At 45.6% G+C, this 288358-nt stretch overlaps 2 protein-coding genes across 4 annotated transcripts in view; both read right to left on the reverse strand.

Moving 5' to 3' along the window:
* Positions 1–17829, reverse strand: part of Crtam (cytotoxic and regulatory T cell molecule) — an 18584-nt gene extending 755 nt beyond the window's left edge. The window contains exons 1-5 of one of the 2 annotated variants that reach the window (XM_021172556.3): positions 17662–17829; positions 7743–7826; positions 4623–4769; positions 2122–2208; positions 1–163 (exon numbers count right to left, since the gene is read on the reverse strand). The exon at positions 1–163 is cut by the window's left edge and continues 755 nt beyond it. In XM_021172556.3, coding sequence (XP_021028215.1) covers positions 39–163; positions 2122–2208; positions 4623–4769; positions 7743–7826; positions 17662–17797 — 579 coding nt within the window. In that variant the 5' untranslated portion in view covers positions 17798–17829 and the 3' untranslated portion in view covers positions 1–38. The remainder of the gene's footprint in view (positions 164–2121; positions 2209–4622; positions 4770–7742; positions 7827–17661) is intronic. The other variant, XM_029481756.2, reaches the window with a different exon arrangement.
* A 28126-nt stretch (positions 17830–45955) lies between these two features.
* Positions 45956–202809, reverse strand: Ubash3b (ubiquitin associated and SH3 domain containing B). 2 transcript variants are annotated; one of them, XM_021172197.3, is made up of 14 exons: positions 202376–202809; positions 90714–90767; positions 89839–90025; positions 86351–86549; positions 82977–83146; positions 76833–77041; positions 70574–70706; positions 68726–68846; positions 67095–67217; positions 59452–59544; positions 56635–56779; positions 50998–51104; positions 49575–49684; positions 45956–48044 (listed from the first exon to the last, which is right to left on the reverse strand). In XM_021172197.3, exons 1-14 carry the CDS (start codon positions 202501–202503, stop codon positions 47907–47909), a joined length of 1917 nt encoding a protein of 638 aa, XP_021027856.1. In that variant the 5' UTR covers positions 202504–202809; the 3' UTR covers positions 45956–47906. The 2 variants fall into 2 exon arrangements, with proteins under 2 accessions (XP_021027856.1, XP_029337380.1); XM_029481520.2 differs by lacking the exon at positions 202376–202809 and adding an exon at positions 136638–136990.
* Positions 202810–288358: the final 85549 nt, after the last annotated feature.

Here is a 288358-nt window from a genome sequence, read left to right on the forward strand (position 1 = left end):
CGGCTGCCCTGAAATCCTATCTTCTATTGCAGGGAACACTACACAATACTCTCCGGGACACGGCTGTGCTTGCCTCCTAGCTTCCAGTGCTGGGCACTCTTCTTTGTTTTGGCTCCCGAGTATAACCTCGTGATGTAGTTCATGCAGTGCTGAGACTGGGGAGCTGAAAGAGAAACAAAGGAAAGATGAGCTCTGAACAGCGTTGCATCCATGTATTTGAAGCTCCTCGGAGGTCATGCTTTAGTTATAAAACCTAACCTACAACAATCTCGCGTATGTGAATGTTCTAAATGCATTGTTGAGTCTTAGTGGAAAAAAAAAGCAACTTACATTACATAAGCAATACGCTAGCCAAACAGAAATAAAACACTCAGCTGCAGAAAATAACACACTGTCTTCAGCAAAATCACATAATAGAAAATAACAAGGCCTGTGGGAAACATTAGGTTGGGGCCAAACTCTCAAAGCCTGGAGCTGGAGATGACTGCAGACACTGATCTTTGGAAAGCCTAAAACAATGTGGCTGCAGTGTTGGGTTTGAGGCACTGAGGCAATGAGGATTATGCTAATTATCTTGGCTGTCAACATGATTGGACTGACAAACATCTAGAAAGTTCAGTAAAGCACGGTTCTGGGGTATCTGTTGTTTCTAGTGAGAGTGATGTACAGCCTGCGTTTGGGAAGCACCAACTGACAGGCAAGGGCCAGTGGAATCAAAGGAAGAAAAATGAGGAAGCCCATGAGCAAGTGGGTTCTCGCTCTCCGCCCACTTCCTGGCTGCCATGATGTGAACTTCCGCATTCCACCATATTCTCCCCACAACCGTGGACTGAGACCTTTGAGAGTAAGAGCTAATATAAAGGTGTCTTTCCTTTGTCTGTCCTTTGCCACAGCAGTGAAAACCAAACCAAACCTGACGAACACAGGAAGAAAATGGAAATCTGAGCCCAGGAGAAAAATTCTTCTGCCTATGAAGATGGACGGCTTCCCCACGTCACCTTCTGCCTGCGCAGGGAGCCCTGAGTGCAGGCGTCCATTCCAAGTTTTCTTAAAATGGAACCACAAGGGCGCTCACTTATTCAGAGCCTGGGGTGAGGGCTTTCCTTTCTCTGCTGAAGCTGACGATTCTCTTCCCACTGTTTTTACCTTCCCTTGCAGAGGGAACACACCACAGGCGCCTACACAAATCATATGGATACTGTGCTCTCGCCTGTGCTTCACAGGGCAACAGTAAGTAGGTAGTTTCCACACATTTCCCCATCATCTGGTCACTGTGTCTCTTTTCCTACTAGAAGCCTGTTTCAGACTTGGAAGGGCACAAAGTAACAAAGAGGCACAGGTGTCTCAAGACTAGCTCCTCCAAAAAAACCCCTCAATCAAAGAAACAGAACGAAGCAGCAAAGCTCAGTACATTTCTTGAGACGCCTGGCAGGTAGAATAAGTTAATTTGTGGAGGACTTAAGGCAGGTAGAAGGTATAAAATCCTTGCCTTGCTTTTGATCCAATTTCTGCCTACTAGATTTTTTTTTTTTTAATTCAGGAATATGTGTGTGTGTGTGCTGATTCATACTCCGAACCATCAACCCACAACTACACACTCTCCTTTCCCTTTAGAGAATTATTTTTACTCTTATTTTGCTGAAAGCATTGCATCAAAGTCATCCAAGGACCCCAAATACTGCTCTTTGGATTAACTAGGCTTTGGATTGATTTGTTCAATGAAACTCTACCAGACACACCATTGGTGCCAGGCTCCGTGATAGACTTCAAGGATGGAGAAAGAGTTAGATCGTCTACTGCCTGATCAAATGATGCATGGGGTGGTTTGGAAGGTGCGTTGTTGACTGAGGTTTTGTGTAGATGCTGTGCATCTCAGGTCACACAGTGACCCTGAGTGTGACAACAATGTCAGAGCTGGCCTTCCTAAATCGGAAGGCCTTCTACTGCACGAGTTTAACCAGTTATGAATTTATCTTTAAAGGTAAATCCCTTAGATACTATAAATCAGACGAAAAGCTATCAAATCCAATCAAACCTTGACTCTGTTCCCTCCCCACTTTTCCTGAGGTGATTTCACGGGTGAGCCTCACCGTTTAAGTCTCAGGCCACACACGCACTCACCCTGGCTGCTATTCTCCTGGGAAGATGTCTCCTCGTTGTTAGATCTTGATCTGTAACTTTCTAGAGCTTGCTCTGAAACTTCACTTTCTGCAAGAAAAGAAAGTTAGGTTAGTGATTTCTGACACCGCAGACAGCATTTGACATGGATGTTTGAAGATGATGAGAGCATGTCATTGCTGAGCCTCATTAGGTAGCCATGATGGCATTTTCATGCATATCGTGCTGGTTTGAATAAGAACGACCTGCATAGTCTTCACAAACTTGAATGCTCGGTCATCCGGTCATCCGAGGCTTGCAACTGTTTGGGAAGGATCAGAAGGTGTGGCCTTGTTGGAGGAGGTGTGTTTCCCGTAGTGGGATCTGAGGTTTCAAAAGCCCACACCAGGCACAGTCTCTCTCCTCCCTCTCCCACACCCTCCTCCTCCACCTGTGGATCAAGATGTATAACTCTTAGCTACTTCTCCAGCACCATGCCTGTCAGCCAGCTGCCACACTCCCCACCACAATGATGATGGACTAATCCTTTGAAACTCTAATCAAGTCCCCAATTAGACGCTTTCTTCTATAAGTTGCCTTGGTCATGGCATCTCTTCACATGTTTTGCTGTAGTTTTCTCCTGTTTACCGCCCACCATCTATTACCCACCCCTTAGATCTCTCGTCTCCTTCCACCGTTCCTCCCAGGCTTCCTTCTGCTTTCACATCATATGCATTCTCTGCACGTGAGAGGAAACACAAGCTATTTGTCTCATCCTCCTTGCCCACTCTTGGTCACCCCCTCGGAGTTATCTCTCATCCAGATGAGCTCGTACTAAGCTATCAAGGATGATGCTTTTAAGTCAGAGATGTTCAAAGATGCAGTATTTCCAGTCATTACAAAGAATTGTCTGTTACCAGAGGCCTTGGGCCATAAGTAACTAAATCAGCTTTGTCCAGCTGGCCTGCCTGTAAGCCAGGACATTTAAAACACTCTAACAGTTACAGTCAAAAAGGGGGGAGGAGAAATCAATTTCACAATATATTTTAGTTAACTGGTATAACCCAAATAGCATATTATGTTTCGGTAGCTTATAGAGACTTATGTCAAGTCAGGGGCTTGACAGCCATCCTGTGGATGTTGCAATGGACAGTATAGGGTTAGATAGTCAGTTGGGTCTGAAGAGAGAATTTCTTCAAAGTTAGTTTTTAAGGGTTTGATTTCTATATGATGTATTGGGATCATATTCCCCACCACCATTGCCTTTTTCCATGTTGCCTCCCACTCCTGCTGACCTTCTTCCCCACTTCTACTATCATGTCTTTTTGTGTGTTTGCAGCTCTTATACAGGTGGTCACAGCTGCTATGGGGTCCTGATGCCAGCAGCCACGCCGCATCTGGAAGACAACATTTTATGGCACACCTCGCTCGCCCCATCCTCCAGCTTTTACAGTCTCCCAAACCTCATGAAGAAGGGCTTTCATCCTATACATGTTTAAGAAACAAATTTATAGAATTATTCTGGACAACTTTGAAAGACTTGTCAAGCTCTGTTTTGTTTTGTATTGTTTTTCAAAATTTATTTTATTTCTATGAGTACACTGTAGCTGTCTTCAGACACACCAGAAGAGGGCATTGGATCCCATTACAGATGGTTGTGAGCCACCATGTGCTTGTTGGGAACTGAACTCAGGCCCTCTGGAAGAGCAAACAGTGCTTTTAACCACTGTGCCATCTCTCCAGCCCTTGTCAAGCTCTGTTATGTGTTGAGTATATGTGTTTTAACAGGGATCTCTGTACTATGTTGTTATTATGGCTGCTTTTATTTTGGTTTTGATGGTAACTCTTTCATTAGAATGCTTACGGGGAAATGACTGTTGTCTTTTTGTTTTGTTTTGTTTGTTTTTTGTTTTGTTTTGTTTTTTTTTTTCCGAGACAAGGTTTCTCTGTGTAGCCCTGGCTGTCCTGGAACTCACTCTGCAGACCAGGCTGGCCTCGAACTCTGAAATCCACCTGCCTCTGCCTCCCGAGTGCTGGGATCAAAGGCGTGCGCCACCACTGCCCGGCATGACTGTTGTCTTAAGGATGAGTAAGGCTGAGCACATTCTTAATACATACAAAGGGCAGCAGATGTTTATCCATATGTAGAACATAAGGAATGCAGGGATCACCTGTCTCAGAGGCTCACATAGCCCCAGCACCTGGAACAATGCCTGGCATGCAGTGGGAAGGCTCACAGAGTGAATGGGTGAAATGGCTCAGCCTTTTGTCAACAAGGACATCCATAGTTCAGCACTGACTCCCACAGCTTCTTTAGTTTCTGTCTGTCTGACACTTTTCGAGCATGGTCCCTGGATACCCACAGCTCGGGGTTGTTAGGAAACGAATGGCTGCTTGTTGGAGTGACACCCTTACTGGTCAGCTTGCACAGCAGCTAGGAGAGGAGCTTCGGGCGGCAGTCTTTCCCTTTGGTCTAGCTAGCTGTTGGACTCATACAGACCTCACGGGGTTCTCTGTCCACTTACCCTTCTTCCATACCACGTGTGCTTTACGCAGCTTCATGATGAAGAGCTGAACGATGATGAAGAGGATGAAAATGAGGAAGGACACCAGCGTGAGCAGCAGGATGCCACTCTTCCTCCGGGCCAGTCCTGTATGCTGAGCACTGGCTTCTGTAAGGAGAATGAGAGAGCATTAGGCAGTTTGGACTTTGCTCATCGTGGAATGTGATCGTTAGTTTTTGTCTTTCTTTCTCTACTGTTCCACTTTTTTGAGATAAGGTCTCATTATGCAGCCCTGGCCAGCCTGGAACTTGCTATGTAATCCAGGCAGGCCTTAAATTCACAGGGACCAAATTGTCTCTGCCTCCATAGTGCTGCGGTTAAATGGCATGTGATACCACACCTGGCTGGGATGCTTAATTTTTAAAAAAAGATTTATTTATTATTTAAATGTAAGTACACTGTACCTGTTTTCAGACACACCAGTAGAGGGCATCAGATGTCATTACAGATGGTTGTGAGCCACCATGTGGTTGCTGGGGTTTGAACTCAGGACCTTCATAAGAACAGTCAGTGCTCTTAACCACTGAGCCATCTCTCCAACCCCGTGATGCTTAATTTTAATTGTCAGCCTGACAATGTATAGAATCACCTGCAGACAGATGATCTCAGTGAGGGAGTGGCTAAATTGTGATGGCCTGCGGGAATGTCTGTGGCAGACTCTTGACTACATAACTTGGGTGGGAAGACCCAGCCCATTGTGGGTGGCACCATTCCCTCCGCTTGGGTTCTGGACTGTATAAAAGCAAAGAAAGTGAGCTGAGGAACAGGCATGCGTACATTGATTCTCATTCTGCTCTCAGTTATGAATGAGACCAACTGGTTCAAGTTCCTGCCTTGACTTTCCCACAATTAAAGACTGTCACCTGGAACTGTAAGCCAAGTAAGTTCCTTCTCCCTTCAAGCTGCTTTTGTGAGGATGTTTTAACATAACAATGGGAGATGCAGCCAGGACGAATACACACACACACACACACACACACACACACACACACACACACACACACACATACAGCACACACACACACACATACACACACACACACACACACACACACCACACACACACACACCTCTATCATTTCTCCAGTGCAGTATGTACCAAAAGACAGCTCAGCTCGGGAGATGGGCCAAATTTACCCCAGAAGGTATGCAATGTATACTGTTCGATTCTCTTAGACAAGCAAACGGGCGATAGAGACGAAGCCACCCCATGGATGACTTGAAAAGTTGTTTTTTAAATGACATAGATATTTAGTTCTTTTTTTTTTCATTTCTAGAGAAAGCACACGAGAATATTGACTTAAATTACAGTCTGGGAATTTTAAGTAGCTATGAGAAATGTGTGTTCAGCACAATGTAGCTCAGTATCCCAGGAGACTATTGAGGGGTTTGGTAAAAACGATCCAAACAAAACAAAATGCTGTGTGCCTTGACTACGTTAAATGCTGTCCTCATAAAGGCATTAGGGAGACACTGGATGAGCTCTTGAAAATCATTTTAAACTAGTATGTAATTTTGCCAAATGTCCTTCACCTCAGCCAACAGGCTCAGGATTAAGGAATGGTGGCTATGTGGAGAACATAGTACTTGAACCTGCCTAGGACATAATCCCTATGCCTTAGGGGATCATTTTCTCTTTATACTAATACATACATTAAAAAGGCAAACAAAAGTAAGATATGCTAACTTCGACAACCATGTGCACTTATAGAATGTTATATCTAGGAATCGAGAGACAAGTGTGGACTCTGAGGCTGCTCACATCAGGGAAGCTTTCAGTAGACTTCAGCCTTGGAGAGAAGTAAGGCCATTAGGGTGAAGCCTCTTCTGCTGTGGGGTAAGGGGATAGACAGGGCAGGGCAGCTGAGACAGGACGATGCCTTCAGAGCATCATGAAACATGCAGGGGCTTTCTAGATGCAGGGATGCAGAGGTAGGTATCAGAGTTCACCTTATACAGAAGAAGGGCTTATCTTGTCTGTTGGAGATTATGGGAAGCCAGAAAGGTTCTCAGAACACCAGTGTGCAGGCAACAAGGCTGTTTCCATGGTACTAAGCCTGGACCAGAAGAAGAGCTGAAGCCACAAATGATTAAGGCCTATATTAAGGGAATGACTATGGTCATAGGCAACACACCTAGAAGAAAAGACTCAAGAACCACTGGTGGCTACTTGTGTGTGCATGTGTATGCATCTAGATCTGCATCTACACACAAAAATGAAGGGTTGCAGGTATACCATGCTTTGAACAAGCTGTTTTGTGGATAAGGATGCTACTTGTATTTTTAGAAATGTTGAGCTTAGAGGAGAGGACATTTGACTAAAGGTATAGAAAGAATAGGATGAAAGGGCTGGTGATATGGCTCAGCAGGTAAGGGTGCTTGCCACCAAGCCTGGGGACCTGAGTTTGATTTCTGGGACACACATCATGAAAGGGATGAACCAGCCCCCGAAATCAATCAATCAATAAATAACTATGTAATAAACTTCTCATAAATGGGACACGGAATGGAATTGAGACTGATAACCAGACAAACACTCTGTAAATAGACATATGGAACTCTTCCACGGAGAGGCAGCAAGAAAGAACTCAGGAGCAAGTGAACTTTCTATGAGCAAAGGAGAGGTGGGCGGGGTCTGTAGCTCAGAGGTCAATGCTTGCATAGCATGAGTAAAATCTTGGGCTTAATTCCCAAATAACAAAATACAAAGACAAGGCGAAGCAGTGAAATTGAGAATGTAAGGATTCAGAGGAGGAGTGGAAGAGATGGCTCAGCAGTTAAGAGCACTGCTGTTCTTCCAAAGGTCCTGGGTTTTATTCTCGGTGCCTGCACTGTGGCCCACAACAGTCTCTAACGCCAGTTTCAGGGGATCCAGTGCCTCCTTCTAGCCTCTATGGGCACCAGGTACACACTTGGTAGACGTAACAAATACTCAGGCAAACACCCATGAGAAAGAAATCCTTTTAAAGTAAAAGAACCCAGAGGAAGAAGTAGGCTGAGTTAAGCAGAGCTAGTAGCGATGCAGGACACACCACCGGTCAAAATATCACATCTGTTCCAAATGCAGTAGGTGACACTCACCAGTGGACAAGCCAGGGTCTTGAGTGGCATGTTCTTTCTCTTCCTTGTCAGTCTCTGGTATACTGGAATTTTCCATCATTGAGACTAAAGTGAGAGTAAGACATGATACATACATACATATCACATATATGTGACTCATCCTATAACTATTTCTGGCTTGACCATTCCTCTAAACCTCCTGTTGACATTTACTTATGATGTGATGGTGTGGACATGTGGGCCTTTAAGAGACGTTTAGGTCCAGAGGGCTCCACCCACATGAAAAACTAACACTATTCCATGAGAACAAGTTCCTTTAACAAATATATTTATTCTATGTGAATGGGTATTTTGTCCGTATGTATGTCTGAGTAATACAGTGGCTGCCAAGTACCGGAGAAAGCCAGGAGAGGGTGTCAGATCCCCTGGAGTTACATTTGGTTGTGAGCCACCTTGTGGGTGCGGGGAATAGAACCTGGGTCCTCCGAAAAAGCGGCCAGTGGTTTTTACTGAGCCATTTATCTAGCCCAGACCAAGTTCAAGTTCATTTAAGGAAGTAGTTTTGCTCTGTCTCTGTCTCTGTCTCTGTCTCTGTCTCTGTCTCTGTCTCTGTCTGTCTGTCTGTCTCTCTCTCCTATACCAGGCAGCCCCTGGTTGGCTGTGGCTTCTTGATGGACAGACCTCAATTTGGGGGTCACCTTCTTCATCATCTCCCCGGCCCCCGTGTAGATCAGGCTGGCCTTGAACTCACAGAGATCTTCCTGTCTCTGCCTCTTAAGTACTGGATTTAAAAGTGCCTGCCAGGTAGGGCCACAGGCCTCATCCGGCCGGATCAGCGCCGGGGTAGCGGGAGCGCAGGGTTGCCTGACACCCGCCAGCTACCCACGACCCCCGCCGCAGGATTTTGGGACTGCTGGTGAGTGGAACACAGCTTCTGCTCCAATCCAATCACGCGGGACCTGAGACTGCATTAGTTAGGGAAGCAGAAACCGGCCGAGTAGGGCCACAGGCCTCATCCGGCCGGATCAGCGCCAGGGTAGTGGGAGCGCAGGGTTGCCTGACACCCACCAGCTACCCAGGACCCCCCGCCGCAGGATTTTGGGACTGCTGGTGAGTGGAACACAGCTTCTGCTCCAGTCCAATCACGCGGGACCTGAGACTGCTCTGGTTGGGGAGAGAGAAATCCGGCCTACATAGGGCCACAACCCTCTTCCGGTCAGAAAAGCACCAGGGCAGCTGGGGCGCAGGGTCAGCTGACACTCGCCAGCTACCCACAACACCCGCCACAGGATCTTAAGACTTCTGGTGAGTGGAGCACAGCTTCTGCTCCAATCCAATTGCGCGGGACCTGAGACTGCATTAGTTAGGGAAGCAGAAACCGGCCTGAGTAGGACCACAGGCCTCATCCGGCCGGATCAGCGCCGGGGTAGCGGGAGCGCAGGGTTGCCTGACACCCGCCAGCTACCCACGACCCCTGCCGCAGGATTTTGGGACTGCTGGTGAGTGGAGCACAGCTTCTGCTCCAATCCAATTGTGCGGGACCTGAGACTGCATTAGTTAGGGAAGCAGAAACCGGCCTGAGTAGGACCACAGGCCTCTTCCGGCTGGACCAGCACCAGGGTACCGTCAGCTACCCACGACCCCTGCCGCTGGATTTAGAGATTGCTGGTGAGTGGAACACAGCTACTGCTCCAATCTTTAAACAGTGACAACGATAACAACTAACCCCAGAGATTACCAGATGGCGAAAGGTAAACGTAATAATCTTACTAACAGAAACCAAGACCACTCACCATCATCAGAACCCAGCACCCCCACTTCGCCCAGTCCAGGGCACCCCAACACACCGGAAAAGCTAGACACGGATTTAAAAGCACATCTCCTGATGATGATAGAGGACTACAAGAAGGACTTTAATAACACACTTAAAGAAATACAGGAGAACACTGCTAAACAGGCAGAAGACAATAAAGAGGAAGCACAAAAATCCCTTAAAGAATGGCAGGAGAACAATGCTAAAGAGTTACAAATCCTTAAAGAAAAACAGGATAACATAATCAAACAGGTAGAAGTCCTTACAGAAAAACAGGAAAACACATCCAAACAGATGATGGAAATGAACAAAACCATACTAGACCTAAAAAGGGAAGTAGACACAATAAAGAAAACCCAAAAGGAGGCAACACTGGAGATAGAAACCCTAGGAAAGAAATCTGGAACCATAGATATGAGCATCAGCAACAGAATACAAGAGATGGAAGAGAGAATCTCAGGTGCAGAAGATTCCATAGAGAACATCGGCACAACAATCAAGGAAAATGTAAAATGCAAAAAGATCCTAACTCAAAACATCCAAGAAATACAGGACACAATGAGAAGACCAAACCTACGGATAATAGGAGTGGATGAGAATGAAGATTTTCAACTCAAAGGACCAGCAAACATCTTCAACAAAATTATAGAAGAAAACTTCCCAAATCTAAAGAAAGAGATGCCCATGAACATACAAGAAGCCTACAGAACTCCAAATAGACTGGACCAGAAAAGAAATACCTCCCGACACATTATAATCAGAACAACAAATGCTCTAAATAAAGATAGAATACTAAAAGCAGTAAGAGAAAAAGGCCAAGTAACATATAAAGGCAAGCCTATCAGAATTACGCCAGATTTTTCACCAGAGACTATGAAAGCCAGAAGATCCTGGACGGATGTTATACAGACACTAAAAGAACACAAATTCCAGCCCAGGCTACTATACCCAGCCAAACTCTCAATTAACATAGATGGAGAAACCAAAGTATTCCACGACAAAACCAAATTCACACATTATCTCTCCACGAATCCAGCCCTTCAAAGGATAATAACAGAAAAAAACCAATACAAGGACAGGAACCACGCCCTAGAAACAACAAGAAGGTAATCCCTCAACAAACCTAAAAGAAGACAGCCACCAGAACAAAATGCCAACTTTAACAACAAAAATAACAGGAAACAACAATTACTTTTCCTTAATATCTCTTAATATCAATGGACTCAACTCCCCGATAAAAAGACATAGACTAACAAACTGGCTACACAAACAAGACCCAACATTTTGCTGCGTACAGGAAACTCATCTCAGAGAAAAGGATAGACACTACCTCAGAATGAAAGGCTGGAAAACAATTTTCCAAGCAAATGGCATGAAGAAACAAGCTGGAGTAGCCATTCTAATATCTGATAAGATTGACTTCCAACCCAAAGTCATTAAAAAAGACAGGGAGGGACACTTCATACTCATCAAAGGTAAAATCCTCCAAGAGGAACTATCAATCCTGAATATCTATGCTCCAAATACAAAGGCAGCCACATTCATTAAAGAAACTTTAGTAAAGCTCAAAGCACACATTGCACCTCATACAATAATAGTGGGAGACTTCAACACACCACTTTCACCAATGGACAGATCATGGAAACAGAAACTAAACAGGGACACAGTGAAACTAAGAGAAATTATGAATCAAATGGATCTGGCAGATATCTACAGAACATTCTATCCTAAAACAAAAGGATATACCTTCTTCTCAGCACCTCATGGTACCTTCTCCAAAATTGACCACATAATTGGTCACAAAGCAGGCCTCAACAGATATAAAAATATTGAAATTGTCCCATGCATCCTATCAGATCACCATGGACTAAGGCTGATCTTCAATAACAAAATAAATAATAGAAAGCCAACCTTCACGTGGAAACTGAACAACACTCTTCTCAATGATACCTTGGTCAAGGAAGGAATAAAGAAAGAAATTAAGGACTTTTTAGAGTTCAATGAAAATGAAGCCACAACATACCCAAACTTATGGGACGCAATGAAAGCATTTCTAAGAGGAAAACTCATAGCTCTGAGTGCCTCCAAAAGGAAACTAGAGAGAGCACACATTAGCAGCTTGACAACACACCTAAAAGCACTAGAACAAAAGGAAGCAAATTCACCCAAGAGGAGTAGACGGCAGGAAATAATCAAACTCAGGGGTGAAATCAACCAAGTGGAAACAAGAAAAACTATTCAAAGAATCAACCAATCAAGGAGCTGGTTCTTTGAGAAAATCAACAAGATAGATAAACCCTTAGCCAGACTCACTAGAGGGCACAGGGAAAGCATCCTAATTAACAAAATCAGAAATGAAAAAGGAGACATAACAACAGATCCTAAAGACATCCAAAACACCATCAGATCCTTCTACCAAAGGCTATACTCAACAAAACTGGAGAACCTGGATGAAATGGAGAAGTTCCTAGACAGATACCAGGTACCAAAGTTGAATCAAGATCAGGTTAATGATCTAAACAGCCCTATATCCCCCAAAGAAATAGAAGCAGTCATTAATAGTCTCCCAACTAAAAAAAGCCCAGGACCAGATGGGTTTAGTGCAGAGTTCTATCAGACCTTCAAAGAAGATCTAATCCCAGTTCTTCACAAACTATTCCACAAAATAGAAACAGAAGGTACTCTACCCAACTCATTCTATGAAGCCACAATTACTCTGATACCTAAACCACAAAAAGACCCAACAAAGATAGAAAACTTCAGACCAATATCCCTTATGAATATTGATGCAAAAATCCTCAATAAAGTTCTTGCTAACCGAATCCAAGAACACATCAAAACAATCATCCATCCTGACCAAGTAGGTTTCATCCCAGGGATGCAGGGATGGTTCAATATACGGAAATCCATCAACGTAATCCAGTATATAAAAAAACTCAAAGACAAAAACCACATGGTCATCTCGTTAGATGCTGAAAAAGCATTTGACAAGATCCAACACCCATTCATGATAAAAGTCTTGGAAAGATCAGGAATTCAAGGCCCATACCTAAACATGATAAAAGCAATCTACAGCAAACCAGTAGCCAACATCAAAGTAAATGGTGAGAAGCTTGAAGCAATCCCTCTAAAATCAGGGACTAGACAAGGCTGTCCACTTTCTCCATACCTATTCAACATTGTACTTGAAGTCCTAGCCAGAGCAATTCGACAACAAAAGGAGATCAAAGGGATACAAATTGGAAAAGATGAAGTCAAAATATCACTTTTTGCAGATGATATGATAGTATATATAAGTGACCCTAAAAATTCCACCAGAGAACTCCTAAGCCTGATAAACAGCTTCGGTGAAGTAGCTGGATATAAAATTAACTCAAACAAATCAATGGCCTTTCTCTACACAAAGAATAAACAGGCTGAGAAAGAAATTAGGGAAACAACACCCTTCTCAATAGTCACAAATAATATAAAATATCTTGGCGTGACTCTAACTAAGGAAGTGAAAGATCTGTATAATAAAAACTTCAAGTCCCTGAAGAAAGAAATTATAGAAGATCTCAGAAGATGGAAAGATCTCCCATGCTCATGGATTGGCAGGATCAACATTGTAAAAATGGCTATCTTGCCAAAAGCAATCTACAGATTCAATGCAATCCCCATCAAAATTCCAAATCAATTCTTCAACGAATTAGAAAGTGCAATCTGCAAATTCATCTGGAATAACAAAAAACCTAGGATAGCAAAAACTCTTCTCAAGGATAAAAGAACCTCTGGTGGAATCACCATGCCGGACCTAAAGCTCTACTACAGAGCAATTGTGATAAAAACTGCATGGTACTGGTATAGTGACAGACAAATAGACCAATGGAATAGAATTGAAGACCCAGAAATGAACCCACACACCTATGGTTACTTGATCTTCGACAAGGGAGCTAAAAACATCCAGTGGAAGAAAGACAGCATTTTCAACAAATGGTGCTGGCACAACTGGTTGTTAACATGTAGAAGAATGCGAATCGATCCATTCCTATCTCCTTGTACTAAGGTCAAGTCTAAGTGGATCAAGGAACTTCACATAAAACCAGAGACACTGAAACTTATAGAGGAGAAAGTGGGGAAAAGCCTTGAAGATATGGGCACAGGGGATAAATTCCTGAATAGAACAGTAATGGCTTGTGCTGTAAGATCGAGAATTGACAAGTGGGACCTCATGAAACTGCAAAGCTTCTGCAAGGCTAAAGACACCATCAATAAGACAAAAAAACCACCAACAGATTGGGAAAGGATCTTCACCTATCCTAAATCAGATAAGGGACTAATATCCAATATATATAAAGAACTCAAGAAGGTGGACTCCAGAAAGTCAAATAACCCCATTAAAAAATGGGGCTCAGAACTGAACAAAGAATTCTCACCTGAGGAATACCGAATGGCAGAGAAGCACCTGAAAAAATGTTCAACATCCTTAATCATCAGGGAAATGCAAATCAAAACAACCCTGAGATTCCACCTCACACCAGTCAGAATGGCTAAGATCAAAAATTCAGGTGACAGCAGATGCTGGCGAGGATGTGGAGAAAGAGGAACACTCCTCCATTGTTGGTGGGATTGCAAGCTTGTACAACCACTCTGGAAATCAGTCTGGCGGTTCCTCAGAAAATTGGACATAGTACTACCGGAGGATCCAGCAATACCTCTCCTGGGCATATATCCAGAAGATGTCCCAACCGGTAAAAAGGACACATGCTCCACTATGTTCATAACAGCCTTATTTATAATAGCCAGAAGCTGGAAAGAACCCAGATGTCCCTCAACAGAGGAATGGATACAGAAATTATGGTACATTTACACAATGGAGTACTACTCAGCTATTAAAAAGAATGAATTTATGAAATTCCTAGCCAAATGGATGGACCTGGAGGGCATCATCTTGAGTGAAGTAACACAATCACAAAAGAACTCATACAATATGTATTCATTGATAAGTGGATATTAGCCCAAAACTTAGGATACCCAAGATATAAGATACAATTTGATAAACGCATGAAACTCAAGAAGAATGAAGACCAAAGTGTGGACACTGTGCACCTTCTTAGAATTGGGAACAAAACACCCAGGGAAGGAGTTACAGAGACAAAGTTCGTAGCTGTGATGAAAGGATGGACCATTTAGAGACTGCTGTATCCAGGGATCCGTCCCATAATCAGCTTCTAAACGCTGACACCATTTAATACACTAGCAAGATTTTGCTGAAAGGACCCAAATATAGCTGTCTCTTGTGAGATGATGCCGGGGCCTAGCAAACACAGGAGTGGATGTTCACAGTCAGCTATTGGATGTATCACAGGGCTCCCAATGGAGAAGCTAGAGAAAGTACCCAAGGAGCTAAAGGGATCTGCAACCCTATTGTTGGAACAACATGATGTACTAACCAGAACCCCGGAGCTCTTGTCTCTAGCTGCATATGTATCGAAAGATGGCCTAGTCGGCCATCATTGGAAAGAGAGGCCCATTGGACTTGCAAACTTTATATGCCCCAATATAGGGGAATGCCAGGGCCAAAAGAATGGGAATGGGTGGGTAGGGAAGTGGGGGGCGCTATGGGGGACTTTAGGGATAGCATTGGAAATGTAATTGAGGAAAATATGCAATAAAAATATTAAAAATCAAAAAAAAAAAAAAAGTGCCTGCCAGCCGGGCGTGGTGGCGCACGCCTTTAATCCCAGCACTCGGGAGGCAGAGGCAGGCGGATTTCTGAGTTCGAGGCCAGCCTGGTCTACAAAGTGAGTGCCAAGACAGCCAGGGCTATACAGAGAAACCCTGTCTCGAAAAACCTAAAAAAAAAAAAAAAAAAAAAAAAAAAAAAAAAAAAAGTGCCCGCCATCATGCCCAGCCTCCATCTTATTTTCTGAGACCGGTTCTCTCTCACAGGACCTGCTAGCCTGATTGCTCAGTGAGCCTTGAGGCAGCGCCATCTCTGTCTCCCCAGGGCTGAGGTTAATGTAGTTGCAGGCTCTTACATGGGTACTAGGGATCTGAACTCGGGACCTCATGTTTGTGCAGAAGGCACTTTACCCACTGGGTCGTCCCCCTAGCCCTGGGATAGGTTGTTTTAAACTATGGATACCCTACCATGCTGCATCCCTAACTACCCTTTTCAGCACTCATTATCCGACCTCCTTCCCCCCCTTCCCCATTCCTCTCCCCGTGAGTGTCTACTACTAATAATTACAGTTCTAGTCCCTTTTTTTAGGTCAACATTTTTAGCTCTTACATATGAGGACAGGAACGGCATCTGGGGAGACATTTGGGTACAAAGGCGTGCTCCTCAAAGCTTTTAGTCATGGCAAACCTTTTACTGTTCTGCTAGAGTCTCAACTGCCATTCTAGTCTGGATGTCTCGCTTTTAGAAACAGGAGGAATTGTGTGTTTTTTGTAGGTAAACTGGAACAATAAGATAGCTTTTCTGGAGTTTTGTTTTGATTTTGCTTCCAGTTCCCTTTTCCTTGGCTGCAGGATATTATCGGCGCACTGCACAGCGCCACTCTGTGGCCCCAAGGGGAATGAAGCCTCCTGTCCTCTAAATAGAGATTATTAACAGTAACACAATTGCAGAAATTGAAAGCTGGAAAGAATTTTACAGACCATGTCTCTTAAATCCTACACTGGATATGAAAATGCGGAGCAGAAAATTGAGTTGTTCAGTTGTGGTGCCAGGCAATTTAAAAACAACTGGATTCTAAACACGTTTAAAAATATTGGATTATTAAAGCAAGGATGTGGCTCCCCCACTTCATAATGTTTTCAATTTCCACCACTCTTCAAAAAAAAAAAAAACCCACGCATGGTGCATATTGTATTTTTCATTGTAAAGAACTCTCAAACATTTACTTTTCAATATTATTCAGGACACAGTGTTTTGTTTTTGTTTTTAAATGTGATCTGATGCTCAAAACTATGAACATGATAATGACCCGAAACATTTACCCTACCTGATGGATTATTATAGATAGAGAACATGAAGGAATGCATACCTTCCTGAGAGAGGCTAACCATTATACTCAAAACACCAAGAAACTCACTCATTCATTCATTCATTCATTCATTCATTCACATGCCTACTTACTTGTTCTGCATTTCCTGAGTACCCACTATTGCTGCATACAGTGTTGCATGAAGTTAAATGAACTACACGACAATGTCACCAAAGTTAACTGGTTCATTCTTTATCTAAAATACAAGACTTTCTCAATCTTCTTATAGCTCAACCCTGTCAAAAGTGACCCATGTTCTTAGTAACCAAGTGCCTTCAAAGGTGAGCGAGTTCATTGTTATTGACAATGCTCCTGTCCCACACTCTTACTCTCTGTTGGAACGAAATCTTCATGTTAGGAATGATGTACACAGAAAACCAAGTGCAAATCTTATCTTAAATGACTTCAGCCCTGACTTTATCTCAGAGAGAACTCACATGCGACAGTCATATGCGCAGGTGTGTGTGTGTGTGTGTGTGTGTACTTAAACACCTCAAACTAAAGATCTCTGAGCTAATAAAGCCCTATGACACCAAGCTCATGAAATAAGAATTCTTGACCCGACTCTATCCCAGGACACCACAAAACTGGACCCAGCTAAACAGAGATCTATGTAATCTTCAGAAAAATAGATCTAAAGGCTGGAGACATGGTTTAATGGAGAAAGTGTTCAGCATGCAGGTGTGAGGGCTTGAGTTTTGTTACCAATAACTCACATGAAAGACACAGCAACACATGCCTGCAACCCCTGCACCAGGACACCGAGACAAAAGAATTCTGACAGGCTTACTGGCCAGCCAGTCCAAATGAAATGGTGAGCTATGAGTTCAATAAGAAACCTTGTCTCAAAAATCAATCAACCAACCAATTTATCAACCAACCAACCGGCCAAGCAATCAGAAACAGGCAGAAGGAGTGATTGAGAAAAGAAATTCTTACATCAACCTCTGGTTCCACACATGTATACAAGTGGGTGCACTCATATGTATACACATATGCATGTACACGAGTTTCTAAAAATATTCTTTAAATGTAGGCTGAAAGATGTGCAATCCCCATGAGGTTTTGAGGTTTCAGAGACTTTGAGACTTACCTGTACTTGTGGGCTGCTGGAGAGCTTGGGAGGAGAGAGAGCTCTGCTCAGGGGCATCTGAAGTTGTTTCTTGATCTGCAACTAAAAAGGGGGAAAAACAAAATTCTGCTACCACCGAGATGAGCTTTAGCCACATCGTGCTCAGTGTCACAGTGCACAGAGCCTGCCTGCTACCCACTTCCGAGGGTTGTGCTAAAACCTGGAGTCCAGCACTTTGGGTTTTGAATCTTTCCCCTGCTGCTTTCCCATCTGCCAGGTGACCTGGCTGGAGCACAACATGCTGGCGTCCCTATGTGTAAGGACACTTGGCAGTACCAGGCAAAGGGCATTTCTTCTGCACAAACCTACCAGTTTCTGTCTGTTCATCTGCATATGGATATTTTCCTATTTCCATAGGAAATGTGCTTCCATATCATTGACCCCATTTTTCTGGTAGTAGATTGAGCCGAATCTCAGTGCTACGGCCTGCATGATCCTTAGTGATTAAAAATGCTTAATTTACCCAAATACTTAATTTCTCTTATTGTGAAACACATTTGCTAGCTTTTACCTTGTGTGTGTGCCTCTCTCTGTGTGCGCACATGTGTGTGTGCACGCTCACACGCATACGTATGTGCAGTAATAACTCCGTTCATATAAGGTATTTAGTACAATGCCTGTTTACTAAGTGAGATGCTCACTAAATGTTGTTCTGTAACAAAGAAATGTTAGTGGATATTTCCAGAGAGTCAGCTTAGACCATATTCAGAAGTCAATGAAAAGACTGGCATCCAAGAAGCACGTAAGGGTGTAAGCGTCTAACTGTTCCTGTCAACATACAATATGAATACTTCTCACTGCTCATTTAATCAAAGAATTTTCTGTGGTTTAAAATGGTTATTTCAGCATTTATTTAAATACTTTTTTGTTTACATATTATTTAAATACTTAAGTATGGGACTGGAGAGATGACTCAATGGTTAAGAGCACTGACTGCTCTTCCAGAGGTCCAGAGTTCAATTCCTAGCAACCACATGGTGGCTTACAACCATTATAATGGGATCTGAGGCCCTCTTTTGGTGTGTCTGAAGACAGCTACAGTGCAATCCTATATATATAAAATCTTTTAAAAATCTAAATACTTAAGCATTTAAGTAATTAAGTAACTGTTGGTAAAAGACTTTGAGGAAAACAAGGAGAATTACAGAAATCCCATTAAAATATTTCAGAAGTTCCCTTTACCCATGGCGATATAGTTCTGTTTTCTTTTTGAGACAAAGTCTTGCTGTCTCAAGACTGGTGCTTGCAACATGGTTATTTTTCACAAAAGTATGCAATGTTTGTTTACATATAGGAGACTTACTATTTTAAATAATTTAATCATGTCTTTTCAATTCCTCAGTTTTAATTGCCAATAGGTAGATATTATCAGAGAGAGTTCAAATAGGTAAAAGTTCTTTGTGGTCCTCAGTTACACTTAAGAGTGTGAAAGGTGGGCTGGGAAGATGACCCAGTCGGCAATGCCTGTTGCATAAGTGTGGTGACCCGGGGCTGGCGAGATGGCTCTGTGGCTAAGAGCACTGACTGCTCTTCTGAAGGTCCTGAGTTCAATTACCAGTAAACACATGGTGACTCACAACCATCTGTAATGAGATCTGATGCCCTCTTCTGGTGTGTCTGAAGACAGCAATAGTGCACTTATTTATAATAATAAATAAATCTTTGGGCCAGAGCAAGCAAGGACTGAGTGAGCGCGGCCCATCAGAGTGAGCAGGGTTGACTGGAGCGAGCAGAGGTCCTAAATTCAATTCCCAACAACCACATGAAGGCTCACAACCATCTCTAGAGCTACAGTGTACTAATAATATACATAAAATAAATAAATCTTAAGAAGAGATAAGTGTGGTGACCCGAGTTAGCCACCCCAGCACCATATGAAAACCAGAACAGCACAAGCATGTACTCTCAGGACCCAGAGGCAAGAGACAGACAGACCCACAGACAGACCCACAAACCAGTGATCTCCAGGTTCACTGAGAGACCGTCTCAAAAAGTACGATTAGCCAGGGACTGAGGAAGACATGTCAGCCCCTGGTCACACACACATTCACCTACACCTGGAGTGGCACACCATGCATACACCCACATGAACACATACACATACACCCACATGAACACATACACCCACATGAACACACACACATACACCCACATGAACACAGACACCCACATGAACACACACACACACACACACACACACACACACACACACAGAGTATGGGAGCTGCTTATGTTGAAAACATTTGAGAACCGTGACTCGGTGCTGTAAAACCCCACTCCCACATTAGTGATTTAATATTTAAAAAAATATATACAAAATGAATTTTTCTCATTAACATGGTCGTAACATGGTTACTTTTCATAAAATCATCATGCAATGTTTGTTTATATATAGTAGACTTACTATTTTAAAATAACTTGACCGTGTATTTTACATTTCTCAGTTTTAATTACTAACATGTAAATATTAGCAGAGTCAATTCAAATGGGACTAAATGTTTCTCATTTGGAATTCTGAACAGATGAAACAAATTGGTCCCCAGACAACCTAATCCTTGCTCTGGTCTAGAAACATTGCATATTCCTAAGACTGACCTATGTTCTCTGCATCCCACCAAGAGGATGGTGCAGGTGAAAGGGTTCAGAATGCTTACCTACAAATATGCTTTAAAGCGGTCTCAGCTAGTAAGCGTGTTTTAAACTGATTGGGTGAACAAGAAATTTGTGCTATCTTGTAGGGGTGGGTCTGATGCTAAGGTCCTGTTCCCCAGTTGGTTCTTGATCTAACAGTAAAGATGCCATGGGCCAATTGCCGGGTGGAAGGAAAAGGCGGGACTCCTGGGTCCCCACAGGCAAGGGGCAGATGCAGGAGAAAGAAGAGGTAGAGTTTGTCATGCTTAAGAGAGGAAAAAGACCAAAAGCTACATGCAACATTATCTGTGTGGCTCATCAAAGGAAAAAGACAATAGACAAAGAGGAGCCACCAATGGCTGACACTAACGGGCCACTTTGGATATTTCCTGGAGATCTGACATGGTTAGAGAGTCCATATGTAGCTGTAATGGCTAATGTCTTTTCGACACACTTGGGAAGAGGGAACATCAAGTGAGAATCCCTCCCTTCAGATCGGCCTTCGGTGGTATCTGTGGGGTATTGTCTTGATTGATGACTGACATGGGAAGGCTTAATCAGGGGTTGAGTTGTGCCACCCCTTGGCAGGTGGTTCCTGGTTCTATCAGAAAGCAGGCTGTACAAGCCATGAGGAACAAGTCAGTGAGCAGCACTCCTCTGCAGCTTCTCTTCAGTCCTTCATGTTCCTGCCCTGAGTTCCCTCAACGATGGACTGTGACCCGAGAGAGGGATGATTAAATTAACCCTTTCCTCCTTTAAGTTGCTTTCAGGCAGTGTCTTATCACAGCAACATGGGAGCAAACCAGGACAATATTGCAATATTACAATAAACTAAAGACAGCTAAACATAACTGTTCTTCTTACCCAAATCTTCAAAGTGGAAGGGGGCAACCAGCTTTCTCCCTTGCAAGCCCTCGTGCTGGATAATGCAGTGCACGGTTGAGTTTTTGCCGTATGCGCGGGCTATGAGCGTGCTGGTGGTGTTACATATTTCCCCATCAGCTTCAAATTCATGGTGGAGTTCACCTACACAGCAATGTCAAGAGACAGGAAAGGTTATGGCTACGGAACTCTGCTGGATGGTTCTGCAAGCAGAACCACAGTCTCACACTCAGTCAGCTGCCTTGGGTGGGTTGGGCGTGGCCACAAGGACAAGCAACATGCAGTGGATCAAGGAGCATAGGCAAATTTCTACAAACACTTTGCTATGGTGGGGGAATGATCGAAGCTTGCAGTGGTTGCACAAGAAGGGTAACTTATTGTCACAAAATACAAAAGTCCCACAAGTGTATGAAGGTTACATTAATGAAGGAGTTTCATAATGAAGTAGGTTTCTGCCAGACTGGAAGACAGACTGAGTCTGAAGGCTTTTCTGTTTACAACTCTGTTTAATGCCCAGTCTTCTTGGCAGTGCACAGTCCCTCAGAGCATTAAAGGGCAGAGATAATTTGTACAGATAGCAAAGGCAAAATGTACTGAAACGGCAGCAAACACTGGAAATGCTTCCCTCCAAATCACAATTAGTTTTCTGTTTCCAGCAAAGACACTTATTTTTATAGTATGAAAAACATTTGTAATGCGGGGTTCAGGATGTAGTTCAAACTGGCCTGGGACTCATGATGTAGCTCAGCCTGGCCTCAAACACACGACCCTCTTGCCCCACCCAACCTTCCAGACATTGGGACTGCATGTATGACCCACCACTCATGCATCTCAGAACGTCTTCATCTGTCTCTGTGTGTGCAACACAGTGTCACATATATAAGGAAGGCTTTGTGTGTTTAATAACACAGTGTCACATATATAAGGAAGGCTTTGTGTGTTTAATTACGGACACTTCCTGACTTAGGCCTCAACTAGGACTCCTTACCCGTAAAATGTATAAAGGCACACACGTGCCCACTCGTAGGCACAGGCAATGGTTCTTTGTTCTAACTGCCTTCAGCACAGAATTGGATACAATGCATGCATTGCTGGAAAACGTGTTGTGGGATATGCTGTGTAACAGAAGATGTTGCTGCACGGAGGGATAACAATGTAAGTGTTCAACGTGTGTCAGAGGTTGATTAAGTTGTTTGGTGAATTGGAGCATTAAGAAAAATTTCATGAAAAATACTTCAGTTTATTGTAGAGTTTCTTGGGATACCGCCACCTGGTAAGCGGACTATCTCCTGCACACATTTAATGTTACACATGTTTCTAATTTTATAACTTTGTTTCCAAGCTTATGCTCAGCGTTACACTTACTTCAGGGAATTTTGTCAGTTTTTTAAAAGTATTACAAATAACTCATTATATATTTCTACCTTAATTTTTAAAAGTATGATTTGAGATAGCCTTTTTAAAAATTATTAGATATTTTCTTCATTTACATTTCAAATGCTAGCCCAAAAGTCCCCTATACCCTCTCCCCACCCTGCTCCCCAACCTACCCACTCCTGTTTCCTGGCCCGGGCATTCCCCTGTACTGGGGCATATGATCTTCGCAAGACCAAGGGCTTCTCTTCCTATTGATGGCCGACTAGGTCACCCTCTGCTATATATGCAACTAGAGACACAGCTCTGGGGGGTACTGATTAGTTCGTATTGTTGATCCTCCTATAGGGTTGCTGACCCCTTTAGCTCCTTGGGTACTTTCTCTAGTTCCTTTATTAGGGGCCCTGTGTTCCATCCAATAGATGACTGTGAGCATCCACTTCTGTATTTTCCAGGCACTGGCATAGCCTCTCAAGAGATAGCTATATCAGTGAGGTAACCCAATCACAAAAGAACACACATGATATGTATTCACTGATAGGCGGATATTAACCCCAAAACTTAGACTATCCAAGATACAATTTGCAAAACACATGAAACTCAAGAAGAAGGAAGACAAAAGTGTGGATACTTCTTTCCTTCTTAGAATGGGGAACAAAATACCCATGGAGGGAGTTACAGAGACAAAGTTTGGAGCTGAGACGGAAGAAAGGACCATCCAGAGACTGCCCCATCCGGGGATCCATCCCATATCCAACTACCAAACCCAGACACTATTGCATATGCCAGCAAGATTTAGCTGACAGGACCCTGATATAGCTATCTCCTGAGAGATAGCCTTTTAACATTAGATGAAATATTAGTTATTATAATGCTAATTTCTCTGGAGCAGAACTGATAGAATGATGTCTTTAGACACTGTGTGCCACCAGAGGGCGCCATAATACTTTAAAAAGTTCTTGAAGACCGGAAGGAAAGGAAACAAAGAGCCTTCTTTCCGTGCACTTACCATCGATCTCCAGACCTTCCCCCAGCAGCCAGGTGATTTGTGGCGGGGGCTTGCTTCTCTCTGTGGAACATTTCAGCACAACAGATTTCTCTCCATTCTGCCTTCTGAGAACCAAAGCTTCCACGGTTGGCTGGAAAGGAGTCACTAGAAGAAAATGAATTTTTCTGTGCTAAACTAGTTGTAGGTGTGCATGTATGCACAGACATGTAGATACCAGATAATAGATTTCGGGCATACTCTTTGATTGCTATCTATCATTGGATCTGGAGTTCATGGATCCAGCTAGGCTGGCTGGCTAATGAGCTGTAGGAACATACCATGCCCCTGTATCCGTGATGGAGCTAAAGATGCCTGTGCCTAGCCTTAATGTGGGCATCCTAACTCAGTTTGTCAGGCTTGCATGATAATCACTTTCCTGAATGAGGCAGCTTCCCGTCCACCTGGCCTGTGTATGTTGAGAAAAGAACATCACCTGTAAATCTTAGGGATTGCTACAGGATAATTCTTTAATTACAGGTCATATTTCTTGCTTAATTTTCCCCAGAATCCATTTGTGTTGTTCTTTCAAAGAACCAAGTTGGCTAAAGTCAGGATGTGTGTAACTTAATATGGGATGAGTTCCTTAGAATTTCCAAAGAGACTTTGTTAGAAAGCAGTCTGGATGTGATGTCGCATTATATTTGGCTGCTAGCACATTAGGGAGAGACCTGACTTTCAGTCCCGCCTCTGTCACCAGCTAGCTGGAGAAACTTAGACAAATCCTCCGACTTCTTGGTACATCGGCTGTGACACAAAAGGTTGGCTTTTAAGCGCTAAACTTTTGTAAGTTTATGCAAATAAGGGCAAAGTGCATTTCTTAGGCACCCAAAGTACATTTGTGTTCTCAAGGACCCTCTGGCCCTTTCTCTTTGTACTTCCTCCCCAGAAATCATTTTCATCTGGGCATACTTCCTTTTTTCCAATTCTACTTTTTGTTTTCATGTGGAGAACCACACTTGTGGGCATTTACTGAATCCATGCAGACACAGGGGAAGAACTGACTGAGTCTAGGCAGGCTCAGTATTACTTGTTGACACCACAGAGATGGGAAAGAGAGAGACCTCTCAAGGAGCGGAATTGTCTGGCTTTGAATTTAGATCCTATGCTTTTAGTTAGAACAGCAGTTCTCAACCTGTAGGTCACGACCCGTTTAGGGGTTGAACAACTCTTTCTCAGGGGTCGGTTGCCTAAGACCATCAGAAAACACAGATATACACATGGCGTTTCATAACAGTAAAGTTACAGTTATGAAGTAGCAACGGAAATAATTTAGTGGTTGGGGGTCATCACAAGGTGAGGAACTGTATTAAAGGGTCGCAGCCTTAGGGATGGACGTTGAGCACTGCTGGGTTAGGGGAGCCTGCAGTGGGATTCAGAGCGATGGCTCAGGGTAGAACATGTGTTCATCAAGCTCAAAGCTCTGGGTTCAATCCTTAGTAACTTCACAAGAAAGGCAGAAATGATCCCGTGCCTAGCGTTATGATAGGGGAGTGTGTACGGTGTTACAGCAGCCCAGAAGCTGTCTTAACCAGGATGGCTGGGCATGTTGCCCAGTGGTAGAAATAAACAGCTGGCAAACTCCTTAAGGGCAGAGAGCGTGCCTGTGTCTTTGATTCTCTAGCGTCTCATATGGTGACTGGCTCATAATCACAACCTATAAAACACGAATATTACTTCTGTTTAGTTTCCTGAAAACAAACAAAACCTCGTTGGTGCCCCAGGCAAATGTATTAATTTACTTTTGAATCTAGAGCTTGCCACACACACACACACACACACACACACACACACACACACACACCTCAGGTCTCTTTAATTTTCTTTCAATAAAAGATGGCAGACATGCCCTCAGAAGCTCCTGTTACAAGTAAAACTTTTTAAATTAAAATACTAAGTTTAAAAATGGTACTTCGTGGAGTTGGGAGGGGTGGCTCAGTGCATAAGAGAGAGTTTGGGACTTGTGTTTGGTTTGTAGCACCCATGTTGGGTGGATCACAATCACCCATCAGCTCCCTGGGAACTGTTTGGTTGTTTGGGCTTCTTCCGGCTTGTCTGGGCACCTACACTTTATCCTCACATAGACACAGACACATCTTAAAAATAAAATAAATCTTTTTAACGATTCATTGTAACTTCAAAGTGGGCTGGGGGAAGTGTCTCAACACAGCGAAGTTCATGCTACCAAGTCTAAGTTCAATCCCCAAGATATATATGGTGGGAGGAGGGACTGGATTCTTCTGACTTGGGTGTGAGCCCCATGGCAATGCTAATCCTCTAATAAGCTTTTTAAAATAAAATTAAGTAAATAAATAAATAGATAGATAGATAGATAAATAAATAAATAAATAAATAAATAAATAAATAAAATGGTTCATTTTGTCCATCATGTCCCTGGGGAGTTACCCTGCTAGGAACATACCTAACACGGTCACTCTCACTTGCTTCGTCTTCACAGAACTCCCGTAGTGTAAGCATGTATACACACCTTCCTCTCGGAGAGTTACATTGGACACACTAATGGAGAGTTGTGTAGCCGAATGGTGAAGAAGCTGGTATTTGGAGCTTTTTAAAGCTGTACAAGAGGCAAAGAGAAGTTGTTATGAGGAAAACTCGCTCACAGGAGAACCTGCCTCTGCCTCCCAGTGCCCGGATGAAAAGGATGTGCCCCAACGCCTGGGTTCCATTGCTTTCCTGAATGCCCTGCTGTGATTTGCTTCTTTGAAACCTGATGTGCCTGTGGTTTGTCTTGTCACAACAAATGTCAGCAGTAAAAGAGAAATTCACCAGCTGAGTGCCTTCAATTTTTAATTTTTTAAAAAATGTTTGTTACTATTTGAGGAGTCCTGCGGATTTTGGCAGAGTCCTTTAAGGGATTTGGCCAGTAGTACAAAAAAGCCAGCTCAGACAGCACTAACCCAGCATGGAGGGTTCCTCTTCATCTTATTTGACCAACTGACCTGGGAATTTCACATGAAGTAAAAGATTCCAGGGCAAAGCAGAGGCGCTGGAAAGAGTGAGTTTGTTGATTTACCTTTTCATCTGTTAAAGGTGCATAATTTGCACAGCGTAAACAGAGTTAAACCTGGGCGGGGTTAAAGCCTGAGGATGCCCGTGTCTCTAGGGACCTAATGCCTCTTGAGCTAGCACCCTGGGTTTGCAGCCTCATCTTGGCTGACACTGGAACCAAGAGTTCTTTGTTATGGTGCTTCAGCAAGAGGCGGATGCTTAGTGCATGTTTGGTGGCTACCTTCCAGATCCCAGAGCCGGCAGGCACCCCACTAGAGATTTGTGACAACTTCAACAATTCTCGGAGACTACCAAATGCCAGCCAGAGGTGTGATGACCGACCCTCACCTGGCAAGTCTTCCACGTGGATCAAGGGGTTTTGCTGAAGAAACCTCAAGATGTCTAACTTCTCATTCTCCCAAAGAGAAACAACAGAAGAAACGTTTTCGAGAGAACGATTCCTACTCAAACTTCAGTTCTCTACAACTTTTCTCAGCTCTGTCTTCTTAGTCTTCCACACTGTACTATTAACAGCCGGTAAAGCTTGCGACAAACTATTTGACTCTTTTCTATTTACTGCATCAATTAAACAGCATCGACAAAGCATATCTATAGGGGAGGGGCTCTGTGAACATTAATGGGCTTTAATGGTTCTTGTTTTCTCAAGTGCTTGACATCTAGGGGTTTTAGAGATATCTAGTGGCCTCATTATGAAAGAGTCTTTGGTAAATTCCTGTCCATGGTCTAAGCGATGTGTGAAGTTTGTCCCTCTCTCTCTATCTTAAGCATGCCACCATATACTTTATATGTGGCCCGGAGAAAGTGACTGCTGTACATCCTGTCAATGGCCACTGCCCAAAAATCTTGGTCGGAAGTCCTGCAGGGGAAGAGGAAGCGCTCACTAATGTGACTTTGCAGCTGGTTCTGGACAGGAGGGGATGTGTCAGCGCCACCAGGAAGGTCCACCGAGGCAACCTACTGCCTGCCTATGGCTTTGCTGTGGGTGTTTCCTGGTCACTGAGAGTCAAAAAGTGATGTGGGGGTGGGATGTTGGCGTGGAAAGGTGCTTTGTAATGTGAGCCCCCTTTAGGAACCTTTCTAGTGGGGTTTCCATTTCAGACTTCCTGTCTCCCCCAAAGCAGCCCTGTGTCACATAACAGGCCTCTGAGGTGTGAATCACGTGTAACAGTGGGTGGTCTGTGCCCACTTTTTGGGTGACTCATGTGAGCCTTCCGTCCCACTAACCTGCCCCAGTTGGAAATCCCTTAGGTTGAGGTTTGTCATTTTCTCCCCACAACCCCACTTACCAGGATGCTGATTTAAAAAAATGGTGAACCCAGAGGGAGCCAGCCACTGGAGAGAGACTTTTTTTGTCAGAGAAGAAACACACGTTAGAGTGAGCGTTTGGCCTTCCTCTACCGTGATGGTCTCCATTTTCAGAAAGGCTGCTGCGGAGGGAGAGATGGGGGGAAGGTCAGGCAGGGCGCATGCGCGTGTGAGGTAGGGTGGAAGAAGACCAGTCCAGACACTCGGTTCTCTGCCAAGCGAGCCCCATGATTGAACCCAGGTTGTCCAACCTGGTAGCAAGTGCCCTGGCAGCAAAAGCCATCACCTGGCCCCAAAGAAGAGATCTGTTGCTCAGTTTACAGATGAGTGACCCCATCTGGCTCAAGGTCACAGAAGCCACGGGACTGGAATCAGGGTGTAGACTTCAGTGCACACCTCTGTATCGACATAGACCTATCATAGTGATGAACGCCCTGAACACAGCACTCGTGGCCTCAGTTTATAAAATGGGTGATTTACAAGTTCAAGTATTACATGGCCTGTCTACAAGCCTCTGTGTGTGTGTGTTGAGGGGGTAGTGGATTGCAGTTCCTGATATTGTTGAGTGGTAAAGTGCTCTCTAGCCCTGGGTTGAATCCCCCCTCCACCACCACCACCACACACACACACACACACACACACACACACACACACACAGAGACACACAGACACACACACACACACCAGTAACCCATGGGCCTGTTGGCCACTGGAGTAGATAAATCCACCCTGACAGCTTCTACCACTAAGGGGTTCCTCTAGGAAATGTAGGAGTCCAATTTCTCTGAATCACACTGTGCCCCCAGAGAATGATGAATTGACTCTGAGCAGTGACAAATTTATTGTCCCAGAAAGAAAATAAAGGAAGAGTAAACTTACTTTTTTTTTCCTTTCTGAATTGGCACATTTATCAGAACTACTTCACATTTTAAACAAAATTGTTTTTCTTTGGCATAATATAATTCTTACCCAGGATGGTGTAAAAACTATCAACCAGAAGAACACTATACTTATAAATTATGGACAGCAAATGGTTTATAGCCCTATCTTCAACCTAAAAATGAAAAAAGGAAGGAAGTTTATTTCCTTTTGATATACACGCTGTGAAAAGGGTCGTCTTCTTTTTTCTCCCAACGTCTCATGTCACCCAGACTGGCCTTGAACTCACTATACAGCCCACGCTGGCTCTGAGCTCCTGATCCTCTTGCCTCAGCCTCCCAAGTGTTAGGATCATAAACATGGGCCACCATACCCAGCATCCTTGAGGTAAATTTTAAGCACCAGGAAAAATGCTCTGGGAGAATTCCCAAATGCTGAAGATTCACTTCGTAGAGCCTATGTTTTTGCATCTAGCCCTAGCCTTTAATTTCCATGTAGGTTGTAGCAATAACAACTCAGAAATTTTTATGTTGCATTCACACTGACTTTCATGGGGAAACAGTTTGTTTTAGTTCTAATCGACAAACATCTGTGCCATCAGCCAATGTGGACAAATAACCCTGAGTCACTGGTGAGGCTGGAGAGATAGATGGCTTGCCACGTAATCATGGAAATCTGAGCTTGGACCCCAGCACCCACGGAAAATATACAAGTGCAGAGTACTCATCTCCAATCTCAGTGCTGTGGAGGTGGAGACAGGAGGACTCTGGAGCTTTCTGGCCAGCCAGTCTAGCAGAATAGATGAGCTCCAGGTTCAAAGAAAGATCCTGTCTAAAACAAAACAAAACAAAACAAAACACGGTAGAGAACAATGTCGAATACACTTAATGTTCACCTCTGGCTTGCACACACATGTACACACTCCCATACACATATGTGTACACATATACTTAAATATGTGTATACACATACACAGAGAGAGAGAGAGACAGACAGAGACAGACCGACAGAAATAGACTGAGAGAGATTGATTGATTGATGAATGGAGCTGAAGCACAGTTCCAGAGGTAGAATACAGGTCTAGCATGCCACAGACCTTGGCTTCAATTACTAACCAAGTCACTAAGTAATGAAAACATCTGTGTTTTCAAAAACAGGCGATGAGGTCTCTTGCCAGAATTCTGCTTGGGTTTCCTCCTGGGAAATAATCTCCTGCCCATGAATTAAATAGAGTCAGGAGACTCTTACAATGTCTTTAGATTGTGACAAACTGTACTGTGGCTTTTAGCACAGGCGAAAGCAGTTTTTCCGCCCTAAAGTTAGTAGTAGTCATTCTTGCTGCTGAGAATTTAGTATGTGGCTGCTGGTCAGAGTGACCTCGTCTTCTGGTGCCACAGATGCATATGGTGATCGAAGCGCAGAGATTGAGCTGCCCCACCACTCCTTGCTCTGGGCTTTGCCGGTCTTATGCAGGGGCCCCATGTTTGATCCTGCCTGCAGTAGGAAACTGGTGTAGAAAGGGAGGTGGTGGTGCACGCCTTTAATCCCAGTACTTGGGAGGCAGGCGGATTTCTGAGTTTGAGGCCAGCCTGGTCTACAAAGTGAGTTCCAGGACAGCCAGGGTTATACAGAGAAACCCTGTCTCAAAAAAAACCAGGCCCCCCCCCAAAAAAGGAAGGAAGACTAGTCCACTGTAAAGCCACGGGGGTGGGGGGAGCTCAGTGGGAAGTTTATCTGTCTTCCTGTCTTCTCACTTTTCTTTCACCTAACTTTGGAGTCAAACTTTCACCTGTTGTCAGAGCAACAAGGTGCAAGTTTTTTTTTTTCTTACCACTTCCTCTCCATAGATGCTGAAGCTATACTGACAATATTCTCTCTCACCCCTAACTTTTCTCAAGCTCCACGTGCCAACTTCCCGCTTCTCCCTGTTTATGCCCTTTTGTGGGGGGTCAGGATGGGGGGGCTGTCGGGTCCAGGTGTTTAGACAGGGAAGTGAAAGGTTCAGTCCTACACAGAGTTTGGCACTGAATGGCTGTAAGGTCTCACCATCTACTTAGGTTGTGTTGCCTGTGTGCGTTACTGGTTTCTGCACTTTTGTTATCTCAGTAACTAGATGCATGCAGTCACTAATGGCCATGTGTTATGAGGCCTCTATTTGAGCCCAGTTCTTAAGGTCTGTGCGATTAGATTTCATCACTATGCAAATGCCACAAAGTACACTTATTTTTACAGTGCTGAAGGTGATCCTGTGGTGCTGACTTTTTTTCTTAAAAAAAAAATACATCTATGTATCTACCTATGATCTATGTATCTATGTATCTATGTATCTACCTATGATCTATGTATCTATGTATCTATCTATGTATCTACCTATGATCTATGTATCTATGTATCTATCTATGTATCTACCTATGATCTATGTATCTATGTATCTATCTATGTATCTACCTATGATCTATGTATCTATGTATCTATCTATGTATCTACCTATGATCTATGTATCTATGTATCTATCTATGTATCTACCTATGATCTATGTATGTATGTATGTATATATGTATCTATCTTTCTATCTATGTATCTATGTAACTATGTATGTATGTATGTATGTATGTATGTATGTATCTATCTATCTATGTGTGTGTTTCTGTATGGATTTCAGTGAGTACATCACAGTGCACATATGGAGATCAGAGAACAACTTGTAGGAGTTGGTTTTCTCCTTTCACCGTGTGGGTCATTGGGATCTACATCACATCAGAAGTCTTAGCAGCAAGTGACTTAAACCCACTGAGCCCTCTCACAGGCGGCCTTTTATTCTTTTATTCTCTGTACTTTGTATTTACACAAACTTGGTGAGTGCAGCTTGCTACATACACAGACTGTATGGTAACCTCATGGGGCTGTAGTGTGTGATGTATATTATAGACCAAGCCAGCACTATATCATGCATGGCTGTACAGGAATGGAACCTGGACTCTTCCTCATCTCTTTCCTCACATAGTTAATATAATGGTCCTGGACTTGGAAGGTGGCTCGGTGGGTAAAAGCACATGCTCTACAAGCACGAGGACTTGAGTTCAAATCCCCAGCACACACATAAAAAGGAAAGCCAGGCATGTTTCTGTGTGTGCTTGTAACATGAGTGTTGTAGGGGTCAGAGACAGGCAGGTCCCTGGAGGTAGCCAGTCTAAAAGAGTGGGGTTCAGTTTCAATGGAGAGCCCCATCTCAAGAGAATGAAGGAGAAAAAAGCAATAGAGGAGGGCAACCAGGGTTCTCTACTCACCTCTGTATTGTATGTACTAGCATATACACTCACACACACAAGGGCACATGCTTACACACACACACACACACACCATGCACAAAAACAAATAAATAACCTGTGTTTCTTTCCAGGGAGAGCTTCTCACCAAAACATTCATGACCAACTTTCTACACTCACACTCAGCTCCTGAAGCACACACAAGCTAAGCAGCACACACAGGTTAAGCCAATGCCTTCTTAAGAATTCTTGGTCTTTCCCAAGGTTAGTGGGGAATTGCTGTGTGTGTGTGTAAGCATGTGCCCTTGTGTGTGTGAGTGTATATGCTTATATAAGTAAAGGTATCAGAGAGAGTTTATAAATCATTATATATCAGAGAGAGTGAAAAAATAATGAAAATACTCTTTTTTTAAAAAAAGTTGACTTAATGCCAAATTGTTGCATATAATACATTCAAAGCCAAGCACAGCTGTGTGCTGCAGGGCCCTAAACTCAGCGTGTCCAGTGGGAATCTGGATCTGTCCTATACCCATGTCTCTCCACGTCTGGTAGTAATCTGGATCTGTCCTGTCTCTCTCTCCATGTCCAGTTGGAATCAGGGTCTGCTCTGTCCCCTGTGTCTCTCCATGTCTGATTGGAATCTGTGATCTCTCCTATCCCCTGTGTCTCTCCTGCTCTCATAACTAGCACAGATATGCTACAGGCTCAACTCCACTGTTTTCTTACATTAGTTAATGTGGTCACCAGCCATGGCATCCCAGACATCTGATCAACAACACACTAGCCTTACCTCTCTCCCAAGCACTGATTTAATCAACCTACTCCTGTTTTCCCCACCACTGGTGTGGCCTTGGTTCAGGCCCCCATTGCTTCTTGCTGGGCCATTACATCATTCTTCCAGAATGACAAAATTTTAAAGACAGTATGCTTCTGCCTTCATGTAAAATATTTCCTAGTGCTGGAGAGATGGCTCAGCAGCTAGGAGCATTGGCTGCTCTTCTAGAAGACAGTTTGATTCACATCATCTACTGTGGCTCACAGTGGCAGTTCCAAGGAAACCAACGTCCTCTCTGGCTTCTGAGGATACCAGGAATTCATACGGGTATACAGGCATACATGCAAACAAAACACCCATACTCTTAAAATAAAATAAAAATAATAATTAGAGAAGAGAAGTACTGTTCTTGCAGAGAGCCCGAGTTCAGTTCCCAGTAACCACATCCAGCAATTAACAGCCCCAGGGGGATCTGACGCTTCTGGCCTTCACTGGCACCTGCACCCAATGCCCACACCCCACAGACATATGAATTTTAATGATAAATGAGGAATATTTAAAAGTATCTCCTATGGCTCCTATTGTATGTAGGAATCAGGCTAAAATTTCTGATGATTTTTCTCACACCTGACTCACTGGATGATGCACCTCCCAGATACTCCAAGTGAAGAGACACTTGTTGGATCCTGGAAGATTCTGGCTGCAAGACTGCTGTTGTCCGGCTGTTGCCCCGCTGTTGTTGTCTCCTCCAAGACTCTCCTTAAGGAGACTCAACCCCATAGGTTGCAACTTTTGCCCAAACTTCCAAGTAGAAGGCTGTGAGCCCTGCTCGGTGGTGAGAGTGCATGCTGAGCAAGTCAGAGGATGGATGTTTGGATCCCTAGAGCCCACATGAATACTTGGTGGGGTTGGGGGTGGCTCATTTGCAGTTCCCTTACTCAGGAGGCAGAGACAGAGGATCCTGCAGCAAGCTGGCTAGGTTTGACACAGAGAGAGACCCTGCCTCAAAATGAATAACTGGAGAATGATCAAGGAAAACTCTCAGTATCAAACATGGGCTTCCACACACATGCACACACATAGCGGCACACACATGTGCACACAAATACACATGGGCATGCATCTCACACACACACACACACACAAAGAAAAACAAACTTAAAAACAGGTCTTCACCTCCTTCCCTTCCAACTGACCTGCTCTCTTTTCTAGACACCCAAAGGCTTTGAATGGTTTTGACTACAGCTCTTAATGAGTTCCTATGCACGTGTGTGGTTATGGGTGCTTCTCATTGATGGGTTGGTTACAAGTGGCTGGAAGTGGGGTGACTGGAGTGACCGTGGCATCCGTTCACTATACATTCTCAGGGACTAGAACAAAGTTAGGTTTTTAAGATATTAGTTGAATTAATGGGCAAAAGAAACAAATGTAAGTCGTCAGAGATAAATACTTTAATGGAACTCTAATTTTCCTCTGTAATTGACATCGAAAAATAGAGACTGGAACTGGAACTGAAGTAAGGCTAACTACATAGCGAATTCTCAGACTGAAGCCTTGTTTCCATGGCTCTTGTGCAGACTTAGGCAGAAATGCACTTCACTGAAGAACATTACAAAAAGAGACTCTGTGTTATTTTTAGAATAGGCAGAGAAAACTACAGATGTGAAAATAAATTATACTTGTCAAAATCAAATCATTTTCCAGATTGTCACAAAGAGGCTGACTTGATGCAAGAGAACGAAGGAATTCTCTGGTTTGCAGAGGCCCTACCTTCCTGCAGCTACAAAAGAGGGTCGGAATTCTACCCGGGTCAGCCTTTTCATTGTCTACAGTATAAATGAGAGGAGAATGACTTTTGGAAAGAAAAAAAAAAAAAAAAAAGAACCCAGACTCATTTGTGTTATATTTTATCCACTCTAGAGATTTTTCATTCCAGGAGCCTTGAAAGAGGGGTGTGGTCCATGATGGTGAAATTATTTTGTCTGCAAATCTCTGGCAGCTTTAGAAGCCCCCACAATGATTTTCCTACTGCCTTATTTGCTAAAGGCGGTTAACAATTTACAGGTGGGTCAAAGTAGATATTTTGTTGCTTTCGTGTTGGCAAGAAAGCCACCTGACCAGCTCCTGCGCACACAGGACTTGGAAGGGCCGGAGCAGATGTAGGTCAGTATCAGCAGCAGCTGTTCTAACCCCACTGAGCTCCTGCGTCCTCAGCAGGGATGGATTTTCAGTTTGGGTTCTTTCAATATTGAATCTTTCAGAATGTCTAAGTCATTACAACTCTCTGAATTTTTAATTCACCGTTAAGTTTCTGGGCTGGAGAGGTAGCTTGGCAGTTAAGAGAACACTGCTCTTGCAGAGGACCTTCGCCTGATTCCCAGCCCAGCATCAGGTGGCTCATGTGACTCCAGCTCCAAGGGGATCTGATGGCTCTGGCCTCAGCAGGCACCAGCATACACGCGCACACACTCCCACACAGATCTGTGTGTATATATACATAATTAAAAGGGACAAAAGAAATACTTAAAACAGAATGTACTTTCTATGACACCCCAATGGTGCATGTGTGTGTACACACACACACACACACAGAAAAACACACATAAACACAAATTGAAGGTTCCATGAGATCTAATATTTACTGGGTTCTTTATAGACTGATATTTACTTCCTCTTGACCGGTTGTGAAAACCCATCAGGTTATTTAACTCCTCTAACCTCAGTGTTTCTCCTGTATAGACTGAAAATACCAATATCTACCTTGGCATTTTCTCTAGGAATAAGTGTACTTAACAATTTGTCCAGCACTGTGCATTACTCGATAAATATTTTTTTCTCTCCATATAATCACAAGAGCGTTGCATATTCTCCTAGACTTGCTTAAGCTTGTCTTTTTGTTTTCTTATTTTTTTGGAGGCAGGGTCCTCCTATGCTGCATTGCCTTTACGTAAAGCCACTGTGTAGCCTAGACTGGTCTTGAACTCATGGTGAGCCTCCTGTTCTAAATGCTGATGTTCCAGATGTGCGCCTGTCAGTTGCTCAGACTTGATTCAGCTTAAGATAGGGTTATTTTGCTGTTTATTTAAAAATCTCATGGGGCATTTTTTTTAAGTATGGGAAAAGTTTGAAGGAGGAAAAAAAATTAAGGTCAGCTGAAGGTTTTAAATCTTGGAGTAACTGAAATTGTACTCATTTTGGCCATCTAAAGGCACTTACTGAAGAAGCTAATGTCACTCGTTACCAAAACAGAATCCTTGTTAAGTGCCCCAGGGTACAGGGAACAGAAAGGAAGGCACTAAGTGACGTATAGAGCTCAGGGAATTGAAAAACCACGTAAAATAAAAAAAAAAATCTTGCCGCTCCCCACCGCCCCCCCACCCCCATCTCAAATCACATCCCTCAGCTGCCATTCTGAAACGAATGCAGATGAGAGGGGCAGGTGTGTGTCCTGACATAGAGCAGGAGAATCACTATTTGGAAACAAACAAACATTTGAAGCTGAGCAGTGGCTCTGTACACGGTCTCTTTCTATACGTCGGACACAAGGACCATCAGAGATTTAGGACACCGGGAAATGATCCCTCACTCTTACCCCACACTCGGGTAGGAATAATTTTACCCAAGCTTAAAAGGTCACTGTATCTTTCTCTAATTTTCATAATATGACAGTAGAATTAAGCTCCCAAAACCAAATTATAGCAAAATGTAAAATATAACTGATTTCTACAAAACAAGTAGCTTTCGGGGCCAGAGAGATGGCTCAGCGGTTAAGGGTACTTGCTGCTCTGGCAGAGGAAGAGGACTCCAGCTCATTCCTAGCACCTACATGGCAGGTCCTGGCCATCTGGATAACTCCAGCTCCAAAAGCCCCAACTCTCTCTTCTGAGCCCCTTGGACAGTGCATACACACGGCACACACACCTAAGCACTCATACACATAGAATAATAAACAAATGTTTAAAAGTAAAGAGTTTTTACTAGGTTCTTATTCCTCTGAACTAAATTAGAAGTGATTAATACCTCATTACTTCCAAAGAGTTTGTAAATTTGAGATATTCTTATCATAAGCAGTTTGACAGGGACATCCTCATCTAAAGATGAAAAGAACGGAGTCGGATGGCAGTGGTGCACGCCTTTGATCCCAGTACTCGGGAGGTGGATCTCTGTGAGTATGAGGCCAGCCTAATCTATAGAATGAGTTCCAGGATGGCCAGGGCTAAAAATGCAAAACCTGAATTTTAGAGAAATTAGGATATTTGACAAAGACTTCTACATCAAAGGCATTTTGGAATCTGAAATGAATGTCCTTCAACCGATAAACCTTCAAAAGATCGACTTAGGATGCTGGCTTTATTTCATCACAGCAGATTCCACCGATGCATGCCAGGCTGCCCCTACACCCTGAAGAGAGGTTCAATAAGAAACAGAAGAGACGGAGTAACTGCCCTTGGACGTGTGGGTTGAGCACAGCCAGAGAAGTATTAACAAAGTGACCTGAGTTATCTTCCAGAGTAGGACCTCCAAGAACACAGTTGGCTGACAGATAGCTTTAGCCAAAAAAAGCCCATAAAGTCAGCCGAGCAAAAATACCCATTTACTCTAAGTCCTTACCTTGCACGGGCACCCAGAACAGCAAACTGAGGACTCCCCACCACATGCTGGCTGTGCTGAACGGAGGGAGTCTCTGACAGCTTCCTGTGGGTTCTAAAGTACACACAGGCTTTTGAAGGGGGGAGGCTGTAGCTCTGTGACCTTGTGTGTGTCACCTCCTCCACCTTCTCTGAGCCCCCTCTTAGTTAGCTGCCCCTAAAACACCTCCAGGTGGAACATCTTGGGGGCCACAGGTGTCCTATCCATTGTGGAGAGGTGTGAATGAGGTGTTGGTGACAAACACTGCTCAGCCACAAGTGGGTAGCCATGGTAAGTGATGACATGAGACTCTGGGGAAGAGAGAGGGGCAGGAGAGATTAAATGTCCCCGTCTGGACATTGTTTTTTAGCTTTTCTACTTTACTAAGCAAACAATAGCTAGGTAATTTTTGTCCAACCTTCTTGGATATTTTGTATTTCTGACTTGGACAACAATATCTAGTGGTTATTAGATGTGTTGATTCATTCATTCACGTTGGGATCTTCCCATTTATCTACTTATCTGTCTTTCGGTCTACTTATTAATCTCCCCACCTGTGCACACTCCCTCTCTTCTCTATGCATCCAACATCTCTTACATGCCTCACTAAGATGATCAGACATGACACAAAAGTCCCTTCTCTGCTTGTTTGTTTTTTAAGAAAAATGTGTTAGTTACAATGAGAGTTTAAAATATGCAAACATGACAATTTAGGTTCATTTCTCTCATTCACTGAGATAGACTATTTCATTTGGAGGAGGTTGTTATGAGTGACTGGACAGCTGAATAGACTCTGCTTGAGAAACACTCTTTTTTCTTAAAAAAATAAATTATTTTTGTATACATGTGTGTTGTGCCTGCATGTCTGTCTGTGTACTTTGTGTGTTCTTGGTGCCCACAGAGACCAGAAGGAGGCATCAGACCCCCTGGAACTGGAGTTTCAGAGAGTTGTTACCTCTCATTAGATGCTGGGAATAGAACCCAGGTCCTCTGGAAAAGCAGTCAATTCTCCTGGTCTCTGAGTCATCTCTCCAGCCCCAACACTACTCTTTACATTCTAAAGTCTAACATGATGCTTGACATAATTCTTCTAGAGCATTAAAGAAGATCTTACTGTTCTATTTAAATATGGAATGTCCCTGGCTGACTGTTGCATTTTAAACTAGGTCTGCAGCTGGTTTGTGTTGGTTGGGGAGCCTTTGAGTCATGGTGATTAGCTACTCTACATAGGCTAGTGGGAATGGGACATGGAGGTCACGGTCATCTCCAGTTCTGCCCTAGCTGTTTCCCTGATCTCCAAGATTGAAATGAATAGCACTCTAGTTACCACACCACACACGAGTCTAGCTTTGATCGGCTGTGTGTCTGAAGCCATGAGCTGGTTACTCTAGCTGTAGGGAGATCTGATGTCCTCTTCTGGAGTCCACAGACACATTCACTTATATGTACATACACATGTACACACACGTACACACACACACACACACACACACACACACACACACACACAGAGCGCACATGTATACAGATAATTTAAAATTAAAAGAATCTTTAAACAACAATAAAACTTTGTTTAATGTTGCATGAGTCCATTGGTCTCAGAGATTAAGAACTTTCCCTGAAAGACAGAGTGGAGGCTGAGGGCCAGTCCAACCTGAGACCCATCCCATGGGCAAGAACCAATCTCTGACACTATTAATGCTACTCTCTCTGTTAGGCTTACAGACAAGGGCCTAGCATAACTGTTCACTGAGAGGCTCCACCCAGCAGCTGACAAAACAGATTCAGAGACCCACAGCCAAACATTAGATGGAACATGGGAAGTCTTGTGGAAGAGTTGGGGGAAGGACTGAGGGACACGTGGGGATAAGAACTCCATAGGAAGACCAACAGAGTCAACTAACTTAGGCCCTTGAGGGCTCCCAGAGAGTGAACTACCAACCAAAGAGCATACATGGGCTGGACCTAGTGCACGTTCCCCTCTTGCCTCCCATGTTGCAGATGTGCAGCTTGGTCTTCTTGAGGGTTCCTCAACAACTAGAGTGTGTGGGAGGGGGGTGATGTCTCTGGCTCTGTTTTCTGTCTGTGGATCCTGTTTCTCTAGGTTTCCCACCTTGTCTGTCCTCAGTGGAGAGGATGTGCCCAGTCCTGCAGTGACTTGGTGTGCCAGGGTGGGTTGGTACTCAGGGGGTGTCTCTCTCTTCTCAGAAGAGAGGGAAAGGGGACAATGGGGAGAGGGGCTGTGTGAGAGATGACTGGGAGGAGGGGGTGCTGGGATAGGGCTGTAAAGTGAATACATGAATTTATTAATAGAAAAAAGTGTACTGTCCCTGAAGGAAATACCGCAAAGTGGGCCGGTGTATGACATGTCCTTGTGGTCTGTAAAGTCCTTCCTAATCACTCATTCATAAACTGTGCTTCAGCCTGCAGCCCACAAGTGTCCCCAAGGGGAAAAATTACAGACTATGACCATTCAGTGAGTGGAGAGAAATGATGAGGCAGGGTGATCATGGCCAAGGGGGGCCTTCAACTATTCTTCAGTGAAGTGTGGGTGTGTGGGTGTGTGTGTGCATGTTCATGCATGCGTGCGCACAGGAATGGGCCTTGTAGGTGGGAGGCCTCAAAAGCAAAAAACAGTTTCCTCCCATACTTTTCTAAGTTCTTAGCTGGAACCAAATAACAAAGGAGAGAGTGGGAAGAGGAGAAGTAGTTTGTCCTTGTGCGTATTTCATAGGGACATGTGCACGGGAGGCACCGGCGAGCAAGCAAGTTTTAGCTTACAATTCCAAGACTGCCTTTCACCATTGAGCCACGGAGTTTTACTGAGGTCGCAATATACTAAAAAGGATGGCGAGTCTCACCCAACAGCTGTAAGGGATGTGTGGGGAAGGAACAGAGAAGAAGAGCTGATTAATAAGGCATCTTAGGGAGTCCCTCAGGGCCCTCTGGAGGCTGGGGAGGGCCTGAATGTGCCTCCAGTAACTGCATCCCCGGAGGCCTGGGAAGGGGGGCCCCTTAATACACAGATGCCTGCTTTTTAGTAATGGGGTGGGCAGAGACTACTTATTTGCTTGTTGATTGTTTCTATCTGCTTCTTCTTAGGTGCCTACAGTGCTCAAAAGCATCGTTATCCAAAGAGTCATGTTTGGATGGGACATATTCTGGAAAAGGCCACAGTTCTCTACAAGGACCACAGAAGGTCAAGGAGAGAGTGTCCACCAATTTGTCACGGTGGTTCCCATTCCATGAGGTCTTTGTGTTTCGTTACATTACTCCCAGGGACTAACATTGGATGGGAAGATGAAGAGGGCCAGACCGTAGAGAAACAAAAAGCAACCTCTCTCTCCACTGCCTGTCATTCCCGTTGTGGGAGGTGAAAAGGTCAGAGAGAACTATTAAGTAGGCCACAGATGGACATTGTAGGGTCAGGGCAAAAGGGGATTTCCCCTTGAACCAACACTATGGGATTTTTTTTTTAAGTAGTTCTAAGAGGGCCTGCACTTCTTTTGTTGACCTTTCATGCTCTTGTGAAGAACCCTGGCCTTTCCTAACCACACAAGTGGTGGGATTGCCTGTTTCCCAGCAGTCACTGCTACTAATTCACACTTGGAGGAGGAGTCTTCAAGAACTGTTGTAAAACCTGCTGTGGGGGTTTCTAAGCTGGACCAGCAGCCTTTGAAATCACTTCTGGATCCAGACTATGTTTCTCAGGAGCAGCAGAGAGCATGAATAACAGTAGACATGAGAGGGATGGCGCCTGCCTCATCACCTGCACTTTGTCAAGCACTTTCCCTACCGAGACATCTCATTGGCCTCCTTAGTTTCTTTCATAAAATAACATCATAGTACCTGGTCTGTTTACCTTGCAAAATTATCACCAAGATCAAATGGAAACAATTTTAATTATGGGTCATTCAAGCAACTTTCTAAATAAAAATTCACGTGAGATCAACCACCACTTGTGGTACATGACATCAGTCCTCTGGAAGTAGAAACGAGGGGATATTAGTATGTTTGAGGGCAGACTAGGCTGCATGGTGAGAGCCTACCTTGAACAAATGACCCGACCTCAATCACGATTACAACAAGATCCCCACAGAAGCTTAGTTAACACAGCGACTCTACTCGTCCTCTTTTTACGAAACCCCACTCACAGGGAAAAAAGAGAGAAGGTATCTTTAAGAATGAGGCTTCCATTCCTCACCCCTCACATTTCCAGGCAGGTGGAACCATCCACCAGGAGTTTTATCTTGGCCTTTAAAAAGCTGTGATTACTAGGGCAGTGGTGGTACATGCCTTTAATCCCAGCACATGGGAGGCAGAGGCAGGCAGATAGATCTCTGTAAGTTCCAAGGCCAGCTTGGTCTACAGAGTGAGTTCCAAGACAGCCCGCTAAAATAAATTTCGTCTTGAAAAAAAAAAAAAAAGAAAAGCAGTTATCTATGTATTCATATGGTACATTTTGATATTATTAGTGTATTTTATATCCCTTTCCCTATTTGATTATTTTTTAAATTTTTCCTTTTTAATTTTTTGGTGGTGGTGGTAGAGGGGACAGATTTTCTCTGTGTGACCTTGGCTGTCCTGGAACTCACTCTGTAGACCAGGCTGGCCTTGAACATTTAGAGATCTGCCTTGCAAGCGTTGGGATTAAAGGCGTGAGCCACCACTTCCTGGCTTCCAATTTGGTTGTTAAAAATGTGCTGGCAAAAGAAAAGAAGGAAGAAATTTAAAAAGAATAAGACATAAGGGAGGAAAAAGGATCATTCCTGTGCTCATTCTTAGGTAAAATGAGTTGAAGGCGTGCAGCAACCAGCCTGAGCCAGTGCCATACCCAGCTTTGGTCCCTGGAAGCATCATCCTTACTACAGCCTGGCCTTTCCCCTGCCGACTCATTGACCTGGACGGCCCAAAGAACACAAGGACAACCAAAAGTGACCAAGCCAGGACATATTTTCCTAGCCAGAAGCAAGTCATCTGGGGTCCACGTGTGTATTTCTGGAAAATGCAATATTCTTTTTCTTTGAGAGGAAGATGTTTTCGGTGGGGGCAGGGTCCTGACACAAGAATAAAACAACGAACCCAACCCACACAAACAGGAGAAGCAGCGCATTTTGCTGAGGTCAGCTTAAGCAGATGCAAAGCACGCTGGCTGATTTTATTTTATTTTTTTTTCCTTTCTGGATGTGTAGCCAGCTTTTGCAACAACACAAAAGGGCAAAATGAGTCTAGGGATCTTTGAAGCAGAGAACAGCTGAGAACCAGCCAGAAGGCTAAACATAACCTGGTCTTTTGTGCAGACTCCAGCACTGGCTGTCATGTTTCCTCAGGAAGTGGATCCTGCCAGGGCCATGGATGGCTGTGAGGATGGAAATCTATATTCATGTCCAGGGCACAAATTTGCTTTCAGGGTTTATTTTAAAATCTTATTAGCTTAATACAGAGTGCAGAAATGGAGCCTGTGAGTGTAGAATGTAGCTTGGGCTCCATCTGTGCCCCCTCTTCCTTCTCCACCTCCCCCATGCCTTTCATATTCTTGCTTGATAGATGATGCCTGACACACCAAACCGTCTTGAAATGGTCATTGGTGGGGAATGATGATACCAATGGGGTTCAGAACTGCCCCCCTCAAATATGTCACTTTGGTATAACTGGGGATTATAAAACAAAGGAGTTTGCAAATGACAGCGGGAAGGTCACTTCTAATACCTGCCCTGTTCTCTCCCAAGCAGAGGAGAACCCTCTCATGGGAGATGCTATTCCAAAAGGGAGGCCTTCGTGTCTCTGATGATAAAGAGACACTGTGGAGAAACCGAGCAGGTGATACGAGTGCCAGCAGATCCTTACACAAAAATCATATTCGTTGCTCTATCATATTTCTCTACAACCATCCACTTGTCCTCAAATTTAGCATTATCCACTTGCCCTCAAATTTAGCATTAAAACATTTAGGCTTTAGCCCTGTGTGGTGGTGTGTGCCTACAATCCCAGATTTGGGGCATGGAGACAGGGGATCAGGGATTTAAAGCCAGTTTCAGTGGTTTAACTAGTTCAAGGCTAGCTATGTGAGTCTCTGTCTCAAATACCAATAAGCAATTATATACATGTGTATGTGTTTAGGTGTCATTGTGTACTGAGGATTGTAAGGCAATTTCTTTGTGAAGTTTCCCATGCTGTACAACTGTTAAACTTGTCTACTTTTCTCTTGTTAATTTGTATTTGTTCCAGGAGCCTTAGCTCTGAACCTAGGATCTGTTGACTGAAAGGTATAGGGTGACCCACGGTTTGCCTAGGTCGAACTGAAGGCATTGTAGAGTGCACTCTTCCCAGGACTACTGGGCTCTCACTTCTCCATCGGGATGCCTCACCAGAAATACCCAAGATCCACAGGGCTGCAAGCATTTCCTCGCCTTTCCATCAGCAGCTAGCATCCCTCTGACCCTCTGTTGGAAGAGTCATACCCTTAATAGACACCCACGCAGTCACAGTGACCACAGTACAGTACCATGCGAAGACACAACAGGAAGAGACCACACTCAGGACTTAAATCTGTAGTTGTGCTGGGGCAACTGAGGACACAGTTTCTTTTTATTAAGTCATCTCTGAACCATATCATGTCAATGGATATGAACTGATCACAAAGCTGCCATAGCTCTATTCGGAAGATCAGCTTCCCGGCCACGGAAGCACGGACACCATGGGGAGTGTACAAGGGACTTGGCAGACCAACTAGGTGTGGTTTTCTAGTCTTATAATTACAAACTTTTTTTTCCCCAAATAAATACACCCAAATCATATAGCAAAAAAGAGACAAAACTCTCACTCGTGAGAAAGAGACTAACATGCCTTCCTAACACAGCTGGTTCAGTGTGGTGTATGCAGGAGTCAAAGTCAAAGGATGTTGTTTTTATCTTAGTGGCAACCAAAGAACCAGTATACATTGTTTCCGTTTAATACATGTATCACGTACAGGGTTCCATGAACACTTGAACGGCTGCAAAAATTCTGTGCAAGGAACAGTGGCTAGGGAGCAGCAGGCAAATATCTGTGAGGACTGACTGTATATTGTCTGACTACTAATGACTCTAAATTGTTAACCTACACACAGCAAACCTAATACTACATGTATGCAACAGCCCAGCTATTTCTTCTGCATCGAGAGGCAGTGCCTACAGTCACCCTCCCAGCAACCAATGATGAAGAGTTACAAAAGCCAATCTAATTCTAGATGTGTTTAAGGATGAAAAGCACCACACAGTCCCACCCCCATCACCTTTGTAACATGGACAGCTCCTAAATAGACATTAAGTCAGGTTGTCCCTTGCCCGCCCACAGCACAGGCTCATCAGACTAGACCCCCCTTTTTTTCCTCCTCACGTGCATGTGCCGGATTAGACAATTTAAATGCAAATCTCCAGGAGTCTCATTATCCAACTTTGTGCAGATTTGGTACAGTTGACTGTGCCGATGCCTGTGAAACTTAGTGGGAGGCTCATCTGTATTCCAACACACGAACATACTGAGAGTAGATTCAAAAGAGCAATTCACCACTGCTTTGAAATGAAACCCAGCGCTTAGGTTACAGAGGAATTCTGTTCTTGGAGCACAGAAACTAAGTTTTCTACAAAGGCAGTGAGCTAGGACCTTCTCTTCCTGTTGCCACTGTGTTCCCCATGACATCAGATAACTGAAATAAGAGTGCGTTTTCACAGGGATACACGTAGAGTGGCATTTTCACAGGGATACACGTAGAGTGGAAAGGAGACTTCCAGGCCAGTGCTACACACAGCAGGAACCCACCTACACGGACTCCAAACAGAACTGGCAATGAAGTGATCATCAGTGATTTACCAAGCCCACAGGGCTCCAGAAGGCATACTTCTTCTATTTTTATTTTTATTTCTTTATTTGCAAAACCATCTTTCAAATGTAAGGTTATTTTAAAACAACTCTTTGGTTAAAGTATAATTAAAATAAAAAGCAGAAAGCCTCCCAAGCCTTTCATCACACGGTTAAAAAAAAATAACCCCCTCTTTTAGCCATCAGATGGCCATGTAATGAGCCATTCAGGCTGCAAGAATCTGAATGCAAAGGGAAAGAGACACTGTCATCTGAATGTTACTGGGACCCCAGGGTGAACCAAAGGGCCCCTCAAGGCCAAGCAGCAGTAAGAAGAGCCTGGGAAAAGGGCAGCCTCAGTGTGTGTATTAACACGCACCAATTGTTCCAGCCAGACACCCAGAAATCACAGGAACAAAGTCCTACCTGGGAATAATACTAAGGCATTTTCACACTTGGTGAAGTAGGACACTGTTTGGACTTGTAATCCCGTATTAAACCCTTCCACTCCCCTGAAATATTTCAGATGGCTTTCTAATGCTTACCAAAAAAGAAAGAAAGAAAAAAAATGGGTGTTGGGGGAGTCACGTGATAAAAAAATTATTATTTTTCCTGCTCTGTCCCTAACCCATCCCTTCTTCCAGGTACCATCTGAGCTAGCGTGAGCTACAGATTGAAAAGAGCTAGTCTCAACTCGGGGTCTACTGCCAGCAGAGACATTCTGTATGCATATGAAGTCTGACTATCCAGACATCTCTGTACACACAGATTCAGTGTGACTCCCAAGACTGCTCAACTGGACCCAATCTTTAATTCTTTTTATAGACCAGTGTCCAATAAGATGTTAACTGAATTCAGATCACCCAGCCATTTTGATAAGCAATTTGGAAAATTAAACTTTTCTATTATCCACTTAAGTTCTTCAGAAAGTTTCTTCAGATTGTGCCCTCTCTGGCTCTGTAGATAATTGCCCGGGACGTTGTCTATATTGGATTAAGGACAATGGAATACAGCCCAATCAAAGTGATGCATTTACCTGAACACCTAAGACTAAGACATACATGCACATACAGGCATAGGTGCATGTCTGCTTGTTACAATGTAATGCTTCAACGACACATTTGTTTTACATCTGTGTTCCTTCTCAGTGGCCAGGGTTTCAATTTGCACACACACGCTACACAACGAACTATCTCGAACTGGGCTACTGTCTGTGGCCCTGATGGCTATCGGAATACACAATTAAATCGACATGGGTATGGGATGTTTTGGTTTGATTGTCATTTATTCTTCTTTTAAATACACACACTCTAAGTACAGGAAGTAGGTGCAGTGAGAGCCCACAGATAGGCTCTGACTCTCCAGCTTCCTTCAAGTGGTCCTCCCTCCCGTCTGTTCTAAATTACCATAGAAAAGCAAAGAGGCCAGCAAAAGAAGCAGTGCAGTTGTGACTGTCACCAATCATGTTAGTCCCTGGGCTTCCTGGACAACCTAAAACGGGCTAACCTATGGACATTCTGCTACAGTGGACATAGCCTGTATGTGACCAACAATATGACCCTCGGCATAGTTTCTAAAAATATCTGTATTGCACTGGAGTTTTTTTTTTTCTTTTTGTGTTTTTGTTTTCTGTTTTTTTTTTTTTTTTTTTTTTTCTGATCCAAATAGTGAATCCAACATAACATCCTTCCACATGTCAATCTCTTTAACTTCTTAACACAGTCTAGAGTCTGGGTGGAAAGACACGTCCTGATTCAGGCAGGCTTGGGGACTTCACAGTTCATCCGGGCCATCACAGGGGTAATTTCAACTTGGTTAAAATTCTGCAAGTAGCTCCACCTCCCATTCAACACACATCACTCGTTCTCTCGATCCCTCCTGAGTATCTCAACGTGCTTGGGCGAGCAAAAGGGCTGTTCTCCCCATTTCACAGATAGAAGCATGAAGGGCCAGACTGCTCTGGAGATCAAGTGGTGTGGTACCAGGGTGAACGTCGGGAGACCTCAAGCAGGTGCCTCGCACGGCAGTGAATGGAGTCTGCTGAGGGTAGAATCTGCTGTCTGACACAGGACTATTCTTACAGTTCCTAACAACCATCAAAGCACTCCTCGGTGTGGCGTGGCTTTCCCTAACTTGCAAATGGAATACAAAAGACTATCCTCTCCCCAGTTGGCTTCCAGACACAGTCCTTCCTCTTGCATGCCTCTCCGGGAGGGAGCAGCTCTCTGGGAGAAGAATGAGGCTCTTTAGCCATGCATAGCCTGAAGGAGGATGGTAGTTTCTGCTGCAGCAGGTGCTCAGCTAGGAAGACACTTCTCCAAAGCCTTGGTAGCTAGGCAAGTCCAGAGAGATGGATTTTGTGTTTTTAATTCCCCCTCTGAATCACGACTTTCTCTCATTGACACAATCTCACCGTCCCCTAAGCATGAAAAGAAATATGCTAAATGATTCTGAGCTGTCTGCTTTGAATGCAGCGAGGGCTTTCCCACTGCTACGGGACATCCTGAGGACTCATCTGCAAAAGGCCAGTTCTTCCCAGCTCTCAGGCAGCTTATTCTTGCAGGAGGGTCTCTCTCCAGTTGAAGCCCCCAGTGGGTCCATGGGTAAGGGGAAGGATGGGCGGGTCTGTCAGTTGCCATATTCCAGTTTCTCCCAATTCTTCACAGGAACAGAAGCCTAGGTATGGGATCTGAAAGTAAACGCATCAGAGGAGGGAAAACAGAAGACCTCGAGTTAATGCCTTAACCTCTGTACTGACACAGGTACTCAGGTGTTTCCAGGGCATGCAGGCAGAAATGTAAAACCTTTGAAAACGTAACAAACAATCCCAAACACATAGAACCTGTAAGGCTAAGCATTCAACTTGATGAGTAGGATTTGGCCAAGGGTGAGCACCCCTACCCCATGATTAGAGATTGCTGGCTAATAGCATGGGAGAAGAGGATTAAAGTATGCATGGTACTGTCTTAACCACGGAGAGCCATCCTAGATTCCTCATGGATGCCTAAAATTTGGATAGTATCAAACCCTGTATATGTTTTTCCCTATATTTACACACCAATGACAATGTTTAATTTATAAACTAGACACTGTAAGACCAATACCAATAATAAATAAAATAGAACCTTTTTTTAAACAATATACTATAACAGAAGTTATGTGAACGTACCCACTTCCTGCCCTGCTAATATCTTACTGCATAATACTGTATCTTCAGAGCACAGCTGACCTCAGGGTTAGAGTCAGACTAGAGGAAGGCAGCTGTACCACCGGTTAACCTCCAATTGCATATATCGAGTTTAAAAAGCAGACCAATGATTCCTCACATTAAATTTGTGCGCAATGGGAAGGAATATCCAAGGTTTTTGAGGTAGGGTCTCACGTAATCCAGTCTGGCCTTGAACTCATTATGTAGCTAAGGATGACCCTAAAATCTTGATCATCCAGCTTCTATTTCTCAAGGCATGTGCCACCACACCTAGCTGATTATTCAATAAAAAAAAATCTTGTTTTATCTTTGGTGGGGGCACAGCACATATCTGTGACATTCAGAGAAGAAACCATGGGCTGTCATGGCAAGTCAGAGCTTGTTTCTTCTGTGTTCTCTGTCCAGAGCCACAGTCATAAATAAGACAACCAATCGCCCTCTCCACACACACACACCCGTCCCCCCAGGTTACAGCCTAATGGGATGGATGCTTGCCTAAGTGAACCTCTTTTAAAAATAAGAACACTGTGATTGAGTTTGTACTAGAATTTCTGTTTGAAGGGAAAGAAGACAGCCACCTCACCTGAAGAGGTGTGTGTGAGATGTGGCTGATGGAAAATACAGTCAGAAAGAAGACTCCAGATAGGCCAGCCTCCTAGGGCCTTGGTCCTGACTTTATCTTTCAGCCTGGTTGTTCTCACTTGCTGCTTCCCTGGTCTGCCTACTGAGCCTTCTCTTCAGGCTAAGATCTCAGCTGTAGTCCTGCTTGTCTGTGTTGTTCCCTCATCCCTTATAGTTTTCAGCTTCCTCCATAAAAACCTTCCTTTTATACAGTTCTAATCAAATACCCTACGGAGTTCCACTGAACACATCTTGGCTGAGTTGATCAGTAACCGAGTCTTCCCAGCTCAGCAGAAAATTCTGCTTCAAGGAAATGAGCTTTTAGCCAGTTGCCCAACAGCTATAAAAACACAAAGCACCACTGGCCCAATAAATGCAAGACAGAATTACCTTCCGGACCATTTGTACGAAGTCCTTTGAGTTCTGCGGGGACAGACCTTGGAGCTGGCAGGTACACGCTTCGAGGGAAGATGCGTGGGCCACAATCAGAATGTTATTTCCTAGGAAATGAGAAAGGTTCACTGCAGTGTCTGTTTCACTCTACATCGCATATGCATATATTGAAATCACACTGTATGAATATGTACAATTATTATGTATTAATTAACAGCTCTAAGGAAGTCGAGGGATGGAGTCCAGTGGATGGGCATTTCCAGCATGCAGAATGCTCTGGGTTTGGTCCTGGACACTGCAACAAAATAGGTCAATGTAGGGCAGGAGAATCTACTAAAACACATGTCGTTTGAAAATGTCCTAATACTATCCAATACACTGTATGATAATTTTAAAAGAACTACAAATTATTTTTAAAAAGATAAAGTAGAAATAATCACCCTACTGGTGTAAGGAGGTCTCAGGTCCCTTCACCCAGCCTCCTCCATGATTTGATGTTTCATGATGTGGTTTACCATCAAAACCATGGACATGGACACGGGTACGAGTCATAATTCTGATCTCACCAGACTCATCAGCACGGCGGCTTTGTGTGTGAGCATACAGTTTATGGTAATGTCCTCACCATATCTCTGTCTAACCATTACCATAATCAAGACACAAGCCGACCATGGTGGCAGGCCCCCTGAGCCAGCCCATCTAGAACAGTTTTAAATGTCACCACTGCAGAACTGTGAGCACTGGAGACCCCATAGCTGAGAGCACCATGCTTCATGTATCTTCAAAGAAGCATATCAATAATAATTATAATGAGGGAATCGTCCTTCCTCGGTTGCCCGTGGCTACCCACCGTTGGCATCTTTGTGGATCAAGCTGCATTCTTTGCTCCCAGAGTATAAATATATTAACCTAAGAGTTATGGTGGACAGTTGGTCCTACATGCCATCAACTATTTGAGATCAGACTCTAGAAGATGCAAATAGACTTGAGCCTCACCCGTCCCTGCTCTTGGCTGGTGACAGCAGGGGCCTTGTATGCATGCATTCCTGTGGGTGAGTTTGTGTGTAGGTGTTCTCATCCCAGATCATCGTAGGTAAACCAGGATGGAATTAATTCTATGGAACTTCTGGGAATTACAGCTGGGTATCCCCTCCATAAGGTACAAGATGACTAGACACAATACCGATCCCAAGTTACTTAATGTGGTAATGGCATCATCTACTGGGTTCCTGTATGATAACTTCCATGTTAGATCCTCAAAGATGATCACAAACTGAACTACAAGAGAGCCTGGACATTTCTCTTCTATTACAGTTGACAAAGCAAATTCAGACATCTCAACCGGTTCACCAAGCATGAAGGAGAGCTGTTCCTATACCTAAATATGTTTAAATGGACAGTCCCAAACAATGCCACCTACCTTTACTTTTGCATTCACTTATTATCTCTTTCGTCACCTGGAAACTCCTATTGATGTAGGTGTCATAGGATTCCGAAATCGCCAATTTGCTGACTGGAATGTGAGGTCTACAATGCAAAGGCAAACAGAGCAAGGAAACATTTTGACACTTCCACCCAGAGATAAAGTGAATGACATCATTCTAAATATGTCAAGGCCTCTCAGAGGAGCCCCTATTTCTGCTTATCCATTTCTCTGGAAAGGAAGGAGGCCCGAGGAAGAGACCATTATGTGGATGTGAGGTTGAAAGACTATGGTCTCCACTGTGACTCGCTAGAAAAATGAAGCATCCAGTGAGTGAATGCCTTATCCACAGGGACACACCTGAGCAGACTGACTACGTATTCTTGACATTAATAGTCATCAAGAGTCCTAATCACATGGCTAACAGGAAGCAAGGGGGAGACTGATTGACTCCGTTTGTATAGATCACCTGGGATGTCCGAGATTCTCTCTTAGGCAACCTAAGTCACAGTGAGCTGCAAGGAGAGCTTTGAAAAACAGTTGTGCTGCCCATCTATTTATGAGCTTATGAAACTTTCATCGGTCACTCCCTTCTCTTTGTGTTTTATTTTAAACCATGCATCCAGCACTAGGAAAAGCCTGAGGGACATAACGATGAATTAATATCTCCACTTGAGAAGCTCTCTGTGTGAACCAGATCGGGGAGGCTATAGATGGAAACCATAGCTGTGATACCATATACAAGGACTTTTTTTTTTTTTTTTTTTTAGAATTACTTTTATTAGGTATTTTCCTCATTTACATTTCCAATGTTATCCAAAAAGTCCCCAATACACTCCCCCCCCCCACTCCCGTACCCACCCACTCCCATTTTTTGGCCCTGGCGTTCCCCTGTACTGGGGCATATAAAGTTTGCAAGTCCAATGGGCCTCTCTTTCCAGTGATACATATGCAGCTAGAGTCAAGAGCTCTGGGGTACTGGTTAGTTCATAATGTTGTTCCACCTATAGGGTTGCAGATCCCTTTAACTCCTTGGGTACTTTCCCTAGCTCCTCCATTGGGGGCCCTGTGATCCATCCAATAGCTGACTGTGAGCATCCACTTCTGTGTTTGCTAGGCCCTGGCATTGTCTCACAAGAGACAGCTATATCTGGGTCCTTTCAGCAAAATCTTGCTAGTGTATACAAGGACTTTTAAGAGAGGGATCAAAGCACTCACCATGTTGACCAGTCCCTTGGGGCCCACCTTGTTCTGTTTACACTCTCCTTTTATTTTATAGATGTTTTGATCTAGGAGATGTTTGTCTTATCTTACATCCTATGCCTTTTCTATTTCCCATGCCTTTAATTGTTGAATGTGTGGAACCTGGTCCAGGCATTGTTAAGTTCTCTAATCTCACATGACATCTTGATTATAATTTGTAAATTATATACTGTTAAAATTAGTGCTAAAAATATTTACTGAGGGGCTTCCACGTGTGGGGGTATATGCAAGTGCAATGCCTGCATTCTTCTAGGATAATCTTTTCACAACATTTCCAAAAATTCTAAACCTCTAAGTGACAAAGCAGGTCCCAAGGTGACAGCCAATTTGTTTGAGTCTTTAGTAACTCATAGAGCTGAGATCTGAATCTGAGTCTTGGATGTGCCCTGTGATCTGAACCTCTTACTTAAACAGGGCAGTTTCTGCTTTTCTTCAAGATCACTCATCTTAGTTGGGTATGCCAACACAAACCTGAAATTTCAAGCTTTCATGGGGCGAAGGCAGGAGAATGCCAGTGGAAGTTGAAGGCCAGCCTGTGTTACAAAGCAAAATACTCTCTCAAATACACAGGTCAACCAACCAACCAACCAACCAATCAACCAACTAACCAACCAACCAACCAACCAACCCAAAATCAACCAACCAATCAACCAACCAAATAAACAAATGAACAACAAACCAACCAACCAACCCAAAACCAACCAACCAACCAACCAATCACCCAACTAACCAACCAACCAACCAATCAATCAACTAACCAACCAACCAAACAAACAACCAACCAACCAACCAACCAAACAAACAAACAAACATCCTAGAAGACTGCCCATTCCATTCTCTATTTTACTATCAGGAAGCTTAATACTGTTGTGTTTGGAGGAAACCTCATTTTTCTAACCATTCAGCAGGCACATTTCTCCCCGGAGAAAGTTTCCTGATTCTCGCTACCTGACTGTTCCCTGAAGGAAAGGTAGAGGCAGGGGTCACCACCACTTAGGGATGGACATCTTTGTTCTGGAATGAACTCTTCTTCCTGGCCTCCTCTTTCCACTCCACCTCTTATGTGGCTCCACTGCCATCCACGTTATCCTGTCTCCCAGGAGCTCTCCCTTCTCCTCATTCTGTAGCAAAAAGCCACATTGTATGGTCAGAGAGTCACTTTATGGCCATTTATGAGACCATTTGAGATTCGTGTAAATGAAAAATGGAATTCTAGGACCTAGCTCCTTATCTGCTCTTGCCTTTGGCTTCTCCCAGCATCCTGAAGGCTGTCCTGATGGCTATGGGACAAAGTCTAAGTTTCTCCTATAAGCATGATCTATCTCACTGCTAGCTACACCTATAAGGTCCTGCATTGCTGTTAGAGTCAGGTCAACTCCCAACCACATCTCTACCTACAGTTTAAGTGCTCCTTGTTGGTTCTCCAAGCATTCTCCCATGGCTACCCTCTTCTCCAACCTATACTGGTCCAACTGTAGTTCAGGCTTTTGCCTTGAGCTTACCTCACTCACTCCCCAGATCTAAGATATCCTTCAGTCCTCTGTCCTTCCTTTCCCCCTTCTCCCACCAAGCGTCAGAGCCCTGTACCCTGCTCTGAAGTGCTTGCCAGCTGGTAGAATATTTTGTTTTTGTGTTTCTCACTACAGTCTTGGCCCAGCTCCCTAGCCTTCTTTCTACCCACAGCCCACAGGCTGCTCTTGTTCCTGTGGATGATAGTGAGATATGAGTCACTAGCCTGGGACAGCTCCCTCACTCAGTCTCCAGTCCTTCCCTCCTGTTCTGTATGGTCCTTGTTGCAAGCAGCCAAGACTCCTTTTTACTTACTTACTTACCTATTTAATTATATGTGTATGTGGCTGAGTGTATAGTAAGTGGACCACGTGTGTATAAGAGCATGAGATGGTCAGAAGAGGCATCATGTCATCTGGAAATGGAGTTACCGACAATTTTGAGCAGCCATATGGGTGCTCAGAACCAAGCTGAGGTCTGCACGAGCAGCAGATGACCTTCTCCACTGAGCCCCAGAGCCAGGGCTATTTGAGCAGAGCACACTTGGTTTTGATGATGCTGACTTTTGGGGTTGTTCTCCATGTCACCATATGAGTTTCATTTGCTCGCTCCACAGATCTACTCATTTGGTTCTATGATGACACCGTGGTGATCTCTACTCTAAGCCTCACATATGCTTTACCATGGGCTTTCTCAGCTTTTTCACAGGATTAGAGACTTTCTAGTCCCACTCAGCACTGACAGAAAAATTTCTGTGTCAGGATCTGTGTGTTCTGTCCTGGCGTCATCCTCCTGATCTAATGTCTCCATTAGACCATGCTCCGTGCTAGGCTATTATTTTTTTAATGCTCCTAGGTGAACAATCTGCTCTCCCGGTAAAGAATTTTTAATGCCTGTTACACTGAATTTTAAAAGGGAAAAGGAAACCTGGAACAAGAACCATGTCTTGATCCAGGAATTCCCAGCCTTCATCCTGCCTACGATGGGTGTGGCCCACATACGCCAAAAGACTCAGCAAAGAAGCACTTGCAGAACTTTGTAGGGAAATGTTGTAGAACAGGAAACTAAAACCTAGTCATCTGAACATGACCTGGACAGGGCTGGATGGAGAGAGAGAAAAGTTACTTTACCAATGTCAGCAGTAACAAGCCAGAAAGGTGACAGCTGTTGGTATGGGGACAGTAGTCTACTGATATTCCCCCCCCCCCAAAAAAAGAAAAAGAGTAGCCAGAGATAAGACAGAGCAAAGTGTGAAGTTTATAGTGAAGAGTCCAATTTGATATATGCCAGGGAGATAATGTTAAGACCCAAAGCAGCCACTGGGCTGAGTGGCTGGGTTATCTTAGTTCTTGCCCAGTGATTCAATGGATGATTCATAGTTAAGGTATTTGAAAGGAGAGGATAGCAAAGAGTACATGAAAGACTATTCCAAGCAGACTGATCACTCTGCCAAATTCTGCTCTTGCTGTGGGTTGTCCTGGTGCGGTTTGTATTTTGATGTTAATTCTGCTTCCTCAAGAGGGATTGCTCCCAATGAGGAGTGGGTCACATACTCAGGTAACCTCACTGAATCTTCTCCCCATTCTGACTGGTCAAATGATGAGTAGAGCTGATGACTGGCCAGTGGAGGGGAAAGGAGGGGCAGGAGGTCTTGGAAAACAGTGGAAGGGGAGTTGGAAGGAAGATGGAGCAGAACCAATGGCCTGGAGAAGCCACAAGTAACAAGAGGTCTCATAGCTAGAGAATAAATCAGTATAGTGATAGAGCTGCCCAATCTAGACATATAGCTTATAAATGTAATAACTGGGTTGTCTGTTTTTTATATGGGCTTATTGGGGTAAGCAATTACTGTAACACGCTCTAAGACAGAGGAGTTTAATTTCCCTACCAGAATGGTTGTAATTACCTGGCCTTCCTCAGTGTGTGGGTGGGTTTTTGAATGGTATTATCACTGTATTATTTTTGGTTAATTCTTTACCAGGCATGTGGATTGTTCGCCTAGGAGCATTAAATCAAAAAAACAAAAGACCAAGCACAGAGTATGTCTAGTGGAAACAGAAATCTAGTGGAAATCAGGAGGAGAATGAATCCAAGGCAGAACACACAGAAAAATAGTAATAGACATTAATAGATGTTAATTTTTACAATAATAATGTTATAGTTATTATTTCCATGCATGGTCACTAAATGTTTTACCATAGGCAAGCCACTTGGACTCTTTCATAAATAAAAATGGCTCTCTGGGATGGGGCCATAGCACAGTAGAGTGCTTACATGTGTACACGTGCATGCACACACACACACACACACACACACACACTCCACACATACACACATCTTATTCACTTTTACTTTCTGGGATCATAGAAGTAATAAATGAGCATAGAAAGAAGAATTAAAAATCTAGTAGTAGCCCATGCCTGTAGTCACAGCACTTGGGAGACAGAGACAGGGGCATCATAGTTACAGGTTAGCCTGGGCTACATAATGAGACCCCCATCTCAAAAGGATAAAAGAACAAATGATTTGGAAAATTTAAAGGAAAAATGGAAGGTGACACACTGTCACGTCCCTAATCCACTGAGCTGTTTTATGACCACGTTGTGTATGCCCCTAACATACAAAATGGCTTTACAATCGATTAGGAAATTTGAACGCCAGCGTGGGTGGGGTAAGGAGTATAACTTATGCTAATATTAAATACAAGTAAACACTGGATGTCCCCCAGTTTTGCTTTCTAAAATCGTAGCTTGGTTTCTACCACGATGAATTCCCTGTAGGCTTTGCTAGGTTTATCATCAGCTTGTTGAACATGGTCTGGTGACAGTACAGGACACGGGGCCCTAAGGAAACACGAGTTACCTGTAGGTTGTATCAACACTCAGGTTGGCTGCAGCTAACTCTGATGGAGGTATCCATGCTGGTAATGTGCTTCCAGCAACCCACTTTGTCCATTCAAATAAGCCCGGCTCCACCCGAATCTTCAAGTGATTGTCTTGTTGTAAACCTTAGGGATGAAGTAGGAGTAAGATGAGAAGAGTCCCAATGGAAAAATGAACCACAGGATAAACTGATATAAAACATGATAAGGTAGACCAGGATGTACCATGCAAACTTTCAAAGGAGGGAAGAAACCGTAAGTCCTACCTAGCTATAGTGTCTCTGAGCCACAGTGATGATGAGCATGTCAGGACAACCCTAACAGTGTAGTAGTGGCATCCACACCGTGGCAGCAACCAACAGCTCTCTAACTGGACTTCTTAAGACCCACTAAACAAGAGGGAGACCATGCCTGGTACCAGAAGCCTAGCCAACTGCTCAGGGCTAGTGAAATTATGGATCTTGGAGGAGAACCTACAACTTATCACTTTACTAAACCAACACAATCCCCGCCCACATACTAAATATCCACAGATACGTGTGTCCTCACCCCTCACTCAGAGACTTCTCTCTGCACCAGATGGAGACTATTACAGAAAGCCACGACTAATCAAATGCAGAATTGAGGAGCCCGGCCCCAATGGATACATCTACAAACACTCCCACACCTAAGGGTCAGGGAAACACTGTGAAAGAGGGACCAGAAAGATTGGAGAAAACAGAGCATCAGGGAGTTTGCTACCAGATTGTGTCTCCTGGGAACATGAGAAGCCACACCCATGACGTTTCTCAAACATGACCACCAAACATGCACTGAACAAGAATGACATCAACAGATACGAGGGAGGACGGGGCATGGAGGAGACCCATGAGGTCTCAACCCTAGACAAGGAACTGTGGGCGACTGGGGAATGCTCAGCGTGGGAGTGCAGCCTTCTCCAGGGAAAAGCGTGTTGATTGGCTGTCCAACACTAAATGCTCAGTCCTGAAAACACGCAGGTAGCAGTGTACCAACTGAGCAGATTGTAGTTATGTATTTAGAAATATACACTCATATGTAACAAATAATGAAGGAAGAAATCATAAGGATGGCAGAGACAGGTGTGTGGGCCGTTTGGGAGGAGCGAAGGAAAGGGGAAATGATGTAATTATACTACAATCTCAATTTTTTCTTTTAAAATTACAAGGCAGTTATTCCATTCCTACTAGACCTAATGAACTACATAAGTCGGAAGCACAGAGGTTTGGATAAGGTTTGTAAAACTTGTGTTTTACAGTGTTAGTTAATATGTAAATTACATAGCTATACGTAAAGCATGTGCTTAAAAAAATAAAATAAGATTTCTGTTTTATCAACATGTACATTTATTACTCTGGCCGCACCCCGACCTTGTATGCTGGCTGCTACCTGATTTAAGAGGAACTCTTCCTTCCACTCTCATTACTCAATTTGTCCAAGCCTGTGACTCTCTCTTGGACTTCAGAGACAAAAGTCTCGCTGTATACACTAGGCTTGCCACAAGTTCTCAATCCTCCTGTCTCAGCTTCCTCTGGAGTGCTGGGATTACAGGTGTGCACCACCACCCCAACTCATTTCTACGTTCCAACTCTTCTCTCTACAGTAAATTCCTTGATGTCTACAAAACAAAGTCTCACACTCAAAAGCTCCAGATGTTCTCTAGGCACCGACTACTGTGTAGTAGCTTACACTGTACTTGAACATTACATCAGTTACTCGCTTTGTTTATCAGGGACCCCCATGTTGAACATTTACATGTGACAGTGTTCAAGTTCTGTTTTATCCTCCTGTGATTCCCTCGGAGTATAACTTTTCCCCTTATATTTGTGATTTAGTCCTCTTTCTCTGTGTGCAGTTACTACACAGAGGCCTCTCTACCGAGAGGAAGGTTTACTTAACGTTGAAGAACTGAGGACTCAAGTGTCGTGTCCAAGTCTTTGCTGGCTTTTTTATTTCTGGCTCATTTGTTTGTCTGGCCAGTCTTCCTTCCAATGGGGTGCGAAGGGAGATTGCCCCAATGCAAATGTCCACAGATTTCAGGGTGAACATTGAGTGCTTTTACAGCAACAGAGCTCTTACAGCCATCCAATTTGTAGGGAATGGTGGTGTACACCTTTAATCCCAGCACTTAGGAGGTAGAGGCAGGTGGATTTCTGTGAGTGTGAAGCCAATTTGGTCTATACAGGGTGTTCCAGACCAACCAATCTACACAGTCAGACTATGTCTCAAAAAGTAAAAGAAAGAATGAATAAATGAACGAATGAATAAGTCTTTCCACTTAACTGAAGAAACTAAGATGGTGATGGTGTGGAACACTCAACAACTCAGTTACTACAGAAAATATCTAGAAATCAGGCAAGATCGTTTCACTGCTTAAATGCAAAAGGAATCCCCTCTGTAAAAGTTATAAATATTCTGTCCAGCCACAATCCATCTAAGACAGCTTAAAATCCTTAAGGGAAACATAGTAATATTCTCCCTTTATTTATCTGGATAATACTGTGTAAGGTTGTCACCTTGCAGAAGAAACCTCAATAAAAGTTCTAGATTTCTGCAAGCCATGGTGTCTCAAGCCAGTAAATCCTAGCATTCAGGAGGACGAGGCAGGAGGATTGCTGTAGGTTCAAGGATAACCTAGGCTACATGTCACCTTGAAACCCAGTCTCAGAAACAAACAGAAAACAAAGTAAACTTTCTGATTTTGAAACCCCATAACCCTGCAGTAGGGACAGGAAGCGGAAGGATGGAGCATGTTACCTCTGTCCAGCCCAGAGCCTTACCTTTCAATATATTATGTGCAGTCTGAACGCAGCGGAGGGATGGTGAGCAATACACGTGATCAATAACAGTATTACTTTCTAACAAGGCTTCACCTGCCGAGCAAATCAACAGACAATCAGCATGATGCGTTCACTTGGGCATCATCCTGACCCTCACTGGAATGGTGTCAAGAGACCCATAATCCCCCCTGTCCCAGTAGGAGCTTGCAGAGAGCCTAGTAGTCAGGCCCTTCATTAGTGCATCCATGGAGAGGGCCAAACAATGGGCCTCTTCCTTTTCCTTTCCTTCTTACTGGTGCCAGCACGCAGCAAAATGGCCTGTTAAGGGAGGCTACCAAGGATAATGCTCTGACCTCTACAAGGAAGATGCTTAAAACCAGGGAGAGAACTGATACTGTAACAATCAGACATGGCTACAATTCCAGTGTGCTAGCCCCAATCTCAGCTGTCCAAACCCAACATCCAATGCTCTAATGCTTTACTGTTTCCTTGTGTGAATCACTTCCTTTCTCTACAATGTAAACTTTATGTATCTTCATGTGGTGTCAATGTCTTCCATGGACTTGCTCATCTTGATAGCTCCTTCTCTTGACCTGCCTCAACCTCTGCTCTACAAACAAGAAGAGCTCATATCCCCTGTACTCTTTTTTTTTTTTTTAAAGATAATCAATTTGATTTATTTATTTATTTTTTTTAATATTTTTATTACATATTTTCCTCAATTACATTTCCAATACTATCCCAAAAGTCCCCCATAGCGCCCCCCACTTCCCTACCCACCCATTCCCATTCTTTTGGCCCTGGCATTCCCCTATATTGGGGCATATAAAATTTGCAAGTCCAAAGGGCCTCTCTTTCCATTGATGGCCGACTAGGCCTTCTTTCGATACATATGCAGCTAGAGACAAGAGCTCCAGGGTTCTGGTTAGTACATCATGTTGTTCCAACAATAGGGTTGCAGATCCCTTTAGCTCCTTGGGTACTTTCTCTAGCTTCTCCATTGGGAGCCCTGTGATACATCCAATAGCTGACTGTGAACATCCACTCCTGTGTTTGCTAGGCCCCGGCATCGTCTCACAAGAGACAGCTATATTTGGGTCCTTTCAGCAAAATCTTGCTAGTGTATGCAATGGTGTCAGCGTTTAGAAGCTGATTATGGGACGAATCCCTGGATACAGCAGTCTCTAAATGGTCCATCCTTTCATCACAGCTACGAACTTTGTCTCTGTAACTCCTTCCCTGGGTGTTTTGTTCCCAATTCTAAGAAGGGGCACAGTGTCCACACTTTGGTCTTCATTCTTCTTGAGTTTCATGCGTTTATCAAATTGTATCTTATATCTTGGGTATCCTAAGTTTTGGGCTAATATCCACTTATCAATGAATACATATTGTGTGAGTTCTTTTGTGATTGTGTTACTTCACTCAAGATGATGCCCTCCAGGTCCATCCATTTGGCTAGGAATTTCATAAATTCATTCTTTTTAATAGCTGAGTAGTACTCCATTGTGTAAATGTACCATAATTTCTGTATCCATTCCTCTGTTGAGGGACATCTGGGTTCTTTCCAGCTTCTGGCTATTATAAATAGGGCTGCTATGAACATAGTGGAGCATGTGTCCTTTTTACCGGTTGGGACATCTTCTGGATATATGCCCAGGAGAGGTATTGCTGGATCCTCCGGTAGTACTATGTCCAATTTTCTGAGGAACCGCCAGACTGATTTCCAGAGTGGTTGTACAAGCTTGCAATCCCACCAACAATGGAGGAGTGTTCCTCTTTCTCCACATCCTCGCCAGCATCTGCTGTCACCTGAATTTTTGATCTTAGCCATTCTGACTGGTGTGAGGTGGAATCTCAGGGTTGTTTTGATTTGCATTTCCCTGATGATTAAGGATGTTGAACATTTTTTCAGGTGCTTCTCTGCCATTCGGTATTCCTCAGGTGAGAATTCTTTGTTCAGTTCTGAGCCCCATTTTTTAATGGGGTTATTTGACTTTCTGGAGTCCACCTTCTTGAGTTCTTTATATATATTGGATATTAGTCCCTTATCTGATTTAGGATAGGTGAAGATCCTTTCCCAATCTGTTGGTGGTTTTTTTGTCTTATTGATGGTGTCTTTAGCCTTGCAGAAGCTTTGTAGTTTCATGAGGTCCCACTTGTCAATTCTCGATCTTACAGCACAAGCCATTGCTGTTCTAGTCAAGAATTTTTCCCCTGTGCCCATATCTTCAAGGCTTTCCCCCACTTTCTCCTCTATAAGTTTCAGTGTCTCTGGTTTTATGTGAAGTTCCTTGATCCACTTAGACTTGACCTTAGTACAAGGAGATAGGAATGGATCGATTCGCATTCTTCTACATGTTAACAACCAGTTGTGCCAGCACCATTTGTTGAAAATGCTGTCTTTCTTCCACTGGATGTTTTTAGCTCCCTTGTCGAAGATCAAGTGACCGTAGGTGTGTGGGTTCATTTCTGGGTCTTCAATTCTATTCCATTGGTCTATTTGTCTGTCACTATACCAGTACCATGCAGTTTTTATCACAATTGCTCTGTAGTAGAGCTTTAGGTCCGGCATGGTGATTCCACCAGAGGTTCTTTTATCCTTGAGAAGAGTTTTTGCTATCCTAGGTTTTTTGTTATTCCAGATGAATTTGCAGATTGCACTTTCTAATTCGTTGAAGAATTGATTTGGAATTTTGATGGGGATTGCATTGAATCTGTAGATTGCTTTTGGCAAGATAGCCATTTTTACAATGTTGATCCTGCCAATCCATGAGCATGGGAGATCTTTCCATCTTCTGAGATCTTCTATAATTTCTTTCTTCAGAGACTTGAAGTTTTTATTATACAGATCTTTCACTTCCTTAGAGTCATGCCAAGATATTTTATATTATTTGTGACTATTGAGAAGGGTGTTGTTTCCCTAATTTCTTTCTCAGCCTGTTTATTCTTTGTGTAGAGAAAGGCCATTGATTTGTTTGAGTTAATTTTATATCCAGCTACTTCACCGAAGCTGTTTATCAGGCTTAGGAGTTCTCTGGTGGAATTTTTAGGGTCACTTATATATACTATCATATCATCTGCAAAAAGTGATATTTTGACTTCATCTTTTCCAATTTGTATCCCTTTGATCTCCTTTTGTTGTCGAATTGCTCTGGCTAGGACTTCAAGGACAATGTTGAATAGGTATGGAGAAAGTGGACAGCCTTGTCTAGTCCCTGATTTTAGAGGGATTGCTTCAAGCTTCTCACCATTTACTTTGATGTTGGCTACTGGTTTGCTGTAGATTGCTTTTATCATGTTTAGGTATGGGCCTTGAATTCCTGATCTTTCTAAGACTTTTATCATGAATGGGTGTTGGATCTTGTCAAATGCTTTTTCCGCATCTAACGAGATGACCATGTGGTTTTTGTCTTTGAGTTTGTTTATATACTGGATTACGTTGATGGATTTCCGTATATTGAACCATCCCTGCATCCCTGGGATGAAACCTACTTGGTCAGGATGGATGATTGTTTTGATGTGTTCTTGGATTCGGTTAGCAAGAACTTTATTGAGGATTTTTGCATCAATATTCATAAGGGATATTGGTCTGAAGTTTTCTATCTTTGTTGGGTCTTTTTGTGGTTTAGGTATCAGAGTAATTGTGGCTTCATAGAATGAGTTGGGTAGAGTACCTTCTGTTTCTATTTTGTGAAGAACTGGGATTAGATCTTCTTTGAAGGTCTGATAGAACTCTGCACTAAACCCATCTGGTCCTGGGCTTTTTTTAGTTGGGAGACTATTAATGACTGCTTCTATTTCTTTGGGGGATATAGGGCTGTTTAGATCATTAACCTGATCTTGATTCAACTTTGGTACCTGGTATCTGTCTAGGAACTTCTCCATTTCATCCAGGTTCTCCAGTTTTGTTGAGTATAGCCTTTGGTAGAAGGATCTGATGGTGTTTTGGATGTCTTCAGGATCTGTTGTTATGTCTCCTTTTTCATTTCTGATTTTGTTAATTAGGATGCTTTCCCTGTGCCCTCTAGTGAGTCTGGCTAAGGGTTTATCTATCTTGTTGATTTTCTCAAAGAACCAGCTCCTTGATTGGTTGATTCTTTGAATAGTTTTTCTTGTTTCCACTTGGTTGATTTCACCCCTGAGTTTGATTATTTCCTGCCGTCTACTCCTCTTGGGTGAATTTGCTTCCTTTTGTTCTAGTGCTTTTAGGTGTGTTGTCAAGCTGCTAATGTGTGCTCTCTCTAGTTTCCTTTTGGAGGCACTCAGAGCTATGAGTTTTCCTCTTAGAAATGCTTTCATTGCGTCCCATAAGTTTGGGTATGTTGTGGCTTCATTTTCATTGAACTCTAAAAAGTCCTTAATTTCTTTCCTTATTCCTTCCTTGACCAAGGTATCATTGAGAAGAGTGTTGTTCAGTTTCCACGTGAGGGTTGGCTTTCTATTATTTATTTTGTTATTGAAGATCAGCCTTAGTCCATGGTGATCTGATAGGATGCATGGGACAATTTCAATATTTTTATATCTGTTGAGGCCTGCTTTGTGACCAATTATGTGGTCAATTTTGGAGAAGGTACCATGAGGTGCTGAGAAGAAGGTATATCCTTTTGTTTTAGGATAGAATGTTCTGTAGATATCTGCCAGATCCATTTGATTCATAATTTCTGTTAGTTTCACTGTGTCCCTGTTTAGTTTCTGTTTCCATGATCTGTCCATTGGTGAAAGTGGTGTGTTGAAGTCTCCCACTATTATTGTATGAGGTGCAATGTGTGCTTTGAAATTTACTAAAGTTTCTTTAATGAATGTGGCTGCCTTTGTATTTGGAGCATAGATATTTAGGATTGATAGTTCCTCTTGGAGGATTTTACCTTTGATGAGTATGAAGTGTCCCTCCCTGTCTTTTTTAATGACTTTGGGTTGGAAGTCAATCTTATCAGATATTAGAATGGCTACTCCAGCTTGTTTCTTCATGCCATTTGCTTGGAAAATTGTTTTCCAGCCTTTCATTCTGAGGTAGTGTCTATCCTTTTCTCTGAGATGAGTTTCCTGTAAGCAGCAAAATGTTGGGTCTTGTTTGTGTAGCCAGTTTGTTAGTCTATGTCTTTTTATCGGGGAGTTGAGTCCATTGATATTAAGAGATATTAAGGAAAAGTAATTGTTGTTTCCTGTTATTATTGTTGTTAAAGTTGGCATTTTGTTCTTGTGGCTGTCTTCTTTTAGGTTTGTTGAGGGATTACCTTCTTGTTGTTTCTAGGGCGTGGTTCCTGTCCTTGTATTGGTTTTTTTCTGTTATTATCCTTTGAAGGGCTGGATTCGTGGAGAGATAATGTGTGAATTTGGTTTTGTCGTGGAATACTTTGGTTTCTCCATCTATGTTAATTGAGAGTTTGGCTGGGTATAGTAGCCTGGGCTGGAATTTGTGTTCTTTTAGTGTCTGTATAACATCCGTCCAGGATCTTCTGGCTTTCATAGTCTCTGGTGAAAAATCTGGTGTAATTCTGATAGGCTTGCCTTTATATGTTACTTGGCCTTTTTCTCTTACTGCTTTTAGTATTCTATCTTTATTTAGAGCATTTGTTGTTCTGATTATAATGTGTCGGGAGGTATTTCTTTTCTGGTCCAGTCTATTTGGAGTTCTGTAGGCTTCTTGTATGTTCATGGGCATCTCTTTCTTTAGATTTGGGAAGTTTTCTTCTATAATTTTGTTGAAGATGTTTGCTGGTCCTTTGAGTTGAAAATCTTCATTCTCATCCACTCCTATTATCCGTAGGTTTGGTCTTCTCATTGCGTCCTGTATTTCTTGGATGTTTTGAGTTAGGATCTTTTTGCATTTTACATTTTGCTTGATTGTTGTGCCGATGTTCTCTATGGAATCTTCTGCACCTGAGATTCTCTCTTCCATCTCTTGTATTCTGTTGCTGATGCTCGTATCTATGGTTCCAGATTTCTTTCCTAGGGTTTCTATCTCCAGTGTTGCCTCATTTTGCGTTTTCTTTATTGTGTCTACTTCCCTTTTTAGGTCTAGTATGGTTTTGTTCATTTCCATCATCTGTTTGGATGTGTTTTCCTGTTTTTCTGTAAGGACTTCTACCTGTTTGATTATGTTATCCTGTTTTTCTTTAAGGATTTGTAACTCTTTAGCAGTGTTCTCCTGCAATTCTTTAAGGGATTTTTGTGCTTCCTCTTTATTGTCTTCTGCCTGTTTAGCAGTGTTCTCCTGCATTTCTTTAAGTGTGTTATTAAAGTCCTTCTTGAAGTCCTCTATCATCATCAGGAGATATGCTTTTAAATCCGTGTCTAGCTTTTCCGGTGTGTTGGGGTGCCCTGGACTGGGCGAAGTGGGGGTGCTGGGTTCTGATGATGGTGAGTGGTCTTGGTTTCTGTTAGTAAGATTATTACGTTTACCTTTCGCCATCTGGTAATCTCTGGGGTTAGTTGTTATCGTTGTCACTGTTTAAAGATTGGAGCAGAAGCTGTGTTCCACTCACCAGCAGTCTCTAAATCCTGCGGCGGGGGTCGTGGGTAGCTGACGGTACCCAGGTGCTGGTCCAGCCGGAAGAGGCCTGTGGTCCTACTCAGGCCGTTTTTCTGCTTCCCTAACTAATGCAGTCTCTGGTCCCGCGTGCAATTGGATTGGAGCAGAAGCTGTGTTCCACTCTCCAGAAGTCTTAAGATCCAGCAGTCCCAAAATCCTGCGGCGGGGGTCGTGGGTAGCTGGCGGGTGTCAGGCAACCCTGTGCTCCCGCTACCCCGGCGCTGATCCGGCCAGATTCCCCTGTACTCTTAATGCTACTTATTTTTACATATTTATGAAGGGGGAGGAGAGGGTGAGAGAGAGGGAGATGGGAGAAAGAGAGAGAGAGAACTCACTGACCATGTTTTGCAGGGATCTCTCAATGCTATGTCTGACCTCTGATTGTGTTTATTGTCCTCCACACCAAGAACCACGCCCCTCTCCCTCTTCACTCAGATGACTCTCACTGGAGGCCCCAGTTCACCCTGCCTCTTAATCATCCCTCTCTTGTTCTTTCATTCTACCCTTTGTCTTTCTTCAATATTCTTCTCACACTCCGTGTAGAGTTTGCTATTTAGTCAGCTTTATAGTCTGATAGTCACCCACAACACATACGTGTGTTTCCATGGAACTTCACCCTTGGGTCTCTGCTACCTAGACCAGGAACTTGCCCAAGGTAAATGATGACCTTAGAGTACAAGGCATAGTTTTTGCACAACTGTTAAAACCAGTACAGAAAATACTTTCAAAGGACTGAACAGCTTCAAAACATCACTGGACAAATTCAGCAGTGCCCCTACAGCGCCTCCTTACCCTCACATCTTCTTATACCATGCTGGCAGATGCTGCTGCCATGAGCTAGCAACATCTACTACACCAGTAAGTAAACCAAACCTGACCTTCCTTCTCTCATTCCTCAGGGGACACATCTGCAAAACAGCAGGATCCTACCTGCAATCCCAGTCCTCAGATGGCTAAGCCAGGAACATCTGATGTTCTAGGGCAGTCTGGTCTATAAGACCCTGTCTCCAACCAAACAAAAAGGAAAGTCCCACAAAGCGTGTTTTCACACCCGTGGTGCAGGTCTGTTGAAGGAGCCAGAAGATGCTACACAGTCATGGAGAGCCCTTACCCACTAGTCTTGCTTGCATACACCCAAACACAGTGATTGGAGCATCTTTCTCGTAATCCCGGAAACCGCCGCTCCTCTGAGGTAAACTGTGAGGCATGTTCAGGTTGGTGCGTATGTAGCGGCCTAGGGGGAGAAGATCAAATAAAGGCTATATAGTCTTCTGTTTACTCGAAACTTTCTTCTGTGATTCTGACCCCTCCTCCTTCTTGGTCAAAGACACTAATCAAGCCATCTGAGGGCAGTGGGAAATACTGATTCTGACACCTTTTCTTCACAAGACTGACATAGACTCCACTACCGCCTGCTGATGACAGAAACGAGGGGATTTCTCAGTAAATGTAACAACTAGATAAAGGCAAGACTTCTAGTCTCAAAATGCCACTCGAGGGAGAACCGAACTGGATGGCCCCACAGTGATTTAAGGCAGGAATTCTAGCCACAGAGCCAGTTCATGTCTCTGAACTGATTTTGCTGTATGGGCGTAGGCAAGACACAGCTACTCTTTGCTCCTTGATACCTCAGTTTATAGAATGGGGACAAGAATGCTTATCTTCCCCTAAGAGTTGAAACAATCAAGAAGGACTCTGAGATTCCAGGCACTTTCTAACTACCTCAATAATGACTCATTGTACATAAAAGTAGCTTGATGGTGCCCCCTAGAGGCCAAGACAGGTATGCATTGCTGTGTAGGCCACCAACCACCAGCAGTCCTCCTTAGACACAGAAGATGCATCACAAGAGCCCCACTAGATGCCTGAAAGTGTAGACAGTGCGAAATCCTGAACAGACTATGTTTTTACCCACACAGACACCCCTATGATAACATCTAACTTATAAGTCAGCCACAGCAATGAGGAAGAGTAAAATGATATACTGTAATGTAAATTACATAGATGTCTTGCACAAAACATCTTATTGTATTATATACTCTGGCTTCTTAGGAAAAGATGCTGTATCTATGTGATCAAGTGAGGTGAGGCAAATGGTACTGTGACACCCTGGCAGTGGACTTGAAAACCTGGGTGGTTTCAAATCTAGTAGGTGGGTAGCATCTGTACTGTGGAGACACTGGAAGAAGAGATGTGACCTGGGCGGGACACAGTTGGAGAGCCTGAGATCTTATCATTCGACCCAGAAGGGCAGGATTACAGTATAAAGCACACAGACTGCTTGTATGTTGGCTAATATTATTTCATCTAAAAAGAGGAAACCTCAAATAAGAGAATGCCTCTATATGATTGGGCTATAGGCAGGCCTGTAGAGCATTTCCTTAATTACTGATTGATATGGGAGGGCCCATCCCACTGTGGGTGGGGCCATCCCTGGGCGAGAGGTCCTGAGTTTTATAAGAAAGCAGGCTGAGCAAGCCAGTAAGCAGTGCCTCTCCATGGCTTCTGCATCAGCTCCTGCCTCCAGGTTCTAGCCCTGGCTTCAATGATGGACTACAATGTGGAAATGGAAGGTGAATCAACCCTTTCCTCCCGACTTGCTTTTTGATTATGGTGTTTCATCACAGCAATAGAAACCCTAACTAAGATAGCTTATTTTGGACTTTCCCTCTTACTAGGTTTCGACTAACTGTGGGTGAACGAAACCACAGAGCGTCAAAGTGGATAAATGGAGAGACTCACCTTTGGCATCAAAGCATTGGGACAGCCAGTACTTCCCAAATACAACGTCCATCCTCTCCCCATGCCGACAGACAAAGAGGCATCGCTTCTGGGGTCCAGGCTGGCTGTTGACTCTCAGGGGCTGCAGAGAAAGAAAGAGAGTAAGGATACACACAGCATCACAGACTACCCTGTGTGCCTGCCAAGAGAGCTGAGCTACTGAGAAAACTCCTGCTACTGTGCAGTTCTGACGACCTACCTGACTGCCATGAGATTAATCTGGCCTGCTTGTAAAGTGGGGGTAAGAAACCCACCCTACAGACCCCACAAGTTACTCTCGGTCTCCCATGAGGTACCTGCAGGTGCATTGAAGTAGGAAGGATTATGAAAATACTATGCTCTTTGCTTCCCTCTACTGCAACAGGAGGGTTACTCAAGTTAAAGTTCACACGTCAAGCCAGCCATAAATGTAGAGACAGACGGTCATCTAGAAAGGCAGCTGTCTCCTTCAAAGAGATGCATCATCAGCTCTTTCCGGGAGGGAGGAATCTTATTGTCACACATGTGTCTGCCTCGTGCCTCTTTTATCTCCACTGCTCTGCTTTGCATGTTCTTTTTTCTACAGTTGTATCATTTATTACTTAGGCGAATGGGCGCTTTGCCTGCATGCGTGTATGAGTGCCACTCGCCTGCAGTGTCCACAGAGGTGGAAGAACTCACTAGGACTGGAATTATAGTTCTAAGCCACCATGTGGGGTGCTGGGAATTGAACTCAGGACCTCTGGAAGAGCAGCCGGTGCTCTCAACTGCGGAGCCACCTCTGCAGCCAGGCTTTGCATATTCTAGTCATCATGTGTGCTGTGATCTGGGCTGCATATATGTTGGTATTTCCAGAATGGGTTCGGGGAGCGGGGGTCATCTGCACCACTTATGGCGATGCAGGCAAATTGAGACAAGTACTGGCTTTCATAGCTGCTAGTGGAACTGCATAGATGTTTCTACATCCATCTTTCTGATGCATCAGTTCTTCCCAGTTGCCTCAGGCTGCTAGGTCATTGCTGGCCAACACCCTTCCATTGGCTTCTTGTTGCTTTGCCAGGGCTGATGTGTGGCTTGGTACTGTGAACTTTGTCACTTGCTCTCCTGGCATTCCTTAATTCAAACCCTGAACTCCAGACAAAGCACCCCCACCCCCACCCCACCCCCGGTTTCCATCCTTAACATGTTGAAGTTTCAATTTTTCTCTATTCTGCGTGACAATGACTCCTACTCCCTTCTCCAGCCTGTCCCCAGAGTGTCACCAGTATACTGAATTCTCACTATGCCAAGGGAATCGCATGGCTGCCAAGGTGGCTCAACAGTTAAGAATACTGATTGCCCTTCCAGAGGTCCTGAGTTCAATTCCCATTACTATGTTAAGAACCTCACTCTACTGACACAAGTAGAGAGACAGCCTCTTCTTTCTTTGGGATGGCCTTGCTTCCAGGCTTAAATTCATGTGGCACTGTCCACAGACAGTACTGCACACCCGTCTTTCCCCTGTTTTGGATTGTTGTGTGTCTTTGTGATCTTGTGTACTCCCCCTCATAAGGTTAGGGACCCTTTGGAAGGAGCAAGGTCAATGCTGAGAATGGTCCTCAAAGCATCCTGATTAGCTGGGTCGTGGTGGCTCACACCTTTAATCTCAGCACTTGGGAGGCAGAGACAGAAGGATATCTGAGTCTGAGGCCAGCCTGGTGTACAACGTGAATTCCATGACAGACAGGGCTACCCAAAGAAACCCTGTCTCGAAAAGCAAAACAAAACAAAAAAACAAAACAAAACCGTCAGGATTAGATTTGAGGACATGACCCTCATGATCAGCCTTACCTGCATGGGCTGGCAGATGATAGTGAGGGGCGTTGTCTCCCCAAGTCCTTGATCTTCATACTGCCGCCTCTCTAACGCTCCGTCGCCAAACGCGAGCGAGCTGGATGATACGGTATTTAGGATGGAGTAGGAACTGCAGAGGAAGGAGAGGGAAGGGTTAACTGCTTCGGCCAGGAGTCATCAATTGCTCATGCCACAGCTACAGGAGTGTGGAAATAGCACAAAGGGCTGTGTGGCCGTGCGTGTTTGGGAATGTGAGGAGGGAGCAGCCCATCCCAGGCAAGAACATGTTTTTTACTGAAGTCTCCCAGTTAATAAACAAGGGCAGACAGTCCTCAGAGCTGAGAACAGATGCACCCATCCCTTCGGGCAGGGATGGGGTCCAGTGATTCTCAGCTTATTAAAATGCTGCAGGCAGGGTTGGCAGCAGAGACATGTTAAAGAATAATGAGGTATCAATTATGTACCACTGTTCCAGCTCTTTCTGTCGCTGCGGAGAAGTAAACAATTCCCGGCGCCTTTAATCTCTTCCATAGCTATTTCCATCTGAGGAATGCGAAGGGAAATGTGTTCCCAGCACCGCTTTGCCTGTGGCGCTGAGGCTCTCAGGAGCCTGACCCTCATCCTTAAACCTGACCTCTTCAGTCGCCAGCACTGTACTGGCCTCCATAGCAACTCCAAGAAGATGACCAGAGACTGGGTGATTTCAGAGGATCTGACTCTTGCCAGATGTTTGGAGCTGTGAATCAAGAAATCTTATTTCTGACTAGGCCACTGTAACTACGGGGGCCAGGAGGAGATGGGGCCCAGAGAAAAGCTGTCCAAACATTCCACCCTGAAATTCCTGTACACAGTAGACGACCCAAAGCTTTATATAATGAGATCTGCTATTTAAATATGGTTGTTGGGCAGCTCTAACAAATGTCTCCTGGGTCCCAGGGCAGTCTCAAAGGGAAGTATTTGAATCTTTAATTTCTTGTTCTTGGAAAGGCCCAGTTTGCTCTACCACATCTGGTTTTATATCTCTAGACCCAACAATCTGGGCGAGTTAGCAAGCATCCACTCTGTGATATCCACCTTTAACACAGTACCCTTACTAGAATTTTACTTTTGAAGTTTTTCATCTTTTCTAAGATCAGTAAGCTAACTGGTGGTTGGGGTTTTAAAAAGCTTACTCACCACTAGGTTTTTTTGTTTTTTTGTTTTTTTGTTTTTTTTTTGACAAATATCCAGTGTACACAGTACTGAGTTTCATAAGGTCGTTGCTATACAAGTACTTTGGTGTTGGGTGTGGTGGCACAGAAGGTACGCTGGAGGCAGAAGTAGCTAGAACTCTCTTAAGTTTGAAGCCAGCCTGCTCTACATGGTGAGTTCCAGGACAGCCAGAGCTACACAGAGACAGACCCCTGTCTGGTGGTGGTGGCTGGGGGACACACACAGATACCTTATTTCAAAACAGTTGACAATGTACATTTTCTCCCTCTACTCCCTCTGCCTGCACATGTCTCTCCTATTTGTCCTGGTAGTTGTTTGAATATGTTTGGCCCAGGGAATGGCACTATTAGAAGGTGTGGCCTTGTTGGAATAGGTGTGTCACTGTGGGTGTGGGCTTTGAGACCTCCTCCTAGCTGCCTGGAAGTCAGTCTTCTCCTAGTATCCTTCAGATAAAGTTGTAGACCTCCCAGCTCCCCCTGCACCGTGCCTGCCTGGATGCTGCCATGTTCCTGCCTTGATGATAATGGACTGAACCTCTGAACCTGTAAGCCATCCCCAATTAAATGTTGTCCTTATAAGAGCTGCCTTGATCATGGTGTCTGTTCACAGCAGTAAAACCCTAACTAAAACAGTCCCCAAACTCCTTTAAGCAGTTTCACTACTACATTCATGTTACATGAACATATGTATGCGCATGTGACTTTATGTACCTATATAACATGTATGATTGACAAGAAAAAACATGCAGTATTTGTTTTTCTGAGTCTGATTTAATTCACTTATGACTTTTTTGTTTTTGTTTTTTCTAAATAAAATTCCACTGCATATATTCACCACATTTTCTTTATTCGTTCAATGTAAGTGTATGTCACTTGCATCGCTTTCATGACTTAGCCATTGTGAACAGTCCTTTAATAAACATCACTGTATGTTGCCTTCAGGCCTTGTGGATAAATACCCTCGAGTGACATCATCAGGTCAGAGGCCAGGAGTTGCTTGGGTCTCTTTGTTTGCTTTTTTCTTCTCAAGAAAGCCTGTGACTTTATTACTTTGGGACACATTTTGTCCTTAGAAGTCCTTCATGTCCCTGAGTTCTCCCTACAAATGATTTTGTTTTTGTTTTTGTTTCATAGAGTCCAGCCTGGCTTCCAACTCCACATCCAAGGCTGGCTTCAGACTCCTGAGCACCCTGCTTCCACTTCCTGAGTGATGGGATAACATGTGTGTGCCAGCACACATAGTCTCTAGGATGCGGAGGATCAAACCCGGCGCTTCTGGCACGCTAGGCAAGCACTCTACCAACTGAGCTGTGTCCTCAGCCTGACTGTATATTCAGGCATAGGTGTCAGACCCTGCAAGAGAGATCTGCAGCTCTGTGCATATCAGACACACCAGGAGGCCCTGGGCTGCAGCCTGCTCCTCATAGACCATTGTTCAGAGCCCATGCAGTAGAACCAGGAGCCTGTGGCTCAATAGAGCTGTGTCTTTTTAGTATGACATGCAGCCAAATTAGACCTGTTATGGGTAAATTTAAGTAACTGTAGTCCAAGGAAAGCTGAGCCACTCTAATAGACCAGCTGTTCCCCTTTATTTTAAGCAGAGAGCCTCCCCAATGGCACACAACTGAAGAAACGTCAGTTTTCCTGTCTGGCTCATCAAAGCTTTGGGCCACCAATGTCTAGCTGTCTGGAATCATGCTGACATCTCCCTTGCCCATGTCTGTAAGCTCTTTATTGTATCACAGCTGGAAAGAAAATGATAGGGCCTTTTCTCTCCCTCCAGTTCCCTTGGTGAGTGGAATGGCAGCTTCCTTCCCATCTTCAATAACACTAGAATCCAAAGACCCAGCTCCCCCTGAGCAGCCCGGGGAGAGTGTCAGACCAGGGTGGAGAAGAAATAGGCCTGACACAGAGAACTCCTTCTCAGGGAGCAGGAAGATGCAGGCTCCTGCCTAGAACATGCTAGGCCTGTGTGAGGGTCAGCAGGCCATCCAACTCCAGAGGACAAAGGGTCAGCGTCACCCACAAGGTACTTAGGGACCCTTAGGAACAAATGACCACCAGGAAGAGCAGTGAGAAAGAAAACATTTTCCTAGGTATTCAGAAGGCAAAGGTGGGAGAGGAATAAAAGCCAACTGTCACCCCAAGTCTTTCTACACTGCCTGAACCCTCTCTAGAGCTTTTCTTGAAGCCAGCCAGGGTCAGATCATATGGTCCCTATGTCTCCCCATGACTTTCCATCTTTGGTTAGGCACGAGAAGGCTTCTACCACAGTGGGGCTGAGCTATGCCTCTGTGTGTCATTCATTCCTATCTCTGGGGCTAAGTACTAATGCGCAATTCACCTGTCAGGCCATTTTTATGGAAGAGACATTTAGCGTAGCCAGGTCCCGTAAACACAGACAAAAAAAAAAATCAAAATCACTAGTGGGTGTTCTTTAGACAGTACTGCTGTCCAGCCACCATAGATGTAGTCGGGCTGTTCTTTATTGTAGTCACTACCACAGCTAGTACTGTATGTGGAGTGATTCGCTCTTTTACGGTGGCCCAGAGTAGTAACTCAACTTTACACAGCCGGTATATGGGAGAGTTAGGATGTGGATATAACTGGACTAAAGTTCAACTTCTTAATCAGAGTCTCAATGCCTAGCCCTTGTATGTGCATATTCTTAGCAGAGTTGCCTGTGAACCTGAGAATTTAATTTCAAACAAAATTTCCAAGAAATAACACCAACAGTTATCTTCAAAGTAAAAGGAGATGACACACACACCTCTCATAGTGCCCTGGGGGAGATGACACATAGGCCTACCATGGTACCCTGGGGGGAGATGACACATAGGCCTTCCATGGTACCCTGGGGAGGTTAGTCAGTTGTTCCCCCTGGTAGAGCCTGAATCCTAGTTCAGGGAGGAGGTCTAGACGGATGGTCTCACAGGGGTCAGTGGGACTCCATGTGTGTACTCTGTACCCCACATCTGACTCCACTGCTAAAACGAGACCTGTGAGCTGTGCTTCATCAAGCAAATTATCTTCAGTTCTCAGTGTATGTATGAGCCGCTCTTTGGGGTGATGTTCTGAGGAGCAAATCACTGGGTGACTTGTCTGAATGGCATCAGAGTGAACTTAAACTAAGATGCTAGGGTGCTGTGACACAACTTAAGGGACCGTTATCATGTATAAGGGCTAACTCTGAGCCAAATGCCTTATATGACACATGACTATTTGTGTGTGTGTGTGTGTGTGGTCTGTGTGTCTGTGTGTGTGTGTGTGTGTATGTGTGTGTGTGCGTGTGTGTGTGTGTGTGTCTGTGTGTATGTGCGTGTGTGTGTGTGTGTGTGGTCTGTGTGTGTGTGCGTGTGTGTCTGTGTATGTGTGTGTGTGCGTGTGTGTGTGTGTGTATGTGTGTATGTGTGTGTGTGTATGTGTGTATGTGTGTGTGTGTATGTGTGTATGTGTGTGTGCGTGTGTGTCTGTGTGTGTGTGTGCGTGTGTGTCTGTGTATGTGTGTGTGTGCATGCGTGTGTGTGTGTGTGTGTGTGTGTGTATGTGTGTGTGTGTGTGTGTGTGTTGGTAGGAGTTGGACAGAAGACAACTCTGAGTTCCTTAGTCACTGACTATCTTTTTATAAAAAGGAATTTATTTTTATTTATGTATGTGTATACATCTGTGTATATATGTGGGGCATCTCAGGGACCAGAGGAGGGAGCTAGATCTTCTGGAGCTAGAGTTACAGCTGCTTGTTAGCACTGTGTAGGTGCTAGGATCTGAACATGCTATTCCTTATGATGGCTCTTAGCTGCTGAGCCATCTCTCCAGCCCCCCATTAGCACATTTTTAGGACATTTATGTCTGTCTGTCTGTCTTTGAGTTTGTGTGCATGCTGCAGTGTATGTGTATAGTGGATTGGGTTTTTCCTTCCACCATGTGTGCCCTGCAGTTAGGACTTGGGACACCAGGCTCTATGGCAAATGCCTTTCCCATGTTGCTAGCCATTCACCTTTCTTCTTCTTTTAAGGCACTATCTTCAGACTCACTAAGTAGGTTAGACTGGCTGAACCCTCCATACCCCATCTCTGGATTCTCAGTGCTGGAATTACAAGGGTGGGCAGCTATACTTCACCAACTCAGTCTCTTTCTTTCAGCCCTTATTTATCTTTGTGGGATAAGATGGTGGCTGCAGAAACTCAACTTCTAGAGTCGCAGCTTCAGAAAAATTTCTAAAAAAAAAAACAAACCAGACACTTGGGGGCATGAAGTATCTGGATGCCTGTGGGCTGGGGAGGGGCATTACACAGACAGAGGCAGGAAGGAGTGTCCTTCCCTATCCTGAGCATATGGTTTGTCTAGGGCTCACAGGGCACTCTTGTTCTTTTCCCTCCAAGAGAAATATTTGCAGGAATCCCCCAATCTGATCCCTTAAGACAGGCACTAACGTGGTAGGTAATGATGCAGTGGGTATTCAGGGTTTCTGCCTCTCAGCCACATTACCATAACATGGAAGATACAAGGGAGAGGGAAAACCAAACCAGCATGTGGAACCTGGGGCTGGATTTGAGCTCCTTGGAGTGGGAAGGAGGAAGGCGCTTTGTGTCCCTGTTTATTTCTATCTGGGGCAAAGCTGGTCACACAACATGGTTCATTCTGGAAACTGGACCCCAGTCTGGGCTAAGGAGAGCAGAGGAGTGAGGGGCAGGTGGGTGTCACCTTAATGAAGAATGTGAGGTTTCATGCTCCTATTCAGGTCAGACAAGCTGCCTGTCACCCTTGTTCAGGGTCACCTAACAAACGAGGGCTCCTGACTTTTGAATCTTTCTGTCACTGGTCTGGCTGACATAGAAGGAGTCTGCCTAGTCGCTCTGAGAAGTCGGCCCGCCCCCAGAGTAATGGCCCAGGATGAGATAAACAGAAGCCACGTAGCAGTGCACGCTCAGCATGGGATATTGCTGCTCTCCAGCCAGAGATGGACAGCAGCCTCAGGTTGGCTACCCATCAGGAACCTGGATAGGCAGTGACCCTGCATGGGGCAGGAGAGTTGGTGTACCTACCCATGGAAGATCCAGGTGCTACACTCATCAGCCTTGGTGATGTAGTTCTCAGGAAGCAGCCCAGAGCAGCCAGTGGTCAGCGAGGTGCCATAAATCCAGCCCTCACTGGTGCTGGTCTGTTCCATGGGAGACATAAAGATGAAGTCCCCTGGGACCAACTCCAGCTCGTCATCATTCTGAGGTGAATAGGGATAGATCACCTGTAACGTCTGCAAACAAGGAGAAGACCCATGAGATCAGACTCGTCTACTATTCTTTTGAGCACCTGAGGTCCTAGACTGTACTCGACATACACGATGGCAAAGTACGCCGCATATAGGAGTCCCTGGGGTCACAGGCTTCTGATCAGAAAGCACTTCTCTCACCAATGTCTCATGGATGGAGAGGTACCTGGGGTTCCAGAACCTTCCAGAATACCAGCCATGCTTTTCACTTCCTGACAAGACTCAGAAGCAAGTGCTTCTGGAACTCACAGAAAGCTGGAAGGTTCTTCTGGGCAATTGCTGGACATACAGATAATCATTTCCCCTGCACCATCTGCTGTGGCAAGCAAGCAGTAGGCAGATGGAGATTGTACGAGGAGACTTGTCTTCTACATAGGCTCCCAGACAGGCCAGTGGGAGTCACTTCTACTGGGATGAGAATAAAGGATGTCTCTGTGTGTGTGTGTGTGTGTGTGTGTGTGTGTGTATGTGTGTGTGTGTGAGATGTCTCTGTATACAGGAGCTCTCAGAGGACAGAAGAGGGCATCAGATTCCTTGGAATTGTGTTACAGAACATTGTGAGTGTCGTGTGAGCACTGGGAATCAAGCCCAGGTCTTCTGCAGGAGCAGCCAGTGCTCTGAGCTGCTTGGGAAGGATGGCCCTTTCCCTGTGACTCTGGATACCGCACAAAGCACAGCCCATGCTGTCAAGGCTGTCTTTAAGCCTACAATTGTAACAAAGACCCTGAACGAATGAAAGCAGTCTCTCCTAGATACCAACGTGTGTAAACAGAAAGAAACCACTTCTGCTAGAGAGCAGATGGAGACCACATGTCTATTCTCTGAGCTCAGGAAAAGCCCCCAGGGCAGCCATGAGGCCAGGTCATGTGGCCCATGTGTCCTACGTGGGGGGGTGGGGGGGGTGGTGCTTCTTTTCTTGGTGTATATAAGCATCATAATCCTAGATTTTTTAAAAAAAAAATCTTAGTCATTTATTTTATATATAATTTTTATAACCAGTGAGGGACCTCATAGGAAGGAAATTATAACCTATAATTATAACCTTATGTGTTTCCAGACAGCCAGAAAGGTGGCTTTCACAGCTTTCCCAGAGGCTCTAGATCTGGAAGTGACAGGCTACATACTCTGACTCCCATCTTCAGAGTCTTTAGCTTTGGTTTCCATTAGTGCCGGGACTATAAAGGTTAAGGAGAACAAAAGTTTGTGCCACCATCACTGGGCATGATACTCAACTTTAAGTGCTGGGCTAGGAAGACTTCTGAGTTGCACTTTAAGGAAGTACAGGAGGACAGAGCCTTGCAGGGCTCTAGGTACTTCCTGTGGCCCGGGATTCCTGATCCTGGGGCCTAAGGCCAGTGCTGGGACATCTGAACTAGCCAGCTTGCTGATGTTACTATGAGTCACCAAAACCTGCTATAAAGACAGAGTTCTGCTGTGTGTGGGATACAGCTGAAATCTCAGCCCTGTGGAGGCTGAGATGGAGGATCACCTTGAGGCCAGCCTGGTCTATATAGTGAGTCTGGGCAAGCAAGTTCTTATTTCAAAATAAATACCAAACCAAACCAAACAAACCATTTTCTGGAAGTCTCCAAAGGAAAAAGCCAGGAAAACCTAGTTTCTCTCAGAGGCCAAAGTTGATAATGCAGGTTTTTGTCTCCCTGGTTTTCTAGTTAGGGTTCTTGTTTCTGCCTTTAATTCTCCAATTATCTTTCAGTTGCTTGTCTGTCTGTCCTCTAATCACCTTTCTCTCTCCCTGTACCTCTCCTCCCTGTCCCTCTCCAATCTTCATGTAAGCCAAGCAAGAGCCCGGATGAATTGTTTTTTTAAAAAAAAACTATTTTAAAAGACAAAAATTACTCACTAGAGCTCTCTTTTAAGCTCATTTCTAGGTGGGCAGGGAAAGGCAGCATTGCTTTTCCTGGAACAGGGCATAGTCAAAACTGCTCAGCTCCTTGAGCATAGCACATTTTTGGCTCAGAGTACCTCTGGCCTGGTAGTACAGTCTTCCCTTTGAAGAACTTAGAGCAACTCAGAAGTCTTCCTAGCCCAGCACTCAAGTTGAGTATCATGCCCGGTGGTGATGGCACAAACTTTTAATTCCCAGCAGAGGAAAGCAGATGTCTGAGTTCTGAATTTGAAGACAGCCTGATCTACAGAGCAAGTTCCAGGACAGCTAAGGCTATACAGAGCAACTCTGTCTCGAAAAACTAAAAACAAAACAAAACAAACCAAAACAAGCTGAGTATCCCATCCCAGACATCCTTGAGAGCATCAAGGCTCAAGGAAGATTGGAGACAAAATATCCTAGGGATATGGTAGAGGGACAGTAAATAACTTTGATTGACTATATAACCTAATAATGAGAGGAGCTCAGCAAATCTAACATTATAACCGGAGGCTGGGGGTGTAGGTTAGCAGTGGAATGCATGCTCATGTGATTCTGGGTACAGTCGCCAGCACCAACAAACACACAAACAATAATTCAGGCCCAAGTGTTCTCTGTTTCTTTCCACCCACAAAAGTAGATACAAAAATCTTGACCAAGTCTGAGAGGCACTAAACCCAGGCCTCACTTGCCCTACATCATGCTAACTTTTGTATTATGTTTATAATCTGTTTCTAAGAATTCCTGAGAGAGGGAGAGAGAGAGAGAGAGACAGACAGAGAGAGAGAGAGACAGAGAGAGAGACAGAGAGAGAGACAGAGAGAGAGACAGACAGAGAGACAGAGAGAGAGAGAGAGAGAGAGAGAGAGAGAGAACAGCCGCTAAGAGCACCGGCTGCTCTTCCAGAGGACCTGGCTTCAGCTCCCAGCACTCACGGTCTCCTGGAACTCCAATTCTGGGGGAATCTGACACCCTCTTTGGCCCTCTGTGGGCACTGTGAACATGTGGCACACAGACATACATGCAGGCAAAACACTCATACACATAAAATAAAAATAATACTCAAACCAGTCTCGTATCGAGCTTAGTTCTCTCTCCCTCATTACACCAGAGACCAAACACAAAGGTAGCTGACTGCAGCGGCAGGGATGCGATTTTGTTGCATCTGCCCCAGGTAGCTGTTATGGCAACAGCTTTCCACACATCTCCCATATCCTTGCAACAGTCTAGGAAACATCTCCACCACAGAGAGAACTAAGAACTGAAAACAATATATACACCTTATGGGTACACCCTTATGTTGGTGCATGTGTAGGTCAGGGGGTTAATGTTGAGTGCTTTTGGAAGCCAGAGGGGGGCACGGTGTCCCCTTTAGAGGCAGTCGTGAGCCCCTGGCATAGGCGCTGGGTCATTGAATACTCATCATTGCTGAGCTATCTCTCTAGTCCCCTTCTGCCTTATTTTTTGAGACAAGGACTCTCACTGAACCTGGAAGTTCAGGGATCCTCCTATCTCTGCCTCCCTAACACTAAGATTATAGGTATATGCACAGAACTTTTGATTTCCTGATATGAGTGCTGGAACATTGAATTCTGGCCCCCAGGCTTGCCCTGAGCCATCTCCCCAGCCTGTGTGTCTGTTTGCTTGCTTTTCAGTTGGTTGGTTGGGCTTGTTGTTGTTGTTGTTGTTTGCTTTGTTTTAGTCAAGGACTCATATAGCCCAGGCTGGCCTTGAACTCACTATGTACCTGAGGATAACCTTGAATTTGTAATCGCCCTGCCTCTGGGATTACAGGTGTGTACCACTATATCCACTTTTATGTGGGGATGGGACTCGAACCCAGAGATTCATGGATTCCAGGCAAGCACTCTACAAATCGAGCTACATTCCGAGTCTGTAATTTACAGAAATTGTCTGTTTCTATTCTGTCTTCCTTCTGGGAACAGAATGAAGGAGGAGGAAGGTAGGAGACTAAAACACGAGACAGGGAACCTAGCGGGGCAGTGGGTGCCTTATCAAAAGAGACTATAATAACTGAGCTTTGGAAAATAAGAGATAAAGGGGGCCAAGTTATTTTTAGAATAATTCATGTGGGCATTTGCAGCCTCTTTCCTTCTACACACACTGAGCAGAATATGGGTCATGCAGAAAAGCAGTTACCCTTGGAGTTAACCGGAGGGCAGTGCTCATTAGAAGACAAACCCTGTAAAATTCCATGGCTCCTTCTCCTCTTACAAAGGTAACTTCTCCGAGGCCAGTGCACAGTCGACCCTGACCTTTCATTCTGCCCGTGTCCTTGGAAAAGAGTCTGACCATCACATTTCTGCCTAGCATCCTTAAGGAGCAATCTTGGTAATTCCAGGAGATGCCAACATTCTTACGATTAGATGTAGTCTGCTTATTCTGTCTCATCAGCACCAATGACTGAAGAATGTTCACAGCAGGAAAGTCAGGCAAGGCCTGGCCTCACCACTCCCGAAGCGCCATACCTCGAAGCTTTGGTTCTTAGACTGACTCTTAACACTTCCCAAACCACAAGGTTGCCTGGGCACAGCAAGACTTTCTGTCTGTTTCTGTTTTTTTTTTTTTAAACTTATTAAGAAAGTACAAAAGAATTGTCTAAACGACCTGTAGGCTAACAGCAATAGCAACAAAAAAACCTTTTGGCGTAGTTGAAAAATTGAGAAACATGTAACTATTGCTTAATAAATGTAATTAAGCTAGAAGCCAGTTGTTCATCTGACCACAGTAGCTATCCACTAACCCTGGGGTTCATTCCAAAACCCAGAGGGTAGGCCTGAAATTGTAGATAGTGCCAAACACACTCTCCATGTTTATTATATTATTTTCTATTAGTAGCTATGGTCAAATTTAATTTATAGACTGAGAACAAAACCAGTAATAGAAAAGTTCTAATAATACATTGTAATAAAGTTATTGAAGAGCCATGAGTTTGTGTATGTGTGCACTGTGTATGTAGCACATGCATTCATGGATGCATTAAGTGCATAGCCCCCCATGTGTTTGTGAGCCTGTGTACACACATATGGAGTCCAGAGAAAGAGGTTGGGTGTCTTCTTCTATTGGTCACCACTTTATTCTCTTGAGACAGGGTCTCTCTCAGATCCCGGAGCTCATCATAAACCTATGCTAGCTCCTAGAATTCTTCAGTCGGCCTCTCAACTCTGAGGTGACAGGAATGTGGGCTTCTGTGAGCATTGGAGACTTGAATTCACATCTTCATGTTTGCACAGCAAGCGCTCCTACCCCTCCATGGGCCATCTCCCTAGCACTACTTGGGAAACGGTAGCTTCTGATAGCTGAAATCGTGAGTGAAAGGGAACCAGCAGACACTGCAGGATTATTGTATGCGGTCTTTCCTTAGACAGATCACCTGCCTTTGCTGATCAAAAGACTGAGTCTGTTTCCTGTGGCCTCAATTGTACGCCTGCTTCACAGCAGACAGTCAACCTCTGAGTCTTCTTTAAGATAAAAAAAAGTTTAGCAAGGACTAAAAGATTAGTCCTTCTGAGAGCCACGTGATTGACTGAGAAGCCATGCTGACTACATCCAAAGAGGGATGCTAGAACTTTGACCCATTTGTCTATAGTAGGATTCAGTTACATTCACTCACATCTTCCATTGTAGAGTCCACAGCTTCTCAAAGGGACCAGGCGAGATCTCTTCTTACATTTGCCTGTCCTCTCTCCATTGCTGGACTCGAAGCTCCTTTCTTATAAGTGTATTCAGTGTGTGTGTGTGTGTGTGTGTGTGTGTGTGTGTATGCACAGTGAGGTCACAAGGCAACCCACAAGATTCCGTTCTCTCCTTCTAACCCGTGGGTTCCAGGAATTGAACTCAGGTCATCAGGCTTGACAGCAAGTGCCATCACCCACTGAGTTACCTCATTGGCCCTTAAAACTTCTTAAGTGCAAATTTTTAAAAATTCTGCACGCCCAGTGGTACCTTGCATGCTTTAAATATGATATCCGTGGATTTTGCCTGGGGGCATGCAGGGCTACAGGGAAACATTACCTCATGGTTAGCAAACCGGATATCCCGAGAGAATATGGTGGCCACCCAGTCGCATCCTAGCTTGACGTCAATGTTCTGAGCAAGCTTCTCTAGGGTGGGTAGGTGGCTGGCTTGGAAGTGGTAGGCCAGCGTCACATGCAGCTGCTTCTTATGAGGCTCCACGTGCACTTCTGAAAGGAGGGAGATAGAAAGAGGAAATCACAACCATGGAGGAGAAGAAAGAAAGGGCCCAGAAAGGTGTCCTGTTCCCCAAATAACAATAAAGCCAGTCCCTCGGAGAGGTAGCAGTGGAATTAAAGGGGTGGATCTCAGGCCCCAATCAACCCACTGTTCCAGAGATAGAAAGCCCCACGACAGATGGCTTTTCAGCAGGAGCTGAGGATGGGTTCCGGGTTAATCTTTTTGGCTCACTCCTCCTGACAAATCCAAGGACTCATCACCAGCCCCTCCATTCAGATGAAGCAAAGGAGATCTAGAAGGCCAATGTGATTGATGCAGAAATACAATGTGGGTTTTATGACTGAGGGACTGCTGGAGCGGTTGTCTTCTTCTGGGATAGGATTTCCTGGATTCTGGGAGTGTGGTGAAAAAGAAGGGCCTGGGGAACATCTCACAGTATGAAGTAGGCTTTCCTAACAACACGTACGTGAATAGTTACTTGTAGGGAGCTGTCCTGGATATCACAGAGTATTCAGTAACACCCCCCTCCCCGCGGATGGCAGCAGCACCCCAAGTCATAACCCCCAAATCATGCCTCATATTAGCAAATGTCCCCCCCCCAGGGTGACACTGCTCCAGGCTGTGGTCCACTCATTTAAGGGTGCATACCATTATTCTAAAACACTAAAAATAAAGCGGAGCAAACCTACCAACATGAGGGGTGAGCTCTAATCCCCCTTTGTACGCTTCATGAGAAAGACCTGCCTGCTTCCCAGGAGAGAACCAAGAAGAAATTAAGGGAGTCAGTCAAGTCTCAGAGAATAGCAGGTCAGATAGAGCAGAAAACTGGTATTCCGGGATTTAGTCCCTTTCCAATTACACTGCAGGGTGTTTTTGTAGGGTGAGTCCATGAGACGGGTGCTTGTGGCTGTTTCCACTATACTCTGGGTCCTCAGTACTTGCTGATGAAATGAATGCACATGGGTGGGCCTTCTCGAGCCACCCAGAAAGAAGAACAACACTAAATATACTCGCAGAAGGAATCTGGGTGAACCAGTAATTCTAGACGACACAGGCTTGAGTTCTAGGGCAAAGACATAATGACCTACTTTCCCCAAAGCTAGACCAGATACAAGTCAGGGTTGTGCAGTTCTACAGATAACCACCAGGGGGCACCACAGGGACAGAGCCCTGAAACCACCAAGTTCTTAGTGACAGGAGATTCTTGGAGAGGGACTGGCAGTCTCCCATTCCCACAGGGGAAACCAGTTCCTTGACTGTCTCTCAGTCTGTCCACACTGTCTTTATTTTTAGATTGGTTGCCAGGAACCCCCCCCCCCCCCCCAGAAAACTGAAAGGTAAAAAAGCAAACAAACAGAAGAAAACAAACAAACAAACAAATCAAAACACACAAAGAGCCAAAGTGGACTAGGTAGCTTATCTGATGTACCTTTTTGGTTGCTTGTCTTCCATTGTCTTTCAGTTACTTTGTATGTCAATGGACTTGATGATAATGGTAGCAATTTCTTGTTTATGAAAATGCAAATTATCCCCTGGAAATGCAGCTGACAGTTGCTTCAGGGTAAGAACCAGTTTTTTATTTATTAAAGAATTTATTCCAAATTTTATGATCTACATAAAAAAGAATCTGCCACAGTGCTGCTTTCCTGATTTGTAAAGGATATGGGGCTTTATTTGTTTTTTGTAGTGATTTAGTGGACTGATACTATTTAGTGGGACTTAAAAAAATTCTTCAAGGGCAATGTGAAGAGAGGCGATTTTCCCTTTGTTATTCTATCTCTCTGAAATGTTTCCTTTCTCGGTTAATTTAGTAAACCCATGGCTGGTCCCTGGCAGAAAGGGGGGAAATTCAATCTAAGAAGACCTCCTCCCCAAACCACAGGGAGTCTCTTCAGGACCTAGAGTTCTTTTGAGGGCTGATGCTGCAGTGCTTTGGGCTAAGCTCCTTGTGGGGGCTTCTCTGAAGGAATACCACACGCAATACAAATATCAGCCAAGACTGACACCCTGTAAGATAACCACTGACAAAGGAAACAATGGAGTAGATTGTATGGCTTGGATCAGGTCTTCCAGTCTTTGGCCAGCCCTAAGTATATGGCTGGAGAGCTGTGAGTATCCCCCAGTTTTTCATTCAGCACTTGGATTCAGGGGTTAGGGATTTAGCTCCCCTGCACTGGGCGAGCAAACACGAAACCCTGGATTCTATCCACAGAAACATGGGAAGCCAGATGTGGTGGTACACAGCTGGAATCCAGGAGCTGGTCACAGGAAGATTAAAAGTTCATGGCCCAGACTTTGCTACAAAATAGCTTTGAGACCAGCCTGGGCTACATGAGACCTTATTTCAACATCAACTGTACAACAAAATAACCTACCCACCCAACACTCTTCAACTTGGTGAATATTGTCATGATTCACTATACAGTGGCTTCACTCCACCACATCCACTGCTACGCAAGCAATGAATGGTCAGATCCAGATAAAAGCATGCATGAGTGGGGAGCTCAGAGGATGAAGGGTGCTCTCTTAGATCTGCACCGGAGGAGATGGAGACTACAAAGGGCTGCCTCTACAGTTCAGTGTGAACAGTTAAGTCCCTGGGAGTCGGGGAACAAGGCATGGGCAGCTAGCTCTTCAGCAGGTCAGCAGGACACAAAGAGGTATAACATTTTCACAAGGGATGCGGGGTGTACTTTGCCAGAAGGGTCCCTTTCTGCACGATCCTCTACCTCCTGTCTCCAGCCCTCTCCTCTGCAGAGGGTACCATCTGATCTTTAAAGTCCTCCCCCCACCCCCGGATGTTATAATGTTGAAGGCTTGGCTACCAGTCTGTGGTACCACATGGAAGAGGTGGGATCTCTAAGAGGTGGAGCCTACAGGGATGAATTTGGGTTATTAGGGATGTGCCTTTGAAGGGGACCTTGGGACCCAAGCCCCTTATGCTCACTCCTCCTGCTTTCCGGCCCCCTTGAGGTGAGCAGGTTTGTTCTGTATACTCCTGCCGGGATGCTTTGCCTTACCACAGGTCGACAGGCTAAGGATCCGACCACCGCTGGCTAAAAACTGTGGAATTATGAACCAAAATAAATTCGCTCCTCTTTGTAGGCTGAGGGTCCCATAACCATCTCCCATCCCTGTCCTTTTGACTTCTGATATTGAGATTCAGGACTGGGCTGACAGCCGTGGGTGTTTACCTGTTTTGGATGCAGCCTCTGCAGCAAAGTCAGCCGCGAACTTCTTGAGGACTTCAGCGCTGTCTTCCTTCACGAAGAGCCCGATGAAGTTGGAGGAGGTGTACAGCTCCAGGGGCAGTGGGGCTGAGAACTTACATTTCCATCGACTGACAGTAGTCTGCAGGGCTTCCCCCAGAGCATCCACCTTGCTGTCCTCGCACTGGGGATGGAAAACAGACAGGCGTCATTATAGTCCAGGGGTGGGGGGAGAGAGAAGCCTCCAGCCCCTCGGCACTCAGCCTGTCCCCAGAGAGCAGAGGCTGATGATGCAATTACTTAACCAGCATTCCTGTCCATGAAGAAGGGAAGAGCTTTGGGATCTCAATTATCCAGACACTGATTATCCATCCATCCATCCATCCAGTGGGCAAATGAAACTAAGAAATGCATCATGACATCTCTTCCCCTTCTCTTGCTCTGTTGTGATCCTGGGAACCTTGCCAGGATGCTACCCGATTTGTTAAGCAGAAAACAAAACCCAGGGCTAGGGTCCAGTTGTTGGTTAAAGGAAACACAGTTTCAGAGTAAATATTACAGTATGGTAACAACAGCTAGAAGCCACACAATGTATTCTTGAAAATTGCTAAAAGGGTGGATTTTAGATCTGGGAACAGGGTGCAGGGTTGGAGTCCTTTCTTAGCATGTGAAAGGCCTTGTGCTCAATTCACAGCCCTCAAGGGCAAGCAAGAAGATGAGGGTAGTAGGTGGTCAAGGTCTTACGGCAAGCCAACAAAGACGATAGGCAGTGGATATAGGAACTGGCTCAGTCAACATTCTATAATGCTTACGTAAATCAACAGTCACACCAGATACCAAAATCTGTCAATTATGTAAGTTCCGGGAGCTGGGGAGAGAGATGGCTCTCAGAGGCTAAGAACACTAGCTGTTTGTGGATGGCTTATATATGCTTGGACTAGGGAGTGCCACTATTAGAAGGTGTGGCCCTGTTGGAGTAGGTGTGTCACTGTGGGTGTGAGTTATAAGACCCTCATCCCAGCTAGCAGCCTTCAGATGAAGATGTAGAACTCTCAGTTGTGCCTTTACCACACCTGCCTGGTTGCTGCCATGTTCCTGCCTTGATGATGATGGACTGAACCTCTGAACCTGTAAGCCAGCCCCAATTAAGTGCTGTCTTTATAAGAGTTGCCTTGGTCATGGTGTCTGTTCACAGCAGTAAAACTCTAAGATACTGTTTTTGCTGAGGACCCACATTTGGCTCCCAGCACCTACCTACATGATGGTTCACAAGGCTCTCTCACTGAAGTTCCAGGGCACTCAACACCCTTCTCTGACCTCTGTGTGCACCAGGCATGGGAGTAGTGCACAGACCTACATCTATAAACTTAAAATAAAACAAAATGTAAATATAATCTGGAGGGAGGAGCAGAGTTGGTAGAGCGCTTGCCTAGCGTGCAGGAAGTGAAGGCTTCCATCTCCAGCCCCACAAAAAACTGGGCGGGGAGAAATATTTCAGATGTGGTAAGGTCACATCTACGAACTCAGTACTGAGAAAGAAAGCGAAGGTGGGAAGATCAGTAGTTCAAGGTCATGCTCAGCTTGACTGAGTTCCAGGTTAGACTGGGAGACTCTGCCCCCTGCACCTGCACCTGCCAAAAAGGCAGGCTAGGGAGATGAATCAATGCGAAGGAGTGCTTGCTTTGGAAGCATGAGGACGGGAGTTTTAATTCTAGGCATGGCACCCTGGAGTTATATTGTGTTGAGTCTCCTGGAGTTGTAGTTATAGACAGTAGTGAACCATCATGTGGGTGTTTGTTAGCGCAACACAGGAAACTTGAGGTAGTTGGAACCCAATAGCTCACTTAGTCAGTCAGCCTATTCCCCCGTCCCCCAAAGTGAGGTTCCCGTTCAACTAGAGGCCCTGTTTCTAGAGAATAAGGTATCTGAGATTCAAAGGAGGACCAGGGAGAAGAGAAGGAGGAGTGGGGAGATTGGGGGGGGGGTAGACAAACAAAGAAGTAAGAACACAGCCTCTAGCACTCTTTCAGCTGCTCCTCAGACAGCTGCTGTCTTCATCACCATTCCCATGATGCTTTGGCAGAAGAAAGAATGAGGCTGTGGAGCGGTGACATCATCCACCTACCCTCTTTGGAGGGTTGGGAGGAAGCATGAGTGTCTCTAAACCCTAACTGCTTTCCTGCAAGATCCTGGGATGATTCAGAGGAAGTGATAATCGATTTAATTTTCAGAGTGAGTTGCTAGAGACAAGGTGTTAGGAACATGTTATTTACCTGAGACACACACGAAGTGAGAATTCTCCAGAAGAAAAAAAAAACACAGCAAAATATATTTTTGAAAATTGTTTTAAAAGGCTAGCATCCTGCTTCGTGAAGTCCGAGCGTGTGGGTAAGTCAACTGCACCACTGTAGGGGGTGGAGGTAAGGGATGTAGGCTTCATCTGTCGTACCGTGGAGGACTGCCTTAGCCTCTAAGCAAGCTTTCCCACAGCTAGGGCGTGGATGAGGAACTGTGGCAGGAGAGAGTTATCTCTCAGTCCCTTGAAAACTCTAGTAAGACCTCGTGCTGATATCATGTGAGGGAAGTGGCTTTTCCTGTCTGTAAGCCACTTATCGTGATCCCTACTCTCTCCGTTCCTTCCCCTCTCCACCCAGAGAGTTGGCCAGGCATGGTGGTACATGCCTATAATCACACTACTGGGGAGGTTGAGGCAGGAGGATCAGGAATGCAAAGATCAGGAGCTTCCTGTTGTCCTCAGTGATGTAGCAAGCTTCAAGCTAGCCTGGGCTATGAGGCTCTGTCTCAAAAATAAACAGGAAGAAGTGAAGCTCACTTGGAGTACACACCATACAAGCACAAGGATGTGAGTTCAAAGCCCGGAACCACCTAAAAAAGCTAGGTGTGGTAGCATGCGCTTGTGATCGATCCAAGGATCAGGGAGGCGAGACTGGGGATATCTCTGGGGCTTACTGGCCATTCAGCCTGCCTAGACTCCTTAGTGAGTTTCAGGCTAGACTACAAGGTGGATGGACGGCTTGTGAGAAATTACATCTGAGGTGGATAAGGTGCTCATGTGTGCATTCACACACACACACGTACACACACACACACTCATACTGATATTCCTATCCTAAGAGTGGAGTGAATAGACAGTAAACACACATGAAGAAGCTACATCAATGGCTGACAGGCCAGATTTCCACCCACCAAGGGTCAGGCTTATCCTTCCAGTTGTAGAAGTATATTACTGTCCTGATGCATTGAACTCAGATGTTCTAAGGCCTCAACTGATGCCAGGAGCCTGAAAGTAAGGTGAGGCCCTCACTGTGGACCACACTGACCCCTGGGAGGTCCACCCAGTGCTGAGAGCTCCTAAATATCTCCTTGATCTTCCAGAAAAGCTCCGATTTTCAGTTCCGGTCCTCAGGGGCTGGCTGAGACACCGGGGAGACAGGGAGTGCAATGTGGCTCACCATGAAGAACTGGCAGAGGGTGATGTGGGGGAAGATGTTGTGGGCCTTGTTCTTCCCGCAGATCTGCTTGGACTGCTGCCAGAAGTCAGAGAGCTTCTGGGCTAATGGCCCTGTCGGGCGGAGGTAGAGGACATACTCCCGAGGCAGGGGGTCATCCAGGAAGGGGTCGCCCACATGGGAGAACAACCTGTGGGAGATAAGAGAGACAAGAAGGCCTTGCTGGAGGACAATGGATGAGGAGGAAGGGAAGAGGCTCCCCACCCCAGGACCACAGGGAGGAGGGCTTCCATTTGTGCTATAAGAATCCATCCTTTGAAGCTTACACACCCAACCAACTCTCAGATGGGGAGGCTTCTGTTCTCCCCATCCCACAACTCCCTAAAAAGAAACCCAAGCCGCTCTCCAGGAAGCATCCTTGGGTTAACTCCAAATCTCTTCCCCACAGAGGAGTTTCCTTGCACACACTCCGTCCTCCAGCTCAGTCTACTCCGGAGCTCTTACGCCTCCAAAGCAGAAGGAAGGTCCAGGAGGGTGGCCTGTGGGCTTCTCCCTGGGAATGACATCCTCGTAAACGAGTGAGACATTTTTCTCAATTGGCCAGCTCAGCATCCACAGTGCACAGTGAATCTTGAGGTGACTGGCAGACCTCAGATAATGGGAGCCTCTATCTGGGAGGATTTTGAAAGCCTTTAAACAGATCCAAGGAGATACACACACCCTGGGGCCAGGGCAGAGGAGGCAGTCAGCTTGATAAATGGGCCTGTCTCTTCCCCTCCAGGAAGGGTCCATTAGAAAAAGACTGCACACCCGCACTCATCACAGACACTCAGAGTTAATTACATGCTATTTTCTCAATTTATTTATTTCATACCAACCAGTCACATGCTGCCTGAACGCTTCTTCCTCCCGTGGATGCCAGAGCTTTTTGTCTGCAAAAAGAAATCAAATATCTATTGTTAGTATTTTTAGCCTTCCCCTCAGCTCTTCTCAAGAGGGTGGAGTGGGCAGGGGCGACATCAGAGTTTGCGTTCCCTCCACGGCTATGTGGCGTAGGAAAGATGCCTGCAGCAGGGGCTCCCTGAGGGTCCCAGGAAGGCAGGTAGAGTCATCAATTTCCATGTAATTAGCATTGGATTTGCATGCAGCCCGACATCCCGACATCCCACCATCTATTTTCAGTTGTTTCCACATTAGGGTTTTATTTTCACTTCCCTAAAAGTTGTCGTGTCTTTGCTTTTTCTTCCTCGATTCTCACCCACTCATTTCCAATGACCTAGATCCCCTACAGAGCGGATTCTTACTCACCGCCCTTGATGGAATGGGTGAGGAAGGACATGAAGATGCCGTGCTAAATAGCTACAAGGACACTTGCATAAACTCATAAAAGAAGTGATCCCTCCTCTTTTTCCATGCCCAATGACCCAGGGGGATCCATCATCACTAACTATTTTACAGACACCTTTGGGGAAAAAAATAGAGCCAGGAGGTACTACTACCAGTTACTTCTGGAGAGACTGCTCGAAGCCCTCTTGATGGTGGGCCAGAAGCTACAGGAGATTCACTACAGTGAGCCCTGCAAGGCCAGGTCTGTCAGAGCCACAGAGATCTGGGTTCACATCCCGCTCCCATTCTGGGTGCGGGGAACAAAACTCACATGGTCCCTGTCCCTGTGGAATTCCATCCAGTAGGCAGGAAGACAGGAGCTAGAAGCTAACTATCTGATTATAGTGGGGGCAAGAACTGTGGAGGGAAGTGGGTATGATGGCAGACATCTTTGATCCAACACTGGGGGAAGCAGAAGTCAGCTTGGTCTACTACATAGAGAATTCCCCACCAGCCAGGGCTACAAGGTGAGACCTTGACTCAATAGTAATAGCAGTAGTAATGGTAGTAGTAGCAATAGTAGTAATAGTGGTAGTGGTAGCAATAGTAGTAGTAGTGGTAGTAGTGGTAGTAGTGGTAGTAGTGGTAGTAGTAGTGTTAGTAGTGGTAGTAATAGCAACAATAGTAGAAATAGTAATAGTAATGGTAATGGAGGGAAAGCCTGGGAACTCTGACAGCATACAGAGGTCTAATGACAGCACTGAGGCAGAGGCGCTGTGAACTGTAAGGGGGCGACTCACTGGGAGTGAGTGGCCTGGTGGTGGAAGACACTTAGCACCTCTACTCTGTCATCGAATCTAAAGATGGGGAGTATATCATGGAACCTTGGCCAGTGCCTGACACATCACAGGTGGCAGCCAGTAAGAGATCATTTTCAAAGCCGGGCATCAATATTTGATCACTTTTGTGACCCTTCCACTAAGGGCTTGGGCAGAAGGGAAGGGAAGGAATTCAAATTGAACTGTCACTCTTCCCAAGCATTCTTTTCCTTCTCGCCCTGTGGAACCTGGCCCTCTCTCTTTCATGACCGCCCCTCCTCCACGGACTACTCAGAGCCACGAGTGGGTGAGTCTCTCCGTCAAGCTGGGAGGGACCTCAGACATCACTTGTGAACCCAGTTTCTTCAGTCTCCCAAGCTAAACTCCAGTGGAGAGATGTGAAGAAGTCTGTTCAAAGCGAGCCTGACTGAGGTACCGCTTAGCAGAGGGGCTACGGTTCTACCACGGCTGAGAGCTAAGTCAGGCCCGGCTCCCCTGTGATCAGCTACCCGGAGCAGCACCGAGAGATCCAGACTTAACTCACTGAGATGAAGTCCCAGAGAAGTGAGGCAGACCCCTGGGAAAGGAAGCTGGTCAAAACCAGCCAGAAGCAGGGAGCACCCATCTCCACTATCACGCCTTTGACAGCTGTCCCAGGCTGAGACCCATGCCTCCCTTTCTTTTTTTTTTTTTTCTTTTTTTTTTTAAGGTAGAGAAGCCACCTATACACAGAAGCCCACCAGTCAGGAGGAGTTGGAGGCCATTCAATGCCCCCAGAAGGACCCATTGTTCCAAAAAAACAATTGGAATGAGAACTCATTTTCAGACCAGACAATGTGCTATTTATATAAAGCATCCAATTTCTTTGTCTTGCACCCTTCCCCCCAATGAAATACAGCTGACTGAAATTTAATTTATTTCTTTGGAGGAGCCACGAGAATCCTCTGGAAATGAGAGATCTAATTAAGTTATGGTCTCCCTAACTTAAAAGACGTGTTTCGGAGAAGGTTCAAGGGGGTAGGGCGGTGGGTGGGGGGATGGATGGAGATAATGAAAGGCTTGAGTGTGATAAGTCTGCGATAAAGGTGAAAGAAACCTAAACAATTCTTTCTGCAGAACACAAGGCTGAGGGGGGAGAGTCACACCTAGCACACCCTGCCCAGTGAGGGTCAGCTGTGTTGGCAACAGTACAAAGGTTTTAAACACTGGTTTTAAACCTTTCTCTCTTTCGATTTATTTTACTTGTATGTTTGTCTGCATGTCTGTATATGTACTGAGTTCATGCCTTGTTCCTGCAGAGGTCGGAGCACTGAATCCCATAGAACCGGAGTTCTAGATGATTGTGAGCCAGCATGTGGGTGCTGGGAACTAAACTCTGGTCCCCTGGAGGAGCAGCAAGAGCTTTTAACTGCTAACTCTCCGGCTCCCTGCCTTGCTTTTTGGGGGGATGAGGCCAGAGGACCAGCAGGAGTTGGTTCCCTCCTTTGGTAAGGGATTGGATTCAAGTTGTCGGGCTTTGTGGTGAGCACCCACTGGTTCTTAAACATACTTCTAAAGGTTTCTAGAAAGTAAATCCGTAAGTCTGAAACAGAGGAGTGAATGTGCTTAGGCAGGGAAAACCCCATTCCCACGAGGGAGGCCGGGAGGCTCAAAGCAAGCTGGTTACAACTCGGGATTGAGCCTGTTCCCAGAACTCTGCCCACAGAACAGGCAGGCACAGAAGAGCAGCTGCACAAGACTCTCAGCTCTGCTGGGCTGAAGAGCGAGTTGCCATAGAGCGCCACCCCCACGGCCTACCCGCTGGGGCCAATGCCAAGGGCTAGTGGGAGTGTAGAAGAACAGCCAAGCCCCAGCTCAGGCCGCATCTGCTCCCCTCAGAGCAACTCAGATGCAGGCGGGGGGTTCACTTCAGAGTTGGCCCGAGGCCTCAGCAGATGGAGAAGCTCCCCTTCAGCCTGGACTGTGGGAGCTCAGCCCCACCTTCAGGTTTCACTGGGACAGTTCAGCAGCCGAGGACTCTTGGTCAGTGGTCTCACCTGAGACCAGTGAGTGGGACTCTGTGAGTTCCCAGCATTTGGTTCCATCAAACAGCCTGGCCTTGAATGACATCTAACATTCATTTGTAGTTGACTAGGAAACAAAGCGTCCCATCTTCTGCCCACCAAGGAAGGAGACCAGCACAGCTGATACAAAAGCAAGGGCTGATGGACAAGCTGGACAAGCCAAACAGGCCACTATGGAGGTCCTAGACACTGGGAGGAGTCAGTAGTATCACCAACCAACCACCTATGGTCTGCTCTGCTGGGGGTTCTCTCATTTGCTGGTGGTCCTCCCCTTTGCTGGAGGTCCTCCCCTCTGCTGGGGGGGGGTCCTCTTCTCTGCTGGTGGTCCTCCCCTTTGCTGGAGGTCCTCCCCTCTGCTGGGGGGTCCTCTTCTCTTCTGGGGGTCCTCTCCTCTGCTGGGGTCCACCTCTCTGCTGGTGGTCCTCCCCTTTTCTGGGGGTCTTTTCCTCTGCTGGTGATCCTCCCCTTTGGTGGGGGTCTGTGGCCTCCCTTCCCCCAGCCTGGAACCTGCTTGCTCAAGGGTGGAGCTACCTGCTCATTCGTCCTGCCACGCCTACTGCTGGAACCTGCCTTTGCTGCCTGGAGGCACACACGTGTTCGTCCTGCTACTGGACCCTGAGTTACTTGGCGGGATATTGGGTTCCCTCCCCCTTCCTTTATAACTGAGTGTCTGAAAATAGTAAAATTGAGCTTTGATCAGGATGTTGTCTTAGCTCCATTCTTTCTTCCGCCCCGTCTAGATTCCTCTCTTTTCAGCGAACTGCCATTCTCAGTTGAACCGTTCATGTTGTGGACTGCGGGCAGGCCGCAACAGTTGGCGCCAGAACTGGGACCTGAAGAATGGCAGAGGGATGCTAAGAGAAACGACTGCTGTGTGGAGCTCCACAAGAAAGGAAAGGATCTTCGTATCGGAGCATCGGAGCAACGGACAGGTACACATGCTAGCGCTAGCCTAAAATTTCAGTTTTGTAAAGTGTTGCTGAGGATGCCGTAGGATACGAATCAAGTTTGAATCAGTGCTGACCCAACACTGTTTCTGCTTGGGGTCAGCAGCTCGTTAATCGGAACTAGATACGGAGACAGGCGGTGTGCCGCAGCTTTTTAGAAAGCTGCTTAGGTGGAAGAAGGAAGGGTTTAAAGTCATGGATCAGGCGGTTGTTTTAAGTTTTCAGGAGTTGTTTCAGGCCAGAGGAGTAAGGCTTGAAGTACAATTAGTAAGAAATTTTTTAGATAAGATAGATAGCTGTTGTCCATGGTTCAAGGAAGAAGAAACGATAGATTGTGGAACCTGGGAGAAAGTTGGTGAGGCCTTGAATATCGCTCAGACAGATAATTTTACCCTAGGTCTCTGGGCGCTTGTAAATGATGCTATAAAAGATGCAACTTTTCCAGGGCTAAATTGCCCTCAGGCGGAGCTTGCGGTATCTCAGGAGGAGTGCCTATCAGAGAAGGCCTCCTCAGAAAAAGATCTTCTTAACTCAAAAATTGATAAATGTGGAAACTCTGATGATGGACTGAATTTTAACAAAAATCACTCAGATAGAGGAATTGCCCATTACCTTAATGAGAATTGGTCCTCTTGCGAATCTCCCGCTTCACCTATAGTCACCACTTTGGGAGGTGCTACTCATAGGGACACACGGCTAAGCGAGTTAGAGTTTGAGATTAAGCTTCAGAGGCTGAGTCTCTTAAGATATTTCTAGTTTAGATAATGATTAATGTGGTTCCTATCCTAAATAGTAAAATTTAAGATAAGATATAAAGCAATGCCTCTTTATTAAAGCGTTAAAGCTTGCTTTAATAGGTATTCATAGGTATTAATTGATATCCAAACTTCGTAATATGATAGTAATGCTTCTAATATTGATTTTAACAGTGATAAATTGTTTTAAACATAGGTTTTGCTTTCCCAAAGTTGTAGATATTATCCTAACCTTGCACAAAAACTTAAAAATTATGGTTAAAACTGCCATTGTTCCATTGACTGCAGCTTGCAGTTTGATTGCAAATTTAAGATTAATGCTCAGATTAAAAAGTATTTTACCTTTGAGTCAATACAGGGCTCTGGGCAGCCCCAGAGCGGCTTGTGGCCCTTTCTTTTGTTTTGCAAACAATGCCTAAAAAAGTTTTTCCCTGTGTTCAAGAAAATTTCTTTTTAACAGTGTTACAGATCTATTCAGATGTTTAAAATAATGCTTAAATTCAAAGATTTTTGCTTCTAGTAAACTGGTAATCACTAGAAAATTTTGCCTCTACGTATGGCTAATATAGCTTTACATTATGTAAGAAAAATGTTTATTGTTTCTGCTTCTTTACAAGAAGCCAAAAGTTTTAATCTTTCAGTATATATTGTTTCCTAAGTGGAAAGTATTTTATTAACTAATGCTTCTCAAGGGAAGTTTACCTTAAATCCTTGCTCTCACCCAAAAGATTCAGAGACAGTATCCTTTTATTATTTAGTGTTTTAGTTTACTACAAAAGGTTTTACAAAAAATAAAGCTTTTATAATTGTTGTTAATTGGTAATTAAAAATTAGTTGTGCCCAAGACAATTCTTCGGCCAGAAAAAACATTATTGTAAAGTCATTTTTCTCATCCTCCCAGCCAATCGTTGGCCCACGTGGGCCCAACTAGCTGCTGTGGGACAAAGTCTTAAGACACACAGTTGCCCCTGTTTCCAACACAAATAATCTGGTTGTGTGCTGTAGATGGTGTTTTAAAATGCTGAACAATCAAACCTTAATTTATATATTAATAGTCAATGCTATATCTCTGAGCTCATAATTACTTAAAATTGTTCGTCCCTCAGATACTATTTATTCTCAAATTTACAATTGCTTATACATATTTCTAGTTAATAAATAAATTATGCACGTGTGACTCTTAATAACTTTTCAAGCTTTCTAGTTACAACCGTTCCTTAAAAAAAAAAAAATGATTGAAAGTGCAATTAGTCACTGCCCCTTTACAGCCAAATATTTAAATGTTTTGTCCAACAAGTTATTAATTCAAAAGGTTAGATATTGTAAAATTTTAAACTTTAACCTCTTAAAAGACAAAAGAGAAAAATTGTATCCCCATATATACTATTTAGTGCATTTACATGCACACTATTTAAAACATACCTTTATTTTCAAAATTTGAGATTAAAATGTCAAATTTAATAAATGCTTTTTAGTATTTTAAAAGGGTCTACTTATTGGCTTATAGATTGATCCTAAAACAGCTACCTTATTAGGAAAGGGAAAAACAGGTTCTCTCCACAGAACTCTACAGAAGCATATTGGTAATTCGTGTGCTGAGCTGACAGGTAAGTTAACTCAGTGTCCTGATTAAAAGGACTAAAAGATTAAATTCATGCTTTAGATCCATCCTTGCTTGTCATTTTTCCAGTTTAGACTAGCTTCTAGCCTTTTAACTTTATGGCAATAGTACATCAGAGACTGTATATTCAGACTTAGTAAAATTAGTCATTTAATAGAGTCATAATGATTTTTCACTCTTCTTCAGTGTGACCAGCCATTCTAACTCAATCTTAGACTGGTCTAATATTCAGTTCAATTATTAGAGATTCCTATATTCTAAATTACCTAGCAAAGTTAATTCAGAGCATTTCCCCCAAGGTCACCAAAGGCTCATCTTGCCTTCACCTTATTTGTCCTAAACTTTTTGCAAACTGACATTAAAGGTCAGTCTGCAGCGGAACGCCACTGGCACCCAGTTACTTCTAATTCTTATGCATTGGTAAAATGGAAGGACGCCCTGACTAATAAATGGAAGGGTCCGGATCCAGTTCTAATCTGGGGAAGAGGCTCGGTTTGTGTTTTTTCACGAGATGAAGATGGAGCACGGTGGCTACCAGAGAGATTAATTCGTCAGGTAAACACAGATTCTGTCTCTTCTCGTAAGCATCATTTTAAAGACTAAAATTCCTCTTGTGCTTAGAATTCAGCTGGGAGTGGAAGCTCCCAGAAACTGTTTTCCTCTGAGCCAATTCCCCTACAAGAGGCCGGAGATTAGCTTTAGCTTTACAATTTGCATCTAAATAAAGTACCTTGACTTCTCCAAACAGAAAATTTACATTGCTACCCTCTCATTGTTTAGATTTCTTTCTTTTCTCAAGCAGGTCAATCTACATTCTCCGGTTCTCCGCCCCTAAGAGCAAACAGGTGGTACTGCTAGTCTCCCTTCCAAGGACATCCCAGCATGTGGCTTTCACTCTAAGATAAGATTTAGATTTACCAGGAGAGCTAGGGAAGTAGAAATTTCATATATTTACAGAGATTAGTTCTTATTTTGATAGAGATGGGCTTAGTCCCTTAGCTGGCCTCTGGCTTTTCACCCTTGCTGTTACTGCAAGGTGTCCTTAGTTTCTCAGGCTATTGGGAATAACAGAGATGAAGAGGAAAGACCTCCAGCTCCTATTTTAACCACAATCCATGGTGTTAATACTGACATAATTCTTGTCTAGGCCTTGCTAAATCTGAGGTTGACAAGTCTCATATAGAGACCGCACATAGCTCAGAACTGCGATACTGATTCATAATCATATGAATACAGTATGGGTACCGCTTGGCGCAGGAGATTACTGCAAAGGGAGGTCCAACTTGACCGTTTCTGAGTTCCCTGTGCGACACACCTGATTTGAAGGAGGTTGGTATCTGACTCCAGCTAAAAACCAAAAATACCTAAGGCTCTGCCTCCCCTCCCCAAAAGATACCAAGAGCCACAAATTTGTGAGTTGTTATAAAGCTCACGGGAGGAATCAGGTCAATGTCCACCCAAGTCAAGGTTAAAGGCCCACTCATCTATGGATGAAAAAAATCATTTGATCACCTCTGTCAAGCATTGCCTATTTAAACTCAATTAATAGGGGGGAGAGAGGTTGGAGACCTTACTGTCGTAAGGGCAAGCCCTTCACTGCCTCCCACCCAAATAAAAAAGCCAACTGGCCTTGTACTAAAGAGCTGGTCTTACCCCTTCTCCCTGTTTCCCCGCCTGTCACCCAAAATTGCGGAGGATTATCAGCTCAGTGTTATTCTAAATTTGTTTAGTTAAACTCAGCCAGGGTTCCAACGCCCTACTTAAAATGCAAACAGGTAGTTACCTATTCAGCACTAATTAGCATTATAAAGTCAGAGCCTATTCTGTTAGTGGTTTACTAGGATAATAAAGACAGTCTTAGCCAAATACAGTTTACCATTAGAAAAGTTAGGGAATCCCACGGAAACAGGTTTTTTCTTTAGCCCTAAGAACTCAGGCAGAACTATTGAACATAAATAATTTTTCTGTCTCAGGCCAGCCTCTTTTTTTGTTTGTTTGTTTGTTTGTTTGTTTTGTTAACTAATGGGAGGAGATGTGGCCTCCCTTCCCCCAGCCTGGAACCTGCTTGCTCAAGGGTGGAGCTACCTGCTCATTCGTCCTGCCACGCCTACTGCTGGAACCTGCCTTTGCTGCCTGGAGGTACACACGTGTTCGTCCTGCTACTGGACCCTAAGTTACTTGGCGGGATATTGGGTTCCCTCCCCCTTCCTTTATAACTGAGTGTCTGAAAATAGTAAAATTGAGCTTTGATCAGGATGTTGTCTTAGCTCCATTCTTTCTTCCGCCCCGTCTAGATTCCTCTCTTTTCAGCGAACTGCCATTCTCAGTTGAACCGTTCGTGTTGTGGACTGCAGGCAGGCCGCAACAGGGGTCTACCCTTTGCTGGGAGTCCTCTCCTTTGCTGGGAGTCCTCCCCTTTGCTGGGGTCCTCCTCTCTGCTGGGGGTCCTCCCCTTTGCTAGTGGTCCTCCCCTTTGCTAGTGGTCCTCCCCTTTGCTGGGAGTCCTCCTCTCTGCTGGTGATCCTCTCCTTTACTGGGAGTCTTCTTCACAGCTAGGAATCCTCCTGCTGCTCTCAGCTCCAAGGATCTTCAGATCTTTGGATGTGGAAGGATGGCCCCAAGGGTCATGCTTTAGAGGTTCACAAAGAACCTTTCCTGCTGGTTTGCCTGTGACAACATACCCCCACCTCCCTCCCTCACCTCAGCCCTTCTCTTTCTCCCAGTCCCTTCCTTCTTTCCTTCTCTCTGTTGTCCCCTCACCCCCACTGCGTGTTATTCTTTAAGAAATTCTGCACAGAATCAAATGAAAATGAAAAGCCAAGCCAAAGGTCTGCAGCGCTGGCTCCTGATTGGTGGGCATCTTTCAGGGACCATGGTCTGATCCAGGCTTGCATGTATCCAGACACTGCCACAAGAGCCTCTTCTGTCAACTCCCTCTAAAACTATCCTCCATACTACTTTAGCTCAGTGGTTCTCAGCCTTCCTTGTGCTGTTCTCCCTTTAATGCAGTTCCTCATGTGGTGACCCCCAACCATAAAATTATTTTCTTTGCTATTTCATACTGTAATTTTGCTACTGTTATGAATCGTCTCATTAAATATCTGATATGCAGGATATCTGATATGCGAGCCACAGGTTGAGAACCGTTGCCAAGACACCATGCTAAACTTGAAAAGAAACCATGAGAGCCTTTTAGATTTTGGATCTGGGGCTTAGAGACACTTTTCCCCACTGCAGTGTAGTCTACACTGAGAGGCTCTTAGAAACACAGCCTCCCCACCCCCACCCCACCCCATTGCATGTGCTCCAGTTGTTTATGCTCAAAAGACCTATATGTAAAGAGAAAAGAAGATACAAGGCCAGGTACAGAATCCTCCTAGTGGATAAAACACCCTAAATAACCAAAATCAAATTAATTACATCTCTCCTTCATGTCACCAAGACAACCTTACATTTTGGAAATATTTAATATGAACTCTAAAGGTGCAAAACAATAAAAACCCTCTACCTTCAAGATAGCATTAAATTTTCACACCTAACACATTTAATTGAATTTAAAATGGCCTAATTAACCAGACAACTCTTTGTTCGAAATTAGTTTAACAGTCTGTGCCATTCTGGGGCTCAGGCAGACTTAGGTGGAGTCAATTCTGTTTCTTAGTGGCAAAGTCCAGACACACAAGAGACGCCATTTGTGCTGCAATGAGCAATGGAGAGACAACTGCAAGACAATGCCTGTGTGTGTGTGTGTGTGTGTGTGTGTGTGTGTGTATGAGAGAGAGAGAGAGAGAGAGAAGGTTTCACTTAGCCCAGGTTGGCCTAAAATTAACTGTGTAGCTGAGGATAACCTTGGACTTCCAATCCTTTTGCTATCCCTCAAAAGTGCTGAGATTTCACAGTGTGCCACCATGCAGGTTTTATATGTGTATAGGTATTTTGTCTACATGGACATAGGTGTACCATGTGTATGCCTGGTGACCAGGGAGGCCAGAAGAGGGAATTGGATCCCCAGGAACTGGAGTTACAGATGCTTGTGAGCCATCGTCTGGTGTTGGGAATCCATTTATGCGGTATTGCAGATGGAATCCTGGGCTCTGTTCATACAAAGAAACACTCAGAGCCACAGCCTCAGTCCAACAAAACTTTTTTTTCTTCTTCTTCTTTTGTAAGTGGCTTTTGGGTAGGCATGTCAGAAGCTCTGAGGGGCTGTCTGCTGAGCTGAGCACCTCTGCCTGACCCCAGGGCAGCTCAGAATTGTGCCTGAGGCTGGCAGCCAACTTGAAAACAGAGGACAAGAGGTGATCTTCCATTTATTTCCCCTCTCTGGTAGGAAAGCAAGACTTGCGAAGTGGAAAAGACTTTGAATACCGGGCACTGAGTAGAAGGTCTTCAATTCTCCTGACAAGCTACAGGATGTCTGTTCTGTATCCCAGGCTGGCCCTCTGCAAGGAAAAGCACCCAAGGTTTGCCTGAAAGGCCACAAACCAGTGTAGGAAATACACCTGAAGGGCTGCATTCCTAGACCGCCCAGAATGTGTCTGAAACGGAGGCTAGCCTTGTACATACATGCTATGCGTGCCCTTCCTTGCTCGCCTGGTAACGTTTCATTGATAAGCTGGGCAGAGTGTCCAGCTGGTAGGGTGCTTACCTAGCATGCATGAAGTCCTGGCTCCCAACCCTAACACTGCCTAAAACCAGTGCGGAGGCGCATGCACGATAATCCCAGCACTTTCAGGGGAAAGGAGTTCAAAGCCATCCTTGGGTGTATAGAATGTTCAAGACCAGGCTTGACTACCTGAGACCCTACCTCAAAAACACAAAACAAAAGCCAAGCCAGGCACAGGAGCACATGCCTTTGGGGAGGCAGAGAAAGTCAGATCTCTGAGTTTGAGGCCAGCCTGCACTACATAGTGAATCTAAGGCTAGCCAGAGATACATAGTGAGAGCTTGGCTCAAATTTAAACAGTACCAAGTAAACAACCAAACTAGCAAATAAAACAACAACAACTACCAAAAATCCAGGTGTTACTCACAGCTATAATCTCAGCACTTGTGGGGCTAAAACAGAAGGATCAGAGGTTCATGGTCATTAGTTTTCACATAGAGGTTTCAGGCCTTCCTGGGCTATATGAGACCCTGTCTCAAAAACAACAGCAAAGCAAAAGCGAAATCCCTTTCTATAGTAATAGCCTATGTCAAACACCATGGTGTTTCTCTTGACACCTGTTTCCATCTCCATGGTAGACTGGGTGATAGTTCATGCTCTTGACTTCAAGTCTAGTCTCTCTCAGAGATGCTGGACTCCATTGAGAAGGCCCCAGAGGCCCACAGTAGCTCTGCCATCTCCACTCTTCTCCAGTCCCCCAGTTCAGTGAATGGCCATTGCTGTCCCAAAATTCAGCAGCCACACTGGGAGCTCCAGGCAGGAACTTTCGTACCTCAGATGGAGTCTTACCTGCTGTAACATACTGAGAAGATGGTGTCTGAGGTGGTGACAAAGGAGGACACCTGAGCATGGCCACCTTGTAAGATACAGAGTGAGGGGCTGGGGTGATAGTGTAGTTGGTACTTGTGGCAGGAATGTGAGAAGCCCAAAGAAGAGCCCTAGAATCCATGTTTAAAAAAAATAATAGAAGAAAGGCCAGCCATGATGTTGCTTTTGTTCCAGTGGGCTGCATCCCTGGGATTCCCTAGCCAGTCAGAGGCCAATCAGAGGCACTGTCTCAACAAAACAAAACAAAACAAAACAAAACAAAACAAAACAAAACAAAACAAAACAAAACTAAGGTGGATGTCTCCTAAGGCATGACAATCTGATGCTGACCTCTCCCCTTCACAAGTGTGAGCACCTATGTTGCGCGCGCGCGCACGCACGCGCGCACACACACACACACACACACACACACACACACAAGCTTAGAGATGTCCAGATCTAAACATTAACACTGAAATCCTCCCCCAAGGGCAGCCTGGTGGACAGAGCCAGGACTTAAGGTGGGGAAGGTTATGTGTAACCTGAACCTTAGAGACAGGGTCTACTGGTAGAAACCGTAGCTGTTCAGCTGACTGCAAAGGAATGATCTAGATTAGGCACTAGTAGCCAAAGTGGTCAGTTAATTGACAAACACTTTTAGTCTGCTAAACTTCCTCTTCTAAGATAAAATTTATCTCCTGAACAAAATGGTCACTCTTCCAAAAAATACAGGCGGAAGCATCCTTTATGGCAAACTGTCAGATTCCAGAGGCGTTTTTTTGGATTAGGAAATGGTTAGCTGGATTAATACCTACACGGCTGAGTTACTGCTCTGTTCAGGGCCGTGCTTTGCTAGGAGCAGGCCCCGCCCAGCTGAGCACACATCCCTGTCGTTAATCATTGAAACTAGCAGCCCAGAGTTGGTTTACCCAAAACTTCCCTAATCTCTGACCTTTTCTGCATGCAAAACAATAGATAACCAGTTGTCATCTGTCATTTCCTCATGAAGATAAAGAGAAGTTAAAGGCTGTGCTGCATTAAGACAGTTCTTCTGAACTCTACCCTATCACCTTTTCCAGTCTATTGGGTTACCAAATACTCCCCCCACTCCCTACCCACTTTGAGAGAGAGGGTCTTGCTCTGTAGCCCTGGCTGGCCAGGAATTCACTGTGTAGACCAGGCTGGCCTCAAACTCACAGATCTACCTGACTCTGACTCTGGAGTGCTGGGATTAAAAGTTCTTTAACAGATGGAGCACACCCAATCAAAACATTTGAAATTTGAGATGTTCCAAAACCCCCAAATTTTGAGGATTATGTCAAAGCTTAACAAAGTTGGATTCTGCATGGTGCTGCAAGCCTTTAATTCCAGCATCCAGGAGGCAGAGGCAAGAGAATGTCTGTGAGTTCAAGGCCAGCCTAATCTACAAAACAAGTTCTAGGACAGCCAGGTCTACACACAGAGAAACTCTTTTAGGGTGGAGGGGATGGGGAGGAGGGAGAAAATATGGATTTTAAAGAATATTTGTTTTTCAGTTTTGCAGATTAAGGCATGCGATCTATGCCTCAGTGACTTTCCTCTTCTGTCACTCACCTAAAGGACTTGCCTGAGCTGGCAACTTCAGGTCAAAGCAGGAGGTCTAAACAAGATTGGGCTCAACAAGACGTTTCTTGCCCACTTCTCCATGGGTCTACAAAGAGAATAGAACCAATACTTCACTAGGCAAGGCCCTTCCCCAGGCTGGGCATCAGCTCATTCGTACCAGTGAGTGGGTGAGGCACCATGAGTACCAGGCACACACATGGTGCACAGACATACCGCAGGCAAATCTCTCTCTCTCTCTCTCTCTCTCTCTCTCTCTCTCTCTCTCTCTATCTCTCTATCTCTCTATCTCTCTCTATATATCTCTATATATCTCTATCTCTATATCTCTTTAAAAAGACTTTTATGACACAAAAATATAAAGCAAAACAGCAAAACCCCTGATTATCAAAAAGGGAGAAGTACCCTGAAACTGTTAATTCTCTCTCTCTCTCTCTCTCTCTCTCTCTCTCTCTCTCTGTGTGTGTGTGTGTGTGTGTGTGTATCTGCCTGTCTGTCTGTCTCTGCTATCTCCATCTCTGTGTCTCTTTGTCTCTCCATCCTTCCCTCTCTCTGTCTCTTTCTGTGTCTGTCTGTCTATCTGTTATCTCCATCTGTGTCTCCTTCCCCTTCCTCTCTGCTCCACTCTTCCTCATGAGAATCAACTTCTTTTGCTTCATCTTCATGTCTTTTGGATTTTATCCTTAATGAAGGCTCAATTCCACCATGAACCATGATCAGCACCTTTTCCCCCCTCACTCCTCCACTTTCTCCTTAGGATGGATCCAAGGCTGGGCAGACTACTCAGTGTGGGGAAGGTAGGGAAGGGAAGATGGATGGAGAACACAGAGCTAAGAGGTTTTGTAGGCACTCCAGCAGCCAGACTCCTGGATGCTTCGGAATAACCAATTTATGTGACCCCTGACCTTACAGGCTCACAGTCTCTCACCATCACTGCCCCTCCAGTGAGACATCTGTCATCCTCCCAGCTTCAGTAAGAACTATACAGACTCTTCTTAGTTAGCAGGCAGGGTTCCCACGAGTGTGAAGCAGCATCTGATGACCAGCTAAGAACCATGCACACCAAGAAAGCACAGCAGTGGGGCTTAGTTAGTAAGGCCACCAGTGCCGACTTCTGTTGCTAAGGAAAGCATCACCAACCACCAACACTGACTTCCAAGTGTCCCTTCCCCAGAGAGACTCATTTCCCAGTGTAGTGTTCCGTTTTAATGTTTTCAAAGGGGGGAGGGAGTGACCAACAAGTTCACCAAGAAAGAAATGATGTCTTCAAGGTATTTCCAGGTCCCCCAAGCCACTCTGAGTGACAGAGAACCCCCTGACTGCAGGGAGCTTATCATCAGACTCGACTTTTGAGGGGATCACTTCTTCTGGGTGTTAGGGGGCACTTCCTGGTTGCCCAGTGGCTTTTGTGCTCAGAAAGCTCTTCCATGAGTCAAACCCCATGAGCCCAATGTTCTCAAACTGACTCCACCCTTCTTCTGTACCTGGTCTCTCTTTCCCACACAATAAAAACCTTCCTTCTCTTATGTTCACACAAGGGAGTGCAGACCTGCTAAGAACGGGGGTAGCTCCTCTAAACAAGTTCACCCCCTCCCTCCCCACGTCCCTGTGGCGTTTTCCCCAGGAGGCTTTGAGAGGCCATGAGAGAGGCCTGTCAATAAGCATCAGCTGTAATGGGCAGACCCATTTCCGTCGGAGGAAATGCACCTAATGGAGAAAGATGTATTGATCCTGACGGCCTGTGTCAGAGTCAGGCTCCCAGGGGAGAGCCCTTTCAGTCAGCCCGGGTTAATGGCCTGGCTGTATCCAATAATCAATGCAATGACAAGCCTTTGGGGGGCTTACCTCCAAGGCCAGCCAATGGGGAGGAAAATGCACTGAACTTTTTCATAACCCTCATCAGAGGTGGTGGCAGGGGGGGGTGGGGGTGAGCTATTTGGGGAATGAGGTGTGTGAGCTGAGCCTTCCCCATGAGAACGCCAATGAGGTGAAGCCAATCTCTGGCCATCAAGCAGCCTTTCTCAGAGATGATTAGCAGGAAAAAATGCTTTTTAGGTTTCCATGTGTTTATGTGGCAGGGCCCAGCAGCCCAGATGGGAGGCCTTGTTTTGTTCTTGCTAAAAAAGGAGCCAGGAGCTGTGTGGCCTCTGCCACACTGAGGCAGCTGCTTGTGATTGGGAAACTGGCCATTAACTCATGGGTGGCACCATCACAAATACACCCCTCCCCTTCTGGGTGTCTCTAGCAATGACTTTCCTCCCTGCACGATGGGGATGAGGGTCGCATAGAGGCACAAGTGTGCTCGTTTGCTGTGTAAAAAAGCTTGTTCCTGGGACGGCATGCAAGTTACTTCTCCCCGAGACTCAATTTCTGAATTTTTTTAAGTGGAGGCAACTATACCCACGGCTTCAGGAAGGTTCACAGTTAAGATCAGGTAATGCATTTGAAGAGCTTAGCATGGTGTCTTGCATATATTAGGCACTGAACAAAAATAACATCTGCACGCACGCCTGTGCATATTAGCCCATCAATCTGTACCGTTTTCCAAGGATAAATGGAAGTTCCGTGCTAATAGGAGCATTTCAAGGCTGGATGCTTGCTGACCCAGATTCTTTCTCTGCTAAAACCATCATCTATAACTTCTGGGAAGGTCTTGAGAGTGTTTCAGATTCGTCGAGAGAGGAGAGATTTCTAGATAAGACAAGGAAAGGGGTCACGGAAGAAACTGTCGGGTGCTGGGGGAGGTGACAGAAACTCTCCTGAGAAGAGGCTGGGTGGCCCAGGCTATAAGCAGGAGTGGCGTTGAGATTCAGTCAGCAGAAAAGTGAGGAGTTACTAAGAGGTTGTGAATGGGGGAAGGATCATGGGACGGTAACATGGTCTACCACCTCAACCATCCAGATAATGTAGGTCGGGCTGTGCGTACAAGGGCAGCTCTGAAGAGAAGCATGCATGGGACAGGGGAGATGTTCAGTGGGTAAAGTGCTTGCTTCACAAGCATGGGGAATTAGATTTTGCACCCCCAGCCCCCACATAAAAGGCAGACAGTATGGCAAATATCGCCTTTCCCAGCACAGGGAGGCAGAGGCAGGATGATCATATGGGCTCACTGGCCAGTTAGTCTAGCCGATACACAAACTTTAGGTTCTGTAAGAGATCACAGGTCAAGTCTTAAGGAAAGACTTGGCAGAGGAAGAGCCCTGGTGTTGACCTGTAGCTTCTACATGTGCAGTCATGCAAGGGTGCACACACGCACACATGTACACATGTGTCGTACATATATGTCAGGTTGTGAACTATTATAGCTCTCCTTGTGGGGTCCTTCCTCACCACTCTGCAGAGAGGTCTCACTACTGCTCGCTGGACTATCTTCCTAGAAAGGTGATATGGGATCCCGAGGTTCAATCCATTGCACAAGCTAAATGAGTAGTATCCCCTGGGAATCGGAAGTTCAGAAGCTACCACAGTCTTGCACCAAGGTCCCCAAGGCATCATGACCCAGGAATGAGATCACAGATATTAACATTCAGCCCAGTCCTCTTGATAAATAATAGCTCCTGACTATTTCTACAGGTCTTCCTGAATTTTTCTGTGGAGAGGTTTCTGAGTATAAGATGCAGGTTATTTCTTTAATTAGCTCCTGGGTTCAAGGTCGCACGTAAGATGTCAATCTTTGAAATCTCTCCGGTCAAGGGATTCTATTGGAGCCCAGGTGTCCCAGAGGAACAGTGTCTGCTCTGAGAGTCACAGCAACCCTACAGCGGACAACCAAGCTGATCCACTGAATAATAAAGGCTGTGTCCCTCCAGGGTGCTGTGGGGTGGGGCAAGAATGAATGCAGAGTCACACAGAGTTTCCAGAAGTCACTCAGGGCAGCATCTCTGCGAAATGGCTCTAAGGGGAGATGCAGAGAACTCCTCAGGCTGAGAAAGGGATGGAGCCAAGGAACGTGTGACCCAATACTGGGGTGGGGTCAAAGCTGTGCTAGAGACATTCCCATAATTATTTCTGTGGGTTCTCTTAAAAGCCCCACAGATCCACAGCAGCCAGCCATTATAATTTCACAGAAATCCAGAGGAAGGCAAAAAAGGTGAACAGACATGCTCAAAAACCACACATTAGCTCAAGGAAGAGGCCAGGTAAGAGCCCACTCCTTCTTGTGTGAGGTCTGAGGTATGACTGAAGAGATGTTCAAGTGGGAGACAGTTGCAGCAGCTGGGATTTGGAGCAGAGAGAAGAACCAGCCCCCGTCCCATCCCACAGCACTAAAGGAGGGAAAGACAGACTCTGGAGGAACAGATGAAACGGAGTCATTTCGGGTTGCAGATGACAACAGACGCTAATTTCTCTTCTCCTCCCATCCCCACCTCCACATTCCATAACCACTAGAATCAGCTAAAAATACTCGAGCGAGGACGGGGCTAGTCCTCCTGAAATGGTTCCATCCCAGAGCTGCAGAAGAGGCTGTGTGACTCACAGCTGCGCTGGGTCAGAGGAGTGCCGACGAGACAGAGATCTTGTCTGTCTTCCTGTGGTGCCTATGGATTAGTCACCTCTAGCTAAGCTATGCTATAGCTGTATAGCATCCATGAAGTGCTATGCAGATCGCTTCCCATATAAACAGTCTCATTAAACCCCTCCCCTAACCTCTGGGGTGGGTACAGTATTGCTTCACTAAACTGGTAGTTAAAGTGGGTCTGAGGAAACAATTAATTTGACTGGGTCAGACAGTTGGAGAGAGGAGATGTCGCTGCTGAGTCATCCAAGAATCAGGGCTGGCAAGGGGGTCCGGACCACCAGCATGGTAATCTAAAGTGAGTGATGATCTAAACTGGACTTCTTGCCATCACCTGGCTGCTCATTCATTCATTCATTCATTCATTCAAATCGCCCCTGAGAAGCAAGTACTCAGCCAAACTCTGTTTGCCAGATGTTGTGTTAAGGACTCTGAGTAAACAGGCTGGAAGCACGGGTCCTGCACCTAAGGGAGGCCAACTTAAGTTACTTCAACAAGCAGATACAAGAAAGAGGAGGATCTAGCATTAATGGAGTCTCTACCCCACAGTGTGCAGACATTGCTTCATGTAAATCTTAGGGTTTTTCCCTTTTTCCTTTCTTGTTTAAGAATATATTTTACTCAGCCAGGTAATGGTGATGCACACCTTTAATCCCAGCACTTGGGAGGCAGAGGCAGGTGGATTTCTGAGTTTGAGGCCAGCCTGGTCTACAAAGTGAGTTCGAGGACAGCCAGGGCTATACAAAGAAACCCTGTCTTGAAAAACCAATATATATATATATATTTTACTCATTCTTTGACAATTTCATATATACAATATATCTTGATCATATTCAACCCAAATCCTTTCTCTCTCTTTTTTTATTTTTTTTGGGGGTATTTATTTCATTTACATTTCAAATGCTATCCCAAAAGTCCCACACACACTCCCCCACCCATTCCCCCACCCACCCACTCCCACTTCTTGGTCCTGTCATTCCCCTATACTGAGGCATATAAAGTTTGCACGACCAATGGGCCTCTCTTCCCACTGATGGCCGACTAGGCCATCTTCTGATTCATATGCAGCTAGAGACACGAGCTCTGTGGGGGTACTGGTTAGTTCATAATGTTGTACCACCTACAGGATTGCAGATCCCTTTAGCTCCTTGGGTACTTTTCTAGCTCTTCCATTGGGGGCCCTGTGATCCATCCAATAGCTGACTGTGAGCATCCACTTCTGTGTTTGCTAGGCCCCGGCATAGTCTCACAAGAGACAGCTCTATCTGGGTCCTTTCAGCAAAATCTTGCCAGTGTATGCAATGGTGTCAGCGTTTGGAGGCTGATTATGGGATGGATCCCCGGATATGGCAGTCTCTAGATGGTCCATCCTTTCGTCTCAGCTCCAAACTTTGTCTCTGTAACTCCTTCTATGGGTGTTTTGTTCCCAGTTCTAAGAAGGGGCAAAGTGTCCACACTTTGGTCTTCATTCTTCTTGAGTTTCATGCGTTTAGCAAATTGTATCTTATATCTTGGGTATCCTAAGTTTCTGGGCTAATATCCACTTATCAGTGAGTACATATTGTGTGAGTTCCTTTGTGATTGGGTTACCTCACTCAGGATGATGCCCTTCAGGTCCATCCATTTGCCTAGGAATTTCATAAATTTATTCTTTTTAATAGCTGAGTAGTACTTCATTGTGTAAATGTACCACATTTTCTGTATCCATTCCTCTGTTGAGGGGCATCTGGGTTCTTTCCAGCTTCTGGCTATTATAAATAAAGCTGCTATGAACATAGTGGAGCATGTGTCCTTCTTACCAGTTGGAACATCTTCTGGATATATGCCCAGGAGAGGTATTACAGGATCCTCCAGTAGTACTATGTCCAATTTTCTGAGGAACCGCCAGACTGATTTCCAGAGTGGTTGTACAAGCTTGCAATCCCACCAACAATGTAGGAGTGTTCCCCTTTCTCCACATCCTTGCCAGCATCTGCTGTCACCTGAATTTTTGATCTTAGCCATTCTGACTGGTGTGAGGTGGAATCTCAGGGTTGTTTTGATTTGCATTTCCCTGATGATTAAGGATATTGAACATTTTTTCAGGTGCTTCTCAGCCGTTTGGTATTCCTCAGGTGAGAATTCTTTGTTCAGCTCTGAGCCCCATTTTTAATGGGGTTATTTGATTTTCTGGAGTCCACCTTCTTGAGTTCTTTATATATATATATTGGATATTAGTCCAATATATATATTAAAAATATTTATTTATTTATTTATTTATTTATTTATTATATGTAAGTATACTGTAGCTGTCTTCAGACACCCCAGAAGAGATCATCAGATCTCATTATGGATGGTTCTGAGCCACCATGTGGTTGTTGGGATTTGAACTCAGGACCTTCAGAAGAGCAGTCAGTGTACTTAACTGCTGAGCATCTCTCCAGCCCCCAAATCTTTTCTCTTATTTTCTCCCTCCCTTTGTCTCTTTTCTTCTTTCTCCTTTTCTTCCTTTTCCTCTTCCTCCTCCTTTTTTAAACATTACCCATTAAATAGCTGGGCAGTGGTGGCTCACACCTCTAATCCTAGCACTTGGGAGGCAGAGACAGGCTAATCTCTGAGTTTGAGGCCAGCCTGGTCTGCAGAGTGACTTCCAGGACAGCCAGGGCTACACAGAGAAACACTGTCTCGAAAAAGAAAATATAAGTCACTGAGTCCAGTTATTGCTGTGCATATGGGCACGCATGTACAGTCATTATATGGGTATAGTCGTTTGAATATGCATAGACTAAGGAGTGACATTATTAGGTGTGTGGCCTTGTTGGAGGAAGTGTGTCACTGTGGGGTGGCTTTGAGACCCTCTTCCTAGCTGCCTGGAAGTTAGTCTTCTGGTTCCTTTCAGAACAAGATGTAGAACGCTCAGCTGCTTCTCCAGCATCGTGTCTACCTGGATGCTGCCATGCTTCCCATCTTTATGATAATGGACTGAACCTCTGAACCTGTAAACCAGCCCCAATTAAATGTTGTCCTTTATAAGAGTTGCTGTGGTCATGGTGTCTCTTCACAGCAATGGAAACCCTAACTAAGACAATGGCCAATCTGCCAGCAGCCATAACTCTTCCCCAGAAAAAATGACTACCCTTCCCCCAGCAGCTAGGAATGGCATCTCTTCCCTCCACTTACCTAATTCATAAGCCATTTTTGATGGAGCAGACATTACCACCCATATACTCACGCTAGAAACTTCAGTTTAAAAAGATATAGAGGGGGCTTTGTTGATACAGTGCTCACCTTCCAAGTACAAGAATGTGACTTCCGTCTCAGAAGTCCACATAAAAATACCAGGTGTGGTGCATGTATGTAATTCAAGAGATAGGGCAGGAAAGGCAGGTAGATTCAGTCTAACCTCATTGGTGAACTTGAGACCAATAAAAGACTCTGTCTCAGAGGAGCTGAATGGCCTTTCTGAGGATGATTTCTGAGGTTGTCTCTAGCCTCCACACACATTCTTGTGCAGCCACACACACACACACACACACACACACACACACAACTGCACGCACAGGAATATGCACCCACGTATACATATATACACATTATTATTATTTTAAAAAGTAGAACACAGTGAAGGATTTAGGATCAATCCAAGTGACCTGTGATGACACTCATGAGTAGGTGAAGAGGTGAGTCTGGTTTGGAGAATGTCCCTAAGGCTTCCAGGAGGATGGGCTTCATCATGACCTTGGAGCCATCTCTACAGAGAAGGACGCTCCTGATACCTCAGTGCTGCCAGCTAACACTCTGGGGACGATGTGAAATTTTCACCCTCGACTACCCGTCCAGTCCTACCAGAGAAAAGAGCCAGGGTACAACCAAATTTCACCTAGCTGATGAAATTTATTTCAAGAGGCATCCAAAGCCTGACTAGCCAATGAACAAAACAATCTTGGGATATGGCAGATTCGTGAGCAGTACTATACACAGGATTTGAGGTGCAAAAGCCAGAAGTATTGTAGGAATCCGGGGTAAAACAGACCAACAGATTAAGAACCTGCTGCCACCATGGCTTCAATGCAATCTCTCCGCGTATGCTAAAGCCCATCTCCAACATCATGAACGACCTTTTTAACCTCAGCACACGGAGCCCAAACCAGGGCCTCCCTCTTCTCCCAGCCCCTGAGTCTTCAACTCTCACTCTGCTCCCAAGATCTTGCCTCTCCTATTGGCTGAGATCCACCTTTGCTTGCTTGGCTGGTCTCTGCCTATGCCTGAACATTCCAGCTGTGGCCTGTCATCTCATACAAGCTTCCTGATGTCTCTGGGCACCCACATCCCCTGTACCCATCTTCCCAATCATAAAACTCATGCCTCCTGCAATTATTGTGAACTATTTGAAGCACAGGCCCTTTCTCTTTCTTTCTTTCTTTCTTTCTTTCTTTCTTTCTTTCTTTCTTTCTTTCTTTCTTTTTTCTTTCTTTCTTTTTTCTTTCTTTCTTCCCTCCCCTCCCCTCCCCTCCCCTCCCCTCCCTCTTTCTCTTTCTTTCTTTCTTTCTTTCTTTCTTTCTTTCTTTCTTTCTTTCTTTCTCTCTCTTTTCCTTTCTTTCTTTCTTTCTTTCTTTCTTTCTTTCTTTCTTTCTTTCTTTCTTTCTTTTCTGTAGCTTCAACAGCTGGCATTGTCACACAACAGCTGTGTGTCACACACTGACACACAGGAGGTGATAATGTTGAATTATGTGGCCACTGTCACGATGTTGAAAGTATTCTTCCCAAGTGTGGCAAGCACTCTAAAGGGACATCTTTGTACACCTCCCTTTAGCTACTCCCAGCTTTGTTTAATCCCATCTCTTATCCAACAAAACATGGCAGCAGTGCCAGGCAGCAGCTTCTGAGATTCCACTACATTTCACACAGAAGATTCCAAGAGATGCAGTCTCCTGCTGGCTCCAGAGCAGGAACTGCCTACAGAGAGAAGCACATGGCAGGCTCTAGGTGGCCTCCAGGACTTGCAAGTGGCTCATAGCCAACATCCGCCAAAAAGCTGGGGCTCCTTCCTTAGCCCCACAAGCAAAGGGAAGTGAATTCTGCCAACAGCAGCAGCAGCAGTCTGGAGAAGGCTTCCAGGTGAGAACACAGCCTGGCTCGTGCCAGGTGACTGAGACCTTGTGAAATGAAACACTAAGCCGAGATGCTAGCCAGACAGTTCTGGACTCCCCAGCCTGCAGATGATGTGAAAGAACAAGTGGGCGTGTTCAAAGCTGCTGAGTTTTAAAGCTGAATAGTAGGAAATAAAAACATGCAGTCTTTAACACTGAGGAAAACAGGCACGGAAGGAATACTGATGTCTGACTGGTATGAACTGAAGGGAGAATGAAGTACTTTATGCAGGAGAAAGGGGGCTTGTGATCCGAAAACTAATGGAAACTGCTGCTTCAACATCTCCCATTAACATGGCTCGCTCCATTCCTAGCACCAGTTAAAACTCAACATGGGTTCTTCTAGACCAAGAGTTGACAGTTCAGTACCCCAGGAGGAGGGAGCAGAGCCTCAATGACATGGACTTCTTAGCCAGACAGAGCTCTACCGTCTGGAGGCTCAATCCCTGCATGTGCAAACTAAAGCGTATAACCTCTGCTTGTGTGCAATGTAGGCAAGAGGTGTGAGCTCAGGAGCCCGCATTGTTGTCTCCCTGACTACCAACTACCGCCACCATGTCTCTCCCGTTTTCCCCCGATTAAGGTTATGCCCATGTTGGGATTCTCTTGGACAGAATCCATTGGCAATATAGTTCTCTGCAGGGGCTAGAAAGGTCCACTCTGCAGCCCAAACCCTAGGAAATTTCAATTGGCCTCTTCTAACAGCACTGAGCTGCTGAGAAAGGCCAGGCATGACTTCCTGAAATGATTTACTGTTTCCTCCTAAATGGGAACACTTGGTATTTAAAAGTTAGAGACTTATCAAACCTACTAGGAAGTGAGAAGGGCCCCCAAAATTGTCTAGGCAGCCATATGTCTGCTTGGCCTAAGTACATGTCCCCTCCCCCAGTCTTCCCCATTTTGGGCCTCAGCTCCCGGAGTGGAGTGCAGAAGCTGAGGAACTTCAAACTCTGGGGTACAGTAAACATACCAATGCCTTCTGCAGGTTGGGGGGCCCTCCAGGAAGCCTTGTGCAGGGGAGAGATTCCATTACCTAAGAAACTCTTACTATCCTACTGAGCTTCTGACCACATAGAGCCCTCCTACCGTGACAGCCTGGACTTCCAGTGCCTCAGTAGAGCAAGAAACCGGGACCAGAAGGTGCTCATGAATTTTATACTATGGACAGCGACCACACAGCACATTTGTCTAATAACACATAGCTTTGGTTATCTAGATTTAATAGATATATACTGTCCTAGTTCAGACTGTGATAACTATATACTGCTGACGGTGGTAACTGGTAAAGAACAGAAATGTATAAACCTTTTTTCCTAGCACTTGGAAGCCAAAGGCAGGCAGATTTCTGAATTTGAGCCCAGTCTGGTCTATAGAGTGAGTTTCAGGACAGCCAAGGCTACACAGAGAAACCCTGTCTCAAAAACCCAAAGGTCAAGAAGTAGAAGAGGAGGAAGAACAGCAGCAGCAGCAACAGAAATGTATGCTTTGCAGACCTAGAGTCTGGAAGTCTAAGATAAGGGCCGGCCTGGCCGGCTTGTGATGTGGGCTCTCTTCCAGATTGATGGAAGGAGAGTGAGGGAGTATATTGTAGGCATCCATCTATCTATTATAGGGCAGGAAGCAAATTCTACATGCTAGCCAGGCACCTTCCACTGAGCTATGTTCCTAGTCCCGGAGTCTCTCACTAGACATTCACCTCATTCCTGAGAGTGCTGCCTCTGTATCCCAATCACTTCCCAAGTGAACTGTTCGGTACATAGCATCCGTGAAGACTCTCATACACAATATAGTATGTTTGTGGACAAACACACTTAAATTCTTATTTTAGGATTAAATACTATATATCATATAGCTTATTCAATAGTATTGGGCATTCATGAAGACTGTCACTATACCATACCTAATATATGTGTGGACAAAGATACTTAAGTACTTATTTGAGGATTCAATACTATATAACATATAGCATATTCAATAGTATATAGCATCCTTAAAGACTGTCACTATACCATACCTAATATATGTTTGGACAAAGAATCTTAAGTTTTTATTTTAGGGTTCAATAGTATGTATGTGTGTGTGTGTGTGTGTGTGCGCGCGTGTACACACACACACACACACACACACACACACACCCCATACCACACACCAAATGCATGCACATACATCTTAATTTGAGGCCAGCTTGGACTTCATATCAAATACCAGGCCACCTAGGGATACAAGATGAGAGACATTGTCTCAGATTAAGGGGGGGGGGGGCAAAGAGGAGAGAGGACAAAAAGAAAAAAGAAAGAAAAGACATGATTTTAGGATACAGTGGTCTAAAAAGGTCAGGTCTCAGAGGCTAAGTGTGCATGTTTCAGATGGGGAATGGAGACCCACCATAGCTACATGGTCTTCTCACTACCCACCTGCTCTCTGCACAGGGACACTAGGTCTCTTTTCCACCTAGAAGGTTCCACTTGCGTTCCTTCTGACTTAGTTAATTCTTTGAGCTTTGGGGCAGCTCTAGCTTGCCGGAGGGTGCTGTGACGACCTTGACAGGAGGCAGAGGAAGCAGACACCTCAGTTTGCCTTTGGTCCTATCGAGTGGCCAGGCAGGTTGAGGGACTGTTCCTCCTTCTCTCAAGCTTGGTCCTCCCTAGCATCTAGCTTCCTCTTTCCAGCTCTCCAGGCCCTGCCTCAGCTCTCCACAGTGAGGCATCATAGCCTTTGACAGCAGCTGGGACCACCCAGGATGATAAGACACAAGAGAAAGGAGTGTTTAAGTAGCTCAAAACAGGCTCTGCTCTGGGACTTAGGATCATGGCACTGGAGATATCGGTGGTGGTGGTGGGAGGTATGCGGGGAAACAGAACAACTTCCTCCTGTGGTGGGCAGGAGAAGAAAACCGCAGCACAGACACTCAGGGGAAGCATCCTGAGACTCCTCAAGCCCCGTTTCCTCAAAAGGCTCAGCGAAGAAATCTATGAGGGCAAGATGATGATCTACGCCATACTAGACACTTCTCTTGGCAGGGCTTTGAGGCAATAAATAACAATAAATAGATAAATCAATAGATAGATAAATGGATGGAGAGATAGATAGACAGATGGATAGATAGATAGATAGGCAGACAGACAGCAGACAGACAGGGCTGGGAGATGGCTCAGTGGGCACAGGCACTTGCTGCAAAGTCTGACAGCCTGAGTTTGATCCTCACGAACAAGAAGGCGGGAAGAGAGAACCAGTTTCTGAAAATTGTCCGGAGTTCCACATGGACACTGTAGCCTGTGCAAGAGCACTTGCGTGTACACACACACACACACACACACACCCCATACCACATACCAAATGCATGCACATACATCTTAATTAATTGAAAAAATAAATAAAAACAAAATTTAAATGTAGGGAACCATTTGATCACTAGAAAAAAATAGTTATTGGTTTGTTTTTAAAGACAGAGTCTTGGGGCTGGAGAGATGGCTCAGTGGTTAAGAGCACTGACTGCTCTTCCAGAGGTCCAGAGTTCAATTCCCAGCAACCACATGGTAGCTCACAAACATCTGTAATGGGATCTGATGCCGTCTTCTGGTATCCCTGCAGAGAGCAATGGTGTACTCATATAATAAAATAAATAAATTAATTAAAAAAATTAAGACAGAGTTTTACTATGCAGCTGGCCTCAATCTAGCAATTCTCCTGCCTCAAGTGCTGGGACTATAAGTGTGGACCACTATGTCTGGGTAAGGTTTTAAAAAAAAGGAAAGATAAGGAAACAGGGAGACAGACAGACAGACAGACAGACAGACAGGCAGGCAGAGAGACAGAGACAGGGTGTGTGTTAGCTTACATGTGGAAGTTTCAGCTAGTCACTGGCTCTGCTACCAAAATGTGGTCTCTTGTTTCTGGAGTAGGAAGGGGAGGGTCTGACTTAGCTCTGGGTGGCTCTGCATGTACTTCAAGGTCAGATGCTCTCAAGAAATTTCCCCATGGCCTTTTCTGATTGCTACATTCAAATGCTGCCCCCAAATGTGGTCAGCCTTGATTCCTGTCAGGCCAACATGTGGTACTGCTTATGCCTACATGGGGCCTGATTCCTTTTGTCCTAACTTAATCATTCTTCCTCCTCCTTAACCAGTTCATGAATTGCCCCAGAACGCCATGTCCAGCATCCTCTGTGATAAAAGCAATGGGGTCACTGTGGTGTTCAGATACAAGACTCCACAATGAACTCCAGGACCCTGGAGTACTCACAGTTAAATCAGCCTATGAATATCAGAAGGGAAGCAGAAGCAAATCCGTGGTCTATGGCTATACTAGCTCGTTCTCTCTCTCTCCCCCCTCTCCCTCTTTCTGTCTCCTTCTTCTCCTTCTTCCCTCCCCTATTTCTTCTTGCTTCTCCTCATCCCTCCCTCCCTCCCTAACCCCTCCCCCTCTCTCCTGAATATAATTCAACCAGGTTCACACAGATAGGACCTTGAGTCTGAGTTGACAAAATACACTTCTGTCTGAGGGTGGGGGTGGGGGTGGGTGGGTTAGGGGAGGATCCTAATGAGTCACTTCCCCTGCTTTACTTCCTTTTTCACTGATACAGCATCCCCAGTGGAGTGGGAGGGAGCGATAACCAGGTCTGGGCTGGAACCTCTTTGGTGAACACAGAAGCAGAGGGTGTGTGCTTGTCTGTGCAGTTTTCTGTCTTGCTGGCACCCCACTCCTTCATGGTCCTCTCCCCTCCCCAATCAAAGCCCAATCTTCTCTTTCCTTTACAATGTCTTCCCGTGTTTAGGTTCGCCCCACAACAGGTGACAAGTCCAAAGATGGCTCTCCGAGTTATCAGAGTCTTGTTCCTTGGCTCAGGTGGGAAGTGGAGAAGCTGAGATGGGGACAGAATGGCTGCAGTCCTCTAGCTAAAGTATTAAGAATCATGGCAGTGTGCACTTTGAGGCTGACAGCAGGTATTAACTTACATTCATCTCGCTGTGGCTTCAGTGATGCCCTCCCAGATGCAGAAGTGATTGGATCACATTATGTATCCTCCCCATTGCACAGAGCTGGGAATTGTGGGGGTGTGGGGTGGGGACGGGGTGACACATCTTCAAGGTCAAGGGAAGCCAAGGCACAGTATGCAGTGACCTCAGACTTGAGGATCTACGTTGTCGGCTGCACCCTGTATCCTTTCGCCATCCCTTTGATGAGCTCTTGGGCAGGTGGATAGAAGGTTGATGCTGGAGGGACAGCCAGGCTCTAGTCCCAGCAACCATTACATGACCTTTGGCGTGTCCTCCACCCTCCCCGAGCTTATAGGAAATGAAAGGGGCTCATGGAGTTCTCGGGCCCTTTCCACTTCTACTACCTTATGTGTTTCTCTGTGCTGGGAGTCTCTTTTACCCACAGGGGGAGGAAGTGGGGCTGTGGTTTCCTCCATCTAGAGCTGAAATGAGTAGATAAAACCGAGGTATGGCTGCAGGGAAGGAGGGGGAGGGAAGAATCCTCACTGGGAACTGGGCCAGATACCAAAGCAAGAGTCATGCTTACAATACTGAGTGCTAGATAAAACAGCCACACCAAGCCCCTTCCTCGTGGGTGGCAGCCATCGGCCTTGCTCTGGTCCTTCACTGTAGAGGGGACCAGATAGTCTCTCTGAGTCACGTGACACGCTAGTCACGTGACACGGTCTGATCTTCCAGTTGCTTTCTCAGTTGCAACCCAGTTGGTTTCTCCCAAAGACTTCTGGTTCTGGGACCCCATCCCCCCATCCCCAATACACATATTAAAATAGATGCAGAGGTCTCTTATAGAAAATGGCATGATGACACATGAATACCCTCCCCAAAGCTTTACTTTTCTTCTTTCTTTCTTTCTTTCTTTCTTTCTTTCTTTCTTTCTTTCTTTCTTTCTTTCTTTCTTCCTTCCTTCCTTCCTTCCTTCCTTCCTTCCTTCCTTCCTTCTTTCCTTCCTTCCTTGCTTTCTCTTTCTCTCTCTCTCTCTCTCCCTTCCTTCCTTCCTTCCTTCCTTCCTTCCTTCCTTCCTCCCTTCCTCCCTCCCTCCCTTCCTTTCTCTTTTATTTTGAGACAAGTTCTTTTTATGTATCCGTAGCCCCCAAATATTTGAAATAATCTCTAATACCAATAAAGCCAAATGTAATGTATAACCACTATATTCTTATTATGTAGAGAATGTCAAGACTTTTTTTTGCATATTAAGATCAGACACACATTTTTTTAATACCTTTGATTGGCGACTAATTAAATAATACACATGGAGAGAGCGCTAAGCGTACTGTTTTATGTCCAGTAGTAAAGACAACAGAAAAGACAAGAAAGCAATTCTTTAGAGAAAACAAGGTACAGGGCTTAGCTTATCAACAAGTTTGGGGGCTGGAGAGATGGCTCATTGGTTTAGAGTACTTGTTGCTCTTGCAGAGGACCTGGGTTCATGTCCCAGCACTGCCTGGCAGTTCACAGCTATCACAACTAGGAAGTTCCAAGGGATCAGATGTCTTCTTCTGACTTCAAGTGTCAGGTACAGGCATGGCACACATACATACATGCAGGTGAAATACTCATACACATAAAATAAGCTAAATAAGTCTATCCTGTGCTCCATTTGACCAGGAAGCCCCTATGTCTATCATGCTGGACTCCGCTGAACTGAGAAAGCCTGGTTCTGTTTGCTACATGCATACCCCTACTTAATTCAGCCTGCTCCCCTCCCACCCTCAACACCAAACCTCTCCCAGGGACTTCACCCTGTCTGTCACTTCAGCCCCAATCACCATGACATTATAAAACAATTAATTTATTTCTATGTGCATGGGTGTTTTGCCTGCACATATGTCTAAGTACAATGTATATGTACTGCTCAAGGAAGCCTGAAGAAGATTTCAGATTGCCTGGAACTAGGGCCAAAAAAGGTTGTAAGTAGCCATGTGGGTGCTGGGAATTGAACCCAGGTCCTCTGGAAGAGCAGCCAGTGCTCTTAACAGCAGAGCCATCTATCTAGCCCTTGCCCTGGCATTCTTAGGTCACCTTATTTGACCTTAGAATATGCTCTTCTTTCTGGGTTTGTTCTCTGGTTGTTTTGTGTGTCTCTTCTCCTTAGTAATGTTGACCAGCTCTGGAGAGAGAGGAATTGGTACCTGCTATGGCATGAAATGTGTCCTGCAGGAATCTGTGTACACGAGATCTAATTCTCACGTTTGCCTTTGGAGGGAGGTTCTTAGAGAGGTAATTAGGATTAGCTGATGTCAAGGGAGTAAGGCCCCTTTGATGGTATCTTTGGTTTGACATGAAGAGGGTGAGACTTAAGCTGGCACATTGGTTCTATGATCTAATGTCCCTCATCATGGCATAATGGTATAATACACCAGGAAGGCCCTCATCAGGTACTGGGCAAATACTGGGACAACGCTCTTCAGCTCCTCACTAAATAGGGATTTTAGGGATGGGAGAGGGTGACTGGTTTTATAGGTTGGCCCAAAAAAAAAAAAAAAAAGGCATGTGTGGTGGTGATAAGGTACATCAGATAGAAAACGGTATGGAAAAGTAGCTTGTTCAGGTGGACTATATATGTTTGCTTCAGTTGCTTCTATGTTTTAGTACAAATATTTCAAATATCTGTATTTGTTAAACTGTAATAATTAATTTTTCTATTTTTAAACATTGTGTAAGTTGATATAATCCCAGCCCAAACAAAAGAATCTAAAGTTTCAGGTACTTGAGGCTTTAATTTAGATATCTATTTTTGAATGTGGCAATCAGTCCCACCCTGGATCAGACCCCAGTGACCAGATTGGGAGATGTGCTGAGTGGTAGAGTTCTTGTCTAGCAAGTGTGACATCCTGGGCTCTATTCCCAGCACTACAGAGGAGATAAAAACCCTAGGAAACTATTTCTCTAACAGCTTTTCTCACTTGGACAAGGTGGTGTGTCTAAGAGGAGATGCAGCAGTGAGGGACCTGAAGTAGAGGCCCGTGGCTTAACAAAGGCATCCCGGAGAGACAGGGGCCACCATTACCAGCCACGGCTCCCTGGAAGATGATCAGCGGCCACAGAAGGTCAGCATGTGGGGTCTCCACTCCTTCCTCCTCAAAATGAACTCCACCCTCAGTAGAGCAGGCTGCAGCCAGCCAGGCAGCAGCAGCACTGCCTTTGTGAGACCCCAGACAGCACAACAGCTCTGGCAGAGTATAAGCAAATCATCCAATCAAAACACCTAATTATAGGGCAGGCTGGAGCCAGGAGGTGGGTCTTGTTGATGGCCCTGAAGCTGAACACGGTTAGGCTGGAAACATCTCCAGGACCAGCCACAGCTGATCTCAGCCGGGAACCAGCCCGTAGGCTAATTCTAAAGGCTTGGCAGAGAGGGCTCGGTACACCTCACTCACTGCTCCTAGGGCTGCAGACAAAAACCCAGGCTGCTTCCAGAAGACTGGAAGAGGGGAGGAAATGGAGGAGGGAAGATGCTTCGCAATGCAAGAGTTTGCTTTGAGGAGTCAGCTACCTTATCCTCATCACACATGCATACACACACACACACACACGCGCACACACACGCACACACACACACACCCTTGGTGCCAGTGTATCTTCCTTAGTGATACTTGTGTAAAACCAGTTTCCAGGTTGACATGACACCAAGAATCATCCTAGAAGTGAATCTCACTAAGGGGTTAGCTACATCAGGGGTGGCCTGGGGACACGTTGGAGGTGGGGTGGGGTGTGGGGGTGCTGTCCTGGCTGCCTTAATGTATATGGCAATATCAAGCCTGAAAGTGGGCAAGACCATTCGATGGTTTTCAGTCCTGGATTGTTAAAAGGAGAGAGAGAGCTACCTGAGCATCAGGCACACATGGCTTCACTTCACCCCTCTCCTGACTAGCTGTTGTAAGTTCTGACCTTAACTTCCCCATTACAAAGGGCTACAATCGGGAATTGTAAGCTGAATAAAGGCTTTCTCTTTCACTGATGCTCTGTCAGGGTCCTCTACCACAACAGCAGAAATGTAACTAGCACAGCCCTAAGATTCCCAACCCTAACATTATTCCACCTTCCTAACAGGGTACAGAAGGGCACGAGTCTTACTGACAGATCGCAGGTGTGTATGTCCGAGGAGAGGGGAGGTTGACAGAAGAGTTTGGGTTAGAATCTGAAAACTCAGGTGAAGAAGCATGACCCCCCCCCCCGCCTGAAAACCCCTAGGGTCTCACGGTTCTGCTGAGAATCAACATTCTAGCAAGGCAGAATTGAAATGGCACCTGCCAGGAGAATTCAGCAGACTCCAGGCTCTCAGCTTCCCTGGACTCGGTTCACAAGATGCCTCAGAGAAGAACAGTGTCTCCCGGGCTGTGCTGCAGAAGGATGGGTGGATTTAGTGCCTCGCCTTAGGGATGGGGCTATCCAGATAACAGTGCCCTTCATACACATAGTATTGACTGTACACATAGTACTGACTGAGTGGAGCTCTTTGCAGCGTTGAGAGTTTAAATAAAAAATGTACAATTCCAGGGCACAACTGAGGGTGCATCATATATGTGAGTGGAATGGCCATCCAGCCTGATGGGTTGCCAGCAGAGAGGAAGGCTGACATCTTCCATCGTGGCTCATCTATCACCAGCCTTCTGGTGCACACACTGTGCTGTCAAGACACTAGCCTTTATTAGTAAGCACACTAAATACAGAGCCTGAAACTTCAGGCCAAGACTGATATATACCAGAAATTCAGGGAAACTTTTTTTTTTTGGACACTGAGATTGCACCAATTAAATTAAAATGATGTGGTCTGGGCCACATGAGTAGTGAGACACTGCCCCCCCTCCAGTCCCCACCCCCACCAAGAGAGAGGAATAATAATTATGTCCTCACCAACTCTCACGAGTAGGGTGAAGTGGTCAAACATGGGGAGCTGAGTTTGAATAATTGCCTCCTCTCAGGAGTGGGGAGCCTTTGGGCACATTTGATAACACAGCTAGCCCATGGTGGCTTCATTGATTGCACAGGATGGAATAATACACAGAGTGCTGTTTGGGGGTTTTACACGAACAGCACCTGGTGTCCATGGGCACCCAGTGAATGTCTTGTGTTAATATTCTAGGAGCTCCGTGCAAAGCACCATGCAAATAACTGTGATTATCTTCCTAGGCAAGTGCTGCCAATACACAAAGTGCCTTCATATAGCAGTAATTATTGGCTACATACAATTACGGCATCCACAGAGACAGCCTCCACTCTGGAATTCAGCTGGGAGATTAGTATCATTTTGCAATGACTACATTCCAGGCTGCCAACCTCACAAATTAGAGACCAACTGGAGACATGCATGCGGTACATGAATCAGCTGCTTCCCTGGGGAGGGGTGCCGCTGGCATCGAAAGCCACAAGGGAGCCAACCTGAGAATGTGTCAGCAGACAGCTCTTCCTCTCACAATGGCAATAACCAGCCTGCCATGTGTGGTCTAGGGCACAGAGAGTGTAGAGGCTACTCTGGCAACGAGAACATTTTGTCATCCCAGCCATCAGCCATGAAGATGTTCTCCATGTTAACACAGCCATCGTTCAGGACTCTCCTACACTCCACACCCGCCCCCATCTCCCTAACATGTGGTGTTATAAGAGCCAAAAGGCTTGAGGGGAGTCAGCTTAAAGCATACATGTGTGCAACAGGGCCAGGTACTGGCTCACAATTCAGAGCCACTCTCTGAGGATCACAACTCTCTGGTCCTTTGACTGATCTTTGACAAAAAAAAAAAAATATTATTTCTTGTTCTGGGTTCAAAATCAATTTTAGGAAGGAAATGGAAGTATTCGGAGAAGACCAAAGGAGATAAATGTGTTCATCAGTGGTCCACAGTAAGTGACACAGACAAGTGATTTAGCCCACTTGAGAAGAAAGGAGGCTAAGTAACAGGCAGTTCTCCATTTTCCCCGAGAACAGGGAAGAAGTAAGTTTCTGTCCGTTTCAAGCCACTGTGTGAGGAAGCTCTATTTTTTCCTTCTGTCACTGCATCTCTTAAAGCCTGCAGCAAATCTCCAAGCTCACAATTTTGCAGGGAATTAGCATCCCATCCTAATTTCAAAGCCGAGGCTGTGTGTTCCCATGGAGTGTGTCACACACTGTTCTGTCTCCTTACCTGCTCGGTGTCACGGAATCTCTTCGACAGGTAGACCACTATTATGTCAGAGGCTCAGCACATTCTTCTAGCTCACTATCATCATCCCCACTGCACAAGCGAGGAAACTGAGGCTCAGAAGGGAAAACGGTATGTGCACAAGGCAGTATATGAATCTTAAGTGGCAGACACAGGATTTGAACTTAGGGCTTCTGACTATAGAAGTGTGTCTTCAGCTGCACACCCTAAGCGGGTAAAGATACTCTTGTTCTGTCCAGGCTGAACAGCTCTACCAGTTTTCTTTGTCTCTATAATGAAAACTTTCCAACATCATCATGACCTCGCGGACCCTCGCTGGCCCTCCCCAGAGTTGGTTTTTATCTTTTAACTGCAGCAGCCTAAACCAACCAATATCACTGCAGGTGCTGACCCTGGTGTGTACAAAGAAACTAAAACACAGGTTATCTTGTTTTGTTTTCTCAACAGCTCCCCATGGGGCTGGCTGGGTAGGGGAAGGTCACTCCGGCAGAATAGACAACTGTTCAAAGTATCAGAGCCACCACTTAAAACACGGGACCCATGACACTGGTACTTTTGTCTCTTCTGGTAACGTATTTTTTTCTCCCTTCCCATATTTATTTATTTTTGGTCTTCTGAGACAAGGTCTTGTTAGACAGCCTAGGCCAGCTTTAAACTCTCCATCCTCCATCGCCAGCTTTCCCGGTACTGAGATCACAGATGTACACTGTGGTGCCTGGCTTCCCTTCCTGTCTGACTTGTCTCAGCATGGTTCTCACAGCAGCAAAGAGAATAAGCCCCAGGTACTGGCTGCTGCCACCAGGTCGCTCTGCTCTGCTCTTTCTGATCCATGCTCTCACTTATTGGTTCATTTCATCCCTGGTGTGTGTGTGTGTGTGTGTGTGTGTGTGTGTGATCTCGTTTGAGCAGCTTCAGGAATCTCTCAGCTGCTGCTTCCCCTTCCTTTGCATTCCCCGAATGCCCAGTCCTCCCTTTAATAAAATTACCTTGGACCAAGCCATTGTCCTGCTTAAAATCCTTTAGAACTTCCACATCCCTGCTAGCACAGCAGCCTTAGAAACCTCCCCACCCAGTTGTGTCCTGTAGTTCTCTGTGGGGGTCCCAGCTACTTTGCTCTTCCCCTGGGGTTGTTCATATCCCCCTTTTCTACCTCCTAAAATTAGAAGGTGACTTTAAGACCAAGCTAAAACTTAGCCAATCGGCACAAAACTTTCCAGAACTGTTCCTTTCTGAGTGGCAAATCTCCTGGTAACTCCCACAAGTTCCTTATCTCGATTCCCCCAGAGGACTGTGCAGTCCTTCAGGAAAAGGTTCTGTGTCTTATCTTAGCTTTGTCTTCCAATGGAGCTCGCAGCGCATGTCCTGGAAATGCATAAAATAAGAATGGAGGAGCTGATGGGATTGCACCATCACTCAGAGGCCAAACATGCTTGCCCGTGCCTATGCCTGATGACCCAAGTTCAATCCCTGGAAACCACGTGATAAACAACGCCCACAAGTTGTTCTCCGACTGCCACACACACACACACAAGTGTGTACACACACCACACACAAAATTAAAATATTAAAACCTTTTAAAAGAGTGGAATGAATGAACCCTCTTCTGCGGTCTCTCAACACTTGACAGAATTCTTCTGTTAGCCCTCAAGGTCCCAACTCAGTCACTTCCTTCCACATCTGCTGTCACTCACTCTGCATTGAGAACACTCCTCTCCTGACACTGAGATTTTCCCAGGGAGGAGGTACCCAGCCTGGGCGCACAGCCAGCCCATGTGTGGCAGGGCTGCTTCGCCAGCCTCCACCTCAGGTGACTTCTGCTACAACACAGGGTTTTGACGTCACGTGACATGAGGCACCCTCTGCTTACTTTCTTCTTACATCAAAGGAGATCCTGCTTGGGGCCATTCTAGGCCTGGAACCGCACTTCTGAAAAAAAACACTGGATCCGGCCACCCTCCATCCACACAGCCTTCCAGTAGGTACTGAGTGTCTAAGGACAGGGCTTTGCACTTGGCACAGACAGATTCAGCAAGAGATGAGAGTCTCCTCCCTCCAGGAGCTCAGTTGAGTGCAAAAGAAAGAACCCTGACCCTTATATACATACACCCCTGCCACCTAAAACACAGCAGGGAGGAAAGGCTAACTCTCCCCACGGACAGGGAAAGATCTGAGCTGAGCCTGGATGGGTCCATGGAATGTTGTCATTCAGATAAGAAGAGAGCAGAGTGTGAAGAGAGGTAGGAACGAAGGTGCTAGAAGCCACAAGGCTACCAGCAAGGGGTAAGGAAACACTGAGAAGGAGAGACTACTGTGTTTCCTCAATAAGGGAAATTCGTTGTTCTCAAAAGCCTGTGCTGGTTGGTGAGATGGCCCAGGGAGCAAAGGCGCCAACCAACCTGAAGGAAGACCTGAGTTGAGTCTCTGAGACCCTGAGGGTAGAAGGCAGCAGTCAGCTCCCAAGAGTTATCCTCTGACCTCACACAAGCACATGCCCATTCCCAGTAAATTAATAAACATAGATGGTTTTTAAAGCCCATGTAACACTATTACTTTTTTAAATGAAGAAAAGGTATGACGTTCTTCTACTAGTAACCAGAATGAGACTAGTCCCATCGAAATAGTTCCAGAAAGAGCCCTAAATGATCCCACTGTCACCCAGCAATACCCATATCTGACTCATTTTCAGATATGTATGTATGTATGTATGTATGTATGTATGTATGTATGGGACTGGGGTTGTCTTCCCCGACAGTAAACTATCTGAGGTCAAGGATTTTGCTATGAAATGCCTTGAATCTCAAGAGTCTTTCAGCCTAGGGTAGGTAGACACTTGCTGATGAATTGGCTGGATCTGCTCCCTGCCAGGAACTGTTACATATCAGGGGGCAAAGAAATGACCTAGACCTTCAAGCTAGTAGGCTTGGAATCCATTCTGTACTGTGATCTTACGCCTAATGAAACCTTTTTGAAGTGGTAGAAAATTTTCCGTTTCAAAGTTTGGAAAGCAAAGGACCTTGGGCAGGCTGAGAAGTGAGCTTTTTAGGCGGCTGGGCAGGAATGCCCCTGGGAAGATATAGTGCTAACCACCCTCCACAGCTAATCTAGCTGCTCCAATTGGGGCCTCAGCTGGCCTTCTTCAGGTTAAGAAGAACTGTAACACATTTGGCTCAACCCACTGTCATATGGGATGCACAGCATCCCATGAAACACACACAGGCTCATGCGACTGCATTCACGTGATACACAGCTACAAATGTGACCACACGCAGGGATACAGCTCGGTTTTGTGGAGTGCTTTGCCAGGCCCCAAGTCAAGCACACGTCATCACGGAATTCCTGGCACACAGCACTCACACACGGAGGCACTGTCACGCATATGCTTTCACACACAGTCATGCATGATCAAGTAAGCACAATGATACACAAGTAGCTCACACCAATATACAACGCTTCACTGCACACAGCAATGCCCATGTACTTACCCAGCACACACTGGCATGCATTCACCCCCACACACATCTAATATACACATGTACACACACACACACTCAAACTCACATTCCTACATAAACATTCATGTGTACAACAGCACAAACTCATACATTCACACCTCCACACACCCAGGCTAAGTTGTTAAAGTGCCAGCACCCAAAATTTTCTTCTGTTGCAAAACAGGAAACCTGTGTGGAGCTGCGGGTGCTAATGAGGAGCTGCTGAGAAGGGTCCTGGTGCAAGGCTAGACACTGAAGGATACCTCATCTCATGGCCTTCACAGGCAGGAAGCTGAGCTCTATAGAGTCAGGACTTGGCCCAGATCCCACACAGGATTGTCCTGGCTGGGAAGGGTCGCAACAGTTCACCTATGTAGCCACCCAAGTCACAGTGTCTGCCCCTTGTGAATCTTTAATCTTTGAGATAAGATCGTCTGGGAGGTTATCATGTGCCCATTTTACAGACAAGGAACTAAGAGCAGAGATTAAGTTTCTTGTTTCCAAGGTCTCAAAACAGACTTTGGTCACCCATCTCCCCACTGTCAGGATTGTCACAACTAAAGTTCCCCACCCTGCTTCTGTCTCTGTTTTTGCGAGACAGGGTCTCTCTGTGTGACCCTAGCTGTCCTGGAAATCCTCTGTAGACCAGACTGGCCTTGAATTCAGAGATCTTCCTGCCTCTGCTTCCACAATGCTGGGATCAAAGGTGTGCGCTGCCATGCCCCATGCCACCCTGGTTCTGAACGAAAGGACAGGGCTTACATGGGAAGGTCTGAGAAAGAAAAGGGAACCGCCCGCCTCACCTCATGACATGGACTGCTTACTACACAGCACTCGATTACTTGGTCTCTCTCTCTCTCTCTCTCTCTCTCTCACACACACACACACACACACACACACTCACATACACACATGTATTTCCACAAGCATGAGAAGTCATAGGAAAATAACACTTATATATGTGAATGACCTTTGTGGCTCTCTCTATCTCTCTCCTCTCTCTCTCCTTATACAGAACAAATATAGCCAAGGCTGGCCACAAACTTCCTGTGCAGCCAAAGCAGACCTTACACTTCTTATGCTCCTGCCTTTCTGAGTGCTGGGATGTCAGTCTGGCTCCATCACTCATTTCTTTAGTGATGTTGTGGATGAAGCCCTAGCTTTGTGTGCTCTAGGCGAGCACAAACCAGCACCCCAGCCCTCCCTGTCTCTCTTTCTGAGAAAAAAAAATGATGAAAACCATTTGTCCTCAGCAGCCACCCTTAAAGGACATGGGTCTCTATGCTCTGAAGTGAGCAGAGGTCCCTTGCTGTTTTTTTCTCTACAAAGGGGTGCTGGAGGGTGGAGTGAGAGATGTCTCAGGAAGCCCCCAGACCAGCCTAGGAGACTAGATCCAGTGACAGCATGCACGAAGGAAGGAGATGAGATGGAACAGAAGAGAGGGACCAGACCAGACTCTCTGTATGTGATGTCATTCACAGCTCTCTTCATTTCAGACCTAGCACTCTGAACAGCTGGGCCCCGCAGAGAGGAACAGCAGAGACCACAGGAAAGAGGATGGGCTGCACTCAGGGGAAGCCCTGGAATTTCCTTTCCTGGAGCCCTTCAGGGTGGAGCCTAGAGAGACTTTTGCTCCTCTCTTTGGCTTGTCTTGCTCAGGCTGTCTGGAAGGAACATTGTCTTAACCTCTCCTTCTTTCTCCCAGTCCTGCTCCTTTTCTGCCAAGCCCCTCCCAAGCCTCCCAGGCTGCACCATTCCCTGGCTCACACTGTGCCTGGTGACGTCATGCTGTGTGACAAGTGAGGAAGAGTCTATCAGGGAAGCAGACACATGGGATGACCTCAGAGGCCATCTGTTCCTTGTGCTATGTTCACGGGGACAGGGTCTTCGGGTCATCCATCTAGGCTAGATCTTGGCTTGTGCCAGGTGGTAGACCAAGTTTCTGCTGAGTGTGGGAGAGCTGTCCCTGAGGGGCTGACCTGCTGAGGGGGGGGGATGAAGCCCAAGGACTTGTTCAAAGATGCTTTCCATGGTCGGTAAAAGGGTCCAGGAAGCAAAACCCACGGGAGGAAGAGGGGAGGGGTTGGAAGGAACTGCGGACTCAGAAGCTGCCAGGCCACCCAAGTTCAGAGAGTTCATGTCTGTGGGGCCTTAGGAGAGGGAAAGGGAGTCGCCCACTTGTTGCTTGTTGGTCTGTATTGTCTGACAAGTGAGGGAGGGCCCCCCCTGGGCCTCCTAATCCTAAAGAGTCAGCTTCCTACCAGAAGACGCTGCATTTGAGGTATTTAGCATACTCCACAGATCCTTTAGTGTGAATAACCACTCTGGGAACTGAATCCAGTAAAGGGGTTTTGAAATGAAGCCAACAAAGGGGCCATCACACTCACCATGCCAAAGTTCACATATTAGTAAACAACGTGGCCAAGCCCTGCTTATAGGACTGTCTCTCTGTTCAGGTTTGTTTCTGCAGGTTGAAATATTGCTTGCAATATTAGGATGAAGGTCAAACAGAGGATTTCACAATTCGATGTACAAGAAAACACAGAGCACAGAAGTCAGAGAAATGGAGATTTTTACCCTGTGTGAGACCCTAGAGCAGAAGCTGACTCATGTGACCTCACAATCTTTAAATTATACCAATCTGAAATACTGTGTGTGTGTGTGTGTGTGTGTGTGAGAGAGAGAGAGAGAGAGAGAGAGAGAGAGAGAGACAGAAACAGAGAGAGAGAAAGACAGACAGACAGGCAGACAGACAGACTTTGAAGCTAGGAGAGATGGCTCAGCAGTAAAGGCACCTGCTGCCAGGCCTGACAAGCCATTTACCCTGGAGGACCTACTTGGTAGGAGGAGCTCTGCAGCAGTCATAAATGAATGCATCACAGTTACAGTGTGTCGAGCATGACACGTAACCAAGAGGCCTGAGGTATATGGAAGGGTGGGTGCCGGTGACAAGAAACACTAAATTGTGCATAAGGGACATGAGCATCCTTGCACTTTGGTATCTGTTTGGCATCCTGGATTCCCACCCTGGTGGGTACTGAGGAGACACACACTATTCCTAGTAAGCAGCTGTTGGTGTCCTATGCAAATACTGCAGTTGTGAGTGGCTCACCCTGTTCAGAGCTGCCTAGTTTGTTGCTTTATTAATTGTTTATTTTTACTTTTGGAGTGTGTGTGTGTGTGTGTGTGCGCATGTGCACATGGGCATTTGCAAGTACAGTGCTCATGGGGAAGACCCAAGACAGTTTGTGGGAGTTGGGTCTCTCCTTCCACTATGTGGGTTCTGGGAAGCAAACTCAGGTCCTCAGGCTTGGCAGCAACCCTTTTAACCACTGAGCCATCTTGCCAGCTGAGCCAGACTCTTTCAAGTGTGTGCTTTCTCATCTGAGTACCAGAGGGAACCCCATCTGTTTCACCTCACCTGGGAAAATCCAACTCCCATTCTGAGATCAAATACTATCTATATTCTCAGTTACTTTTTTTTTCCTGTGGCCACCCAACCTGCTTTTAAAGCCAACTGGTGGCTCCTGTAACAATTGCCCACAATCTACTAAAATGTATGTCTCTAGGACTCCAGCAAAATATGGGCTGTGCTGTAAAACAGGGGAGCGATCTGACTAAGGAGCTGGGTATTGCCCTTCTGGGCACCGCAGATGCCAGACACAGAGCAGACTCACAGTAAATATTTACTGAATGAACAGAACAAAATGGAATCAAATAGTGAGTGTGCAAATGTCAGACATATAGAGCATTTGCCTCTACAGAAATACACCCAGTTATAGTGTTTTCAGAGTCAAAAAATATAATAATAATTTAACAGAATCAGCTACCATGAAATACAGGGTGAAAGTGTTGGAGAAGATATTTTCTGCTTCTTTGTGGGTCAATGACTAAGAGTTTCTTGCTCTTCTATTCCTTTTTTGCCTGTACCCACATCCAAATATGAAAGGTGGCACCCTGATTCAATATGGTGTCAGTTCGACAAACCAGGAAGTAGCCAGAGATATATACATATCCTACCTTCTCCTTGTTATGGTTTGTTTTGCTGGTTGTTGTGCATTGATTGTCTTGAGACAGAGTCTCAGTTTGTAGCCTAGAATAGCCTAGAACTCATATGGTAGCCCAGGCTGGCCTTAAACTCAGAAAGCCTCTCTTCTAAGCCTGTGGCATGCAGGGATCACAGACATTTGCAGCCATAAACTGCTATACTTCACCTTTCATAGACAGTTTTCTTGGAAGACAAGATTGTTGTTTTCTTCTAGTATAGCAAACTTGGGAAATCAATCTCCATGTGCTTGTGTGGGTCTATTCACGGTCTCATGTGTGAGGGCACATATGTGTACCTGTGTGTCAAGACCAGAGGTTGTGGTTGGGTATCTTTCTCAAATGCCTTCTACTTTACAGAAGTACCGTCTCTTGCTGAACTCAGAATTCAGGTCAGCTCCTCTGGCTAGCCAGCTTTCTCCGAGATCCCCTGACTCTGCTTCCTGCGTGCCGAACCATAGGCAGGCTGCTGCAGTCACCTGACATTTATATGGATGCTTGTGAATCACATTCCAGCCTGCACACTTGTGGGCTAAATACTTTGTTCCCCTCAGCCCTCATACTTGCCTTGAAAACAAAGGGAAGCAAGAAAGGGTGGACAGATAATGACTAAAGTGCTTCCTGTGCGCTCAGTACCACCTCGCATGCTTGATATAAGATGCCTAGAATATTTTTTAAAGCAAAACATAACTCAAAAGAGCCTCAGTGTACGATATTCCCACTTTGTTGATGACGAACCCTAGTCATTGAGGTGTTACCTAGCCAAGGTTAAAGGGCTACATGTGTGTTGTCATTGTTCAATTTCAAAATTCTTCCACCATCACCCACATAATTCATTCCTCTAGGATTCTTTCTTTCTATTCTTTCTACTGCTATGACAAATTTTCCTAAAACAAGTTGGGTAGCCACACTAGTTGCACTGGCTGGTTTTGTGTGTCAACTTGACACAGGCTGGAGTTATCACAGAGAAAGGAGCTTCAGTTGAGGAAATGCCTCCACAAGATCCAGCTGTAAGGCATTTTCTCAATTAGTGATCAAGTGGGAGGCCCATTGTAAGTAAACTTGGGGCTAGAGGCATGGCTCAGTGTGAAAAGTGTTTGTTGTAAAACATGAAAACTTGAGTTTAGATTCCAGCGTCCACCCAGGAGGGTGAGGTGGGCAGACACAAGGTACAGAATGTGCAAGGAATAAAGGACGTCACCTACCTCTGATATAGGGACTCACATGTCAAAGCCCCCCCCCCCGCCTCCCCCCCTACTACCACCCAAAACAGGCTAATCATGGTGGCAGACATATTTAACCCTAGCACTGGAGAGGCAGAGAGGCAGGATGATCTCTGTAAATTCTAAACCAGCCAGGGCTACAAAATGAGATCTTGTCTTGATAATAAACAAACAAACAAACGAACGAACAAACAAAGCCATTCTAATATGGCACTTCCCTAACACCGGCTTCCCTAAAGTTCCAAAATAACCATTCCGTGACTCTGAATAATAATGGCTAATATTTGGCTGCTGTCTAAATTGCACACAAGCATTCTGATTTACATAAGAGCTTAGTGTAAAATTAACGGGCAGTCCAAGGTCACTGAGTGAGTGGTCATGAGAGAGGACTCACTGCGCTCCATTTGATGGGCTCTGCGAAGGTCACCTGACCCTTCAATAGGACTTCCCATCATGGACACTCCTGTCCTCTCTTACTTCCCAGACACCGGCCTCCTTTGCTTTTTCCTCTGCTTTCTCTCACTGTTTCCGCCTGCTCACTTCTCCACAGACACTAGTAATTGCTATTCCTTGGGGGTGTGCCTGTGTGTCTTCCTCTTTTCAAGCCACAAACTCTGGAAGAGATCTGAGCCACTCACTCTTGACATCCTAATCCCCAAGTTAACAACAATTCTTTTCTATCAGATTTTGGGCTTCCAGAGCAAGCTCCTCACTGGAAATCTCTCCTTACATATTTTCCTTACATTAAATCTCAAAATGGACTCATTACTTTTCGCCTGCAGAGCTGCCTCTCTCTGCTTGTTTTGGTTAATGCCAATACCGTCAAGTTAAAAACCTTAGGTCCATCTTGGTTTCTCCCCGTCCCTCACATCTTACTCTTAGACTATTCTTGCTCTCAGACTATTCCAGCACTTAAAAGACTCATAGCCCTTTCCAACCAGTTATACCATAATTGACAGGATTCTACATCTTGAGAGTGCCCTGCTTCCCGTAGGATACATTGTTGCAATCGAGACAAGCCAGAGTCATCTTTTTTTTCTGGCAGACTCCTCTTCCTTTAGCTATTTCTCCTTCTTTGTATGTACCAGTCACACAAGCGTGCTCCTTAGGCTTCTAAGCATGCCACACTTCCTCACTGTGTGCTAGGAAACTTGCAGCCTGTCTTCAGGAACACTACCTCCCACCCGTGTCTCTGACCCCCTTTCACGTCCCACAGTAAATCTCCACTGCTTTGTCTCAGTTTCTGCATTTCCTTCCAGGTATGAGCTCTTATGCCATGCTTCTGTTTCTGTTTGGGTTTAATTAGCAATTTAGTGGGGTTTTTTTTTTGGGGGGGGTCTTCTTGAGACTCTAGATTAGACTGCTGCTTACTTTTTGTTTGTTTCAGGTTGAACTAAGAGCATCACACACTCAGAGTACTAGCCACACTCTCCGCCCTACTCTTTATGCCAAGGGTAGAACATGGCATGTAGTAGGTGACACCCATCTTTAGGTGCCACATAAGCAGGGGGTGAAACTGAGGCTAGAGTAACTGAGTGGAGCAGGCCTTACCTTTTCTTTCATTTTGTTTCTGTCCTTAGCTACAAAAGACTTCTCTAGTAACCTGCCTCTGGAAGTTGTTCTTGTCAAAGAGTTAAAACTCTAGGTCTGGGGATGTAGCTCAGGTGGTAGAGTACTTGCTGAGCATGCACGAAGCCCTGGGCTCCCTCACAGAAGTGTTGGCAACGACAACAAATTGGGTATGGAGACTGAGGCTGAAATCCCAGTACTCTAGCGATGCAAGAAGAAGCAGCCATGATCAAGGTCACCTCAGCTACAAAGGGAATTCTAGCTTAGATTGAGATAGCAGAGGCACTGTCCAGGAAGGAAGGATGAAGGAAGGGAAGGAAGGAGGAGGGAGACAGGAAAAGGTTAAATTGCACTTCTTTTCTGTCACATGATGTTGAGTTTTTCTCTGTCAATTTTGTTGTCCATTTATCATAAGCACAGTAATTGCGAGTGACGGCAGCGAGTATGCTAAAAATAAGACATTAAGTGCATGCCAAGGGCAAGTAAACAAAGGGGGAATGCATGCCTTTGGGCCACACCAAGGTGACTGTTGTAATGACAGTTCACTCCTAATGCATGCCCTGGTCCTTCTCTGCTGAACCCTTTAAGTGCAAATAATTGCAGGCTGTCCAAACATTTGCAATTGCTCTAACCTTCAGGTACACAGTGATCGAGAAGATGCCGAGCGAGAGCAGAGAGAGCGCTGGCCTCCAAAGGAGAAAGCATCAGTCCTGAATGGCTCAAGAAAAGGCAAAATGAGTTTACAGAAAGCTTGCTAAGGAAACAGGAAGTCCGCAAAAAAAAAAACTGTGATAGGAAAGGCCATAAAAATGCTGAGCCAGAAGAGATGGCTCTGAAAACTTAAAGGGAAACTTTAGATACAAATGTCTGACCACCACTAATGACTAACGACTAATGACAGCGTTTTTGGTTTTGTTTTTATTTTTGGTTACTAAGCCAATGCTAAAAAGAAAAAAAAAAAAAGTTAGAGCTGAGCTGATTTTGATTCTGTTCGACAAGCTTGCCTGATTGGGCAGGGGCATGATTCTTCGCTCTACTGGAATTGCTTTAATGGGGCCTCCTTGATGAAAACAACATCTCAAAATACTCACCCAGTGATGAGAAGCTATTTCAAGATGTGAGCCAAGACTGCGGTTGCAGCGAGGTTAGCGTGCAAAGCACGCCACCTTCTCCAGCGTGTTCAGCTGAGCTGAAAGAACAAGCTGACAACTGTCTCTCCCAGCCTTTCTGGACAACTGGGTCCTACCTCCGAGCCATACTGGACCCCGTCAATGACTAGCAAATCTATGAATGCCATCCAGGCTAACAGGTGGAGTATTAGCTTCATGAGACACCCCGGAACCTTGTCCTTGGTCACCCCATCCCACTGACTCAGAGTGCTATTCCTGAGTCAGATATGCCAAGCTTTTCCAGATCCTGCCCTCTACAGGCTGTTGATATGGCCCAAGCTGATCACCTTCTTTCTGTGCTCATGAGAACCAAGCACTTGAAGAGCAACTCTCAAGACAGAGATGAACCTTCTGATGACTCAACTCAGCTGTCCTTTCTCCCAGACCCACCTCCACTGTCCCCTCTTCTAAGCCCCTTTACTGAATTCTAGCAGACAGCTGACACCACTTCTCCTGAATCCACACAGGGCTTCTAACGTTCATTAGCATACGGCTTGCTCACTACTATAAAATTAGTTAACATCCTATAGGTGCCTATAAGGCAAGGACTCCAGACCTACTCAAAATTTTTATAGACTGGATGCAGGAGGATTGTGGGAAGTAAAATTTGTCTGTGGATATCCATTTAAGAGACAAAAGCCAGACATGTTGAATGGCAAGACTGGCTGATGTGAAAGTTAGATTTGGACCAAGCTTTGGTGAGAATCACCCAACCCACATAAACAGGCATGCTTAGATAGCTGGGATTCGCTTCTAGCCGCTTGTTGTTGACATACTTGTTGTTGTTAGAATTTCCCTTGCAAAGTCAATACCCCCATCCGGTCCTTGCCAGATATCTTCCCTTGAAGCATGTATTAAATTGGCCGTCAGGAAACTGCAGAAATAATGGAGTTGAAGACAGCACTGTGCATTTGTGACGCTTAGGATTAAAGTTTAATTTGGCTTTGAGGTAGAATGAGTGGGAAGCTGTTAGTCTTCTACAACACATGAGAAGCATATCTCCTGTTGTATATGAAGCCACATACGTGCTTGCCCACATTTACATTCACTCTCTGAATCCAGACTCTTCTTGCCTTTCCTGTGTGGTAGAGGGGTTTGTGTCATTGGACAGAGTCAGGGCTGAGGAGATGATGGCTCAGTGGGAAAAGTACCTGCTATGCAAGCGTGAAGACCTGCATTCAGATACCAAGATCCTATGTAAAAAGCCATGCAGTGTGGTGTGTGCCCATAAGCCCAGGGTTGAAGGCTTGTAGACCGGTCCAAAGAACACTGGAAAGACAATCCAGCTAGACACTCATCTCTGGGTTCAGGAAAAGACCTGGTCTTGGAAAATAATGTGGAGATCCAAGCATAGTGGTCTACACCTTTAGTCCCAGCACTAAGCAGGCAAATCTCTGTGAATTTGAAGCCAGTGAACATAGAGAGTTCCAGGCTTGCCATGGCTACCCTGTCTCAAAGGAGGAGGAGGAAGAATAAGGTGGAGAGCAATTGAGACTAGACATTGACTTCTGGCCTCCAAGCACATGAACCAACATACAAACATGTACATACAAGAGACAGACTCACCCACCAGAAAGGGGGATGGGAAAAGACAGATGACAGGCCCTCAAAACTGTGTCTGACATTATGTGTGAGGAAGGATGGGCGTTTATACAGTGCTTTAATACAATGCCCTGAGAAAGACCAAAACATTACAGTGAAAGAAGGGAGGGAAAGTGGGGTCCTGATACTGTGTGAACAGGCGGACTTACGCTGCATAATTATAATTCAAAAGATAATTTAACATTTTGGCTCTTATAGCTGGTAACTACTGAAGAGTGCCTGTAACCCAGTCAGTGAGTTAGAATTTCAGGAGAAGGCTTTAGGTTAAGTGCCAGCACACTCAATTGTCCCTTGCTTAAGACTAGTGCAAAAGACAGGTTAGTTTGGTAATAAGATGATTATGGCAATAAATGGGTAAGCCTGGGGATGAGGAGATGAAATGCAGTGTGATGTCACCTGCATTATAAGCACAGGTGCTGCAGCAGGGTTTCAGGAGCTGTGTTTGACAAGTTGCAGGCAATACGACAGGACACGTGAGCCTTCCTGCAGGTGACAGGAGGCATATTTGAGAGCCAAGTCCTGAGTCTTGAACAGGAAACAGAATATCTGGAATGACCAGAGTAACATGTGTGCTGTGTGTGTGTCTGTGCGAATGTGTTATGGTTGCATGAGGCAGTCAGTAGATGGCATCCAGTCCCCCAGTTCTTCAGTTCCAGGCTGTTAGGAACTGCTCCCCGTGGGTTCTGGGAACCAAATTCAGTTCCTCTGCAAGCACAGTGTGTGCTCTTAATACTGAGTCACCTTCCCAGACCAGATGCCACCTTCTTAACATCTAAATGTTTAAACACCTTAAGCCAAGCCAACTCACTGGTGAGCTAAATACCTACTTTCTTGCCTTGACTGCCATGTAGTCCCAGCGGCATGGTAAACACATCAACTTTTTGGCATTCTGTGCCAGAACATACCAGATTAGGAAGGACAGTCACTGCTAAACCTGTGATCTGCTCTGGACACTTTCTGCATCCAAGTGTTTGGAAAGCCCAGAAACAGGTCAAAGTTCTGCCCACCCTTCCACAAAAACTGTTCTTTCGTCATCATAGTGGAGGGGAGCATCTGTATTCAAGAGGCTGGAGATGGGAAAGACCCATGAAGTTGGTACCTAATATCCAAAGCATGTTTATCTGTGTGGCAAGGGGGGTGAGAAGTACATAGGAAGACAGGCTCCAGGGAAACATGTCTCCTGGGCCTCAGGGCTCTGCACTCTGAATGAAAGGGCCACAAAAGGACCAGCATGAATGCTCTGGTCTGAGGCATGTACAAAGACATGTACAAAGCCATATGTGAAAACAACAGGATATGATGTTGGCATGGACTAACCCTCAAGGCTTTCCTCCATTGTAGAGGAGATGGGTGGCTGCAGAGCCTTCTGCTGCATCATGAGAGGGTGGACTGCATGATGGTTTCTGGGGATGAAGAGGAAAGAGATGGAGAGATGGAGAGGGATACACACATGGCAGAGGTGAATAACAATGCAGGTATTTGTATCCTGGTGGGCTGCAGAGCTACTCCTTGCTGCCTAATGATGTGAGATGTGGCACTATGCTGTGTAACACTTAAGTAAGTAGGCTAACTTAGGATGGGGCCTCTCTAGGAGGATCTGGGGAGGCTGTCCGGAAGCCTAGATGAACCAGTGCTATGAATGGAGAACACAAAGAATGGCACTGAGTTCACGTGCCTTCCGTGGACTCATCAGAGATGAAATCATGGAGAACCGGGAGACCACACAGTCTGAGATGACACAGACTTTGACCTCCCATAGACCCTCACCAGAAGCTGAAGCCTCACAGACCTCAGCAGCCTCCTCCCTCTTGGACCTGCCACTGGATTCAAGTCTCCACCTTGTCCCAAAGGGTTTCTGATAGTTGCAGTGAACAAGAAAAGAGATCCTGCCCCACTTTTAAGCCTTTTTAGATTTTTCAAACCCATACGAAAGCGGAGAATACCTGATAATAAGCTGCGTTGTACACATCACCTCGCTCCAATAGTTACAAGAAGAGATTGTTGAATTATTCATATATTCAACTCTTTTTTTTTTCTGTAACATTTTAAGTGAATCCTAGCCAACATACCATCTCACTCCAAAACACATCATGGGCTTTTGAGTCGTTTTTGTTTTTTGCCTTTTAAAAATTGCAGTGTGTGTGTTTGTGTGTATGTGCACGTGTGTGCATGCACATGTTGCATATGGAGGTCATAGAACAGCTGGTTGAAGTTTTCTCTCCTTCTACCATGTTGTTCTGGGTATTAAACTCTGGTCTTCTAGTTTGGCAGCAGGCACCTTCACCAATTCAACCATGTTTTTGACTGTTCTCCAGAGCAGTTAAAAGCCTACAATAAACATCAGCAGATCTGGCTGATAAAGTCCATTTCTGACAGTCCCTTCCATTACCATATCTAACACTTTTCCTTCAAATCATCAGGTATTAAGGCCACATTCATTCCCCGTCCATTCCCCACCCCCTTCCAAAACTCTGTTAACACTCAGTTACTTGGCAGTTACTTGGAATCAAGTTCTATGAGGCTCTGATCTGATTCTGGCAGTGTGGAAGCAAGGACAGAACCTCACTTATGGTTCAAGGGTCAGGAACTCTCAGTTGCCCCATGCTAAGCAACCAGAGCCACAAGGCCACAGTGATGTGTCTTGGGCTTCTGGGGATCTAGCCCCTATGAAGTTCCAATGAAAGCCATGGGCAGCCAGGCCCCTGCTGCATGGAAGACTTCAAATCCAGAACTCTCCAGTACTGATAGCATTTGAGTCACTAAGCCACTGTAGACCTGCGCTGAAAGCAGCTCCCTTCAGTCTGGTACTGTTGCCACCCTTTCTGATTTGATCTCTTTGGTTTAAAAGGCCTAACACAAGCTGTGTGTGGTGATGAAGAAAGCAAAACTGCAGACCAAATGTTCCCCAGAATAGCGTAGTAGGAGAGAAAACTCCAGCAAGCTCTTCCATGACCTCTATATGCAACACACGTGAGTGTGCACACGCTCACACACACACACACACACACACACACACACACACACACACAACTGCCTGACTGGATGGCTTGGGTCAAGTCTCTCAGTTGTTTCCAGAGAGGTGAAATACAGATATCCTTAAAAGTACCCCATACCCCCCAGCTCTGACAATGTATGGCTTCCAGCTCAAAAGCTGCCAGCGGCCACTATATTCTGCCAGGCTGCCAAGATCACTGTCTTTTAGGATCACCAGATTTCAACATGGTAGGAATCACATAGTCAGCGCTTAAATAAACACTGCCGGGTGACTCTCTAATGCCATCACTGATATTAAAGCATCCTCCAGTGAGCCAAGTACAATACTAACCCAGGGGCCTCAAGTCTCTTCCTGGATGAGTCTACACTTTATAAATGAAGCTGTGGAGTCCAGAGGAAAGTTCTCTAATGTAAGAGAAGTGGTTATGGGTCCTAACGGCTCAGACCTGAGAAAAAGATACAGGGCTGGTGGCTGCAATCCATAGTTTTCCTTCTTCTCTAATTGAACCCTGACATCAGTTAAGCCTAATCGGCAATTCCTACAATTGTCCCCAAAGCAGCGAAGAGTGTTCCAGGCAGACCTATTCTTTTACCGATTCACCACCGACAGTACGTCTCAAACAGCACCTAGGGGTCTTTCAAGAGCCAGGACTCTCCAAGGGAAGTTCACGGGACTGATAGTGGTTTCGACCGATTCTGAGTAAAGTTGGTGAAAGGTATTTTCTAAAGAGAGCTGCAGGTCCAACCAGGACAGCTACACATTCTACGTCCCATGGCCACTGGCTGGAAGAGGGGTCCCTCCTCCCCTTCCAGCCCTATTTACTCCAGGTAAGAGCTAGGAGCCTTCAGGATGGGAAATAAGCCTCTAGTGGTTGTCCTCTGCCTGGCTGTGCCAAGGTTAAGGTCTCTGTGGGGCCTTGGATAGATCAGGGACTTCTTGACTTCACAAAGCTGGTAAGGTTTTGAATCATAGCCCAGAACTTAGCAATTCATTGTCAAGCCCACATCTGAGAGAAAGTGATTTTGTGTACTACCTAAGAGCCAACGTAAACATATTGCCTCAAACAAACAAACAAACAAACAGAAACAAAACAACCCCCTACCCACCCCCAAAAAAAACAAAAACAAAACAAAAACCAAAAAAACAAAACCACCTTCCAGGAAGTTTCCCAGAAAAACAAAACCTAAATGGCAGCTTCCAAAACAACACCAAAGTCCTTTCTGCCCTATGGAATACCCCAAGCTAATTGCATGGGACAGTCAGCCCCCAAAGATGTTAGCAATGTATAACTGTAGAGCTGACGGTATCCTGGAGATGAGCTAACCTGGTCTCTCCCAGCCCCCACACAGTTTCCTTCCTTTGAGCCTCTCTAGTGACCCTTGGAGAATTCGGGGATACTCTACCATATGCAAAGATATGAGAGGCGTTTATGATCAGGGGTGCTGGAAGCTTGTGCTAATCGCAGCCAGCACTGGTTTGCTGCTGGAATTTGGAGTCTTAAGGCTTCTGTGTGGCTCCACACTTGTGGTAGAAACCAAGAAACAAAAGGTTTGCAACCAATTCCAGAGAGGCACTGGCGGCCACATGCGGGTAGCAGGAGTCTCTGGCAGAACTCAAGATTCAAATCAGACACACATGGCCCTGGTGGAGACCAGGGAGGCCCAATTAAGGCTCAGAAGACTTGACAGGAAGAGCTGGAGGGGAGGTGGAGGGGAAAAAAAACACCCAACAACTTATTAGTAATTAGCAATCTTAAAAAAAAAAAGTCCTAGGACCAGTGAACACAAGGGAGGTTGCTGGCTAAGAAACCATCAACATCCCAGCTTTGAAAATCCTGTCTACCTGAAAGCACCAAGTGGTTAATGACTGTGAGATTCTACCTTTCCTGATGCGGAGGTCAAGATGGACAGCTCTTGTCTCTTGGTTTATAGAGCAGGAAGACAGTTGTGTTCAAGCTTTTGCTTTCCTTGCTTGTATCCTGGAAGGGATGACTAAAGATGTCAGAAACATCTATGGAAATACTTTTTAAAGGCCTAGCTAACAAACTGGATACTTGCTCCAGAAGTGTCCGTCCCATCTGTATTTGCTCACATTTGTACAAAGGACTGTTGAAAAGACAGGCAAGAAACTAGGAAGAGTAATATGTAGAAGGAGCAATCGGTGGTCGGTGAGTGGATATCCAGCTTTTATTTGTCCTTAGTGAGCCATGAAAATACAGCCATTCAGCAATACAAAGTCTTAATAATGTCTACCTGTAAACAAATGAATAAACAACTAGGAATATGCCCATATTCTAAGGTAAAGGTCTTCCAAAAGGTTATCATTGCTAACATTCCCAACCAACGGCCAGACTAGGAATATAAGCTGAAGAGACTGCTCTTAGAAACTGACGTGAGTGTATCAATCCTAGCACAGGACCCACTGAACAAAAGACCCAGAGAGACAGCGGCCCTCTCTGAAACCATAGAAAAGCCACAGTTTCCGAGAGCCTCCCCCAGGGCCACCCAGCATCAATCTTCCTATTACAATGAAACATGAGATCCTGAGGTCTGTCCTGACTGACTCTAAACTACAACCATACGAAAGAGGGAAGGGCTTCTCCTCAGCTCGCCATGCCTGTGGTCAGTGGCTTCAGCGTCAGGTCAGACACTTTCCTGGAATTGGGTGGAAACAACCACTCAGCCATGAAGACTAGTTTGCAGTCTATGAGCGTCTAGGCCTTGCCTGCTATGGGTGAAACTTGTTTTATGGTCACTGCTAGCCCAGAAGGACCCAGATACCAAGACATGTGAGGGCACTTGGTAGTACCTCTGTGGAGCCTTACCTGTCCCCTCTTTTCCTAAACCCATTCAGAGTTGCTCTCAGGGAAGAGCAATTGATCCTGGCCTTTCACTGGGAAGTGGAGTATGAGGAAAAACAACAACAACAACAACAAAACCCAACCCATACCTGTAGGTAACCGAGATCGAGAACGAGTCTCCAGGGAGACTGCAATAGAAGTAGACTTGAGTTTAGGAACAAAGGCCTTGGTGCCAAGTACTAACTTAGTGGTGCAGAACAAGTTATTTACCATATTTGAGTCACATCTGCAGAGGAGCTTAACAGCTTCCTCATGTGCCAAGAGGAACAAATGAAATCTTATGTATAAAAGGGTTTAGTAATCTAAACTGTTCCCAGCCTGGTTCACTGTCAGAACTGCCAAAGGGTTTGTTCCTTTAATTTAATTATAGGTCTCTGGATCCGTCCTAAGAGCTTGCTCAGTTAAAAATCTCTGGAGAAAGCTTCAGGAACGCGTCCTTCAGAAACATCCTGGGCGCTCCCGAGATACTGTCCTAAGTCTGCACCACCACACGGCTGATGCTGTTAACGCTGATGGGATGCTGTGGTGTGCTTCTATGGTGGAGCCTAGGTGGCTTCCCTGTGTGCATGGAGGAGAGGAGCCCTCACAGACTTAGAGCCTCAGTGGCTCCTGCTGCTGCTATGTGTTCTCCTAGACAAAGGGCATACACTCTTCTCCCACCCCTCCCTACCAAGCCCAGCAGATGCAGGGGAGACAGAAACAAGACATCAATTTAGTAATGGCCCCCACAGCCAAAGACAACTACCAAGCCTTTGAACGCAGTCCTTGTGCTTTAGAGTGCAGAGGAGGGGACTCCTACCAGTGGTCAGGAGAGACATGCAAGCCCTGCAAGGCCAGGAAGTGAGAGCAAGTGTCTTAAGGGACAGATCCTACCGGTTTGCCAATAGGCAGCCGGCTTCGGCTAGTCCCAGCTTTCACTGCCTCTCTGACTTCATCTGTAAAATGTTTCTGAAATGTGTCTTCCACAGGAAGCTTCCAGAGCAAAGGAAATAACGCACATGAAGGGTTGAAGGACACTGGCAAAGGCCACACACACACACACACACACATTACAACATGCGCACTCGTGCATGTGTGTGTGCATGTATATGGCTGCATAAGGGCATGTGTGCACATGTGTAAAATTCCAAAGTGAATGCTGAGCATCTTCTTGGATGGCTTTCCATCTTATTGATGAATGGTCTGAGCCTGGAGTTTGCCATTTCAACTACTTTAGCCAGCAAACTTGGTTAATTTCTGTAAGTTTCCGCTAGTTCCCACCCAGGAGTCCCTACCTCTGCTTCTTAAGCACAGACCTACAGGTGGCCACCCCACCCACTCATTTCCTCCTGGCTGGGTTCTGGGCATCTGAATTCTGGTCCTTGACCTTGTATAGAAAACACTTTATAACCACTGAGCCACATCCCCAGCTCCACTGTGCAACGTTTTGCTCTTTAATAGTCTGGTAACTGTGCTAGAGAGGTAACTCAGTCAGCAGTGGGCTTTGCCTTCCATACCTGAAGCCCTGGATTGGACCTCAAGAGCTGCATAAACCCAACATGGTTCCATATGCTTGTGTATTCAGAAGGTGGAGGCAGGAGCATCAAATGTCCAAGGCCATCCTTGGTTTCACAGTGAGCTTCAGGCCAGCCAGGACCCTGTCCCCCTAACAAAATCTACTACTAAGCATGATGACTGATGACCCGTAAACCAGAGCAAAACTCTCTCCAGAGAACTAAAAGCCTGAATCTTATCGGTCCACACAGAACACTGTATGACTATCATTCTGTGACTCCCCAAGGAGAAAAGGTCACCCTCTCCTAAGACGCATCCTAAAGAGGGGAGAAGCATGCTCCCAAATGTCACCCAGAGCCGATAGTGTGCCTTGAAGGCTGCCTAGTCTAAGGGGTTGTGCTGCATGATTTGGAAAAGGGTTTTAAGGGAATGAACTGACTTGGGTAGGAAGGGAAGACATCTTCGAAGGCCTTTCCAAACCACTAAGGAACAAATGTAGCTCCCTCCTCCCACCCACGCACCACTGGAAATAACTTTAACACTGAACGTCGGCTGAACAGGCAGTCTGGATCTGACTCTTTTAAAGGGATGGTGTTCCACCAAAGAAACAAAGAAACCATCTTGGGAACCACTGAACTCTTAGGCAAGTTCACTCTGTCAAATATCCTCAGGGAAGCTTTGAGCTAGAGCAAAATACAGAAAATACTATCACCGAGGAAATAGTAATTATGACCAAAACAAACAAACAAACAAACAAAGGCTTAGTTGTCTGCCCTGCCACCACACCCCTGCTTTTAAGAGTGTGGAAGTTAACAAAATACCAGCTAGCCTGGTTATTTGGAACCTGTTATTAAAACTAATCTAGAAGGCTAGGGATGTATCTCCATTTGTAGGCTGCCTGCCTACCATGCAAGAAGCCCTCCCTGGGTTTGATCCCCAGTAACACACAAACTGGATGTGGCTCATGCTTGTAATCCCAGCACTTATGAGACAGAGAATGAGAAGTTCAGGGTCAATGACCCTTTGCTGTGTAGGAAATTCAAGGCCAGCCTGAGTTACATGAAAGAAAGCAAAAGAAATCCCTTCCAACAAACAAAAATCACCTGATCTGGACTAATCTTTCCTTTTATCAAATACTAGCTGAACACCTACTGTGTGCCAGATGCTGGTCTTGTCTCTGGGGTTACAGGAGTCAATGTGACTTACAAATCTCTTTGCCATCACATTAGAGGGAAAAGACCACACAATAAAAATGTGTGTATCCTCAGAGAGTAATCTGGAAAAGAATAAAGCAGGAAGGGAGGGAAGGGATTTCTATTTGTTATAGAAATGTCCGTTAAGCTAATAAAGGACTCAGAAGCCACGTGGATTCTGTAACAGGAACAGTCATGACAGGGGGACCAGGAGACATCAAAGGTCTGGGGCAGCAGTATGATTAGAGTATTAGAGAAATGATGAATACAAATAAGTTGAAATCATTTTTTTTTAAGAAAGAAATGATGCCTAGACTAGCTGCTTCAGTGGAATGAGCAGGCAAAGGGAGGTGGGAGATGGGACCCACAGAGCTCGAAGAGGCTACTAAAGGGTTTATTTTACTTTACGATTTGGGGAAGGAAAGGGCTCACACACCCCTAGGTTGGCTTCGAACTCAGAATGTAGCTAAGTTTTACTTTCAACTTCTGATCTTCCTGTCTCTACCTGTCAAGTTCTGGGACTGTAGGCATGGTCTAGTGTACCTAGTTTTATGCCATGTTGGGCATCAAACCCAGGGCTTTGGTCATGCTAGGCAAATACTCTACCAAGTGAGAAATCCTTCACCCAATCTCTGTGTTTTGGCTGCAGAAAAACAAGATCAAAAGTACCACTGCCAGGTTGGAGCTCACTGGAATCCAAGCACCAGCTAGCCAACACTAGTGACCTAGTCAGTGTGGCCAACAGATTTACTGACGGACTGACATCAGTAAAAGTAACTCACCGAGGGACCCAAGGTCTAGGAGAGAAACACCCTCCTACTTGGAGATGACAAAACCAAGGGAAGAAATATGATTGTGATGCCAGTCTGGCATTCACAGGATGTTGACTCTAGGAAACAGGAGAAAGAACCAGCCTGGGTTGGGAGGTCAGCACAGGAATTATCAGTATATGGAATCTATTCAAAGCCAGGAATATGAATAAAACTGATTTGGAAACAGCTGGGGATGTGGATCAGTAGGCAGAATACTTGCCTTTTACACATAATGCTCTCCATTGGACTCAGAGCACCATAGGAACCAGGAGTGATGGGGTTGCCTGCAGTCCCAGCCCTTGGGAAGTAGAGGCAGGAGCACAAGAAGCTGTATATATAGCATTTGTACAGCAAGTTTGAGGGTCTTGGTTTTCAGCCTGGGCTCCTCTAATATTTAGGGGAGGAGATGAAATAACTCACAAAAGGATCTGAGCAGAAGCAATTAATGGAGAAGGTAGAGAGAGGAGACTCCTGGAAGCTAAGCGTGTTTAAGAAATCATGAGCCAAGGAGGACTCAGCCATCGTTATGTCTTGCTGGAGATGGAGGATGCAGCTGGCTGTGGACAGGGCAATGCTGTGATGTCAGTACCCTCAATAGGAAAGGAGACACTGAAAGTGGGAAGAGTAGAGAATGCAGAAAACGCGCTGAGAAGTTTTACTGTTAGTGTGTTTTGATACCTTAGGTTTGGCCGGAAGGGGGAACAGTGGACATGAGCCCTCACTGGAAGCCCAGTTGCTCCTGCCGTTGGAAACTTCTCGACTGACAAGGGAAGCTAGTGCTGATTCTGATGTCATGGGGCATACACTAGGCTTCTTACTCTTGGAAACTTATTTTCAGTAGAGAGGTTAGAGAGAGAGAAAGCAGTAAAGCAGGAGGGCCAGAGGAAATGTAAGATGTCGGAGTGTTGGGTCTTCTTTTTTTTTTTTAAAGATTATTTATTTATTTATTTATTTATTTATTTATTATATCTAAGTACACTGTAGTTATCTTCAGACATTCCAGAGAGGGAGTCAGATCTCGTTACGGATGGTTGTGAGCCACCATGTGGTTGCTGGGATTTGAACTCCAGACCTTAGGAAGAGCAGTCCGGTGCTCTTACCCACTGAGCCATCTCACCAGCCCCTGTGTTGGGTCTTCTTAATGGCTTTTCCATCACAAATGTTAATGGCAAATTTTCACCTGCCCCCAGCTTCCCAGATAAGTTCAGCACAACTAGTAGATACTGACTTAGGAGCTATGGGGTCTTGAATTACTTTGACTTTCAATTACATTGGTTAAAAGATCTCTGTTAAGTGGGTGTCTGTGCTGCTCCCTGCTGCCTTAGGTTACAACCGAGGTCATAGTTCTTAGGTTCTCAGAACAATATTGGACGTGAAGATCGTGTTATTTTGTTTTGTATTTCCATTGCCCAGGTCACTCCGAGTATTCGGGTCACTCTGCCGTAAGGAACACATTCTCCTTTTCCTCTTTCTCAAAACGCAGGTTGCATGAGGTAGCCTAGCTTTTTATTTCTAGCTTTCTATCATCTTACTGGTCCCGTTCAAACAATTTTCACAATAATAACAACGAAATGTGTTCATGGGTGAGAAGTATTGTTCATTGAGAAAGCATTAAGGTTAACTGTACAAAGTCCTTGAGTAAAGAAAAAAAAAAAACCTAGGACTGCAATTTTTTTCTGCATTCTACTATCACTCTCAATATAAATAGTATTTTACAGAGAGTCTGTTGAATGCGGTATTGATTTGTTTGTATGTTGGTCATAACTAATGGCTGGAGAGTCCCGTGATGCAAATTTTAAGGATCCCAATTTTAAGGATCAGGAGGCTGTCCTCAAAAGTTGAAGGAGTTACTTGAGGCCAAATGGCTCAGCAGAGGTGAGAGACAAAGCCAAGTGAGTAGACTCAACAGCCCTCCCCGGTGCCTCTCGGCACTGAATGCATATGCTGTGAACTGTCACAGAGACCAGCAGGACTTTACAACTCTGTAGATAAGCCTGAGACCTTATAATAGGTTGTTTGGAACAAGGAAAGTGACAACTGAATTAGGTCGAGTGTATATGCAGCTCTTCTTGGGTGGCTTTAAATCCTGGGTGAAAGAATCCCTTATAGTTGAGTGGCAGGCTGACTGTAGTCTCCTGTCTCCTTTCCTTGGATTGACACAGATCTTAGCCTGAGTTTCCCCAGCACAGCTGACACCTAAATACAAGAAAATGAACAAGACTTGGGAAGCTCGGGCTCCAGGCTACTCTCACGGGGCTTCCTCAGGGCTCCCTCTGAACTGCCTGCCTGTGTCAGTGGCCTTGTCTTCTAGATCTAATGTCACCCTGTCAGTGGAGAGAAGGGGGAAGGGAACCGGAAGTCATTTGCTGATGCTTGACCGGGCCCTGTGTGACTTCTCAAAAGCTAAGGAACTGTCACCAACAGCCACAGCAGTTCTTGGAGAACAAGACACTCTGGGCAGCTTAAAAGCACCTGCGGCGACACCCCTGGGGTGTAGCAGTGGAAAACAGACACACTTCAAGGGGCCCGTTTCCCCTCTGCTGAACATGGGGTACTCATGAAGCTAATTATAGCCACCATCTCCCCACCCCCACTGGCAGCAGCTGACATCACCAAGCCCTTGGGCTGATTGCAGTGATTCAACCACGCCTAATACTTGTGGCTGGGGACCACAGGTTTCCAGACTATCTGGGTGTGGCCAGAATACCTTCCTTGGGGCTACAGGCTCATTTATGCCCTGAAGTGATTGTTTGGGGGAACCATAGAATAGGATCACTTCTTTGGGGGCAAAGAGCTGTATCTACATCAATCAGTATAGAATTTTTTTTTTAACTCACTAAATGGACAATACAACATGATCAGGAAGTTCCCTCCAAGTCTTCTCCCCATAGTCTCTGTTATTTCAGTAAAAGGGGGTCCTAAGCCGTTCTTGGGATGGGAAATCAAGATCCAGAAAGAGGCCGAGGATGGACAAGGAAGACAGGATCTGTTCCCTCATCCTTACTTTAAGGCTTCGGGGAATGGTAAGATAATTGGAGGAAAATATTGAGATCTAGAAGACGTGGCCTCTGACACAGGCAGGCTGTTCAGAGGGAGTCCCGAGGAAGCCCCGTGAGAGTAGCCTGGAGCCCGAGCTTCCCAAGACTTGTTCAGCTTCTTGTATTTAGGTGTCATCTGTGCTGGGGAAACTCAGGCTCAGATCCGTGCCAATCCAAGGAAAGGAGACAGGAGACTACAGACAACGTGTGTATCATCTCTCTATGAGAGATAAACTGTGAGGCTGCGGCAGCCATGCCCATGTCTTAGGAGGAAGACAGGGCCATCCTTCCTCTCTCCCTTCCAGCAAGTTCTCTGGGCTCTGTCCTGCAGCCTGATCTGAGTCTCAAAGTAGACACTATGAGGTTGTCATCCTCCTGGGGATAGAAGGAGCTCATGTCTCTAACCTACACTTCCTTTTAGAGTTGACCAGGTTAAAAACTCTAAGCTGAGAGTTTCTGAGAGACATCCTTAGAAGATCAAAGGACATTCAATGTCCCAAGGCATAGAGGGGCTGGAGATTTCCTTTCAGGATGTTCATTGTCCCTACCTGTACTTCAAGATTTCCCTTCATCCTGGATCTCAACAGGCTCCACCCACTGCCTCCATGGTGTGCCTTCTACTCCAGAATGGCCAGAAAGTGCCTGTCTAAGTCCTCTCCCCACAGAGTCTGTCCCTGAAGGAAGCTGCTAGACCCGTGATCACTTTAATCTCCTCTGTTTCTGGAATCTTCTCGAGGCTGGAACATGCAGATTTGACTAAATTTCAAGGAGCTGAGGTTCATAACCCCCTAATCTCAGGGTGACTGGCCTGATAGTCAGAGGACCTTGGTGGAGGCTGAAGAACTCACCCTGCTGGGTGAGAGCGCAGCTGCGAAGCACACGCTGCATCCTACAACGCAAACAGAAACTTCTGCTGCCTGTTTGGAATTGGGTTTTGTAATTATTCCTTGCTGAGGGAGGCAAAAGCTGTGTACATCAATGTGATGACTTCAGAGGACAGAGAGAGAAGCAGAGGGGGCTGAGGGGCGCAATAGTCAGCACTGTGGACTTTCTTGGTGGCTCTCCAGAAATATCTGCCATGAAAGATCAGTAATGCTCCTCAGAGATGAGAGCCCCTCGCTACCCACAGTAGTCAGGAAAGGCCTGCTGATGCAAAAGCTTACTGAATGGTGTCTGCAGACACTCATAACATAGCAAGTGTAAGACCTCATTCCTAATGGACATTAGCAGCAACAGTACAGGCCTTCTGATGACAACGACCTCCCATCAACGACGGCAACCATGCAAGTCCTGTTCCGACCAGAGTGCTCCCCAGAACTGCCTGTCAATAACAGTAAGAAGTAACATCTCTTAGGTGCTATTTACATGTCAAGCACCATGGAAGCATTTAATGTGTCTAGCTTAATTTTCAGAGCAACTGTGACGTAGGCATTAATGAGTATTGTCTCATTTCATACATGAGCAATGGAAAAACTAAACAATAAAGTTGTACCGGCAGTATGTGGGACACAAACACAAATACAGGCTTGCCTGAAATCTGTCTTTAGCCATCATCCTGCCCCATTTCCCCACGGTCAATTGTCATGGCATCACTGTGAGCAAGTATGCAAAGGAGGAAGTAAATATACTAACACTAGAATCTCTAAGCTTACTGATAAGGAAACTGACTGATGTTGGGGTGGGGGGAGTGACAGGTTGGTAAGTGATTGGTCCAGCGCCATATAGTTCAATAGCAGCATAACCAGCATCCAGAGCTAGCAACAGAGCTGGTCTTGTGCTGCCTCCATTCCATCTCAGCATCTCTGGATGATGCTTTTAGAGTGAAGGGTCCAACTGTCTGTTGGAAGGGGATTTAGCTCCGGGATTTACTTAGCGAGGCTAACGAGCTTTCTGAGTCTTAGCTCAGAAGTGCAGGAGTACCACTGTTCCTTCACCCTGGGGCAAAATCCCTACTGCTGGAAACCTACCTGCTTCTAGAAAGACATACTCAGTGGGCTAGTCAATGTCTGTTTGGGGTTGGGTCAGGAAGGTGTGTGGGAAGCCTACTGAGTCTTCCCTTGGCTTCAATGGTGAGGTTCTTCGGTTCAGGACACTGTTCTAAGGCAGAAGACTCTCTCACCACCCTTAGTGTCCTCCCTGTGTTCAACAATGATGCAGAAGAAAACACAAATGACCAACTAGAACCTCATGGTGCAAACTTGTCCATCCCTCTGGGACAGGATGGAAGCCTCGGGATCCCTCTCACATGCCTTCCTTCTCCTCTGAGGAAAGAGCACACATTCCCCCGGGTGCGTATCTATCTACCCTTTCAGAGCAGGAATGAACTGACTCCCCAGCTCCTCACCCCGAAGTTACTCATCAGCCACCACCCTCTGGGGCACTTGGAGGACAATGTGGCCATCTGTTTTCCCTGTACACTCCACATCCGAATAGTGAACATAAATTTATCTCCTAGCGCCTTCCAAACGCGCACAGCTGAATTCCATTGCTGACTTTGGCACTCGCTGCTGGTATCTGAGAACAACAGATTCAACTAGAAAGGAAGGAGCAGATGCCTTAAATCACTCCTCATTTCCACACCCCCTGCCATGCCCCAAATTATTTGACAGTGCACAGCAAAGCAGGGGGAAAGCTGGCATGACTACTTCCAACTTGGCTCCAAACCAAGGGGAAGCTGTGGGTTCCCTGTCTAGGTGGTCTTTTGTCTGGGATGGGTATTGCATGGAAAACTCAGCTGGAAATACATAGAGATGGACAACAGGAACCCTGGCATTTTTCCTAGCTTTGGATTCTTTTTTTTTTTTTTTACATTCATTTTCTTTTTTTTTTTTTTATTTTTATTACATATTTTCCTCAATTACATTTCCAATACTATCCCAAAAGTCCCCCATAGCGCCCCCCACTTCCCTACCCACCCATTCCCATTCTTTTGGCCCTGGCATTCCCCTATATTGGGGCATATAAAGTTTGCAAGTCCAATGGGCCTCTCTTTCCATTGATGGCCGACTAGGCCATCTTTTGATACATATGCAGCTAGAGACAAGAGCTCCAGGGTTCTGGTTAGTACATCATGTTGTTCCAACAATAGGGTTGCAGATCCCTTTAGCTCCTTGGGTACTTTCTCTAGCTTCTCCATTGGGAGCCTTGTGATACATCCAATAGCTGACTGTGAACATCCACTCCTGTGTTTGCTAGGCCCCGGCATCGTCTCACAAGAGACAGCTATATTTGGGTCCTTTCAGCAAAATCTTGCTAGTGTATGCAATGGTGTCAGCGTTTAGAAGCTGATTATGGGACGGATCCCTGGATACAGCAGTCTCTAAATGGTCCATCCTTTCATCACAGCTACGAACTTTGTCTCTGTAACTCCTTCCCTGGGTGTTTTGTTCCCAATTCTAAGAAGGTGCACAGTGTCCACACTTTGGTCTTCATTCTTCTTGAGTTTCATGCGTTTATCAAATTGTATCTTATATCTTGGGTATCCTAAGTTAGCTTTGGATTCTTTACTTCCACAAGTCTTGTCCTTGAAGTATCTGTGACAGGGCATGTCATCAAGAAGGCATCAAAGGCAGAATGAATATGAATTCATGTATAATCCAGGCTGATCTTGAACTGGTGTCCTCCTCCTTCCACCTTCCAAGTGCTGGCATGACATGAGTGCATCATCACCGCTGGCAGGATTCCCATTTTAGAGATGGAAAAATTAAGGTTTAAGGAGAGCAGCAGATTTAGCTCTTACATGGCTCAATGTAAACAGTGAAACCTGAGTTCTTTCCTCCAATGCCAAAATAACATTATAGATCATCTAGTGAAACTCCCCAGGGAAGAGTCAGCATCTCACTCTTGAGGTCCCTTCCTCCCACAGGACGTGGAGATGCTCACTCTACACAAGAAAGAGTACCTGCAAAGAGCTGTTTGCTTGAGGGTAGTGTCAGGAAAAGCCCAACATTTGCATTCCTGACCCTCTTGGGTAGGAGGGCGGCTATATAAGGGAAGCCAGGGTAAAAGAGCAAGTCTTCTATGACCCTCGGGCACCAGAGAGACTCTGAGATAACTTACTGGCTTATTGCTACCAAGAGAGCCAAAGGAAGCAAAAGGCTTTCACGGCAACCTGAGACTTACCTTTTTTTTTTTTCCATCTAGTAAATGTGTATTTAGCTGGCTTTGTGCTTCATGGTAACAAAATGACTGCCATAAAAGTTGTTAGGGACCCCTCTACACAGTGAGAAAGACACTAGCTCAAGGAATTCTCTCTTATCATGGTTCTCTAACCAAATATGGGCAAAGGGTTTGGGCAGCACAGCTGGGCACGAGGCAAGTCGCCCCCTTGCAAAGAGTATCCAGAAGTCTACCAGGAAGAGATAAGGAGACTGCAGCCATCAGGCAACAGAGGAACTTGCTACAAAAAGATTAATAACTCCGATAAAGTAGGGTGGCAGGGTCTTCTGAAAGTGAAGAGGAGAGCACAAGCTACCTGCTGCTTCAGAGAGCTGGCCACACATCCAAGCAGCTGCCCTATGTAATTGAATTCTAAGAGCTAATGGGGTTTGAGAAAGAGTCAGTCAGTAGTGAACTCAAGGATCGGAAAGAATTACTAATGTATTATTTTCTCTAAAAAACAAAAACAAAACCGAAAAACAGTCTCCAGTCCTGGTCATCACCCACAGTCGACTGAAAAGGGGTGCTTAAATATCAAAACGAAAGACGGTCAACTGCAGACTTCTTGTCGGTACTTTTTCTTTTATAATTCATTTCAGTACAGACTAAAGACACTATTGGCAGGATTTGGGACCAAAGTCATGGCTGAAAAACATTACCTGTCAGTGCACAAAGACACAGATAGAGACAAGCTACCATCCTTTGCAGACCCCCACACCTGAAATTCTCTATCCCGCATCTTTCAAGTGTACACAGCTTCAAGTTGTCATCTTTTTCATGCATGCATGCCTATGTAACATTCTAGTCCCACAATTTCTGTAACCATCTATCTATACAGTCCCTCCAAAGGTCTCCTTCTACCCCACGGCACAGGTACTGGAATGAGTACATAGCTGGGGGAGTCCTGCATCTAGGGAACCAGAGCAAACTGCAGAATGTACCCAGCACAGCCCAAGAGCACACTTTGTAAGTAACAGAGCCCCTTCCTAAGACCTTCGTGGGAGGAAGGTTCCTACAGTCAGCAAACGAACAAATAAGACCTCTGACCACCTTTTCAGTGCTCTGATAACAGAAGCCCTCATAAGGACATAGTGAGGACTGAAGTCTATTCTAAAAGGAGGTGATTTCTTCCAAGTAGTGCATACTTTTAAATGGGTGTGTGTGTATTTGTGTGTGTGTATGTGCATATGTATGTGTCTACATATGTTCATATGTTTGGGCATCACATGCTATGGTGCACATACGGAGGTCAGATGACAATTTGCAAGCGTAGATTCTCTCTACAACGTGGCCGCGATCAAACTCAGGTTTTCAGACTTAGTGGCAAAAACCGTTTACCCACTGAAGCACCTCACAGGCTCAGTGTATATACTTTTTAAAGTTCTAAGCCATAGATCTGAATCCAGGGGTGTCATTAAGAACTAAAGCTTTGGCCTTATTTGGGACACACATCAAGACCCTTTCTCAAAGAAACATAAACAAACCTACAAGCAAACAAGGAACTAAGTTTTATCACAGGATTATTGACTTATTTAGTCATTTAAAGAGGATCTCATGATATTGCCCAGGTTAGCCTTAAACTCCCCACGCTCCTGCTTCTATCCCCTAAGTACATATCAAGAAATATTTTTAAAAAGAGGTCTCTTTCCACGCTGGATACTTTGAGCCCTTAGGAATAGACACTAGGGTGCTGGTTGTGTGAGGAATACACAGTCAGCCACCATATAGGTGCCTCGGTGCCTTGGTGGGAATTGACTGAGACTGACACCACACCTGGGAACCACAGGAATCAAAGACAGTTGGCCACATTCTGAGCAGAAGAACAAACTCAGCCTCTGAGGAGTCAGGCAGGCAGAGCAAGGTGAAAGAATGTCCCCTGGGTGGTAGAGATGGGACGGACAAAGAATTCACCTGCCGTCAATTTTCTTTCTCAGGTTTACCCACTCACAAGTCCTCCCAACCTCCTTACTGGCTTCACAAGTGCTTGATGATGGTAGGGGATGCTGTGTGGTGATGGGAAGCCTCCCGGGTCCTGATGAAGGAGCCCCAGGACCATGAGCACATTTGTGATGATGGCTCACTGGGGCAAAGGAAAGCAAGGTCCCTTAAGCATTGACTGTGGACTCCAGGGCTGATGGGCCCTGACCTCCCTTTGGGATCAATGGGTCTGGGTGGCAAATAGGAAGTCGTTTCTGTGTAGGGACAGGCTGAGATCTGGTTCAGACATAGTTCTGACCAGTTAATACCTGCACCCTCCTATAGTTGAAGTTACTGGGTCTGGAACTCTAAAACAAATCTTTTAATCACAGGCTTTTACGTATGTGACCTTTTATTTTTTTTTCTTTTTCTCTTTTAATGCCCAAATTAAGAAAACATAGGACAATTGCCTCTTTCTGACCAGTGACATATCTAGAAATTTTGGCCTATTAAGAAATCTGACACTGGGCAGTGGTGGTGCATGCCTTTAATCCCAGCACTTGGGAGGCAGAGGCAGGTGGATTTCTGAGTTCGAGGCCAGCCTGGTCTACAGAGTGAGTTTCAAGACAGCTAGGGCTACACAGAGAAACCCTGTCTTGAAAAAACAAAAACAAAACCAGAAGAAATCTGACATGGCGGTTGACCTGTGTAATTTTAACACTCAAGAGGCAGTGGCAGGAGAACCCCCACAAGTTTAAGACTAGCCTGGTCTACATTACCAGTTACTGGACAGCCAGGGCCACACAATGAAACTGCTTCTCAAGTAAACGAGGAGGGATGAAATCCATGAATATATTTCTCTATCTAATAACAGTAACTAAGGGTTTCCAGAGTCAGCCATTTAGAATCTCTTGTAGGAAAGTGGTATTGCTAATATATCCCACTAGCCTTAGACTGTCACTATTTCTGAAACTGAAGCCCTGTGTTCAGGTCTCCCTTGCTGACCTGTGTGACCTTTTAAAAGACCATCTGCATCAAAGTAGAGAATGGAAGATATTTTCAAAATGGAGAATATGAGCTCCCAATACCGTCTGAGAGGGAGGCGTCAGAAGCTGTGATTCAGACACCCCATACAACCCCGATTTCCATCCCCTACTGGCCACCTTCAAGCCAAGCACTCAGCCATAAGTGCAACACCAACAGCTGTGGTTTCTTAAAGGCCCTGCACTGTCTATAGAACACTTGATGCATTGGCAAAACTTGGCTTTGACCTTTACAGAGCAGTTGCCACAGGCACCTGGGGCACACCAGCTGGTTTCTGAACTGGACAGGGTCAACTGTGAAGCCATTATTGGGCTTAGGGAGGACAGCAAGTGCCTTGATAGTTGTGAGATCATCAGCGGGACAGCCACCAGAGAGCCTGTGAGAGGCGGCTACTGGGTCTCTAGAGTGCATTTCCTACTTCATCAGTAATCCTTCCTACCCAGAAAAATGTGCTTTCCCCACAAGCTTGAGGACTTGGCTTTGATTCCTGAGAAACACATAGAGCCAGGCATGATGGTGGCGCACATCTCCAAGCCTGCTTCTTGTGGAAAGATGGGAAGTAGACAGAAGAGAATTTAAAGTTGAAGGCCAGCTAGCTTGGTAGACGCTGATATAAATAACTAAAAGAAAGAGCCTGTCGCAGACAAGATGGAGGGGTGAGAGCCAACACTGGAGGTTGTCCTCTGACCTCTTCTTGCAAGGTAGCAGTCACATGAAAACATACATACTTAAAGGAGAGGGAGAAAGAGAGAGAGAGAGAGAGAGAGATAGATATTTGTTTTCCTGCCTACCACAAAACTAAAACCAGGTCACCATGTTTTAGAAACCCAGGCATCATTTCCTCTGTCATAAAAGGCTGGATGATTGCCTACACAAAGCAAATGACACAAAAGAATGAAGCCAGCCATAGTGGCCCATGTGTCTGGCACTTGAGAGGCAGAAGCAAGCAATTCTCTGTGAGTTAGAAGCCAGCCTGGTCTACAAAATGAGTTCCTTGGTATCTAGGGCTACATAGTTTAACCTTGTAGAGAGGGAGGGAGAGAGAGATGGAAGGAATGAAGAAGGAAGAGAGAGAGAGGGAAGGAGGAAGACAGGCAGGGAAAAATAAATAAATATTAGAACGAATACAAACTCAGAATTAGTAGTCAATTTTAACAATTGACCTGACTTTCATTTAATCTTGTTAGTTAAGAACGTATATATATTTTAAGCTAGAATCTGATGGTTTTGCTTCCTGCTTAATGGGGCTGTTCCCCTAAACCTAAGTTCTCATAACCGTCTGAAGTCTTCCTGACTCCGAGTGAGCAGGAAAGGGTCTCCCTGAACATCTGGGGGATGACTTAGTATCTTGGCATTCTGCCCTGTGTGACGGTGGTCTGCCTCTTTCTTCTTTTCAGTCCTCTCAAAGGATCTTGATTCTCCAAGGGACAGACGCTACTTTCCCACCTGGGTTGTTTGGTGACGTCACACCCTTCTTGTGGAGCATCCACTCTGGCTACCTGTTAGAACTATCAGTGACAAAGAAGTAAAGAACCCAGCATAAGAAGTGAAGTTCCTGGAGGGGATCGGGGTTTCAACACAGCAGTATAAGGGCCTCAAATGGGAGGGATCTGCATACGCCCGAGACAACGATTCCATGCTTCCTCATAGGAGAAAGCTGTCAGGACAGAGATTCTACCAAGACGGGCACCCTGAAGGTACAGTCAGAGGGAGGAGTAGGCCTTAGTCTCATCCCACCACCACTACCAACCCCAAAATATCATGAGTTTACCCAAAGGCCTGCTAGTACATGATCAATAAGGGACTGTATGCTGAGGACCCTGTCCTTGAGGATAGTGTCAAAAGGAAAACCCACATTTCGGAAAGCCCAAAGATGTTGGAAAGTGTGAGTATTGCACCCAAAAAAGGTTTGGAAAGGCTGACCAGCAGAACCTGTCGCTCCCCAGTGCCCTCTCTTGTTAGCAACGGTTCACGTTAGCATTTCCATGCCACGTATTTTCCCTACCGCCTTTCACCCTGCGACATTCAACTCTTTGCACTTCGTGTTCCATATCCTGGAGGCATTCAGCCATGGTTGCACAAATAAGAAGATCCAATTAGAACATTTCCCACCGTCTTTTTCTTTGTTATCCAAAGTCAATAAGATTCTTGGACCCTCCCAAGAAGCAACCATATTTGTTAATCCACTTGGACAGAAAGACTAGGAAATCCAAAGGAGAATCCCATAGCCCTGCAAATCAGCAAAGCCATGTGACAGTGTCAGAACCTGAGAATCTTCAATACACGCCGCCCCCACAGTGTTGGTATTCTTTTTTGTGATGAAACATGTTAAGTGAGGACCCATCCATTGGAATCCTAGCAAATACAGACTTCCAACGGCTCTCTCGTATCTTGGGTTATTGTTAGAATAATTCTGGGCAGTTTATTACTTGTTCAGGTGAGGCATCTCCTCACCTGTCAGTAGTCACTTCTACCCATCATAATCCAAACTATTAGCATCATGACCCAAAGTATACTGTTGTGTGAGCAAATGGACAGGTTAAACTTGAAGATGAAAAACTGGGAAGAAATCGAAAAGCTGGGGCTGGCAAGATGGCTCAGCCAATAGAGAACTGACTGCTCTCCCAAAGGTCCTGAGTTCAGTTCCCAGCATCCACATGGTAGCTCACAACCACTTTTCACACCCACTTCCGGTGTGTCTGAAGACAGCTACAGTGTACTTATGTATAATAATAAATAAATCTTTGGGCCAGAGCAAGCAGAGACTGAGCAAGCAGAGTTAACCAGAGTGAGCCGGGCCGACCAGAGCGAGCAGAGGAACTAAAATTCAATTCCTAACAACCACATGGAGGCTCACAACCATCTGTACAGCTACAGTGTACTGACATACACAAAATAAATAAATACATCTTTTTAAAAAAAGCTGTGTTGACATTTAGGGGTATCTATTAAACTTAAAGAGAATCCTAAGTTTGGAAGGGTTTATTTGTGGCTTCTTGTTTGTAGAACTAGGAGGGTAACCATGGCCATGTACCTTTGTTTTATTTATTTTCATTTGTTTGTTCAGAGACAAGGTCTCCGTATGTAGCCCTGGCTGCTTGTGGACATATGACCCTCTTGCTTCCTCCTTCATAAGCTGTGACCATAAGCCTGCACACCTGCACACTTGGCTTCCAAGTAGGTGATTTTCTTGTTTTTAATTTAAAAATGCCCTCACTGTTTGCAATTCGGATCAGAGCTCAAAGGGAGAGAAAGAAGCAAAGAGCTCTCAAGGTGAAGCCATTCTACTGGGGAGTTTAAAGGCCCAAGAGAAAGAAGAGTAACTCCCCACCTCTTCTAGCCCTCACTGAACAGCAGGCCTGTTCCAAGGTGAGGTGACAGCTACCTCAGCTTCTCCCGTTCCCCCAGATGCACACACAGCATGTTGGCTCTTCCCAGCTGACACCGACTGCTCACAGTGCACACCTGTGAGCCCAGGTGCGTCAGGCTGCTGGCAGGGACACAGTGACAGCTCTGCCTCTGCTATGTGGGTGCTGCTGCTCCGTGGTTGTCATTAGCAGTTCCTCAATCGATTTCCAAAGTTCAATCAGAACGTGTTCTCAGTGCACAGTAGGTAACAAAATCCTCAGAGACTTATCGGTAGATGTGAAAAGCAAATGCTACCGTTTACCTGCATTTCAGAGAAGAGAGAGTAACAGTGGAGACGTTGAAGGAAATGGTAAGAGCATGTACCGGCAGCTGCTGGGCAGGATGTAAGCATCTTTCTGTGAGCATCTACACCATGCTCTTCTGAGTGAGCGTTCTTTGAATTCAGGGAGCATATGATTTCCACCTCTGTTAAGATACAGAGGGGAGGAGCTTTGTCGCACCTGGTGCCCGGTGCAGTGGAGAGAGAGGGGGTGAGTTATACATTTTGGTCCAGGTCTGCCCATTGCTAGCTCGGTTTCCCTGAGCATATTCCCTGCTCACTTTAACCCTTGAAGTCTTCCCTTCTGTAAAGTGAGACTAATGCTTATCTGACGGTAAACTGAATGGGTTAAATGAATAATCTGTGGGCAGCAGAAAACTGCGAGATCCTTATCTCCATTCTACTGGACAAGATACCCCTCGGTCAGAGACCAAGATGGAGAATCTGAGCACATGGTTTCCACATTACCACACACTTACACTGGGCACTTCTGGCACAAATGAACAGCGGTAGGTAGCTGGGCTTGGTGGTGCGACGTCTGTAACCTCAACACTTGGGAGGCTGGGGCAACAGGACTGGGATTTCAAGACCAGCCGGGGCTACAGAGTGAGAAGGGAAGAGAAGGAGGTAGGGAAAAAAGAGGGGAAGAGGAAGAGGAGGAGGAGGAAGGGAAGAGTTGAAAGGAAGAAGAAAAAAGACAAGGAAGGAAAAGAAAGAAAAAGACAGCAAAGATAGCCTAAAGCAAACATCTCCAACAGAGAACTTGCACACAAAGAAGGGTGGGTGGTGAGGTTTGTGGGAACATGGTGGGTTAGAGGGTACTGTAAGTTCTGGCTGGTGTATTAAAATAGTACCCAGTATATTCTGTGGTCTGTCTAATGCCCTCCCAGACGGTACCTCCCTATTATATTCCATACTCTCCCATACCACAAGTGTAGTTTTCACTAAACGATTGCATCTATCTGCTTTTCTCTCCTTGAGCTTTACCTGACAATCCTGTTCTCCCATAATCCTACAGTCTCCTTAAGCTGTTCCTTTCTACCTACCTAAGGAAAATGCACAAATCAAAGTGGTCCAGATGAAGCAAGCTACTAAACAACGCTCACAGGGTTAAGCTGAACACTCCGCTTTAGGATATGACACTTCAGTGTCTTGATGATTAACACTTAGGGGGCAGCGGTGTAGCCATGTACAGTGATGGAGACTTGTGTCTTTGTGTTAACGGGCGACACACAGACACACAGCACGGTCAGTAAAGGACAGAGATGAATATTTACTGATCAAGTAGCTACTACCTGGCTGGGATTTTCAAGGGCCTGGTTATGCAAGGGTGAAGATATTTATGTCTCCTCATTAAAGCTTCAAATTCCTTCTGGAGACACATTTGTTTATCCCCAGTGGAGTGATGAGAACTGGAGCTTAGAGATCCAAGGGAACTGCATGGTAAGTGAGTGGCAGAGCCTGAATTTGAATCTAGGTCTCTATGATTATAAAGTAGCCCAGTCCAACACCCACATTCTGCTAAGGAGGGAACCAGAGTGGCAGTATGACCACTCTATCCCACAGCAGGTCAAGGGCAGGACTAGGGCTCCGCAGGGGAATTCCAGTGGCAGAGGGAGGATCCCATTCAGCCCTGACAGTTGAAAAAGTTGTCAGTATTGAACATGGCCTCCCTTTGGCCCACCCACACCCGTATAGTTGTGCCAACTTTTAGTCTCAATTCCTGACACCCTCATCTTGCTAACATACTCCAAAAAGAGCTGAGCCTGGTTTTGCTTTGATATAAATAAATTATTCCAAGCAACCTGGCGGGAGTTGCCAACTGGTGGTAGCCTGATCTTCACATGAAAAACAACGCAATAAACCACCCTCTTATTTTAACAGCTAGCACAGGGCGGGGCAGAGGAACCCCCACCCACGCTTGCTCTGAGCAGCAAACGTGCAGCTACTGATGAGAAAACAAGATAAGGCAGAATGTCTGTCAACACTCAGGCCTCCCCTAGAGAAGGACAACTGTGTGTGTGTGTGCTCTGCACAGAAGGGAAGCCAGAGGCCAGGCAGCCACCTGGGATGCTTCTCTAATGTGGCCAAGGCACCAAGCACGGCCCACAGAAGATTGGCCAACAGCTTAGATACATAGGCAGGTTCCTCATTGTATAAGTTAACTGAAGTCTTGAAGGGGTGTGTGTGTGTGTGTGTGTGTGTGTTTAGTGACTGGGTGTCCTGGAGAAAACAGCCTGCCTGCTTAAGAACTAAAAACTCAAAACCCGCTAAGGATGGATGTGTCTAGGAGCTTCCCAGTAGCTTCTACACAAGAACTGGAAATGAGATGCACACTCTACTTGAAATTCTTTTTGGCATGGCTGAATGAGATGCAGGACACAGTGAGTCGATACAAGACTCCGGGAAGCATCTTTCCCTGTCTTTTTGAATGTTATCGGTCCACTAGGGAATGAGGTATCCAAACAACATACCCTAGGCATTAAGAGAATTACTACACACAAAACATGGCATGCAGAATGTTGGTGAATAGAAACAAGAAAAGGAACAAAGGAAAAGTGAGCGGAAGAGATGGGGGCTGGGTCAGAGCAAGTATAGTCACTTAGATGTATAAAATACCATAGTGAAACTCAGTGTTTTGCATAATAACTTCAATAGTTATAGAAAGTAAGTTGAAAATAAGAGAAAATTCTACACAGTGTGTGTGTGTATAAATGCAACAGTATCTAGGTAAGTATGAATATTCACTTTCTCATCTGTCAGAGAATAATAGGTCACTACCACAAGACCCAAGGAGACTTCTCAGTGCAGGCCACTTTTAAACATTATTAAGAGCCACTGTGGGGTTGGGAACATAGTTCAGTTTGACTAGAATGCATGAAGCCCAGGGTTCAACTCCAAGATCACATTAATCAGGCTTGGTGGGGGCATGTCTGGAGTCCCAGAATTCTTGAAGGGTGGAGAGAGGAGAATCAGAAGTTTGGGGACAGCTTCAACTATATAAGATTCTTAGGACAGCCTGGGCTACACAAAATATATGTCCAAGTGGAAAAAACTTATGAAGAAGTGCAGGTGTATCCATGACCACTAGCCTGCTGTTCCCGGCACAAGAGAGTACTACCAGTTACGTCACTCAAAGCCACAGTTTCCAACTCCTTCTAAGCTTCCTCCAGAATGGCAGGGTTAACACAGGAATAAATGCAGGGTTTCAGTTTGCTTTTCTTTTGTGAAATAAAATATTACTCGGTAGGCCTGGCCATTGACCTCTCAATGTAGACCAGTCTGGACTCAAACTCACAGAGGTACACCTGCCACTGCCCCTTGAGTGCTGGTGTTAAAGGGCATACACAACATTAAACTGGACAAGTTTTCATATTTAAAGCAGATCAATTGTCAGACTGGGTGTGTGGCTCAGTCGGCAAGAGTGCTTGCCCAGCATGTGCAAAATGCTAGGCTTGATTTCAACCAGTTCATAAAACCAGGTGTGGCAGCAAAACGCCTGTAACCCCAGAACTCTGGAGGCTGAGTCAGGCACAACCCAGTGGGGTCGAGACCAGTCAGCGATCCCTGGTAAGATCATGTTTCCAAAAACAAACAAGTAGATCAGCTGTAAAGAACACATGAGGACAGCCTACATTAAGCACATGCTGAGAGGCCAGCTCTATCATAGGAATGGGGGATGTCAAAACCAAGGTGACCCAGGAACTTTGATACTCAGGGAAGCCCCAGTCCGAGCAGCTTTGGTCCCTGATTTACACCTGCTCTCTTCTGCCTTCTCCCCCACCCCCCCACCCCCCACCCCCCCGCCGCCTATTCCAAAAGCTGACTGATAAGATGACTGCATTTGAATCTGTATTCTATTTTAAGATTTCCATTTGAACTCATTTGCTTTTACTCAAATAGAGTTTGAAGTGAAGTTTACATGGACGCCAGACGTGGATCGGAAAACCGATTTGCAGTAACAATGAGGCAAAGCCAGCTGTATTGAAACACACCTGTAACCCCTGCAGCAATCAAGAGGCTGAGGCAGGAGGATTAAGAGGCTGAGGCCAACCAGGATACATAGTTAAACCTTACAACAACAACAACAACACAAAAGCAAAAGCAAAACTGGGCCAGTGAGATGGCTCAGGAGGTAAAGGTTCTCAATGCTGAGTCTGAGAATGGAAGTTTGATCCCTGGGACCAACAGGATGGAGGTCCTGAGAGTTGTCCTCTGACCGCCATTCATGCACTAGAGAACACACATGTGCGCGCGCACACACACACACACCACCGAGCAAACAAGTAAAAAAAAAAAAAAAATCAAGCAACAAACCAAACAACCCTCACCCTGATCAACCAAACAAAAAACAAGAACCCTGGATATCAGGCCCCCTTGCACGAGCTACAGTGGTGTTACAGACCAACTCTCACCTCCTCTCTGCTTTGCCTGATGTCACATTGCTCATCCCCAAATCAAGCCCCATTGTCCACTCACCAAGGGTGCTCCCTAATCTATCACAGCTCCTCAGATTCTAGGATATCCCACAGGAAAACTGTGCTTAGCACATATTCACTGAATGTATGAATGCATGCATGCATGCATGTATGAGTGAGTGAATGAATGAATGCACAATTTGACCTCTTCATTCTTTTCTGTTTGCTTTAGTTTCTGAAACAAGTTCTCATCTGGTCCAGTCTAGTCTGAAATTTGTGATCCTCCTGCTTTAGCATCCTGAGACCTGAGATTACAGGTGTGAGCTGATGCTCCTGGCCAGCCTCGCCATTCTCAAGCTGGCCATATCTGTTCCCTCATAGGAACTTCCTTTTCCCTGACAGGGTCAGTGTTCACTCATCCCTTTGAGCCCAGAGGGTATTCTTCTCTTCCCTCTGTCCTCACATGAGTTATGACAGCATCTTCAGTCTTCCCTTTTTCTGAGTGTTTTCTAATGCGGTGTCTTTGCTGGAATATCCTTGACAGTATTCAAACCCCTTTCACAGTCCTGCTGAGAAGACCGCGTGTCTGAGACAGAGACTCTAAGCACCCACTTCTTAGCCCTGGAGGTCTAGCCAGTGCCTGGCATGTAGAGAGCAATCAACACACAGTATCCAAAGGCTGAGAAGAGGATTTCATAGCAAAACAGTTTCTTATCTCTTGTCTTCTTTTACAAATTTCCCAGCCTCTTTCTGGTGAGACACACACACAAACCAAACACAAGAATATGACATTTTGACATTCAGAGAGTGCCTGCTACCTGTCAGGTGTTTGTGAAAATCTCTTAGTGATCCCAAGCTCAATGGGTGCCGGCTTGCAGGTGAAGAAATCTGGTTTAGGAAGATTAAGTCACACAGCCACTATTACACAGATAACATCACAGGATGCAGACCCAAACCTGAAAACCTCTAGAGAGCTTAACTATCCTCTGGCCTGGCCTGTGACTTTTCTTGCAAACCTATGATTCTCTTTCATCATCAGAAACAAGGTCCTAGGCAGATGGCCTGTGGCTGCTACTCACTATATTTCTTGAAACAGCGCCATTAAAGTCATGAAGTAAACCGTGCCAAAAGCCCAGGACCCTGCCACAAATGGCCACCATGGCCTCTCTCTTAAGTCAAGCTGAGTTAGCAAGACCAGGGGCCTGACAGTCACCAGCAAAAGGCAAGGCAAGGCAAGCTTCATTAATCCCAAAAGTATCTCCTTTCATTTTAAAATATCCCAATTTTGACATTTGGGGATTTTCCTACAAGCAAGCAGTGGGTGGCTACAGGAATAACAGGCAAAGCAGTGTCTTTGAAAGCTGAAGAAACACTTTTTCCATAAAGGTTGTAAGCCTGAAATTGAAGAATTATGGGAGAGCCGGGCAGATCCCTCACGGGGAGGGCAGAGGCTGGTGTGATCTGTGCCACTGTGTTCTGGGCTGTGGGAAAGGGGTCACAGCTGTTCTTTCTTTACTTGAAGCCCAGTGTCAAAAGCCTCCGAAGCAAGAAAGGCCATTTCCCTCTCATCTGAACCCAAGAAAGTGAGAAAAACACTACTTCCTTGATTGCAGAAGTTTTTGTTCATAAAGGAGCAATTTTCTTCTTCAGAAACTAGTTCCAATATTTGTGTGAATTCAGGAAGGGAAAGATGATTACGCACTTGGCTGAGGATTGAACACTGTCTTGTGCATGCTAGACAAGCCATCTTTACCACTGAGCTACATCCCCAGTGCCTACTTCCTGCTTCCTGGTGATGTTTCCAGAATGATCTGCAGGGAAGACCCAGCCAAGGCCCAAGGCAGGCTATGCGGGAGGCCATATGGCTTCACTTCTCTGGTGATGAACTTCTCTAGAGCAACACCCATTTTAGAGAGAGAGGCAAACATATCCAGACAACATTTTAATCATGACCTACATTTGCTTCCGATGAACATGGGCCAGGGGGAAAGACATCCCTGGAAGAGGGAGGGAACTGGAAAACCTGGGTATTCGTCCTTGAATATTTCATACTTCACGGCTTTGGACAAATCCTTTAAATGTTCTGAGCTTCCGCTTTTCACAGAAGGAAGGGAGGGATTGGGCTCAGTGCCCAGAGATCACTAAGTTTCCTCTCTGCTCTGAAATCCTGTGATAATAATAGTACACACAGAGGGAAGACATGAGTCTGACCCACACCCCCAGGTGACAAGACCTCAGGCAAATTCTGTCCCAGGAACAAAGATGATCACACTGTGGATAGTCAGCATCTCCGACCTACTCCACAGTTCTTACCAACAAGGGTATAGGATGCGAAATAAAAGAAGATCCAGTTTTGGAAGAAGGGAATAGGTCACACCTTTCTCCCTGGATCCCATGGATCTCTATCTAACTTTAGCTGCTACTGACCCTGTGGTATGGAGGGTTCGAATCCAGAGGTCTCGGGTGGGATGCTAGGATGGCAGCAGTGTGCCTGCCATGTCTGGTCTGCAGACACCTGATCTGATTGGCTTAGGCAGTGGCTGAGCTGAGCACCAGCTTCCTGTTTCACCCGACCCTCACACAAGCCAGCCACATACCTTTCAAAGGCCAAGAGAATGTAATTCCACTTCTTAGCATCTCGAGTAAGAAAATAATGAGACCTACAGCAAGGTGGCCACACAGCTTTATGTCTGCAGAGCTGATTCTGCTCAGAGCAGTGTGCTTCTTAAGAGCTGTGAATTACCTTCTGTCCTCCTCCATACCGGGCTTTGAAATGGGCACTTTGTAGCCACTATTCTAAAGCCTTGGCCTGGCTGTTCAGGGCACAAGACTGCACGTGTAAGTGCATTGATCTCAACAAAACAACCTATGTTTCCAAAAACTAAGGAGCTGACTAAATGATATGTTTGTATAATGGCAGAAATCATAGAAGAACATTTGATAGGGAACAATGCTCACAAGTTGCTCGGTAATAACTGTAACTGTTTAATTTGTATGTAATTATATTTGATGATGTGAATAATAATTTATTCACATTAAATAGTATTATATTATTATAATAAATTATTACATAATGTATTTTAATTTAATCATATTATTTTATTTATTATGACTGGTTGGGATGCCAAAAGCTGTCTAAGGGTTGGGCACCTGTCTTGTTAATTGGCCCAGACTTCTATGGCCTAAAACAGTAAAGCAGGGACCCCAAAATGAAACCACCTAAAATAGTTGGTGTCCAAAATATCTCTTAAATGTCCTCAGCCTGTGTCACTACTGGGAAGTGGGGGGAACCTTTAGGATGTGGGTCCTACTGAAGTTTGGTTGTTGGAGGGAATATCTTTCAAGGGGGCAATGACACTCCAACCCTCTCCTCTCTCCCTGTGCTTCCTGACCACTGTGAGGTAATAAGACCTTCCTACATTCCTGCTACCATGTTGGACTGCAGGCATAGGAGCAAGGCCAACTCACCATGAGCAGCATGACCTAAGGCATCATAAATCAAATACAGTTTTCTTCCTTATAAGCTGGTGGATTCAAGCATTATGTTAGTGATAGAAAGGTAACTTATATGCTACTTAATTTAAAAACACCATTCCTGAATGTTCTGTCTCTGGTGTATATTATGAGAATGTTCTGTCGCATCATTGCAATCATTATGTATTTAAGTGAGGCGCTTATGCCAGGGCAGGGAGAGCCAACAGCACAGAGCTGGCTTCGTGACTTGGCATATTCTCCCACCTGGAGATGCTGGAGAGCTGCAGAGGAGCCAGTCTGGAGATGGAGAAGATGCTGTGCATTGGTGTGAAGTGTGAGCTGGATTTCAGGTACAACTGGATTAGAATGCTGGTCTTCTCTACTGATAAATACTGTGCCAATTAACTTTCTTACCTATGAAATAAATATAAAAAGGTGCTGCCCCACTCCCCAGTGCTGGGGATCAAAACCAGGACTTCACACATGCTAGACAAGTGCTCTACTGTTGGGACACTCCCCAGCCCTCAGAAGGCTGTGGACAGCAGTAAGAATGATCTTATAAAACACAAAGCATACAGGGCTCATGGAATAGGTATTTAATATCTGCCACCCAGCATCTGTCTGCCCTTAAATCCACATTTCTGACTTCCATTGTTGTGACAAAATACTTAAGAAAAAATCCACTCAAAGGAGAAAAAAGTGTGGGGAATCAATTGTACCCTTGTATGAATGAGCATGTAACATGAGTATGGCCATGTCAATGACCATAATCCTTAGACCCATGGGAAAGGCAAAGCCTTTGGTCCTAGAGTGTACATTGACAATGTGTGCAGAAATGTCTAACCACAACCTCCTCCTCGAGCAACCTTAGATGCTTCCTCTACAAAGACCCCCCATGGAGATCAGTGAACCCACCTTCTCCTTTAGCTCTATTTGATAAATGGGCTGAGTGTCTGGGTTTCTGGTGCCTCTTCATTGGAACACACCACCTACCCAATCCTAGTTTTTCCTGTGGGTATTTTTGTATCCATCCGTCTGTCATTTATTTATTCCCAGTCACCCAAATCAGGCCATTCCTATGCAGGTCACAGGGGAAGAACAGGGGTTTAATGCCAGGAGGTTCAAGAGTTAAGTTCAAGGCCAGCCTCTACAATATATTGAGTTTAAGGTTAGTCTGAGCTATAGGAGATCCTATTTCAACAAGTTTAACTAGAGTTTAAAAAGAGGAAAATCATTTGGGGGTTATAATTTCGGAGGCTTTGGTTTGTGGTCATGTGTGTGGCCCTGTTGCTCTGGGCCTATGATTGTATAGTACATCCTGTCAGCAGGAGTACAGAGAAGTCAGAAAAGCAAAGAAAGAAAATGGATAACCTAATTTCTTTGCAACAGTTCCGTGATGGTCACTGTTGATTATTACCTTAACAAAATTTTGAATAACCTGGGAGATGGTCCTCTGATCATGTCTGTTGGGAATTTATCTTGACCACATTACTTGAGACGGGAATACCTGTCCACTGTGGGTAGCATCATTCCCTAGACAGGGTATCTGCGCCTGTGTAAGAGTGGAGGAAGTGAGCTGAGCACTAACATGGATGCATTCATCACTCTCCTCTGATTTCAGATGTAGCTGCAGCCAGCTGCTTCAAGCTCCTTGACTTCCTGCCATCATGGACTATAACATGGAACTGTGAACTACAATAAACACCAAGTTGCCTGGTCAGAGTACCTAATCCCAATAATCAGAAAATAAAACCAAAACAAGGCCTTACCTGCTAAGAGTTCCACTCATCCTGAAGTAGAATAAGGGCCAGTATTTTGAACGTCAGTGGAGGGTTTTGTGTGCCTTGTAACTAGCCATTTGTTGTGTCATCATTGTTAGATTTGAATCATGTAAGACTCCAAACACCTTTTGCATATCTTAAATATCCCCTTCTGACATGTTTAAGGTGATAGGATTTCCTTTTTTTTTTTTTTTTTTTTTTGTGACATCCTCCTATACCTCAATCTGGCCTTGAACTTGTTACAGAGGTCAGGCTGGCCACACCTTTATGAACCTCCTGCAAGATCCCTCGTCTACTGCTGAATTATATGTGGACCATAACCATCTCTGATCTGGTATAAGCTTTCAAACTTGTTGCCTCTCACTTCTCTGGAGGTGTGAAGATAGGTAATAGCAATGACCTCATTTTACCTAGAAACAAACAGGAATCCCAGACATTGATTTGTCTGAGAGCAATTACACGTGGGAGTGGACGTGGGAGAAAGAGATTAGGGAAAGGAGAAGGCGAGCCTGGGACCGATGTTTAATGCATTTGTAGTCAGTCTCCCTCCTCCTCCCGCCATGTAAGCTCCTCTCAGGGGCCTTTCTTCAGGGTCTTGTTCTTCCCTTAAAAGCAATAACCAAGACTCTTACTGGCTCCGCCCAGATCCAGTCCCCAGACATTTACAGATGTTGTTTTCTTAACATTTCAGACCATCTCAGCCTCAACCTTTCCTACAGAGCCACCCTTCCACAGTCAAAGCATCCTCTTTGCTGATCGGGGAAATGGCTACCACCTCTTCCCTACCCTGGGCCATGCTTTTCCATGGAGACCTGGACCCACCCAAGTCTGCTGCTGCTGACACACACAGCCCTCTGCTCACTGCTGCTCCTTTCCTTCACGGACATGGACACTCCTCTGTGCTCACTGGAGAAGAAGGCTGCTTGTCTGGAGTCTGCTTAGGCTTCATCTGGTGGCCTCTGCTGGACCAGGAAGTAGCCTCCGATGCTACGCTCCCCAGAGGCTTCCACATCACCAGACCACAGCTGGAGCAGAATTCCCCAGAGTGCTTCCAAGAGCACTGTAAAGAAATCTGTTCCACGTCATTCTCCATGAGCAGAGAGAGGAGATGCCGCATTGAACCCAGCAGAGCCTGGTTTATGGTACATCTCACACAGTGGGACCCTGAGAGACACACTTAGCCTCTCATCAATCAATAGCCAACTCATACTCTATTCAGGTTTCACCCTAAGAGCTATTGTGATGGTCAAGAAAGATTACAAATGGAAATACTTTGTCAGTGGTAATCTACTATGAAAACAAAAAGGATTTCTATTATAACAGAGATGCTTGGTATTGTACAAATGAATGTTGTAAAACACTTACTTCTGCCTATAGACTGGCTATATTAGTTTTCTGTTGCTATGACAAAATACTTGAGGTAGGCTACTTGTAAAGAAGACAGGTTCATTTAGTCCAAGTTGTGGAGATTGAAAATGCAAACAGTAATGCCGGTTGGTGGTGACGCATGCCTTTAATCCCAACACTTGGGAGGCAGAGGCAGGCAGATTTCTGAGTTTGACGTCAGCCTGGTCTACAGAGTGAGTCCCAGGACAGCCAGGACTACACAGAGATACCTTGTTGAAAGAAAGAAAGATAGAAAGAAAGAGAGAGAGAAAGAAAGAGCAAACAGTATAATGCCATCCGAGTGTCACTTTAGCTAGACAACTTCGTGGTGAAGGGTGTAATAGTAGCATCATGCGGGAATGAAAGATCAAATTACCATACAGGAAGAGGTTACATAGCAACTTAGGGATGGAGCCTTCTCTTAAAATAACTTTCTCTCACAAACTATACTACTTTGACTCTTATATGTAAGTTTGAATTTTTCTACTTTTTGTTTTGTTTTGTTTTGTTTTTTGAGACAAGGTTTCTCTGTGTAGTCCTGGCTGTCCTGAAACTCACTCTGTAGACCAGGCTGTCTTGGAACTCAGAGATCTACCTGCCTCTGCCTCCCAAGTGCTGGGATTAAAGACATGCGACACCACTGACTGGCATTCTGCTACATTTTTAAAAGCAATATCATTAACATCCCAGTCAGTCCAGAATAACTGATGAATTCCACTAAGTGGGTTGGTCCACGGCAGGCTTTAGTGCAGAGCCCTCTTAGTGGGGTGAGGGACAGCAGACTCCCAGAGCTGGGTTAGTCTAGACTAGCAGATCTCAACCTGTGGGTCTGACCCCCTTCATAGAAGTTGCCTGAGACGATCAGAAAACACAGATATTTATGTTACAATTCATAAGAGTAACAAATAAAATTGTAGTTATAATGTAACAATGAAAATAATTTTATGGTTGGGGCATCACCACAACATGAGGAACAGTTATTAAAGAATACAAACATTAGGAAGGTTGAGAGCCACTGATCTAGACCTTCCATGAGAGAGCCTATTCCTTCCGTCTTGGCTGTCAATCAGAAGGAGATCTACTCCTGAGTCTCCCGGAACTAGAGGAAGAAGAAAAGGCAAAAGAGAGGTTTGGAAGGAGGTATTTTTTTGAGATAGGATCTTGCTCTGCAGCCCAGGCCGGTCTGGAATTCACCATGTTGACTGTTCTAGCGTGCTTTCTGTGGTTGTGATAAACACCATGACCAAAAGCAACTTCGGGAAGAAAGTGTTTATTTCAGCTTAGACTTCAGGCCATAGTTCATCACTGAAGTCAGAGCAAGGGTTCAAGCAGCAACTTAGGCGGAGACCAGGGAGGAGCACTGCTCGCTGGCTTTGACAGCCCAGACCAACCTGCCCAGGAGTGGTCCAGCCCACAGCAGGCTGGCTCCTCCCACAGGTGGACCAGCAAGATGGGTTCCTCGCATACATAGACACATGGTGATCTTCAGCTCACCATCCACTCCATCTTCCCAAGTGACTTTAGGCCGTATGGGATTGACAGTAAAAACTACCAAGGTAGACTGAAACACACAGCAACCCTTCTGCTTCTGCTCTCCAAGTGCTCCAGGGACTGGATCACAGCAAAACAAAAACAAACAAAAAAACAAACCAGCGTATTTTTCAACTTTTCATGGGAAATGCTAAAGGCTTAGTTGGATTAGGTGTGGTGGTACGTGCCCCTAATCCCAGAACTTGAAATTAGGAGGATCTTGAGGTCAAGGTTGGCCTAGGTTACATGAAAGGACACCATCTCAAAAACATCATGGGCTAGTTTGGAAACTACATTAGTGTGTGTGTGGGGGGGGGGGGGGCGCACAGGTTTCAGTACCCACATGGAAGTCAGAAGACTCAGTTTCCTCCTCCCACTCTGTGGGGTCAGAGAATTACCCTCAGTAGTAGTCAGGATTAGTAGCAACTTCCTCTGTCTGCTGTGCATCTCTGCAGCCCAGGAGCTGCGATGCAGGTAGCTCTGTGACAGAGCAGCTGCACACTGGAAGTCGGTCCTGAGTTCAAGCCCCAGCACCAAGAGAGGAAGGGGTGGGGTTCAGAATGGGCAGACTAGAAGGGAAAGGGGATTCTCATTAAAAGCTAGGGTGCAGGCCTTGCTCCTCATCCTGGACAACTGAACTCCCCTTACCTCCCTGTTTCTGTCTATAACTCGGAGATATTACTACCGCCTGTCTCACGGAATCGTTGTGGACTATGGGGTGCCATCTCACAAAGTGAAGGCGGCAGGCGGCATGGAGCTGGGGACCAAGACTTGAGCCTGAACAGAACCAGAGGCTCTGCTGGGCGATCCACACTGCCAGCCACTAAATAAATGAAAACGGCTGTGATTAATTATTTAGCAAAAAGCAATTTGTTCCAGGCCTCAAAGTGACTCAGCACGGTTCTACTTAGGAGGACAATATACCACCCCACCCCCACCCCCACCCCTCTGAGCCCATTGAGCTTTCTTAGTGGTTCTATGAGGATGAGGCCAGATGATTCATAAGCCATGGGGTTTTTGTCGTTTGTTTGTTTTGTTTTGTTTTGTTTTTTTTATTTTTTACAAAGCAGGGCAAACGGAGTAGGGGTGGGGAGCGTGGAGGGGAGGCACAGATCAATCTGGTTCTAACAGCTGGGCCACCCTGGATGGCAGAGATGAGTCAGCTCACTGCTGCTATACTCCTGAGCCTAGGCAGGGCATGTCAGCTCACAGCAGCCCAGACTGTCCGGCTGGAGTCTGTGTGTGATAACAGTCTCTCCTCCCCAAGGGCATGCCTCACCTCAGGCTTCTCCCAGTCCTTGGGTAAATGTGTGTGTATGTGCAGGTGTGTGTTCACATGTACATAAAGGTACACTTGGAGGCCAGAGGTCGACATGGGACGTCTCCACCTTGATTTTGGAGAATATACTCCTGTCCCCCAACCTGGAGCTTGCCGATTCAGGTTATCTGTCCAGGGAGCCCAGGGTTATACATGTTATATATCACATGTGAGCCTCACCTGTTGCCTCAGAGGGTAGAGTACTATCTGGGTGTCATAGTGGAAGAAAGAACACAGAACAGGATACCCGAGCAATGGATGAACATGCCCCTGCATGCCGGATGGCTGCTTCCTGAGAGAGGAGCCAGCACACATCCACCAAGTCGCCCTTGGCTCTGGTTGGTCCATACCCTACACTCTCAAGCTCAGCGTCATCTTTTTGTGTTCCAAAGCAAAGAAGCAGAAGTGGAAAACGGCAGACGTCCATTTCCTCTGTGAGCAACTGTTTCTGTCTGACTGGGGACTTGCACTGGAACATGAGAAAAAGAGAGACGAAGCTAGTCATCTATGGTGGTGGATTTTTTTTTGGGGGGGGGTGGGCTTCTTTTGTTTTAATCTGTTTTAGGTGTTGTTATAAAATGTGTTACTGGGAGCCTGAGACAGAAAAATCATTGAGTTTGAATTAATTCTGGGCTATAAAATGAGTTCCAGGCCAACTTGAGCTAGACTCTGCCTCAGAAAACCAAAATGAAAAGAAGGCCAGTTTTCGGTGAGAAAATAAATAAAACAATTCATACTATTATGCTTTTAAATAACCTTCACAATGAATGACCACTAATTACTCTCACAACAAGGTTTCAATAAAACTGGATGGTTAAATGACATCATTTCTAGCCAAACTTGTGATGGGGATAACATTTAAGCTAGCCTTCATTATGATAAATAAAAAGGTGCTTTAGTGGGACATAGTGGTTAATTTTTGTCACCCCAGCTCTAGGGAGGCTGAGATAGAAAGTTGCTGCAAGTTTCAAGACAGCCTGGGTTGCACCGGGAAAGCCCGACCAGTCAGGGCTGTATAGCTAGACCCTGCCTCCGGTATATATAATCAATATGTTATTTCGGGTGTCAAAATACTTTGGCTCATGCCCTATGTAATCTATTCTCCCAGGTCAGGCTAACTGCATTTTGACATTAACAAAGCAACTCTGACATTGAAAAGCCCTTAACTAACCATTTGTAACATGTTAGAAAAAGAAGTTAATTTTGCCTTTTAAGCCCTGCTCTCCTTTCAAATCAACTCTGCCTGGAATAGGGCGGAGGACCTGTTTGGGATTCAGCTGACTGGGTGAGTCCCAGCTGGGAAGGGGCTGTACACCCAGGAGCCAGTCACACGCCTGCCCGGGTCCTCCATTCCCTCACCTGGAAAGTACAGGCTTGGTGTGGGTGCCTTGCCTGGCTCATGTGATTTTCACAGCCTGTCTGAAGTATCCAGGAGGGATCGTTTGGAAACTGAGGGTCTGCAAATTCCTTGATAAGTGTGAACAGACACAAACCCTGGACGAAATCCAACCCACTGCCTGGATTTCAGCTCTATCTCCCCAGTCCCAATGAATGATTTTCATATTTGTAAGTTTTTTAAGAATAAAATTTTAGCTGGGCGTGGTGGCGCACGCCTTTAATCCCAGCACTCGGGAGGCAGAGGCAGGCGGATTTCTGAGTTCGAGGCCAGCCTGGTCTACAAAGTGAGTTCCAGGACAGCCAGGGCTATACAGAGAAACCCTGTCTCGAAAAACCAAAAAAAAAAAAAAAAAAAAAAAAAAAAAAAAAGAATAAAATTTTGTGCCACACCAAACTTACATCAAATTAGACTTAATAAGGTCACTGGAGCCTGGCCAAGGTCACTCTTGTGCATATTGCCTCTGTCCTTGTTTTGTATCAGCAGCACTGACCAAAGAGACCACCTGGTCCACGAGGCCTGGAAGGCCTGCTTAATAAAGTTTGCCGTCCCTTACTGTAGAGCAACGTGTCTGGAGTGTGAACAGTCCGGTCCAAGGGCAACTGCCACCCTCCAGGACCTACAGGTATGCAGGTCTCTGGAGCTCAGCCTCCATGTAGGTTCCCAGTATCTGCGTGTACCCCACACCTACACCCAGCTCCCTACCCCTTCTATCACTCTGGAGTACTTAAGAAAGAAAGAAATGCTTCGTCAATAGCTGATTACAGGATAATACAATCATCCTTACATGGTCAAACCTGAGGAGTTTTGTTTTTTTAAGACAGGATCTCACCTATGTAGAACAGGCTAGCCTCAAAGTTAAACTGATCCACCTGCCTTTGCATCCTCAGTGCTGGGATTACAGGTGTGCACCACTGTGCCTGGCACAGCTTGTGCTGCTAATTGTACTAGAGCTTGTTTTCTCTCTGTCTCTCTCTGTCTCTCTCTCTCTGTCTGTCTGTCTGTCTCTCTCTCTCTCTCTCTCTCTCTGTCTCTCTCTCTCTCTGTATTTCTCTCTGTCTCTCTCTGTCTCTGTCTCTGTCTCTCTCTGTGTGTGTGTGTGTGTGTGTGTGTGTGTGTGTGTGTGTGTGGTTTCTCTGTGTAGCCTGGGCTGTCCTGGAACTCACTTTGTAGACCAGGCTGGTCTAGAACTCAGAGATGCCCCTGCCTCAGTCTCCCAAGTGCATTGGATTAAAGGTGTGAGCCCCCATGGAGGGTTGTTTTTGAATATTTTTAATATGGGGTTGGTTGAATCCAGGGTCACAGACACTTTAGCTATAAAATGCCTGTGGCCTGTGCCAATCAGGAGATTTTACTCAAATGAAAGTTCTCTTTCAGCAGATTTGAAATGAACTGAGACTATACTTTGGACAGGACGAGGCTCCCACAGACAGATCTGGCAGACCATGAATTTGCTCTGTGGCCTTAGTGTCTTTGGATGGCTTAGCATATTCATAAGTGTTACAGTCTCCCCAGTTCTCGCTGCTCATCACCTACTTCATGAACGTTCCCCTGGACTGTGTGCATGTGTCTTCCCATCTTCCTCTGCGCACACTGCCTCTGCCTCTCAGTCTACCCCTCCACCTTAAGCATGTGCAATTGTCTACTTCTTGTCCTTCTAAGCTCATGGGTACCTGCACCTCCTTTGAGAGCTTTCCCCAGTCCTTCAAAGGGGACTGAGTGGTCCTTCAGTACCATACACTCCTCTTCACAGCCTGCGTCACGTGGGTAAGAGACTGAGGTACTTGAGAGCAGAGGTTCCTGATTTATTTCCACGTACCCCACTTGCACACAATAAGTATATAATGCATGCTGTTTGAAATGGAACAGATGAATTACTCAGTATCACCCTGCAAACAAGTGAAAAAGAGACTAGAACTCAACACCTTCTGAGACCCTCTGTGTGGTAACCTTTCCTTAGAGCATGCCCCACAAATGGATACTCTTTGCCCTCACTCACGGTGGATTTCAGTGAGACAGAGTCTCAGGCTAGGTTCTACAGTGGAGGGTTTAAGCAGAGCAGCTCCCATGCCATTGGCCATTACTTGGAACACTGAGAATTTCTGATTCCCAGTATCCATTCTTCCTCAGCCTCAAAGAAGAAGGTTCTGGGAGCTGATGGTGGCTATGCCAAAGGACCAGTAGCCATAGCCATAGCGAGTCACACGTGAATGAGCACAGTCCGTGTTGGAAGGGGTTACTGGGAAGGTCTGGAAACAGATTTGGTTGTTGCCACCACTCCTCCGCTTCCCACTCACTTCTGTGGTTTCCATTTCCTTATTGATCACCTAGGCCCAGTGGAATGTGGACCAGCCAGCCAGACACTGGCTAAGCGCAGCCACGATGGAAAGGAGGACAGAAAGCGTGATGGATACTGGCCACCAGACACTGAAAGGAGCAGAGGGGATGGGGGCAGGCCGTCAGTGGGGCACCTTTCCCACGTTCTCCTATCTGCTCTCAAATCCCTACCAGTAAGTTCATAATTCCTCTTTAGAAGGTCGCTTGGCTGTTACCTCCAAAGGGAAGCCAAAACTGTTTTCCCTTAAAACCTGAAAACTGAGAGGTGGAGGAAGGAGGTGGAGGGATCCAGAACGAGCCTGGGCTTCTTGAGATCTGTGTTCAAAGGCAAAACTAAGAGGAGTAGAGAGTGGCTCAGTGATCAAGAGTGCTTACTGTCCTTCTAGAAGTCCTGGGTTCAGTTCCCAGCAGCTACACCAGGCAGCTCAGAACCACCTCTAACTCCAGTTCCAAGTGAGCTGATATCTCTGTGGGTGCTCACTACATACCTACAAAGGAAGAAATCTTTAAAAACAATAAGTAATATGTTCACAGACTGATATCGTAACCTGCAAATAAAACGGAATATAGAGTCGGCACCTTTTCCTGTTCATAAGAGGGTTAGCAGAGTAGCCCAATAAGAGGCCAGTGAGGTTGACACACATTTGTAGTCACAGAAATTGGGGGTGGGGTGGGGGCAGAGGTAGAAGGTTGAGAGTCAAAAAGCCAGCCTGGGTTACATGTCCTGTCTCTAAGAAGGAAAACCAAGAGAGGAGATGGTGCCCTTGTGAAGGGGGACATCTATGTGAAGTGGAGGTAGGTGGATCAAAGATTAAAGTTATCCTCAACTACACACCATTACAGCAAAAAAAGTCCCCCTTCCCCACCCCCCAAAAAGCCAGGTGGTGATGGCACACCTTTAATCCCAGCAAGCAGGTCTCTGTTCCTACGCTAGCCTGGTCTGAGTTCCAGGACAACCAGGGCTGCACAGAAAATCCGTGTCTCCAAAACAAACAAACAAACAAACAAACAAACAAAAACCCACAGACACATGAGAGTGAGCTTAGAGACCCAATTTCCCTCTTTTCTATTCTAGAGGCCGCTTCTATCAGCAAGTCAGGAAAGTCGCCCTCACCAAAACCAGCAACTGCCAGACTTAGGAGCTGGACTTCCTGCCCGCTGCTCTGTCTGTTGCTTAAGCCCCCAGTCTGTGGTTACTCTGCTGCAACCCCATAAGCTGACCAAGACAGTAAGTATGTTTTCCTTTACAGGTAAGTGGCTGGGTTTCCACTTCCTTCAGCAAAACAACGCTAAGCTCCTGAAGACTTAGGAATCCTGCTTTGCATTTCACAGTCTCCCCAGCACAGGGGCATATGAATAATAGGTAATAATAAACTGTAATAGCGCTTGGGATGAATGAGCTACCAGTTACTAGATGCTGGGCCCCAAACAGTGAGTTAAAGAAATAGAAAGCTCTGAGATATTACTTTGTGATTACAATCCAGTCTTGGAAACTGACATAAGGCACCTGTGAGTCCTGAAAAGTGGTGTGGTATGGTTTGCATACTATGAGCTGAGGCAGTGGACTCATGTGCATGCGTGCATGTGCAGACACATACACACATACACACATACACACACACACACACACACACACACACACGCACGCACACAGAGGCACAAACACCTTCTACCTAGGAAGGGGAGTGGGGAGAGGTGGGTGGAGAAGTGTGAAACGAATGGTACAGTTTTCTCAAAGGAACAGACTATTTGAAAGGTAGGTATGAACACATCTACCCAACCAGGGTGTGATATCACAGGTCTACAATCCTGGCAATGCAGAGTCCGAGGCGGAAAGATCACAAGCTTGATGTTCAGGGTCTGTTTGTTACACAGCTCAATAAGCAAAGTAAATGAACAGGAGGTCTCACTAAAAACAGAAAAATGCACCCAGAAAGAAGACAGTCATTGCTTTAGCGATACATTTGAGCAGCAGGGCCCCAAGGTGCTAAAAGGACAGGTCCTTGAGAAGGCCAAGGTAGCTAAAGTGTACTGTACCCGTGGAAGGTGGATTCAAAGGAAAGCAAAATGGTAGCCAGACTGTGATTAACTCCTGATTGACAGTCATCCCAGAAACCCAGGGGAAGAAAGGGAAGACCACTCAATAGCAAGAAATGTTGGTATGCAAAGCTTCAAAGGGCTTTCTAGGCAGGGTGAAGCAGAATGTGGAATAACAAATGCTAACAAATAACAAGGGGCTCCAAAACCTGGTGGGTTAAGAGTATAGCCATGGTCTGGCAGTGGTGGTAGATTTCTGAGTTCGAGGCCAGCCTGATCTGTAGAGTTCCAGGACAGCCAGGGCTCCATAGAGAACCCCTGTCTTGAAAAAACCAACATCCCTTCCCCCCAAAAGGTACATTCACATAAACACTTCCTAGTTGGATATCTTTGCATATGGCTTTCTCATTTGCAGAATAAGAATGCGTGTTACTACTTGGTTTGGGATTGAGGAATACATAAAGTAGCACGTAGTAGGCCCACAACAAACATAAACTATCATCTGTCTTTATTTAGTAAGTTTTGGATTCTTTGTTGCTCCAAGATGAAAAGTAGAGAAGGTGCCCCTTCCTTTTCAGCATGCTGTCCCCTGGCTTTGTAACTACCCTGTATCTGGGATCTACTGGGGCAGAAAACACCCTATTTATCTCTGAGAGGAGCTAGTGGATCTGTGCTACACTGGACTTTCCAGAGATACTATCTGCAGTTTTGGAGAACTTGTCACGCAGATGGGCAATGCAGACATAAACTGACATACCCAGGGTCAGAGAAGCTCAGGAACTCTGACCTCAGAATCCACTGGTTTCATAAACTCCATGGTTTCACATCACACAGAACAAAGGCTCTGAGCTCATCCTCATACACAAATCTTCCAGCCCCTGAGAGCTGCCACAGAACACCAAGCATCCATATCACCTTCTTCTCTCTCAGAAGTGGCATCTACACGTCTGCATGGAGGAGCAGACACAACACTCAAAACAGCCCTTAAAACACTTCCCTGCAATGTGGTCTCTAAACACGGGAAACAGCAGCTGGCTGTGTTGCCAGGAAGGTTTGTTTGCCAGTGAGCGTGTGGGAGCTCGTTGTGTGAGTTTAAAGCTGTGATCCAGGAACAAAAATAAACCATCCAAGCCAAAACCAAAGCCATGAAACCAGAAGTGTAAGGCAAAGTTCAGAGCCAAGAAAACTTGGGTTAAAGACCAGGGATGTCCCTAAATTCACAAGCCATGCCTGACAGCCCCTTTGAATTCTACTTCCTCATTTGTAAACAGGGATCATGAACACTGATGGGCTTTTGCAGTAAGTTAGGGCTGGGCTCAAAGGGAGCTGATGCTGGGGGATGGCACATAATGCTGGTGACACTGAGGGTGGAGCTCAGCAGTAAAGGGCTTGGTTAGCATATATAAGATTCCTGAGCTCTCGCTAGCGCTTGCTCTCTCTCTGTGTTTGTGTCTGTGTCTGTGTCTGTGTCTGTGTCTGTGTCTGTGTCTGTGTCTGTGTCTGTGTCTGTGTCTGTGTCTGTGACTGTGTCTGTGTCTGTGTCTGTGTCTGTGTCTGTGTCTGTGTCTGTGTCTGTGTCTGTGTCTGTGTCTGTGTCTGTGTCTGTGTCTGTGTCTGTGTCTGTGTCTGTGACTGTGTCTGTGTCTGTGTCTGTGTCTGTGTCTGTGTCTGTGTCTGTGTCTGTGTCTGTGTCTGTGTCTGTGTCTGTGTCTCTGTCTCTGTCTCTGTCTCTGTCTCTGTCTCTGTCTGTCTGTCTGTCTGTCTCTCTCTCTCTCTCTCTCTGTGTGTGTGTGTGTGTGTGTGTGTGCATGTGAATGTGTGTCCTCCCAGAAACCAATATGAATTTGTTTTTAGCTCTTTGTGGAGAAACAAAGACCCCACCACCATCACCTTCCTAGCTCCTGAATGACTCCACAGCTCCACTCACATCTCTGTTTCAAAGCCATCTAATCCTTCCTCTTTCTTTTATATTTAATTTTTTTCTTGTCCCCACATGACTGGGAGTACTAAGAAGGCAGAGGCCACTTTTTATTTGTCTTTGTTTCTTTTAGATCCTAGTACTATGCACACCCAATAAGTGTGTGTTAAAAATAAATGAACAACCACCATGAAAAGCTACAGCATGAAATTAACATAAAGAAGGAAGAGAGCATTCTGGACATCTGACAAGGAGCTCTGAGAGGCTGCACCAGGCTCGACTGCTTGGGGTCCTGCCTAGTGTGCACAAAGCATTAGGTTCCATCCCCAACACCACATAGAACGAGTGTGGTGTCATATTTTTACAGTCTTAGCATTTTGGAAGGTGGGGGGGAGGTAGACCAGAACTCCAAAGTCATCCTTGGCTACAATATGAGTTTGAGACCAGCTTGGGCAACATGAGACCCTATCTCAGAAACAAGCAAGCAAGCAAGCAAGCAAGCAAATAAACAAACAAGGTAAAATGATGTTCTGTGCTGTGGCAGAGGTCCAGGGAAAAGCTCAGATGACCACAGAACCCCTGTGGAGACTTCTGTACCTTTATCCTGATCTGTCTTGTCTGAGGAAGAAACAGCCTCTATAAAAAAGCAACCCCAGAGCTAAGAGGACGACCAAAAGGAGAAATGGTCTTGGACCTGTTACTAAAAATAAGTGCTGTAATACTCGTTCACCCCATCCTCAGAAATTGCAGTGACAACTTTATCCTTTCTAGAATTTTCTCTCAAAATGAGTTCAAGGCTGATCTACAGCTGTTCCACTTACTGTTGAAAAATCTCGCACACACCCCAGTTCCATCAGGACTTCCAAGCCATCCTTAGGAGCCTTGGGGGTTCGAATTCCCAATCTTATCAGCTTGACAGTTCGCTTTCTTCTTTATCAGAGCTAAACCAATACCCTGGCTCAGTCACCCTGAGCTATCCTTTTCACTACTGCTTGAGAAGCACCCATGCCCAACTCTCTAGCTCCACGTCCCCATTCCCTGTCACATGTGTAGAAAACAGTCACAGCAGGATTACTTCAGCCATGGGAGATTGGTCTGCATACAGATGCTCAAGAAGACCTCTGCTGAGGCCCTGGCTAGCCTCCCATCATTGTACATGCTTCAGCCTTGTGCAGAGACAGTCTTCCTAACCATCCCTGGGAAGGGTGCATGAGGAAGAAGCTACCTGGACCACTAAAGGAGACCTTCATCTCTTTAGGCCTTACAGCCCAGGGTAGGCCAGCATGTTCCCTGTGACTTGTTTCTAAGTCCAAAGTAGAATGCTTGAGGTTTCCCAGGGTTATCAGTCAGAAAGTCACCCATGTTCAGCAGAAGCCAGAGCATGAGCGTGAAGCCTCAAGAAATAGAATGTATCTTTGCGCCACTGGTTTTTCAAGGTTGTTTGTCCTTGTGAACTAAGACCTGATTCTGCCCCTCACAATGATAACCTCCCCATGAAAGTCCTCTGATAAGCTTCCTATGTTCACATGGCAGCCCACAGATTAGAGATACCCCCCCCCTTGCTCGATCGTATCACATATCAAAGTCATCTGCTTCTTGTAGTCAGAGGCTGGGACTTATTCCTCTTTGTACTCATACTGCCAACACAGCAAAATCTTGGGTCCCTGTTAGGCTTAGTGATTCTTTGTTGAACTAACCCGACTCTCTGTGCCCTGCCTTTTTCCTTATCTTGTCAAGCATTCTCCAAACTAAACAGCTGTAACCCCACGTTACTATTTGCAGACAACTCAGAAGATACAAGGAGCAGTTCCCTAGGCTACAGAAGATGGAAAGGGAAGGAATTTAAAAAACCAGACAACAAAAACCATTACAACTCCATGCCCTAACATTCAACTTCAGCATCCTCGAGGCCAGCTGCCTGTCACAGTACAAAATTCTCTGTAAGTCCAGGTCTCCTGAGGATCAAAGCACTGGCACGCTTCACACTTGTCTAGACCCAAGTCCTGCCAGGGTGACCTCCCTGGCTCCTGCACTTAGCTCCTCCTGCCATGAGTGATAGGTGAAGTGAGGTTGAGAGCTCTGCAGTGCCTGAAAGGCAAGGGGGCACAGCTTTCTTTCAGCCTGCTGTGGGTACAGTTGTGGACTTCCACTGGGATAAAAACTTCATGAGGTATAAAGGACACTTCAGACCTGAGACCTGACATCTCTGGAGGCTCATGTTTACATCCCAGCTGATTTTCAGGTCCTACCTACAAGCTGGCTTCCACAGGGGTCCTGCGCTCAACCTAGCCAACGTGTCATGGATTCTGGGTTTGTTCTTGTTCTCTCCTTGTTTCTGCTAAATGGGAGCTCAAACCCAGGACCTTGTGCATGCTAGGCAAGTGCTCCCCCACTAAGCTACACTCCCAGCCCTTGGCTTTTGTTTGTTTGCTTGCTTGCTTTGTTTTCTTGAGACAGGTTCTCACCATGTAGCACAGGCTAGCCTTGAACTTACCATTCTCCTGCTGTAGTCAGTGTCCTCTGTGCTGGGATAAGGGTCTATGCCAGAAGGCTCAACTTTATAGGTTTCTTTTTTTATTATTTATTTAGTTGTTGTTGTTGTTTTGTTCTTAGATATGGTCTCATGTGTTCTAGGCTGAATTTGTACTTCTGAGCCTCAGGGTCTCCAAAGTACATATATATATATATATATATATATATATATATATATATATATATATATGAACTATATTGGCTAGTGAGTACCTATATAGGCTATATAGGCCACTCCTGGCCATAGATCATTCCTGAGAAGGGAGAGAACCAGCTCTGTGCACACGGGAAGCCCAGCAGAAGACATGAGTGGCTTATAATCTTTACTTGGTCGGGTGTGGCAGCTCTAGCTTATAGCTCCAACAATGCAGAGGCTGAGGCCAGGAAATCTTCTACTTTAGGACAGAGTAGGCAGCAAAAAGAAACCAAAATGTGCCGTGCATCTTTGTGCACACTTGTCTTGGAGGAGGGATGTTCAAAGCCTTCATCAGCTGTAGGGTGAGTTGGAGGCCAGCCTGGGTTACATGAGACTCAGTCTCAAACAACAACAACCCAAAACAAATGGAAAAATCCCTTCTGCACATAGAATCCCCTTCTGCACTTCTCTCAGTGCTATGGTTCCACCCTGCCTGTCACTCAATGCGCACTTGCCAACAGACTTCATACTGATCCCCCTGCATGCTCTGTCTTCTTCCATCACTAGAGCAATGCTTTGAGATAAATGTCATTACCTTGCATTTAAGAGAGGACCACACTGCAGCTCACAGAGATTTTTGTTAACTTGGTCATGCAGAGTTGGGATTTGAACCTGCTTCAGTCTGATCACAAACTCAGTACCAAACAAGCCATAATGTGTTTTGCCCAGGGAGTCTCTCAGTGAAGCTACAGGAACAAGAATGCACTTCCTGTTTCTACCATCGTGGCTCAGTGTCAGCAGCAGGTGGAAGCTGCGAGGTTGGCAGGAACTGGATGATCTGTAACTCCAAGAACTACCCAGTGCCTGTCCCCACCCCACCCACAACACACACACACACACACACACAGAGTTCCAAAGGGGGGTTAGCATCATTGTCAACACCACTAGAAAGCCAACCACAGGGCTATTTAGGGTGGAGCCCAGAAATAAACCAAGGGGTAAACCATGCTGCCCTTGTGACCTCAGGCCTATGTAATCTAGGGATATTAACTCATTTATTTGGAACTTGAGTTTCCTGCCTTCAGTTACTTCTCAAACCTCACAGAACACCAGCCAGAGGCCAGCACTCTGGGGCTGGTTTAGAATTCTCTAAGTCAGGTGGTGGTGGCTCATATCTTTTAATCCCTCTGGGTAGGCAGAGGCAGGTAGATCTCTTGAGTTCGAGGCCAGCCTGGTCTACAGATTGAGTTCCAGGACAGCCAGGGCTACACAGAGAAAGCCTGTCTCAAAACAAAAGGGCTGGAGAGATGGCTCAGCAGTTAAGAGCTCTGACTGCTCTTCCAGAGGACCTGAGATCATTCCCAGCAACCACATTGCAGCTCACAACCATCTGTAATGGGATCCGATGCCCTCTTCTGGTGTGTCTGAAGACAGCTACAGTGCACTCATAGAAAATAAATACATAAATCTTTAAAAACAAAAAGACTTCCCATTCACCTGTTTCCCTCCTTGGGCTTCTGAGGGGGACATAGCCAACAGTAGTTCCCTTGGATACACCTGCAAAAAATCAGGCTGGGTGCATATTTGCTATGCCTGTACCAGCCAAGGACAAGCTGAAGACAAGAGACAAAAGCCAAGTCAGCAGTGTTTCCCTGGGACAAAGAGTGTAGGCTTCATTCAGCAGGACTCAATGACATTCTCAAACAGATTATTCAAGACCATTTATGCAGTGAAGGAGATCATGCTAGCTCGTTGTACATAAAAATATACAAATAAGTGACATACTAAGCATGTTGTATTTAGGAACACATGTATATACATATGTGTATATAAGTATTTGTATATAACAATGAAAAGGGAAGCCATGAATTTGAAAGAGCAAGGAGGGATACATGGGAAGATTTTGAAGGTAGAAAGGTGTCTTGGGGTTTCTATTGCTGTAATAACATAACGTGATCAAAAAGCAAGTTGGGGTGGGGGGGAAGGGTTTATTTGGTTTACACTTCCACATCATTATTCATCACTGAAGAAAGTCAGGACAGGAACTCAAACAGGGCAGGAACCTGGAGGCAGGAGCTGATGCAGAGGCCATGGAGGGATGCTGCTTACTGGCTTGCTCAGCTTGCTTTCTTATAAAACTCAGGATCTCCAGCCCACCGATGGTATCATCCACAGTGGGCTGGTCCCTCCCATCTGATCACTAATTGAGAAAATGCCTTACAGCTAGATCTCATGCAGGCATTTCCTCAATGGAGATTCTTTCCTCTCTGATGACTGTATCAAGTTCACAATACCGAAGGGAAGAGGATATAACGCAACTATAGTTCCAAAAAATAAAAGAAATCACCCTTTTAAAACTTTAAGAACCTTATAAAAAAAAGGAAGGGGGCTGGGCGCAGCTCAATGCTGAAGTGTTTCCCTAGCATGTGTGAGGGTCTACCTCCCAGAACTACAGCACAAGCAAACAAGAAGCTGCCTCTCAGTGAGTCTCGCCAGCCCTTGTGCCCTGCTCCCACCTCTTATAGGTTGTGCTCTCTCACCTGTAACATGGCGGTAGCTGTTCCCATCTCACAAGCTTGTTTGTGAGGTACAAAATAATTTGCTGTGAAGAGTTTAAAAGATGGCCCAGTACACAGCAGACACTCAGCAAAGGCTGACTACAAATATCAGGGTTGGGAATTAAAGTTAAGAGTAATATACCAGGCAGGGGTGACACACACCTTTAATCTCAGCACCCAGGAGGCAGAGGCAAGTAGATCTCTTGAGTTTGAGGCCAGTCTGGTCTACAGAGTGAGTTCCACGACAGTCAGGGCTTCACAGAGAAACCCCGTCTCAAAAAAACAGAAGTGGAAAAAAAAAGAAATAAGATAGCAAGTGATGGTTAGTGACAGGAAAGGAAAATGTGACAAGTGTCACAGACTAGGAAGAAATGTGGACCTCAGGCCGTAGCTGACAGACTAAGAGCATCTGGAAGCTGCTCATGCCCTAATGTTAGAACCTGGGATGCTACAACAGACACTTTACAGAGGTGGCTGAACTAAGTTTCTTAAACTGGGGAGGTACAACCACAAGGGTACTTAGAAGGGACAGAGTGAGGCAGGGGAGCCAGAGGCAGGGGAAGAGAAATAAGGATGCCACAGATGTCAAACCAATATGTTTTAAGGGCGGTGCCACTGGCCATAGAATTTAGACAGACTCCCAGGGCTGGGAAAGGTGAGCCCAGAGTCTCTCCTAGAGCCTTCAGACAGAGCCCCAGTTCATCTGCACTTCGATCTAAGCCTGTAAGAGACGCTTTGGAGCCAGGCGCGTGTGGTGTGGTTCATGCCTGTAATTCCAACATTCAGGATCAGAGGCAAAGTTGCTGTTAAGTGTGAGGCTAGACTCATCATAGAGAGAGTTCCAGGCTAGCCCAACTACATACCAGGCCCCGTTGAAAAACAAATGACAGAAAAAAAAATACAGAACAAGAAAACAACTCCTCGACTTCGGGCTCCCAAACTACCAAATAAACTTGAGTGTTCAAAGTTGTTCAATGCGTAGTAACTTTTGACAGCAGCTAACGGAAGCAGCTCCACACACCCTTCGCCGTATGTGCGGCGCTTCACAAAAGCCACTTGCTAACTTCTTATGACTCATATCCCCAATTCCCAAAACAGATGAGGTGAAAATGGACGCCTCCAGACGGAAGTGTTCGTTTTGGAGAAAGCTCTCCGTGACCCAAGCTGTCCTCACCATGTCCTCTGAAACAAAGGGTCCACGTGCACCTAGCAGACCCCAGAACCAGGGCCGGACCACAGAAGATAAATCACACGTAGCTTTGTGTATGCCCGTGGCTTTCTTTACCCACGCAGCTCTTTGTGGGTTTCACTTACATAGCCATTGCCTCCGTTTGGTTCACCCCATCTACAGAATTAACTTGTTGACAACGTATTGCTCAACATTGTCTTTGAGATGGAGACATCCCATCCTTCAGGGAAGCGTCTTAAGCAGGAACGTGAACTCGAATTAGCTTCAGCAAGTCCCTGAGATGACAGATTCACCAGGTCCCTCCCTGCCAGAGTAAGAAAGGCCAGAATAAGCTCTGGGGACAACTCTCAAGGTAAAAACGGTGCACATAAGTCTCCGAGACCAGACCGACTGCCTGGAAGAAGCAGAAGCCAGCAGAGCTGTCTGGAAGAGGGTTAGACCACCTGCGGCACCTGGAAAAGACACTCTCCAAGCTGATGAGCTGTGCAGTGGGCTCCAGGGTGCCAGCTTTTGTGAGTTGTCACCCATGTTGGGGTGGGATTTGGTAATGTAGCTGTCTTTGAGTCATTGCTGCTCCTGTAAATAACCCCTCACCCATATATCCTGTAAGTAACCCCAATAAAGCTCACTAGTTCACCACGTAGGACTTTGGTGGCATTTGTACTTTGGTCTGTCATGGGGTCCCTATCTGGAGTGAGTAGATGTGTCTCCCCAGGAGAAGATTTGTCACACAATAAAACCAGATCCTCAGAAAGCAACAGAGCCAGGACTTGAACTATTCTATTCAAAAGCCCATTTTCAGCCCCAGAAGAAAATACCTTGTTCCAACTTTCATGGATGGATGGGTAATGTTAGGAAAAGTGTGCGCTTAGGATGCCCAAGACCAAGTTCTCAGCACAAAGGAGGTGTATTAGTCCCAGAGGGACAGCAGACAGGGAATAAGAGACAAAGGGAGGAGATAGAAGATAAGAGAGAAGAGAGAAGAGGAAGGAAACAAGAGAGAGGGAGGAGGGGTGTTTGTCCCAGAGGACAAAGGACTGTTTCTGGATAGAGAGGAGATGGAAAAATGTCCCATAGAAAAATGGTGGTTTATAATTGCACAAAGGGAAACCCCCTGTCAAGATGACCTGTTTAATTTGAATTGGGCATTTTAGTTAGGTGAGCCAAAGGGGGCTTTTGATTGGTGGAATTCAATACTTTGATGGCTGAACCTTGGTAGTCAGCCTCAAGAAGTGGAAGTGGCCAAATAAGGAAACAGACCTTGGTAGCTCTAGGAATGTAATCTAATGGTGTTTATCGAGGCAGAGGGGATGGGTAAGGTGGTGGGGGAGGGCAAGGGCTGGCAGAACCATGTTCACCTTACTCCAACAAGCCAGAGTCCCTTCAAGTGACACAGATCTCCACTGGAGGTGGTATTTCCTCACCCGATCCCACCCTCCTCCTCAGGGGTTGTCATTCCCAGAAGGCCTAAAAGCAAATGACAATTGTCTTCAGTAGAGTGAGAAGCAAGCACATGGCCAGCAATAGCAGGGAAACAAAGCAAACGACAGGGAGGGATGGGTGCAGTACCTGTAACCCCAGCACAGAGGAGGCACTGTGGGCTAGCCTGGGCTATAGAGTGAGATCTTGTCTCAAAGCAGAACATTAAATGGAAGGGAGGCTGGGCGAGGAAAAGGAGAGAAACTGCATGTAAAGGCTAATACTGTGATAGCTGAACCTCGAGAGTCAGCCACAGGAGGAAGAAGGGTCTAAATAAGGGACCAGACCTTGGGGGCTGGCTTTAGGGGTGTAATCTAATGGTTTTGTTTGCTTCTGTCACAGACAACCTGTGAGACTCTGAAAGCCTCACTTCATCCGCTCCTCTTACTTGTCTTCAGTTTTATCCGAGGGCCCGGGACAGTGAAACTGTGCTACTGTCCCGGCCATGCACGTCTGAGCTTCTCCTTCTGGAGTATCTCACAGTCTGTCCAGTTCAAGCATCCCTTATCCAAAATGCTTGGGATAGGAGGACCACACGCCTCATCCCCTTTCGGGGACAACTGCATGTACATCAAATAAACTTTCTTTGGGGGAAGGGACCCAAGTCTAAGCACACAAAACTCACTTATGCCCCACACCTCACAGGCATAACCTGCAGGCTGTGTCACGTATTTTTGGGTGCCTCTGTGTCCTGAGGCCAGATATGAGACCTGCCACTTGCAACATCGTGTTTGTGTCTAAATTTGTACATTTTAGAGCTTTTCAGAGTTTGGCTTCTTGGGTCAGAGATGCTCCACTTGTAATATAAAATCCTTTGAAACACTCCCTCCCTTTCTTCCTCCCCCTGACAAAAGAAAATTAATTGATGCTGTTAGATTTGCATTTCAAACTCAAGTTTCCCTCTCTGGTCCTCTGGTCCTATCTTCCTCCTGTGCAATGTAGCCCAGGCTGGCCTTGAAGTCACTATGTATGTGAGGAAGATCTTACACTTCTAATCCTTCTGCCTCTATCTCCTGAGATGGTGAATTACAAGTGTTCATCAATACTCCTCATTGACAGGGTGCTGGGGATTAAGCCTGGGACTTTGTGCATGCTAGCCAAACACTATGTCAACTGACTTCCATCCCAGCCCACAGATGTGTCTTCTATCCCTTGGTCTGTATGTACCACGTGGCCATAAGTTTTTGTCTTTCACACCAGAGTACCAATGTCTCAGGGAGAGAGAGAGATCAGATCTAATTATATCTGTACCCACCCCCCCGCCCCCAGCTCCTATTAGAACAAGATTTCACAGCTTCCGGCAAATATGCATTGAAGTGTCTACGCTTTTTGGCTTTGTTTTTCTGAAAATTCACGATCCACAGCAACTTCTCATTAACAAGCCATCAGAGGAGCTCAGGAAGTTTATTCTGAATCCCTAGAAGGTGATGTAGGGCTGCCCCTTTGCTTGGTTTGTTTCACAGGTCACGTTTAGGAAGGCTTGAGGGAGATAGGAAGTGGATGGGGATAAGAGCAGTCAAGCAGGCCCCAGCTGCTCTGTCAGAGATGGACAAATGTAACCAGGCAAAAAGGAGAAAGGACACACAGGTGGGCTCTTCCAGGAGTGAGCAGAGTAAGAAGCGAGTCTGCAGACGACTCCGGTTTGGAGACTCCAGTTGACCCTGCAGGGCTCTGCATATGTCTCTGTGGCTGAATGCACTGTGTGCAACAGCGATGGAAGCACACTTCCTTCCCTCTTGAAGTGCTTCCTTCCTGGGACAAAAGAGTAAACATTTAGAGAGTGAATGCTCTCTGTAAGTATTTCTGAACAGGGCAGAGTCTCCACAGAAGGAGGATTCTAAACAACTCAGCTCCTCCCTCCAGCCACAGGGCTATAACACCCGAAAGCAGACAGCTGCCCTATCCTTCTTCTGTGCCCTCCGCCTCGCCCAGGCATTCTGCAGACCACTGTGAACCCTGGCTGGCTTTTCTTTCAGCTTCTCGCCCCTGCATAGAAACAGCCTTAATCCTGAGAGTTCCGCTGCCAAGGCTGCTTTATACACAAGAATGTTTATGCCTCCGCAGGAGCCAGGGAGCGTACCGGAAGCATTATATAAACATCTGGCAACTCCAGTGAAGGGGAGATGTCCCTTTAACTGAGAAGGTGTCCCTGAATCATTTGGTGAGCTTAGGTGCCAGGCTGCAGGCAGGACCTCCTCTTCTATTTAATCAGCGCTTTGGTTGTATTTTGCAGGAAAGCAAGCACATTTCATACCAATTGGGAAATTACTCTAATGCACACTCATTAAATGACTCCCCATGGCTGTAATTGGCTCATATCTTTCTTTCTTTCCATTTATTTACTCTCTAGAATATCAACAGTCCTAAAGAGCTTGATGTGTGCGTGTGTGTGTGTGTGTATGTGCATGAGTGTGCACATGTGTGTTCATGTGTGCACATGGAAGCCAGAGGACAACCTCAGGTGTCATCCTGCAGCAGCCATACACCTTGCCCTTTGTCAGGGGTCTCTCTGGGAACTGGAATTTGACACTCCATGACTGGGCTAGGCTCACCAGCAAGCTCCATGAACACACCCAGTAATGTGACCTTAAGTGTGGATCACCATAGCTGGCTTTTTATGTGGGTACTCACGGTGGAACTCAGGCTCTCAAGGTTGCAGGGCAGGTACTTTACCAACTGAGCCATTTCCCTATGCCCCCGAAGAATGTTCTTTGACAAGAACATGTTGTTGGAAAGAAAACAAAGGTGAAGGCACACAATCCAGGTGCCCTGGGATAGAAAAGAAGCCACACAAATGTCCTGGTGACGTTCAACACACTTGTTCAAGTCACCCGGGTGCCACTCAGGTGATTGCAAAGGATCTAAGGAATGGCTGAGTTCAAAGTCCTTTACAGTAGGAATCAGTGAGGCCCAGGAAGCCAAGGACACAAGTGTAAAAAGCCAAGAAAGTCAGTTTCATTTTGGGTCAGAATGCCAAAGATCCCTGCTTGCACCATTACCACTGGCCTGCTCCTGAGGTGATGATGCCCAACACCTCTGGACATTCACTCTAGCCTAAGAAGACATTGACCTGCCACTGGACATTCACCTGCCACTGGACATTCCCCTGCCACTGGAGGGCTGCTGGCAACAGCCTACAGTCTACAGCAGCAGACCGACCAGATGCAGCAGAGGCTGCCTGCAGTGCTTGCTGGGAAGACTGCCATTTGGCATTCCCTCTACTCCCGGAGCTTAGTGGGATACCATGGCACAGGAGGTGGTCATCTGGGACACCGTCCACTCATAAAGAGTAGGAGGCAAAGAGGATAATTCAAGTCACAAACGAAAGGGGTATTAGAAAATGGAACACTGGGCATACTGAGGCAGGGGGATGAAGAGTTCAGTGCCAGCTGGATCTCAAAATAAATAAATAATAAATGGCGGGGGGGGGGCAGAGGATTAAACTCGTGTACCCTTGGGAGAGGATCCAGAGGATTCTACCCAATCTCACATACCCACCATCCTCCAAGAAAAAATACAACAAGTAGCAGAGAGATTCTCCCTGAAGTCTTTGGGCAAATTCCCAGTGGTCCCCGAGAGACTCCTCCTTGAAGAAGAAGAAGACAAGGGCTCTTAGTCCCCATGGGTACTGCTACCACCCTTCTCCTGGCACTGACTCTGTGTCCTGCTTGGGGCTGTGCCCGTCACTCACAGTGCAGAAAGGCACAGGAGATTCTCTCTCTCTCTCTCTCTCTCTCTCTCTCTCTCTCTCTCTCTCTCTCTCTCCCTCCCTCCCTCCCTCCCTCCCTCCCTCCCTCCCTCTCTCCAGACCTCAAGTCTGATTCCATTTGAGAGTAATCAGTAGACAGCCATATGGTACCCCATCGGATCCCTGAGCCTGGCCATCAGTCACAGCCGGCAGCTTGGGCAGTGCTGGCTCTACTATGCTTCTGCTGTACTTGGCCTGGCACTGCTCAGACCCTCTGGAGGGAGCCAGGCACGAGGGAGCAGAATGCAGTACTGAGAAACACCATTGGCCTCTGCCCATCTACTACTGTGTATCCCAGCTCAGAGAGAGGCAGGGAGACATAAAGGCATAGAGTACCCAGGCATCCAGACAGTACCAGCACCATGAAGAATGATATAGCCACTCAAGTGGCAGTAGAAACTGTCTCTTACAGAGGGGTGAGGTACTCCTCCATTGCTTGCATGGACTGGCACATCTCACAGGCACACGTGTCCCAATGTTACTGTCAGAATTTCATAAGCAGAGCTTGGCTTGGTGGCACACACCTATAATTCCAGTTACTCAGAAGGCTGAGGCAGAAGACTGCTCGAGATGAAAAATTTTAGATGTCAGTAGGGGTCAGATAGTCGTAGAGACAGGAAAAAGGCTTGGTGTGTTCAGAAACTCACCCCAAGCTCATCTGGCCGGTAAGGGGCAGACCTAGGACTCAAACCTAGAAAGGATTTCAAACCACTCGCCAAGGCAAGAGGAAGGAAGCAGATTAAAGATGGGCTCTCTCCAGTCCCCAGATGCAAGCACAGAGGAAAAAGGCCCTTGTGTGCAATGCCTGCTGGGGACAGACAGATAAGACAGCTGACAGATGCCCAGAGAAGGGAAGCCCTATACACAGGCAGTGTCTACTGGGATGGCAGAGGCTTCTGCAGAGCCCCTGTCCTTAGCCAGAGTAGCTGTGGTGGGAGCCAGAGCAAAGCCTTTAAGCTCCAAAAATGGCTGGGCAGAGGCAGCTGGAGTTGAAGGTAGTCGGCTGGTAAAGCAAGCACACAACAGTAAGGTTGGGTGTTCATCTGTTTCCACAGCCCTTAGACTTCTGGGCTTGTTTCCTCATCAAACGTTCAATTTCTAAGACTTAAAAGTGGTGATGTTTGAGAATCTGCTGTGTCATCGCCAATGCGGTCTAAAAGCCTAACGTATAATTAGAAATTAGGGCGTAACGGGGAATTTTCATAGAAGCTGTATTCAGGGGTTTATAATTAGGCCAGCAGCCCATTCACGGGTCTCAAGGGCAATCAAAAGAAATGAACTACTGATTCACAACACAGGATTTTGAACAGAAAATATCATGATCAAGCCAAGTGTGGCAGCACATGTCCACAATCACTGTGCTTATAAGGTGGAGGCAACAAGGCCCCAAGTTCAAAACGAGCCTCAGATACTACATTTGAGGCCAGCCTAGATAATATGGGGCCCTATCTCAGAAAACCTTAAAAAATCTCCCTCTCCCTCTCTGCCCTTCTCCCCTCCCCCTCCTCTCTCTCTCTCTCTCTCTCTCTCTCTCTCACACACACACACACACACACACACACACACACACACAGTCACTCCAAACTCAAGAAAACACAATTAAGCATCGTATGATACCACTTACATGTAAGTCTAGAAAAATACCAGCTAAATTAATAACCAGATAGGAAGTTGCACAAGGCTCAGAGTCTGAACTCAAGAGGGACTTTCTACAAAAGGATGCAAGAAAACTTTCACAGTGCCAGAGGGAAACTTCCTGGAGTGGGTCTCTCCTTGCACTCCGTCAGGCTTGAAGACAAGTACTGTGACCCTACCGATACTTCTTACTGACCCGACACAAGAAAACGTTGAGGTCTTGGATATGCCCTGTCTTTCTGCATTTGCCTGTCCATGTTCATCAGTTGGTAGTTTATGACTCCTCAACAGACTTGAAAAAGACCGTCTGCCCGCGTCCTTTTAAGTTGCAATCTCTCTGCACACAGAAAGTTCACTGGACTTGAAGTTTTAGGCTGAGGTCCATACAGCAATAAGGACCCCCGAAAGCTAACCGTGTGGTCATTGGCAAATAGCCCTCAGAGGACTACTATGAAGTTGCTGATGTTTCATGCACACTGGAGTGTTTTTTAAACTGCACAGTAACTCACAAGTGTAGAGAATGTGCACAGGCACATAGTTACAGTAGGCAGAGACTTATTGCCCTGTCCACCTGTTAAGAACGCTGAGGCAAGTAGACCACAACTATCGTTTTCTATCCAAGATAAACAGGGAAGGAGCTACAGGCCCCAGATCAGAGTTGGCTACATTTCAGAGATGCCTGCTTGGCCAAATGCTTTCAGAGGATCCAGTGTCCGCCAACAGGTAAAAGAGAGGGATCCCGAGAAACTAGATATTTTAATGCATGGCCCTGCAGGTTGGCTCTCAACAGCTCAGGGGGCTACTTTGGGCTGCCTTTGTCTTTGAGCAGTGAGGTGTAGCTAACTTGGCTTGTGGCCTGAAGCCAAGTCCCAGGCGCTTACTCCAGCTTTCTGCCACTGTCCAGCTCTTTAGACACAGCTCTAATATTCTCAACTGAGAAAAACAAGCCTGCCCCACCCAGCCATTCCTACCTGTAGATATACCAACAACACCCACCTCATCGCTCCTTCTGGCAACACAATATTATCAAAATAATAGTGAATGTCCCGGCTCTGTTTTTCCAGTTCCTTGCCCCTGTTAGCAGGGCAAGTGCTGCTGTGTACGGGAGCTGACCGACCACCATGTTGAGGAAAAGAGACACAATGGGAAAGTCGATGATTCAAGAATCATGCTGATGCTGGACTAGAACTTGGGATACTGCTCTCCTGCCAGGGCCCCTTGCAAGACTTTCTTGTTTTGTTATTTGTTTCTCTCATAGAGCTGGGGATTGAACCCAGAATTTGTGGAGGCTAAGCCAATGAGCCACACAGTGTTCTCTCTCTCTCTCTCTCTCATTAGCAAATACATACAAGCCGTTATTTTTTTATAATCAAAGACAGTTCTAGCCACAGGCAACCTTAAAAAAATTAAAAATAAGGGGCTCAGGGAGATGGCTCTATGGTTAAGAGCACTGACTGCTCTTCCAGAGGACCTGGGTTCAACTCACAGCATCCACACAGCAGTTCACATCTGTCCATAACTCCAGTTTCAGGGGATCTAGTACCTTTGCTCTGGCACCTTCACACAGAAATACATGTGAACAAAACACCAATGCACATAAAAATAAATAAATAAAAATAAGTAGTGTATCAACTTTGTTCCCAGCACTCAGGAAGGGGTGCAGTTGGACTGAGCATTCAAAGCCAGCCTTAGTTACACAGTGAGTTTGAGGTCAGCCTGGGCTACGTATCTCAAAACTAAAATAAACGAATGAGAAAAAAAAGGTGAAAGGCCTGGACAGGGGCTGTATGAGCAACGAGTGCTTGGATTCTGTCACTCAGCGACTTGCTCGAAGGGACACAGTTGGCCCCTAGAGACAGACTGGGAGCATCTATCCTCTAAAACCAGCGTGGGCAACATGCAGAGAGTGCTCCCTTGACTGAAGTTGGGTGTGTTCAGCTATAGGCTGCTTCCAGTTTCCCTAGGACCACTCGAGTGTCTGAGGCCTCATGGGCCTCAGGCCTTTGCCCACTGGTCACTCTTCCTTTTCCTTCAGATTAACCTCACCAGCCTGGAGGAAGCTGGGTTTCTATTTTTAGAACATTTGGGCCAGCACACAACTAATGAGCATAAAAAGAAAAGGGAAGGGGTGAGCCATAGAGCCCTTGAAAGTTTCCTTCCAGAGGCCTCAGCTCAGCCCTGCCTCATTGGCTCCCCAACAGAACCACCAAGTGCAGCACAAACAGGTCCTTCCACAGCAGTTTAGGTTAGACAGAAGCTTATGTGAGGTGACACGGCCTCGGAGAGGAGTGACAAGCCACAGAGAACATACCCCGAGGTCACCCTGATGGCCCAGCCAGGCAGTCTGCTGCTTTCAGCTCTGTCAAGCACTTAACAAGCCGGGGCTTATTAAGAGCATTCCCCTGAGAAGGCTCCAGCAAGGCCCTGGGGTTAAGTCAACTCCAGGACCAAGCATGGTACAGCATAGTTCAGAATGGAACCTGGGCCTGCTGGCCTGGCCTCTCTGTAGCCATCCAGAGTCCAGTCACTGTTATACCCTGAGGAGTCTGGCCGGTAGCCCCGACTTCAGCTCCTTCTCCTCAGAAGGCTAAAAGGGTCTCTTTTCATCTGCTACATCAAGACTTTTCTGGGACCTCAGGGTATGTCCTCTCTGGTTTGTCACTCCTCTCCGAGGCTTTGTCACCTCCCATAACCTTCTATTCATTCTGCTCATTACTCTCTAGGCAGGACTGGATGCTCCAGTGAGTATTTCTGGTCAGGTAAGTCTGGCAGTCCTCCTCCTCCTCCTCTTCCTCCATTCTCCACACAAAGTTAAAAGCCTGTCCTCAGAAATCTGCAATAGCTGCCTCTTAACGACCTGAGTCGACCCGCTAAGGTGAAAGGCAGACACTTGTGTCTTTAGGGTGGGATAGGGACCCCCACCCCATTCAAGCCTCCTTTGGGGCCTTGTGTGGAGACACATATGTATTACCCTACCCCTACCACTGTGGAGAGAGAAGAAGCAGGAAGACCAGGGAATAAAGGCCAGTTTCAGCTTTATAGTGAATTCAAAGCCAGCCTGGAATATAGGAGACCCCATGAGCATGAAAACAAAACAAACAAACAAACAAAAAACAAAAAAAAGCAAAATAAAACCTGCTCAGGACACTGAATTTGGTCAGGTGACACCAAGAACACCACTTCCTGTTAGGAGAAATTTAGCTAAGAGCAATAAACCCCACCTCCCACCTCCCTTCCTTGGACCTTCTCTGTTTCCTCTTGGATAAAGGAAGGGAGGCAATAACAGAAATAGTAAAATACTTTGTGGTAGGCTAACTAATGACTCTCCAAAAGATATCTATGGTCCCGCCCCTTCCAGGTTTGTGTGTATGTGTGTTGGTTTTGGTTTGGGGGACGTTGCTTTGTTTTGTTGTTTGAGACCGATTTTTCTCTGTTTAGCTTTCTCTGGATGTCTTGGAACTCACTCTAGATCAGGCTGTCTGCCACTGCTTCCCATGTGCTGGGATTAAAGGGGTGAGCCACCACTGCCAGGTGCCTATGTCTTAATCCCTAAAACATGTAAACACTACTTTACATGGCAAAGAAAAGACTTTACAAGAATGACCTTATGAAGTTCAGGAATGACTTTGACATGGGTAATTATTCCGGATTACCCACGAGACCACAGGGCAATCTTATGCATTCGTGGAATACTACTAAGCCATAAAAACTAACAGAGTCCTGCCATTTGCTGATGACAGGGATGGACCTGGAGTTGATTGTATCAAGAGCTTACCATCAAGCTTGCTGTCCTGTGTTTGCCCCCTTGAGACCCATGTGGTACAAGGAGAGAACTAGACTTCCATAAGCTGTCCTGCCTCTCTCTCTCTCTCTCTCTCTCTCTCTCTCTCACACACACACACACACACACACACACACACACACACAGTTTTCTATATGTATCATAAAAAGACACCCAGAGGGTTTGGTGCAAAGAGAATACAATTAAGGATACAGACTGGGCGGAATGAAATGGGGTAGCCACAATCAAACAATTCCCAGGAGCCACCAGAAACTGGCAGAATGGAATAGATTGTCCCCCTGGAGCCTTCAGAGGGAGAACAACTTCACCAACACAGTTTTACCCCAAGGATAGCAACTTGGAACATCTGTCCTCTAGAATATGGAGAGAATACATTTCTGCTGATTAAAGCCATCCAGCCTATAGCCATTTGTTTGTTCCAGCAGCTGATAGAAACAGATAAAGTGTTCTGACTTAGTGCCTGTCTACATCCACACAGAACCTCATGGCTCTTCCTTTGAGGTCTGACAGTGCAGACAGCAGGCCTGGGTTTGAGTCTCTGCTTTCCTCCTAACTAGTGTGACCCTAAGTATGTTGTATAACCTCTTTAAACCCCAGCTTCCTAGGTCATAAAACAGGCATGGAATATGTCTTCACTAAGCTGGGTAATGTAAATAAAGTGTTTCCAATCCTCAGTAGTATGTCGACAGTAATCTTGCTCTTGTGCGATCTCAGGGATTAAAGAAGAATTCATCAGGCCATCATTTTAGTCTGTCATGACCGGAGCAAGGCCTCTGAGGACTACGGAAGGAAACAGACCGTTCGTTCCCTTAAAGCCCGCTGAATATCAAATATGAACACATAAAGAGTCCACTGAACCACTTCTTCGTTTACTTAATCAATTTGGGTCCTTGACTCTGATCTCACCTCAGGAATGGCAGCTGCCTGGAACTAAGCAACTTCCGCTCTGAGGCTCTAGATCGCCACCCATCCTCAGGGCCTTCCATGGAGGACCCCCCACTTGGCACCCCATGCAAAACCCTTCATATCTTCTCCTGGTGTTGTAGTGTTTGGAAGTCAGCAGAAAGCAAAGGTCTCGGTCTACGTTGTAGCCTTTCATGGCACGGGCCAAACAGCACTGCAGCCTGTCTGAGCAGGTTGGCTAGGATGATGCATTCCTGAATAGAAGTCTTCTCTCCTTAGACTGCCCCCACGTTAGTAAGGAAACAAGGCTCCCAGTGAGAACACCTTGAGTTACCTCGTGAATGAAAGCGGAGGCAAGAACGAACTTACTGACTCGACCCTATCTGATTAAGTTCGCCCAACTCTTCAATTCTGGTGATGTAACTGAAAGAGAGAGCAGCACCTGCCACCATCCCGAACTTTGTGTCTCCACCGAGGAAACAAGCAAACCAGGAATTAACCAGAGAAGGCGATGGCTTTCTATCAGGAGAGGTCCCAGTCCCTTGCCCTGGTGTGCACCGGCTCCAGAGAACTGTTGCAGGCTGTCGCTGGCAACCTTGCTCTTCCCAGAAGGCTACAGCTACAGCCACCTGCGCTCTCTTGCCCTTCACCTGCCCACCCTCGGAAAGGAAGGAGGAGGAATGAGGGTAGCCCCCCCCCCGACCCCGCCCCATACTTTCGAGCACCCACAGCTTTCTGCTCTGCCGTCACCACTGACGAGAACCCTGGTCCCCTGGAGGAATCACTTCTCCTTCCCATTCCATCCTCTCTATCAATGAACACGCAGCGACACCCACGCTCCCGCTCCTCCCACTCCGGAGGGAGCCGGGAGCTCAAGAGCGACATCCGGAGCTGGAAGCCTCTGCAGCGGGGGCGCCGGCCACCCTGCCCCGCTGCCCCTCGCCTTTCGCCAGTCACCAGTAGACCGACCCCTAACCTCCTCTCCCAAACAGCTCACCACTCTGGATGGATAAGGGATCCAAGTCCTCCAAGGGACCCGCCTCTCCCGGGCTTAATATAAGAGACCTCTGGAGAAGCGCGCGCGAACCGCCCAGAGCTACCAGCGAAACCCGGGATTCGAACCTGATGCCCCGGCCGTCCAGCATCCCCAAGCAATTCCCTAGCCCGACACTCCAGCCGCCAGCGCGCCCATCGTGTTCCCCTAAGCAGGTTTCAGGCAGTGCCAGGATGGCGAGCCGGAGCGAAGTCGAGGGTCGCGGGGCCCAGGCGGGTGACGACTTACGCGCGGGCGCGGGGAAAGCCCATGGACAGGAGCACGTCCAGCGCCGACCCATGCTTGACGGTGCCCGGGCGCTGCAGGCGGTCCCTGCGCGGGGTGACTTTGCTGTACAGCTCCTCGCGCGCGGCCATGCCGAGGGCTGGGGTCGCGGTGCCGATTGCCCGCTCAGTGGCCGCCCATCGCCCGCGCGCCGGAGACGGGGGGTCCGGGGAGGACGGCGGGGGCGGTGCTCCCAGATCTCCGGGCGGAGACTGACGCTTCCTGGAGAGGCCACTGGAGCTCGGAGCGGGCCGGTGGCTGCTGCGGGTCCGATCTCAGCCCGCGGGGTCCGGGAGTCCTAGCGTTGCGCCGCTGCAGCCTTCTCTGTCCTCCGCCCCCCCCAGCTTCTCCTCCCCGAGCTGTCCGGGAATTTGCAATGAGTAATTTTTGAATGGATCAAAAAGGAAAAGCAGCCTTGTGGGCAGGCCCTGCCTTGCCTGCGCCGGGCCCCGCCCCTCTCTTAAAGCGGCCGCGCCGGCCCAAGCTGGGCTGGCTGGATTCCAGCCAGCCATAGTAGGAATTGCTTCTAGACAGAAGGTCTCCAGAAGTAGGCCAGTGTGCTTGAATTCGCAGAGCCGTAGCTCTGCCCTTGGCTTGCATATCGACCCATCTGGGCCTCGGGGCTTCAGAATAGCCCATTTTACGTTTCATTTGATCATTGGCGAGGTCAGTAATGGAAACCCTCTGCAAGGATGGAGGAGAGGTCCAGAAGGCTAAGCCATAAGACCCGGGAAAAGGTGTCACTTCAAATTGATCTCGCTAAAGTTACAAAGTTGTTACATCACTGTAGGCCGAGTACCTCACAGCCCTCAGTGACTGACTGGACAGCGACTTCTGGAAAAGGGCCTCTGATTCTTGGAAATGGAAGGACCTGAGAGGGCAAAGGCCAGGGAGGAAGGGAGAAGAGAAAGGGGAAGAAAAAAGGGAGGGGAAGCAGAGAAATGAAAGGCTAGGAGCTAGAAGGAGAAGGAACAGAGAAAGGACACTAATTATAGCACTTCCGAATGGAAAGAGCTGACTTTCATGAGTGAGTGCTCACCCTGTTAATAAAAGGGTTCGGAGTCGGGATTCCTGCTGCATAGGAGCCACAAGTGAGCTCCCACCCCCACCCCAGTAGGACCAGCAACCTCCACCTCAAAGACCAGAAGTCATTACTGCTGTTGCCCGTTAAACTTGATCACCTGGAGACAAAGGCATTGTTCTCAATCAAGAACCAATCCCATTGGGTGTAATAGAAGAGGCACAGATCTTCTTTCCGGGGAGAGGGGGTTGATGATGATGATGATGACGACAATGATAATACCTAATGTTTATTGGATCCATTTGTGTGCCCATGATTGTGCTGAGCATAATGGCTGAATTAACTCACGGGCCTTTTATGGCGCCCTTGAGGATGCCTACCTGTATAGCCTCGGTTTTTAGAGATGAGAAAATTCAGCTCAGAGGGACAGAGGAAAACTAAAGAGCTCCAGCATGAAGAGATGGAACTTTAACTCCCTGTGGTGCCCCAAACCTCTTCCCCCAACATCCTTGTAGTCCCATCTATACTGCGGTAGTCGCTGAACTCCATAAGCTCCAGATTATCCAGGAACTAAAATTCTTTCCTGCTTGCCTATTTAGAGTGCGGGAAAGGGGGAGGAGGGTGACCACCATGTATAAAGCCCTCGCCATAGCTTTAAATGTTGCTTTATAAAGCACCCAAGAAAATGAAAGTTTAATCCCCTGACCTCCCATCCTCCACTGGTGTTTCTTCAGAGTATCCGTGGCATTTGGAAGTGGGAAGGTGAGACCGAGGAAGCCTGGGTAGGAATTTGCATATTTCTGCCTAGTGTTATGAAAGAGACCAAGGGCAATTCACATTTCCTAGGTGGGGGAGTTTCTTCTTCCCAGCAGAGGAAATGTCTAGCTAAGGCAGTGGTTGGAAGCAGCTTGGAAAACCATAGTCCATAGACTAGCCTCCTTGGGATGTGTTCAGGAAAGTCTACTGGACAGTACCCAGCCTTCTAAAGTCTTTTTTTTTTTTTCAGATATCTGGGCTTGAGCCAAATGATCTGGATTTCAATCAAGAGAAAATACTGTCTATGGCAGCACTTTATGCATCCAAAGCTGTGCACAGAACAGCGGCTCCAGTTTAGTGAGCCCTCACTAGATACTGGTGCTGTCCTTAGGGTTTTACATGTGTGGCTCATTCTGTGCTTTGGCCAGATGCTGAAGTGACTCTCTCTTGAGAAACCTGCACCCATGTCCTAGGTATGTACTGTCTTTTTGCTAAGAACTTCTTTCTATCAATGCAAGAGCTTAAAGCTACATTGTGATATTTTCTTTTACATTTTTATTTTTTTTTTATTGTGTGTGTGTGTGTGTGTGTGTCTTTACAAGAAAGAGCACAGCAGTGTGGGTGTGGAAGTCAGAAGATAATTTGCAGGAATCAGTTCTCTCCCTCTACTGTGTGAATCCCAGGGACGGGACTCAGATCTTCAGTGCTTCTTCTGAGCCATCTCACTGGGCCAAGTTTTTTTCTTAAGTTCAAACTTTGAGGGGGTGGTGTTGGAAAGATGGCTCATCCCTCTTGAGCATTTGTTGCTCTTGCAGAGGACCCAGGTTCAATTCCCAACTCCTACAGGATAGTTCATAACCTTCTGTAACTCCAGCTCCACGGAGTCTGATGCCCTCTTATGACCTCCGTGAACACCAAACATGCATGTGGTACACAGACATGTATGTGGGCAAAAGACACATAAAATAAAATGAATAAATCTGATAAAAATAAGCTTTCATAGTAAGCCAACAACCACTTACTGTTTTGACGACAAAGAGGATGCCAACCCGTAAGACAGTTGATTCTGTCTGTCTGTCTGTCTGTCTGTCTGTCTGTCTGTCTGTCTATTGTTTGTGGCAGTCCTCCTGTGTAGCGCAGGTTAACTTCACACTGAAGATCTTCCTGCATCAGCCTCCTTCCAAGTGTTTTATTGCAGACCTGTGCCCCCCTCCCCATGCCTCCCATGCTCTGTGTGATGGCCTTCTGTGCCCCTTGATACAGTTTGTCGGAGCTCTTTCTCTGGACAGTTTGCTTCAGTTGCTTTTCCCTGCCTCTGGAAAACTGCAGGGCAGAGAAAATGATGGGCCCCAAAACAGTTGCAAGGAGCCAGCAAAGGCTGCTATTGAGAACCTGTCACCCTCAGGGCAAACTGCTTTCTGTTCTGTCTGAGGGCAGTTTTTGCAGAAGTCCTAGCCTGGCTCCTCACCCTTGCTTAGCTCAGTGCCTGGACTTATTTTAATTGGGACGCTGCTATTTGCTCTGCACAGGGCTAGAGGGCTGGCAATGAAGATGCATTGTGCTTTAATTGCATTGGCTTTGAGAGGCGAGGAGAAGCTTTATAAACATCCATATTGTTATGTTACAAAGGAGGAAGAAGAATGAGGGTTCATCTGACAGTGTATCTTATAGCTGTGGGGAAGGAGGAGGCGGGAGGAGGGGGGGGGCTTGCACAATGACAGAGCTGACACATCAGTACTAAGCTGCTGTTCTCTCAGAGGAAAAGCAAGTTGTCATGTCCCTGTGCCCGGTAGTGTCAGAATCCACCCAGATCACAAAGCTCTTTTGTTTATGTGAATACTATTGCACTTCTTGTTACTGGCCCCAGCCACTTTCTTGCAATAGGACTTCCACAGAGACCATAGAGATGCCCAGAATGGGATCAGCTGACTTCACTTCCTCCTCTTCCTCTTCCTCTTCCTCCTCTCCCTCCTCTTCTTTCTCTTCCTCCTCCTCCTCCTTCTCCTCCTCCTTCTCCTCCTCCTCCTTCTCTTCCTTTTCCTGCTCTTTTCCTATCCATCCTCCCCCTTCTTCTTCCCCTGCTGAAACACTGTCTCACTATGTAGCCCAGGCTGGCTTGAAACTTATCCTCCTGTCTCAGCCTCCCAAGTGCTAGGATTACAGCCAGCATACCAGCCCGTACTTGCTCTTTCAGAAGTCTGTTCTGTCTTTTCCCCCCTCCTTCTCTTGGGCCAGGAGGAAAGGTCAACAATTGCTTCAGAACAGCGGGGAAAGTCTGAAGGCTACTTCCAGTTCTGAGGGCCGAGTGTGCTCATGATGAGTGAAAGCAGCTTTTGAACCTCTGGGAATGACTGTAGCTCCTGATCTTCAAGGGAGTTCTTTGTGCATATGACGTCATGGGCTGCTGTCCTAGGCTCAGCTTCCTCAGCTGGCAAAATGCAGGGCTTCCTTTAGGCTGTCATCCCAGGACACTGGAGCCCAGGAGCTCTTTGAGGGTGGGGGCAAGATTACCCAATGGAAGCTGGGTGGATTAAAGCAAGACATCTAACTTCCTCTTGTAGCGCAGAGAAACCCTGCCGGCTTTACATCTTGGCGAGTTTTATGAAGGTGTTTTTTTTTTTTTTTTTTTATGAAAAAGAGTTTGGAAATATTTTTAATAATTTTGAAAGCACAGAATAAGAGTTTTGGTTTAGTTAGTGGTTTATGTGTGTGTGTGTGTGTGTGTGTGTGTGTGTGTGTGTGTGTGTAAAATTTCATGAGCCCATGTGTGTTCTTCATGTATGTGAGAGTCCTAGATCGATATCAGGAGTCTTTCTCAACCCTTCCCCACCTTCCTTATTTGTTTTGAAGCAAGGTCTCTCAGTTGAAGCCCAAGCTTGCTGATAAAGTGAGTCTGGCTAGCCAGCTAACTCTGGGATGCTCTGGGATGTGTCTCTACCTTCTGACCTTCTGAGTATGGAGTTACAAACAGGCCACCATGCCCACCCAACACTTAGGTGCATTCTGAGATTCAAGCTAGTCTTCATGCTAGCACAAGCACATTTTGCACTGATCTATTTCCCTGACCCTGGTTTTTTGTGTTTGTTTTTGTTTGTGTGTTTTGTTTTTTAATACGATCCCAAGTATCCCAGTGTACTGGGTAGTTTTATGTTCACCTGAGACAAGCTAGAATCCCTGGAGAGGAGTGGACCTTCATTGAGAAAACGCCTCCCTAAGATAGGGTTGTAGGCAAGCCTGTAGGGCATTTTCTTCATTCTTCATTGAGAAAACGCCTCCCTAAGATAGGGTTGTAGGCAAGCCTGTAGGGCATTTTCTTGGTGACTGATGGGGGAGGGTCCGGCCCATTGTGGATGGTTCCACACCTCTGGACTTGTGGTCTGGGGTTTTTATAAGAGTGCATGTAGAGCAAACTGTAGAGGAGCAAGCTGGTAAGCAGCGCCCCTCCATGGCCTCTACATCAGCTCCTGCCTCCAGGTTCCTGGCTTGTTTGAGTTCCTGTTCTGACTTCCTTCAGTGAGAGAATGTGGTGTGGAAGTGAAATAAACCCTTTTCTTCCCAACTTGCTTTGGGTCATAATGTTTTATCAGAGCAATAAAAACCCAAATTAAAACATCCAGGGTGGCCTCAAAATAGCTAGGTACCGGAGGTTGTCCTTAAACTCCCAAGAGAACTTTCTTCTGTTCTCTATATTCAATTCAAACTCAGGATTATAGGTTTGTACCACCACACTCAGCTTCAGAGGATTTTTTTTTAAACACCCAGTTTAGTTTGGAAGTCTGTAATTGAATAAAAAGGAGAGAGAGAGAGAGAGAGAGAGAGTAGGATTCATCTCATGAGCAAGAGACAATGGATCAACAAGTGAGACATGGCCCAGGCAAGAAGAGTAAGAAAGGGGCCTCCCAGGAGGAGTGTCTGGGTGACATGGTGCTGCAAAGGCTGGCCAGTCCTTCTGTCCCACCACAGAGGCTATCCTACCTACCTATCACCTATGTGACCCACTTCAATCTCTGCCCTCCATTAAGCTCCTTTATCATCCTTCTTCTGGATGCTCCGAGGTCAGAAGCTGCCCTTCAGGTGAGCTGGTCTGAACTGGCTAGATCTATAAAGGCTGCCACAGTGGCCAATAGCCAGTCTCTGAATTCATCAGAGTAGCATCAGGTTGCTACGTTGCACCCCATTCCAAGACAGGTCAAGATGGCCTTGTTGGCATGGGAAAGAACCACTAAAGGAGCAAAAAGAATGATGCCCAAATCCCAGAAACCCTCTGCCATTCCCAGACCATTCCTCTCCCTTATTAGCCCATCCTTACTCCCATGTATGCATAACCTCCTGACCCTATTCCACTTATCTGTGGTTAGCAAAGATACATTCTTGTGCAACACTATTGAGGAGGTCAGAAGACAACCTGAAAGCCAGCTCACTCCGTGGCTTGGATAACTCATATAGCTTGAGTTATCCAACTTGGCGGCAACCACCAGCTAACTCTTTTGGTGTTTTGTTTCGTTTTGTCTTAAATGTCTCACTCTGTGACTAAAATTGACCTGGAACTCAACACATAGCACAGGCTGGCCTTGAACTTGACAACAATTCCCCTGCCTCAGTCTCCCAAATGCTGAGCTCCTGAGCATATGCCACCAGATCTGGTTTAGTCGTATTAAGAATTCTTAGCCCGCAGAGCTCTCCATCCTTTGCCCTACACTGCTGCCTTTGCACGGCACCATGAACCACACTTCTCAAGCCTGCATTACTGCTGCCAGTGGGAGTCAGCCCCCAAACTGAAAAAATCAACGAAGTATATGAGGTGGCTGAGCTGGGGGGGGCACCCCACAGATCGGTTTCTGTCAGAACTACTGTGATCAACATGCCCAGAGAGGTCTCTGTGCCTGACCATATGGTCTGGTCCCTGTTCAAAAAACTCTTCATGAACTTCTGCTGGCAGGGCTTCATTTGCCTATGCGTACTCTGTAAAGTCTAGGGATCGGAAGATGGTGGGTGATGTGACTGGAGCCCAGGCCTACGCCTCCACTGCCAAGTGCCTGAGCATCAGCTCCCTGGTCCTCAGCATCTTCACTGTTGTTATCATCATTGCTCTTAACTCTGGTCATCTGAGACTTAGTAGAGGATTTGGGCTTCTGACGTGCTCCACCATCTGCAGCCGCCTCCCTCCTTGCCCCTTTCCCCTCACTCTATGCATTTATCTATCCACAGTGGATTCAATAAAGTGCACTTGATAACCTCAAAAAGAAAATTCTTAGCTGGGTGGTGGTGGCACACACCTTTAGTCCCAGCACTTGGGAGGCAGAGGCAGGTGGATCTCTGAGTTTGAGGTCAGCCTGATCTACAGAGTGAGTTCCAAGACAACTAGGGCTACACAGAGAAACCCTGTCTTGAAAAAAAAAACCAAAACATAACAACAACACAACAACAATAAATTCTTGACTCCAAATGGTATCATTTCAGAATTGTGGATGAATTGCTAAGATCAAGTCGCTTTTATTCTTGGTCACAAATAGAAGTGAAACTGGAAGTCGTGGTGCATGGTGTATAACTGTAATCCCAGCAGTCTAGAGGTGGAGGCAAGGGGAATGTCATGTGTTCCAGGACAGCCTGGGCTACATAGTGAGTTGTAGGCTACCCTAAGTTGAATGAGACCCTGTCTAAAAAAACCAAAGAACAGGAGTAGGATCTGAGTATGAAAGAGAATGTCTGTAGTCTCAGTACTTGGGAGGCTAGGGGCAGGAGGATTGCTTTGAGTTTGAGGCCAGATTGGTCTAATTAGCAAGTTCCAGGCTAGCCAGTGCCATTTAGAGAGATTGTCTCAGAATGAATCAAACTAGCGAACTAAGAATCAGTAATACAACTATACCAGATCCAAGAACCTAAAGATGGCTGGCCACTTCATCATCCATATATTTGATTCCAGATTTTTGTTTAATGTTTAAAGTCAGGTTACAGAGTAGGAAAGGCCAAGGGTGGAGACATAAGCCATTGGTCCAAACCAATAAAAAGCATATATATATATATATATATATATATATATGTGTGTGTGTGTGTGTGTGTGTATGTATATGTATATATATACACACATATATATGTGTGTGTGTAATAACATATAATAATGTAAATATATATATATATAATATATATATTTCTAAAATGATTTATGGATTTATTTTTGTGCATATGTGTCTGTCCATGTGAATGATGGAGCATGTGAGTGTGCAGGTGCATTTCCATGCATCTGTGGACAAAAGAGAACATCACGTCTCCTCCTCTCTCCCTCTCCACCTATTCCTTTGAGACAGAGTCTGTCCCTGGACTGAAGGCTCAAGATTTCCAAGCTGGAAGCTAGCAAGCCCCAGTAATCCCTCTGCCTCTCTTCCTTGGAGCTGGTGTTTCAGGCTTTTGTGAAACATCAGGCTCACTGTGTGGTTCTAGGCTAGGATCTGAACTCTGGTCTCTGGGTTGTGCAGCAAACACTGAACCACTCAGTCATCTCTCCAGCCTCAGAAAGATTGTATGGTTTTTCTTTTTTGATTAAAAAAAATTATTTCCCTCAACTGTACTAGGAAGAGGAGAGAGATCGCTGCTTTCACTATTTGCCTGTTGTGTTGTGATATTTGTTTGTCTTTGGGTTTCTATTCTGAATCTTCACTGGAGAGTGTAGGTCTGCCCGTTCCTCCCGATAAGGATAGGTCGTCTGCCTTGGGGAGTCTCTGTCCCTGATTTGCCATGTAATAATAGATGCATTGCAAAAGAATCAGAACAAGGCAGGAAGATGTAGAGTTTGTGGCCAGCTTGGGCCTCTTAGCTGTCTCAATAAACACATGGTGAATACATCACAAGGACAATTATGAAGTGCTTGCTCCTGACCGTCTTTGCAGCTCTCTCTAGCTCTCTCTTAACCCTCTTCATCACAGGCCGCAGATAAAAGGGACTAACCGTGACCAACATTTTAAGTGTCTGCTGCATGTTAGGGCTTCCAATTATTTAATCCCATAAACCACATCCCTAAACAGACATTTATATAAACCATTTACCAAAAAACAAACAAACAAACCAACAAACCAAAAAAACCAAAAAACCTTTGTGGATTCAGAGAGGCCCCACAGCTTGTCTGAAGTTACATGCTTTCTACAGGCAGAACAAACACTAGAGACTATGCTATCTAAATGCAGTTTGAGGGCCCACTACATTGACCCATAGATGGTTAGTATTGACTTGCAATACTGTCATTGACTACTTGTTTCAGTAGGTAATTCCTATAGTTGTGCTGTGAAGTGTTCTAGCTCACAGGACAATCAACGCTACAGAAGAAAGACACATAAAAGGGTTTTTAGCAAAGCTGACACAGAAATAAATGTTACTAAGCTCATTAATGATAAACAGGCTTTTTCTCTCTCCTCCTACTCCCTGTCCACAATGACTGGATAACTACTATCTCTGGATGCAGGCTCACAGATCTGTCTGACTTCAAGAAATGCAGCGTTTAAAGGGAGACAAAAGAGACCGGGACGAGAGCACAGGATGTGTAAGAGACATAGTGGTTTGTCCAGATAGATCTAGCGGCCGTGTGGGAGGATGACAGAGGAAAGTGTCTCAAGGGAGGAGGTCTCTGCCTGACACTGAACGATGAATGGAAGGTCCTTTGATGCAGAACAGGGTAGCAGAGGAGAGCAAGACTGAGGCAAAGGGAAGGGAAGGGAAAGGAAGGGGAGGCTAGGGGAGGGGAGAGGAGGGGAGGGGAGGGGAGGGAGCATGATCCACTAGGCATGTTTGCAACCCTGCACTCAGGAGGCAGAGGCAGGAGGATTACCACAAGTTTGAAGCCAGACTGGTCTACACAGAAAGTTCCTAGCCAGCCAGGACTACATTGTATTATGACTTTATGCCCTTTATCAGACACTGTGAAAACAAAAGGAACAGAACCTTCCATACCCTTCCAAGTTAGTGGATACATGAAAGCTAACCAATAGAGTGGCCATTGAAAACCCTCGTGGCAGACACCTGAGGAGTGGGAACAGGGAAACCATCGTTTCTGATGCTACATACACCAGGCAGTGGAACTGGATTATATGGGTAATAAATAGTTCTGCCGTTGGTGTCTGGCCAGCATGGCCACCCTGCTAAGCACAGCAGTCCTGCTGAACTTGAACCAGTTGGATCCTCGGGACAAATTAGTCACTTCACAAAATGCTGTGCATTCTTTAATGTATAGCTAAAGCCCTTCAACTTCTAGGAAGTCTTCTGAGAGCCTCAGTTACTAAGAACTCACCCTTGACTTTTAAATTGATTTATTTTATATATGACTGTTTGCCTGCATATGCATATATACCTGGTGCCGTGTCATGAGGGTCAGCAAAAGGGCATCAGGTCCCCTGGAATTGGAGTTATGAATGGCTGCGGGCTGCCATGTGGGTGCTTGGGAACTAGATTTAAAAGAAGCAGCTAATGGATGGTGGTCATGAGGGACACTCTGGGGAGGCTGAGGGATTTGAATGTGGAGCAGATGTCAGCTGCCATTGGACTGATGTTTTTGTTTTTGTTTTTTTTTTTCAGTGGTGATTATGTCAGAGGATGTTCTTCTCCTCTGAAGATGCGCTGACATTTCTAAGAGTAAGGTGGCACAATATGACAGGCTGATCTCCAGATGGCTTAGCTGAGGAGAAGTGAGAGTGCCACCCTAGAAGGAGCAAAGGAGAGCCAGTGTGGGAAGTGCTTGCCAGCCTCTGCCTCTGCCCGAATGGACACACGGACACTCACTGCACTCGTTCCATTTCCCTCAGGCTCTGGAAATGTTCAAAAAGCTTTTTAAAAATCAGCAAGTTGTAGTTAAGGGGCTAGTAGTATAGAGATCAGTTGGTGGAGTGTTTATTTAGTATCTTAGTTAGGGTTTTATTGCTATGGAAAGATATTGTGACCTAAGCAACTCTTATAAAGGTCAGTATTTAACTGAGGCTGGTGTACAGCTTCAGAGGTTTAGTCCATTACTGTCATATCAGGAAGCAAGGCAGTGTCCAGGCAGACATGGTCCTGGAGAGGAAGTTGAGAGTTCTACATCTTGATCTCCAGGCAGTAGAAGGGGACTGTTTGTTTCACTGGGTGTAGCTAGAGCATATATATCCTCAAAGCCCACCTCCACAATGACACAATGATACACTTCCTTCAACAAGACCACACCTACTCCAATAAGGTCACATCCACTCCAACAAGGCCACACCTTCTAATAGTGCCACTCCCTTTGGGCCAATCATTCAAACACATAAGTCTATAAGAGCCATTGCTATTCAAACCACCCCACCTAGCTTGCAGAAGGCCCCTGGGTTTGATCCACAGTGCAACATGAATGGAAATGTGGTCACATTTATAATCTAAATACCCCAGAAATAGAGGATGGAGAATCAGAAGTTCAAGGTCATATCTGGCTAAGTTGAAGTTAGCTTGAGTTGCATGAGACCCTGTGTCAAAGAAATAGAGAAATGGGGAGGGGAGAGAGGGAAAGAGAGAGGAAGGGGGAAAGGGAAGAATAGAGGAAGGGAAGGAGAGAGGGAAGGATAAAGGGAGCTACGTCGGAGAAGTATAGTGGTCCTTCAAATTACAAGGAATGGCTAGGTTTCTCTGAAAAGTTGTGATGAATTTGTGGGAAAATAGCGGGTCAGCTCCCAGCACTCAGAAGGCAGAGGCAGGCAGATCTCTGAGTTTGAAGCCAGTCTGGTCTACAGAGAGAGGGAGGAGAGAGAGCGAGAAAGAGAGAGACAGAGACAGAGAGACAGAGAGAGACGGAGACAGAGAGACAGGGAGAGTTCTAAGACAGCCAGCAGCCAGGGCTACACAAAGAAATTCTGTCATTAAAAACATTTTAGACAGAGAGACAGAGGCAGAGAGACACAGAGAGAGCATTTGTAGGAAAGATACAAAACAGGACCGAAGAGGCCTGGGCCTCCTAGCAGAGTTAGCAAAGCCAGGGTAGGAACTAGGGACTCGGGTCTTCTCCCTAGGAAAGTACCCAGCATAGACAGCAAGTACCCAAGACTCAGAGCCACAAGGCAGCTTGGCCTCTGGATCCTGCCTCTTTTTTTCTGTCCTATGTCACCACACCTGTAAGTGTAATGACTCAGACAGTAGTCAGTAGGAGGGGTAATTCTCAAAAGCAAAGCGAAGTGGCTTTTCTCAGGCTGCTAGCAGTGAAAGCCAGCTTCTTAAAGAAGGACTGTCAACTCTCTGGGGCAGCATGTCTCCCTGAAATGGACTTGCCTCTCTTCCATGTTTGCCTTATTACAATTATTGCATCCCCTATGAGCTAGTATTTCAACCTGTCTATAGAAAAAAAAAAGTGCTGTAGGTATTTGTAATTCTATTTCTGGTCCCCGTTTTCAGGAATGTCACTACCCTTTGCCTCCTGTGACTCATACTTGCTACTCCCAGGAGCCAATGGACTTCTCCATTTATAAAGCAGCTGGTGATGAAGCTGGCCACGTGCTTTGAGCTTATCTGGAAAAAGTTCTAGGCAGCTAAGTGACACTCGATCCAGAACTGAATGGCCACTCTGTGCAGGCAGGCTGGCTCACATCTCCTGCTCTATTCTGAAGAGAGTCACCCATTCACTTATTCAGGATGAGTAACAGTCAGCGGTGATGGATGGAGAGCAGATCGTTGATTTCATTTCCTGCCCGTGGTTTCTGCACAGGGGTCTGAAGGACAGAGAGAGGCATTTCAAAAATGTTCACACAAACAGCACCGCTAGCAAAGTGGGCAGTTCCCTAAGATGGACTGCTGTGCCCAACAGCACTCATTGGGTAGTTTACATTCCAGTGCAGTAATTCTTAATATTGATCTCCTTCACTTTGCAATCACATCTTGTATGTGGACTGGTACACAATTCTTAAGAAGAGCTAGAAGGAGATTAAAGGCCATTTACCTCCTCATATGTATCAGGTATTATCAAGTATTTTTGCTGGTTTGTTTGTTTTAGAAAATTAATTTTCTTTTTAATTATGTGTCTGTGTGTGGATATGTACTCATGAATGCAGGTCCCCAAGGAGGCCAGAAGAAGGTGTCAGATTCTCCAGAGCTGGAGTTAGAGGTGATTTTGAGTTGCCTGATGTGGGTGAACTTGGGTCCTCCACAAGAGCAGAAAGCAGCCTTGACTCTTGAGCCAGCTTCTTAGCCCCAGAATTGGGCGTTTTACACACTGGTTGCTTGAATCTTTATGAGGCCTCTGTAAGGAAGGTATCCCCTGCCTCATTTCAAGATTAAGTGAGCTAGAACTTATCCCACACCCTGCTCTGTGTGCCAAAAGCTGAGATCTAAGCTCCTACCACTATGGTTTATTTCCAAGAACTCAGTCCACGCTGTCATTTGATAGACAGTCATTTGGTTTTAGATTGCTCATTGCCCTTCATTCCCAATATACACTCCCCGTTGCTAAGATGCTCTTCACTAAGCACTCTTGAGAAGAATGGAACATGTATTTTCAAGACAGATATTAACAAGACCCAAGTGACCCTCATCTTCATTAGCCTGGAAAGCAGTGAATCGTTGCTCATTGCAACCATCCATTATAGCACATCACCAGCAAGTCTCAGTCAGTCTCACCCTGCTAGGTACAGGGATGTTACCAATTTTCTTAAGAGATATTGTATCAGTTACGCATTGTTTCTGAAAAGTAATAGTCAAGATTAGGATATATTTAACCTCTCAATTACTTGCTGTGCTTACTGTTAGTTACTGGGTAACTAACTGGACTTTTAGGGCAAAAGCCTAGGTTTCCATAGTCCAAACAGGCTAAGTTTCACCACCCATCCATGTATAACACTTTCCTCTGAAATAGAAATGTTTCATCTTGCAGGGAAACTCCTTAAGCAGGAAGGTCAACAACTCAAAATTTTCAGGAAGTCCCTGAAACTGACCAGATTCACTAGGCCTCTATTAGCTCTAGTGTAAACAATAAAAGTCGAGCTGCAAAAACCTTAAGACCAGAGCAGCTGTCTAGAAAAATTAGAAACCAGCAGAGCTGTCTGAAGAGGTTTAGACCAACTGAAGTACCTGGAAAGAACACTGTCCAACCTGTCTGTACGCTGTTCAGTATATGTTGAGTCATTTCTGATGCTGTAAATAACCTCTCACCTATATTCCTGTAAGTAACTCCAATAAAACTCATTGGTTCACCATGTTTGACTTTGGTGGTATCCATACTTTAGTCTGTCATGAGCTCCCTATCTAGGGTGCATAGATGTGTGTGTTATATCTTTCCAGGAAAAACGCCAATTAAAGAGACTTAATGAAAAACAGGAAAAGGAGATTTAATCTATGTGGTAACATGGGATGAACATGAGTTCAGTGACTCCAACACCAGCCTTCAGGGCACTGACAGGGGCTGGCAGGGGCTGGCAGGGGCTGGCAGGGGCTGGCAGGGGCTGGCAGGGGCTGGCAGGGGCTGGCAGGGGCTGACCGGGGCTGATAGGAGCTTTAAGTTGTAGAGAGGGAGAATTAGGACAAGAGCAAGAGGTCTCTGCGTCACCAAGCAGATGTGGTCCAGACACAACTAGTTGATCACTGTGCCCGTTCCAGTTGGCCAGGTGGCCCTGAGAAGCTGTCGTAGACACCATCGCCATGCTTGAGGGACTTGGTCTGGCTCCTACATGGTCAAGCTTGTGCTCCTAGATATGGCCTCAGTCTCACAGATAATTGCCCTCATCCTTGGACTGGGGGATGGGGGAGTCCAGTTTGTGAGGCTTTTGTTGTTTCTGGAATCCAAGACGACTGCAGGTTAAGGACAACGAATTGTCTTTGTAGAGACTTTGTCCTCATGGTTACATGTGAGGAGGCAATGCTTTTATAGAAAAACAACAACAACAACAACGAAACATTTTCCAAGCTCCTGTTACTCAAATAGACACACACATACACACATATATATATAATTTATTTACATTTCAAATTATCTCCTTTCCAGGTTTCCCCTCTGCAAACTGCCTAACCCTTCCCCCATCCCCCTGCTTCTATGAGGGTACTCCCCTACCCACACACCCACACACTCCCACCTAACAGCCCTGGTATTCCCCTACACTGGGACATCGAGCCCTCACAGGACTAAGGGCCTCTTCTCCCATTGATGCCAGATAAGGCCATGCTTTGCTACTCATGCAGTTGGAGCCATGGGTCCCTCCATGTGTACTCTTTGGTTTGTGGTTTAATCCCTGGGAGCTCTGGGGGGGGAGGGGTCTGGTTGGTTGATATTGTTGTATTTCCTATGGGGTTGCAAACCTTTTCAGCTCCTTCATTGGGGTCCCCGTGCTCAGTCCAATGGTTGACTGCCAGCATCCACATCTGTATTTGTCAGGTTCTGGCAGAGCCTCTCAAGAGACAGCTATATCAGGCTCCTGTCAGCAAGCACTTCTTGGCATCAGCAATAGTGTCTGGATTTGGTGTCTGTATATGGAATGGATCCCCAGGCGGGGCAGTCTCTGGATGGCCTTTTCTTCAGTCTCTGCCACACACTTTGTCTTCATATTTCCTTTAGACAGGAGCAATTCTGGGTTAAAAATTTGGAGATGAGTGGGTGGCCCCATCCCCTCACCGGGGGCCTTGCCTAACCTCTGGATATGGTCTCTACAGGTTCTCCCTCCCTTTTGTTGGGTATTTCAGCTGATGGTAACTGCTGCAGCTATTTAAACAGGAATGTAATTTAAACTCCATAAACTTCAGTTTTTGCACAGGTTAAATAAAGATTTAAAGTATACTGTGTTAATAAATGATGGGGTTCAAAGTCGGTACAGAGCTCAGGATACAGAATAGTTTGCAGACATAAACATAGCAATGCCGAATAAGATCGTGTTAAACTGTGGTAATGCTAAAGTTGATGCAGGAGATAATGCCTGTGAATGGGAATGAGAGTGAAGAAGAGGACACTGGGGTGGGGCGGGGCGGGGCAGGGCGGGGCATGGCATGGCAGGGCAGGACGGGACGGGGCAGGGAAGCTGGTGGTAAGAGGAAGACTTTCAAACTGAGACCTGGTCACTCACTAGGAAGCACATTAGCTAGATAGAAATGACAAAGCTGCCCGGCATAGCTGAAGCCCGAGTTCAAGATCTCAGGCTTGAGATGTAACTTTTTTTTTTTTTTTTTTTTTTGGTTTTTTGGTTTTTTGAGACAGGGTTTCTGGGTATAGCCCTGGCTGTCCTGGAACTCACTGACCTAGTTCACATTAGAGGGATACAAAGTTTAAAATGAAGCAGGAAATAAATTAAAATGTAGGCTTTACAGCCCTAGAGGAGGAAAGTTAGCATACAGTCCCATGTAGGTTGAAGAGAGGTATTCCAACCATGCACACAGTCTTTCACGGATGCAGTCTTCTGTTTCCGGGTCCATCCATCCGGCTTAGTGCCCCAGAGAGCCTGGTTCCCGGTTAGGAGTAACCCTGGTTTGCCCAGTGTTTTCCATGGATTGCATGTGTGTCTTACCACAGTGTTGGGAAGTTAGCCAGCCTGTCACCCTTCCATGGATGAGAAAATTAGGAGTTGCCTTTCATGACACCCCACATCTGGCTTGATATATATTCTAGACCATTTTATGGATACGCTGTCAGGTAAGACATACTTTGAGGGCAAGGATGTCCGTTCATAAGAATTGAAACTACCATTGTTCTTCTAGGTATCTCTGCCTCTCTTCACTGCTACAAACAAACAGTAAACTGCAAACTCCTGACAGTGCTGCTGGGATGAAGATTCAGAGGATACAGCCAGATTGGCTCTCTTCCCCACAAAAACATCTGGTATAAATCAGGTCTTGCAGGCCCCTAGAGACAGCAGCTCTCGAACCCAACCCAGCCTTATGGCTTGAGGGTAAGATAGATACAGTATCCAGTCAACCTCACTTTAAGGAATTGACTTCCATTGTCAACCTGATACACAGCTGAGGAATTGCCTTCATCCGATCATCCTGTGGGCATGTCTAATTGATGTAGGTGGGTCCTGTGGGTAGTACCATCCCTGGACTTTCCTGAGTTAGAGACAGAAGGTAGCTGAGCAGGCCAGAGAGAGAGAGAGCAAGCCATCAGCAGCAATTTGCCATTGCTTTTTGCTTCAGTTCCCCACTTCAGGTTCTCATCTTGAGAGCCTGTCCTTGCTTCCCTCAAAGACGGACTGACTGACCTGTGAGATGTAGTAAACAGTTTCTTTCTCCAGGTTGTTTCTGGTCATGGCATTAACACAGCTACAGGGAAGTAAGCTAGACCCAAGGGTGTAAAGTTGCCGACCACCGGTAATACTGCGGGTAGATGGGACGGAGTGCTAAAGAGGGGAAATGATTCAGGGACTGGTTCAACTGCGCTCAGGCCCCTCCAGCTGCTAATCTATGTGTTTTCCTGTTCCCAGGCTTTGACACCTGGGGAAGATGACTCTTGCCCGTGAACAACAACTGCAGGGTGATCTGGAACTGCTTTTGCAGGTGTGATCTGTAAGGACGGGAAGTAAGAAAAGGTCTTGAAACTTCCAATCTCCTGAGCCCATCAGGAAGAACTCGGGATAGTTCAGACCCCACCCGGGAGCCATTTGTCCTTTGCTTCACCTTGAAGGAGTTAAAAAGCCTTCCTGTATTGAAGAGGCAGGGATGGAAGAGGGCCCAAGGAGGGGGAGAAGAGGAGGCATGGAGGAGGAGACAGGCTTGGGCCCCTGTAGCTCTTTCCTTTTGTTGCAGTGGGTTTGTGCTTGTAGGTCAAAGGCAGATGTGAAGTAGGAGAGGTGCACTGTGGACGTGAGGGCCGTAGCTGCTGGGGTTGGTGTGATGGCACCAGCCCATGGATACTCTGGAAGGATGGAACACAGAGATTAGGAGGAGGGAGCAGAAAAGCCTCGAGGGTGGGAAGATGAATAAGGTAGACCCTCTTTCTTTCCCATCAGGCCATTGTTCTGAACCCCAAGCCCGGTCAGGGCTCACAGTTTGGTGTCTGGCAATAGCCACTGGTTTGGGCATCTGGTCTGGCATTATTGCTCTCACAGAGCATGGCCCTGGCCACTGATCCTCAGCTTCTTCACCTGCAAAATAGAAATGGTGCTATGGAGGACAGAATGAGATGAACATGCCTTGCATACAGCTGTTAACACACAGGAAAGCTCTTCATAGAGACAGGAGAGAAGCACGGTCTAGAAGGAAAGTGTTGTGGTGCACCCTGTCCAGGGAGTTCACATGGACTAGGTATGGTTTCAAGTCATCCCTGCAGGTTGGCTTGTCACCCAGAAGCCTTGGGAGAAGAGTGTTTCCGTCCCTCAGTTTCCATACCTTCCCTCAAGGTGGGCTAAGATAAGAGGCAGGCAGAAATGGACGAAGGAAGGGACTGGCGTCTTTTCACACATCTCTGATTTAGCCTCTGCTGTCTTTTTCTTTGAGGCAATGGGTATGAAACCCAGGCTTTGCACATGATAGATAAGCACTCTACCACTGTGTGCTTCCCCAGCCCTTTTGTTTTGAGACAGGGCGTCTCTGTGAACTCACTATCCTCCTGTCTCTGCCTCTGGTGCTGGAATCACGGGCATGTGCCACCTTGGCCGGCTATTCAGCCTACCTAGCTCTGTCCTCATTACATTTTCCCGTCCTCAGTGGCCCAAGATCTCCCTGCTTTATTTACTTCAGCTCCTTTCTACTCTGCTCTGTTATAGATGGGTTGTGTAAGCGCAGACAAGAGAACAAAGAAGAAACAAGAGCTCCCCAAGCCTTTGGGTGCTGTATTGCTGATCACAGATTTGCCCCATGGCTCTAATATCAGAAGGTAATGGTAATGAATACAGGTGGTAATGAATATGTACTATGGTATACACACACACACACACACACACACACACACACACACAGACAGAGACAGAGACAGAGACACACAGAGAGACAGAGCGACAGAGAGACACAGAGAGAGAGAGACAGAGAGACAGAGACACACAGAGAGAGACAGAGACAGAAAGAGACAGAGAGAGAGAGACAGAGAGAGAGAGATCATTCAAGGGCCAATGGGGAACAATTCTCTGAGAAAATCTGTACCTTATAAGAACTAGACTAGGAACTATATATGAAACAGTAGGTTTTTCTATTCAAACTCTTTTTTATCAGCTCAATTCAAACATGACCCGACCACTGCCTTTTGTTTCTCAAGGGAATTCAGAATCACCCTGACGGAAACCAATCACAGCTTTCTTCAGTGCTTAGACAACAAAATTGGCACTTAAAAGTCACCCATGCAGTTTAATGGAGGCACAGAGGTCCCTGTATTATAGTGGCTTCCCCTTCTTGCAGATGGAAGGACAGTATTGGGAAATGTCTCCACGTGACTAGAACTCAAAAAACAAAAAAACAAATGTGTTCTAACTTATCCACAGAGTAGCCTTTTGTTTTAATTTATTTATTGTATGTGTGTGAGTACACTGTCACTGTCTTCACACACACCAGAAGAGAGCATCAGATCCTATTACAGATGGTTGTGAACTACCCTGTGGTAGCTGGGAATTGAACTCAGGACCTCTAGCAGAGCAGTTAGTATTCTTAGCCACTGAGCCATCTCTCCAGCCCAAGTAGTTCAATTTTAAGATAGTTTCATTACCTCTGTACCAAGAGTAATCAGACTGTCTTAGTTAGGCTTTCTATTGCTGTAAAGACACTCCAAAATCACAGCAACTTTGTTTGTTTGTTTGTTTGTTTGAGATAGGGTTTGTTTGTGTAGCTCTAGCTATCCTGAAACTCACTCTCTAGACCAGGCTGACCTCAAACTCAGAGGTTCACCTGCCTCTGCCTCCCCAGTGCTGGGATCAAAGGCTTGATCATGGCTATTCTTATAAAGAAAAACATTTAGTTGGGGTTGACTTATGGTGCAGGGTTTAATTCGCTCATTGTCATCAATGGCAGGACGCATGGCAGTGGGCAGGCTGACATAGTGCTAGAGAAGGAGCAGAGAGTTCTAATCTGGATCAGGAGGCAGAAAAAAAAAAGATTGAGTGAGCCACTGGGCCTGCCTTGAGCTTCTGAAACCTCAAAGCCCATCCCACTAGTGACACACTTCCTCCAACAAAGCCACACCTATTCCAACAAGATCACACATCCTAATAGTGCCACTTCCTGTGTGTCTATGGGGGCCATCTTTATTCAAATCACCACACAGACTAAGAGTCCAGAGTCCATGGTGTTAGTGTTAAAAGGTCATTAAAGTTATTAAGAATGGACTTGCAGATGACAGTGTATGAGTAAAGGTTGCTGAACTGAGAGTGGAAGTAAAACCATGAGTATCCGCCAAGCCTCCTGAGGTAACAGAGGTTGGTGACTTCCTGATCTACAGGACAGGGGCTCTCAGATCAAAGTGAGCTCACTGGATCTCCAAGCTTGTCCTAGAGATAATTCTTAAATTATTTCCTCTTGTCTAAGGGTGAACTCTTGAAGACATTGTCTTATTTAGGGTTTCATTGCTATAAAGAGACACTGTGACCACAGCAACTCTTACAAAGTACAATATTTCATTGGAGCTGGCTTACAATTTCAAAGGTTCAGTCCATTATCATCATGGCAGGAAGCATGGCAACAGGTAGGCAGATATGGTTCTGGAGAAGGGGTTGAGAGTTTCACATCTTGATCTGTAGGCAGTAGAAGGTGACCGTGTCACTGGTCATTGTTTGAGTATAGGAGTGACACCCTTTCTCCAACAAGACCACACCTACTACAAGGCTACACATTCTAATAGTGCCACTTCCTTTGGGCCAAGCATTCAAACACATGACTCTATGGGAGGGGGCAGACCTATTCAAACCACCACAGACATGCACATTGGCATACATCTGAGGTCCCAGAGTTCAGAAGACTGAATCAGGAAAATTGTGAGGCCAGTCTAGGAGCCTATGCCACTCAGGACCCCATGCAGGCTCTAGGGAGGGGGAGGGGGAGGGGGAGGGGGAAGGGGAGGGGAGGGGGAGGGGGAGGGAGAGGGAGAGGGAGAGGGAGAGGGAGAGGGAGAGGGAGAGGGAGAGGGAGAGAGTGTCTTTGGATACTAATTGTACCATGGAACTATCTAACACACCGCATCTCCTTGCTGAGAACACCCTTCTCTAAGCCCCAGAGTCGTTTTCTTTAAGGTGTGACATAAGGCCCCATGTGGAGATCTGTCAGGCCAAGCTGGCTGTAACTGAGATGAAAGTTAAGTCTGGGACCCTGGTCCCAGGCCCCTACTTTTTTGCCTCTGCTTCCTTTCTTGGAAGAATGAATTTTCAGTCTATGGCCCATGAGCACATTACAGTTATGTAAGTGTTACCACTAGGCCCTAAGGACCAAGGCTGCCCTCTGGACAGGAGACCAAAGAGCCGAAGAGATCTAGAATGTGTAGTGGCCCCAAGAGATCTGTGAATTATGGGGGCAGAGAATAAACTAGTCTCAGCTTTCTCTGTTCACCCTCTGTAGGTAGAGTACATTTTCTTTCTTTGAAATTCTTTTACATTTAAGTTTATTTTGCATGTACACACATGCCAGAGGCATGCATGGAGAGGTCAGAAAACAACCCTGACAGCTGTGGATCCTGGGGATCAGACTCAGATTGTCATATTTGTCAGAAAGTGCCATGACCTACCAAGCTCTCTCACGGACCCTGATAAAGGACATTTTATAAAATGAGACCTGAGGCCCGGCAGTGGGGGCACACACCTTTGTTCGCAGGATTCTGGAAGCAGAAACAGGCAGATCTCTGAGTTTGAGGCCAGCCTGATCTACAGATTGAGTTCTAGGATATCTAGAGCTAGGCAGAGAAACTCTGTCTCAAAACAAACAAACAAAGAAACAAAAAGCATAAACCAATAAATAAAAACAGATGTAAGTAGGGCCTGATTGCTCAAGCTGGTAATATCAACTTGAGGAGGCTAAAGCAGGAGGATCACAAGTTCAAGCCCCATCTGGGGTACAGTGAGATCAAGACTCAGGCAATCTAGTGAGACCCTGTCTTAAAATAAAAAGTAAAAAGAGGGCCAAGGCTCAATCGTCAGAGAATAGTTGTCTAGTACGTACAAGACCCCAGGCTCAACTTCTAGTACACATATAGACACAGACACACAGACACACAGACACATAAACACACACACACACATTTGTAAGTGGAGTTGTATCCATGCCAAGCTAAGACCTCACGTGTTTTTTGCCGGCTTTGAGGTGAAGTCATGATCCTTGACAGTACTTGGGGCTCTCTTGTGTCATGTGATCCTTCTCAACCCCGTCACCCCTGTCCTCACACTCTCGGTTCCAGTTCAGTACAGAGATCAGTGACTCACCACAGCTGCCTGCAAAATGTGTGTCTCTGCTGTTGAACACAGACAGAGCATGGGGAACTACAGTGTAGGGAAAGGCATGGCAGTAGTGAGAGGACCTGCTTTTATGAGAACCCAAGGGCAGAGTGTCTGAGGCATCTATTCTGGCATTTGAATGAAGGATGATTTCCCAAAAGGATGCTATCTATGGTAAAAGCTACAGGGTCATAAGGGATCAAGAAAGCCAGGGAGGCTATTTCTGTAAAGGGAATGAAAAATGCAAATCCTGGAGAAAATAATAACTTGACATTCGTGAGTCAAAGTAAGAAAGGTCTTGATGAAGCTTTCTCCCCAGTCTTACCAAGAGCATGCTGTCCCAGTAGGGGCTTTTGTTTAGTCTTTGTTTTGGAAACAGGGTCTTGTGATGTAGGCAAGCCTGGGATTGAACTCTTGATCCCTTATCTCCGCTTTCCAAACATTGGATTATAGGTGTGCACCGTTACATCTGCCTCCCTTGAAGGTATTAATCTTAAACTAAGGTAAACAGGGAACTGGGGTGTGTGTGTGTGTGTGTGTGTGTGTGTGTGTGTGTAAGAGAGAGACAGAGACAGAGGGAGACAGAGGGAGGAAGAGGGAGAGACAGAGAATATGACCTGATGTGGTCTGAATGTATTCTCAAATACTAACATGTGAGAAATGTAGTTTCTAGTAGCTGCATGGAAACTTAGACTTTGTCCAAGATTAACTGTAGAAAGTTAGTTTCTAATGCAACAGCTCGTGGAGGTGGAGTCTGACAGATGGTGGTTACTTAGTTCTCAGGGTCTATGTCCTCATCAGTAGAGACACTATTAAAAGGCCTTGTAGGTGCAGAATCTGTCTGTCTGTCTGTCTGTCTGATTCCACCCATCTATCCTTTCTCTCTTTCCTTCTCTCTTTCTTTCCATTAACCTCCTTTCTCTTCCTCCTCTTCTTTCTCCTACTCCTTATTTTGGGTGTTTTTGAGATAGTCTCAAGAAGACCAGGCTGGCCTTGAACTCTCTGAGTATGAACTCACTGCATAGCTGAGGCTGACCTAGAACTTTTTATTTTTCTGCTCCATCTCTGAAGTGTGAGATCACTGGCATGTACCACCATGTTGGTTTTAAACAGTACTGGGATCAAACTCAGGACCCCATGCAGGCTCTAAAAGCATTCTACCAACTGAGCTACATCCCCAGCTCTGATTGTGTTTTGTTTTGAGACCTGGTCTACTTATAGAATCCTACGTTGTTTTCAAACTGGTGGCAATCCTCCTGCCTCAGTCTTTTGAGTGTTCCATGCATAACTAATATTCACCTGTTTTCTCTCCTCAAGACTTAGAGGTTGAATGAGATGCTTCATGTATACTAGGCAAGAACTCGGCCCTGAACCCTGTCCAGGCCTTCTTTTTCACCCTGTATAAGAGGGCATAATGTAGGTTGGCCATTCCCATAATTTCTGTATCACACCACCCCAGCACATCTTGTACGCAGGACGAATTGTAGGTGGAGGTTTTTGTAGCTCGGTTGATGTCCCCATCTCTCTATTGTAAGTCTTGCCGGGTTATAGGAGATGGCTGGTTCAATTGTTGTATCCCCCTGTTATTAGGAGTCTTATCTAGGGCTACCCTTGTAGGTTCCTGGGAGTTTCTACTGCACAGGGTTTCTAGCTAGTCCCTGAGGTATACCCCATTTCCAGTTGTCTTTCCCAGTACTCCCTCCCTTCATTCTGGGAACAGCCAACCAATGACTGATCCAGCTTGAGACCCCTGCTACATGAGGGAGCCCAGCGTTGATCTCACCTAAAGGGCCAGGAATCAGAGTCTGGATAGCCCAGAGACTCAGAATAGAATCAAACAGGACCAGCAATTTTTAAGCCAATGAAATGATTCCTAATGATAGTCTACTATACTCATAGACAGGAGCCTAGCATAATCATCATCAGAGAGGCATCACCCAGCAACCGATGGAAACAGATGCAGAGACCACAGCCAAACATTAGACAGAGCTTGGGGAATGCTGCAGAAGATGGGGAAAGAAGATTTGAGGAACCAGAGGGGTCGAGGAAACTACAAGAAAACAGCCCACAGAACCAACTAACCAGTGCTCATAGGGGAACTAGAGGTGCACGCGGTTATAAGTGGCTTGATGTGGGTGCTCAGATGCGAACACTGTACCAACAGCACACACTCCTGACCACGGAGCCATCACCCCACCTGCATCCCACCTTTGGTATTCTGTTTTGTTTGTTTGAGACTGACTTGAACTCTACAGAAATCCAGGTGAAAGTCTGAACAGGATGCTGACTGCATTTGAACCTGAACTTATCAGATTCTGGCAAGGAGTCAGAATGGGTCCCTTCCGGAACGTGAGAAATGACTCCGACGCGAGAGAAGACAGAGGTACTGAGCTTAGAGGTCAGAGTCAAGTGGCACACCATCATCAGAAATGGGCTATTTGAGGAGAGAGACTTAGGACACATGGGTAGCACTTGTGACATTGATGTAGGCTTGTGGCAGTTGGAAAAATGGCCTGGAAACAAGCTGGAAATGAGATTGGGACATGTGTGACGAGGGTCACAACCAGACTGTCAGCCTACTCTAGGCAGCCAGCACCCATGGGCCTCTGTGCTCGTCACTCTGCAGACAGGACCGAGAATGACAGCCACACGTGGAGTTCCAATCAAGCCCAGGTCACGAGGGACAGAGACTCTTGAAGTCAGTCCTCTACCACCAGGAAGCAAGGTAGTTGGCCCGCCTCCTGCTCCAAGCCACGGGCTACTGCTGGCTTGATTCCTAGTGGTGCTTTACGAGTCGTTCCGTGAAGTCAGTGACATGTGTCTCCTGGTTTGGGTTCAGATTACAATCAGTAATCAACCAAACTCCCTGAGACAAAACAAACAAATAAACAAACAAATTTCCGGTTTGGAGATCAGAGCCCATCTGTTTCTCATTCTATCCCTGGTCTGGAAGACTCCATGGCTTATATGCTCTCTCCGCTCCTACCTTAAGAACACACAGCCAGCTGGAAGCAAGGTGGCCTTGCTTGTGTTTGACTGCCTTTGTCCGAGTGAGAGTGATGTGTGCAGTGGTGACTGCGTGTTTCCGTGTGGAACAGGAGAGGTGCCTGACTTAATTTTTTTTTCATGAAATTTTAGTTTCTGTATTTAATCTAAAGAAAAAAAAAACAACTAAATACAAGCAAACAGTACAGAAAGCCATGTCTAATTAAGTGGGTGGTAGGCAACAGATATCTCCATGCTTATGTCTCAGCAGAGTCACTTGTGTAATGGAAGGATAGCAGTTGATTGGCAGACCAGTGTGAACTCTGGCACTGAACAGGCGTCTTGGAGACTGCGGTGTTTGCCATCAGCCTCTCTTCTGAGATGCAGGAGGAGAGAGCAGTCTGGAGACTCCAGCTCTGTTTTCTTTTGTGTTACAGGTCCCTCTTGTGTTGGCTGTGAGCATTGTCTTGCTTCTGCACCTTGAAACATGAGACCTGATTTTGTGAGTTTGCCTGCATTGCAGCTAGAGTCCTGCTCTTTCTTCACACCATGGTCACCATCTCCCCCACTACCACCATCAGCACCATCTCCCCCACTACCACTGTGATCATTACCATTGTGACTATAGCATTTAATGTGAATGTAAAAAGTCAGAGTGGGAAAACCGTATTTAAAACCATGTGCCGGAGTGTAGGTAGTTCAGTTGATAAGAGTGTTTGTCAAGCATGAACAAAGCCCAGGATTTAGTCTCTAAAAGGATGAACACTGGTGTGGAGGAACACCCAGCATTAGGGAGGCAGTCAAGTAAGAGGTTCACAGCAGTCTTAGCTACCTACATAGTTGGAGACCCCATTTCAAGCCATTTGCCCAGAAGGATGGGCTTTGAATTCTTCACTGTGTTCCCTCTGACAAGTGTATGCAGACAGCTAATGCCTGTGTTTGCCAGTTTTTACACTGATTACATGGATTATGTGGGTGGGTACAAGGATACTCACATGACTAAGACCCCAAACTGGTCTTAATATACACTGTATATAATGTATATAATATATAATGTATATAAATTGCTTGCTGATGGACTGAAAAAAAATTGTTTTGAGACAGGATCTTACAATGGAGCCACAGCTGGCTTGGAACTCACTGTGTGACGCCAGTGGCATTGACGTTTCATGATTCTCCTGCCTCTCGACTGCCAAAGCCACAGGTGTGCTCTACCACGCCCGACTCGAAAGCTGGTCTTCACACACTCATTTCTCCTTTAGAGATTCTTACCAAGAGTGAAGAAGATGTAACCGAGGCAAATTGGCTATGCTGTGACTGGATGTGGGGGTTGTCTGCATGCTATGGATGTAACGAAGCAGCCAACAACAACATGAAATACTCGCTGATGGCGTCTTAGCTTGGAATTATGCCCCGAGTTAAAATGTGCTCCCTTCTCTTGTACTTTTGCGATTGTTGTTCCGCCACAGCCCTACTCTGTGGCAGCGTTCTGTTGAGTAGCTCAATTGACATGAACGTCTGAGTCTCCTCTCTTCATGTCCTAAGTGCAAGGCCTCACTGGGCTGCCTGCCCATGTCCCCATCTTCAGAAGCTGAAACAAGCCCTTCTCTGCACGCCAAAACCTAGCACGTGCCAGCTTCTTCACTCCCCTAAATCTGACTGCAGCAAGCCCTCAAGCTGAAAGGCAAACATGTGATTGACACTTGTCAGGAGAGGTGTGTGTGCAAAGCATTATGAGGGATATATGATTGATGATGGTCCTGACCAAACGAAAGGACTTCCTTCCCTGAATTCACACAGGGAATTCTGTGTGCAGGGCACTTCATTTGGCCCTTGAACTGGACCACTTACCGTTCATCTTCCTGTTATAATATATGCATCACCAGGATCCTCAGGGTTGGACAAATTTCTCTTTGAATTCCTACGGACAGGTAGAGAGTTTATCACAAGTGAATAATTAAATAATAGCGACTGAGGAGGTTCAATGCATGCCTTGTTTTTCCTACGGATACTGGAGATGTTTCAGAGAAAAGAATATTTTTCTGTGTGCCTTTCTACCCTCCCCGTTCTTCATCTCTTTTCCTACCATGTTCAGAAGATGATCCAGGGCACGTGACAATATTCATAGCAAGCAGGCTAGCCTTCCAAAGCCATGAGAAACCTCTGCAAGTACCCTGAGCCTGGGTCCACATTTCCTGATAACGGCTCTGCCAAAGGTGGCCAGGCCTCTCCACCAGGGTGGGAAATTCTCAGCTGGTAAACTTGGTAAACATTGCTTACCAAGGTCAGCACTGGACAGAAAGTAGCACTCCAACTGCTTCCCTCTAAGCTGTCATACTTTAAAAACAATAATCATAAAAATCTATGCAGAGCTGACGAAATGGCTCAGGAGGTAAAGACTTCTGCCACCACACCTAACCATCTGAGTTTGATCCCCAGAACCCAGATAGCAGAATAAGACCCCTGTTCCAGCAATTTAGCCTCTGATCTCTACATTTTTACTGTTGTACATACCTCCTCCACCAAATAAATAAAAATATAAAGAAGAGGAATTTTTTTTTAAAAAAAATCTATTCCTTGGAAACATTGGAAACTTTTATTTTAGTTTTGGTGTTAGTTAGTTAGTTAGTTAGTTAGTTAGTTAAGATAGAATTGTGCTGTGTAGCCCAGGGTGGCTTAGATTTTGTGATTCTTTTATTTCAGTCTCTGGAGAGCTGGGATTGCATGCATATCTGTCACAGCCAGCTATAAAACTTTTAAACGCACTTTCTGCTTGGCAGCTTGTCGTATTTGAAGAAAGCTCCGTAATAAATTTCGAGTTCACTGTGACACGACTTCTATCTTGGCGCTCCTGGTCTTTCTGACAGACATTCCTTACTTGGACCTTAATATAATTTCCGTTACTTAGGGCATGGCTGTGTGCTGGGCGCTGGGAAGAGCTTTCATGTATTGTCTCCTTTCTCTCACCCAGACTCGTGAGGTGAGGGTCATTACCACAGGTCAGCCATGCAAGGATAAGTAACTGGCCTGAGCAGTAAACATGAGTGCTGGGACTGGAATCCAGGACTGTCCACTGTCCAGGGCTGTGTTTACATCCTCCGAGGCATGCTGCCTCCCTGAGCTACACGGGCTGAGTTCATTCCCCTAAGTGTGTTTACTGTTTGCGAGGTCTTCCTCAATTCCATTTCCTGTCTCATGCTGATTGTAGAGACCTTGTAGAGACTCTTCACTCTTCTGGTGTAAGGCCATTTTCTCTCTTGTTTGAGATGGGGAGCCTCACTCTGTGGCCTTGGCTGGCCTCAAACGTTGTGTACACCAGGCTGGGTTTGTTTTGAAATCCTCCTGGCCCTGCCTTCCAAATAGCTGAGATCTTAGGCATATATCATTATCTAGCTTGCTTTTCCTCGGTATGTTTTTCTATGTCAGAGTGTTATGGAGCCAAGGCTGGCCTCTAACTTGCTGTGTTCCCAGGATAACCCTGAGCTACCTATCTTCCTGCCTCCACCTCCTGGATGCTGGGGTTACACGTGTGTAGCACTAGGCCTGGTTATATGCAGTTTGGGTGGTCAAATCCAGGGATCTGTGAACGCTAAGCAAAAGTGCTACTGATTGAAGTCCACCTCCAGCCAAACTGTGCTCTTTAGGTTTTGTTTTTGTTTTTAAACCATTCTGTTTTCAGGATAGTATAGTGACATGTCTCAGTTGTGAGGCTCTTTTAGACACATTTGGGCTACTGTCCTTGTTACATGGTTTACCAGGTAGAAACAGCTCCACATACAAACAGTAATAAATTCATGTCCATGCAGTGTGAACCTACAGTTGGTTGGGCTGATGTGCCGTTACCTTGGCAACAAAGGAAATAACTTGCGCTTTCAGAAATATTCTCATAAACGCAACAGAAAGATTCCATGCGCAACTACCATCTTATTCCCTTGAATTAAACCTTTCAGTGAAACTTGTTGGAAATTCTGTTTCAGTCAGAGTTCATCCACATATGGCAACCACAGTGTGTAACATTTCTATGGGGAGAAAAAGACAGTTTTAGTATCTTGTCAAGAAATTATCCTCACTGTCCTGGTGATGGGCTCCGTGTAGGCTGAAAACACCCTCAGGAAGCTGAGACAGGAGCTGGAAGGAACAGACATGGCTTCCCTGCCTCTCAGCTGCCCCGTTGCTGCACAGTTTTCCCCTGAAGGTTGCTGCATGGTGCTTACCCAGCTTCAGATACAATGCAAGCTAGATCTCATAAAATAAAATAAAAATAAAATAAAATAAAGGATAGTGATTCAGACCAAGTTGTCCAGCAGTGTGTCCAACAAAGCCCTAGGACTGACCTACAGTGGAACAGCAAACAAAGTGAAAACTAAAGACAGGAACAGAAGTGTGTTTGGTTCCTGCATTTGTGAAGCAGAGGCAGCGATAAAAAGTTCGAGGCCAGCCTGGGCTACATATTAAATTTGAGGCCAGTCTAGGATACAGAGAGAAACCCTGTCTCAAAAGAGAGAAAGATGGGAAGGGAGCAAGGAAGGAAAGAAGGGAGGAAGGAAGGGAGAAAGGAAGAATTTCATCTGAAATTCTCCATTAGATGTGACATCTGAAGGTCCTGGTGTGCCTTAACCATAGACTTCGTCTGTCATGTTTAAGGCTCTACTTCTTGGCCTGTCTTTGCCACCTTGACTAGACTTAGTTAAAGGCATCATGATAAAGAAAACCCAAGAATCCCACTGGGCTCTAGCGTTTATGAAGCTATCATCTAATGTCAAACTATGGCACTCATCTCAGGGAGAAGTTTGGTGTCGGTCCTGGCCTGACTGGCTGCTGTTCTGCCAACTGAAGCAGTTGTATTGGACACATTACTTGAGAAAGTATCTCAGACTAGTTCAGGAGGGTCAGAAATCTGTAATAAAAATATGTCAAAAAAAATGGGTACCAGGGATGTAGCTCAGTGGTAGAACACTTGCCTAGCAAGTATAGGCTCTAGCTTCGGTATCCAACATCATAAAAGAATAAATAATAAGAAAGCATGAGCTCCCAACCCTGTCTTGGCTTACTCTCTGCCTTTAGTTACCAGATCTGATCTGAGACTCCCTTGCCCTGAGGATACTTAATTTCTCCTTTCCCATTCACGGCTCATCTCCCAAGCCTCTCGCCCTGACCTGCTCCATGCTCCATGCTCAGTCTTCCCGAAGGTGGATTTTTCACCTTACTCGCCACCAGGCCCAGTGGCTGTTAACATTGGCATCACCTCTATTGCATCTGGCATCATTTTGGTTTGCTTTGGTTTTTACCTCTTTGACCACAACTTAATGTTTTCCCAATCTTTGGCTACCACAGCTTGGCCTTTGAGGTTGTTCCAGGGCGCTCACAGCACACAGCTTTGCAGATTCCTTCTCACATCGTATATTTCCCTGACTATCACCGTGTCTGGATTCTCTCCTTCTTCCACACAGGCTGGTTAGGTGGTGGGCAATAACCAAGACCTTCCCTCACCCTGCTCCCTTTCTAGTGACAGAGGATGACATTATTATGTGATTTAAGGAAGGGTTAGCAAGGGAGGAGACTGGCGTGTCTTAGGGTTGGGGAAGGAGACAGATGACAACTTTTAGCTTAAGAAGATCCCTCTATGGGGATGCTATTTACACCGAGGCCGGATGAGAAGACTTACCGTGAAGCCAACTGTGGTGACTCACCTTATAATCCCAGCACTTTCCAGACAGAGGCAGACATGCCTTAAATTTTATGCTAGGCCAGTTTACACAGTGAGTTCTAGGCCTAGTCAAGCCTATCCTTTCTTAACACAACAAGAAACAATGACAAATCAAAGTCTATCTTGAAGGTACGGGAAGCAGTCCAGTTGTTCAGGGCTGGGAGTCATAGCTTATACCTGAGATTCCAGCACTCCAGGCTGAGAGGAGGTCAGGGTTGTCTTAGGTTACTTAGCCAGTTTTGAGAGTAACTTGTGTATCATGATAATCTTTCTCAAAAATACAGCACAGAGCCAGGTGTGGTGGTGCACGCCTTTGAACCTAGCACTAAGGTGGACCTCTGTGTGTCCAATGCTTGAGTTCTATTCCCAGCATTGGGGAGAGGATGATGCAAGAGTGAGCAATATTCTAATTTGTAGTATAGGACATTTTATCACTTGTGCCAGCCTGTTCTAGCATGGCCACAAAGCTCCAGGCAACACCTGCCTGCCTCCTGCACCTGGCTCTTCTGTACCAGCTGTATTGTGCCTTCTCTTTAGACATTTTCAGAGATTCTTCTCATTCATTCATTCATTCATTCATTCATACACCCATTGATTCTCTTTGTATGTTTGTTTGTTTTCACAGGGTTTCATTATGTCACCCAGGACGGCTTGAAGCTCACTATGTAGCCCAGGCTGACTTTGAATCCATGGTAATTCTCTTGTCTCCACTCCTTCAGGTCTGGGATGATACACACCTACCACCGTTCCTGATTTATGCAGTGCTGGGATTAAACCCAGGGCCTCACAAGTCCTCCCCCGACAAGTCCTCCCCATTTTTTAGCTGCATTCTTAAAGGGAAGCGGAGAAGGGAGACAGAGAGAAAGGTCTCCCTGGATGAAGGGGTCTGCTAGATTCTTTTCTGTTTCTGGTTGTATTGTTGGTTCATAAGAAGTCTGTGTGATTATCCCATGTGTGTGTGTGTGTGTGTGTGCGCGCGCGCGCGCACACGCGCGCACATGCTTCAGTTCTCTGACCTATATCTCACTCTCCATTTGTTTATTAAATGGTTCCTTGAATAGACATTTCAGGCATTCTGTATATAATTGTGTATGTAACAGGCTTCCTGTCCAGAGTCTAATGGCTGAGGGGAGACACAGGCACACAGATCATAGTATAAGACAATGTAGAGATGTGAAAGAGCAATGCACAGACTGTTAGCATATCATAAAGTAAGGCACTGAAGTCTGAGGATACTGAGGGAGCACTTCTCAGAGGTACCCTCTGAGCTCGGTCTCCCTCTGTGCGGTTCCCATGTATGAACCAGGTCATTATGCCGGGGCAGTTAGGGAAGGCCACGTCTAGTCTTTTTTTATGCCACTTCAAAATTCAGCAAGTAGACTGAGGTTGTAGGTTGTTTGACAGGATGCTGGCTTAGTATGCATGAAACCCCGGGTTCGAACTCTGACACCACATAAAGCCACACATGATGGCATAATCCTGTAACCCCACAACTTGCAGGGTGGACAGAAGGATTAAGAGTTCAAGGCCATACTTGGCTACACAGCAGGTTTGAGGTCAGTTGAGTGAGGAGATTATATCTCAGACCAAACCAAACTAAACCAGACCAAACCAAACCAAACCAAACCAAACCAAACCAAACCAAACCAAACCAAAATGGGTGGAATCAGCTGGTTACTTGTTGATGATTCTGTAGTTTGTACTGTGCTTTGTCAGGGATGGATCATCTGTTCCAGGGCTGTCTGCTGGGGTAGCTCACCAAAGAGTCCAGGATCCAAGCAGGTACCACTCTCATGGCTGGTATCTCACCTGTCCAGCTATAAGATGCAGGGGCACCCTGGGCCTCCTACTTTCCCTTTATCCTCCAGGATGCTCTGTCTGTATAGAGCCTCTTTGTTTAGACTTCTGCACCGTGGTGGCAATCATCCAAGAAGATGAAAGTGGAGACTGCCAGGCATCGGGAGGTCTGGGGCCAAGTGCAGTAGTGCCACTTGGGAACTTTCTACTGGCACAGCAGGTCACAAGACCAGCATAGATTAAAGGGAATGAGACACAGCCTATGTCTGTATGAGTTAACAGGACATAGTTGTATCTCCTGTTCTGGATATTGCAACAGGAGACAAAGAATATGGTCAGATTTCTTTCTCAAAAGAGTTAACGTGTCGCCACAAAGGAAGTCAGACACATACATTGAGCAGAGTCGAATCAATCCCTGAGCTCTGGAGCCTGCTTCGTTAGGAAGGGGTGTGTGCAACTTAAGGAGAATTCCTGGTTGCTCAGTATTAACTTGCAGTGAGACAGGACCCACCTTTGGAATGTTGTGTCTCCCTCCTTGGAGAACTTGAACTCAGAGCACAAAAATAACCCAAAACCAAACAGAGGGATGTTTATGCAGCAAGGGATACGAGCTGCTCTCTGCCAGTTTTTAATAATGGCTAGTTAGTAATATGCATGTTTGTGTATGTGTATGTATGTACATATATATATATGTATATATATATGCATGCATCTGTGAATTCATGCATGCATGCATGCATGTTTAAGTATCAGTGTTCATGTGTTCATGTATGTATGCATGTGTATATATATGTATAAGGATGTATGTATTTGTGCATATATGTATGTATACTTGTATGTATGTTTTCTTGATATTGGGTCTTACCCTATGCCAGACCCAAGCTTTCTTGGAACTCACTATATATGTAGCCTGGGCTAGTAGCCTGGGCTAGCCCTTGACCTTGTTGTAGTCTGCCTTCAACCTCTCAGACACTAGGATTACACATGTGAGTCACCCTGCTCAGCTTGTTTAATGAACTCTGTGTGTGTGTGTGTGTGTGTGTGTGTGTGTGTGTGTGTGTGTGTGTGTTTTCAGGCTCTTTTCATCTGGTAGCAAAGTCGCAGCAGGGTGGCTAATTTTCTTGGAAGGCAGCTCGGCCAGCCATTATACCTCCACTCTAGAATCCATCTTCTTTTTACAGTAGCTGCTGTAAGATGTGATGTCTGAGCAGGCCTGATAGACCACTTTACAGTAAATAGCCTCCTGTCTTAACATCTGCGGGGAACAATCTCCAGCAACCTTCTTTCCTACCAAAGAGCAAGAGTGTTTTATCTTACATTGGCTCTCACCGTGCTCTGAGCGCTTCCTTGTGGCCAGATCCAGGCACTGCCTCTCTGGAAGCTCAGCCTTAGATTTCTTCTTGTCCCTGCGGCATACTGTGCATGACGCCACAGAGTATTGGAGGCCTATACAAAAAAGAACAGTCTGTTTGCCAAAGGAATGTGTCTGTGCAACACATATAGCTCAGCACGCTGCTGCACGGAGAGGAAAACCTTGCGGCTGCCAGCTCACAAAGCTCACAGCTCAGCATCCCTCCCTTCCAGCACCAGCCGCTTTGCCTACTCCAATCACAGTTAAAACATATTTTTTTTTTCTTTTGGAAGGAGTAAAAGTATAAACCCGCAGAAAAAGCTCGTCGATCTAAGAGCTGATTTGCATTTGAGGGACAGATTTAAAAAAAAAAATACTGTCACTGTAGACCTCAGGGTGTCAGAAACCCTGGAGAGAATTTTTTAAAACATTGTTTAGTTTTTGAGAGGGACTCTCATGAAGTCTGGCCTCCAGCTATCTGTGCTGTCAAGGATGACATGAATTCTAATCGTCCTTCCTTCACCTCCCAGCAGTGCTGGGGTCACAGGTGTGTGGCATCACACCTGGCTTATGAGAGACTGAAGATTGAGCCCAGGACGTCACGAGGGCTAGGCAAGCACTGTCAATGATGCCACATTCCCAGATCTCAAATACAGTCCCATAAACTGTCTCGCAGGAGGACTCTGATGTTTTTACTGAGGAATGTCTCCGAGCGCAGGACGTACACAGAGAGACTCTCACGAAGGAGCAGACAGCACTTGCATCTTGTTTTTCAGTTTCACAGAGCCATTAACACCCCCTCCACCCCCAGCAACTGTGACTCATATGTTCGCAGCAGTACTATCCAGAATGTATTCTGTTAGGTTTAAAAACATTTTTTAAAAAAAATTTCAAGTAATTCACTTCTATTTTATGTTACAAAAACATTAGCTTATGGTCCTCTGGTGGAGCCGGGGAACTGGCTATTTTCCTGGACAGCTACCTGGAAGACCCTTGCTCCATTCAACTTTGGGATATCTTGGAAACATATATGACACACATCTTTCTCTTTTTAAAATTATTTTATTGCAAAGGCTAAACAAGAAAAAGGGGAAATACATTGTAAAATCCAATTAGTGCAGCATTACTTTAAATCAAAGTCACATTTTCATTTAAGACTCTAGCGAGCCTTAGCTTAGCTGGGGACCCCCTGAGTGAACCACACAGAGCTGGGAATGGATGCAAAAAAGCAAGAGGAGTTGATTGTTCCAGCACTTTGGGGCCGTCCTACATCCAAAGAAGAGATGGCGACCCTTCTCCCCCACCCTCCAAGCCTGTTTGGTCAGTCTTTCTGTAGGAAGCCAACTCTAGGATGGCGCCAGTTTCCGGTGTGCCTTTGTGGTAAACAGCACCACTGCACCCACTGCACAGGCGCTAGCCCGAATCTGGCGCCAACCCCTCCCAAGCGGGTGCATACAAACTAGGTGCCAGCAGACTGACCAATCCCAGGGGGCCACGGAGCCTTCTCCGGTGCTGGGGTGCATATAAGCAGTGCTTCCTGGGTGCCTGGGGTCCCCGTAGTAGCATCGAGGTGTCCCTGCAATAAAAAGGCTGTTAAAAAGAATCTGACCGTGTTGTGTCTTCCTTGCCTGCCGAGGTGGGCCAACATCTTTCTACAGTTTTACAGAGCAATAGCCATTAGGCACAATGTGATTGGCAGAAGAGCGTGACTTTTAAATTGATTGGTCTCTGGGGAATGAGGAGGCAGGATCTGTCCTGTGGAGTATGTTTACCTGGTCTAGGCCTCCCCCACCTGCAGAATTGTTTCTGAGTGCTGGGTGCAGGACCCACAGCTTCACTTGTACTGAGAGCTTCAGCACTGCCCCACATCCCTAGCCTGAGGGAAGCCTCAGGCCTTTGTTAAAGAGATGGCCAAACCCAGGGCTGAACTTCAGCTGTGATCTATAATGGATCTGCAGGAGGCTGCCCAGACCTTTCTCCCTCCCAATGTGCTGAGTGTCCCTTGTCTTTCATAGTGTTTTCAAGTTTGCAGGTTTGACCAGAATTTCATACTTAGGTTCTGGCATTACAGTGAAACTGTGATGCTGACCTCAGGAAATTCTTAGGCATGGTCACATGGTACCCAAGAAGATGCTACGAAGTCAACAGTCATTGTTTCTATCCATTGACTCTAAGGAGACCTGACAGCCTTCCTTCTCTGGTCCTCCTTTCCTGAAAGTCAATTTGTTGACGACAGTCAAATATTAAAAATTAAGATGGAAGAAATAAAAGCCATTTCCTCACGTCAGAGAAACCAGAAAATATCCACAGAAGATGGCAGGGTGAGAGAGGAAATAGAGAAGCAACTGCGTAGAGAGGTAAGACGTCACTTCATGTTAGAGGCACAAAGGCCCTTGTGCGTGTAGAGGGGGCATTAAGGAAAATCAGGAATGGTAAACCCACTGGGGCCTCTTCTCGAAGGAGGAGATAAATGCCAGTTTTCATGTCCAGAAGGCTGGGAGTGGATCTTCTGAACAACCTGGTGACTTTCTGCTATCTTTAGAGGCAGACCTCACCCAAACTCCCCTAATGGTTATTCTAGACTCTTCCCTCCCTAGCCCCGTTCTTAAAGTGAATGTCACAAGTACTCTGTGTTCTGATGACCTCTGCGCTATCCGTCAGAGACCGTTCTAGATTCTAGGTCTTTTAGCTATAAAACCCACCCTCATGGCCACACATACTTCATAAACGAGTTTCCATACAGTCACACCTTCAGCTTTCTTGTGCCTCTGGAATCGGACTGATTGGACTGATTGTTGCGACCTTCCCTCCCTCATTAGTCACTAAGAAAATTCCCTACAGTCTTATCTACAGCTCCATGTAAAGGGGGCATTTTCTCACTTGACGTTCCTTCCTCTCCGATGACTCTAGCCTGTGTCAAGTTGACAGGAAAGCAGCCAGCGTGCCTGGGAACTTGCCAAGTCAGTCTGGTTTTGTTTCTGCCCTTCTCTTAAATGTTCAGTCTCTTTGCCACCTTTCCTGTCCCTAAACTCAAGCTAAGGCATCTCATGCTGCCCCTGAATCAGCACAGTTGCCCCTCATCCTGTGACAGCCAAGCCAGCTGCTCTGCCAGCTCTGGGGACACCAATGGGTAGGGAATCTTAGGTTCCTCTGCCTGTGTGCAGTGGTGAGTCCTAGTGAAAAGACACTAGTGGGTGCTTGCTCTGCTGGGTGGGATATGGGTAAAGAAAACCCCAGGTCTTTTATGTTTCCTGCTCTTGGGGTGAGAGCAAGAGGTTTCTAAAGAATACATGATGTGCAAACCACAGTAAATAGAGCAAAGGAAGACAGATGTAGGGAAACATGCCTGCAGAAAAACAGCTACCATCTCAGCACAGACAGGCTGAGGCTTGGGGAATCATGTGTTCCAGGGTAGTCTGGGCCACACAGAAAGATCTTGACTAAAAAGCAAAGCCAGACAATCAAGATGTACAATAAATGAGGGCCCACCTGGGTCTCTTGCTGTCTGCTTTGGAGAACAGATCCACCCTAGGCATGCCTGTCTGTTCCAGTGCTTTCCTCTCACCCAAGAGTTAACTTGGCTGTGCAGTCAGTGTCCTACCCTCGAAGATTAACAGCAGGGGTGGAAGTGAAAGATGGCTCCTCAGTGTGCAATGCACAGAGCTATGACCAGGGTGCAGTCCCCAGCAGTCAAAGAGGAAACACTTTTAACTCACCTCAGACACGGGGTGTCTAGTTTAATAACAGGATCATATATCATATATTTTTAGAAGATTCCTACCAAATAAGTTAAAAACATGGCTGGAGATGTCACTCAGCAGTAGGGTACCACAACATTGCCTGTTGTGGTATGGACCTATGGGTTTGATTCCTAGTATTAAAAAACAATTGAATGAATGAATAAATGAATAGACAAACAAATGCATACACAAATAATATGTATATGTAATGTTATGATCATTGTGTGTAGTCATGGTAGCCACTAGTGTGTGTGTTTCTTGTTTTAATTGTGAAAAGAAGGTTTGCATAGTCTATACCAGCTGCTAATTTACTCTTCAGCCATGACCTTGAGCCCTTCATCTGCTGCCCCTACTTCCTGAGCGCTGGGATCACAGGTATGTGTCACCATGCCTGGTTGGCTCTTAGGGTTTATTTACTAATTCTTGAGAAACAGTATCTCTGTGTAGCTGTGGCTGGCCAGAGGCTCCCTACAGAGACGAGGCTAGGCTTGAACTTGCCTCCCTCCTGCCTCTGCCTCCTGGGTACTGACATTACAGCCTGCATCCCTGCACCAGCTTTAAGGTGGTTTAAACATAAAGGCATTTTGTCCCCATTTCTCATCCATGTGAAGATGACTGTGGAGCAAGGCGCCTTCTAACCCCTCATGCATTTCCCCCACTCTTCCCTCCTCCTTGTCTCCTCCCTTTGGCCCCTACAGGTTTTCTTTGGTTTCTTCTTTCTGGCTCTCCATATTTTCTCCCAACTCGACACTATATGGCGTGCTAGGTCTGGCCAGATCTGAGTCTCCAGGGATCCTCCTGAGCCAGAATCTTCAGGCAGTGTGTGTGTGTGTGTGTGTGTGTTGTGTGTAGTGACAGGTACACAACACCACATAGCTCTTTTATACTTTTAAAAAATATATATTTAAAAAAATATTTAAAAAAAACCCTGTTGTTACCTTTCCTACTGTCATTTTGAAGATCGAAGTGTTCTATAAGTAGCCCTGATCCAGGGTATCACTCAGTGGCAGAATATTTGCCTCGCATGCCCGAGACCCTAGGTTCAGTCTCTGACCTGACTCGCTCCCCATTGTATTGGGATTGTCTCACTACTTAAGTTGTCTTGGGATTGACTTTTTTGGCTCCTCAGTCCTGGGCCTTGAGTTCCATCACATGCTTTGAAAAACAGCCAGCAAAAGTCAGCGTTTGGAGACTGGCTTCATGTCCCATAAAGTGTGGCTAAAGGAAAAGCATAGAGTGGTTGGACTGGGCAGGTATCCAGATAGGAGTATCTCTTCTCTCAGCTGCCATACCTCCCACATTGCTTCTGTGAGTGGCTCGCTGAACCCCATCTTAGATGGCAGGTCTTATGCTAATAAGGAGTGGTGAATTCCCTCAGCCCCGCAACGTCTTGGCCCTTCTCTACACATGGATGTCTCTCTCTTAGCCTCTCTGCCTGCTTCTCTGACTTCAGGTGTATTTTAGCTGTAGCCCCAGGTGATACTTCCAGTTTTTCTGCTCTCTTGGCCTGCTGGGCCTTGCTCTGGTTGCACGCATGTGTATCTGTGTGCATGTGCGTGTGTGCTTACAGAGGCCAGAAAAGGGCATCATAATGGGGGTTGCAGGTGGACCTGTTGAGACCTGAACTCCTGTCCTTTGCAAAACCCTCATTTTTCCACCAGCTTGGGATTCCTGCTGCTTCTCTGTTTCTAGACTCAGAACCAGAGGCCCATGGCTTCAGACCCTATTCTTCTAGCTCCTGAATACCATGGTGCTCAATGAATATTTGTTGAACAAATAAATTAATCTTATTTTTCGATAGTAGCTATGTTCTTTTGGCTTTAAAAATAATACCTTTAAAATCATCATCATCACCACCAATTTAAAGAGTCTCATGTAGCCTAGGCTAGCCTCAAATTTACTATGTAGCAGGGGATGGCCTTGAACATTTGTTCCTCTGGTCTTTGTCTCCATAGTGCTGGGATTACAGGCATGTACTACCCTGCCTAGGTTTACACAGTGCTGGGATTGAACCTGGGGTTTTGTACAAACTAAATAAACACACTACCAACTGAACTTCTACCTCCAGCCCAGTATATTTTTATTTCTGAGTTTGGAAAACAAAAGAATGTGAATGTCTCTCTGCCATAAGCTGGACTTCAGTGACCTGGCACTTAGCCTAAATGTGCTGGTTTCTTCTTTACTGACTTCAACAAAGATTTATTTGACCTTTGTGAGTGTGGTGGTTTGAATATGCTTGGCCCAGGGAGTGGCCCTATTAGGAGGTGTGACCTTATTGAAGGAAGTGTGTCACTGTGGGGTTGGGCTTTGAGAGACCTACCTCTCATCTGCTAGAAGTTAGTCTTCTCCTGTTTGCCTTTTGGAGCAAGTTGTAGAACTCTCAGCTCCTCTAGCACCATGCCTGCCTAGATGCTGCCATGCTCCCGTCTTGTTGACAATGGACTGAACCTCTGAACCTGTAAGCCAGCCTCAATGAAATGTCTTTATAGGAGTTACCTTGGTTATGGTGTCTCTTTGTAGCAATGGGAACCCAACTAAGACAGTGATCATGTGTGTCTGTGTGTATGTGAGTGCCTACAGAGGTCAGAAAAGGTCAATGGATTCTCTGGAGCTGGGGTTACAGGTGGCTGTGTCACCTGACATGGGTTCTGGGAATCAAACTCTTGTCCTTTGAAAGAGCAGCAGGTGCTCTCTGTCGCTGATTCATTTCTCCAACCTTTTCCTGGTGACTTACCTGACACTATATTCATGGTAGACAGGGTGGCATGGGATGGAGAGGGTGGGAGACAAACACAAACTTAACCTAGTAGCTTAGGACACAGGACAGGAGCAAGGCAAAGTCCCCATATCTCATTCATCAACAGGAAAGTCCAGAAGTCATAATAGCACAGGAATTGTAAACAAACATGGACCATACAGGAAAACCTCTGCAGTGTGTCTGATGGAGATCCACCTGGGTACATGAAAGAGAGTTTACTGCCCCAAAGCCAACCCCCCCCCAAAAAAAACAAACAAAAACCAACAACAACAACAAAATCAGCTCCCCAATATTACATCCAGAAGCTTACAAACAACCCACTTTCTAGGGAGAGCCATGCCCTTGAATTTTCTGTTCCATATAAAATACCCCTGAGCTTCTTGGTCAGCATGGAAGAGTGAACAAGAGAAGTCTCTGCTGTTATTTATCTGGCTGGTATTCAGCAAGTGTCTTCAGCACTGGGCCAGACAGTAAGTGCTTGAGTCCTCATGGCACCCTCTCTTTGCTCTGTAGAGAACTCTCTGCAGTTTCTCTGTCTGCCTCCTCTCTCTTCAGTTAATCACCCGCAATTAACTGTGGTTCCAAATTGTTACTATTTGCTCAACTGCTTAAAGAGGAAGGCTGCATCTTCATAACCCTTTTTTACAGTTATGTTTGTGTTTATTTATATTGATATATGTTGTTATAGTTATTCTGTCTTATTAGTAGTAATTAATTTCGACTCCTTAATGTGTCTAATTCATAAATGAGTTATTACCATAGATATATAGTGAAAGGAGAAAACCCATAGCATATATTCTTAGGATTAGGCCTCAGCTGAGGTCTTGAAACATATGCCCTGCCAATCAATACTGGTGGAGGTGTAGGGGTGGGAGACTACCAGACTTCACTCTATAAACTTACACAAAGGAGCCATGGCCAACAGGTACACAGATAGCAGTGTGCCGTTGGGCCTTTATTTACTAACAGGGATGGGCTTGGGGTTTGAAATGTGGGAATGTATTAATCCCCAACTTAGCCTGTTCCCACATGGATCTCTATTTCCCTCAGTTTCCTTGGTCTGGAGGACTAACTGCAGGTGGGGATGACCAACCTGCTGTGCAATAGACCTCTCGCCTCACAGGCGCACAGTAGAGTGGGTTCATACACAGACTATGTCATGCCAGAGAATCCTGGCTCAGCTGAACAACCATCTGTGTGTCCTTAAGTGGCTCACCTTACCATGGCTTCTGCCTTCTTACAGCAAACGTGCTCCTGAGAATCCTCCAGAGCATCCTTCGAGGATGAGGGATGAAGCTTGTGAGGTCCTTCAGCCCCGAGCTGGCCACTTGGAAAGCATCTGCAAACGTTGTCTGTTTTAAATGACAATATTCCTTTCAGTTCTAATGGGACTGAGCTTTCTGAGAGCCCCAAATGGAGTAATGAAAAGGAAAATTCCACTCTGTTTAAAATTAGATTTTGACAGCCAGCTTCTGCCCCATTTGCTCTCTGTTCCTTCCACCCTCTGAGTTTCCACCTGTTACCCAATTAACCCCCCATCATCCCCAACACCTGCACGGAGGCTGGGAGTGGGCTCCGGTCCAAGCTCTAGCTGGTGCCTCCCTAACTCCAGGTCCCCAAGCTACTGCCAGGCTGGGCAGGTGTTTGCCGGCAGGACATTTCAGGTTTGCTGTGCTTTCGGCCCCCGGGACATGGGTTAAGGTAACTAACGCCCAAGCTTCTCTCCTGGGCCCAGATTCTGAAGCCTCTCATCAACTTTGAAAACATAATTTTGTTAGGGGAGGGGAATAGGAAGAGGTTGAGAAAAGAGAAACAGAAGGAGGTGAGAGAGAAACAACAACAACAACAACAACACGACAATTGGAGTTCAGTGGGAGAAAGCAGGCTCCTGCTCTGTCCCAGGCAGGGAGGAGAATGTTCACTCTCACCAGCTTTAAACATCTATCTCATTTCTCAACTTAATATTTAAAGTCAGGAAAGCGAGCTAGTTCAGGAAGCCCAAGATCCTGCCTACAAAGTGAAAACCATCCTCTTTCTAAGTGGCGGCACGGAACTCCCAGGCTGCACTGCGGTTGTTACTGTGGCTTCTGCTGTGGTGCATGCCGAGTGTGCAGACCCCAGAGAAGGTTCGCGCACCCTCCTCCACCCGCGTGCATCTCGAATCCACTTGCTTGTAAGAAAAAAAAGATGAACCTTCGGGAATGAAGGAGAGTTCCGAGGGGTGCTTCTCAAGCTTGGCTTTGCACGGACACCAACCACGAGGTCATCTCTATGACGCCCTTTCTACCCAGCACATCTGGAGGGGAAGAGCTACCATATGATCATTGCCTCTGGACCACACAGTCATAGAGAGACTATGATTGGCCTCAGACAGTAACATGTTTTCACCACACACCTGGAGAGCAGAGTTTGGTCCTGAAGAACACATGTAAAAAAGCCATGTGTGGAGGCATGTGCCTGGGCTTCCTGGCTGGCCAGTCTCCGTGGAGCCAGGGCTCACTACGGCATTGAGTGTGCTTCCTGAGTCCACGTGGTCCTCTGAACTTCTTTCCATCATCTGTAAGCGCAGGTCACAGCCGTGAACCAGGACTGGACCATTACCTCATCCCAGTGAGCCTATTTCCCCAACTGTCCTGTTTCTCAGAGACCCTAAATCAAAATGGCAGCTTATTTTCCTCAGAACAGAGCCTGGTTTTGTTATGAACTAAAAATGAACAAGAAATTAACCTGGAAGATCAGAACTGAAATGCCCGGGGGATGAGTTATTTATTTACTTATTTACAAAATATCTAACCTGAATGGGCCTCACTTTCACCATCCGTAAAACAGGATAATATCCATACTGTCTATTCTGAGGAGTAAAAAAGAAGCACTCCCCACCCCCACTCTAAACCTGAAGATAATGTAGGTGACAGAGTCCCACAAAGTTCTAGTTTTTTGAGACAGAATACACGAACCTTCACTCCAGCAGAAGTCAACCAAAGGAGACTTGTGCACCCTGTTCCACAGAAGTCCAAGAGGAGTCCAGCACTCAGAGTGATTTGCACAGCGTTTAGAGTTTGCTTTTCTTGTCTAATCTTCAGGGTTTATCGTTGACAAGCATTTTTGAGGGTGATGAAACTGGGTGGATGGAGACTGAAGTGCCTTGAAAACTCTGAACAGCAGTTTTCTCTGTAACTGTGCCACCTCCCCGCTCCGGCTTCAGGAAGTATATTGGGTTAAGGTTGTGGAACTCTGGGGAGTTGAACATTTCTGAGCAGGCCTGCCTCTGGGGCTGAGTGCACAGCTGTTCTCTGTAGACCACGAAATCCAGGAATCTGAAAGCCAGCAGGGTCCTTTGAGATGATCCAGTCCAAGATTTTATTCTTTTTAGTAGATGAGATGCTGATATGGCTAGCCAAGACCACACTGCCTGTCCATGAGAGCCAGGGCTTGGTGTTCCTACATCTGCCCCATGACCCACCATCTTCCTATACATCAGACTTTCAGAGCTTAGGATAACTCCTGGGGTTGAAGTCTCTCTTCTAGGCAGTTGGTTGGTGGCCATTCTCAGGGACCACCTTGTCACCAAGCTACGATTCCTAGCAAAAAGCTGGAGGTGTCATCATCTGGAAGTTCAGACAGATGCTCCAGGAGAGTGGTAGACAGGCAGACAGACAGACAGACAGATAGTGCAAGGGCTTTCTATGGAGTGGGGTCCAGAATTCAGCACTACTTGTTTGTTTGTGTGCAGCAACATAAATCACTATTGGCAATAATTAGTATTAATGTAATAGAAATAATAATGTTAGTTCCCTGCCAGGAATGACTTGATAAGCTTAAGGGGTGTGTGTGTATGTGTGTTCTTGCACACACGCATGCGCACTTATATGCATATGAAACATTTAGCAGATCAGAACAGTATAAAAAAGTTTTACTAAAGAAAGTGCATTGCAGACAGAGATGAGGTAGGTAAATTCTTAGAGGACTCCTTTAAAACCGTCCAAAGAAGTTTCTTGATCTTATCTCATGAGCTATTTATGTGTGGTCCACATCTAGATAGGTGGGACTAAAGAAAATGCATTGCAGACAGAGATGAGGTAGGTAAATTCTTAGAGGACTCCTTTAAAACCGTCCAAAGAAGTTTCTTGATCTTATCTCATGAGCTATTTATGTGTGGTCCACATCTAGATAGGTGGGCAGCTCTCTGTCTTGTTAAATAGCAATTTTGTAGTACCATTGGTATTTTTAAAGACTGGCCATTTTGAGTAGAGCCTGTAAATTATTAGGCTTTAGGCTATGGGGTTGGGGAGGTAGCTCAGTGGGTAAAGTGCTTGCCTTGCAAGCAGAAGGACTTGAGTTCAGTTTCAAGAACCCAAGTCAAAAAGCCAGGCATGGCGACAACTTTAATCTCAGGGCCGAGGAGATGGAAACAGTGCATCCCTCAGACTCACTGTGCAGCACATCTAACTTAATTGGTGAGTTCTAGGTGGATGAGTGACCCTGTCTCAGAAAGCAACGAGGACAGCACTGGTCTGAGCAGTTATTATGACAGGGTTAAGTCCAGACTGTGACATCGTTGGAGATAGTATCGGTTACTTTTCTGATGCTCTAGTAAAACACTGTGACAGAAAGTACTTACAAGAGAGCCTGTGAAGCTTACAGTTCCAGAGGGCTGGAGTTGGTCATGGTGGGGGACAGCACGGCAACAGGCGCTTGAGACCAACCTGCCAGGAGCTGGAAGTACACACACACACACACACACACACCACCACCACCACCACCACCACCACCAGCAACAACAACTGGAAGTACACACACACACACACACACGGAGGGGGAGGGGCAGGGGCACAAGGATGGGGAGAGGGGAGGGGTAGGGAGAAAACCTTCAAAGCCTGCCCTCAGTGACCTCAAACAAGATTCTGCCTCCTAAACTGTCCATAACCTCCCCAAAGAGCAGCACCAACTGGGGACCAAGTGTTCAAACACATGAACCTATGGAGACATTTCTCATTCCAACAACCACAGAGGTCAAGCAGTCTTTGGTGCTGGTGCTGATGCTGATGGCATTTGTTGGACGGCCTGAGACAGTACCACTCAGAGTTTAAACAGTCTGCAATCTGGAAGATACCAATTATGCCAGAAGGTTTAGTGAGGGCTGAGAGGAAGGAGAGTTAGGCTAGCGAGGTGAGTGGACTCCGGAGCAGTAGTAACCAGGAAATCCAGCCCCACACGTTATCCCTCTGAGGCACTTAACCACGTGTCCCGCTTTCTTGACTAAAGGTGTATCTCACAGTATCTTCGCATCAAAATGGTATTCTTCCGGGGACAGGCAGGTACCCTTGGGATTGGTCCCAAGCATGGTGAGAAGCAGCTGGCTCAGAAGGACCTTGAGGACCTTGAACTGAGCTGTGTTCCAGTCTCATAGCTAGTTGAGCTGACAAGCTAGAAGCATGGGAGCCAATCTTATTAAGCTTATTCCTGTACCCATGCCTGCTGTGATCTCTAGTTATATTAGCAGGGTTGTCAGCCAAAAGGCTCTTAGATAGAATGAGCCCAGAAAGGGCTACTGAATGTAGTTAGGGACAAGTTGAATGTGGGCTGGAATGGATGTGATGGTACAGGTGCCAATCCAATTAGCAGGAAGAGGTTGAGACCCTTTAGTTCTACACAGAAGGAAGGCCCCCCTCCCCCAGGACTTGAGGCACGTGGTAATATCGAAATAGAAGAGAAAGTATAATTATTTAATTTTTAAAATTGTATGTGTATGGTGTTGTGCCTGAATATCACATGCATGGCGGCTGTTGTCCACAGTGGGCAGAAGAGGGCCTTGGGGAGTTAGAGATGGTTGTGAGCTGCCATGTGAACCCAGGAAAAGCAGCCAGTGATCTTAAGCACTGATCCATCTCTCCATCCCTGGTAGTTGGTCATTTTAAAGAAGCCAAGACCATTCAAAGGAAAGGTTGAAGGCGAAGGGCTTGGTTTGGGGGTGGAGAGGGACTTACTTTCCCAGTTCAGGTAGAACATTTAGTGGTTATTAGAGTCTGCTATTGCTCATTGTAAAGACGGGATTTGAACGAGTTTTAAAGAAGAGGTACAGTCTCATCAATGAGACAAGTCAGGACTGGTGAAGTTTGGTTTATTGAATTGTTTTTTTTTTTTTCTTTATTTAGACTTTTGTCAGATTGGCAAGAACACATCCAGTGAGACTCATAGGTTGTCTTGTAATTGGGAGGTTTTGAGCCAGCACTTTGTTTCCTAACAGGAGGGTGAAATTGTATGCTGAAAGGGTGCCCACAGGAGTTGACTTTTCTCAGTGGTTAGTGGTGTGACTAAAATGCCAAGGAGACGTGAATAAGAAATTCGGGGTTACATTTGGTCAGGAGTGATGAGAGTAGTGATAAATCCACCGAGATAAGGTTTCCTTTCTCTGGGAGTGTGAATGGGTGGAGATTTTGGATTGGGTCTGTTTGAAGAGAGTGGCTGGGTAAATGCTGTCAGTCCAAGGAGCCAAGAGCAAGCAGAGCCAGCCATCTTCTGCAAGGCCGATTGGGCTTTGAGATCAGGTGGGGTTGATGGGGGTGGGGTAGCTGTAGGGGATGGAAACAGGAGCAGGAAGATTATAGAAGCCATAATGTTGCTTTAAAAGTTATCAATTAACTCTGCAGTTCTCAATATGACCTCCCCCCAATAATGGAGATTCAGTACTGTAGATTTATTTAATCAGCCTTAGCACAATTACTGGGTGAATTACCCATAGTTTATTTTTCTATATGCTAGACTGGTTAATTCCCAGCTGATCTCCCCAAATAATTGCTGTTTGAGTCTTTCCCGTGTCACTTTTGCTCCATCACTGTCCTCAGTGGGCATTTCACTCGGTATGTGCTCCTGGTCCATTTTGTCTAATGGACACTTCCTGTCTCTCCATCTTCTTTCTCTTTCTCCTCCTTCCTCCTCTTCTCTCTCCTTGTGGTTCCAACCTGAGACTCTCAGCTACTGGTAATCAAAACCCCGACTACCTCTATTCTCCCCAGAGAATCTTCACAGCCATTTATCTAACTAGTCAGAGAATAAAACAAAAGCTTACATATAAGCAAATAAACAGAGTTTATAGAACATCATGTGGTGGACATGAGGATCTGCTCATTGAGAGCAACCAGGTCTTGGGGGCCAGTATTTAGCATCTGAATACATAGCAGCACCAGACCAACCCGAACATCATAACGGTGGAACTACTGGATGGGGGGCTGGAGAGATAGCTCAGTGGTTAAGAGCACTGACTGCTCTTCCGCACCAGTAATGAGATCTGATGCCCTCTTCTGGTGCGTCTGAAGACAGCTACAGTGTACTTAGATATAATAATAAACTCTTTAAAAAAAGAAAGAAAGAGAGAGAGAGGAAGGAAGGAAGGAAGAAAGAAAGAAAGGAAGAAAGAAAGAACGAACGAACTGGGTGATTCTAGGATGGGTAAGAAGCTCGGCTGTACGGAAAATGTAGTTGAAGATAAGCCTGGGGTTGAGATGGTGGAGCACTGCTTTTTCGGCTTCTGCTTCAGTCCCACTGGCAACATCTGTCCTTTTGATGATGGACAGTGACCTACAAGTTAAAATAAACCCTTTCCTCCCCAAGTCATTTTTGGTCTCGGTGTCTATCACAGCAACAGAACGTTACGCAGAACACCGACTGGGACTCCAGTTGTCACTACACAGTAATATTGCAGGGTAACTTCAGGGTTAGCTGGCGCTGATATAGGGTAAGTCTGACAAAGGTCTACAGCAAGCTCTACAGTCTGTGGGAAAGGAGTCTTGTATTAGTCGCTCCTCGTGTCTGAGGCCTAGTGGAACATGTAAGCCATACATGGCCTCGGGGTTGGTTTAGAGGACTCTTTGACCAAGAATAACAGCATTAGTGAGCTGACGCAAAGGGATCCAGGGAATCAGTTCTAATAATGTGAGAAGCCAAGCAGGTGGGCACCGGCAAGACCCAAGATTTGGGTTCAAACTCTGCCCCCTTGTGGAGAATAGGCTTTATTGAGGGAGAGCTGGGGCAGGGATGGAGGCTGTGACTCTGGATGCCGGGGTGGGGGTGGGGAGGTAGGGGTGAGGGTGGGGGTGGGTTCAGGACACTGAAGCAGATTAGGGGCTAACACATTTACTATGAATGTTACTAGCACCATGGACAGACAGAGGGTGGCAGCAAGGCAGGGGCTTCTGGGAGAGTTCATGTCCCAGCATCAGGGATAAACAGCATAGTGGGGTTTCTGAAGAGAAGCAGAGCCCACTTGGTAGAATCCACTTCTTTCAGCTCTTGGGGATGTGGAAAGTTCACACCAAGAGCCTGCAGCCAGGCTGCCTGGTACCCAGGTAGAAGCCTGGGAAAGAGATGGTGAAAAGGATCGGCACAACTTTTGATATAAACCTACTTCCCAGGTGAGATGCCTCAAGGAAAGCCCAGCTAGCTCAGAATTCACAAACAATGTCCCAGCAGGGTGCCTGCCAGTGTCCCCGAATTGGCCTGAGCCAGGATGTATTCTAACCTTACAGTCTTAAAGCACCTGCTTTAGGAAATCCAGGGTTCATGGACTCTTAGGAGTCCAGTCAAATGGCTTTTATTCTGTTTCCCTCAATGGCTGCATCATAGAGGAGTTTAACTACCAGGCTGCACTGAAAAATCCAGATTCTGTGAGACTGGGTCACAATCAAGAAGGTCCTTAGTTGTAGTTTGATGTCTTGCTTGGGTCCCTGCAGTTAAAACAAGATGCCTCTCCCTAGGTTACTATGAAACCCAGCAACTCGACCTCCCGTAAGGAGATCTGGGCTTTCAGAGGAGAAGCTGTGTTTCTATATGATGTCAATTTTTGAAGAGTTTGGACAGTGTTTGAGCTGAAGTGAGTTTAGGTTACAGGCTAATAACTCACTTTATGTACAGGAGGAGGAAACGGAGATGCCCGTCTATTTAGGCGGGGCTGTCCCAAGCGTCTGGGTGGAAGATGATTCGGATGAATGCTGGGTAGCATGGGCAGAGGAGCGATTTCCCAGCGTTGACTTAATCCCTGGTTTATTTGTTTTTATTTTCAGCCTTTTAACCCTGCTCTGCTCTTTATGAAACTGTGTGTCACAATGTTAGTCCACTCTGGCCTTAAACTTGATCCTTCAGCCCCAGCATCCCAAGTCCTGGGATTATAGTTAAGTTTCTCCACACCAGGCGTCCCAGTGATTTCAATATATGAGCAAATTTGGGAGTCAATGAAATGGGAGAAAGACCCGTGTCATAAGGCATCGTAGAACGCTATTACTGCCGCCCCCGCGTCTGTTTATTTACCGAGGACAAAGAGGGAGAAAGCTACTCAAGGTAGACATTGGAGAGAGCAGAGGGAGAGAATGACTGTATTAGGGATGTACAGTAGGGGGTGGGAGGGGCAACTGAGAAAAGGAGAACTCCAAAGGTGCATTTCAAGGGAATTCTCTCCCTTCTGAGCAGAAGGACCTGGGGTGCCTTAGCAGACAGTGGAGCATTAGAAAGGGCACAGCACTCCTGGACATTTTGCTGATGTTGTATAGAGACAAAAATAGCGACTGCATTGCAGGGCTGTCCTGGGAATATTTCTGTGCTGGAAATATGCCCCAGCCCCCGTTTGTTGTTGTTGTTTTGTAAATAACTAAGAGAAGAGAACTCCGTTGTTTTGCCAGATGGGATTCATTCGTTAGGTACAATTTATTCTTTTACTGTCACATAAACCCAATTCTAAGCATTCAGTCTGTGTGCGACTGTGACTGGGCCCTCCCCTAGAAACTTGTGCCGCTCTTGATTAGAGAGAACATGTCTGCTTCCTTCTTCAAAGCTTTCCCTTGAACCCGAGGCTTCCTGCTGGAGGACTAGTGCCTGGGAGCTCTAGAAAGAAAACCCAAGGCTTCCCAGGATTCCTTCCTGAGAGCGTCATTGTCAGGAAAGAGAGGAGGCCTTGATGTTTAGACACAGACAACTCCTGGGGCGACGGAGGTGAGGAGTTCTCACCGTGTCGCCAAAAGGACACACGGACTGTGAAGAGAGGATTTGTGGACCAGATGCTCCACAGGACTAAGTCTGGTTTATACAAGCCTGGAAATGAAGAGCTGCTGGCGCCACTGGGTGGCAGTGCTGAGCTCGTCGGTGCTTCTCTTTAAGGAGTTACGTCACTCTGTGCGTCCGCTTAGACACATTCAGAACCGAAACTGCGCATGCCCACGTCTCGGTCAGGTGGTGGTGACGACCTTCGAAACGGCAAAAATGAGCCCTTAGGACTCCTTTGTCTTCTTTCTTCACAATGTCTAACCATCTCTCAGAATAGCTAGGTTACAGGGTTTTGTGCAATTAATATATAGCATAATTGTAAAAAGTCACCCAAACAGCTACAGTAGAAAGTCATTTCTAGGAAGAGGTGTACAGTATCTTGGGTTGAAATATTCTTAGGGAGATTTAAAGAAGACTGGCTTTTTTTTTTTTTTTTTTTTGAAAGATTTACTGGGCGTTTTATGTAAGGCAAATGCGTAGACAGCAAAGGTGGCCTGTCAGGAAGTAACGACAGCGCTGCTCTGCCATCTAGTGGGCAAAGTGTTACCTGCAGTTTATAACAGAGCTTCCAAGTTACCATGAATTGCAAGCAAGCAAACAAGAAAACTGCACAAAAATCCCAAATACAGAGTCAATGTATGATTGCCAATTTTATTTTCATTGAAATATTTCATATTATACATTTTGATCATGGTTTCCCTCCCACAACTGCTCCCAGATCCTCTGACACATCCCCATCCACCCCATACGATCTCTCTCTCTCTCTGTCTCTCTCTCAATCTCTCTCTAAAAAACAACAGGCAAAACAACAACATAATAACAAAAAAAGAAGAAAAAAAGAGAAAACTACAAGAAACACACACACACCAACACACACACACACACAAGCACACCCTAAAATACATAAGAACACAAAATCAGATAACATATTGTACCCGCTCGTTTTGTGTCAACTTGACACAGCTGGAGTTATCACAGAGAAAGAAGCTTCATTTGGAGAAATGCCTCCATGAGATCCAGCTGTGGGGCATTTTCTCAATTAGTGATCAAGGGGGAAGGGCCCCTTGTGGGTGGGACCATCTCAGGGCTGGTAGTCTTGGGTTCTATAAGAGAGCAAGCTGAGCAAGCCAGGGGAAGCAAGCCAGTAAAGAACATCCCTCCATGGCTCTGCATCAGCTCCTGTTTTCTGACCTGCTTGAGTTCCAGTCCTGACTTCCTTTAGTGATGAACAGCAATGTGGAAAGTGTAAGCCAAATAAACTCTTTCCTCCCCAATTTGCTTCTTGGTCATGATAGAAACCCTGACTAAGACACATATCATATAAGCAAAAGGCTGAAAAAAACCAAAAAAAAAAAAAAAAAAACCAAAAAAAAAACCAACAAAAAAAAGACCAAACAACGCACTATGAGAAAAATGTCTAGAAAAACAGCATCAACTTTCCATTGTCTTGGCCATTTACAGCTGGGCAGGCGCCTATTCTTAAGTGTGGTTAATATATCCAGTAAGACTCTAGAGAAAACTATTTTTTCCTTTGCAAGCAAATATCAACTGGAGATAGTTTTTGGCTAGGGATGGGGGCCTGTGTCCATGTCTTAGTGCTGGAACCCCATCTGCCTTGAACCTGTTTAAGCCCTGTGCGTGCTGTCATAGTCTCTGTGAGTTCCTAGTTACAACAGTTCTGTTGTGTCTGAAGACCCTGTATACTTGGAGTCATTCATTCCCCCTTGGCTCTTACAACCTTTCTACCTCCCCTTCTACTGAGCTCCCAGGGCCCTGAGGAGAAGGTTTAAGACATTTCAATTAAGACTGGGTGTTCCAAAATCTTTCTCTGAACATTGTTCAGTGTGGTCTCTGTGTTAGTTCTTGTCTACGCCAAGAGGAAACTTCTCTGGTGATGGCTGAGCGGCACTGATCTATGGGAGTAGCAGAATGCCATTAGGGGTCACTTTATTGCTATGTTCCTTTTGAAGAACGACAGTGTTTGCTTTCCCCCAGGCCTATGGCCTGTTTAGTGTCCTGTTCTTCACCACTGAGCAGGGTCAGGCATGGGTTCCATCTTGTGGCAGTGAGTGTGGTTACTCCCATGACATTTGTGTCACTACTGACCTGCATATCATGCAGGCAGGTCACTGTTGTAGATTACAGAGTTTGGAGCTGGGCTGGTATTTACCATTCTCCTTTGCTAGCATATAGAGTACCTTCCCGTATCATGAACTCTAGCCAGCAGGGCTGAAGGCTCTAGTTAAGCGTCAGCTCAAAGAAATGCATAAATGTTGTCTTCAGCAATAGGACCTGGTGACCAGCTTGTGGAAAGTTACTGATGCCCTGAAATGTTTAGGGGTTTCCCTGGGGCCCTTTTGGCTAATGACTCAACTAGATAGGACCCATTTTTGCTTGCCACTGGAGGTTTCACTTGGGGACAAATGATGTCTGGTTGGGGCATCGTCTCCCCTGTTATTTGGTGACTCCGTTTTGATTTTAGATTGGTGACTAGATTTAGATTAGATTGGTGACTTCATGTATGTATTTTAAAAAGCATGGTCTTAGGGTTTTACTGCTGTGAACAGACACCATGACCAAGGCAACTCTTATAAGGACAACATTTAACTGGGGCTAGCTTATAGGTTCAGAAGATCAGTCCATTATCATCAAGGCAGAACATGGCAGCATCCAGGCAGGCGTGGTGCAGGCAGAACCGAGAGTTCTACATCTTCATCTGAAGACTGCTAGTGGAAGACTGACTTCCAGGCAGCTAGGACTAGGGTATTATAGCCCACGCCCAGTGTGACACACCTACTCCAACAAGGCCACACCTCTTAATAGTGCCACTCCCTGGCCCAAGCCCAAGCACATACAAACCATTACAAGCATACACTGTATAGGTTCCCATATGACCTCTTAAATGGCCCTCCATGCCAGTTGTCCTTCTTGCATTTCCTCCCTTACCTTTCTTCCATCCTCCTCCTTGTATAATCCTCCAGCTCTAGTCTCCTCACTGTCTGTCCATGACCACAATATAGATTCTATTCCCCCTTCCCTGGGAGGTCCTCACCTTCTCTCCAGTCCCTTACTCTATACCTAAACTCTGTGGTTATATGAATTGTAGCATGCCTAATGAGTATTTAACACTAACATTCTCATATAAGAGAAAACACGCAATATATGTCTTTTTTTATCTGAGTGGGTTACCTCACTCAGGATATTTTTTTTCCTAGCTCCTTTCATTTTCCAGTAATTCCATAATTTTTAAAAGTGCTGCATAATATTCCATTGTGTAAATATGCCACATTCCAGTATCCATTTATATGCTGATGAATGTCTAGACTGATGAACAATTTCTGGCTGTTATGAATAGAGCAGCAATGACCATGGCTAAGTGTCTCTGTAGGAAGCTCCCAGGGAGAGAGTGTCCCTAGGTATTGGTGGCTGACCCAAAGGGATAGGTGAGGAAGGAAGGCTTGGTCGGCAGAGTCCCGAAGGATGAAGGCAGAGAGGGAAGACAGGTCCCTGCAGGTAGCTGGCTATAGGGCTGGGGATGAAAAATTTAACTCTTTGTTTGTTTGTTTGCTTGTTTATTTTTTGAAACAGGTATCTTAGTGTAGCCTTGGCCATCCTGGAACACACCCTGTAGAGCAGATTGGCCTCCAGCTCACAGATCCTCCTGCCTCTGCCTCCCGGACCCTGGGATTAAAAGAGGCCAGACTGGTCTACAGGGGATAATAACTCTTAATGAGAAAATGTCTGCTCATGAAAAAAGAAGATGGCTGGCTGTTGGAAATGGAGTTTTGAGCTTCCTGGAGCAATCACTGGGTGGTTCTGACTAGATTTCTTGTTACTAAATCTTGTTACTAAACTTTGGCGTGGCTCTTGGGGTTGATATCTGACAGGTATTGGTCTGAAATACTTCATATTTCATCCATACCTGGGGACTTTTAAACAGTTCATCATGGAGACAGGGACCTAAAGTATCATTTAAAGTTGTTTTTGATGTCTGTTTTTAACCAAGTACATTTTATTTGTTTGGTTTTTTAAATGTGTATGGTTGCTTTTCCAGCATGTATGTCTGTGTTCCATGTGTGTGCCTGATACCCACTTAGACCTGAAAACAAGATTATATCCTCTGGGTCTAGAGTTACAGTTAGCTGTGAGTCACTATGGGTGTGCTGGGAATTGAATCTGTGTCTTTTGAAAGAGCAGCTAGTGTTCTTAACTATTGAGCCATCTCTTCAGGCCCTGTTCTTAAAAATTGTCATAATTTCATTAACCCCTGAGGGGTCTCGTGGGCTTCCCAGTTTTGTTTCCTTTTATGTCATTTAGGAATGAATTGCCTCATATGGACACAGTTACAGTAGTTTGCTGTGAGCATGTTTCTTGGTGGAATGCATCTCTAGATGCTGATAATGCAAATCCCTCTTAAGTGCTTGCCATTTGTTACGTGTTTGTAGCCAGGCTGGCCTTGAACTCACAGAGATCCACCTGCCTCTGCCTTCTGATAGCTAGGATTACAAGTGGGCACCACCATACCCAGCTTTGTTCCAGGTTTTGAGGCATGGTCACACTGTGCAGCTGAGGGTGGACTTGAGCTCATGACCCCCTGTCTTACTTTTCCCTGTGTGTTTATACAGTGAGCACCAAGGATATTTATAAAGTCATATGTAAACAGGAAATAGTTTTTCTTAGTCAGATTTTCTATTGCTGAATGAATACTGTGACCAAAAGCAATTAGAGGAGAAAAGGGTCTATATTTGTTTTACAGCTTGTAGTCTATCATCTAGGGAAGTCAGAGCACTAACTCAAGGCTAAAACCTGGAGAAGCAGGAGCTGAAGTCATGGAGGAATGCTGCTTACTGGCTTGCTCCTCATGGCTTGCTCAGCCCACTTTCTTACACCATCTGGGACTACCTGGTTAGGTATGGCACCACCCACAGTGACCTGCCCTTCCACATCAGTAACTAACCAAGACAATATCTCACAGAGTTGTCTACAGGCTAGCCTTATAAAGGCATTTTCTCAACTAAGAGTTCCTTTTTCCAAATGACCCTAGTGTGATGGCTATTTCTGGTTGTTAACTTGATTACATCTGGAATGAACTACAATCCAGAAATGGAGGCCACACCTGTGATCCTGATCTTGAGGCCAGAAGACACACGTTTCTGACCTGGATCTTGACATGGAGATCTTGAGGCATGGTGGCCATGAAAAACTTAGGCCTGGGCAAGGTGGTACAGACCTTTAATCCCAGGAGACTAAGGCAAGCAGATTCCGGCCTGGGACAAAGCAAATTCCAGATCCAGGTGTGGTGGTGCATGCCTTTAATGTGGGCCACACCTTCTGCTGGAGGCCTACATAAGGACATTGGAAGAGTCACTCGTCTTTGCTTGCTTGCACTTAATTGTATAGCACATCTACAATTATCTACTGGAACCTACTTCTACTGGAACCTACTTCTTTATGATTGCAGCTTATACAGAAGCCCAGCTGAAACAACTAGCTCTTGGACTTCCCATTCACAGCTGCCCATTGTTGGGTTAGTTGGACTACAGACTGTAAATCATCACCTGCCCTTCCCTTTCACATGGACACGTTATAATTCACCAAGTTTCAGCTCAGCTGTCCCTTCCTGGAGGAGCTCAACTCACTAAAGATTGCTCTTGTGTGCCCTCTGCTGGGACTTTGGTGACATTGCAACTGTGAGACAGCAGGAGAAAGTAAACAAGCAGAAACATGATACTTGGTGACAGGGGTGAAGCAATACAGGAAGAAAAGACACTTGTTTCCTTGGAGACACCTCAAGCAACCAGAATGGAATGGGGAAGAGAAGGTAGTGAACTGTATTTTTAAAACATATATAAAACTTGACTGAGTGTGGTACGCACTGCCTGTAATTCCAGAGCTTAGGAAGTGGAGAGAGATAGGGTCAGGAGCCGAAAGTCATTCTTGGCTACGTAGAATTGATCAGTCTTGGCTATAGGAAGTGAGACCCTGTTCCCCACAAAATCAATCAATCAACATTCATAAATTATTGCTATCTGACATTTTATAAATAAGATAAAACAGTAATTCCAGTTGCAAACCCCCCAAGTAAGATACCTTTAAAATAACATGAATAAGTTATGTGTAGTAGGATCTATTTGAAAATGACAAAAAAAGAAAGAAAAGTAATGAAAAGGAACCTGTAGCCCAGCTGGTGGAAGGTGGAGGCAGGAGGATCAGTTATCCTTTATTACATAAGGGGCTTCGAGGCCAGCCCAGGCTATAGGAGACCCTTCGTCTAGAACAAACACACACACACACACACAAACAGATGGACAACTTAAAGAGAAAACTTAACATCAGATCCTATTTCTTGTTTTGCAGCCCATCCTATCCATTTACTAACTACATGGTCTTGAACAAATGAATGGGTATTTCTAGGCTCATTGTTACAATAAAAACAAAAACAAAAACAAAACTATGGCAAATGCAGAGACCCATGCTCAGGCTCTGATTGAACATTATGGAAGACAGAGCAGGGAAAAATGCAAAAGTCAGAGCCGGGTATAAGGGCTTAGTAATGCCACCTTCAAGGCACGATGCAGCCGTTGCAGCATGAGCCCCCCCCGCCCCAGCAGCTCCGATTGTTGGTACTGAGGCCATGTGTGATGGTTTGTATATCCTTGGACCAGGGAGTGGCACCATCTGAAGGTGTGGCCTTGTTGGAATAGGTGTGACCTGGTTGGAATGGGTGTGTCACTGTGGGTGTGGATATAAGATCCTCACCCTAGTTGCCTGGAAGTCAGTCTTCCACTAGCAGCCTTTGGATGAAGACATAGAACTCTCAGCTCCTGCTGCACCATGCCTGCCTGGATACTGCCATGCTCCCACCTTGATGATAATGGACTGAACCTCTGAACCTGTAAGCCAGCCCCAATTAAATGTTGTTTTTTATAAGACTTGCCTTGGTCATGGTGTCTGTTCACAGCAGTAAAACCCTAACTAATACAGAAGTTGGTACCAGGAGTGGGGTATTGCTGTGATAGGCCTGACCATGCTTTTATTTGAAAGAATGTGGATTTTGGGACTTTGGATTTGGAAAGCAGTGGAATGCTTTAAATGGGGCTTAATGGGTCATCCTAGTAGGAATATGGAAGACTTTGTTGCTGGGAGTAATTTGAACTGTGTTGACCTGGCCCAAGAGATTTCAAAGGAGAAGAATTTCAGAATGTGGCATAAAGACTGGTTTTGTGGTATTTTGGTGAAGAATGTGGCTACTTTTTGCCCTTGTCTGAAAAGTTTGCCTGAGGCTAAGGTGAAGAGACTTGGATTAATTGCATTGACAAAAGAAGTTTCAAAAAAGCCCAGCAGAGACTTTGTTCTCTGGTTAAGTCTTATGAAGAAAAGTTTGAACAAGCATAGCAAGCTTAGAAAGGAAAAATATAAAATATATGGTTTGAGTATTAAAGGAGTACCAGGAAGTGAAATGGAGCAAAATCTTGTGTTCTAGGAGATAAAGATTAAGGGAGTGGGACCTTGGGGCAAGATCCTACCCAGCTAAATTAGATCCAGGCATGGTGGTACACACCTTTAATCCCATGAGACAAGCATGCTGATCTCTACATTCAAGGTCAATCTACAGAGCAAGAACCAGGATAGCCAAGCTTAGGCAGTGAAGGATTTAGTAAACATAAAGCTGGTGATAATGTAATAATACAAGGGGATCATGTTCTAGTTCCTGTAAGCAGCAGAACTCGGCAGCTTCAGCCATGTGCCCCTGGCTCTAGAGTTAAGAATGGAAGGAACTACTGGGAAAATTAATGCTGGTTAGCTGGAGCTAAGGAATTAGCGGTGATTAAGAAGAGACCAGCATCATTGAGGTGAAATCTTCTGGAAATTGTTTTCTGGGAGCACAAAGAAGCTGTGTTCCAGAGATACCCAAGGTTGTACCTCATGCTGCAGCTGTACTTGGTAATGTGTAAGAGTCACTCAGGTGGTACTGCTTGTGAAGGAATGAAGGGATCATGGAGAGAAGCTGAGGCTTAGCACTGTGAGGGGCCAGGGAAGCACATTGGAGAAGGTGAAGCCTCAGCTGTAGTTGATGGCCCAGGATTGAAGGGGTCATGCAAAGGATTTGAGGCTTGGCACCCTGAAGAGAGCCTATGAGAGGCTATTGGTGAAGCCTAGTTGGAGTGGAACACCCCAGTGTATTGGAGATGTCAGTACCATGGGATGATCACCAAGAACAGCGGCCGTAATGGAGTGGATCAACCTGAGCATAGAGTGCTACAGAGGACAGAGATAGAGAAGTGATGCCAGTCCTTAGGAAGAGTCCAAAAGATCAAGTGGAATCCCAGACACTGAAAGAAGAAGCTGTAACATTGAAATTGCCTTGGAGACTCAAAGATGTTAAAGATGCCAGAGCCATGGGATACATGCAGAGGAAAGCTGCTAACAGGGAGTGGAACCAGCCCAGGAGGAAGCAGTTTGTTGCAGTCAAAAAAGATGAAAAAGGAGTGGAGATCTGAAGACCACTTTGACATACATCAGCCATGGAGATGCAGAGTTTGGAGTTTGCCCAGCTGGTTTCCTGCCTTGCTTTGGGGATTACAGTTAATTAAGTTTAATGAATCTCAGAAGAGACCTTGAACTTTGGACTTTTAACATTGTTGCAACTGCTATAGACTATGAGGACTTTGAAAGTTGCACTAAATGCATTTTGCATTATGCAATGTTTAAGTATGGCCCCCATAGACTCATGTTTTTGAAGAAGTCTATGGGGACCAGGGAGTGGAATGTGATGGTTTGTATATCCTTGGACCAGGGAGTGGCACCATCTGAAGGTGTGGCCTTGTTGGAATAGGTGTGACCTGGTTGGAATGGGTGTGTCACTGTGGGTGTGGATATAAGATCCTCACCCTAGTTGCCTGGAAGTCAGTCTTCCACTAGCAGCCTTTGGATGAAGACATAGAACTCTCAGCTCCTGCTGCACCATGCCTGCCTGGATACTGCCATGCTCCCACCTTGATGATAATGGACTGAACCTCTGAACCTGTAAGCCAGCCCCAATTAAATGTTGTTTTTTATAAGACTTGCCTTGGTCATGGTGTCTGTTCACAGCAGTAAAACCCTAACTAATACACCATGTAAGACAAGGCATGTAAGCATCCAACGGTAGGTAGGGGCAGGGGTTGTTGCAGACTACTTCATTTGATGATTACTGCATCGAATCTGTAAATCACCCTCAGTAACTTAACCATTTTCATTATGTTCATTTTGCCCACCTATGAGCATGGGCGGGCTATCTTATGGTATCTTCTTCAAAATTTCCAGTGTTTTAAAGTTCTCAGGTAGAGATTTTCAGTTTCTTGCCTCATTCATCTCCTTGCTTGTATCGTCTCTAAGGTCAGCTCTACAAATGATATTTTGAGTTTTTCCTCTGGGACTCTGCTCATTTCAGTGTCTTTGGATTCAGCAGTTGAGGAATTATGATATTCTGGGGGAGTCACGCTGCCAGCCTGGCCCACACAGCATTGCTTCATTGCTGTGAAGAGACACCATGACCAAGGCAACTCTTAAGAAAGACAACATTTAATTGAGGCTGGCTTACAGTCTTGAGGTTCAGTCCATTATCATCCTAGTGGGAAGCATGGCAGCATCCAGGCAGATACAGTGCTGGAGAGGGAGCTGAGAGTTCTATATCTTGATCTAAAGCAGAAGGAGACTAATTCTTTCTCGCTGGGTGGAGCTTGAGCTCTAGGAGCCCTCAAAGCCTGCCTGCACAGTGACACACTTCCTCCAATAAGGCCACACCTCCTAATAGTAGCACTTTCTATGGGCCAAGCATATTCAAATCACCACAGCCCTCATCGTGAGACTGTCTTAAAAATAAAATGGACTAAAAAGACTAGCTCTGGTGTTGGGGGCATCAGGGGGTAGCACATGTGCTGAGCATGTATGAGATCCTGCATGGAATTGCAAAACAACAACACTACACCCAACAAAAACAAGAAGAAGCCGAAAGAATAAGCTAACATGAGCTCAAGTTTAAGACTTTCTGCTCTAAATGGAGTTTCCCTGAGAGGTCACAGTAGATTCTCTACGGATGGAAGGCACCCCTGTCTAACAAGCTTAGGAATGCTTCCATTATAACAAGTGGGTTTAGGCCAAGTCAGACAGGTATTGTAAGGGTATAAGAGAAGGTTGTGCAAGGGGAGTTCTCTCAAGTTGAGGCCAGTTTCTGGGCTAAGACTTTTTGGTTCTCTAACTTGTAAGTTTCCTTCAAAACATGCTTATGGGCCCGGATCCTCCTGCATCCTTTGCCTTACACTGCAGTATGATCTTACTATATAGCATTCCCATCAAGACACAAGACAAAACAATGACCAGGGTGATTTCACTTGTCCTTTAAAAGAGCTAAGGAGCCCTGCTTCAGGTAGGTTGTTAGGGGGTCACAGGGAAGTGAATTAATTAGCTCGAGACCACAGAGATTATCCACATGACATATTGAGATCCAAAGCCACATGAGGTGTATTTTCAGCCTCTGCTCTGTGAGCTTGTTCAGATCTCTGTGCCTCTGTGACCTGTGAAAAACATAAAGAAAAGTAATCAGCCCCCAAAATGTTTAAAAATATTTGACTGAACTATTAAGTCAGACCCAACTAATATGTACAATTAATATCCATTAATAAAAGTTTGAATGTTGAAAAGCATTTTATTTTCTTTTTAAGAATGACACTTAATTCTTTCCTCATCCTTTTCTTTCTCTTTTTCCTTTTGCTGATGGGGATTGAACCCAGGACTTACATATGCTGAATATACCCTCTGGTACCTCGCACCAGTATTTATGAGACTGAGGCATTACCCATTACCCTAAATAGGAGGCTCCTGTCAGCCCCAGTATTAAATTTTACATAATGATAACAGTCATTCTGGTCATGAATCAAAACACAGTAATGGACATATGGTACTAAGTATTTTTTTCACATCTGTTCCCAGCTACCTAGCTCCTGTGTTTGGAAGCAAATAAGACTGTCAGTATGCCATTCTCTTACTGCCCTACGGACACCATATGAAGTACCTGTGTGGAGGGGTATCTTGAAACCCATTCCATATTAACATGGATCAGGGTTCTTCTTTGACAGATGACATGTATACAAATATATATGCACATGCGCATATACATAACTAGTATTATATTTGTACTATTTTGCTATTAAAACACTATTGTAATATACAACATTGTGATTTTTGTCATATTGCATGCTCACTCATGGATATCGAGAATAAATAATGGTCTTCAGGGTTGTTTTGATGATTCTGCAGAGATTGTACAACATTTTTTTGCCACGCTTTAAAGTTTTTTTTTTTTTACTATCATCATTTTTCAGTATATTTTTTATTTTGTCAATACAGGGGAACGTGTCCGAGATCTTCAACATGCCAGGCAAATGCCCCACTACTAAGTTGCCTTCTCTGAATGCGAGTGTGTGTATATATGCTCGTGTGTCTTTCTAAGGTCTGTAATGTTTGCTATAATATTTTCAGCTGATTCTTTTGACCATATTATCTACAGAAAGTAGGCACCACCTCCTGCCACATATTTCTACTTCTTTTTTTCTCTATCCTAATTAGTATAAGCTAGGAACTCTGAACTCGAGGTTAACAAACTGAAGCATGTGGGGTGCAACCAGCCTCTCATCTATATTTATAAAGTTCCAGGAGATCAAAATCATAAGCATTGAGAGGTATCAAAGCTTATACAGGCTTAACAACACTAGAATGCTGTTGTCAAATATTCCAGTTTCTGTGCCAAGATAAGGTCACATATATTTTCTATGCAAGAATAATATCATAATTAACAGTGGCCATCCTTGCTTTGTTTATGACTAAAATGGGAACATTCATATCACTGCTGGTTCCTGCTCATTAAGTATGATGTCATGGGGTTGTTTAAGACAAACAAAGTGACACTGTCCCTTTAATAAGTCCAGCCTATGAAGCATCCTTTTGGATTCCAATAGACCTTCCTGGCCACCTCGAGAAAGATACTATGAGAAAATAAATGCTGGTGCTTTTCTAAGCCAGCTTCGGAAATGGTGTACCTGTTACTCTGTACTGCGACTCTCACTTTGGATGTCTCTGTCTGTCCTTACAGAATAGAATTCTCCTGAGAGCTTTCCAGGGAGACTTCTCATGGGAGGAGATGCTTGGGGGTCCCAGTTGTTGCAGTCATGACGATTTCAATATCCACAATATTGTCGCTATACACTGCGTTGACAAAGCCTTGGTGATATCCTCGGTCCCAGCTGCTGCTGACTGAAAGACCTGGAAAGGCCCATCTACTGGGGCTTGGGTAAGTTCTGGAGGGGGGCAAAGGTGAATGGTTGTTACTGTTCTAAAGTGACTGCTTTATAATGGTTTGTTATATAGCAATAGAGAAAATGCTGAATTCTCTGCTGAGTTATGTGCGAGTTTATTATTTTGAGAAAGACTCCTATTAGATGTGAGATTTTGAATAGAAATCAGGTAGTCAGGCTTAGAGACAAGGATCTTTACTTGTCTTGAGCCACCCCACCAACCCCAGTAATGAATTTATAAGCTCTGTTATATTTAGTAGAGTTCTGTTTGAAAACATCTTACTTAAGATTATGAATGCCATTGTTTGGTAGTCTTTGTTTTGCTCTTTAACATCTTAGGAATATTTATTGATTGATTTATGTGTGTGTGTGCATGTGTGTGTGTGTTCTTGTGCATGTATGGAGATCAGAAGACACTTGTGGGAATCAGTTTCTCTTTCCCCCTTGTGGATTCCGGAAATCATTTTCAGATAGATAGTCAGGCTTAGCAGCTGAGTTTGATTCACAAAATATAGACTTAGGGTTTAAGCAGCCTCACATTTATATGATTTGAGAAGAACTCTAAGAAAAAGAAAATAAAATTGTGATTTTTTTTAAAACCAAGGCTTTGAAAAGAGTCTTTGGCCAGTGAGGCATTCAGAAATATAGGCTTCTTTGGTCTAAATAAAAAAACAAACTCTGAGAGGCCTGTCTGCTGCTACCCATGCAGTAAGGTGGGAGTCACTACAGTGAGCAAGTATGTGGTGGAGAGATGAGAAAGAGAAGCAGAATGGGTTGTGCGCTATGAAGGAAGATCTGAGGGCAGAGAGGAACAGCCTGATGGAGTAGGCTGCCCTGCCACCTGAGGCCATGGTGAAGACCCATCCATGCTGACGCTGAGAGCCACGAATGGGTCCATTGCGATGCAGCAGTGGGGGTCTGTGTGGATGTCCTTGGTCCATGTTAGCACCAAAGGCCATTCAGACATCCCTGATTTGGGCTGCTGCATGGGACCATATAGATGTTCAAGAGCTGTTAAGAGTTCACCCCTCTCCACCCCTGACCTGGGAAGCACAGTAGATCTGTCCCTGGAGGTGGAGACATGAATGATAGCCCAAGAGTGTGAGCTTGAGAGAGCTGGCCCCTCCCCTCATCTGCCTGAGGTGGCACGGGCATAGAAGATGCACTCTGTCTCCCTTGTCCCTCACCACCTGCGGCAGGCCAGAGAGCTGCCCCCACTCATTGCCAGCTGTAGCTTTAGGTGAGCTAGCTGGGGCAGTGCTGGAGAGTTCACCCTGGTGGTGGGTGGTGTGGATGAGGAGTGCCGCAGACCCTCTGGGTCCCTTTGTCTGCGTGGAACGGGTCTCTGGTCGCAGGTGGGCAAAGAGTCGGTGGATGACAACCAGACCAAAACATGAGATTGTGTAGAATCTGAATGTAATTTGTCAAATTGAGCATCAAACTTTTTATACAAAAGAAAATATGGAAGTTAAGTGACACATCAGCAAGGTACAAATGAGGTTACTGGATGCTTAATGACTCCTACACAAAACAGAGGAATGTAAACACAAAGACTGGCAGGAACCGGGCAATAAAACAACTGAGACAAAGTCAGCCCTATCTAAGGACAGCTATAGTCTTAGAAGCCAGGTGTGAGGTCTTTACACTCCTAGGGCAAGGGCTTTCACACCCAAGTCATGGCTCTAATTAGGGAGTTCCGTTCTAGCTAACCATCTCATGAATAATGCAATACTCTAAAACCACAGCCCGATCTACTTCCTAAACCATTGTAAATTCCTGTATATGGGAGCGACTTGGCTTTTATTCTAAGTGATAGTGTAATACCAGAGGCAATTCTGAATGTCACTGAATGGGCAACATTGAATTCCAAGCCCATGGTCAGCTCAAGGAGTTTCTAGGACGTTGGAACACTGGCGAAGGCTTAGCTATGTCAGAATTCAATCTTAAAAGGTACTTATACTAAAAGAGCATGTGGATCCATACACCAGATTAACTCGGGGATAGGGTATGAGTATATGGGTTAATGAGAACGCCAAAACTTCAGGAGGTGAGTTTCTGTGAAACTCTTTGCCTCATGAGTGCTCCCAGGCTTCTCAGCCTGTCAAGCAGACTTCACAGGAGTGTGCGTGGCAAGGGAGAAATGGTAGGCTGGCCAAGTGAGCTCAGATCCAGGGCTTTGAGTTGTCTCACTCCAACATTTACCCCATCTATAAAATGCTAACTCACATAGAGTGGTCCTGCTGGATGCAGGATCTCTATGACACAGGGCAACAACAGGATATCTGAAAGGAGTCCAGTCCTTTATGAAACAATGGGACGGATACTGTTGTGGATGAGAGAGTACAGTCAGATCAACATACACAGGGTGTGCTATACCTCTGAATGGGTAGAACAGTGGTGTGTGTGTGTGTGTGTGTGTGTGTGTGTGTGTGAAAATCTTCTGGAGAGGTCAGCCTGACATTAAGTCTGCTTAGCTAAAAGTCACTACGGAATCCAAGGGCACCTGGGTAAGTGCCATTCCTTCCATAAGACCCAGTTGCTGGGTCAGTAGAGACCTAGGAAATGTCTAAGCATCACACTCTGATTCAGAGGCAGGGAGTTGGACAACATCCCTACTTAATGTCATGAGAAAGTGAGGATTAAGCTGGAAGGCACAGAGCTGTGGAAAGGGGTGGGGAAGCCCAGGGCATGGTGGCCCGACTTTGCACACCAAACACTCCTGCTGCAAGCTTGCTTCATCCTCCACATCGTCTTCTCATTTCAAGGAAAAGTTTCAGTAGAGACTGGAACGTGGAGCAATGTCACTGAGGCCACACCTCAGAGGTTACTTTGATGCTGTGTAGACTCTGGCTTCCTAGAGCTGTCCCAGGGACTCGGAGGATCTAGTGATGTCTCCTGTGATTTCTTCACACTGATTTAGCAGCTGTGATGTGATACAGAAACTTTGAGCTAGGGGAGCCTGGGTACTGTAGAACCATTTGGTTGGGACTCTGTTTCCTCATCTGACGCATGAGCTGGAGTCAGTGTGAAAGTGCACTAGGAATGCTCTCTTGCTTGTCCTAACACACTGTGTCAAAAGCCCATGTTTTCTAGTCTCCAATCATGGGGTTTAATCAGGGGAGGGAGCGAGACTCGATGATCCAGTTGTATTCTGGGGGTCATACTTTGCTCCTCTAAGGCAAAGTAGCTTCAGGTTCAATCTTTATCTGATCTCAACTTTTAGGGACTGGCCTGAAACAGAGACATGCAGAGGTAGGGACGATCCTCACGGTGCCTTGGGATCCCCCCTTTCCCCCCCTTCCACCATATGCTTTGTGCTTTAGCGGGCAGGCATATTGGCAAGCTGGCAGCCTGGCTTCTCATGATGCAGTTCAGAAGAGCTGGGGCTCCAGAGATGACTTGGAGTTCAGTGTCTCAGAAAGGTCCGGGGGCAGACCTGATGTGGCTGCAGGGGGCTAATAAGAAGGAACTTCTCACAGATAGTGCAGTAAAACACATGTCTAGCGGTAGTCCCGAAACTACTCATGTCCACCCTTCTCGCCCCTAACCAGTTTTAGGGACACTATAACCTATTGACTCTGGTATACTATTTCATATTATTGTCGTACTAATGGCCTCAACCACAATCCCTCTGATCTGCAAAGCACCGACCCGACCATAACCACTATAGTACACGGTAGACAGACAAGGAAGAACTCTGTTCCTGAGACAAGGTCTCCCTACATAGACCAGTCTAGCCTAAAACTCACACTGCTTCTGCTTCAGCATCCTGAGCGTACAGAATATGGGCGTGTAGCACTGCATCTGCCATGATAAAATATGCTCATGCCATGTGGATAAAATACGGCTCAGTGGTTTGTCCGAGAGAAGCAGAGTTTGTATGCCAGGCTGTGCACCGGGTCCTTAGGAGATGCTGTGTTAGTTAATCCCTTTAATAACTCCACACGAAGGCAGTTGAATCAAGGCTTCCCAGGCAGTTGAATCAAGGCTTCCCAGTTGGGAAGCCAGAGCTGCAGAGAGACTGGGAGAGTCAAATCAAGTCACACAGCAGACACAAACAACTGGCGGGGCCCATGGTTGGAGTGCAGGCCTAAGTCCTGAATTATTTCCACCTTAAAAAAAAGGGGGTGGTGGTGTCTTAGCTCCAATTGTGTCCAAATAGAAGCATGTGTTGAGGCTGTTGTTGAGCCTGAAATAAAAAGCTCCTTTTAGACTGTTGAGACAGCCAAATGCTTTCAATATGTTCCCAAGGTTGGTGCCTGGGTCTGAATAGAAGCCAGATGTTCTGGATTCCTGAATTATTTCCTTGCATACTCTGGCTCTCCCAACCCCCTCCCCCTACCTCCTCCCCCCGCCCCCCCCCCCAGCCCTCTGTTCAACAGAGGAGGAAGGGAAGGTGAGACCAGACCCGTTCTGCTTCTCACGTCTTTCTTTATAGAGTGTAGATGAGGTTGTGGCCGCACTGGAGTGGATTGTGACCTGGGGTGGAATGCAGACTGAGAGGAAAAAAAAAAACAAAAACAAAAAAAAACAAAAAAAACCCAGAAAGGAGCCCTGTGCTGCCTGACCCTCTGTATTCCTTCACAGTTGACAGCCCAGACTGAGCTTCCTGCTAGGCGGAAGTGCCCTGCCGTTAGCCTGCTGATTACTAAAACAGAACCTAAGCAGCTCTTGTCAGCTCTGCTTCCTCCATGCGTGCGTGCTGGCAGGTTAAAAAAAAAAAAAGATTCTTGTTTTATTACTGTTTGTCAGACTAGGGAGCCTTTGAAGTTCTTTACAGATCTGACTTTTATTAGAGAATGTAGGAGTTGGGGGCGGGGGGGGCGCGAGTGGGATGGACGGGGCCCATCAAAATCTTCTGCTGTGCATCCAGCCATCTCACTCTCTGCCACCCCGTCTTTGTCTTAGAAGGTTTTTGACATGGTGTTTCTATACGTGGCCTGCCTTCGAGATGAGAGACTGACATCTATTGTCGAAATATGGGGAGGAAATTATGATTACTTAATGATAGCGTGTCGCAGCTTGTCGTGTCTTTATTTGCCTTTTAAATAGTTGCTGTCACAGCAACACACAATTGGCCTTCAATCCTAGGACTGAGCTGGGGACCTCATGTGGTACACAGTGGCACAAGGCTGTCTGTGGAAGAGGGAAACAACAACAACAAAAATGTTTCTGCCTGGCTTGCCTCCCCGCTCCTCTTGACATCGTGTAAGCAGAGGCCTCACTAATGTGCGGACTAAAAGTACCAGATTAACCTACACGAAGATGCCCGAAGGCTCCCCCATCCTGAAGATCATTACTCCTTGTCTGGATCTGGAAGGCATTGCTCACAGAACAGGGCTGAATGTGAGAGCCAGAGTCATGCCTCACCTGGCTTGTGGGCAAGTCATCTGACACTCAGTGCTGATTCACCCTCAAATGTGCTTCCCTCTATCCAAGCAAGAAAATACAGACTAGTCTGCAGCATACAGCATCTTTCCCAAGTTGGTCTGTATCTACCAAGGTCTACCTCTCAGCCACCTTGAAAGCTTTGTCTCCGTCAGGCACCCTTCCTTCATTTCCTTAAGAAAGGTCTATCTATCTATCTATCTATCTATCTATCTATCTATCTATCTATCTTTCCTATCACCTATCTACCCACCTATTACCTGTCTGTCTGTCTGTCAGTCATCTGTATTGTATTTGTGTGTTGAGTGTGTATGATGTACACACTGGGTCAAGTGTGATGCTTGGTGGCCCAAGGAGGACATTGGGTATCTGGCTCTCTTACAGTCCAAGTTCCCTTGAGACAGAGTCTTTCACACGGTCTAGAGCTAGGCTGACAGCCACGAAGCCCCAGAGATCCTTCTGTCTTTGCTGCCTGCTGGCGGTTACTGGTGGTTACTGGTACACATAGGGCCATGCTTACTCCTGGAGATTTAAACTTAGGTCCTCACGGTTGCGCAGCAACCAATTTTATCCTATCAAGCATCCCCTTAGCCCTAACCCTTTCTACCTTTTTTTGAGATAGAGTCTCTGGGCTAGCCTTGAACTGGCTATGTACATACTAGAGGCTGTCTTTGAACTCCTGATCTTCCTGTCTCCTTACACATGCTACACCACAGCTTGCTTAAAAAGTAATTTAAAACCGGGGGTGGTGGCACACGCCTTTAATCCCAGCATTCAGGAGGCAGAGGCAGGTGGATTTCTGAGTTCGAGGCCAGCCTGGTCTACAAAGTGAATTCCAGGACAGTCAGGGCTACAGAGAAACCCTGTCTCAAAAACCAAACCAAACCAAAACAAACCAAACCAAACCAAAACAAAACAAAAAGTAATTTAAGTCATGAAGCATTCGAAACAGAGGAAAGAGCTCATTTAATCTATGAATTTGTTTTATTTGTTTGAACTTAGCAAATGCAATCAGTATGGAAAGAAAATTGAGAAATAAGTACGGTGAGATAGGACTCACAGAACTTTCAAAACACCCAAAGCCCACTTTGTTCCCACCTCACAAGTGTCTATTGCACTTTACAACTCTGTTCAGTTAGCCCCCCTGTGGTCTCTGACTCCTGAGTACAGTAATGGGCAACTTCAGGCCACTCTCTGATGTGGCTTTCCTCTGCATGCGACTGCTTCAAGGGTACCCTTTCTGTTTTCAGTCAGCTTCCCCCACTGAGTCCTGAGCCTGTAAGGACAGCAACTGAGTTACATTGAGCTTTGTGCCATAGAGACAAGAAGTCACAATAGTTTTGTGAAAACTATTATAAGACACTAGCTTGATCTAACTGCAGGCACAGTAGGGAGCATGGCAGTGACTAGCTCTTAACTTTTTGGGAACTTCTATACAACTTTTTGCCTTCTAATACATCAGTGCAATAGTGTGGCTCATTATCATTAGTACACCCTCACATTTATCATTATTATACCACCTTATCACTGCTGCAGCAGGCTTTTCAGAGCTGGAGATCTGGAGACTAAACGCAGGGACTTGCAGATGCCAGGCAAATGCTCTTCTTCTGACCCAAGGCCTATGTGTCCTTATAACACTCACTTGTTCGCTTTGTAGACAGCCTCCCTGTAAAGCCCTGACTGTCCTGGATTAAAGGCGTGCACCACCACACCCTGCCATGTTTATAATAGTCTGACATATGTTATGCAGACAGCACTGACCTTAGATGAAAGAACAAATGATTCAGAGAGATTTAATGACTTGCTTATGACTTTATAGGTCACAGGGTTGACGTCGAAGATAATACTTTTCTTGTGTGCGTGTCTATGTGTGTGCACATGTGTGGTGCATGTATGCCTTTATGTATGTACATCTGTGTACTTGAATATGCAAGGGCGCATGCATATGTACTCAAGTGCAGTGGCTTCCTTCCTTCATTACTTTCCTTTTTTTTTTTTTTTTTGAACCTGGAGTTCATCAACTTGGCTAGACTAGCTGGCCAATGACTTTCAAGAATCCTCCCATCTAGTGCTAGGTTGCTGATGCTCACCACCAAGCCTAGCATTTTTTCTTTTCAGACATGGGTGTGAAGGATCCTAACTCAGGCCCTCCTGCTTGAGACATTAGCACTTTACCAACCAACTCGTCATCTCTGAGCCCCAAGACACTACTTTTCTATTGTGGCTTTTTGAATTAGACTAAATTCACAAGTCAGTCCATCTTTCTCTTCCTCTGACCTTTCTGCTTCCCTTCTTGTCTCTTTCTCTTTATTTATTCATTCACGTAGCAAGGATTAATTAAACACCATCTATACCATCTATACGCACTCTCTTATAAACTAGGGATAAAAGAATGAGTAAGCTTACTGGCTTTGGTACCTATGTAGAAAACAGTCTTTTGGAGACCTCAAAATCCTTCTAAACGATGCACAGAGTGTATGCTGGTAACTGTTTGGTAACTTCTTGTAAGGATGTGTTACACTCCAAGAGGGATAGCAAGATGAAATATTTCCTGGTACTTGGATAGAGTTCTCCTCACTTGGAGATTTTTCTGAAGCTAATTGGGAAAGGGAGGGGAGACTAATTTACTTTGTTTAGCTCTTAAGAGCTCTTCCCCCAGTAGTGAATTGCTTAATGGTGGAGGCTTTGATGCTGGCAGGTACTTGCAGTGGAATACCACTGCTATTGCCCTCCTATGCAACCTGCACTGTTGTGTGGGCAGAAACCAATTAGACCTAAATTAATTAGCAAGAAAATGATGGGGGCCCACTCACTGAGCCATTCACAACAGCCTGCAAGGAGCAGCCTTTGTAGGATGCTCTGGCTTCTGCTGAACTCTAATGATTGAAGTACTTCCAAGCATGGAAGTAAATTCAAGTAGTTGCAGGAGTAAGCAGTTTACTTCTTTTAACCCACGATAGTCCCTAACTCGGAGGCTGAGCTTGGGACTTGGGACTTCTTGGTTCCTTGAACTTTGGGATAGACAGACTTAGAGGAGAAGCAGGATTAACGTGTCATTTAACCCTTTAATGCCCTCAAGAACTGAAGAAATTGATGGCCAAAAAATCATGCAAGGATGAGGATGTAGACAAAGAAGACCCAATATCGAAGCAAGGGCGGTAAGTATCTCACTGCGTCAGTGGCAGGACAAGCCCACTGCCGCTAGTTTGTGCAGATGCCTTGGATGACACCTCTTCCCTGCCCTTTTTTACCAGAGTTTCTATTCTGATCTCATCTAATGGCTCCTCCATGGCCATCTGACCGATTTGAAGTCAAGACCACACAGATTCTATTCTGAATCGCCGCTGCTCTTGTCCTGGGTGCCACGCTTGCGCTCTAGTTACATGGCATGATTGCAGGATGGGCGCCTGGATTGCACAGGGGCTGGGCTAGGGTGGGGCTGGGCTAGGGTGGGGCTGGGGCTGTGAGGATCCTCCCAGAAAGGATTAACTAAGTGGGGGTGTGGGGGAGACAACGACGACTCACTCTGACTGGCGGACCAGGTGGAATAAGAGGAAGAGGAAGAAGAAAGCGGCCAGCACAGGGCCATGCTCTCTGCTTCCTGGCTGCTCTGACTAAGCTCCTTTCTTCCTGGGCTTCCTCCTGCCATGATGGCTTGTCCCAGTTCCAGAAGCACAGACACCTGACCAGCAACTGAAACCTTTGAGACAACCGGGAGCCACAGTAAGCTCTTCCTCGGGTTTAAAAGAGTCTGCCCGGCGGGGTGTTTGTTTGTTTGTTTGTTTGTTTTTGTAGCAATGGAAAGCTCGGCTTCTAAATCAGAGCTCCGAGTCCTGATATCCACTCCTGCCCCGTGTACCTCCCTCTGCTTTCTTTCTGTTCTTCTTATTCTCCATCCTAACCTACTTCTCTCTAATTTCCATTATTATCATCTTAATAGATGGAACTAACATCCTTCCTGAATTATTATTATTTTTCTTAAAAAAAAAACACTTCTGTGGTAATCTTGCATATTGTACGGTAGTTATTTTTTAAGGGAGAAATGAGGGGAATTGTGCCCTTGCTAGGTGTCTGCCTATCCCCAAGTCCTGCTGATAAAATTTCTAATTCGAGTACTATGTGGCTAGATTGATCTTTTCAGGGTGGCTTTTAGAGTGGCCATTGCCACTCTCAGATCTTTCGCCACTCATGGGTCTACAAAGCTGAAGGATAATGTCTGACTTCCAGCTTCAGCCTGGCAAGGCACTTCGCCATCCTGGCTCTGCAGTGATCTCTCCTCACCAATCCCTCTTCCCACATCCATGTTGGGAATGCTATGCTCTGACTTTTCTGAGTTCCTTCCTCTCCCCCAACTCCCAGTGTGTTGTTTCTAGTTGCTTCTGATGGCAGATATGGTCCGACACAGACTCCTCTTTCCAACCTTAACATAGACCACATCTTGTGTTCCGAGAGGAAGCCTTTTTTCACAGTGTAAGCACCTGGTACTTGTCTGTTACACACGGATGGGTAGTGTCTTCTCCTTTACTGTGTTTCCAGAGAAGGGAGAGGGGAGGTGGTGATTTTAAATTTGAATCAAGTAATCTTGTAGATTTTCCTCCCTTAAGACTCAGCCTACTTTAACTTGTCTTCCATACTGCCCCAGGGTTATCTTTCTGAAATGCAAATGAAACCATGCTGCTCCCGATGAATCTTTTAGCAGCTACTGCTATTTGAGGGAATATGGGCTCTGCTGGCTGTCGCTGAGCTCTGTGGCTTTGGCCACACTTATTCGGCTTCTGTGAGCCTGCATTTTCATTTCCTCTCAGTCCTAGCTTGCTGGAGGAGACTGACAATTCTAACCTTCAAGGTCCATGTTATCCCATCTGAGCCGATCATATCACTGCTTGGCCACAGAGACAAGTTTAGGAATGTACAGGTTTAGCCAAAACGGCCCAGAAAAGTTTCCTAGGGATATTCTGGAAAATGACTCTTAACTAGGTCTTGGTTCCAAGGCAAGACCAGAACTTAGGACAAAACGACGGAAGGCAGAGCCTAAATCTGGAGAGAACATGAGTCCTGGTTACTTCATTTGATCTGTGACCCACTGACCTTGAAGAAGCCCCTCTCCCGTGATTTCAGCCAATACCATCTTCTGTTTGCTTGAACCAGGTGTTTGTCCAATTGCTTATGTATTCATACATGTACCTTTGCAGTGTTCTAATGACAATAAAGATCTAATAGCAGTGGACAGGTAGACCAAGTCTGTTTTCAGTGCATATCATGAGATGTCCCCTATCCATATCTTACAAGCATACTACATGACAATGCCCACCGTGTTTCTTATGTCCTTGCGTCTAGCAGCAGTTCAGTCTTGCTGACTGTGTAGAATCAGAAGCTCTCATGTCCTGGTCATGCCTCTGCACTCTGCCATTGCTGATGTGGCTGTATACCTCCTAGCATCTCTTCTTTATCCTCCCACCTCAACTCCTTTGTCTTCTATTAAGAATCATTTCCTCCCTTTACCCACAGCAAGTCGCATCCAGTGCCACCCTGGCTCCGTGTTTCCCCTAGACACTCACTGAGACCTCCAGGGCATCTCTTTGATCACCCATTCAGTTATATCATCACCCTGGCTGCATGGGTTTTGTTTAATATTGTCCCTAAAAAATCCCACAATGCCATCTAAGAACTCAATACTGGTTTTCAGAGTGAGATTTGAGGGAAAGTCAAAGACCCTTGGGATCAGCGCCAGAGTGATGGAGTCTCTCCTGTTTCTGTGAACACTCAGTGAGGCTCAGAATCTTTCTGTGTGCTTCTGGGTGATGACGTCTTGTTGTCCCCTCAGCTGTTACTTCAGATGCTTTTCTCGCCTCTAACGCTTACCTTAATTGTTAATTGTTGGATTGGTGCACACGGAGAGTGTGCTGCCCAATAGATCAATGCAAGGCATCCTCAAACACGGCGGTGTTCAAGGAGGAAGGTGACAGTGGACCGAGAAGGACTATAACCTGAGAGCATGAACTGTTTGGCAGGGTGTGTGTATGGGAGTTTTGAGAGTACTACAAGAGTTATTTCATGGTAAAGAAAATGCTCCAGCTGATAGAGAGCATGAGGGCACAGTGGGGAGAATTCATGAAAATCCAAAACACTGAGCTCAAGGGTGGGTGTGATGGTTTGGAAATGCTTGGTTCTGTGAGTGGCACTATGAGGAGGTGTTGCCTTGTTGGAGGAACTGTGTAACTCTGGCAGAGGGCTTTGAGATCCTACTCTTAGCTTCCTGGAAGTGAGTCTTCTCCAGTCTGCTTTGGATGAAGCTTTAGAACTCTCAGTTCCCACCGTACCATGTCTGCCTGAACACTGCCATCCTCCTGCCTTAATGATGGACTGAATCTCTGAATCTGTAAGCCATCCCCAACTAAATGTTGTCCTTGTAAGAGTTGCCTTGGTCACAGAGTCTATTCACAGCAGTAAAACCCTAACTAAGACAGCAGGGGAGAAGAATGTGACCCTCCCCTCTGACCCTCTCTCCCCACCCTCTTCCATCTCTTTCTCCCTTCCTTACTTTGGAATCAACAGTTCTTTAGACTATTTCCTGAGGAGTCACCAAAGAAGACATCAATAACTGTAAGGAGTGGGAGACACAGCTCCAAGCTGCTGCCCATTGCATACCAAGGAGTTCATAGAGGTTTCTGCACAAGTGAAATCAGAATTCTTTTTTAAAAAAATTTATTTATTTATTTAGGTTTGTCAAGACAGGGTTTCTCGGTGTAGCCCTGGCTGTCCTGGAACTTACTCTGTAGACCAGGCTGGCTTTGAACTCAGAAATCCACCTGCCTCTGCCTCCCAAGTGCTGGGATTGAAGGCATACGTCACCATTGCCCAGTCTCAGAATTCTTAACTTAGATGCAGAAAAGAACAAGTCAGTATGGAATGGAGTTGTATTTTATTAAGAAAAGGCTTTTTAGGCCAGGTGTGGTGGTACATGCCTTTACTCACAGCCCTTGGAGAACAGAGACAGAGGGGAATCTTTTTGAGTTCCAGTCTAGCTTGATCTATACAAGGAGTTCCAGGCCAGACAGGTCTACTTAATGAGACTCTGTCCCAAAAACCAAACAAAGAAAAACAAAAAGCAAAGGTTGGTTTTGCTTTTTGGCCATGGCATCAAATTGCCTTCTATTTATAGCCATAGGCTTGGGCTGTTTCTAACCTTGGTCAGAAACACTTTTTTTTTTTTTTGGTGGGCAACAGTCAGGGCAGAGATGACTGGTCAAGGGGCTGAGAATAAGTGAGCGCTCAGCCTTACATGGGACACCGGTATTACCCCTCCCCCCACCAAGGCACAGGGAACATTGCAGGGGAGGAGAGGGAAGAATGCAAGAGCTGGAGGCTGAGGAGGAACCTTAGGGAATATTGCCTTCTGGACATGACATGGTTGTTACCCACACCCATCAGTTCACAGCACTGTGGTTCCCTGCTCCAGACCTTCACATGATCAAGTGGCCCCCAATCCCACCATGGATGGAGAAGGCGATCTCTCGGCTTTACTGAGGAGGGGGTTTTGCACAGATGTGTTTCCTGGGTAACAGGGATCATCCTGGAGGGTTTCCTGTGTGTCAGTGGATGGTCCCACATCTCTGCATGTGTGGATGCTCATACCTGCACTTAGTGGCTTGCTAAAAAAAGAAAAAGACAAAAGAAGACATGAAGTTCGGTAGGAGGTATATTAGGAAGGAGGGAGTTCAAGATTGGGAAAGAGGAGCAGTAGATATGAACATATTTCACTGTGAACATGTATTAAAAAAAAAAACCAAATAGCTCTGAAAAAATTCCAGACTCACCAATTTCTGAGTAGAAAACAATGTTTTTAAAACGTATGTATGTGTATGCATATGTCTATGTTAGTGAACACTGCATGTATACATACAGGTGCCTGCAGAGGCCTGAAGAGGGCAGTAGGTCCCCTGGAGCTGGAGTTATGGGTGGTCGTGAGCTGCCCAATGTGGGTGCTGGCAACTAAACTTGGGTTCTGTGGAAAAGTGGTAAGAATACTAAAGATCCCAGGCTATTTCTCCAGCCCAAAGTAAAGGGTTTAACACAGGGAGGGAAAGAGGGAAGAGGGAAAGAGAGAGAGAGAGAGAGAGAGAGAGAGAGAGAGAGAGAGAGGCAGAAACATGAGAGAGACAGAGAGATACAGAGACTTAAGACATATATAGTTCATAGTAAAGCATAGATCTGCAGTTTCAAGAGTCCTCCAGACCCATTTTCATCCCTTCTCTACAACTTGGTCTTCGTCTTCATCTTAAATTCCCAATGTCACAGTGTGGCCCATCCCCGATCAAGCGAGTCACTAACGTGTTGAACTCCCTCCTCATTCATCGCCCTCACCCACACTTCTCTCTGCCGATTGGTGTTCAGAGACTCATGGAAGTCCGGGCCACTCTGACCACCTTCTCTTGCTTCTGCAAAGCCTCCCATGCATCCATCTGACTAGTAGTTCTAGCATCCAAATTCGTCGGCCCCAATGGATGCTAAGCTTCCATTAGGGTCAAGTGAAGGTCAAACTCTTAACATCCCGCATCAGTCACATCCCATTAAGTAAACAACTTATGAGGAAAAGGGTATTTCGAAGTTTTAAGTTCACACCATCTGATTCTGTCATTGTGGGCTCAAGGTAGAGGTGACTCAGGCAGGAAGCAAGTGATGGGGTGCTGGGGAGAAGAGAAAGACAGAGAGAAGACACCCAGCCAGCAACTCCCATCCTCTGGTTAGGTCTCACCTTCAGAGTTCACACCTCCTCAGTGAAGTTACCCACAGTCCAGGGCCCAATCCCCTCTCTCTAGTGCTGACAACTTCCCAAGCCATAAGGCATTTGAATCAAGATGCCTTTGGACTGGATGTTGCTCTGGCCTTTCTTTCTAGGCTCCGTCCTCCTCCTTGCTGCGTGCTCTCTGCCTCTGCGAATGTGCAACTTCCTCCCAGGCTTCTGTGTCAGGCTTGCTCTTGAACATTCTGTGAGACCCCAGGTCAAACCTTACCTTTTTAAATAAAGACTTCTTGATCACCCCAAACAGCAGGAGATCCCACCCCTGCCCCCACTCCCCCAGTTCCTTAAGCCTGGGACTATCTGTAGGTCTACGGTGATTTGCTCGGGCCCAAGTTTCTTCCAAACCAGCTAGTGGGTTCCTAATGTCTGTATCATTGCTCAAGGTGGGGAGATGTGCAGGCAGCTTTCTTCCAGTGAATTCATAGTGTAGCTTATTTTGCGGGCGGGTCTGGGATGACGACATGTGACCCAGTCTTGAATACCTCCTCTAAATCATACTATAAACATTTCACTTGACAGAGAAGTGCGAACAGTTTACAGAATCATTCACCCAGTGCTTCAAACCACCTAGACCTTTGTCTGTTTCCCGTGGCAGAGGGCTCCACTGGCAAAGCAGACTTCTCGTGAGCCCGTGCCCCCACGCTTACAGTTCCTAACGGGAGGGGCCGCTTGAGTCTTTGATTTCCGCTGCTTTTGTTCTGTCTAGGTGCTTACCTTTTACACAACAAAACAGAGAGGAGTTATTGAATCGTGCTTGCTTAGCGGTGCTGTTTCTGAAGCCTGCTTTTGTTCTCCCCACCTCCATTTAAATCAGTCGTTAGAAGCAGCGAGTGAGAAACAAATTAGAAGCAAAAGAAGCGATTCCACGAATTCCCGTTAAACTTCCTACTTCACTTCGATCAATGGTGCTGAGATCTTGCACACGCTATTCACTGATGTTTACGCAGTCTTTCTCTGTAGACTGTCCTTTATTAAACATACACTCAGAGTAGGATGATATGGTTTTTTTTTTGTTTGTTTGTTTGTTTGTTTGTTTTTTTTTTTTTGCATCTTAATGTATACGACAAACCTGTGAAGAATTAACATGTGGAAACATTTGGAAACCAGAGAGGGCCAGACTTACTGTGAGCTCACGGGAGATGGGAGGGAGGAGTGAAGCTGGAGGGTTAAGCAGATTCAGCATTTTAATGGTCAACTCCACAAGCCTGGGCTTTCCCCAGGCAGTGCTGGAGAACGAGGCAGTGAGACCAGTTAGGATACTCCAATAATCAGAGTCAATAACCAAGCCACAAGGGTAGCTGAAGCCATGTGGTGGGGACACGGATTGAAGAAGCACCAGGCAAGGAGGCAGGAACACAAAAGACTGAGACAATGGGCCTCCAGGGTGAGTGTCCCTGGTCACTTGCTTCTCAGAGTGTGATCCAGTAGACAACCAAAGCAGCTTGCTAACAGGTTCTCACCTACAGAACGGGGCTAAGAGCAGGAACTCTCTCATAGAAGTCTGGAGTGAGTAAGAGATAATTAGCACTGTGGAAGCCAGACTACTGGCCTCCCCAGGCGTATCCACACCCTACACATTGGAACTTCTGAATAGATGTTAACTTAGGAACAAAAGAGACCTTGCTGTTGTGGATAAAGTGAACCAAAGATTAGAGCAATTCTCTCTGATCCTTCAGGTGGGTCACTCTAACTTTGCAAGGTGGAAAAAGATGTGGTCTTGGAACCTGTTCTTATAGCTACACCATGGAATAAATTAGTTTTCTACGGTTGGCTTTGGAGGATGAAGGAAGCAGATCAAGGGCCAAGGGATGTGAATCTCCTTTAGGAAAAAGCATGGAAGTAGATTTGCCCCACTTGTACCCCTGGAGCTTCCAGAACAGGCCATAGTATTGACAGGATCCCGATTTTAGCCAGTAAGACTTGGGCTGCTAACCTAAAGAATGCCAAGATAATAAAGTTATGTCATTTGAAGCCTAGAATTTTGTGGTTGTTTTCTGTAAAAATATTGCAGAGCTAATGCGCACTTAGAGGGCTCAGTTTAGAGCTGATACACTCAACAGCCACCAAGTCATGAGAGACAATGAGACAAGCCACTGAGTCATGTCAGTCAGCGAGATATGATTGACTAGATGGGGTGGGGATGGGGGAGGTGTTGAGCACCTCAACTGCTGCCATGTCTTAATTTGGGATATTCAGGCATCTTTTCCACCTATGGCTTTGGATCTGGGATCTGGGATCTGGAACGTAGGTACACATCAGCATTGTAGAATTATCATCCACGAGTAAATGGAGGCCACAGAGGTTTAACTATAAAGATCACTCTGGGTTAAAATTAATGTCTTAAATGTGATCATCTAACCCAGGTGGATTAGATATCATTTTTCCTTTCTTAAAGTCACAAAATCAAGTTAGGATTTTTCTTTTTTCTTTTTTTCCTTTTTTTTCAGCAAGGTTTCTCTGTGTAGCCCTGGCTGTACGGGATCTCACTCTGTAGACCAGGCTGGCCTTAAACTCAGAGATCCACCTGCCTCTGCCTCCCGAGTGCTGGGATTAAAAGTGTACACCACCAACAACCAGAAATATAGGATTCTTTATGTATGGCAAGCCATGAAGGTCTTGGATCCCGGTGTTAATAACAGGTGGCTAAGTTATGGTGGGTGCTTATACTGATTTTTAAGACATTGAACGTCTTACTCAACTCAGTGTCTGCTTTGAAAAAAAAATCTTTGTATGTGATTCTGATGGTTGTAGGAGTCTAGGTCTTTGAAGGTCTCTTGCTTTGTCTTGGTTGTGATGATGTACAGTTGCCACATGCGCTTCTTTGTCTCTGACTCAACTGACTGTAGCAACAACCCACTGCTAAGTGGGGACAGCCATTCCCCTTACACGGATGCTGTTTCAGACCCCGACAGGCCCCACACTGCTGAGCTGGCTGTAAACATTCATCTGTATAATCTCATCGCAGCACACGAGCTCTCCAGCCAGGCCAGAGATGTCCCAGCTGCGATTCTTGCATTTGTTGGGTATGACTGTGTACTGTGTTGGTGAGATGGCTTGGCAGGTGAAGATCATCCACTGCAACTGTCGGTGAGTGAGTGGTAGCTCAGATTCCATTGACAGAAGGTACCTCGTGCTGCTGTTGAAATAGCGATATTTGATATTTGCTGGGGGGCTGTGCTGGCCAGGTTTTTTAAAAATTATATTATTTTATTTTACTTTTTAATGTTATAGCAGACAGCAAGGGTCACCTTTATACACAGAACTTCTGGATGTCTTCTAGAGCCAAGTAGCACCTCAGACACTTTAAGACATTCATTGTCCAAGCTAATGAAGTGGCACAGCCAGAATCCAAAATCACTTTTATCTGTTTTCCAAATGGTCATTCATTCTAATGTCCATATTAACTGTATTGGCGCAAAGGTTAAAGGGCGTGTCTGGGGGGGACCACAGAATGCTCTGGTTCTCCTGCACAACCTCCAGGTGTCTCCAGGAACTTCCTAGTTCCTCTTCTTGAGGGGTTTATTCTTCTCTGACTCAGCCAGGGTTTCGTGAGTGCTGAGTTAGGCGCTGTGCTGGGTGAGGCTCCTGGGCGGCTCAGTTTCTAATGGGAAATGGATCTAATGTATCTTTCTAAAATATCAGTGAGCAGACAGGTCTCCGTGCTGTGTTTAATCCCCACAGTGAAGACTCTCACTACCGGCCTGCATGGAGACTTTTGCACCTTCTGCAGCAGGTTACCTGCTTTCCCCACACCAAGCACCACCAGCTGTAGATTAACTGGAGTCCTTTCCGGTGGGCAGGGAGACCCTGGGGTGTGCAGATATAAACACACATTGATACATAGCTTCATGACTTAAGTTACTGTTCATCTCAGGCACCGATGTGTCTCCTGCGCCATATATCAAGGGGGCATAGAATTCTTCATTCATGATAAATTATCCAGAAAGGCTAAATTCCATCAGATTCAGCCAGAATTTATTATCTGAGGCTGAAGAACAAACAGACTGTCATTCCCCAGCTGCTCAGAACATATGTTTGAAGGGAGATTGGGGCCCCTTGGGCCCCTCTGATCCTCCCTGGATCTCAGAGCCAGACCTTCTGAGCATCTTCATTGGACTTCCTCTCAAGAGCAAGGACACCGAAAATGAGTCGTGTTTCAGCAAGATGCAGTTCACAGACTTGGTTTGACATCTCCACTCTCTTGTCGGGGCATCTCATTTCCTGCAACGTTGACATTTGTCTCCACTCGAAACTGCAGGCTGGGCAGCTGCCCTTCTTGTGGTTTTGCTTTCCATCTTGAGGCACTGTGCCTGACCTGTTTGCTCACCAGCTCAATAACTTAGCTTTGTCCCAGTGGATGAGATTTGACCAATACATTTGTATGCCAGTGCATCTGAGGACCACTAATGGGCAGAAACCGGATTTTGATTTTTATCCTGTTTTTTGAGCCACTCTAGTTTATGTATGAGCTTATTCTCCCCAAATCATGCTGTAGTTCAGCAACCATTGATGACCCTGGTTTATATAGCCAACAGTTTGGAAGATCCCCAATCCTGCTTTCAGTAGTCTTCCAGCCTAGTATCTCTTGACTGTAAAACATCCAGTGATAGATAATCCAGCCTGCATGGGCTGCCCCTTGTCGCAACGAAATCACTTCTAGGTAGTTATTTCACATCCGAATGAACATTTTTTTCTTTTATTCCCCCTCATCTTAAATCATTCTACCTGCCTCATTAACTCCTGTTCAGCCCCCAAATACCCAAGCAAAGCCCTTCCATTTATTTAGACAGTCTCTGATTGCATTTCTTCCCCCTGACTGGAGTGATGACTCTTACTTGAGACAAATATGTAACTCTTTACTACACTCGATGGCAGTTGTTTTTCCTGTGCACACCCCACCAGTCTGCAGCATTCTGAGCTCAGTAATTATAATTTGCATATGAAGTGTGCCCCTTGTCAAGGATCACATGTGAAGGGCTCTGTTCTCAACGCGACAGTCAACAGTCGAGCGAACGATGGGAAGATGACTGGTTCCTGAGGACTCTGAGCTAATCTGTAGATCAGTCCATTCACGAGCTCATAATATGATGGGAGTTGGTAGAGATTAGGAGGGAAGGCCACACTGGAGGAAGTAGCCTCTAGTGACATGCATTAGGAGATATATTTTGTCTTTATTAAGTCCCTTCCCATCTCCTGTCTGTCCTGAGGAGGGCCACTTTGCTCTTTGCCCTCATGTTCTGCCTCACCAAACACTGGACTGGAACCAACAGATACCAATGATAGTGGACAGAAAGATACAAATCTGTGGGCCAAAATAAACCCTTCCTCTCTTATGTCATTTCCTCAGGCGTGTGTCATGGTGCTGCAGATGTGCCTGACACTCCCACACTCATTCATCCTTCACCTAGAACTCTCAGCAGTGTAAGTCCCTATAACAGTGCTGTATCATGTTGCTTCTCAAGCCGAATGCATTCAGCAGGATTGACGTCCTTGATACTATATGGTTTTGAAGACAAAATCAATTCTGTTAGGAGGGATGATTTGGAAAGTGTCCCCAAGTGGCATGCTCTCATCTGACATCATCACACGAAGATTTTATCAGACAGAGAGATGAAAAGGTCATTTCTAACAGAGGAATTAACACAAGCCACTTGGGCACCAGGGCGGGGTCTGGAGTGGATTAAGAGCTGAGGAAGCTGTACTAAATAAATGATAGGCCATGGAGCTCAGATCGTGGGTTGGAAACTTGCCACTGGCTATCTCTGCAGGATTGCTTGCATTCAGCAACTATGGAGTCCATCACCGTCGTCGTCGTCCTAGACGCTGTTCACAAGAGAAATCGTGTCCCATTGTAGACTGTCTTCTATGAGGACAGCAATATTCTGAGACATTGCAGATTTTTTTTGTCTCCCGGCTCTGCCACTGGAGGTCACTGTTGTACCATCGAAATGAGTGAGAAGCCCCGCCTGATACCCTTTTGAAGTTGGCTTCCGCCAGGAGTGAATACAATACCCTCTGGGTAGCTAGGAAGTCCTGAGGTGCAGGCTTCTCCCTGGCTTCGTGGAAAAGTGGCCTGGTGACCTGCAAAAAATGACTTCGGAAGAGCGATGTCCGTCTGGAGAGGGACTGCGGGTGGGAGAGCGGTGCTGGGAGGGAGACGTCTGTATCGCATTAGTCTGCGTCTGGCGGGGAGGGGCTGGAGGCCCTGGCGGGTCAAGGCAACTGCTCCCTGCTGCTTTCTGGCGCGAATCTGGAATCTGGTAGTGATTAGAGAAGGTTATTGTCTTGGGAGTCCAGAGAGATCGGTAGTAATACTGCTTTGAGCGTTTCTGACCCCATCTTAGAAGGACGTCTGGAGATTGGAAGAGGCCTCTCCCACGACTCTCCTGCTGGGCTCTGATTTTTAGAGCCACTAAGCAAAGAAAGACAAGGAAAACTGAGGCCTATTCCTTAAGCCTATCCACTCCCCGGGGCTTATAGGGGACACTCCAGGAGGAGCACAGATGATCACACACATCCCTAGACAGAAAACCCCAAGTAAGCCTCTATTTTTCTTAGCCCCCCTTCCCGTGGAGTGAATATCATTTGGTCCATTTGTTATGAGAAGAAACAGAGACTTGGAACTGACATTTGAACCCGAGTCTTTTGAAATATAAAGAGAATGGATGGTAAAATAACTACGTGTGGCTAGTGGCTAAGAATTCTGCCCTTGAAAATTTGGAGAAAGAGCTCCTCCCTGTGCAGCTTCGACAATAACCCACTTCAAGGCGAGCTGAAGCCAGGGTACCTTTTGGCGGTACCTTTTTCTTCTTCTTCTTTTGCTTCTCTCCTTTACTTTCTCCCCATCTCTTCCCCTGGGTTTCACTGCATATCTCAGGTTGACCCTATCCCTTCTCTTCTCCCCACGTGCTGAGATCTGACGGTCGGGCTACTCCTAGATCAGAGTGGCTCTCTAATAAGTCATAATCTGTTTATAGCCATTCATAAAAGCAGAGTGCTTCTGTGCACATTAGCTAATTTGGCTCTTATAATAACTGTCTTATCCCCATTGCCGTAGACAAAGAATCGGAGACGCTGAGAAATTAATTTGCCGAAGGTGCTACAGTCAGTGATGAAATTCAACCTCGGATCTTTTTGCTCTAAATACAGCACCCACTGCCCATCACCCATTGCCCGATACCAGTTAGTCTCCAGGTAAATATTGGGTGGTGATGGAGTGATGCTGTGTATAATCTAGTTAGCAATAAACTGGTCTTAGGTTTAGGTAGCATTTTATCTCCGAAGATGGTGCTTCATCCCAGGAAGATTACACTGGAGACCGGGCCTCAAGGGGACGGAAGACTTCTGAAAGTTGTCCTCTGACTTCCGAATGAGCACTGAGGTGCATGAACACACACACGTGCATACACACACACACACACACACGCATGTACATACACACACACACATACACACATACAGACACACACACATACAGACACATACAGACACACACAGACACATATATGCGTGTGCACACACACAACTCATGCACGCATGCAAGAATGCACGCAGTATACCCATAAACACACATACAAGCAGGCATGTGCACACATGCATGCACATACATTTATTGTGTGTGGATGAGTGCTCCCATGCCATGACTGGCGTGTAAGGGTCAGAGGGCAGCTTGTAACTGGACTCAAATAAATTTCTAAAACTTTTTAAAAGGGTGAAGATTAGAATTTATCTATCTATCTATCTATCTATCTATCTATCTATCTATCTATCTATCTATCTATCTACCTATCTATGCTGGAGTTCACACAGCTCTGGGGTGATTAATACATTTTCTTCCTGTACCAGAGGTACCAGATTTAGAAAATAAGAGCCCAGAACTCCTAGAATTAGATTTCTTATGGGGTTATTGAGATATGTATGCTAGCAAGCCAACTGTTTATCAGAAATGTAGATGTATCTGACCATTATGCGCTTTCATCTGTCAACTGTACCCTGTCTCCAAAGAGAGAAAGCTGAGCTTGGTGTTCTCTCAAGCATGCTTGAATTTTGGGCATGACTATGTTTTTGAAAGGACAATTTGAAAACCCCCTATCAATGTACCAACGTTCAGATTCTCTGTTACAGTTTTGTCAGAAACCCTTTGAACTGTGCTTGCTTCGTGGTATCCCCTCATGGAATCATTTTTAAGTGAATCCTAAGGAACAAAACAGTGGCAGAGCAGTTTGAAAACACAAAGGGCCTCAGGACAATTGTGAAGGAAAGCAGAACAGATCATTGTACCAAGTACCCCAGGGAAACCACACCGTGGAAAGGAATCCCTGAGGAGGGCCGAGTGGAATATCCTCCCTAGGCACACCTTTAATCAAACTTCAAAAGAAAGACAGCCATTCCCTTTGGAAGCCATTATATAATGAAGTCAACCCTGCTTTCAACTCCAAAACTAATTACTGGATTTATTCTTCTTACTTAATCTATTCCCAGTTATTTGGACAAAATGCTATTCTTTATTACTTTGCTAAGACAAACAGAAACCATAAGCAATATTAATTTGTCCCGACTAGGTGTGCGCATGCTGATTTTAGAACTACCAGTCAGTATTTGCATATAGAGGAGTCATCACGTTTATAAAGAAGACCCATAAGTCTAGCACACATCAAAGTAGATCCTGGTCTCATAAAGAAAACATCTTATTCTGCAAAGACAAGACACATGGCTCTTTTTAAGATAAGGTCTTACTCCATGGCTCAGGCTAGCCTGGGACGCACTGTATAGCTCTCACTGGTTTTGACTGTGCCACAATCCGCCTTCCTCAGCTTTCTCTTAAGTGCTATGATTACAGGTCTGATTTACCATATCCAACTTGGAATGTTTGGGTCTTGAAGTCTTAAAGCCACACACTGAAGAGTGGACAACTCATTTGTACCATGTGCACACATAAATAAACCATCACCTAGCACCTGTTAGGGTGGGTATTACTAAACACATA

This window comes from Mus caroli, unplaced genomic scaffold (genome assembly GCF_978045245.1).
Source record: "Mus caroli unplaced genomic scaffold, Mus_caroli_1 scaffold_11, whole genome shotgun sequence".
Classification (NCBI taxonomy): Eukaryota; Metazoa; Chordata; class Mammalia; order Rodentia; family Muridae; genus Mus; species Mus caroli.

Excerpts from the sequence above, each read along its gene's own strand:
- Ubash3b (XM_021172197.3), bottom strand. The coding sequence starts at position 202,503 with ATGGCCGCGCGCGAGGAGCTGTACAGCAAAGTCACCCCGCGCAGGGAC. Across the intron at positions 59,545-67,094 it reads TATGCAAGCAAGACTAGTGG|GTGAAGCCTTGTTAGAAAGT; the intron begins GTAAGGGCTCTC and ends TTTGCTCGGCAG. Across the intron at positions 56,780-59,451 it reads TGCACATAATATATTGAAAG|GTTTACAACAAGACAATCAC; the intron begins GTAAGGCTCTGG and ends TTCATCCCTAAG.